The sequence below is a fragment of the Microplitis mediator genome, chromosome 11, assembly GCF_029852145.1.
Source record: "Microplitis mediator isolate UGA2020A chromosome 11, iyMicMedi2.1, whole genome shotgun sequence".
In the NCBI taxonomy this organism is placed as follows: domain Eukaryota; kingdom Metazoa; phylum Arthropoda; class Insecta; order Hymenoptera; family Braconidae; genus Microplitis; species Microplitis mediator.
The window spans coordinates 1,364,170-1,652,527 of NC_079979.1; the positions used below are offsets into that span (position 1 = coordinate 1,364,170).

General features: G+C 30.9%; 11 protein-coding genes, 4 long non-coding RNA genes and 2 other non-coding genes across 23 annotated transcripts; 10 read left to right on the plus strand and 7 right to left on the minus strand.

Annotated features, from left to right (window-relative positions):
- Window positions 1-36,425: 36,425 nt before the first annotated feature.
- LOC130677064 (ankyrin repeat domain-containing protein 6) lies at window positions 36,426-189,994 on the minus strand. 2 transcript variants are annotated; one of them, XM_057483642.1, is made up of 7 exons: window positions 189,613-189,994; window positions 174,194-174,299; window positions 173,573-173,671; window positions 60,753-60,854; window positions 38,840-39,049; window positions 37,011-38,733; window positions 36,426-36,697 (listed from the first exon to the last, which is right to left on the minus strand). In XM_057483642.1, exons 2-7 carry the CDS (start codon window positions 174,284-174,286, stop codon window positions 36,492-36,494), a joined length of 2,433 nt encoding a protein of 810 aa, XP_057339625.1. In that variant the 5' UTR covers window positions 174,287-174,299; window positions 189,613-189,994; the 3' UTR covers window positions 36,426-36,491. The 2 variants fall into 2 exon arrangements, with proteins under 2 accessions (XP_057339625.1, XP_057339624.1); XM_057483641.1 differs by lacking the exon at window positions 189,613-189,994 and adding an exon at window positions 180,745-180,976.
- LOC130677065 (uncharacterized) lies at window positions 46,295-142,160 on the plus strand. 5 transcript variants are annotated; one of them, XR_008991519.1, is made up of 6 exons: window positions 46,295-46,309; window positions 46,384-46,472; window positions 132,122-132,205; window positions 140,073-140,194; window positions 141,815-141,914; window positions 142,005-142,160. XR_008991519.1 is itself a non-coding variant. In XM_057483643.1 (4 exons), exons 1-4 carry the CDS (start codon window positions 139,760-139,762, stop codon window positions 142,071-142,073), a joined length of 306 nt encoding a protein of 101 aa, XP_057339626.1. In that variant the 5' UTR covers window positions 139,745-139,759; the 3' UTR covers window positions 142,074-142,160. The 5 variants fall into 5 exon arrangements, 1 of the variants encoding a protein (XP_057339626.1); XR_008991518.1 differs by lacking the exon at window positions 46,295-46,309 and having other exon boundaries at window positions 46,454-46,468; XR_008991520.1 differs by lacking the exons at window positions 46,295-46,309; window positions 46,384-46,472 and adding an exon at window positions 131,948-131,962.
- Trnal-caa (transfer RNA leucine (anticodon CAA)) lies at window positions 52,960-53,075 on the minus strand. The gene is made up of 2 exons: window positions 53,038-53,075; window positions 52,960-53,004 (listed from the first exon to the last, which is right to left on the minus strand). It is a non-coding gene; the product is annotated as a tRNA-Leu (tRNA).
- LOC130677067 (uncharacterized) lies at window positions 63,877-66,716 on the minus strand. The gene is made up of 3 exons (XR_008991523.1): window positions 66,656-66,716; window positions 65,352-65,450; window positions 63,877-64,044 (listed from the first exon to the last, which is right to left on the minus strand). It is a non-coding gene; the product is annotated as an uncharacterized LOC130677067 (long non-coding RNA).
- On the plus strand, window positions 88,536-95,102 carry LOC130677068 (uncharacterized). 2 transcript variants are annotated; one of them, XR_008991524.1, is made up of 5 exons: window positions 88,536-88,657; window positions 90,304-90,528; window positions 90,607-91,071; window positions 94,758-94,858; window positions 94,938-95,102. It is a non-coding gene; the product is annotated as an uncharacterized LOC130677068 (long non-coding RNA). The 2 variants fall into 2 exon arrangements; XR_008991525.1 differs by having other exon boundaries at window positions 88,597-88,657; window positions 90,430-90,528.
- On the plus strand, window positions 116,673-117,697 carry LOC130677066 (uncharacterized). Its single transcript, XR_008991522.1, has 2 exons — window positions 116,673-117,022; window positions 117,452-117,697. It is a non-coding gene; the product is annotated as an uncharacterized LOC130677066 (long non-coding RNA).
- Window positions 167,715-167,787, plus strand: Trnar-ucg (transfer RNA arginine (anticodon UCG)). The gene has a single exon. It is a non-coding gene; the product is annotated as a tRNA-Arg (tRNA).
- Window positions 189,995-191,273: 1,279 nt separating the features above from the next.
- On the plus strand, window positions 191,274-193,060 carry LOC130677223 (uncharacterized). The gene is made up of 2 exons (XM_057483898.1): window positions 191,274-191,420; window positions 191,483-193,060. Exon 2 carries the CDS (start codon window positions 191,521-191,523, stop codon window positions 192,868-192,870), a length of 1,350 nt encoding a protein of 449 aa, XP_057339881.1. The 5' UTR covers window positions 191,274-191,420; window positions 191,483-191,520; the 3' UTR covers window positions 192,871-193,060.
- A 12,137-nt stretch (window positions 193,061-205,197) lies between these two features.
- Window positions 205,198-207,029, plus strand: LOC130677371 (uncharacterized). Its single transcript, XM_057484113.1, has 2 exons — window positions 205,198-205,323; window positions 205,383-207,029. Exon 2 carries the CDS (start codon window positions 205,421-205,423, stop codon window positions 206,747-206,749), a length of 1,329 nt encoding a protein of 442 aa, XP_057340096.1. The 5' UTR covers window positions 205,198-205,323; window positions 205,383-205,420; the 3' UTR covers window positions 206,750-207,029.
- On the minus strand, window positions 206,977-222,318 carry LOC130677370 (uncharacterized). The gene is made up of 3 exons (XM_057484112.1): window positions 221,677-222,318; window positions 209,357-214,502; window positions 206,977-207,492 (listed from the first exon to the last, which is right to left on the minus strand). The coding sequence occupies exons 1-3, from the start codon at window positions 222,225-222,227 to the stop codon at window positions 207,157-207,159; spliced, it is 6,033 nt and encodes a 2,010-aa protein (XP_057340095.1). The 5' UTR covers window positions 222,228-222,318; the 3' UTR covers window positions 206,977-207,156.
- A 21,480-nt stretch (window positions 222,319-243,798) lies between these two features.
- On the plus strand, window positions 243,799-254,321 carry LOC130677333 (trifunctional purine biosynthetic protein adenosine-3-like). The gene is given in 3 exon segments (XM_057484054.1): window positions 243,799-243,876; window positions 249,230-251,977; window positions 253,997-254,321. Coding segments are annotated over 3 exon segments (3,012 nt in total). The 3' UTR covers window positions 254,183-254,321.
- Window positions 254,322-255,723: 1,402 nt separating this feature from the next.
- On the minus strand, window positions 255,724-259,305 carry LOC130677485 (uncharacterized). The gene is made up of 3 exons (XR_008991621.1): window positions 258,794-259,305; window positions 257,447-257,521; window positions 255,724-256,830 (listed from the first exon to the last, which is right to left on the minus strand). It is a non-coding gene; the product is annotated as an uncharacterized LOC130677485 (long non-coding RNA).
- A 4,721-nt stretch (window positions 259,306-264,026) lies between these two features.
- LOC130677725 (uncharacterized) lies at window positions 264,027-265,803 on the plus strand. The gene is made up of 3 exons (XM_057484576.1): window positions 264,027-264,641; window positions 264,728-265,165; window positions 265,232-265,803. The coding sequence occupies exons 2-3, from the start codon at window positions 264,967-264,969 to the stop codon at window positions 265,801-265,803; spliced, it is 771 nt and encodes a 256-aa protein (XP_057340559.1). The 5' UTR covers window positions 264,027-264,641; window positions 264,728-264,966.
- A 3,972-nt stretch (window positions 265,804-269,775) lies between these two features.
- On the minus strand, window positions 269,776-271,905 carry LOC130677543 (uncharacterized). The gene has a single exon (XM_057484337.1). It carries the CDS (start codon window positions 271,884-271,886, stop codon window positions 269,976-269,978), a length of 1,911 nt encoding a protein of 636 aa, XP_057340320.1. The 5' UTR covers window positions 271,887-271,905; the 3' UTR covers window positions 269,776-269,975.
- A 741-nt stretch (window positions 271,906-272,646) lies between these two features.
- Window positions 272,647-274,884, plus strand: LOC130677545 (uncharacterized). The gene has a single exon (XM_057484339.1). The coding sequence runs from the start codon at window positions 272,983-272,985 to the stop codon at window positions 274,762-274,764; it is 1,782 nt and encodes a 593-aa protein (XP_057340322.1). The 5' UTR covers window positions 272,647-272,982; the 3' UTR covers window positions 274,765-274,884.
- Window positions 274,885-275,410: 526 nt separating this feature from the next.
- On the plus strand, window positions 275,411-277,355 carry LOC130677544 (uncharacterized). Its single transcript, XM_057484338.1, has one exon. It carries the CDS (start codon window positions 275,451-275,453, stop codon window positions 277,317-277,319), a length of 1,869 nt encoding a protein of 622 aa, XP_057340321.1. The 5' UTR covers window positions 275,411-275,450; the 3' UTR covers window positions 277,320-277,355.
- A 2,171-nt stretch (window positions 277,356-279,526) lies between these two features.
- LOC130677609 (uncharacterized) lies at window positions 279,527-282,673 on the minus strand. The gene has a single exon (XM_057484453.1). It carries the CDS (start codon window positions 282,652-282,654, stop codon window positions 281,695-281,697), a length of 960 nt encoding a protein of 319 aa, XP_057340436.1. The 5' UTR covers window positions 282,655-282,673; the 3' UTR covers window positions 279,527-281,694.
- Window positions 282,674-288,358: the final 5,685 nt, after the last annotated feature.

Consider the following 288,358-nt stretch of genomic DNA (forward strand, 5'->3'; position numbering starts at 1 on the left):
TATGAGAAAATACTACTGTTCTAATCTATTGAGATGTGTAAAATATTTTCAAACGTCCTGGAACACAAAACTACGGAAAACCTGAATACGTCGCTGTGACCTGTTAATTTTGAATTATTTAAAAGGCCCAATAGATTAGTACAATGGACTCTGACGAAAATAAAGACCCTAGACTATGAGAAAATACTACTGTTCTAATCTATTGTGATGTGTAAAATATTTTCAAACGACCTGGAACACGAAATTACGGAAAACCTGAATACTTCGCCGTGACATGTTAATTTTGAATTATTCAAAAGGCCCAATAGATTAGTACAATGGACTCTGACGACAATGTAGACCCTAGACTATAAGAAAATACTACTGTTCTAATCTATTGTGATGTGTAAAATATTTTCAAACGACCTGGAACACGAAATTACGGAAAACCTGAATACTTCGCTGTGACCTGTTAATTTTGAATTATTCAAAAGGCCCAAAAGATTAGTACAATGGACTCTGACGACAATGTAGACCCTAGACTATAAGAAAATACTACTGTTCTAATCTATTGTGATGTGTAAAATATTTTCAAACGACCTGGAACACGAAATTACGGAAAACCTGAATACTTCGCTGTGACCTGTTAATTTTGAATTATTCAAAAGGCCCAAAAGATTAGTACAATGGACTCTGACGACAAAGTAGACCCTAGACTATGAGAAAATACTACTGTTCTAATCTATTGAGATGTGTAAAATATTTTCAAACGTCCTGGAACACGAAATTACGGAAAACCTGAATACTTCGCTGTGACCTGTTAATTTTGAATTATTCAAAAGGCCCAAAAGATTAGTACAATGGACTCTGACGAAAATAAAGACCCTAGACTATGAGAAAATACTACTGTTCTAATCTATTGTGATGTGTAAAATATTTTTAAACGACCTGGAACACGAAATTACGGAAAACCTGAATACTTCGCCGTGACCTGTTAATTTTGAATTATTCAAAAGGCCCAATAGATTAGTACAATGGACTCTGACGACAATGTAGACCCTAGACTATAAGAAAATACTACTGTTCTAATCTATTGTGATGTGTAAAATATTTTCAAACGACCTGGAACACGAAATTACGGAAAACCTGAATACTTCGCCGTGACATGTTAATTTTGAATTATTCAAAAGGCCCAATAGATTAGTACAATGGACTCTGACGACAATGTAGACCCTAGACTATAAGAAAACACTACTGTTCTAATCTATTGTGATGTGTAAAATATTTTCAAACGACCTGGAACACGAAATTACGGAAAACCTGAATACTTCGCTGTGACCTGTTAATTTTGAATTATTCAAAAGGCCCAAAAGATTAGTACAATGGACTCTGACGACAATGTAGACCCTAGACTATAAGAAAATACTACTGTTCTAATCTATTGTGATGTGTAAAATATTTTCAAACGACCTGGAACACGAAATTACGGAAAACCTGAATACTTCGCCGTGACCTGTTCGTTTTGAATTATTCAAAAGGCCCAATAGATTAGTACAATGGACTCTGACGACAATGTAGACCCTAGACTATAAGAAAATACTACTGTTCTAATCTATTGTGATGTGTAAAATATTTTCAAACGACCTGGAACACGAAATTACGGAAAACCTGAATACTTCGCTGTGACCTGTTAATTTTGAATTATTCAAAAGGCCCAAAAGATTAGTACAATGGACTCTGACGACAAAGTAGACCCTAGACTATGAGAAAATACTACTGTTCTAATCTATTGAGATGTGTAAAATATTTTCAAACGTCCTGGAACACAAAACTACGGAAAACCTGAATAATTCGCTGTTACCTGTTAATTTTAAATTATTCAAAAGGCCCAATAGATTAGTACAATGGACTCTGACGACAATAAAGACCCTAGACTATAAGAAAATAATACTGTTCTAATCTATTGTGATGTGTAAAATATTTTCAAACGACCTGGAACACGAAATTACGAAAAACCTGAATACTTCGCTGTGACCTGTTAATTTTGAATTATTCAAAAGGCCCAAAAGATTAGTACAATGGACTCTGACGACAATGTAGACCCTAGACTATAAAAAAATACTACTGTTCTAATCTATCGTGATGTGTAAAATATTTTCAAACGACCTGGAACACGAAATTACGGAAAACCTGGATACTTCGCCGTGACCTGTTTATTTTGAATTATTCAAAAGGCCCAATAGATTAGTACAATGGACTCTGACGACAATGTAGACCCTAGACTATAAGAAAATACTACTGTTCTAATCTATTGTGATGTGTAAAATATTTTCAAACGACCTGGAACACGAAATTACGGAAAACCTGAATACTTCGCCGTGACCTGTTAATTTTGAATTATTCAAAAGGCCCAATAGATTAGTACAATGGACTCTGACGACAATGTAGACCCTAGACTATAAGAAAATACTACTGTTCTAATCTATTGTGATGTGTAAAATATTTTCAAACGACCTGGAACACGAAATTACGGAAAACCTGAATACTTCGCCGTGACCTGTTAATTTTGAATTATTCAAAAGGCCCAATAGATTAGTACAATAGACTCTGACGACAATAAAGACCCTAGACTATGAGAAAATACTACTGTTCTAATCTATTGAGATGTGTAAAATATTTTCAAACGTCCTGGAACACAAAACTACGGAAAACCTGAATACTTCGCTGTGACCTAATAATTTCGAATTATTTGAAAGGCCCAATAGATTAGTACAATAGACTTTGACGACAATAAAGACCCTAGACTATGAGAAAATACTACTGTTCTAATCTATTGAGATGTGTAAAATATTTTCAATCGTCCTGGAACACAAAACTACGGAAAACCTGAATAATTCGCTGTTACCTGTTAATTTTAAATTATTCAAAAGGCCCAATAGATTAGTACAATAGACTCTGACGACAATAAAGACCCTAGACTATAAGAAAATAATACTGTTCTAATCTATTGAGATGTGTAAAATATTTTCAAACGTCCTGGAACACAAAACTACGGAAAACCTGAATACAACGCTGTGACCTGTTAATTTTAAATTATTTAAAAGGCCCAATAGATTAGTACAATGGACTCTGACGACAATAAAGACCCTAGACTATAAGAAAATACTACTGTTCTAATCTATTGAGATGTGTAAAATATTTTCAAACGTCCTGGAACACAAAACTACGGAAAACCTGAATAATTCACTGTTACCTGTTAATTTTAAATTATTCAAAAGGCCCAATAGATTAGTACAATAGACTCTGACGACAATAAAGACCCTAGACTATAAGAAAATAATACTGTTCTAATCTATTGTGATGTGTAAAATATTTTCAAACGACCTGGAACACGAAATTACGGAAAACCTGAATACTTCGCCGTGACCTGTTAATTTTGAATTATTCAAAAGGCCCAATAGATTAGTACAATGGACTCTGACGACAATGTAGACCCTAGACTATAAGAAAATACTACTGTTCTAATCTATTGTGATGTGTAAAATATTTTCAAACGACCTGGAACGCGAAATTACGGAAAACCTGAATACTTCGCCGTGACCTGTTAATTTTGAATTATTCAAAAGGCCCAATAGATTAGTACAATGGACTCTGACGACAATGTAGACCCTAGACTATGAGAAAATACTACTGTTCTAATCTATTGAGATGTTTAAAATATTTTCAAACGTCCTGGAACACAAAACTACGGAAAACCTGAATAATTCGCTGTTACCTGTTAATTTTAAATTATTCAAAAGGCCCAATAGATTAGTACAATGGACTCTGACGACAATAAAGACCCTAGACTATAAGAAAATAATACTGTTCTAATCTATTGAGATGTGTAAAATATTTTCAAACGTCCTGGAACACAAAACTACGGAAAACCTGAATAATTCGCTGTTACCTGTTAATTTTGAATTATTTAAAAGGCCCAATAGATTAGTACAATGGACTCTGACGACAATAAAGACCCTAGACTATGAGAAAATACTACTGTTCTAATCTATTGAGATGTGTAAAATATTTTCAATCGTCCTGGAACACAAAACTACGGAAAACCTGAATAATTCGCTGTTACCTGTTAATTTTGAATTATTTAAAAGGCCCAATAGATTAGTACAATGGACTCTGACGACAATAAAGACCCTAGACTATGAGAAAATACTACTGTTCTAATCTATTGAGATGTGTAAAATATTTTCAAACGTCCTGGAACACAAAACTACGGAAAACCTGAATAATTCGCTGTTACCTGTTAATTTTGAATTATTTAAAAGGCCCAATAGATTAGTACAATGGACTCTGACGACAATGTAGACCCTAGACTATAAGAAAATACTACTGTTCTAATCTATTGTGATGTGTAAAATATTTTCAAACGACCTGGAACACGAAATTACGGAAAACCTGAATACTTCGCCGTGACATGTTAATTTTGAATTATTCAAAAGGCCCAATAGATTAGTACAATGGACTCTGACGACAATAAAGACCCTAGACTATAAGAAAATACTACTGTTCTAATCTATTGTGATGTGTAAAATATTTTCAAACGACCTGGAACACGAAATTACGGAAAACCTGAATACTTCGCTGTGACCTGTTAATTTTGAATTATTCAAAAGGCCCAAAAGATTAGTACAATGGACTCTGACGACAGTAAAGACCCTAGACTATGAGAAAATACTACTGTTCTAATCTATTGAGATGTGTAAAATATTTTCAAACGTTCTGGAACACAAAACTACGGAAAACCTGAATACGTCGCTGTGACCTGTTAATTTTGAATTATTTAAAAGGCCCAATAGATTAGTACAATGGACTCTGACGACAATAAAGACCCTAGACTATGAGAAAATACTACTGTTCTAATCTATTGAGATGTGTAAAATATTTTCTATCGTCCTGGAACACAAAACTACGGAAAACCTGAATAATTCGCTGTTACCTGTTAATTTTGAATTATTTAAAAGGCCCAATAGATTAGTACAATGGACTCTGACGACAATAAAGACCCTAGACTATGAGAAAATACTACTGTTCTAATCTATTGAGATGTGTAAAATATTTTCAAACGTCCTGGAACACAAAACTACGGAAAACCTGAATAATTCGCTGTTACCTGTTAATTTTGAATTATTTAAAAGGCCCAATAGATTAGTACAATGGACTCTGACGACAATAAAGACCCTAGACTATAAGAAAATAATACTGTTCTAATCTATTGAGATGTGTAAAATATTTTCAAACGTCCTGGAACACAAAACTACGGAAAACCTGAATACTTCGCTGTGACCTAATAATTTTGAATTATTTGAAAGGCCTAATAGATTAGTACAATGGACTCTGACGACAATAAAGACCCTAGACTATGAGAAAATACTACTGTTCTAATCTATTGAGATGTGTAAAATATTTTCAAACGTCCTGGAACACAAAACTACGGAAAACCTGAATAATTCGCTGTTACCTGTTAATTTTGAATTATTTAAAAGGCCCAATAGATTAGTACAATGGACTCTGACGACAATGTAGACCCTAGACTATAAGAAAATACTACTGTTCTAATCTATTGTGATGTGTAAAATATTTTCAAACGACCTGGAACACGAAATTACGGAAAACCTGAATACTTCGCCGTGACATGTTAATTTTGAATTATTCAAAAGGCCCAATAGATTAGTACAATGGACTCTGACGACAATGTAGACCCTAGACTATAAGAAAATACTACTGTTCTAATCTATTGTGATGTGTAAAATATTTTCAAACGACCTGGAACACGAAATTACGGAAAACCTGAATACTTCGCTGTGACCTGTTAATTTTGAATTATTCAAAAGGCCCAAAAGATTAGTACAATGGACTCTGACGACAATGTAGACCCTAGACTATAAGAAAATACTACTGTTCTAATCTATTGTGATGTGTAAAATATTTTCAAACGACCTGGAACACGAAATTACGGAAAACCTGAATACTTCGCCGTGACCTGTTAATTTTGAATTATTCAAAAGGCCCAATAGATTAGTACAATGGACTCTGACGACAATGTAGACCCTAGACTATGAGAAAATACTACTGTTCTAATCTATTAAGATGTTTAAAATATTTTCAAACGTCCTGGAACACAAAACTACGGAAAACCTGAATAATTCGCTGTTACCTGTTAATTTTAAATTATTCAAAAGGCCCAATAGATTAGTACAATGGACTCTGACGACAATAAAGACCCTAGACTATAAGAAAATACTACTGTTCTAATCTATTGAGATGTGTAAAATATTTTCAAACGTCCTGGAACACAAAACTACGGAAAACCTGAATACGTCGCTGTGACCTGTTAATTTTGAATTATTTAAAAGGCCCAATAGATTAGTACAATGGACTCTGACGAAAATAAAGACCCTAGACTATGAGAAAATACTACTGTTCTAATCTATTGAGATGTGTAAAATATTTTCAAACGACCTGGAACACGAAATTACGGAAAACCTGAATAATTCGCTGTTACCTGTTAATTTTAAATTATTCAAAAGGCCCAATAGATTTGTACAATGGACTCTGACGACAATAAAGACCCTAGACTATGAGAAAATACTACTGTTCTAATCTATTGAGATGTGTAAAATATTTTCAAACGTCCTGGAACACAAAACTACGGAAAACCTGAATACGTCGCTGTGACCTGTTAATTTTGAATTATTTAAAAGGCCCAATAGATTAGTACAATGGACTCTGACGACAATAAAGACCCTAGACTATAAGAAAATACTACTGTTCTAATCTATTGAGATGTGTAAAATATTTTCAAACGTCCTGGAACACAAAACTACGGAAAACCTGAATACGTCGCTGTGACCTGTTAATTTTGAATTATTTAAAAGGCCCAATAGATTAGTACAATGGACTCTGACGACAATAAAGACCCTAGACTATGAGAAAATACTACTGTTCTAATCTATTGAGATGTGTAAAATATTTTGAAACGTCCTGGAACACAAAACTACGGAAAACCTGAATACGTCGCTGTGACCTGTTAATTTTGAATTATTTAAAAGGCCCAATATATTAGTACAATTGACTCTGACGACAATAAAGACCCTAGACTATGAGAAAATACTACTGTTCTAATCTATTGTGATGTGTAAAATATTTTTAAACGACCTGGAACACGAAATTACGGAAAACCTGAATACTTCGCCGTGACCTGTTAATTTTGAATTATTCAAAAGGCCCAATAGATTAGTACAATGGACTCTGACGACAATGTAGACCCTAGACTATAAGAAAATACTACTGTTCTAATCTATTGTGATGTGTAAAATATTTTCAAACGACCTGGAACACGAAATTACAGAAAACCTGAATACTTCGCCGTGACATGTTAATTTTGAATTATTCAAAAGGCCCGAAAGATTAGTACAATGGACTCTGACGACAATGTTGACCCTAGACTATAAGAAAATTCTACTGTTCTAATCTATTGTGATGTGTAAAATATTTTCAAACGACCTGGAACACGAAATTACGGAAAACCTGGATACTTCGCCGTGACCTGTTAATTTTGAATTATTCAAAAGGCCCAATAGATTAGTACAATGGACTCTGACGACAATGTAGACCCTAGACTATAAGAAAATACTACTGTTCTAATCTATTGTGATGTGTAAAATATTTTCAAACGACCTGGAACACGAAATTACGGAAAACCTGAATACTTCGCCGTGACCTGTCAATTTTGAATTATTCAAAAGGCCCGAAAGATTAGTACAATGGACTCTGACGACAATGTTGACCCTAGACTATAAGAAAATTCTACTGTTCTAATCTATTGTGATGTGTAAAATATTTTCAAACGACCTGGAACACGAAATTACGGAAAACCTGGATACTTCGCCGTGACCTGTTAATTTTGAATTATTCAAAAGGCCCAATAGATTAGTACAATGGACTCTGACGACAATGTAAACCCTAGACTATAAGAAAATACTACTGTTCTAATCTATTGTGATGTGTAAAATATTTTCAAACGACCTGGAACACGAAATTACGGAAAACCTGAATACTTCGCCGTGACCTGTTAATTTTGAATTATTCAAAAGGCCCGAAAGATTAGTACAATGGACTCTGACGACAATGTTGACCCTAGACTATAAGAAAATACTACTGTTCTAATCTATTGTGATGTGTAAAATATTTTCAAACGACCTGGAACACGAAATTACGGAAAACCTGAATACTTCGCCGTGACCTGTTAATTTTGAATTATTCAAAAGGCCCAATAGATTAGTACAATGGACTCTGACGACAATGTAAACCCTAGACTATAAGAAAATACTACTGTTCTAATCTATTGTGATGTGTAAAATATTTTCAAACGACCTGGAACACGAAATTACGGAAAACCTGAATACTTCGCCGTGACCTGTTAATTTTGAATTATTCAAAAGGCCCAATAGATTAGTACAATGGACTCTGACGACAATGTAGACCCTAGACTATAAGAAAATACTACTGTTCTAATCTATTGTGATGTGTAAAATATTTTCAAACGACCTGGAACACGAAATTACGGAAAACCTGAATACTTCGCCGTGACCTGTTAATTTTGAATTATTCAAAAGGCCCGAAAGATTAGTACAATGGACTCTGACGACAATGTTGACCCTAGACTATAAGAAAATTCTACTGTTCTAATCTATTGTGATGTGTAAAATATTTTCAAACGACCTGGAACACGAAATTACGGAAAACCTGGATACTTCGCCGTGACCTGTTAATTTTGAATTATTCAAAAGGCCCAAAAGATTAGTACAATGGACTCTGACGACAATGTAGACCCTAGACTATAAGAAAATACTACTGTTCTAATCTATTGTGATGTGTAAAATATTTTCAAACGACCTGGAACACGAAATTACGGAAAACCTGAATACTTCGCCGTGACCTGTTAATTTTGAATTATTCAAAAGGCCCGAAAGATTAGTACAATGGACTCTGACGACAATGTTGACCCTAGACTATAAGAAAATTCTACTGTTCTAATCTATTGTGATGTGTAAAATATTTTCAAACGACCTGGAACACGAAATTACGGAAAACCTGGATACTTCGCCGTGACCTGTTAATTTTGAATTATTCAAAAGGCCCAATAGATTAGTACAATGGACTCTGACGACAATGTAAACCCTAGACTATAAGAAAATACTACTGTTCTAATCTATTGTGATGTGTAAAATATTTTCAAACGACCTGGAACACGAAATTACGGAAAACCTGGATACTTCGCCGTGACCTGTTAATTTTGAATTATTCAAAAGGCCCAATAGATTAGTACAATGGACTCTGACGACAATGTAGACCCTAGACTATAAGAAAATACTACTGTTCTAATCTATTGTGATGTGTAAAATATTTTCAAACGTCCTGGAACACAAAACTACGGAAAACCTGAATAATTCGCTGTTACCTGTTAATTTTGAATTATTTAAAAGGCCCAATAGATTAGTACAATGGACTCTGACGACAATAAAGACCCTAGACTATGAGAAAATACTACTGTTCTAATCTATTGAGATGTGTAAAATATTTTCAAACGTCCTGGAACACAAAACTACGGAAAACCTGAATACGTCGCTGTGACCTGTTAATTTTGAATTATTTAAAAGGCCCAATAGATTAGTACAATGGACTCTGACGACAATAAAGACCCTAGACTATGAGAAAATACTACTGTTCTAATCTATTGAGATGTGTAAAATATTTTCAAACGTCCTGGAACACAAAACTACGGAAAACCTGAATACGTCGCTGTGACCTGTTAATTTTGAATTATTTAAAAGGCCCAATAGATTAGTACAATGGACTCTGACGACAATAAAGACCCTAGACTATGAGAAAATACTACTGTTCTAATCTATTGAGATGTGTAAAATATTTTCAAACGTCCTGGAACACAAAACTACGGAAAACCTGAATACGTCGCTGTGACCTGTTAATTTTGAATTATTTAAAAGGCCCAATAGATTAGTACAATGGACTCTGACGACAATAAAGACCCTAGACTATGAGAAAATACTACTGTTCTAATCTATTGAGATGTGTAAAATATTTTCAAACGTCCTGGAACACAAAACTACGGAAAACCTGAATACGTCGCTGTGACCTGTTAATTTTGAATTATTTAAAAGGCCCAATAGATTAGTACAATGGACTCTGACGACAATAAAGACCCTAGACTATAAGAAAATAATACTGTTCTAATCTATTGAGATGTGTAAAATATTTTCAAACGTCCTGGAACACAAAACTACGGAAAACCTGAATACTTCGCTGTGACCTAATAATTTTGAATTATTTGAAAGGCCTAATAGATTAGTACGATGGACTCTGACGACAATAAAGACCCTAGACTATAAGAAAATACTACTGTTCTAATCTATTGAGATGTGTAAAATATTTTCAAACGTCCTGGAACACAAAACTACGGAAAACCTGAATACGTCGCTGTGACCTGTTAATTTTGAATTATTTAAAAGGCCCAATAGATTAGTACAATGGACTCTGACGACAATAAAGACCCTAGACTATGAGAAAATACTACTGTTCTAATCTATTGAGATGTGTAAAATATTTTCAAACGTCCTGGAACACAAAACTACGGAAAACCTGAATACGTCGCTGTGACCTGTTAATTTTGAATTATTTAAAAGGCCCAATAGATTAGTACAATGGACTCTGACGACAATAAAGACCCTAGACTATAAGAAAATAATACTGTTCTAATCTATTGAGATGTGTAAAATATTTTCAAACGTCCTGGAACACAAAACTACGGAAAACCTGAATACTTCGCTGTGACCTAATAATTTTGAATTATTTGAAAGGCCTAATAGATTAGTACGATGGACTCTGACGACAATAAAGACCCTAGACTATAAGAAAATACTACTGTTCTAATCTATTGAGATGTGTAAAATATTTTCAAACGTCCTGGAACACAAAACTACGGAAAACCTGAATACTTCGCTGTGACCTAATAATTTTGAATTATTTGAAAGGCCTAATAGATTAGTACAATGGACTCTGACGACAATAAAGACCCTAGACTATAAGAAAATAATACTGTTCTAATCTATTGAGATGTGTAAAATATTTTCAAACGTCCTGGAACACAAAACTACGGAAAACCTGAATACGTCGCTGTGACCTGTTAATTTTGAATTATTTAAAAGGCCCAATAGATTAGTACAATGGACTCTGACGAAAATAAAGACCCTAGACTATGAGAAAATACTACTGTTCTAATCTATTGAGATGTGTAAAATATTTTCAAACGACCTGGAACACGAAATTACGGAAAACCTGAATAATTCGCTGTTACCTGTTAATTTTAAATTATTCAAAAGGCCCAATAGATTTGTACAATGGACTCTGACGACAATAAAGACCCTAGACTATGAGAAAATACTACTGTTCTAATCTATTGAGATGTGTAAAATATTTTCAAACGTCCTGGAACACAAAACTACGGAAAACCTGAATACGTCGCTGTGACCTGTTAATTTTGAATTATTTAAAAGGCCCAATAGATTAGTACAATGGACTCTGACGACAATAAAGACCCTAGACTATAAGAAAATACTACTGTTCTAATCTATTGAGATGTGTAAAATATTTTCAAACGTCCTGGAACACAAAACTACGGAAAACCTGAATACGTCGCTGTGACCTGTTAATTTTGAATTATTTAAAAGGCCCAATAGATTAGTACAATGGACTCTGACGACAATAAAGACCCTAGACTATGAGAAAATACTACTGTTCTAATCTATTAAGATGTGTAAAATATTTTGAAACGTCCTGGAACACAAAACTACGGAAAACCTGAATACGTCGCTGTGACCTGTTAATTTTGAATTATTTAAAAGGCCCAATATATTAGTACAATGGACTCTGACGACAATAAAGACCCTAGACTATGAGAAAATACTACTGTTCTAATCTATTGTGATGTGTAAAATATTTTTAAACGACCTGGAACACGAAATTACGGAAAACCTGAATACTTCGCCGTGACCTGTTAATTTTGAATTATTCAAAAGGCCCAATAGATTAGTACAATGGACTCTGACGACAATGTAGACCCTAGACTATAAGAAAATACTACTGTTCTAATCTATTGTGATGTGTAAAATATTTTCAAACGACCTGGAACACGAAATTACAGAAAACCTGAATACTTCGCCGTGACATGTTAATTTTGAATTATTCAAAAGGCCCAATAGATTAGTACAATGGACTCTGACGACAATGTAGACCCTAGACTATAAGAAAATACTACTGTTCTAATCTATTGTGATGTGTAAAATATTTTCAAACGACCTGGAACACGAAATTACGGAAAACCTGAATACTTCGCTGTGACCTGTTAATTTTGAATTATTCAAAAGGCCCAAAAGATTAGTACAATGGACTCTGACGACAATGTAGACCCTAGACTATAAGAAAATACTACTGTTCTAATCTATTGTGATGTGTAAAATATTTTCAAACGACCTGGAACACGAAATTACGGAAAACCTGAATACTTCGCCGTGACCTGTTAATTTTGAATTATTCAAAAGGCCCAATAGATTAGTACAATGGACTCTGACGACAATGTAGACCCTAGACTATAAGAAAATACTACTGTTCTAATCTATTGTGATGTGTAAAATATTTTCAAACGTCCTGGAACACAAAACTACGGAAAACCTGAATACGTCGCTGTGACCTGTTAATTTTGAATTATTTAAAAGGCCCAATAGATTAGTACAATGGACTCTGACGACAATAAAGACCCTAGACTATAAGAAAATACTACTGTTCTAATCTATTGAGATGTGTAAAATATTTTCAAACGTCCTGGAACACAAAACTACGGAAAACCTGAATACGTCGCTGTGACCTGTTAATTTTGAATTATTTAAAAGGCCCAATAGATTAGTACAATGGACTCTGACGACAATAAAGACCCTAGACTATGAGAAAATACTACTGTTCTAATCTATTGAGATGTGTAAAATATTTTCAAACGTCCTGGAACACAAAACTACGGAAAACCTGAATACGTCGCTGTGACCTGTTAATTTTGAATTATTTAAAAGGCCCAATAGATTAGTACAATGGACTCTGACGACAATAAAGACCCTAGACTATGAGAAAATAATACTGTTCTAATCTATTGAGATGTGTAAAATATTTTCAAACGTCCTGGAACACAAAACTACGGAAAACCTGAATACTTCGCTGTGACCTAATAATTTTGAATTATTTGAAAGGCCTAATAGATTAGTACGATGGACTCTGACGACAATAAAGACCCTAGACTATAAGAAAATACTACTGTTCTAATCTATTGAGATGTGTAAAATATTTTCAAACGTCCTGGAACACAAAACTACGGAAAACCTGAATACTTCGCTGTGACCTAATAATTTTGAATTATTTAAAAGGCCCAATCGATTAGTACAATGGACTCTGACGAAAATAAAGACCCTAGACTATGAGAAAATACTACTGTTCTAATCTATTGAGATGTGTAAAATATTTTCAAACGACCTGGAACACGAAATTACGGAAAACCTGAATAATTCGCTGTTACCTGTTAATTTTAAATTATTCAAAAGGCCCAATAGATTTGGACAATGGACTCTGACGACAATAAAGACCCTAGACTATGAGAAAATACTACTGTTCTAATCTATTGAGATGTGTAAAATATTTTCAAACGTCCTGGAACACAAAACTACGGAAAACCTGAATACGTCGCTGTGACCTGTTAATTTTGAATTATTTAAAAGGCCCAATAGATTAGTACAATGGACTCTGACGACAATAAAGACCCTAGACTATGAGAAAATACTACTGTTCTAATCTATTGAGATGTGTAAAATATTTTGAAACGTCCTGGAACACAAAACTACGGAAAACCTGAATACGTCGCTGTGACCTGTTAATTTTGAATTATTTAAAAGGCCCAATATATTAGTACAATGGACTCTGACGACAATAAAGACCCTAGACTATGAGAAAATACTACTGTTCTAATCTATTGTGATGTGTAAAATATTTTTAAACGACCTGGAACACGAAATTACGGAAAACCTGAATACTTCGCCGTGACCTGTTAATTTTGAATTATTCAAAAGGCCCAATAGATTAGTACAATGGACTCTGACGACAATGTAGACCCTAGACTATAAGAAAATACTACTGTTCTAATCTATTGTGATGTGTAAAATATTTTCAAACGACCTGGAACACGAAATTACAGAAAACCTGAATACTTCGCCGTGACATGTTAATTTTGAATTATTCAAAAGGCCCAATAGATTAGTACAATGGACTCTGACGACAATGTAGACCCTAGACTATAAGAAAATACTACTGTTCTAATCTATTGTGATGTGTAAAATATTTTCAAACGACCTGGAACACGAAATTACGGAAAACCTGAATACTTCGCTGTGACCTGTTAATTTTGAATTATTCAAAAGGCCCAAAAGATTAGTACAATGGACTCTGACGACAATGTAGACCCTAGACTATAAGAAAATACTACTGTTCTAATCTATTGTGATGTGTAAAATATTTTCAAACGACCTGGAACACGAAATTACAGAAAACCTGAATACTTCGCCGTGACATGTTAATTTTGAATTATTCAAAAGGCCCAATAGATTAGTACAATGGACTCTGACGACAATGTAGACCCTAGACTATAAGAAAATACTACTGTTCTAATCTATTGTGATGTGTAAAATATTTTCAAACGACCTGGAACACGAAATTACGGAAAACCTGAATACTTCGCCGTGACCTGTTAATTTTGAATTATTCAAAAGGCCCGAAAGATTAGTACAATGGACTCTGACGACAATGTTGACCCTAGACTATAAGAAAATACTACTGTTCTAATCTATTGTAATGTGTAAAATATTTTCAAACGACCTGGAACACGAAATTACGGAAAACCTGGATACTTCGCCGTGACCTGTTAATTTTGAATTATTCAAAAGGCCCAATAGATTAGTACAATGGACTCTGACGACAATGTAAACCCTAGACTATAAGAAAATACTACTGTTCTAATCTATTGTGATGTGTAAAATATTTTCAAACGACCTGGAACACGAAATTACGGAAAACCTGGATACTTCGCCGTGACCTGTTAATTTTGAATTATTCAAAAGGCCCAATAGATTAGTACAATGGACTCTGACGACAATGTAGACCCTAGACTATAAGAAAATACTACTGTTCTAATCTATTGTGATGTGTAAAATATTTTCAAACGTCCTGGAACACAAAACTACGGAAAACCTGAATAATTCGCTGTTACCTGTTAATTTTGAATTATTTAAAAGGCCCAATAGATTAGTACAATGGACTCTGACGACAATAAAGACCCTAGACTATGAGAAAATACTACTGTTCTAATCTATTGAGATGTGTAAAATATTTTCAAACGTCCTGGAACACAAAACTACGGAAAACCTGAATACGTCGCTGTGACCTGTTAATTTTGAATTATTTAAAAGGCCCAATAGATTAGTAAAATGGACTCTGACGACAATAAAGACCCTAGACTATGAGAAAATACTACTGTTCTAATCTATTGAGATGTGTAAAATATTTTCAAACGTCCTGGAACACAAAACTACGGAAAACCTGAATAATTCGCTGTTACCTGTTAATTTTAAATTATTCAAAAGGCCCAATAGATTAGTACAATAGACTCTGACGACAATAAAGACCCTAGACTATAAGAAAATAATACTGTTCTAATCTATTGAGATGTGTAAAATATTTTCAAACGTCCTGGAACACAAAACTACGGAAAACCTGAATACGTCGCTGTGACCTGTTAATTTTGAATTATTTAAAAGGCCCAATAGATTAGTACAATGGACTCTGACGACAATAAAGACCCTAGACTATGAGAAAATACTACTGTTCTAATCTATTGAGATGTGTAAAATATTTTCAAACGTCCTGGAACACAAAACTACGGAAAACCTGAATACGTCGCTGTGACCTGTTAATTTTGAATTATTTAAAAGGCCCAATAGATTAGTACAATGGACTCTGACGACAATAAAGACCCTAGACTATGAGAAAATACTACTGTTCTAATCTATTGAGATGTGTAAAATATTTTCAAACGTCCTGGAACACAAAACTACGGAAAACCTGAATACGTCGCTGTGACCTGTTAATTTTGAATTATTTAAAAGGCCCAATAGATTAGTACAATGGACTCTGACGACAATAAAGACCCTAGACTATGAGAAAATACTACTGTTCTAATCTATTGAGATGTGTAAAATATTTTCAAACGTCCTGGAACACAAAACTACGGAAAACCTGAATACGTCGCTGTGACCTGTTAATTTTGAATTATTTAAAAGGCCCAATAGATTAGTACAATGGACTCTGACGACAATAAAGACCCTAGACTATAAGAAAATAATACTGTTCTAATCTATTGAGATGTGTAAAATATTTTCAAACGTCCTGGAACACAAAACTACGGAAAACCTGAATACTTCGCTGTGACCTAATAATTTTGAATTATTTGAAAGGCCTAATAGATTAGTACGATGGACTCTGACGACAATAAAGACCCTAGACTATAAGAAAATACTACTGTTCTAATCTATTGAGATGTGTAAAATATTTTCAAACGTCCTGGAACACAAAACTACGGAAAACCTGAATACGTCGCTGTGACCTGTTAATTTTGAATTATTTAAAAGGCCCAATAGATTAGTACAATAGACTCTGACGACAATAAAGACCCTAGACTATGAGAAAATACTACTGTTCTAATCTATTGAGATGTGTAAAATATTTTCAAACGTCCTGGAACACAAAACTACGGAAAACCTGAATACGTCGCTGTGACCTGTTAATTTTGAATTATTTAAAAGGCCCAATAGATTAGTACAATGGACTCTGACGACAATAAAGACCCTAGACTATAAGAAAATAATACTGTTCTAATCTATTGAGATGTGTAAAATATTTTCAAACGTCCTGGAACACAAAACTACGGAAAACCTGAATACTTCGCTGTGACCTAATAATTTTGAATTATTTGAAAGGCCTAATAGATTAGTACGATGGACTCTGACGACAATAAAGACCCTAGACTATAAGAAAATACTACTGTTCTAATCTATTGAGATGTGTAAAATATTTTCAAACGACCTGGAACACGAAATTACGGAAAACCTGGATACTTCGCCGTGACCTGTTAATTTTGAATTATTCAAAAGGCCCAATAGATTAGTACAATGGACTCTGACGACAATGTAAACCCTAGACTATAAGAAAATACTACTGTTCTAATCTATTGTGATGTGTAAAATATTTTCAAACGACCTGGAACACGAAATTACGGAAAACCTGGATACTTCGCCGTGACCTGTTAATTTTGAATTATTCAAAAGGCCCAATAGATTAGTACAATGGACTCTGACGACAATGTAGACCCTAGACTATAAGAAAATACTACTGTTCTAATCTATTGTGATGTGTAAAATATTTTCAAACGTCCTGGAACACAAAACTACGGAAAACCTGAATAATTCGCTGTTACCTGTTAATTTTGAATTATTTAAAAGGCCCAATAGATTAGTACAATGGACTCTGACGACAATAAAGACCCTAGACTATGAGAAAATACTACTGTTCTAATCTATTGAGATGTGTAAAATATTTTCAAACGTCCTGGAACACAAAACTACGGAAAACCTGAATACGTCGCTGTGACCTGTTAATTTTGAATTATTTAAAAGGCCCAATAGATTAGTACAATGGACTCTAACGACAATAAAGACCCTAGACTATGAGAAAATACTACTGTTCTAATCTATTGAGATGTGTAAAATATTTTCAAACGTCCTGGAACACAAAACTACGGAAAACCTGAATAATTCGCTGTTACCTGTTAATTTTAAATTATTCAAAAGGCCCAATAGATTAGTACAATAGACTCTGACGACAATAAAGACCCTAGACTATAAGAAAATAATACTGTTCTAATCTATTGAGATGTGTAAAATATTTTCAAACGTCCTGGAACACAAAACTACGGAAAACCTGAATACGTCGCTGTGACCTGTTAATTTTGAATTATTTAAAAGGCCCAATAGATTAGTACAATGGACTCTGACGACAATAAAGACCCTAGACTATGAGAAAATACTACTGTTCTAATCTATTGAGATGTGTAAAATATTTTCAAACGTCCTGGAACACAAAACTACGGAAAACCTGAATACGTCGCTGTGACCTGTTAATTTTGAATTATTTAAAAGGCCCAATAGATTAGTACAATGGACTCTGACGACAATAAAGACCCTAGACTATGAGAAAATACTACTGTTCTAATCTATTGAGATGTGTAAAATATTTTCAAACGTCCTGGAACACAAAACTACGGAAAACCTGAATACGTCGCTGTGACCTGTTAATTTTGAATTATTTAAAAGGCCCAATAGATTAGTACAATGGACTCTGACGACAATAAAGACCCTAGACTATGAGAAAATACTACTGTTCTAATCTATTGAGATGTGTAAAATATTTTCAAACGTCCTGGAACACAAAACTACGGAAAACCTGAATACGTCGCTGTGACCTGTTAATTTTGAATTATTTAAAAGGCCCAATAGATTAGTACAATGGGCTCTGACGACAATAAAGACCCTAGACTATGAGAAAATACTACTGTTCTAATCTATTGAGATGTGTAAAATATTTTCAAACGTCCTGGAACACAAAACTACGGAAAACCTGAATACGTCGCTGTGACCTGTTAATTTTGAATTATTTAAAAGGCCCAATAGATTAGTACAATGGACTCTGACGACAATAAAGACCCTAGACTATGAGAAAATACTACTGTTCTAATCTATTGAGATGTGTAAAATATTTTCAAACGTCCTGGAACACAAAACTACGGAAAACCTGAATACGTCGCTGTGACCTGTTAATTTTGAATTATTTAAAAGGCCCAATAGATTAGTACAATGGACTCTGACGACAATAAAGACCCTAGACTATAAGAAAATAATACTGTTCTAATCTATTGAGATGTGTAAAATATTTTCAAACGTCCTGGAACACAAAACTACGGAAAACCTGAATACTTCGCTGTGACCTAATAATTTTGAATTATTTGAAAGGCCTAATAGATTAGTACGATGGACTCTGACGACAATAAAGACCCTAGACTATAAGAAAATACTACTGTTCTAATCTATTGAGATGTGTAAAATATTTTCAAACGTCCTGAAACACAAAACTACGGAAAACCTGAATACGTCGCTGTGACCTGTTAATTTTGAATTATTTAAAAGGCCCAATAGATTAGTACAATGGACTCTGACGACAATAAAGACCCTAGACTATGAGAAAATACTACTGTTCTAATCTATTGAGATGTGTAAAATATTTTCAAACGTCCTGGAACACAAAACTACGGAAAACCTGAATACGTCGCTGTGACCTGTTAATTTTGAATTATTTAAAAGGCCCAATAGATTAGTACAATGGACTCTGACGACAATAAAGACCCTAGACTATAAGAAAATAATACTGTTCTAATCTATTGAGATGTGTAAAATATTTTCAAACGTCCTGGAACACAAAACTACGGAAAACCTGAATACTTCGCTGTGACCTAATAATTTTGAATTATTTGAAAGGCCTAATAGATTAGTACGATGGACTCTGACGACAATAAAGACCCTAGACTATAAGAAAATACTACTGTTCTAATCTATTGAGATGTGTAAAATATTTTCAAACGTCCTGGAACACAAAACTACGGAAAACCTGAATACTTCGCTGTGACCTAATAATTTTGAATTATTTGAAAGGCCTAATAGATTAGTACAATGGACTCTGACGACAATAAAGACCCTAGACTATAAGAAAATACTACTGTTCTAATCTATTGAGATGTGTAAAATATTTTCAAACGTCCTGGAACACAAAACTACGGAAAACCTGAATACGTCGCTGTTACCTGTTAATTTTGAATTATTTAAAAGGCCCAATAGATTAGTACAATGGACTCTGACGACAATAAAGACCCTAGACTATGAGAAAATACTACTGTTCTAATCTATTGAGATGTGTAAAATATTTTCAATCGTCCTGGAACACAAAACTACGGAAAACCTGAATACGTCGCTGTGACCTGTTAATTTTGAATTATTTAAAAGGCCCAATAGATTAGTACAATGGACTCTGACGACAATAAAGACCCTAGACTATGAGAAAATACTACTGTTCTAATCTATTGAGATGTGTAAAATATTTTCAAACGTCCTGGAACACAAAACTACGGAAAACCTGAATACGTCGCTGTTACCTGTTAATTTTGAATTATTTAAAAGGCCCAATAGATTCGTACAATGGACTCTGACGACAATAAAGACCCTAGACTATGAGAAAATACTACTGTTCTAATCTATTGAGATGTGTAAAATATTTTCAAACGACCTGGAACACGAAATTACGGAAAACCTGAATAATTCGCTGTTACCTGTTAATTTTAAATTATTCAAAAGGCCCAATAGATTTGTACAATGGACTCTGACGACAATAAAGACCCTAGACTATGAGAAAATACTACTGTTCTAATCTATTGAGATGTGTAAAATATTTTCAATCGTCCTGGAACACAAAACTACGGAAAACCTGAATAATTCGCTGTTACCTGTTAATTTTAAATTATTCAAAAAGCCCAATAGATTTGTACAATGGACTCTGACGACAATAAAGACCCTAGACTATGAGAAAATACTACTGTTCTAATCTATTAAGATGTGTAAAATATTTTCAATCGTCCTGGAACACAAAACTACGGAAAACCTGAATAGGTCGCTGTGACCTGTTAATTTTGAATTATTTGAAAGGCCCAATAGATTAGTACAATGGACTCTGACGACAATAAAGACCCTAGACTATAAGAAAATACTACTGTTCTAATCTATTGAGATGTGTAAAATATTTTCAAACGTCCTGGAACACAAAACTACGGAAAACCTGAATACGTCGCTGTGACCTGTTAATTTTGAATTATTTAAAAGGCCCAATAGATTAGTACAATGGGCTCTGACGACAATAAAGACCCTAGACTATGAGAAAATACTACTGTTCTAATCTATTGAGATGTGTAAAATATTTTCAAACGTCCTGGAACACAAAACTACGGAAAACCTGAATACGTCGCTGTGACCTGTTAATTTTGAATTATTTAAAAGGCCCAATAGATTAGTACAATGGACTCTGACGAAAATAAAGACCCTAGACTATGAGAAAATACTACTGTTCTAATCTATTGTGATGTGTAAAATATTTTCAAACGACCTGGAACACGAAATTACGGAAAACCTGAATACTTCGCCGTGACCTGTTAATTTTGAATTATTCAAAAGGCCCAATAGATTAGTACAATGGACTCTGACGACAATGTAGACCCTAGACTATAAGAAAATACTACTGTTCTAATCTATTGTGATGTGTAAAATATTTTCAAACGACCTGGAACACGAAATTACGGAAAACCTGAATACTTCGCCGTGACATGTTAATTTTGAATTATTCAAAAGGCCCGATAGATTAGTACAATGGACTCTGACGACAATGTAGACCCTAGACTATAAGAAAATACTACTGTTCTAATCTATTGTGATGTGTAAAATATTTTCAAACGACCTGGAACACGAAATTACGGAAAACCTGAATACTTCGCTGTGACCTGTTAATTTTGAATTATTCAAAAGGCCCAAAAGATTAGTACAATGGACTCTGACGACAATGTAGACCCTAGACTATAAGAAAATACTACTGTTCTAATCTATTGTGATGTGTAAAATATTTTCAAACGACCTGGAACACGAAATTACGGAAAACCTGAATACTTCGCCGTGACCTGTTAATTTTGAATTATTCAAAAGGCCCAATAGATTAGTACAATGGACTCTGACGACAATGTAGACCCTAGACTATAAGAAAATACTACTGTTCTAATCTATTGAGATGTGTAAAATATTTTCAAACGTCCTGGAACACAAAACTACGGAAAACCTGAATACTTTGCTGTGACCTAATAATTTCGAATTATTTGAAAGGCCCAATAGATTAGTACAATAGACTCTGACGACAATAAAGACCCTAGACTATGAGAAAATACTACTGTTCTAATCTATTGAGATGTGTAAAATATTTTCAATCGTCCTGGAACACAAAACTACGGAAAACCTGAATAATTCGCTGTTACCTGTTAATTTTAAATTATTCAAAAGGCCCAATAGATTAGTACAATGGACTCTGACGACAATAAAGACCCTAGACTATGAGAAAATACTACTGTTCTAATCTATTGAGATGTGTAAAATATTTTCAAACGTCCTGGAACACAAAACTACGGAAAACCTGAATACGTCGCTGTGACCTGTTAATTTTGAATTATTTAAAAGGCCCAATAGATTAGTACAATGGACTCTGACGACAATAAAGACCCTAGACTATGAGAAAATACTACTGTTCTAATCTATTGAGATGTGTAAAATATTTTCAAACGTCCTGGAACACAAAACTACGGAAAACCTGAATACGTCGCTGTGACCTGTTAATTTTGAATTATTTAAAAGGCCCAATAGATTAGTACAATGGACTCTGACGACAATGTAGACCCTAGACTATGAGAAAATACTACTGTTCTAATCTATTGAGATGTGTAAAATATTTTCAAACGTCCTGGAACACAAAACTACGGAAAACCTGAATAATTCGCTGTTACCTGTTAATTTTAAATTATTCAAAAGGCCCAATAGATTAGTACAATGGACTCTGACGACAATAAAGACCCTAGACTATGAGAAAATACTACTGTTCTAATCTATTGAGATGTGTAAAATATTTTCAAACGTCCTGGAACACAAAACTACGGAAAACCTGAATACGTCGCTGTGACCTGTTAATTTTGAATTATTTAAAAGGCCCAATAGATTAGTACAATGGACTCTGACGACAATGTAGACCCTAGACTATAAGAAAATACTACTGTTCTAATCTATTGAGATGTGTAAAATATTTTCAAACGTCCTGGAACACAAAACTACGGAAAACCTGAATACTTTGCTGTGACCTAATAATTTCGAATTATTTGAAAGGCCCAATAGATTAGTACAATAGACTCTGACGACAATAAAGACCCTAGACTATGAGAAAATACTACTGTTCTAATCTATTGAGATGTGTAAAATATTTTCAATCGTCCTGGAACACAAAACTACGGAAAACCTGAATAATTCGCTGTTACCTGTTAATTTTAAATTATTCAAAAGGCCCAATAGATTAGTACAATGGACTCTGACGACAATAAAGACCCTAGACTATGAGAAAATACTACTGTTCTAATCTATTGAGATGTGTAAAATATTTTCAAACGTCCTGGAACACAAAACTACGGAAAACCTGAATACGTCGCTGTGACCTGTTAATTTTGAATTATTTAAAAGGCCCAATAGATTAGTACAATGGACTCTGACGACAATGTAGACCCTAGACTATAAGAAAATACTACTGTTCTAATCTATTGAGATGTGTAAAATATTTTCAAACGTCCTGGAACACAAAACTACGGAAAACCTGAATACTTTGCTGTGACCTAATAATTTCGAATTATTTGAAAGGCCCAATAGATTAGTACAATAGACTCTGACGACAATAAAGACCCTAGACTATGAGAAAATACTACTGTTCTAATCTATTGAGATGTGTAAAATATTTTCAATCGTCCTGGAACACAAAACTACGGAAAACCTGAATACTTTGCTGTGACCTAATAATTTCGAATTATTTGAAAGGCCCAATAGATTAGTACAATAGACTCTGACGACAATAAAGACCCTAGACTATGAGAAAATACTACTGTTCTAATCTATTGAGATGTGTAAAATATTTTCAATCGTCCTGGAACACAAAACTACGGAAAACCTGAATAATTCGCTGTTACCTGTTAATTTTGAATTATTTAAAAGGCCCAATAGATTAGTACAATGGACTCTGACGACAATAAAGACCCTAGACTATGAGAAAATACTACTGTTCTAATCTATTGAGATGTGTAAAATATTTTCAAACGTCCTGGAACACAAAACTACGGAAAACCTGAATACAACGCTGTGACCTGTTAATTTTAAATTATTTAAAAGGCCCAATAGATTAGTACAATGGACTCTGACGACAATAAAGACCCTAGACTATGAGAAAATACTACTGTTCTAATCTATTGAGATGTGTAAAATATTTTCAAACGTCCTGGAACACAAAACTACGGAAAACCTGAATAATTCGCTGTTACCTGTTAATTTTAAATTATTCAAAAGGCCCAATAGATTAGTACAATGGACTCTGACGACAATAAAGACCCTAGACTATGAGAAAATACTACTGTTCTAATCTATTGAGATGTGTAAAATATTTTCAAACGTCCTGGAACACAAAACTACGGAAAACCTGAATAATTCGCTGTTACCTGTTAATTTTGAATTATTTAAAAGGCCCAATAGATTAGTACAATGGACTCTGACGACAATAAAGACCCTAGACTATGAGAAAATACTACTGTTCTAATCTATTGAGATGTGTAAAATATTTTCAAACGTCCTGGAACACAAAACTACGGAAAACCTGAATAATTCGCTGTTACCTGTTAATTTTGAATTATTTAAAAGGCCCAATAGATTAGTACAATGGACTCTGACGACAATAAAGACCCTAGACTATGAGAAAATACTACTGTTCTAATCTATTGAGATGTGTAAAATATTTTCAAACGTCCTGGAACACAAAACTACGAAAAACCGGAATACGTCGCTGTGACCTGTTAATTTTGAATTATTCAAAAGGCCCAATAGATTAGTACAATGGACTCTGACGACAATAAAGACCCTAGACTATAAGAAAATACTACTGTTCTAATCTATTGAGATGTGTAAAATATTTTCAAACGTCCTGGGACACAAAATTACGGAAAACCTGAATACTTCGCTGTGACCTAATAATTTTGAATTATTTGAAAGCCCTAATAGATTAGTACAATGGACTCTGACGACAATAAAGACCCTAGACTATAAGAAAATACTACTGTTCTAATCTATTGAGATGTGTAAAATATTTTCAAACGTCCTGGGACACAAAATTACGGAAAACCTGAATACTTCGCTGTGACCTAATAATTTTGAATTATTCGAAAGCCCTAATAGATTAGTACAATGGACTCTGACGACAATAAAGACCCTAGACTATAAGAAGATACTACTGGTCTAATCTATTGAGATGTGTAAAATATTTTCAAACGTCCTGGGACACAAAATTACGGAAAACCTGAATACTTCGCTGTGACCTAATAATTTTGAATTATTTGAAAGCCCTAATAGATTAGTACAATGGACTCTGACGACAATAAAGACCCTAGACTATAAGAAAATACTACTGTTCTAATCTATTGAGATGTGTAAAATATTTTCAAACGTCCTGGGACACAAAATTACGGAAAACCTGAATACTTCGCTGTGACCTAATAATTTTGAATTATTCGAAAGCCCTAATAGATTAGTACAATGGACTCTGACGACAATAAAGACCCTAGACTATAAGAAGATACTACTGGTCTAATCTATTGAGATGTGTAAAATATTTTCAAACGTCCTGGGACACAAAATTACGGAAAACCTGAATACTTCGCTGTGACCTAATAATTTTGAATTATTTGAAAGCCCTAATAGATTAGTACAATGGACTCTGACGACAATAAAGACCCTAGACTATAAGAAAATACTACTGTTCTAATCTATTGAGATGTGTAAAATATTTTAAAACGTCCTGGGACACAAAATTACGGAAAACCTGAATACTTCGCTGTGACCTAATAATTTTGAATTATTTGAAAGGCCTAATAGATTAGTACAATGGACTCTGACGACAATAAAGACCCTAGACTATAAGAAAATACTACTGTTCTAATCTATTGAGATGTGTAAAATATTTTCAAACGTCCTGGAACACAAAACTACGAAGAACCGGAATACGTCGCTGTGACCTGTTAATTTTGAATTATTCAAAAGGCCCAATAGATTAGTACAATGGACTCTGACGACAATAAAGACCCTAGACTATAAGAAAATACTACTGTTCTAATCTATTGAGATGTGTAAAATATTTTAAAACGTCCTGGGACACAAAATTACGGAAAACCTGAATACTTCGCTGTGACCTAATAATTTTGAATTATTTGAAAGGCCTAATAGATTAGTACAATGGACTCTGACGACAATAAAGACCCTAGACTATAAGGAAATACTACTGTTCTAATCTATTGAGATGTGTAAAATATTTTAAAACGTCCTGGGACACAAAATTACGGAAAACCTGAATACTTCACTGTGACCTAACAATTTTGAATTATTTGAAAGGCCTAATAGATTAGTACAATGGACTCTGACGACAATAAAGACCCTAGACTATAAGAAAATACTACTGTTCTAATCTATTGAGATGTGTAAAATATTTTCAAACGTCCTGGAACACAAAACTACGGAAAACCTGAATACTTCGCTGTGACCTAATAATTTTGAATTATTTGAAAGGCCTAATAGATTAGTACAATGGACTCTGACGACAATAAAGACCCTAGACTATAAGAAAATACTACTGTTCTAATCTATTGAGATGTGTAAAATATTTTAAAACGTCCTGGGACACAAAATTACGGAAAACCTGAATACTTCGCTGTGACCTAATAATTTTGAATTATTTGAAAGGCCTAATAGATTAGTACAATGGACTCTGACGACAATAAAGACCCTAGACTATAAGAAAATACTACTGTTCTAATCTATTGAGATGTGTAAAATATTTTCAAACGTCCTGGAACACAAAACTACGGAAAACCTGAATACTTCGCTGTGACCTAATAATTTTGAATTATTTGAAAGGCCTAATAGATTAGTACAATGGACTCTGACGACAATAAAGACCCTAGACTATAAGAAAATACTACTGTTCTAATCTATTGAGATGTGTAAAATATTTTCAAACGTCCTGGAACACAAAACTACGGAAAACCTGAATACTTCGCTGTGACCTGTTAATTTTGAATTATTCAAAAGGCCCAATAGATTAGTACAACGGACTCTGACGACAATAAAGACCCTAGACTATAAGAAAATACTACTGTTCTAATCTATTGAGATGTGTAAAATATTTTAAAACGTCCTGGGACACAAAATTACGGAAAACCTGAATACTTCACTGTGACCTAATAATTTTGAATTATTTGAAAGGCCTAATAGATTAGTACAATGGACTCTGACGACAATAAAGACCCTAGACTATAAGAAAATACTACTGTTCTAATCTATTGAGATGTGTAAAATATTTTCAAACGTCCTGGGACACAAAATTACGGAAAACCTGAATACTTCGCTGTGACCTAATAATTTTGAATTATTTGAAAGGCCTAATAGATTAGTACAATGGACTCTGACGACAATAAAGACCCTAGACTATAAGAAAATACTACTGTTCTAATCTATTGAGATGTGTAAAATATTTTCAAACGTCCTGGAACACAAAACTACGGAAAACCTGAATACTTCGCTGTGACCTAATAATTTTGAATTATTTGAAAGGCCTAATAGATTAGTACAATGGACTCTGACGACAATAAAGACCCTAGACTATAAGAAAATACTACTGTTCTAATCTATTGAGATGTGTAAAATATTTTAAAACGTCCTGGGACACAAAATTACGGAAAACCTGAATACTTCGCTGTGACCTAATAATTTTGAATTATTTGAAAGGCCTAATAGATTAGTACAATGGACTCTGACGACAATAAAGACCCTAGACTATAAGAAAATACTACTGTTCTAATCTATTGAGATGTGTAAAATATTTTCAAACGTCCTGGAACACAAAACTACGGAAAACCTGAATACTTCGCTGTGACCTGTTAATTTTGAATTATTCAAAAGGCCCAATAGATTAGTACAACGGACTCTGACGACAATAAAGACCCTAGACTATAAGAAAATACTACTGTTCTAATCTATTGAGATGTGTAAAATATTTTAAAACGTCCTGGGACACAAAATTACGGAAAACCTGAATACTTCACTGTGACCTAATAATTTTGAATTATTTGAAAGGCCTAATAGATTAGTACAATGGACTCTGACGACAATAAAGACCCTAGACTATAAGAAAATACTACTGTTCTAATCTATTGAGATGTGTAAAATATTTTCAAACGTCCTGGGACACAAAATTACGGAAAACCTGAATACTTCGCTGTGACCTAATAATTTTGAATTATTTGAAAGGCCTAATAGATTAGTACAATGGACTCTGACGACAATAAAGACCCTAGACTATAAGAAAATACTACTGTTGTAATCTATTGAGATGTGTAAAATATTTTCAAACGTCCTGGAACACAAAACTACGGAAAACCTGAATACTTCGCTGTGACCTGTTAATTTTGAATTATTCAAAAGGCCCAATAGATTAGTACAACGGACTCTGACGACAATAAAGACCCTAGACTATAAGAAAATACTACTGATCTAATCTATTGAGATGTGTAAAATATTTTAAAACGTCCTGGGACACAAAATTACGGAAAACCTGAATACTTCACTGTGACCTAATAATTTTGAATTATTTGAAAGGCTTAATAGATTAGTACAATGGACTCTGACGACAATAAAGACCCTAGACTATAAGAAAATACTACTGTTCTAATCTATTGAGATGTGTAAAATATTTTCAAACGTCCTGGAACACAAAACTACGGAAAACCTGAATACTTCGCTGTGACCTAATAATTTTGAATTATTTGAAAGGCCTAATAGATTAGTACAATGGACTCTGACGACAATAAAGACCCTAGACTATAAGAAAATACTACTGTTCTAATCTATTGAGATGTGTAAAATATTTTAAAACGTCCTGGGACACAAAATTACGGAAAACCTGAATACTTCACTGTGACCTAATAATTTTGAATTATTTGAAAGGCCTAATAGATTAGTACAATGGACTCTGACGACAATAAAGACCCTAGACTATAAGAAAATACTACTGTTCTAATCTATTGAGATGTGTAAAATATTTTAAAACGTCCTGGGACACAAAATTACGGAAAACCTGAATACTTCGCTGTGACCTAATAATTTTGAATTATTTGAAAGGCCTAATAGATTAGTACAATGGACTCTGACGACAATAAAGACCCTAGACTATAAGAAAATACTACTGTTCTAATCTATTGAGATGTGTAAAATATTTTAAAACGTCCTGGGACACAAAATTACGGAAAACCTGAATACTTCGCTGTGACCTAATAATTTTGAATTATTTGAAAGGCCTAATAGATTAGTACAATGGACTCTGACGACAATAAAGACCCTAGACTATAAGAAAATACTACTGTTCTAATCTATTGAGATGTGTAAAATATTTTAAAACGTCCTGGGACACAAAATTACGGAAAACCTGAATACTTCGCTGTGACCTAATAATTTTGAATTATTTGAAAGGCCTAATAGATTAGTACAATGGACTCTGACGACAATAAAGACCCTAGACTATAAGAAAATACTACTGTTCTAATCTATTGAGATGTGTAAAATATTTTAAAACGTCCTGGGACACAAAATTACGGAAAACCTGAATACTTCGCTGTGACCTAATAATTTTGAATTATTTGAAAGGCCTAATAGATTAGTACAATGGACTCTGACGACAATAAAGACCCTAGACTATAAGGAAATACTACTGTTCTAATCTATTGAGATGTGTAAAATATTTTCAAACGTCCTGGAACACAAAACTACGGAAAACCTGAATACTTCGCTGTGACCTAATAATTTTGAATTATTTGAAAGGCCTAATAGATTAGTACAATGGACTCTGACGACAATAAAGACCCTAGACTATAAGAAAATACTACTGTTCTAATCTATTGAGATGTGTAAAATATTTTCAAACGTCCTGGAACACAAAACTACGGAAAACCTGAATACTTCGCTGTGACCTGTTAATTTTGAATTATTCAAAAGGCCCAATAGATTAGTACAACGGACTCTGACGACAATAAAGACCCTAGACTATAAGAAAATACTACTGTTCTAATCTATTGAGATGTGTAAAATATTTTAAAACGTCCTGGGACACAAAATTACGGAAAACCTGAATACTTCACTGTGACCTAATAATTTTGAATTATTCGAAAGGCCTAATAGATTAGTACAATGGACTCTGACGACAATAAAGACCCTAGACTATAAGAAAATACTACTGTTCTAATCTATTGAGATGTGTAAAATATTTTAAAACGTCCTGGGACACAAAATTACGGAAAACCTGAATACTTCGCTGTGACCTAATAATTTTGAATTATTTGAAAGGCCTAATAGATTAGTACAATGGACTCTGACGACAATAAAGACCCTAGACTCTAAGGAAGTACTACTGTTCTAATCTATTGAGATGTGTAAAATATTTTCAAACGTCCTGGAACACAAAACTACGGAAAACCTGAATACTTCGCTGTGACCTGTTAATTTTGAATTATTTGAAAGGCCTAATAGATTAGTACAATGGACTCTGACGACAATAAAGACCCTAGACTATAAGGAAATACTACTGTTCTAATCTATTGAGATGTGTAAAATATTTTAAAACGTCCTGGGACACAAAATTACGGAAAACCTGAATACTTCGCTGTGACCTGTTAATTTTGAATTATTTGAAAGGCCTAATAGATTAGTACAATGGACTCTGACGACAATAAAGACCCTAGACTCTAAGGAAGTACTACTGTTCTAATCTATTGAGATGTGTAAAATATTTTCAAACGTCCTGGAACACAAAACTACGGAAAACCTGAATACTTCGCTGTGACCTGTTAATTTTGAATTATTTGAAAGGCCTAATAGATTAGTACAATGGACTCTGACGACAATAAAGACCCTAGACTATAAGGAAATACTACTGTTCTAATCTATTGAGATGTGTAAAATATTTTCAAACGTCCTGGGACACAAAACTACGGAAAACCTGAATACTTCGCTGTGACCTGTTAATTTTGAATTATTCAAAAGGCCCAATAGATTAGTACAACGGACTCTGACGACAATAAAGACCCTAGACTATAAGAAAATACTACTGTTCTAATCTATTGAGATGTGTAAAATATTTTAAAACGTCCTGGGACACAAAATTACGGAAAACCTGAATACTTCACTGTGACCTAATAATTTTGAATTATTTGAAAGGCCCAATAGATTAGTACAACGGACTCTGACGACAATAAAGACCCTAGACTATAAGAAAATACTACTGTTCTAATCTATTGAGATGTGTAAAATATTTTCAAACGTCCTGGAACACAAAACTACGGAAAACCTGAATACTTCGCTGTGACCTGTTAATTTTGAATTATTCAAAAGGCCCAATAGATTAGTACAACGGACTCTGACGACAATAAAGACCCTAGACTATAAGAAAATACTACTGTTCTAATCTATTGAGATGTGTAAAATATTTTAAAACGTCCTGGGACACAAAATTACGGAAAACCTGAATACTTCACTGTGACCTAATAATTTTGAATTATTTGAAAGGCCTAATAGATTAGTACAATGGACTCTGACGACAATAAAGACCCTAGACTATAAGAAAATACTACTGTTCTAATCTATTGAGATGTGTAAAATATTTTCAAACGTCCTGGAACACAAAACTACGGAAAACCTGAATACTTCGCTGTGACCTAATAATTTTGAATTATTTGAAAGGCCTAATAGATTAGTACAATGGACTCTGACGACAATAAAGACCCTAGACTATAAGAAAATACTACTGTTCTAATCTATTGAGATGTGTAAAATATTTTAAAACGTCCTGGGACACAAAATTACGGAAAACCTGAATACTTCGCTGTGACCTAATAATTTTGAATTATTTGAAAGGCCTAATAGATTAGTACAATGGACTCTGACGACAATAAAGACCCTAGACTATAAGAAAATACTACTGTTCTAATCTATTGAGATGTGTAAAATATTTTAAAACGTCCTGGGACACAAAATTACGGAAAACCTGAATACTTCACTGTGACCTAATAATTTTGAATTATTTGAAAGGCCTAATAGATTAGTACAATGGACTCTGACGACAATAAAGACCCTAGACTATAAGGAAATACTACTGTTCTAATCTATTGAGATGTGTAAAATATTTTCAAACGTCCTGGAACACAAAACTACGGAAAACCTGAATACTTCGCTGTGACCTAATAATTTTGAATTATTTGAAAGGCCTAATAGATTAGTACAATGGACTCTGACGACAATAAAGACCCTAGACTATAAGAAAATACTACTGTTCTAATCTATTGAGATGTGTAAAATATTTTCAAACGTCCTGGAACACAAAACTACGGAAAACCTGAATACTTCGCTGTGACCTGTTAATTTTGAATTATTCAAAAGGCCCAATAGATTAGTACAACGGACTCTGACGACAATAAAGACCCTAGACTATAAGAAAATACTACTGTTCTAATCTATTGAGATGTGTAAAATATTTTAAAACGTCCTGGGACACAAAATTACGGAAAACCTGAATACTTCACTGTGACCTAATAATTTTGAATTATTCGAAAGGCCTAATAGATTAGTACAATGGACTCTGACGACAATAAAGACCCTAGACTATAAGAAAATACTACTGTTCTAATCTATTGAGATGTGTAAAATATTTTAAAACGTCCTGGGACACAAAATTACGGAAAACCTGAATACTTCGCTGTGACCTAATAATTTTGAATTATTTGAAAGGCCTAATAGATTAGTACAATGGACTCTGACGACAATAAAGACCCTAGACTATAAGAAAATACTACTGTTCTAATCTATTGAGATGTGTAAAATATTTTAAAACGTCCTGGGACACAAAATTACGGAAAACCTGAATACTTCGCTGTGACCTAATAATTTTGAATTATTTGAAAGGCCTAATAGATTAGTACAATGGACTCTGACGACAATAAAGACCCTAGACTATAAGGAAATACTACTGTTCTAATCTATTGAGATGTGTAAAATATTTTCAAACGTCCTGGAACACAAAACTACGGAAAACCTGAATACTTCGCTGTGACCTGTTAATTTTGAATTATTCAAAAGGCCCAATAGATTAGTACAACGGACTCTGACGACAATAAAGACCCTAGACTATAAGAAAATACTACTGTTCTAATCTATTGAGATGTGTAAAATATTTTAAAACGTCCTGGGACACAAAATTACGGAAAACCTGAATACTTCACTGTGACCTAATAATTTTGAATTATTTGAAAGGCCTAATAGATTAGTACAATGGACTCTGACGACAATAAAGACCCTAGACTATAAGAAAATACTACTGTTCTAATCTATTGATATGTGTAAAATATTTTCAAACGTCCTGGAACACAAAACTACGGAAAACCTGAATACTTCGCTGTGACCTAATAATTTTGAATTATTTGAAAGGCCTAATAGATTAGTACAATGGACTCTGACGACAATAAAGACCCTAGACTATAAGAAAATACTACTGTTCTAATCTATTGATATGTGTAAAATATTTTCAAACGTCCTGGAACACAAAACTACGGAAAACCTGAATACTTCGCTGTGACCTAATAATTTTGAATTATTTGAAAGGCCTAATAGATTAGTACAATGGACTCTGACGACAATAAAGACCCTAGACTATAAGAAAATACTACTGTTCTAATCTATTGAGATGTGTAAAATATTTTAAAACGTCCTGGGACACAAAATTACGGAAAACCTGAATACTTCGCTGTGACCTAATAATTTTGAATTATTTGAAAGGCCTAATAGATTAGTACAATGGACTCTGACGACAATAAAGACCCTAGACTATAAGAAAATACTACTGTTCTAATCTATTGAGATGTGTAAAATATTTTAAAACGTCCTGGGACACAAAATTACGGAAAACCTGAATACTTCGCTGTGACCTAATAATTTTGAATTATTTGAAAGGCCTAATAGATTAGTACAATGGACTCTGACGACAATAAAGACCCTAGACTATAAGAAAATACTACTGTTCTAATCTATTGAGATGTGTAAAATATTTTAAAACGTCCTGGGACACAAAATTACGGAAAACCTGAATACTTCGCTGTGACCTAATAATTTTGATTTATTTGAAAGGCCTAATAGATTAGTACAATGGACTCTGACGACAATAAAGACCCTAGACTATAAGAAAATACTACTGTTCTAATCTATTGAGATGTGTAAAATATTTTAAAACGTCCTGGGACACAAAATTACGGAAAACCTGAATACTTCGCTGTGACCTAATAATTTTGAATTATTTGAAAGGCCTAATAGATTAGTACAATGGACTCTGACGACAATAAAGACCCTAGACTATAAGGAAATACTACTGTTCTAATCTATTGAGATGTGTAAAATATTTTCAAACGTCCTGGAACACAAAACTACGGAAAACCTGAATACTTCGCTGTGACCTGTTAATTTTGAATTATTCAAAAGGCCCAATAGATTAGTACAACGGACTCTGACGACAATATAGACCCTAGACTATAAGAAAATACTACTGTTCTAATCTATTGAGATGTGTAAAATATTTTAAAACGTCCTGGGACACAAAATTTCGGAAAACCTGAATACTCCGCTGTGACCTGTTAATTTTGAATTATTCAAAAGGCCCAATAGATTAGTACAATGGACTCTGACGACAATAAAGACCCTAGACTATAAGAAAATACTACTGTTCTAATCTATTGAGATGTGTAAAATATTTTAAAACGTCCTGGGACACAAAATTACGGAAAACCTGAATACTTCGCTGTGACCTAATAATTTTGAATTATTTGAAAGGCCTAATAGATTAGTACAACGGACTCTGACGACAATAAAGACCCTAGACTATAAGAAAATACTACTGTTCTAATCTATTGAGATGTGTAAAATATTTTCAAACGTCCTGGAACACAAAACTACGGAAAACCTGAATACGTCGCTGTGACCTAATAATTTTGAATTATTTGAAAGGCCTAATAGATTAGTACAATGGACTCTGACGACAATAAAGACCCTAGACTATAAGAAAATACTACTGTTCTAATCAATTGTGATGTGTCAAATATTTTAATACAACGTATTTTCGAGCTCGAAGAGCTCGAAAATGTATTCACAATAATGTTTCCAAGGTTCTTGAGCTCAAAAACAGCGGAAAGTTTTGGGGCTGGCCCGCAGGGTCAACTGACAGACCGATTTTTTTTTTTTACGTTTTTTGGAAAATTTTTTTTTATTATATTATTTTATAACATAAGTTTATTTTTGTTATCATGAATTTTTATTTAACTTACAAAAAATAAATTTTTTTTTCTTCATTTCTTATTTTCAATTAATTATTTTTTTTATTACTTCCCAGATAGCAAAATGACGTCTTGATGAGTTCTGAATGAGTTCCTATTTATGATTTGGACGTCTTAAAAACATGTTAAAGAAGTCTTTAAGAAGTTCTCAAGATGTCGAATGCGCCACCTAGCGAACTCAGTAAGACGTTTTTAAAAAGAGTTCTCAAAGAGTTCTTTTTTCTGACTCCGCAAATAAGACTTCAGAATGAACTTACCATGACGTCTTAAGGAGTTCCTAATTTTGACTTCATTTTGACTTCAAAAAAGTTAAAAAAAGAATACATTAAGACGTCACAAAACTGACTTCTTATTTATGGAGTCTTCAAGAACTCTTAATTAAGAGTTCTTAAAAATGACACCTTTAAGAAGTCATTATAAGACTTCTTGAAGACTCCTTCAAAAATACGTCGTAAAGCAGTCATTCTGACTTTAATGCTGTCTGGGTTCCCGCTAAGAAAATTTAAAATTTGCAAAAAAAAAAAAGAAGTGTGCCGTTTTTGTCTAATTTATATTATTATAATTAAGTATCCTACCAAAAACAGATGCTCCGTATAAAATCGCGCCAAGTACACGTTTAAAATTTTTTAAAAGTAAAAAAAAATATTTTTACAAAAAAAAATCTGGACGACGATTGGCCTTGCAGGCCAATCCTAAAACTTCTCTTTGAGCTCGAAAATGCTATTGCATCCGGTTATTTTATGAGCTTTCAAGCTGAAACAAGTTATGTTATATATTAAAGTTTGAAAATTTGAAAATTGAAAATAATTAATAAAAATCATGAGTCTCATATTTATATATTTTATTTATTAATTATTTATTACAAATACTTAATTTTTTATAATAATTTCAATTAAACAAGACTCGCAGTACCGATATTAATCACCATATTATCGGAACTGCGTTCAAAAACCGTTAGCTCGTGGCCATTGAGCCCATTGTGGACGACATTGCTCGCATTTAATGACGTGTTGACTCGTGGCTGCTCCAAGAGGGCTGCTAAGTGCTCTCGGCTCGAAAAATTACGTGACTGCATGAGAACATCGCAGTCCAGTTGCCCTAGACAGGAAATTTGAGGTTAAAATTCCAGTTTCTGACTCGAATTGATCTTTCAGAGGTTAGGAATTTTTCATTCACATCTATAGGGACATGATTTTGTAGACCTTGAAAAGGGCTACAAAAAAGGTCCTTGGAACTAAATCGAAAAAAGCAAAACTTAAAAAGTTACAGGCATTCAATTTTTTTTCCATCCATCTTACGGCGAGTAGATTTTTTAAAAGTCCCATAACTTTTTAAATTTTGGTTTGATTGCTTAGGTCCTGAGGACCTTTTTTGTAGGCCGTCTCGAGCTCTAGAAGATGGTCAAAAATACCTGACAAAGATGGCGAAGCTCCTTTACTGGAGCCGTACATCCGCGTGCTATAGCCTGAGTCGTTATGGGCATCATCGTGCCCATGGGCGCCCATAGTGTGATGGAAAGGCGTAGGGCTGTAGACTGCGCTGCGACTGCGGTAGGGCATCCTCGCAATAGTCTCGTAATTATTACCCCCAGTCAAATTGATTGCGCTCTGATCTACTAGTTGACTACTGCCTCCCAAAAGTCCCGCGTTTTTATTCGGGGCCGGGTCGTCGACTTCGCTGCTCTCGCTGTCATTGGCGTTCCAGCTGCCTGACGCCCGACTTTTAGAGTCTGCGAGTTCACTTTTGGGCCTACGGCCCTTGTGCATCCCGGGGATCTGTTGGAACCTTTTGATCATTTCGTGAACGCTTCTGCGGCTGTTGGCAAGCTCTAGATCTTCTTCGGCTTCCGTCCGATTTGGTCCTTCGAGCCGGCTCGTTTCTTCCATCCAAGCGTGATCCTGAGATCGGTTTCGGCCAATCACGCCATCGAAGGTCTCGTTTAATCTCGGAGCGACCTCAAGGACCCTCAGAACTCTTCCGTTCTCAAGCGGTAGATCCTTTAAACTTTTACTCAATCTCGGAATCGCTGGGATGTCCAAATTGTCCAGACTTCCCAATCTCTGGCCCGAAGTTTCTCCGGGAATTTCGAAACTCCTGTCAGCTGGTCGTTCATCCAACAAATCTTCAACTGACCTCGCCCTCACAGGTCCCGAACCATGCGCAGTTCGTTTTTGTGCATGCGCGGGCTGCGCAGGTCGTTCCGAATGTCTCCCAGCGCCATTTCGCGTCAGCCAACGTCTCATGTGCGCATGTTTATCTTCACAACGAGCCTTCTCAGCGACAAAATGACGGGTAAGCTCTGAAATTTGCCCCCTCGTCCGTTTCTCCAAATGCGCTACCTTCAGGTCGAGCCTTTCGTGGGCCTGCTCGATGTGAGCCTTCAATTCAGCCTTGTCGCGCTTCATTTTGGCTTCCATATGTCTGAAGAATGGCGCGCAGTAGCAAGTATAACCCACACCAACTGGCCCCTTTCTAATATTTCCCGCCAAATCAAGATAATACTGTTCTCCTCGTGCCAGAGGGTCCGAGGGCAAGGAGTCGAGCTTCGGAGACGGAAATGACTCAGGATCAGGATAATAGTGACAACCATAAGGTGACCACTGCCTTTGGGATTCAAAGTGGACTTTATTTTTTTCTTTGGGTTTTTTGTCCTTTTCCTTGAATTCCTTTACCTTGTCCTTAATTTCCTTGACCTTTTCCTTCAAATCCTTTGATTTCGGCTCCTTGTCCTTGGACTCTTTGTGTTCCTTAGAATCTTTACGCTTGGAAGCATTCAGTTGTGAGTCCCGAGGCAGCGGACTTTTAGAAACAGCGTCAACTCCATCTTGGGATCGGGTTTTGGACTGGGATCGAGACTTGGCCTTGGCCTTGTTGATGATCTCCAGAATCTCCACGAGATTTTTACGCCGCGCAATGTCCTTGGCAGTCTCATTCTGCTTGTTACGGAGCGTCCGGTCACAATTAGCTTCCAGAAGGATCCGGGTCAGCTTACGACGGCCCATTGCCGATGCAATATGGAGCGCAGTGTCGCCATTTTTATTTTGATCCGAAACACGACAAAGCGCAGAAATTAATATTCTGGTAACACCTGCATGGCCGTAGCGTGCCGCAGTATGCAAAGGAGTATCTCCACACTAAAAAAAAAAAAAAAAAAAAAATATATATATAAAAAATAAATAACTCCATTTAAGATTAATAATAAAATTATAATTTACTAAGACACCTACGGCTAATACTTACGTTATTTTGAAGGTCAGGATTGCAACCAGCCAGTAGCAACTCACGGCAACTTTGATTATGTCCATTTTGACAAGCTAAGTGCAGTGGAGCGAATCCGGAAAAATTTCTTGCGTGCAGAGGGCCTCGTTGTGTCCCCAAGGCTTTGGCTAGTACCGACACTGTGCGACTGTATCCTCGCCAACAGGCTTCGTGTAGTGCCGAGTTTCCATGCTTTGGAACAAAAAATAATAAAAATTAATTTTTTAAAAATTTTTTTCTTCAGAGCTGGGGGCGCTGGAAAGACAAAGAAATATTGAGATAATTAAAAAAAATAATGCGGGGTTTCAAAGCTTCATCTATCGGCTTTTTGTTCCCACAGGCAAAGACATAAAAAAATATATACATATATTTTTTACAGGCGGTCAAACTTTTTAAATTGAAATTTGGATTTTTTCTTAGGGCCCAACTTTGGGTAGAGATATCTCGGGATCTAAGAGACGAAAATTGTTTTCTAGGGGGCTCTGGAGATCGAGAAAAGTCTGGAAAATAACCTGAGACTGGTCGCGTTGTTTTATGATAATTAGTTTGGAGGATATAAATTTTAAAAGTGAGTGAAAAAAAGTTAAAAAATAATAATTTGCAATAAAAATTTAAAAAAAGGGATAAAGTGATTAAATGAATTATAATTTTAATGGTTTTATGTTTTTACTCAAGTGTAGATTGTAATAAAAGTTGAAATTTATTATTTTATTCGGAATTGCTCACGGTTAAATGTGACTTTAACAACTTGGTTATATATATAGATATAAAATATACGCACGCGATCTAAATGATGTATATCACGCGATATATGTCTCGTATATACGTTCAAGTCGTGGACGTTAAGGAAATTGATATTTAATTTAAATAAATGAGCAAAATGAAAAAAAATCAATTTCAAGGTCATCACAAATCGGACGATAACTCAGTAACTAATTGGCTGAGCTGGACGATGATAAAAAAATTGTATCTTATAGCTAAGAGTCGGATCTTTTAGATAAAACAAAAAAAATTACCCTATCCTTTGAAGTTTTTTTCTTATAAATTTTTGAAGTCGAAAAAACAAAACCAGGAGATTTGAAAAAAATTTATCGGGCTTTGGGATCGGATTGAAAATAAAAAAAAAATTATTTTTGTGTCTTTGTCGGAATTTTTTGAAAGCTGAGTCTCTTAGATTTAAAATGACGTGTCCATTTTGAAGGCTACTGGATTTTTTTGACAAGTTTCCAGCGCCCCCGCGAAAAAAATTTTTTAAGAAAAAAAAAGACTTTTTTTTTGCAGAATATCAACGTGGGTCTAGTGTACATTCAAACGAAGTGTTGGGTGTAAAAAAATGTTTAGTGGAGGAGAAACCACAACGCAGTAGGAGGCCACGCCTTTACGTGCTGTTAGTCTGCGGTCGAACAATTCTCGAGTTATCTTTCATTTTCATTTTTTTTGCTTTTTTATTATGCTTGTACGTACTTACCAACTCGTCATAGTCAAGTAAACACATTCAGTGTAGGTAAAAAATTAAATGAGCAAAAAAAAAAAAAAAAAATTGAGTCTTTTAAGTTTATTGATGCTAAGATTTTTTTTCAAGGAAATTGTTTTTTTTTGTGGTCAAAGCTTGCAATTACGAGTAAAATAAGTACCCACAAAGTATATTTAGTTTAGACGCAAAATTTCCTATTTTTTAAAATATCACATATGATTGACTGTCATTATATAAGAGTGTAATAATGAAAATCACTGAGAGTTTCTTACTGTACGTGAAATTTCCTTTCAAACGAGTACCCACATCAATATATTTAAATAATTACAAAAAATAGTAATTATTCAACTAATTAAAAATAATTATTTTTTAAAAAGTCATATATTTTCTCAATCTACTTAAAATTTCCTCTCAAATGAGTACCCACATCAATATATTTAGTTCAGATGCAAAATTTCCAATTTTTTAAAATATCACATATGATTGATTGTCATGATACATGAAAGTAATAATGAAAATCACTGAGAGTTTCTTAATGTACGTGAAATTTCCTTTCAAACGAATACCCACATCAATATATTTAAATAACTACAAAAAATAGTAATTACTCAACTAATTAAAAATAATTATTTTTCAAAAAGTCATATATTTTCTCAATCTACACAAAATTCCCTCTTAAATGAGTACCCACATCAATATATTTAGTTCAGATGCGAAATTTACAATATTTTAAAATATCACATATGATTCATTGTCATGATACATGAGTGTAATAATAAAAATCACTAAGAGTTTCTTAATGTACGTAAAATTTCCTTTCAAACGAATACCCACATCAATATGATTAAATAACTTCAAAAAATAGTAATTACTCAACTAATTAAAAATAATTATTTTTTAAAAAGTCATATATTTTCTCAATCTACACAAAATTCCCTCTGAAATGAGTACCCACATCAATATATTTAGTTCAGATACAAAATTTCTAATTTTTCAAAATTTGACATATGATTCAAGGTCATGACATGTAAGTGTTAGAAGAAAAATTATTTGGATTTTCTTATAGTACGTGAAATTTTGTCTTAAACGAGTACCCACATGACTAGTCCGAAAAAATAATTTTAGTCATTTATTTAATAAAGAAATTAACATAATAAGTCTAGAGAATAATCGAGAAAATGAAATAATTCAGACTATAAATTAATGTCTTGATGATGATTATTTTTATAAATTTTTTTTTTTTAACTTAAAAAATTTGTTGGAATTAAAATAAAAATAATTATGACCTTTGATGGAGAAATAAATAAGCCGTTTACGTTTGAAGCAACGATTTGATTGGAATGAAGTTTAAAAAAGTTTGAGAAGTTTAAGAATTTAACAAATAAATGGCGAAGTAAATACTTTTGTATGCCAGTGTATGAAGAATCTTGGTTTAAAGAGCGAGTGAGAAAGATAAACAGCCATTTTGTTTACAAGTATGAGGATGAGTAATGCGTACTTACGGATGTGTACTTGTACGAGTAAGAGTAATACAAGTGAAGACTAAAGAGTTAATAAGAGTTTAAAGAAGAATAAACGCGACAAGTCGAGGATAAGATTGAGGGAGAGGCAGGGGGAAGTGTGGTCAGGAAAGAAGGGTGAAAGGGAAGGGGGAAGTACTGCTAGAAGAAGAGAGATGGCAGGTAGAGATCGGAGAAGGTGAAGGGGGGGGGGGTACATGTTATGCATAAATATGTTTTGTGTGGATTCGAATAATGCTGGGTTAGGTCCCAGGAGAGAATAAGAATTACTTTTTAAACGAATGAGTAAGAGCTAAAGAATACCTGGTGATTTTTTATTCCAGTTGAGTAGATGAGACGCGATCGAGATTTTAGTCATCGATGGTATTTATAAAATTTTTTTATCGTATGAATTGAAGTGGGTATTGGAAGATTTGAAATTATGATTTGTAGAATTGGAGTACCCGCATGAAAATAACATATATTTTGATTATATATAAAAAAATATACCGTAAATATATAATTTTACAAAACGGCAAAAATGTATGTATAATAAAATATAATATTTACATAAATTCAAAGCTATACTTTGATTTATAATTTAAATTATAAAAAAATATATACATATTTTCATAATATGTAATATAATTATAAAATAGAATTTTTAATTTATAAAATTCATTATAAATTTACATATATTGGAATGATATATAATAGAATATATTTTTTTATATATTAAATATTATATTGTTAATATATTTTTTTATATAATTGACGTTGGAGAATCTCAAGATATTGAATTGTATATTGTATTATATAATACATTATATATCTAAAAATATAAAATAAAATATGAAAAATGAAGACTTTCAGTTTGACGATGATTGTGAGTATCAATGAGAATATATTTTATTCGAGTAAATTAAGTATGTAGATCGAACTTGAAAGGAAGTTTGTAGAGAGAGTCGTTATGACTATAAATTTTCATTTATATGATTAATTTTTAATATAAAAAAATAATTACTCAAAATAAAATAAGTTTTAGAGGATACCGAAAGAGCATTCATGGAACTGAAAATTTTTCGAAGCACAAAAGTGTCATGTATATCTTTTAATATATACAAGCTTATATACGAGCATTATATATTATATTATACTGTTAATAATATAATTTGAATTATAAAATCATAATATATATAAACCTATAAATTGATACTATATAATGACATATATTTTTTTTATATAATCTAATATTATATGGAGTTTTTATAATGGTAATATATGCCAAAATATAAAATTATATATTATATTGATATACTTTTAAAATATAAAATTTTATATTGAAAACGGCAAAAAAGTAGTTATTTCTAAATATATAATTATTTATATTCTAAATTATACTATAATATAATAAATATTATGTTATCTGATATAATTTCAGAGTATAAGTTTTTTTCATGCCGGTAATTGCATTATTTTTTTTTTATTTTACAAAACGAGATTCTGAGATTCATAGATTGATATTGAAAAAATTTTTAACTCCTACTCATTAGAGGTCTAAAAGACCGCGAAATCAACTTAGAGTAAAATTTGAACGAGAACGCGCTTGAATGCGGACCTGTGGTTCCACATCGTTCTAGCTAAGGTCTTAACCTATATACCTGAGTGGCCAAATGTTAATCCTAATAGCCACTTTAGCTTGAAATTGACAGTAATTTGACATTGAAATTTGCTACCCGAATTTGCCGACAATTTGACAGCAAGAGTTGAAAAGAAAAATTTGCGGTTAATTTTTCCTCAATTTAGAGGTTACTTTTTTTTACTAGAAAAAGATTTCTCGAATTTTTCGTCAAATGTCCGTCAACTTCGGGCTTTTCCGTTTTTTGACAACAATTTGTATACAAGTTTTGAAGTAAATTTGCCTTCTAATTCGGGTAGTAAATTTACGTCAAATTGTACAGCAAGTTGTACACAAATTGTCGTCAAAAACGGAAAAGCCCGAAGTTGACGGACATTTGACGAAAAATTCAAGGAAGTTTTTGTATAACAAACTTTTGCTAATCGAACTGTGCTAGTAGGTGGATTTTTGAAAGCAAAAAGTATAAATGTCTCAACAAAAGTTAACATTTGTAGGTTTCTAAAAGATAATTTTATGGTAACAATTTGTCACCTTTTTGACAACATTTTGGTAACTTTTTGATAACACTTTATAATGTTTTGTTGGCAAATAGCAATTAGTTATTTGATGCCAAAAGGGTAACAAATTGACAACTTTTTTATGTTGACATATAAGAATCAAAATGTTCCCTAATAGCACAGTTCGCTTCAGCAAAAGTTTACTTACAAAAGTTTCCTTGAGTTTTTCGTCAAATCTCCCTCAACTTCGGACTTTTCCGTTTTTTATGACAATTTGTATGCAACTTCCTCTACAATTTCACGTAAATTTGCTACCCGAATTAGAATGCAAAGTCACTTCAAAAGTTGACAAGAAAAACGTTGCGTCAATTTTCGGGCAAATTTTGTATCAATTTATCGTTAATTTGACTTGAAAAATTGTGAAGTATTTTTTTAACATCAAATTGTAGACATTTTTATGCATAAATTTGCTTACTTTCTGAAATATGGTAAGAAAGAACATTACTGACTTTTTTTTATAGTAAAAATTTACTTTTAATTTTTCTTTTCAAACTTTTGCTGTGAAATTGTCAGCAGATTCCAGGTAATTTTAACATCAAATTACTGTCAATTTCAAACTAAAGCGGTTATTAGGGTAGTTCTCGATCACTCCGTCTATTTGTATATATATATTTAGTAAAATCTAGTATATATAGATATACAAGTACATGAGTGATCGGATACTAGGTCTTTTACCTTATTAAAATTATATAATGTATGTATTTGTATAAACTGAGACTGGACAACTAAGAATTAGAATACATTAAAATATAACAAAATTTTCACCTAATATAGCTAGCAAAACGATGACAACTCAATGTTATCTGTTAAATAATATAAAGAAGTCAACATTTAGTCAACACTTTTGGATAACCAATTGTCAGCATTATAATGTTAACTTTTATTTATCCCCAAATAGTCATTATTTATTACGTCATTTTAAGACAACTATTTGTTAACATTTTTTTGGCAACTTTTAAGAGTTGACTTTTTAAAAATTCCACTTGTCATCATTTTATTAACATTTTGGAATACCAGAAAGTTGACGGAATGAAAAACAAAAAGCTAACAAATAGCGAAGCTGATGGCCACTTGGGACACGTTAAGCCGAAGTGTCTGTGCTACTTGTGACAAATCAATTTAAAAGTATTAATTATTCATTGGGGTAACGCCCCCCCTCTCCCTTTATATGTATATAGATTGAAGTCAATTAAATTTTTTTTTTTATAAAATTTTTTTTAACCCAAACTTAAAAATTGGCATGCAAAAGTTATCAAGGAAAAATTTGATTCCACAGCTAAACTATCAAATCTACAAAAAAGTGTATAGAAACAATTTTATAGCTTATTAAATTTCCTACAAAAAAGGTCTCATTAAATTTTTTCATAAGTCTAATACTTGTTTCGTAATCGTAACTTTTAAAAATCACTAAATAAATTAAAAATATTATTTTTAATATGATACTGAATTTGGCCGACGTCTAATAATTTTTGGATTTTTTTAAGAACTATAAATAATAAAAAAACAAAATACTTCAAATAATTGCACTTATAGATATTTTAATTTCCTACAAGTGCGTATTTTTTGATTTTATTTTTCTTTGTAATTAATTAGTAGAAAAAAAAATTCAAAAATTATTAATTGTCTGCTAACTTCAGGATCATATTTTTAATTTAATAGAATCTTCATTTTTATTGCCATAGTTTTAAACCTATCAGAGATAAGTTAATAAGTCTCAAGATCTTTCTTGCAGAAAATTAAATTTCCTACAATTTTTGTTTCAAGTTTTTTTTTCTCAAGTCTTTAGTTTTGCTACAAATTTCATTTTAAAATAAATTCACTTCATTTTAATTTCATATATAAATATATATATATATATATATATATATATATATATATATATATATATATATATATATATATATATATATATATATATATATATATAATTCTCAAACTCTATGAAATCTGAACCCCCATAAACTTAACGATAAAAAAAAAATACTCGAAGTAAACAAACTCAGTCTCTCTACTACCCCCCTCCCCCCTTCTTCGCTCTTTCTCCTTTGCTTTGTAACTGAAGTAAATTTTTCTAGGAAGCCCTCTAACTGTCTCACGTCTCGAACTAAATAAAACTTAATAAGTTTTTAGTTGTCTGTGGTTTCAATAAAATTTAGTCTATCCCGAGACCTCGATGAGTGCGAAGTGCCGCAGCCGCAGACGATCGACAACTTTTAATATTTTTAAAATAAATAAATGAAATATAAAAATAAAAAAATTCAAACTTATAGAATTTAATAATCAGTATGTGCTTTATTTTAAATTGTTTTTTTTTTTATTTATGTTTATTATTTTACAAGAGATCTCGTTCTGTCTAGTAAGATTTAATGTGTCGTCTCTTATTTTTATTATTGAAGAAAAAAAAAGTGCTAATGATTTTATAACGAGTCCGTTGAAGAGTATGTACGTAAGTAGTTTCATAATTATAACGAGTAAAAAAAAATCAGATTAAAATCTCATTTAAATTATTGAGAAAAAAAAATTTTTGTTGGTTATTTATTTTTGTGAGGATTAAAATCAAGTTAATCTAGATATTTAAAAAATATATATATATATATATATTTTATTATAATGAGATAAAATAGTATGTTAATAAAAATGTCAGAATGTGTGAAAGATAAAATAAAAATAAAAACTTAACAAGAAATATAAAATAAAAAAATATAAATCGCTGGCGAGAAAGAAGTAGAGAGATGGGGAATTTAATCTTAAATATGTGGAAGTGACACTGGAATCATTTCTTACGCCTACACTTACGACTTACCTGATTATTTATGTATTTATATATTTATCAGGTATAAAAATATGTGATATTGATATGGATGCTGGTAGTTGGGATTTTTTATATTTTTTGTTTTTAAAAATTCGTAAGTGGAGAAATATTAAAAATTAAGGGGTAGGGTTCACTGATAGAAAAACTATCTTGATTCAAGAAAAATTTTTTCTTCAAAATGTGGTTCTTGTTTCAAAATTTTCAATTGTTTTAATTCAAGAAATAAGTCCTTGAACCAAAAAATTGAAATTCTCGGATAGAGAAAAAAAATTCTTTGGTTGAGAATTTGATTTTTCGATGAAGCCTTTTTTGTTTTGAAACAAAATTCTAACATATTTCGCTCAAAAATTTCTTGCTCTTGGATTAAGATAGGCAAAATGTAGGTTTAAGACATTACCGACTCGTTTCGAGAATGGCGCGGTTTTTAAATCAAGATATCAATTTACTCAGCTTGAAAAAAAACTTTTTTTTTTATTTTAAAAATAAAAAGTTTTGAAGTGATTTTTTAGGACTACATTCATTTACTTCAGATATGTTAAAGTAGAAATTTATTTTAAAAAAAATTTTTTTTTTCATTACTTTAAAAACATCTTCTATCAAGGAATTATTACTTGAACCAAAAATTTAAAGTTCTTAAAATAATAATACGACATTTTTAGTTGAAGACAAGTGGTCTTGCTTGAAGAATTCGATAGTATCGATTGAAGATAATATAGTTTCGGGTCAAGACACGAGAGTTATCCATCGAAGATACAAAATCTATAGAGCCAAGAAAATCTAAATCAAGACAAGAATTTCTTGAAGCAAGACAATTGGTTTTCTTCAGGAATAAATTCTTGGCTCGAGAAAATATTTCTTGAGTCAATATAAATTTTCTATCAGTGTTGAGATTATTTTAAAGAGGGGACTTTTTGCTGCAATTTTTGTTAAAGAAAGATCGATCTAGGATCGATAGTTCTGAAGATATTTATCTAGATAGATGGAATGATTTTACGAATTTTTGGTAAAAATTTATTTTATGTACTTTGAAAATCTATAACTAGGAAACTGACTAAAATTAAGAAATGGGGTTGGGCTCATTTTGAAAAGTTGATTTTTGGCTGCAATTTTGGTTTGAAACAAATTGGTCTAGAATCAATAGATTTTGAGATATGGGTCTATATAGATAGACATATTTTTAATTCTTATGAAAATGTATTTTTGAAGTTTGAAAATTAATTTAAAAAATTTGGAAAATCCAAAAGTGCACGCCTCGAACGCTCATATTACAATAAAATAAATTAGTAATTTTTTTTTTTAATTACTAAATTTTTTACTAAACACGTAAACATTCGTTGTTTTTTTTTTTTTTTTAAATTTAGTTAATTGGATGACAGTTGGCAAGTCGATTTGTCGCTATATAATCCCTGATATCCAGAGTTTCTGATCAAAAAGTTGATGTACATGAGTTGCGACCAACTTGACGACAAGTTGTCGACAACTTTCAGCTTGTGTAACTGTTGACTACAAATTGGCCACAAGTTCCTCAGAAACATGGCGACAATCTACTGCCGCAACCTGTCGCCATGTTTCTGAAGAACTTGTGGCCAATTTGTAGTCAACAGTTACACAAGCTGAAAGTTGTCGACAACTTGTCGTCAAGTTGGTCGCAACTCATGTACTCCAACTTTTGCGGTCAACTTGGCGATAGGTTGCGGCAGTACCCTAATAGCCACTTTGCATTGAAATTGACGGTAAATTGATGTTGAAATCACCTGAAATCTGCTGCCCGAATTTACAGATAATTTCACAGCAAAAGTTTGAAAAGAAAAATTTGCGGTTAATTTTTTCTCCATTTAAAAGTAAATTTTTACTATAAAAAAAAGTCAGTAATGTTCTTTCTTACCATATTTCAGAAAGTAAGCAAATTTATGCATAAAAATGTCTACAATTTGACGTTAAAAAAATACTTCACAATTTTTCAAGTAAAATTAACGATAAATTGACATAAAATTTGCCTGAAAATGAAAGAAAACTTTTTTCTAGTCAACTGTTGAAGTGAATTTGCATTCTAATTTGGGCAGTAAATTTACATCAAATCAAATAGCAAGTTGCATACAAATTTCCGTAAAAAATGGAAAAGTCCGAAGTCGACGGAAATTTGACGAAAAATTCAACGAAACTTTTGTACAGTAAACTTTTGCTCAAGCAAACTGTGCTATTAGAATAGATTGTCGCCAGGTTGCCGCCAAGTTGGCTATCAGGGTAGAAAAGCGTTTTTTGAAACGATGATTTTCAATTATTTTTTCCATCTAATCCCATCAACTTTTTTTTAATAAATAAATAAAATATAAAAAATTAACAATAACATAAATTTACAGTAAATTATATGCTTTTTAATTTTAAAATAGTGGATGTCAATAATTAGTACATGATATTGAAGTTGTATCTCATATTAACAGGTCAGTTGACAGCGCCATAACGTCTTTTTTTTCAAACATAAATCCATTAAAAACTTAAACCATAATATTCGAGAACCCACGCTGTCATATGTATAATATTAAATTGTTATTAAAAAAATGATTAATTGATTTTTATTTTTATTTAATTAAAAAACATTTTGATTAGTTTCGTGTTCAAAATAAAGGGGAGTGAAAAACATTATAAAATAAATATTTACTTAATTAAATTAAAAATTAACCTCATTTTCAAAAAGTAAATATTAAGTTTAACAGATCAGCGACGCATGCGCATTAAGGGTGTCAATAATTGGAGCAACAGCATGTCAATAGTTAGATCAGTCAGGTTTTTAACTTGTCAATAGTTGGTGTATCCGGGTAACTTATTTTATCGCTTTAAATTAATTATGATCCTGAAATTAGCAGACAATTAAAAATTTCAGGATTTTATTTTGAACAATTAAAGTTGAAGAAAAAAAGAAACTGAAAAAATGCATATGTAGAAAATTAAACAGACTATAAGTGCAATTTTTTAAATATTTTTTTTTTTATAATTTATCGTCTTTTAAGAAATCCAAAAATTATTAGACGTCAGCTAACTTCAGTATCATAATTTATTAGTAAATTGAATTTATTATAATAAAAAAATATAAATTTGTTTAATTAAAAGACTAAATAAGACAATGTTGAAATTAAAATTCAATAATATTAATCGTTACTAGGGGAGGGTGGGGTAGAGCGGCCCCCCTGAAATTTTTATCAAAAAATAAATTTTTTTTTTTTCGTCTGATTACTATAAATTCGATATATTTGCGCATTTTTAGCCCTACGCATGACACCTGGGGCAAAATGGCCAAGCCAAAAATTTTGAAAACGTGATTTTTTCATATTTTTAGTGTCAAATTAATAAAATATGATTATAATTCCACATTTCTAGCCCTACGCATAACACCTGGGGCAAAATGGACCAGCCGAAACTTCCGAAAAAATTATTTTTTCATATTTTTCGGCCGTTTCTCTATGTAAGAGGCAAATTTGGTCACAAAAATTTATAAAAATAAAAATTTTTTTTTTAGTTGATGAATTTTTGATATAAAGTAAAACTATGGAATTTTTTTTTTTTTTTATTAAATAACAATTAGTAATTAAGGTAATCGAGAGTGAACAATTTATTACACTTTAAAAAATTTTTTTCGAGTAATATAAAACCAAAAATAGTTGTCAAGAGAAAGAAATACATTCTTAATGATGAAAACAATTTAAAAAAAAAAAAACGAAAAAAACAATTTTTTTTATCACTTTTTGGAGGGGGGCCGCTCTGCCCCACAAAAAGAAAATTTTTTTTTTCAGAATTTTGGCAAAATGTCCATAAATTCGTTCGAAATAGGACAAAAGTAAAGTGATCTTATGGTTGAAAGCCACAAAAACTAATAATCGGATTAGGAGGGTCGCTCTGCCCCACCCTCCCCTATGTTTAAAAAAATGGAATTACAATCTTGTCTTTTATAGTGTCAATAATTGGTGCTTTTACCTTATATATACTTCAGTTGAGTTCAAAATATGTATATGTTTACTTAAATAAAAGAAAGCTAGCATGGATCAAATTTTATGACCTTAGGTACTTGGGTCGACGAGAGATTAAGGCTCATGTTCCAAGTAAATGCAAGGCAATATGTTTTTCTTCATTTGCACTCATATATATATATATATTTTGAACTTAGACATCTTTGTTATACAAAAAGAGGAGAGGTTGTTAGACCTCAGTATTAAATAATATTAAATGAATAAGTTAGTATAAGTTAAATCTCTTACGAGTGAAGACATACCCTAGAGCGCGTATTTTAATAAAAAGAAATAATTTTCATTTGTTTAATAAATTGATTTGTTTTATTCACGATTATCACACCGGAATTCCCAACAGTTGCAAATTAAACAGTAATATTCACAGCTTGAAAATATAAATCGAACACAATAAAATGTAAAATAATTATTACCTTTTGCTCACAGAAAGTTCTTTTCTTTAAAAATCATTTATTTCTCTCTAAAACTGTAAAAATTACCGGTTAGCCTTTGTGTAAAAATTAACGTACCAAATAATGAAATTTGTTGAGTGGTTTGATAAGATTAACAGTGCGGGCTATCAATTATGAACCTTAATGTAGAAAATCAAACTATTACATCTCACACTATATAATTTTCAAAATTTGTATATTAAATATCATCAATGCCTTAGCAATCACGAATTTTTACTATTTATAAATAGACTATTTTATAGAATGTAAAAATAGTAAAACTACATTTTAAAATATCGTTAATAAATTTCATAAAATTAAAAATTTACTTTTATAACTTTTGCAGTTTGACAACCATTCATTAATGATTAAAAATTAAAAATTTGTGTTTCAATTCTATGAAATCACTTGCATTTGAATTTGTAAGTTTCACATTTTACATGTTGAAATTTTAGACCGTACCACGGCAATTAGCTGAATGTACGAAAATACTAATTCTACTCAATCGTCAGTAAATATTTTTGAAGTTGTATATGTGAATGCACGTTGCACCTAGCCAAGATCTATGCCTTAATATTAGTCTAGTAAAGTGTAGAGTTGTCCAATATTGTGAATTTTGATAATTGAATGATTATTTTTGGTAATTAAATAAATTTTTTATACAATTCGCGTGTTTATTAATATTTTCATTTTTGTTATATTTAGGATTTTGTAGCTTCTTTTATTTATCGTATTCTATTTATTCCAAAACTATCATCACAATGGACAATAACTATCGTGATAATACCTTCGGCAGTACTAATCAAGCGTCTTACAGTGAATTAACTCCTGTTGCATCAGATTTGCTATGACACAGAAACTTTTTTTATGCTGGCCATGGTAATCATAACGCTGGATTCGTTCTTCAAGTATGTTTTGTTTTGGTCAAAGTGTTTTTTTTTTTTTAAGCTACGTTTCTGTGTTTATAACTATACGACACATAAAATAGCAAACATTCGATATTATTGGGTACCGAATATGTATTAACTAGACAAGTTATATATTTATAAATTGAATATGAACAATGATGCATGAAAAAAATTCTGTGATTTTTTACGTGCATCGTCGATATAATTTTTAAAAACATTCTATGTGTGCAACAATTATTACATGTTCATTATTTTTATTATCATTTAATTCTATAATTAATATTTTTTATCACAATTGATGATTATAAGCTATCTAATAGCATAATTTTTTTGAAACTTTAAAATTTACATTTCGTAGTGGGTTCTATCACTATTCAAACTAGATTATTGAAAAGAATAAACACAAATATTACTAACTGAAAATTTAAAATTTACAGTTTATAGTTACAATATCGTTATCTTGAGAAACAAGTTTTTAAAATTTTAACGTAAAACTTACTGAGAAAAACTACAAGTTTTAAAGCATATCGAATGATACTTTGATAATTTTCATCAAATATTACAGTGTGAGAAAGTAAACTTAATACATTGTGAAATTGTAATGTTTCATACTTAAAATGTAAAACTAACTGCGTGGGGCCGAACTATAACTAGCTTATGAGAAACAAAAGTTTAAAAATAGGCAAAATTATAAATAAAAAAAATATGACTATTTTGCTTTGTTAACTTAAAAAAAAATTGAATTGAGCGGAAAAAAAAATTTTGTCAGAAGTGGGATTTGAACCCACGCCCTCATAGAGGACCAGAAGCCTCGGATCCGTTATACGGACAAGGTATTAACCTTGAGTCTGGCGCCTTAGACCGCTCGGCCATCCTGACATATTTTTTGGAAACTGTGATAACATATATGAACATAGGCAACTTTTATCATTTTTTTATCGACCAAAACACGATAAATTTAATGACTTATGCAGTAATTAGTGTTAAGATAGTCAGAAATGGATAAAAAACGTTTTTTACTACAGAATTTAATAAAAACTAACAAATGTGCTTGCCTTTCTCTCGCGATATCTCAGAAGCTATACATCGGAACCCTATAAATATGCGAGTGTAATTAAAGCTAAATACCTAAGCTTCAAATTAAGCGCAAGTAGAACTTTGAGTGTTAATTAGTTCAGAAGTTATGAATTTTGAAAGTTGGAGAAAGCGAAATTTTGATTTTTTATAAAAAGTTACTTGTCTTAAAAATTCGATATTTCGAAAATTTATGGTCGAAACCTTATCATTATGTTCGTAAAGTTGAAGCTTAAATTTTAAGCTTTAAAATGAGCGCAATCAGGTTTCTTTATCTTAATTAGTTTAGAAGTAATCAATTTTTAAAGATTGAGGGCAAGAAATCCTAATTCTTCCGATGCTGGATCTAAAAGTTTTGTTCAGAACGTTTTATCTCGAAAACTACAAGTCTAAAGTCTATGATCATCTAAGTTAACTCGAAGCTGAAAGTCTAAGCTTTAAAATAAGCGCAACAAGATCCCTCAATCTTGATTAGCTTAAAAGTTATAGATTTTCAAAGACAACTAGACCTTATCATAAAACAAATTCAACTTTTCGCTGTAAAACAGTTAGGCATCTTCTGTTCAAGATTATTCCCTTATCACTGGAATCAATAAACACCAAAAAAACCAACCGAGCACTTCTAAAGCTACTCTAGAATGAACCAGAGGGCAGCACAACGCAAATCACAACTAAAACTCAACGAAATGCAGCGTAGTTTAAAAACCAAGTCCACGAGTTAACTTTAATCTTCACCGAAAGCAAAAAAGTAGAAGCTTAGGCTAAGCAATCACTGATTGTGATAAATTCCTGCTCGAAAATAATCCAACATCTATTTCTGGACTTTGAAATCTAAATCCAGATGATAGTTGACTAATTTTACTGGAGATGACGCCACGGAACAGCAAAAGTTTAGTTGGACAATTAGAATCCACGAATTCAGCTGGTAAGCAGCCAGCACCCGTAACGTTTAGGGGTCACAATCTGATCGAAAATGACGGCATCGATGCCAGAACTTTCAAACCAAAACCAAAACCTTCAATATTACGAGTTTAGAGTTAGATAAATAGAACATTATGGAAGTTATCAGTGACAGCTTGATTGAAGACGAACTATGGGTCACACAAATAAAGATTACTAGAGTCAATACTCTGGATTAGAGTTTCCATTATGCTAATTATCATCTGTTGATACCAAGAAGGCATAAAATTTAGTTGAGGGATAGCTTAGTCAGTTGATGAAGCCAAGCTAGCTTTTCAGAGTCTGCAAATTCAATGTCAGCTTCGTGCAGAGCCCATACCTTGTCCATACTGGGAAAGTCACGCTAGAGTTCTTTTTTCTACTCAGGTGACAGTCCCTATCTGTACATACGATCAATTGATCAGCGATGTCCATTTTCTAGTGAGTTTGTCACGTCGCTAATAAGATGACGAGGCATGTATTAAACATACTTGCCCATTGGCTCAGTCACCATGAACCCAAAATCCCACATGGGTCGTCCCTGGATCAGCTGGATGTAATTGGCCTATTTTACGTGAGGTCAAGTTCCTGAATTGGTCATCAAGTTGTACAGGGACCGTTCGTCCAGAGGAAACTAGTCATTTTAGCAAAGCCAATGATTTAGAGACCAGTCCTCCGGATGCCGACGTCTTGTCCATGTGAGATGGATATTGCTCGCACTGGGGTTCCTTATTGTCTACTTAGACAACCCTAATCTACGCGCACAATCGATTGACTGACTAGGGGTTGGCATTTCCTGGAGGCGTGTCTGAACACGCCCCATCAGTTCGACCATCGTAAGACCAAACCCTTGGACCCACACCCTAGCCATTTAAAAAAATAAAGAGACTCTGGTCAGGGTGATGCTTGGGAGGTTTCCCTAAGCTCTCAATTTCCTGTATTGGTCCCTGGGCTCCTTCAGGAAGTGGTAAAAAGCCACGTTATCTTCGCCCCTATAAAAGGCTGCCTCCGCCATAATATTTTCAAATATCGATAACTCGGAAACTAATCATCAGAACCTTATAATCATAGTAATAGAATTGAAGCTCTAAGTGTATGATTTAAAACAAACGCCAGCAGGTTTCTTAGTTTTGATTACTTTGGAGACTATCAAATTTTTAAGATGACCACTTATGGTCCAAAGAGCGGGGTTTTTACTACAATGGCTCATTTCCTACTCGACATCTGAGAAGATTACGATCGGAATCCTATAAACAGACTAATGAATTTAAAGCCACTGTCCTCAGATGTGTAATGAGCCCAATGCTATTTCTCAATCCAGTAGACTCGCGATTTTCTATCGATCCTCTGGGATGTTTGAAAGAAAATCGAGAGAAGGTTAAAAGGTGTGGTAATTGGTGGTGGGGATACGTCTGTGTGAATGTTTCGTGTATTTGTGCAAGAATAAAGGAAACATCAAGGAACATAGTGTAATATTCTAATGTCTAATATTTATTATTTCATTCATCATATATGATATCATTTATATAAAATTATTTTCAGAGTTTTGCTAGACATCAATCCAGCTAATAAATGCAACAAAAAAACGAAGAAAAAAAGGAAACAACAAGTTAGTAACTATTGCACAGCTGTAAAAAAATTGGATAATTATTTAGAGCCATACCGCAGAGATTAAAGAGAACATCTGATCGTGAATGGAAAATTTTTTAGAATTAAGTGAAACTGTATATTGATACCTTGAAAAAATAATAAAATTTTGTAATCCTTCATTAGTGTTTAATTTTGAAATATTTATCTGACCCAACTATAATCTTTTTCAAAATATCATAGAATATAATATCCATTTTTAGATTTAAAAAATAAAATTCGAAAATTTATGATATTTTGATCAATTTCAACGTTTATGTAGAAGTTTTTGAATTTGAAACTGTAGAAAAATTTAAAAAAAAATCATGTAATTAATTAATATTGATTCTGAATTTTGCGTAAGAAAATTATTAAATTTAATATATTTCTTATTAATTTTGAGATTTCAGTTCTGAACTTTAATATTTAAATCTTCATTAATATTGAGAATCACCATGAAATTTGATAATATTGGATCTGAATTTTACGAAAAAAAATTATTAAATTTGATAAATTTTTTATTAATTTAAAAATTTTGGTTCTAAATTTTAACATTCGACTATATATTAATTTTAAGAATAATTATAAAATTCAATATCATCGATTCTACATTTTAAGAAATAAAATTTTCATACTTAAATACAATGTATGTGAACATATATTTATATAATTATATATTTACATGTATAAATATTATATGTCAGTCATATAATTAAATCATATATCTTATCATATAACTTAAAGTATAGTATAAAATATTATAAGCAATATTTATAAGTTAGCATGTAAAAAAAATATATTACCGATATATATGTTGCAAATTATAAAATCTTATACTATTTCGGCAAAATTTTATATATGGCTCCATATATGACTTCTTATAATTCCATATAATTTATTATATATTTTGAATTATACTGAAGCTCATATATTGCTTTTTCATACGGGATACTAACACTTACGTACTGTCGGGTAAACCAGTATAGAAAGGGTTCTGCGGGCGGAGCTGTAAGGCAGTTAAAGTTAAAAATGACATAAAAAAAGGGTCAAACGGAAGAAAATCAAAGCGGAAGAACATCGCGAGTCTACTGTCTTAATTCCATAAGAAGCTATCAATTTTTAAAGAGCCAAAGTTTGAACTAAATGCATTTTTTCTCAAAAAAGTTTCATTTTCAAATGACGATATCCCAAAAAACTAATGATCGAAATAAAACTGATCAGAAATGGAAATTGTAGACAATGATCCGATCTTTCGAAAAATCATAACCGGATTCTGATACCACGGTTAGTTTTTGTTCAATAAATTGAGTAAAAAAAAAGGAAATAGCAAGTTCATAGACATTGAAATTGAATCTTTAATAATTATTAAAATAAATGACAATATAATTAAATTGTTTTATTGATATAGTGGCCACCTCTGAGAAAATAAATCATAAAATAATAAATATTTAAAACACAAATGACCACCGGCGAGTGTAATTTATATTACGTGTGTTGTAGCGATAAATAAATGCGACGACGGGTGTCTCGCTTGGAAATCGCACCTTCAACAGCTCAAACTTACTGTAGAGTTTACTACAGGCTAGGGTGCTGAGAAAACTTGAAATATAATAAAAAATTATCATAAAAACGAGTGGTTAAATGTAATTTTATATTTTATATATATATACATGATACATATATACATACATGATATATTTATTTTATACAACACGCGATGTGACGTTTTCATGTTACGTGTACTCGAGCATTACCACTTTTACCTCATTCTATAATTACAGTTGTTACTTTTGTTTTTGTTTCAAAGGAAATCAAGAAATTTTATCGATAAAATTATTTTTATTAATTTTATAATTTATTACTTTGAAACAAACAGAGATTAAGAAATGGAGGTTAGGCTCATTTTCAAAAGTAGACTTTTAGCTATAATTATTATAAAAAAAAAGTATGATCTAGGATCAATAGTTTTGGAGATATTGATCTGAAATGATCTATAGTAAAAAAATTAAGTTTTGGTAAAAATTGATTTTATGAACTTTGGAAATTTATAACTCTACTCTCTTAAAATGAACCAATGAAATTTCACTGATTTTCCAGTGAAATCCACTGGTTCAACCAGTGAATCGAGCGGTCACTGGTTCAACCAGTGAAATTCACTGATTCAACCAGTGGACTAAGATGATCGTTTGGCTCACTGGTTGAACCAGTGAAATTCACTGGTTAAACCTGTGATACGCCGGTGTACTACATAAATATAAACACAATAGGTTAGATTAATTTTATTTTATTATAAACGTTTATTTAAAAACAAAGTGAACTAAAAGAGTCTTAATAACAATTATATTTAATTAAAAATTATTTTGTAATAAAATAAATAATATTTATTAGGATTTATAAAAATTTAATTTGTTTCCATTTTCAATGGGCTTTTTATATTGTTTAATTTTAAAATTATGTCATTCATTTTTGAGGTTAGCTCCAAGCTATTGAAATTACTCCAAAGTTATTTATTTTTAAACTCTGTAAAAATTGTGTCATATAATTATTATTGTTATATAAAAGTTAGTTAAAATATTACATGAAGATAATCAATAAATATTACTTATTTATTGGCATAATAAAACACTTAAATATACTCATGTACAGAATGCTGCTGTACCCGCGCGCTTACATATTTTTAGTTCACTGGTTGAAACTAGTGAGCGCGACGTTCACTGATTCAACTAGTGAAATTCACTGGTTCAACCAGTGAACTTTTAGTCACTGGTTAAACCAGTGAACTTCACTGGTTGAATCAGTGAACTTCACTGGTTGAATCAGTGGAATTTCACTGGTTCATTTTAAGAGAGTATAGTTTAGGTTTATCATTAAAAAATTATTATCATTTATTTTATGCGGATGATCTTGTCATTTATCGTTACTGTAAGCTTAATGATTTGATGTAAACTGTATAAATGTGCTCAATGAAGAGATTAAAGTAATATCGGAATGGTCTTTGAAAAAGGGACTAAAAATAAACTAAAAATAACGAGATCTGCAATCTCTATCTATTCCTAATATTGTATTTATGGTCGTACCATAAACTATTGCGTCAGTTAAATATTTAGGGGTTATTCTTGATGTTACTTTGTCATAGTCGCTGCAAACTACTGAAGTTTGTAAGCGCAGTATGAGAGTTTTGTCACAATTGAAGATGAATGGTGACGTCTTAGTATAAAATTTAAGAAGATGTTGGTCATTACACTAGTTTTTCCTGTCTTTGATTACTATGCTGCTGTGTTTACAGAAATCACTGGTCAGTAGCAGATGAGGCTGCAGTGTAAACTAAATGATTGCATACGTTATAAATTTAAAATACCTAAGTATGAATTACGCAATACTATGAGGACCTTAGGCGGCTTACACTTATAGTCTCAGACGCGAATTTTTTCTAGTCTGTTTAATTTATAAAGCTTTACTTTTGCTTCAAAACCCGCTATTTAGAGACGAGCTACGTTTAATGGAGCCGAAGGGACGCAGGAGGGATGTACGTCACGATTTCCTTGAGCTACCTTATTGTCGAACAGCGAAGATGATAAGTCGTTTATAGTTAGTGCTATAAAAGCCTGAGATAGGTTATCTGAAATTTGTATGTCGCAGCCTAAGTTTCAAGAATTTCGGCGAATGTGTTTCTTTCTTTTTAAATCGAAACTGTTAATTTGTTAAATGTGTGATCATTGTGTGCGTTTTGTTTAAACATAGTGTGTTATACTTCTGTATATTTTCTGTACATTTGGATGGCCGCGTAGGAGTTTCGATTCCATGGCCTTAAAATAATAATAATATCTCGGAACCCTAGCAGACCTGAGTTACCGAAAATTCACGGTATTTTTACCGTAAATCTACCGTAGAAAACCGTAAAATTCGAGTAGATTTACCGTAAATTACGGTAAACCCACCGTAAATTGCGGTAAATCCACCGTAATTTACGGTAAATCGGTACTTTACGATGGATTACCGTAAATTACGGCGGGTATACCGTAAATTTAACGTCGAATACGATAAATCTACCGTAAAAAAATTCGGGTGGATTACCGAATTACCGTAATTTACGGTAAATCGGTACTTAACGGTGGATTACCGTAAATTACGGCGGGTATACCATAAATTTAACGTCGAATACGATAAATCTACCGTAAAAAAATTCGGGTGGATTACCGAATTACCGTAATTTACGGTAAATCGGTACTTAACGGTGGATTACCGTAAATTACGGCGGGTATACCGTAAATTTAACGTCGAATACGATAAATCTACCGTAAAAAAATTCGGGTGGATTACCGAATTACCGTAATTTACGGTAAATCGGTACTTAACGGTGGATTACCGTAAATTACGGCGGGTATACCATAAATTTAACGTCGAATACGATAAATCTACCGTAAAAAAATTCGGGTGGATTACCGAATTACCGTAATTTACGATGGATTACCGTATTTCCGTATTTTACGGAAAATCCACCGTAAATTACGGTAAAACCACCGTAATTTACGGTAACCCGGTATTTTACGGTGGATTACCGTAATTTACGGTGGGTTTACCGTAATTTACCGTAATTTGGGTCCGTTAGGGAAACTAATTAAGATTAAGGACCAGGGTTGGGTTTATTTAGATAAGTGGACTTTTAGTTACAATTTTCGTTTTGAAAAATTTGATCTAGGATCAAGAGTTTCAGAGATATTGATCTATAGAGATAGAACGGTCTAGTGGAGAAAATTTAGGTTTGGTAAAAATTGATTTTATCAATTTTCGAAATTTATAGCCTAGACCTCAAGCTTCAATTTGATCGACTCTTTGATCAAATTCCCTCACTTAACCTTAAAAATACAGTCTTTAAAAATAGTAAATTCTCAAAAAATGAGTAAAACGAAAACTTACAACATTATCCTGCCTCGAAACGTCAGCTCCATGTTTCAGCAAAAGCTCAACGACTTCAAGATGTCCCTCGGCAGCGGCTTTTTGCAACGGAGTGACTCCGGTCTGTAACAAAAATAAATAAAACCATTAAATTACTTGGATTGGTAGGGTATTGAAAGCAACTTATCCTACTTAATTAGGTCTTATTGAAGGTATTTATTTAGTTAACTATTAATTGGCTCATACAGACTCTCAGATTGATAAAAAAGTCTAAATAAATAGAATAACGTAAGAATTATTTGTGGGTTTTAAAAGAAAATACACTTAAGCAAGACATTTACGATCTATTCCCTTTTATCTCTTATTTATTTTACATCATTTTTTTTTACTTATTCGTATTCTTATCCTTATTCATACTTACACGTGTCCTTAAATGGTACTTACGAGTAACAATTGTACTGACATCATTATCCCGGACGTTAGTTTGCAATTAAATGGATAAATTAAAACAAGATGCCCACATTTTTTTTCAACGGCATTTCATTTACTATAGAAATTTATAACTTCGTAAGTAATTGAAATCAAGGAATGAGATCAGGATTATTTTAAAGAGTGGACTTTTGGCTACAATTTTTGTTTGAAACAAATTGATCTAGGATCAATACATTTTGAGATATCGATTTATATAGATAGAATGATCTATTAGAAAAAATTCATGTTTGGTAAAAACAGATTAATTGATCTTGGAAAATTCATAACTTGGAAATTTATGGAAATCAAAGACCGAGATTAGGCTGATTTTTAAAAGGACATTTTTGGCTAAAATTTTTGTTAGGAGCTAATTGATGTAAGATGAAGAGTTTCCGAGATATAAATCTATGTAATTAGACTGATCTAGCGGAAAAATTCGAATTTTCGATGAAAGTTTACTATAGAATATTCCTTTTTTGTTTTTTTAACCCGGGTCAAAATTAAAGAAGTAGTTTGAGTCTCCAAAGCCTCAGTTCTTTTGATGTTGGACTTGCCGCTGAATGTAATATGTTATTTAAGTCCTCGATGTCCTAAAAGTAGCGTATGGAGAAGTAAATCACCTTTTTAAAATGGTATTTTATCCCTCCATGGCCTACCATATTGCACGCCTCGGAAGCGAAGCGGAGAGGTTGTGCTTTATAACCAACCTGTCAAGGTCACACGATTTCCACTCATTAAAGTGCATATATTTTTTTTCTATTACTCTTACACATTATGAAAAACACATCAATATAAAGCTGAAACACTAATAAATAATCCTGATACTTTTTTTAATTTGTCTAATATGTATTAATATAAAAAAAAGTTCATTAAAAAAAATTTATCGTGGACGTCCATTAGTCTGTGGTTAAAAAAAACGGCGTGGTACGGATATCTCGAGAACGACTTGACGAAACTACTTAATTTTTTTTTCAAAATTTTCAGAAATAAGCAAAGAAGGTTCCTTTCGAAAATCACTACTGTAGGCCTTCTCGTTTTTTTAAAAATAAATCATTACGGTTAAAACCGGCAATCTTACATGTAAACAAACACACACCGCCGCCATTTTTCATTAGGAATGTTCTCCTTATTTATTTTTTTTTTACTTTTATTACCGTATATTTACCATGGAAATTTCTATGGAAAAAGAGTGGGATATTCAATTTTATTCGAAATTTAACTTTAAAAAAAAAACATAACATGAGCATTCGAGGCGTGCACTTTTGGATTTTCCAAATTTTTATTTAAAAATGCTATCCAAGTCCTCAATACCCTAAACGAAGCGCATGGAGGACTTAATCACCTTTTTCAAAAGATGTTTTAACTCTCCAATGCCTACCATACTTTTAATCTGTAACTTCGAATGAGCTCAATTCTTTAGCATGATATTATTGTTATACATAAAGATATTTCCAACTGATCGTGAGCGTTTTTTTTGGTTTTCAAAAGGATGTTTATTTATAAAATTTTTCAATTACATAATATATAAGTAATAAAGATCCTTATAACAACTTAAACACTAGATTTTAATAATTTATGATTGGTTGTCATCTAGCGATGAGTCTTGCCAATTAACCTTTACTTAACTTATTTCTTTAGTTATTCCTTATTTTTGATCATTAAAATTTTTAAATATGAATTAAATTCTTCATTATAGTTATGAGCTATGGTAAAAAAAAATAAATATTAAATATAAAAAAACCATTGTAACATTAGGTTGCCTTTACGGCATTAAAATCTTAAGGAGAGGTAAAGGGAGGGATAGGATGTGGGTTTAGGTGGGAACGAGTTTATGTAATATTTACAATATGTACAGATGATATTTATGCTATTGCACGATCAATAATTCTTTTGGGGTCTAATGATAGGCTCTATTAGGAGGTCTTTGCTGCTGCCGTGATTGGAGTTTCTTTATTCTCGGATCGTGAGCGTCCGAGTAGCTGTGCGGTAGTGGTTGTGCTTCATATTCGTAAGGCCGTGGTTTCGAATCCCGGCAGCAGCAGAATAATTTTCAGCAGTTTTTTTCAGTTTCTTTGACAGTTTCCGTTATCCAACACATCGTTCGTATTTATTGTTCACATAAAATAATTAATTAATCATATACTAATAAGTCAAAGGCTCTAATTATTCAATTCGAATTTCGAATGACTTAGTACTATTCTATTCGAACGCCTACTCGTATAACTTTAGCTATTATTATTAATATTTTAAATTTTATGATTTTTTAATTTACAACAAAACATTTATTACTAAGAAATTATTTTTGGAATTTTTAAATTTCAAATTTTCTTCGATCAAGGTGGCCATTTTTAATTAGTGGCCCCCTTTTCCCTTCTGTTTCTTTACCAATTATACGCGATCCGATGAGAGTCTTTTTCGATCTATAAATTTAGGCTCTGGAGGCTTATTTTACCTTTTTAAAAAGGTGATTTGAACCTAAACTTGGTTAAAACGGACAAAGTTACCACGTTTAGGTTCAAATCACCTTTTCAATGCATGGATCTTCATATTCTAAGAAGATGATTTGAACCTCCTTACTCTCGTGTAGGATTTGGAGGCTCAAATCACCTTTTTAATTTTGACTCGGGTAGTTTTTTTGGATATCAGGGTCAATAACAATAAAATTAACTAATAATTTCAACACGAAATATTTTTATTGATAGCTTTGTTGAAATAACATGTTATTTCACAGTTACAAATTTTTATAAACTTTTTAAAAAGTTATAACGCATCTACGACCTTTGCCCTGCATCAGTATCCCACTACAAGAGGTTCCTGCACAGCAGTCGCTACCGCTATGGCACTAAAAAAAAAGAACATTTGTTAAAAAAAACATCAATAATAATAATATTAATAATAATAATAATAATAATAATAATAATAATAATAATAATAATAATAATAATAGCAATACACTAATAGAAGGATTTTTCAGCATTTAAACATATTTCTTAGTATTTCCCGCATGAAAAAAACTTATACTCTGAAATTATATCAGATAATATAATATTTATTATATTATAGTATAATTTAGAATATAAATAATTATATATTTAAAAATAACTACTTTTTTGCCGTTTTCAATATAAAATTTTATATTTTAAAAGTATATCAATATAATATATAATTTTATATTTTGGCATATATTATCATTATAAAAACTCCATATAATATTAGATTATATAAAAAAAATATATGTCATTATATAGTATCAATTTATAGGTTTATATATTATGATTTTATAATTCAAATTATATTATTAACAGTATAATATAATATATAATGCTCGTATATAAGCTTGTATATATTAAAAGATATACATGACACTTTTGTGCTTCGAAAAATTTTCAGTTCCATGAATGCTCTTTCGGTATCCTCTAAAACTTATTTTATTTTGAGTAATCATTTTTTTATATTAAAAATTAATCATATAAATGAAAATTTATAGTCATAACGACTCTCTCTACAAACTTCCTTTCAAGTTCGATCTACATACTTAATTTACTCGAATAAAATATATTCTCATTGATACTCACAATCATCGTCAAACTGAAAGTCTTTATTTTTCATATTTTATTTTATATTTTTAGATATATAATGTATTATATAATACAATATACAATTCAATATCTTGAGATTCTCCAACGTCAATTATATAAAAAAATGTATTTAACAATATAATATTTAATATATAAAAAAATATATTCTATTATAAATCATTCCAATGTATGTATATTTATAATGAATTTTATAAGTTAAAAATTATATTTTATAATTATATTACATATTATGAAAATATGTATATATTTTTTTATAATTTAAATTATAAATCAAAGTATAACTTTGAATTTATATAAATATTATATTTTATTATACATACATTTTTGCCGTTTTAGAAAATTATATATTTACGGTATATTTTTTTATATATAATCAAAATATATGTTATTTTCATGCGGGTTAAGAAATCATTTCTTAAATAGTAAGAAATATTTGTTAAATAAAAAAAAATGATTTCGTAAATACCAAGAAATCTTTTTGAATGCTAAGAAATCCTTCTATTAGTGTAATAAGTAGATAATTTATAGAACTTTATAATTGTTAACGTACGGGTTCACCTCCCAAACGGCAAGCTTCTGTTGCAACCAAGGAAAGTATTGCAATGATGACGAAGATAAGAATGATTCTTGACATTTTAGATTATTTAAGCTATAAAATGGATTACAAAAGATATTCTTATTATTAGTTCAGTATTCTGGCAAAACTTATAACTATAATTGAAAAGGCCAAGAAGCCTTTTTGGTAGAAAATTCAATTTACTATAAAATTGCACACTATAATTTATCACGTATCTCTGATAGATTAGCCGGGATTTCAATTTACGGATGTAAATATTTTGTCACTAAAAATTTATCATCTGAATTTTAATCAAGGGTAATAAAAATTATTATTTTGATTTAACTATCAAAGATCCGATAACAAAGTACTGAAACAATTTTATAGAGCGCGCCTATTGTGGAAATCCATACAGGAATTAATAAGAATTAAACATAAAATAAAATGTTCGAAGATCCAAAAGTGCACACTTCAATCACCCGTTTTATTTTTAGTTATTAGTTTCATTTTATAATATCAATTAATTTTTTTTTTCATTATGAATTTATAACTAACTTATAAATTTAGCGGTTTCACACTTGAGGTGTGCAGAGAAATCCATAGAAATCCATGGGAATCCATTAGATCTCATAAAATCTATGGAAAAATTAAAACATACTAAAGAAAGTTCATATTGAATTTTTAAGGCTTTCTTGCAAAAAACCTAAATTGTAGATAATATCCACCATGGGGTAAAATAAGCAGTACGTTAATCAACCAAAAACATGAAGATAGTAAATAAATAGATTCTTCCATTTTATGGCATATCCGTATACGGTCAAAAAACCCTATCCAAAAATTCCCATAGAATCCACTCAAATGGGTCAAAAGCCGCATAGAATCCTATAGACGTATTGGTCTTTAAGCGGCTTTTGACCCTTTCTAATGGATTCTATGGGAACTTTTGGGTAAGGAACTGGGATCCCGCGGAAGTGTACCTGGAGTCTGACACTGATTCCATGAAAATCTATATGGGCTTCCTCATAGATTCTCTTGGAAATCCATTTAGCCATTCCTTTATATATTTATAGATTCCCATGGAGATCTATATGGATTTCTATGGAGATTTGGCTAAAAATACAATAGCAATTTATCTAGGAATCCATCTGGGAACCGATGATAATTAATACGGATTCCTAAATAGATTTCTTAGGCAGCGACAATTCGATTCCCGACAAACATCACTATCACAATATTTTACGGATTTTTTACAATGAATCGAGCTATCATAGATAACATAAACAAAGTCAAGTACTTACCAAGTAATATCACTTACAATGGAATGTAACTGAAGAAACTATGATACAATTTTCACGGTGTCCTGAGTATTTATATGATTCTCTGATTATTTAATCACTCGGACTGGTGACCCACATTTTGTTTTCCTTCCATTGTATTCGTAAAATAAATAAATAAACTAATCCTGAGAGTTATTAATAATATCTCCATAAACAATGAGACAATGAAAGTAAAAACAACAAACTTATTGTATTGTTCATTTGTTTATTAATATCAATCGTATTATTTTTATTTTGGTCTGCTCGCTCAACCCTTTCCTAGTCGTCCGACTGCTTGTGACACTACCAGATGTACGAAATTTCGTTAAATCATGTTCTCGTTGTAAATAAACACGTGAAAATTGAACACAGAAATGGTTCATGATAGTTGTTGTGTTGTTAATAGCAGAAATATAGGCAGTTATAGTTAGTGTAAATTTTTATACATTTCCAAGAGCTACCCGCATGAAAAAACTTTATGCGTGAAAAAGATACTTTAAAATATATGAATATTATAATGTGATATATTGCACAATATATAAAATAATATTTATATTTTTGCCGTATTAATATATGATAACATATTAAAAAAAAATATATTGCTACAATATCCCGGGGAAAACGATTTAGATCTGACCATATATAATTATATCTGATCAGATCTGATTTGTCAGATCTGGCCAGATCTTTAAATTGTCTCTATCTGACGAGATCTGGACAGATCTGATCAGATATAATTATATGTGGCCAGATCTAAACCTTTTTTCCCGGGATCCCTATTAAAAAAACAAAATTAAATTGCAAAAAAAAAATAATATAGTTTTCATTCGATCCGAAATGTAATCTAACGTATTAGAAACGTTACTTAGAAGAGTTATACATGAATTTGATTGATGAAAAAATCCCGATGACTGCTGGGCTCGAACCTGCATCCTTCAGATCCAAAGTCTTTGACGCTATCCACTGCGCTGCTCCACGTATGTGATCGCGTGAATGTAAATAATCAGATATGAACAATTTTCATGATTATATCTGAGCAGATATAACAAGATCTGATTATGTTAATTGTTGTATTTAGTTCAGATATAGTTATATCTGGTCAGATCTTACGACATATACGCCGATCTGACTAGATATAATCATGTCTGACAGTTTATCTAGCCTAGATCTAATTATATCTCATTAGATCTGACCGGATATGAACGGTGGTTGGCCAGATATAATAAGATCTGATCATGTGTAATTATTAGTTCTGATCAGACAAATGATTGGCAAAGATATAATTTTATCTGATCAGATATAATTTTATCTGATCAGATATAATTTTATCTGATCAGATATAATTTTATCTGATCAGATATAATTTTATCTGATCAGATATAATTTTATCTGGTCAGATCTAAATCATTTTCTCCGGGTAACTACTTAATCAGATCTGATCGAATCTGATGCTGTTGACAACTTCGATATAGTTATATCTGGCCAGATATGATAAGACCTTTTCATGTCTAATGTATTTTGCAATCCAGATATAGTTATATCTGTTTAGATCTGGCCAGATATGATAAGACCTTTTCATGTCTAATGCATTTTGCAATTCAGATATAGTTATATCTGTTTAGATCTGGCCAGATATGATAAGACCTTTTCATGACTAATGTATTTTGCAATCCAGATATAGTTATAACTGTTTAGATCTGATCAGATATGACTAGATCTGATCATGTCTGATGAATTTTTTAACTCAGATATAGTTATATCTGTTTAGATCTGATCAGATATGACTAGATCTGATCATGTCTGATGTATTTTTCAACTCAGATATAGTTATATCTGTTTAGATCTGATCAGATATGACTAGATCTGATCAGATCTGATGTATTTTTCAATTCAGATATAGTTATATCTGTTTAGATCTGATCAGATATAACTAGATCTGATTATATCTCAAATCCCATATCTAAACAGATATAAATAGATCTGATCAGATATAATTAGATCTGACCAGATATAATTATATCTGGTCAGATCTAATCCGTTTTTCCCGGGATACTAATTATATATTTATCAATATAACTTTTTTATGTATGTTTAGCATATATATCTTGGTATATTTTATTATATATTGATATCCCGGAAAAAAAGATTTTATATGATCATATATAAACATATATGTTCATATACAATTTATATATGATCATATAAGAAATATATAAAAATTATATATGATTATATAAAAGCTTATATGATCTTATAAAGTTCTTATAAGAATTAATATACTCTCGTAGAGACTTTATAAAAATTGATATGACTTCATACAAAGTTATATATAACTTTATAAAAGAACTAGATAAAGTTATATATGCTTATATATAATTATATATGGTCATATAAAAGTTCATATGATCTTATAAAAATCTTATAAGAATTTATATAGTTTTATAAGGATTTTATAAAAATTGATGTGATTTTATATAAACCCGAGAAAAAGTTCTTATAGAATCATATATAATCATATGTATATATATATGATTATATGAAAGCTTACATAATCTAATAAAATTCTTAAAAGGATTCACATTATCTTATAAGAATGTTATAACAATTGGTGTGATTTTATACAAAGTTATATATAACTTTATAACAATACCAGGTAAAGTTTCATATGCTTATATATAATCATATATGATCATATAAAAGCTCATACGATCTTATAAAATTCTTATAAGAATTCATATAATTTTATAAGGATTTTATATGATTTTTTATAATATTATATATGAGTTTATAACATTACCAGATAAAATGCTATAAATTATATGCAGTCATATATGATTATATAAATACTCATATGATCTTATAAAATTCTTACAATAATTCGTATAATCTTATAAAATTTTTATAAAATTCGATGTAACTTCATATGAAATTATAGATGATCATATGAAATCTTATATGACCTTATAAAATTTTTCTAAGAATTCAGATAATTAATAAAAATTTATGTGATTTTATATGAAGTTATAAATAAATTTGTATGATTACAAAAGAGTTTAATACGGTTATATATAATCATATATGATTATATAAAAGTTTATATAGTTTTATGATTCTTATATATAAATTTCTTATGGTCTTATAAGCAGGTTATCTTAAAGAAATTTATAATTTTATATAAAACACAAATGTGATAAAATTTTATCATATTTGGTGCATTATCGATGTAGGATGTATCAATTTGATCGTTTGATTTAAGTAATGCTATAGATTGTTAAATATAAGGATCAAGCAGACTAGAGAAGCAGACGGCAATCAAGCGATCATCAAAGTTGAGCAGCATTGAGGCAGAACATAAGTTGGATGGGTGACCATTTGGCAAAATAGCAGTTAACCGATAGATGTTTTTTTTTTTTTTCTTTTGTTCATGCATGATTATGTATAATTATAAATCATCAAATCCTGCCAAGTTTGAGATCTAATCATACATATGTTATTGGATATAGAATTAGGTAAAATCATTTTTTCCTGGGTATATATAACTTTATGTGATTATATAAGATTTTATATGAGTCACTTTTATATGATTTATATATGATCATATAAGAACTTTTTTCCCGAGATATTATATTGAAAGTAGTATATTTATTAATATACAGTATGATGTATCTTTTTTATAAAAGTTTTCCAGTATACTGCAAAATATATGGTACTATACATATTTTTTGTACAATGGTATGTTGCATAATAAAAACCATGCATTTTAGTTTGTAATTTTCATTTCTATGCTATCGGGCAGCTTCTCAAAAAATATGGGCATATAAAGACTATAATTTTCAATATATCAAGGAAAATATAATTTTTAATATAATTAGAAAAATATAACTTCAATATACCGCAAACCATAGATTTAAACATAAAAGTTCTTCCATGTGTGATTAATTCTATACAGACAATATATCACTAATTATATGGGTCAAAATATATGTAAATTTTATTATATTATACTTAATAAATTACATATATACCATCCATATACGACAAAAATATATTGAGCATTATATGAGATAATATATGTAGAGAAATATAAAACATTATATAAAAAAAAATATATTATTAAAAATATATATTCCAATATATGTAAAAAACATATATTCATAAATATATATATTAGGGTGGCTCATTTGAAACGACTATTTTTTTTTTTTGCTCCATTGACGGAATATTGTTCTAGACATAAAAAAAAATTTTTCCACAAAATTTGAGCCCTTAATTTTAATTTTAAGAACTCGCTAATTGAATTTGAAATTTTCCCATTCATTTAGCATGTAAAGTGGAGGTTTTTTTTTTTAATTATCTATAGCTCTGCTGCATTTCACGTTTTTTTACTGTCCATAGGCAGAAGTTGTAGGGGAACCTTTATACTTCAAAAGTTCCTACAGTAAAATTTATGTGACAGGAACGGGGTCAGAGTTAAAAAATGTAAAAGTCGATTTTTATCGATTTTTGCGTATTTTTTGAGTTTTTCGTAGAAAATATTGTAGTTACCGAAAAAAGGTAAATGACAAATTTGTAGGAAATCAAATTTGCTACAAAAAAAGTCCTGTAGGCCAAGGCTGTAAAATCTGTTGTTTCTGAAATCAATTGAATTATACATATGAAAATTCGAGATATCTTTGCAGTATATGGTTTGTTAAATTAATAATTTAATTTTCATTTATTAAATGTTTTTTTTAGACATCATATTATTTTTTCATGAAAATATAATTTAAAAAAAAATTTATCTATATGGGGCATTCCACGCCAAATCGGACGGTTTCAAAAATTGATTTTTCCGATTTTCTTCAATTTCTGGTATTTTTTAGTACCCCTCAAAAAAGGCTTCCCGGTAAATTTTGAGATCTTTTTTATTAATGGTTCAAAAAATATCGAATTTTCAAAAAAAACCGCTATTTTAATGGTTTTTTGATCATAACTTTCGTAATAATGGTCGAAATTCAATGTTTTTTTATTGTATACAATGCTATACAAATTGTATACAATTCTATATAATTATATACAATTCTATACAATTCTATATATTGCAATTATATAGAAATGTATATAATTATATAGAATTGTATGTAATTTGTGTAGAATCGTATACGATTTCTATACCCGGGAAAAAATGATTTTGCCTAATCATATATGATCATGCATAATTGTCTATATATGATCAGATCCAAAAATTGGCCAGGTCTGATCATACATAACTTGATCTGTTTATACATGATCATATATGATTATATATAATCATGCATGAACGAATATAGTCATTTTTAGAATCTCATTTAGAATATCTGTAAATTATTAATTAAGTAGTTTAATTAGGATTTATTGTCTTCATCAATATCAATGTTGGTTAAAATTAAATAAAAAAAAAAAAAAAAAAATTATTAACCATCGACAATTATTTTACTACGAGGTCACCCATCCAATTAATGACCAACGCCGATGCTGCTTAACTTTGGTTATCGATGGCTTGTAGTCTGATCCTCTAGTCTGTTATACACTTACAATTAAGAAAAGTTTATGGCATTACTTAACTCAAATAATCAAATTGATACTTTATACTTTTAAATTACTGCCGAAACCTTTGAACATTTTTTAAGTATTGGGGATTTAAGTTTGATTGATAGTTGACAGAATAAAAATTTAATAACATTGATATTAAAAAATTGTCATATTATTTAATATATATATATATATATATATATATATATACATTTAAATATTTATAGGTTTCATATCAATGAAATCTGATCAGATTTAATCATAGACATATATAACTACACATAGGTTTATATCAGTCACGTCTGATCAGATCTAATTATATATAGGCCTATATCTAATTATATATGGGTTTGTATCAATCATGTCTGATCAGATCTAATCATGTATAGACTTATATATGATCATATATGGGGTTATAACATCTAGGTATGATTATATCTAATTATATATAGACTCATATATGATCAGACCTGATCATATATAGACTTGTACATGATTATATATGGGGTCATAACAGCCAGGTATGATCAGATCTAACTATATATAGACTTATATATAAATAGATCTGATCATATATAGACTTATGTATGATTATATATGGGGTCATAACAGCCAGGTATGATCATATCTAATTATACATAGACTTATATATAATCAGATCTGATCAGATCTAATTATATATAGACTTAAATATAATCAGATCTGATTATATATAGACTTATATATGGGCTTATAACAGCCAGGTATGATCAGATCTAATTATGTATGGGGTCATATATAATTATATATAATTATATATGACCCCATATATAATCATGCATGATTATATATAACTTCATATATGATTATATATAATCATATATGATCATATATATGAACATATATAATCATATATGATTAGGCAAAATCATTTTTTCCCGGGTACAGTTATATACAATTGGATCGGGCCATTTTTTGTATATAGTTTTATACAATTGTATAAAATCTTTTTTCATCGGGATATTCAAAAAAATCAATTGAATCAGGCAAAAATCAATCTCAGTGATTAAAATAAGGATTTAAATGACTTTAGACTAAGATCAGAGCATTACTATACAAAGTATCTGAGAAAAATGTTAAAAAAGGTGTTTTATCAATTTTTTTGTTGGTAATATTATTTAAACTAAAGAACGAATTGCATTACAGTATATGGTGATCGAAATAGACCATAAAGACGAAGAGTTGGTATAATTTTAAACACATATTAGTACATTATATCATGATTTATCCGGGAAAAATGACAGAAATTGATATTTTTTTAACTTTTCGTTGTCGATATTTTTTGAACCAATTAACCGATTTTGATGTCCGAAAATGGTAGAATAACGTCTTTGGACCTCAAAACCTCAACATCTGATTAAAACCCGATTCTCGAAATTCAGGGTGAAAAAAATAACTTCCCTTTTTTCGTAAATTTCCAATTTTTTAGCGGGAAGTTCAAAATGAACACACAACAAAAAATAGTAATCAATTGTAATAATAATTTAATGTTTTACATTCATCGAGATGCTGTTACTCCAGACACGAGAAACAATTCTAGAGTGTCTATTTATTAATTTATAAATATTTTTGTTTTTCAACTTCAACTGTAGATAAATAGGTCATATCGTCAGTCTGAATGATTAAATGCATTGATAACTATATAAAACTATATAAACACTCGGAGTACGATGATAATTTAATCACAGTAATTCAAGTTGCATAAAGTTGTAAGAGATATAACTGGGTAAGTCCTCGGCTTTAATAATTGCTCTTAATATAAATTGTAAATTAACTAGAAAAAATTTGATAAAAAATTAGAAGAAATAATTTTCGAAGAAATTAAGACAATACTATCGATATCGCAAGTGTCAAATGTCCCAGGTAGAAAGTCATCAATGGAATTAGCTTGTATTAAGCTAATTTTATCAGTTTTAGCCTAAAATTAGCCAACAAACTATGGTTAACACAAGGTTAGTTGGTAACGCTTTGTATCGCTAACATAAAGCTTGCAGTTTTAGCTTGCATAAACAGTGGCAATTTAGTTTACTATAAGGTTAAAAGTATATCTTATTCTTAGCTAGAATAGATTTGGTAATTTAAGTTTGAAAACATGTTTACAGAGAAAAATTTTTTATTATTTTTTTTTTTGTACACAAACATCAGATATTGGGCATTAAATGTGTAGTGTTATATATATTTTCCCTAGCGGTTTTGACGTCACCGTATAAATATTTATCTGAAAATAATAATAATATTCATTTAAAATCATAAAATAATTAATAAGACGATTTGAGGTTATGCATTACCTTAGATGTAAATCAACTACAAATACATTTCAGAATTATTCTAGTCACATTCAATAGAGAAAAATATATAAGTTTTATTAGTATATAAATTATAAATTAACTTTTGTTTGTTGAAATATTTTAAACTTACCCTAATAATAGTGCAATATAAATAATAAACTTTGATTATAACTTGCAATCAACCACTGTCCAACAAACAAGCTTCCAAGTAGATGGCACTCTTTACTGCCGTGAAGCTAAATTCATTATTAGTCAGTAAATTACTGATTAGTCAGTAAATTTATTCAAAGCTACTGATCTTTCAGTAAATTTTGTAACCACTGAAAAAATCAGTAACATTTTTACTGATTTAACTTAAGAGAGTAAGGACGTTCTAAAAAATTCAAATTTTTTTATTATGAGCATTAAAAACTTGTGATTCAATAAATTAAAAAAAATCAAAACTTACTTGCTTAGTATATATTTTTCTTTCTATATGTTGCAAATAAAATTGAACTTATTCATTACTTATAATCAATAACACAAAATCCTAATTAACCTCAAACTTCAGTTTTCAATGTACGCTTGGAGTAATGTTAGCAGATAAGGTAGTTTTAAGTTTAGAATCCAAGCTTAGAACAAATCTTATCATACGCGTGGAAAAAGAGCTTACAGCAAGGTATATTTGAAGGTTAGTTACACTCTAAAGACTTGTCATAGAATTCATCCTAATAACAACCTAGAATAAAGCTTACAAAACAAGACTTAGATGTTAAGCTAAAATAAAGCTATTTTGAAGTTTCAAACTTGTCCGACTAAGACAATTTTCTACCTGGGGTGTGCTTTGTGTAATTTGACTTTCGTAGTATTTATATTTTTCAACGCCGCGTAAAAGCAAAAGAAATAGAAGTATGCGTACAGTATCTCGGTTTCATTCAAAATATGAGATCATGCGCAAAAATCTATTGCACAAACATCTATTATACAAGTTATTGGCTTTAAATGTTTGTTTACCCGATGAAAAAAGATTTTATACAATTGTATAAAATTATATACAAAAAATGGCCCGATCCAATTGTATATAACTGTATAGAAATTGTATACGATTCTACACAAATTGTATACAAGTCTATATAATTATATACAATTTTATACAAATTATATACAATTCTATATAATTATATACATTTCTATATAATTGCAATATATAGAATTGTATAGAATTGTATAGAATTGTATATAATTATATAGAATTGTATAGGGGAGGGTGGGGCAGAGCGGCCCCCCTGAAATTTTGACCAAAAAAAAAATTTTTTTTTTTTCGACTAATTACTATAAATCCGATATGTTTATTTGCATAAAACCAAAAATAGTTGTCAAGAGAAAGAAATACATTCTTAATGATGAAAACAATTAAAAAAAAAAAAAAACGAAAAAAAAAATTTTTCTATCACTTTTTGGAGGGGGGCCGCTCTGCCCACAAAAAAAATTTTTTTTTTTCAGAATTTTGGCAAAATGTCCATAAATTTGTTCGAAATAGGACAAAAGTAAAGTGATCATATGGTTGAAAGCTACAAAAAATAATAATTGGCTTAGGGGGGCCGCTCTGCCCCACCCTCCCCTATATAATTATATATAGTCCATATAAAATTGATATATAATTCTATACAATTGTATAAAATCTTTTTTCATCGGTTATTAAAATAATATGTTGTTTTATTTAATAATGTAACTGTATAAAAAGAAATATGTCGTATATGTAGTGCTAAGAAATGTGTATGACACTGATATCCCCACATAATTATTTACTAATTACTCTTATCACAAGCTCTGAAGCTCAGATTCTGATTAATCAAAATTTTGTACACAATTTTTTCTTTCCGTTGATACTATTTTCATTGAAATCTGAACGTAACTTTTTGTGAAATAAAATAAACTGTGATTTTCCACAAGGATCAATGGTACGTCAATTGCAAAACCGATAGTACTAGGGGAGGGTGGGGCAGAGCGGCCCCCCTAAGCCAATTATTACTTTTTTTGGCTTTCAACCATAAGATCACTTTACTTTTGTCCTATTTCGAACATATTTATGGACATTTGGCCAAAATTCTGAAAAAAAAAATTTTTTTTTTGTAGGGCAGAGCGGTCCCCCTCCAAAAAGTGATAAAAAAATTTTTTTTTTCGTTTTTTTTTTTTTTAAATTGTTTTCATCACTAAGAATGTATTTCTTTCTCTTGACAACTATTTTTGGTTTTATATTACTCGAAAAAAATTTTTTAAGGTGTATCAATTCTATGATTTTACTTTATTTCAAAAATTTATCAACTAAAAAAAAAAATTTTATTTTTATAAATTTTTAGTGACCAAATTTGCCTCTTACATCGAGAAACGGCCGAAAAATATGAAAAAATAATTTTTTCTGAAGTTTCAGCTGGTCCATTTTGCCCCAGGTGTTATGCGTAGGGCTAGAAATGTGGAATTATAATAATTTTTTATTAATTTGACACTAAAAATATGAAAAAATCACTTTTTCAAAATTTTTGGCATGTTCATTTTGCCCCAAATGTCATGCGTAGGGGTAAAAATGCGCAAACATATATCGGATTTATAGTAATTAGTCGAAAAAAAAAAAAATTTTTTTTTTGATCAAAATTTCAGGGGGGCCGCTCTGCCCCACCCTCCCCTACCTTATATTCTCACTACCTGAAAAATTGACTTAGAAATTCCTATTAATTCTTGTGGGTTTCTGAAAGGATTTCTAAGGTGTTTTCATCCAAATCACCATGAAAATACTGATGTTCCCATGGGAATTTAGAAATATTTAGAGAAATGCCTTAATGGATTCTCATGAGAATCTATGGAAAAGTCCATACAGATTCACATGAGAATCTATGGGGATATCCATATAGCTCCTCATCACAATCTATGGGGATCTGAATAGACCCCCACGGAATACGTTAGGCAATAGGTATAGGCATAGACTGCTATGGTCGTTTAGCAATATTTGGAAAAATGCGTCAATGGATTAATATGAGAATCTATGGGAGACCCCGTATAGATTAACATAAGAATCTATGAGAAAACCCGTACAGGTAAACTCCTATGGGATCTAATTTTAGAATGTTTTCTACAGATATTTATTATGGCCGTAATATATTGAAAATCCAGCGGATGGAACCTCTAAAGGAATCTTCTCATATATTTTCCACCCTATGGAAAATATCTCGACAAGGTTCTATGGATTCCAATGGATTTCAATAGATTTCATTTTGAATTCCCATGAATTCTTATACACGGAAAGAAAATTATGGGAAGTTTTCCTATGCATTATGGGAATGGTTCCCATAATGGTATGGGAACAGTACCTATACTACTATAAGAATGGTTCCCATATATTATGGGAACCATCCCCATAATAGTATGAGAATAGTTCCCATACCATTATGGGAATGGTTCCCATAATGATATGGGAATGGTTCCCATACCATTATGGGAATGGTTCCCATAATATTATAGGAACCATTCCCATATCATTATGGGAACCATTCCCATAATGGTATGGGAATCATTCCCATACTATTATGGGAATGGTTCCCATATTGGTATAGGAACTATTCCTATAATATTATGGGAATTATTCCCATAATGTTATGGGAACCATCCCTATAATATCATAAAATTTTTTTTTTGCACAATAGTGTAGAAATTTCCCAAAATTTTAATTTTCTTGAATGTTTTGTGCTGACAAAAATTTTTGATTAAAAATTTTAATGTTTTTTTGCCAAATACGATTTTTTTTTTCAATGTTTGAATTTTTGTTTTTATGTTTAATAATATTTCTGTGTATTGTAGAAGTGATTATCACACTTCTTTAAATTAATTTTTTCATGATAATATGGGAACCATTCCCATAATATTATAGGAATGCTTCCTATAATAGTATGGGAACTATTCCCATAATATTATGGGAACTATTCCCATAATATTATGGGAATGATTCCCATAATGGTATACGAACCATTCCAATTGCATTATGGGAATCATTCCCATAATATTATGGGAATAGTTCCCATACTATTATAGGAACCATTCCCATAATATTATGGGAATGGTTCCTATAATTTATGGGAATGGCTCCTATAAATTATAGGAACCATTCCAATAAATTATAGGAATGATTCCCATAATATTATAGAAAGTATTCCTATAAATTATAGGAACCATTCCTATAGTGTTATGGGTATCATTCCCATAATTATTGGAACTATTCCTATAATTATGGGAATCATTCCTATAATTATAGGAATCGCTCCCATAATTTATGGTCGTAATTCCTATGATGGTATAGGAAAAAATTTCACAAAATTATGGGAACCGCTGCCATAATTTTCTTTCCGTGTATATAGTCATTAGAAATTTTATAGTATATAAAGTAAATTTTTTACGAATAATGCCTCTTTGACCTTCTACTCTTATTTTAAGATTCACTAGGATTGTTAACTTGACTTTAAATATTTCGAAATATATTTTTTAGCTCAATTTCATTAAAGATGTCGAGAATCTTTTTGATCGTTGTTATAATCGCGATATTTGTTGCTGTCGCAGCAGGAACTTGCAGTAAAAATCCAGGTGCTATTGTGAGTAAAAAATTTTATATGCTTCAAGTCCTCAATAATAACTCATTATTATTATCATTATTATTATTTTTATTTAGTGTACAGATAGTGACGAATGCTGCGGTCCAGCCATTTGTAGTACTATCCGTGGAGGCCATTCAAGATGCTCTATATTATTTTAGATAATTCCTAAAATAATTATAAAATTTCAAAATTATGTAATTTTCATAACTATACAAATAATAATATCTTTATCTGAAATGATATATGTTATATTATTATTTACCCTGTCGTTTAAAAATAAACCGTAGTATAAATTGAATTTTATAAAAACGTCTTCTGACAGAAAAATTTTATATTATAAAGCCCGAAAATAGCCATAGGCGACCGGGCTGTTCCGCGGAGTCAACCTTTTTTTTTTTTTTTTTTATATACTCTTACATTAAGTTTTTAGTTTCGAATATTTTTCTGGAAGCAATAATAGTAATTGTTCAACCTACTGTCATTATAATTTTTATCGACGTATTTTTTAAGAAATTATAAGTAGGGGAGGGTGGGGCAGAGCGGCCCCCCTAAGCCAATTATTATTTTTTGGGGCTTTCAACCATAAGATCACTTTACTTTTGTCTTATTTCGAACAAATTTATGGACATTTTGCCAAAATTCTGAAAAATTTTTTTTTTTTTGTGGGGCAGAGCGGCCCCCCTTCAAAAAGTGATAAAAAAAATTTTTTTTTTCGTTTTTTTTTTTTTTAAATTGTTTTCATCATTAAGAATGTATTTCTTTCTCTTGACAACTATTTTTGGTTTTATATTACTCGAAAAAAATTTTTTAAAGCGTAAAAAATCGTTCACTCTCGATTACCTTAATTACTAATTGTTATTTAATAAAAAAAAAAACAATTGTATAGTTTTACTTTATTTCAAAAATTTATCAAGTAAAAAAAAAAATTTAATTTTTATAATTTTTTAGTGACCAAATTTGCCTCTTACATAGAGAAACGGCCGAAAAATATGAAAAAATAATTTTTTCGGAAGTTTCGGCTGGTCCATTTTGCCCCAGGTGTTATGCGTAGGGCTAGAAATGTGGAATTATAATAATTTTTTTTTAATTTGACGATAAAAATATGAGAAAATCACTTTTTCAAAATTTTTGGATTGTCCATTTTGCCCCAAATGTCATGCGTAGGGGTAAAAATGCGCAAACATATCGGATTTATAGTAATTAGGCGAAAAAAAAAAAAATTTTTTTTTTGATCAAAATTTCAGGGGGGCCGCTCTGCCCCACCCTCCCCTATATTCAAATATTTACAATGAAAATTAAATAAATTAAACGAGGTACAACCTTAGTAACACGTGTTTAAGCAAGATTCTGGAGTAAATATCTTGAGGAAATCTTTAGTCACTAGTGTCTTTTTCTACGTATGTGTCTTTCGCAAGATCGTATATTAAGAAACCTATGTCAAGATTTGTGTATGTTTTGCTCATGGTATCGTACATAAGAATATTAAAGATATCTTGAACACGGTGCAATGAGTAGGTACTCACGCATGGTCTGCTCAAGATCTGCTCAAGACTTAAGGTCAATTTCGAGCCTTGAGCAGATCTTGAGCAGACCATGCGCAATTATTTTCAACCATACACGGAAAGAAAATTATGGGAAGTTTTGCTATGCATTATGGGAATAGTTCCCATAATGGTATGGGAATAGTACCTATACTACTATAGGGATGGTTCCCATATATTATGGGAACCATCCCCATAATAGTATGAGAATAGTTCCCATACCATTATAGGAATGGTTCCCATAATGATATGGGAATGGTTCCCATACCATTATGGGAACCATTCCCATAATGATATGGGAATCATTCCCATACTATTATGGGAACCATTCCCATAATGATATGGGAATCATTCCCATACTATTATGGGAATGGTTCCCATATTGGTATAGGAACTATTCCTATAATATTATGGGAACTATTCCCATAATGTTATGGGAACCATCCCTATAATATCATAAAATTTTTTTTTTGCACAATAGTGTAGAAATTTCCCAAAATTTGAATTTTCTTGAATGTTTTGTGCTGACAAAAAATTCTTGTTAAAAATTTTAATGTTTTTTTGCCAAATACGATTTTTTTTTTCAATGTTTGAATTTTGGTTTTTATGTTTAATAATATTTCTGTGTATTGTGGAAGTGATTACCACACTTCTTTAAATTAATTTTTTCTTGATAATATGGGAACCATTCCCATAATATTATAGGAATGGTTCCTATAATAGTATGGGAACTATTCCCATAATATTATGGGAATGATTCCCATAATGGTATATGAACCATTCCAATTGCATTATGGGAATCATTCCCATAATATTATGGGAATAGTTCCCATACTATTATAGGAACCATTCCCATAATGTTATGGGAATGGTTTCTATAATATTATAGAAAGTATTCCTATAATGATAGGAACCATTCCTATAGTGTTATGGGTATCATTCCCATAATTATAGGAACTATTCCTATAATTATGGGAATCATTCCTATAATTATAGGAACCGCTCCCATAATTTATGGTCGTAATTCCTATGATGGTATAGGAAAAAATTTCACAAAATTATGGGAACCGCTGCCATAATTTTCTTTCCGTGTAGTCTTCCTCCAGAATTGAGTTAATCTGGCACGAATTTCTTGTGTAAGGCTCGCACTAGGCTTGCAATTTAAATCTGGTCACAAGTATCTGCAGCAAGACACATACGTAAAAAAAGATACTCGCATCTATCGATCTTGAGAGCAGACTTGCTCAAAAATTGAAAAAGATTGTTATATGAAAATAGAAAATTTAATTTAAATCTTAATTTAAATTTGAATCTTATTCAAAACCTTTCTAGAAGACTTTCAAGAGTCTCAAAAATTGCATATTTAAAATTCTTACAAGGATTTCACATTAACGTCTTATAGAAATTATGTGTGACTTTCACATAAATCTTGTAAGATTCTTACAAAAAACTTGTAAGATTCTTATAGGAACCTCATGTAAAAGTCCTACAGGAATTTCATGGAAGCTTAAATTTATACCCCTATTTATGGTAAGAATGGCGCATACGCTAATGTTTATGTTTTGTTTTCTCATAATAGAAAAGAACGACTTTCTCTCCTCTAAACAGGGTAGTAATTTAAACTTGCGTCGCAGGTATGGTGATATTTTTTTGTTGCGTAACAAAAACATAGACAAGAATATTTAGTAATCAGTTGTAAAAACAATTTATTGTTTTAAATTTAATGAATTATTGTTATTCCAGACGCGAGAAAAAAAAAGAGAGTGTAATCTGTTTATATATTTTTCAAATACAGCTGTAGATAAACAGATTTTACGTCGACAACCCAAACGATTAAATAAATTGGGAACTTTATAAATACTCGGGGCACGAGGATAATTTTGGTAATTTCAGTTACATTGAATTGTAGATGATTTTTTTTTTTGGTAAGTCCTCGTCTCTATTGATTACTCTTAATATTATTTTTAAATTAACTAAAAAAATTTGGAGGAAGTTAAGGAAAATAGTTTTATAATAAATTGAATTCTCATAGTCTTGCAAATCCATATAAGAAAACTTAATAATTCTAATGGGTTTCTTGGTGAATTCCTAGATAGATTTCTGTACACAGAGAGAAATTTATAGTAACAATTACAATATATTATGGGAATGGTTCCTATAATGCATGGCAACCGGTTTTTTTTAAATGTTGATTATACGAACGGCACCCATATATATTATAGTTATCATAACTATAATATTATAGTAATCATTACCATAATATTATGGTAACCGTTACCATAATATTATAGTAATGGTTACCATAATATTATGGTAACCGTTACCATAATATTATAGCAATGTTTACCATAGTATAATGAGAAAGATTAACATAACTTTATGGTAACCATTACCATATATATGGTAACCATTACCATAATATATGGTAACCACTACCATACTGTTATAGTAACATTTACCAGAGTATAATGGGAAAGGTTACCATAACATTATGGTAACCATTACAATAATATATGGTGACCATTACCATACTATATAGTAACCACTACCATACTATTATAGTAACATTTACCATAGTATAATGGGAAAGATTACCATAACATAATGGAAAAGATTACCATAATATTATGGTAACCATTACCATAATATATGGTAACTACTACCATACTGTTATAGTAACATTTACCAGAGTATAATGGGAAAGGTTACCATAACATTATGGTAACCATTACCATAATATATGGTAACCAAGACCATAATATATAGTAACCACTACCATACTGTTATAGTAACATTTACCAGAGTATAATGGGAAAGGTTACCATAACATCATGGTAACCATTACCATAATATATGGTAACCATGACCATAACATATGGTAACCATGACCATAACATATGGTTACCATTACCAAAATTTATGGTAACCATTACCATAATATATGGTAACCATGACCATAATATATGGTTACCATTACCATAATTTATGGTTACCATTACCATAATATATGGTAACCACTACCATACTGTTATAGTAACATTTACCAGAGTATAATGGGAAAGGTTACCATAACATTATGGTAACCATTACAATAATATATGGTGACCATTACCATACTATATAGTAACCACTACCATACTATTATAGTAACATTTACCATAGTATAATGGGAAAGATTACCATAACATAATGGAAAAGATTACCATAATATTATGGTAACCATTACCATAATATATGGTAACTACTACTATACTGTTATAGTAACATTTACCAGAGTATAATGGGAAAGGTTACCATAACATTATGGTAACCATTACCATAATATATGGTAACCAAGACCATAATATATAGTAACCACTACCATACTGTTATAGTAACATTTACCAGAGTATAATGGGAAAGGTTACCATAACATCATGGTAACCATTACCATAATATATGGTAACCATGACCATAACATATGGTCACCATGACCATAACATATGGTTACCATTACCAAAATTTATGGTAACCATTACCATAATATATGGTAACCATGACCATAATATATGGTTACCATTACCATAATTTATGGTTACCATTACCATAATATATGGTAACCACTACCATACTGTTATAGTAACATTTACCAGAGTATAATGGGAAAGGTTACCATAACATTATGGTAACCATTACCATAATATATGGTAACCAAGACCATAATATATCGCGTGCCAAATGCCAAAAGGGCGTATTACAGCAGTTAGATCGGGTTCCATGCCAAAAGGGCGTATAAAAAAAATTTTTTTTGCCATTTTTTTTAGAATCGCTCGAACCGTAAAGATCTGCAGAAAAAAATTTTTGAACGTACTAACGCCAAAAAGGCGTATCTTAAGATATACGCCCTTTTGGCTTCAGGAAATTGTCGGTCTAAAGCCAAAAGGGCGTATAAAAAAAAAAATCAGGATTTTTCAAAATTTCGAAAAACAGTCTTCAAAATTGTCCGGAGGTTTGTATGAAAAAAAATTCCGAAAAAGTCAACATTTTCGGTGATAGTAACTTTAATTTTTCATCATCTTGGACAATCCGATGTAATTGAAATAATCATTAACTTTAATTTTTAATCAACTGGAAAATTCCCAAATAATTAATAATTATAAGCTAGAGATAATTAAGTTTAATATTCGTTCGTATATTTAACGCAACGCGGAGCGTATGGTGGAGAGCTAGTATTTGAGACATACGCCCTTTTGGCTTTGGAAATTTTTTTTTTATTTTTAGGCTTAGAACATGTTTACAAAACGATTGGCACCAAAAAAAAAAAATTATACGCCCTTTTGGTTTTGCAAAGCCAAAAGAGCGTATAATCTTTATACGCCCTTTTGGCATTTGGCACGCGATATGGTCTTTTAGACTGTTTATCTAAAATGATAAGTTTTGCCAGAATAATTAACTTAACATAAGACTATCTTTTATAATTAATTTTCTAGCTCAAATAATCTAAAATGTCAAGAATCTTTCTTATCTTCGTCATAATCGCAATGTTTTCCTTGGTTGCAACAGAGGAATGCCGTAACATCGGCCAACGTGTAAGTCAAGAATAATAAATTTTTCCAGTACACAATAATCACTCATTACTATTGTCAATACTATTATTATTTTTCAGTGTTCAGAAGAAGAGAAATGCTGTGGATCAGCGATTTGCAGTATGAGACATGGAGGTCCACCCATATGCATGTCATAACTATCGATGTTTTTTTTGATAATTTTATAAATAAAACTATTTTTATTCAAAATAACTTACAAATTTTCTTATTATTAACCCTGTTGTTTGATAATCAACACAAGTATGAATAAAATGTCTTGAAATAATAATTTTAAATTTATGGACTCGCGGTATAAAACTTTTTAGTAGGAAATTATATTTTCCAAAAAAAAAAATGCTATTAGTGAGTTCGTGTATGCGATAATTAAAAAGTTACAGCCCGAAATCTAAAATCTTCCAAATGAAAAATTTTGTTTTCTTACCTTTAACTGTAAAGTCTCATATCTTTATAAATATTGAATACACGAACTCGCGGCATAAGACTTTTTTGTAGAAAACTCAATTTTCTACAAAAAAGTCTTATGCCGCGAGCCGTTATTTTGAATATTTAAAAAGTTATAGCCCAAAAACAAAACCGGAAAGATTGTAAATTTTCATTTTTCAATTCCCAATGAAAAAAGATTTTATACAATTGTATAGAATTATATATCAATTATATATGGACTATATATAATTATATAGACTATATATAATTGGATAGAAAAAATGACCCGATCCAATTGTATACAATTTGTATAGAAAATTGTATACAATGCTATACAAATTGTATACAATTCTATATAATTATATACAATAAATGTTTCATAAATTTTCCATTCTTTGAGGAATTTATTGAGTTCTAGTACCGCCGCACGTATGAGAATATTTTGATCCGAAGCCACCTAGTAGCGAAATTTCAAACTAAATTTTCATCACTGTGATTAAACAAAATTTACGTGATGTACTGTCAGGCTATGTACAAAAATAGGATTCAGAAAAAAATAATTTGGAAAAAACTAAAAATTCAAAATAAAAGAAAGTTCAAATGGGTCACTATTTTATTTTTTTTTGTAATTTATTTTGAAACCTAATTTTTAACATGACATATAATAACAATAAGTTTTACAGCGTTGCATATAGCCAAGTTCATATCTAATTATTTTATGTAGAACTTAATTCAAATATATGAATATATTATACACAGAAAAAAGTATTTCTTGGCACAAAAAATTGTTACTCGCCCCAATAAAATTTTTACTTGTCTCAATAAATTTTTTGCATTATAAATTGAAAACAAAAAATTTATTGGAGCAAGGAAAAATTTTTTGAGGCGATAAAAAAATTATTGCGCCAATAAATTTTTTCTAGTTCTAAGAAAATTTTAGCCTTCAATTTATAATGCAAAATATTTCTTACGCCAAGAAATCCTTTTTTTCTGTGTATTAATAGTCATTTATTTTGAAATATTGGAGTCGGCAAATGGCATATATAATAATCCGGAGGAAATTCAAGACAAAATCCTAGACGAACCTTAAGTCTCTAACCAAGACAAAATACGAGACTAAAACCAAGACGATATTTTAGACAAAAAATTTAAAATAAACGTAAAATTGAAATAGAAACCAAATTCAGGACAAAGTCCTAGACAAAGTTCAAGTCTAAAACCGAGACAAAATTCAAGACTAAAACCACTACTGAATTCTAGACTAAAATTTTTTATGGATAGTTATATTAGCTATTCGCCACTTCAAATGTTTCAAAATAAATAACTAGTTAGGCGAGACCGGGGCACGACGGCCCCCTTAAGCCGGTCATTATTTTTTATGGCTGTTAATCTATAGGTCAACCTAATTTGGACCTTTCTTAAGCACTCCAAAAAAGCTTAAAAAAAATTTTTTTTTTTTTTTATTGAAAAAAAAGATTTTAAAATAAGATTTCAATTTTTAAATACAAATACTTTGAAGTGTCCTGTATACGTAGGAATTTTTTAAAATAGTCCTTGCGGTACTAAATTAAACATGCATTCCCTATGTTGACCGTAGTTAGAGTGAGAATTTCATTAAATAACAATCATACTTTTTTTACAACATTTTTTTAAAAGTTTAAAATTATTAATTCAATTTATAACAAGTAATTTTTTTCAATAAAAACATAAACGAGCGGTATTAATTTTTAAAGTTTGTTACTTTTAATGATTTTCAAGCTTTCTCCCATAACCTGACAAGTGAGAGATAGTGACTTGGCAACGTTGCCGTGCGCGGGAAGTTTAAAACACAGTAGAAGCCCAACAGACTTAAATAATTATAAAAACTTTACGGATATAGGTTAAACATAAGGTTACCGTATAGGGAAGGGTAAATATATATTATATTTAAAATAATAAAAGGTATAAATTATAAATAACTGCAATACAAATATTTATTATTTGTTATCTCCAACTATGTATAACCTCGACATTATTCAAAACACTTTCTACAACACATGCTCAAGGGGAAAAATATTTTAAGTTAGAATGCAACGTAGCCAAGTCTGAGAAAAGACGCAATGGATCATTTTTATACTTCTGCGCATATAAGAGGATGCACAAAAGTGTACTGTATCTCAATCACTTCTTATTGTACTTAGAATGTTTTACACGAGAGAAATCGTTCTAAAAGTTGCGAACTACTGCTACCGATGAATCTCCTTAAGCACAAATAGACTATTTCCGTGCCCTTATAATCCCATGGACCTTAAATTTATTAGAAAAAAAATATATCTAGCTGATTCAACCAGTTTTATTGAAATTTTTATTTTTTGATTTTAACCACAATAAAATCTGTTGACCTAAAAGAGCTTTAATCAATAAATTTTTCAAATTCATTTTAGTTTAGAATAAGAAAAAATTTTTCTGTAGCAAATTTCTTTTTAGTGGTCCATTTTGCCCCAGATATCGCAGATCAGCTTTAAATATCTTTAGATCACCCTGTAGTCTAGGTCGAAAAATAACACAAATATTGTGTGGACCGTTTCTAACACCCAGATTGTGTTGATTTGAACCTAACATTTTTTACTGTGTTGACATCTGATAGAACCGTAAGACTAGAAGGGAGATGAGCGAGCAGACTGATAAAAAAATAATACGATTGATATTAATAAACGAATAAACAATACAATAATCTCATTGTTTTTAGTTCCATTGTCTTATTGTTTATCGAGATACTATCAACAGCTTTCAGGAATTAGTTTATTTATTTATTTTACGAATACAATGGAAGGAAAACAAAATGTGGGTCACCAGTCCGAGTGATTAAATAATCAGAGAATCATATAAATACTCAGGACACCGTGAAAATTGTATCATAGTTTCTTCAGTTACATTCCATTGTCAGTGATATTACTTGGTAAGTACTTGACTTTGTTTATGTTATTTCCGGAAATTCGATTTACTATAAAATATTTGGAAATATTACGGCAATCATTTTTCGATAAAATTAAATTCCCACTACCTAAGGGACTCATATAGAAAGCCGTATTAATTCTCATGGGTTTTTACATGGATTCCGACCCTAGCAGACCTGAGTTACCGTAAATTTACGGTATTTTTACCGTAAATCTAGCGTAGAATACCGTAAAATTCGAGTAGATTTACCGTAAATTACGGTAAACCCACCGGAAGGGAATGGTTCCCATAATATCATGAAAAAATTAATTTAAAGAAGTGTGGTAATCACTTCTACAACACACAGAAATATTATTAAACATAAAAACAAAAATTCAAACATTGAAAAAAAAAATCGTATTTGGCTAAAAACATTAAAATTTTTAACAAGAATTTTTTGTCAGCACAAAGCATTCAAGAAAATTAAAATTTTGGGAAATTTCTACACTATTGTGCAAAAAAAAATTTTATGATATTATAGGAATGGTTCCCACAATATTATAGGAATAGTTCCTATATCAATATGGGAACCATTCCCATAATGGTATGGGAACTATTCTCATACTATTATGGGGTCGGTTCCCATAATATATGGGAACCATTCCTACAGTAGTATAGGTACTATTCCCATTCCATTATGGGAACCATTCCCATAATGGTATGGGAACCATTCCCATATCATTATGGGAACCATTCCCATAATGGTATGGGAACCATTCCCATGTCATTATGGGAACCATTCCCATAATGGTATGGGAACTATTCTCATACTATTATGGGGATGGTTCCCATAATATATGGGAACCATTCCCATATCGTTATGGGAACCATTCCCATACCATTATGGGAACCATTCCCATACCATTATGGGAACCATTCCCATAATGGTATGGGAACCATTCCCATGTCATTATGGGAACCATTCCCATAATGGTATGGGAACCATTCGCATAATGGTGTGGGAACTATTCTCACACTATTATGGGGATGGTTCCCATAATATATGGGAACCATTCCTACAGTAGTATAGGTACTATTCCCATACCATTATGGGAACCATTTCCATATCATTATGGGAACCATTCCCATATCATTATGGGAACCATTTCCATATCATTATGGGAACCATTCCCATAATGGTATGGGAACTATTCTCATAATATTATGGGGATGGTTCCCATAATATATGGGTACCTTCCTATAGTAGTATAGGTACTATTCCCATACCATTATGGGAACCATTTCCATAATGGTATGGGAACCATTCCCATATCATTATGGGAACCATTTCCATATCATTATGGGAACCATTCCCATAATGGTATGGGAACTATTCTCATAATATTATGGGGATGGTTCCCATAATATATGGGTACCATTCCTATAGTAGTATAGGTACTATTCCCATACCATTATGGGAACCATTCCCATAATGCATAGCAAAACTTCCCATAATTTTCTTTCCGTGTACAGTGCCGAATAGCTCAACTGGTAGAGCACTTGGCGCGATACCGATATGGTCTGGGTTCGATTCCCAGTTCGGGCTATCTATATTTTTCTCAATTAATCCATAAATTGTCTTATTGAGAAGGTTATTTGCATGTTTAGGTTTCCACTATATTTAAATGGTCACTATGTGGCCTAGCTGAGGTGTAGCCGTTAAGGGCCAAAGTGATAAATTTCGCCAAAATGATAACTTTGATATAATAATACTTTTAAAAGTTAATTTTCTAGCTCAAATAATCCAAAATGTCGAGAATCTTTTTCATCTTCGCTATAATCGCATTATTTTCTTTGATTGCAACAGAAGCTTGCATTGATATCGGTGGAGAAGTAAGTCTAGAATAATAAATTTCTCTAGTTCACAATAATTACTACTTCTATTATTTTATATTTTTCTTTTCTTTACAGTGTAATAGACATACTAATAACAACTGTTGTGGAGGCTTAACATGCACTGGATTACTCAATAAGGGTTATTCGGATTCATGTACTCTAGTATTTTGAAAAGTTTATAAACTTCAAATGACATATGATTTCAACAATTCTGTTCAATAAAAATATTCTCAGTTGACGAGTTGTTTAAATTTTATTATTTTCCAATATATTGAAATTTTTATAAAAATAAAATAGGCCATAAAACTTTTTCCAGAAAATAAATTTTTCGAATCTTGGTGATTTTTTTGGTAAATTCTTTGGGATCGATAAATTTGATCTCGAATTCAGTCTCAAATTTTAGCTGCAAATGAGCGTATTCTTGACCATAATTATAAACTTTGATTGGAAAATTCTAGAAGAATTAAATCGGAGTTCCTAACCTCACTTATTGAATTTCGACGTTGCGTTCATTTCCGCTTTTATACTGTAGCGGTTCAGGTGAGGTCTTATTTTCCACTGGAGCTCTATAAATAACTAAATGGCGCCCACAATGATAAGGAAACATTTTCATAAATTACGGAAATATTTCCTAAACACGGAAAAAAAAATTATGGAAACTGTTCCCGTAATTTTGTGAAATTTTTTCCTATACCATCATAGGAATTACGACCATAAATTATGGGAGCAGTTCCTATAATTATACGAATGTTTCCATAATTATAGGAATAGTTCCTAAAATTATGGGAATGATACCCATAACGTTATGGGAATAGTTCCTCTAATTGTAGGAATGGTTCCTATAATTTATAGGAATACTTTCAATAATATCATGGGAATCATTCCGATAATATATAGGAATTATTTCTATAAATTATAGAAATCATTCCCATAAATTATGGGAAACATTCCCATAACATTATAGGAACTACTATACCATTATGGGAACTATTCCCATAACATTATAGGAACTACTTCTATACCATTATGGGAACTATTCCCATAATATTATAGGAATAGTTCCCATAATGATATAGGAATAGTTCCTATACCATTATGGGAATCATTCCCATAATATTATGGGAATAGTTCCCATACCATTATAGGAACCATTTCTATAATATTATGGGAATAGTTCCCATACTATCATGAAAATATTAATTTAAAGAAAAGTGTGGCAATCACTTTTACAATACACAGAAATTTGATCAAGTATAGAAACAAAAATTCAAACATTAAAAAAAAATCCATATATAGCAAAAATATTGAAATTTTTAACAAAAAAATTTTTTTTAACAAATTTAGCGTCGAAGAACATGGAAAGAGAATTATGGCAGCGGTTCCCATAATTTTGTGAAATTTTTTCCTATACCATCATAGGAATTACAACCATAAATTATGGGAGCGGTTCCGATAATTATAGGAATGTTTCCCATAATTATAGGAATACTTTCTATAACATTATGGGAATCATTCCTATAATTTACGGGAATGGTTCCTATAATTTATAGGAACTATTCCCATAACTTATAGGAACCATTCCCATAATATTATGGGAATGGTTCCTATAATAGTATGGGAACTATTCCCATAATATTATGGGAATGATTCCCATAATGCAATTGGAATGGTTCGTATACCATTATAGGAATCATTCCCATAATACTATGGGAATAGTTCCCATACTATTATAGGAACCATTCCTATAATATTATGGGAATGGTTCCCATATTATCATGAAAAAATTAATTTAAAGAAGTGTGGTAATCACTTCTACAATACACAGAAATATGATTAAACATAAAAACAAAAATTCAATCATTGAAAAAAAAATCGTATTTGGCTAAAAACATTAAAATTTTTAACAAGAATTTATTGTCAGCACAAAACATTCAAGAAAATTCAAATTTTGGGAAATTTCTACACTATTGTGCGAAAAAAAAATTTTATGATATTATAGGAATAGTTCCTATATCAATATGGGAACCATTCCCATAATAGTATGGGAATGATTTCCATACCATTATGGAAATGTTTCCGATAATGATATGGGAATAGTTTCCATAATATTATGGGAACCATTCCTATAATGCATAGGAAAACTTCCCATAATTTTCTTTCCGTGTACTCGATGGACATAAAAGTTGCTCTTACAATTAACTTTACGACCAGTTCTGTTAACGTAAATCAACTAGGGTGGGGATAAGCAGCTGAACAATAAAAGAAAATATATCGATAAAAATAAACGATTGAATAATACAAATAATTTGTTGTTTTCACTCCATTGTCTCATTGTTTATAGAAATACTATTAATAAATCCCGAACTTTGTTTATTTATTTATTTTTCGAGCAAAATAAATGAGAAACAGATCGTGCATTATTAGTTCGAGTGGTTAAATAAATAACTAATTATATAAATACTCGGGTCACAATGAGAATTGAATAATAATTATTGTGGTTACATTTCATTGTAAGTGATATTACGCGGTAAGTATTTTGCTTTATCGATTTCTCTTATTGCAGATAGTAGATTGTTACGTTTTCCTCTATCAAAAACATTAATAAGGGAATTCAGCTTAGGCTCCCCTGTGAATTCCCTTATGGTGTTTTTGGGTGACTTCTCGTATGGGAACCAATTGAGAATCTGCCGTAGATTGAGTAATATATTTTTGTAGTACTTGTAAGGTTTCTTATGGGAATGAACATCGTGTCAAATTTGTATAGGAATCCTGCTTAGGTGATCATGTGGATTTCCCTATGGAGTTTTTAGATGGATTCCTATATGGTTATCGGTCGAAATTCTCATATAGATTCTTGCATGGTTTTCCATGAGGATCCGCACCATGGCAACTCCATATGGAAATCCAGATGAGGCTCTCATGTGGATTTCCACTTAGTGTTTCCGGGTTAGTTCCAAATGGTTCAGGGAAAGAAAATTATGGGAAGTTTTCCTATGCATTGTGGGAATAGTTCCCATAATGGTATGGGAATAGTACCTATACTACTATAGGAATGGTTCCCATATATTATGGGAACCATCCCCATAATAGTATGAGAATAGTTCCCATACCATTATGGGAATGGTTCCCATAATAGCATGAGAATAGTTCCCATACCATTATGGGAATGGTTCCCATAATATTATAGGAACCATTCCCATATCATTATGGGAACCATTCCTATAATGGTATGGGAATCATTCCCATACTATTATAGGAATGGTTCCCATATTGGTATAGGAACTATTCCTATAATATTATGGGAACAATTCCCATAATGTTATGGGAACCATCCCTATAATATCATAAAATTTTTTTTTGCACAATAGTGTAGAAATTTCCCAAAATTTAAATTTTCTTGAATGTTTTGTGCTGACAAAAAATTCTTATTAAAAATTTTAATGTTTTTTTGCCAAATACGATTTTTTTTTTTCAATGTTTGAATTTTTGTTTTTATGTTTAATAATATTTCTGTGTATTGTAGAAGTGATTACCACATTTCTTTAAGTTAATTTTTTCATGATAATATGGGAACCATTCCCATAATATTATAGGAATGGTTCCCATAATGGTATACGAACCATTCCAATTGCATTATGGGAATCATTCCCATAATATTATGGGAATAGTTCCCATACTATTATAGGAATGGTTTCGATAATTTATGGGAATGGTTCCTATTAATTATAGGAACCATTCCAATATATTATAGGAATGATTCCCATAATATTATAGAAAGTATTCCTATAAATTATAGGAACCATTCCTATAATTATAGGAACCATTCCTATAATTATAGGAACCATTCCTATAGTGTTATGGGTATCATTCCCATAATTATAGGAACTATTCCTATAATTATGGGAATCATTCCTATAATTATAGGAACCGCTCCCATAATTTATGGTCGTAATTCCTCTGATGGTATAGGAAAAAATTTCACAAAATTATGGGAACCGCTGCTATAATTTTCTTTCCGTGTTTCTTATAGAAATCTTGCATAGATTTCTATAGAGATTCTTACATGGTTTCTCATTCTATCAGAGATACGAAAAAATGATAATGAGTTATTATATAGTAAATTAAATTTCCTATAAAAATAGTCTTTTTGACTTTCTACTTACAGTGATAAGTTTCGAGAGTGTAATTAACTTAACAAAATAAAACCTTAATAATTTATTTTCTAGCCCAGAAACATAAAAAAATGTCTAGACTCTTTCTCATCTTCGTCATAATTGCAATGTTTGCCGCAGTTGCAATAAAAGCATGTAGCGACTATGGTCATCAAGTACGTAATAACTTATGCATTTCAAATAAAAAACATTCACTGCTTATTGCCACAACTATTATTTTTTTTTTATTTTCAGTGCCATTATCATAGTGATTGCTGTCCACCTTATAAGTGCATCGGGCACCTCAAGAGTGGTGGTTGGGGTTGCGCAATAAGATTTTAGAAAATTTATAAGAAACTATCAATTTTCAAAGTCATGTACTGTCAATGGTGCTCTAAATAAAAAAATCTCAAACTGAAATTGCTTATTAGTTTTATTATTGTTCACCCAATTATCTAACTTCGATCCTTCCTAATCATTTCTCATAGGCATCCTTCGGGTATCCTTCCACAAACGCCAAGTGAGAATCTAAGCTGGAATCCTACATGGATTTATTTCAATAGGATCGTTTAATCCTATTGAATCACTTTACTACAGGGTCATTAGTAGCACGCGATTTACTGATATGGCCTTTGTCTGGCGTCGTAACCAGTCATGTCCTAAATCGCTCTGATAATCGGACTAGACACGTCTTATCTAAAAGTATTTTATAGTTCGACACACGCATACCGATAGAGTATTGGTTAGGCCAGCACTGATTGCTGCACTAGGCAATGGCCACTAATGCTTTAGTTTTTTCGCGAACTAATGGTTTAGTGACATTAGTGAATTTAGTATCACTACTATGTTTAGTGTCATTAATTTGAATTTCACAGTAGAGTAGTACCGACTGTTCGGAGTACTACACGGAAAGAAAATTATGGCAGCGGTTCCCATAATTTTGTGAAATTTTTTCCTATACCATCATAGGAATTACGACCATAAATTATTGGAGCGGTTCCTATAATTATAGGAATGTTTCCCATAATTATAGGAATAGTTCCTATAATTATGGGAATGATACCCATAACACTATAGGAATGATTCCTATAATTATAGGAATGGTTCCTATAATTATAGGAATGGTTCCTATAATTTATAGGAATTCTTTCTATAATATTATGGGAATCATTCTTATAATTTATGGGAATGGTTCCTATAATTTATAGGAACCATTCCCATAAATTATAGGAACCATTCCCATAATATTATGGGAATGGTTCCCATATTATCATGAAAAAATTATTTTAAAGAAGTGTGATAATCACTTCTACAATACACAGAAATATTATTAAACATAAAAACAAAAATTCAAACATTGAAAAAAAAAATCGTATTTGGCAAAAAAACATTAAAATTTTTAACAAGAATTTTTTGTCAGCACAAAACATTCAAGAAAATTCAAATTTTGGGAAATTTCTACACTATTGTGCAAAAAAAAAATTTTTTTGATATTATAGGGATGGTTCCTATAACATTATGGGAATAGTTCCCATAATATTATAGGAATAGTTCCTATACCAATATAGGAACCATTCCCATAAGAGTATGGGAATGATTCCCATACCATTATGGGAATGGTTCCCATAATGATATGGAAATGGTTCCCATAATATTATGGGAATCATTCCCATAATGGTATAGGAACCATTCCCATATCATTATGGGAACCATTCCCATAATGGTATGGGAACTATGCTCATACTATTATGGGAATGGTTCCTATAATATATGGGAACCATCCCTATAGTAGTATAGGTACTATTCCCATACCATTATGGGAACCATTCCCATAATGCATAGCAAAACTTCCCATAATTTTCTTTCCGTGTACTAACTAATCACTTCCAACAAGGTTGCAAGACTCATGAGTCAGAGTAATAATGAACACTGATAGAACATTATTCAAAACTATCCACTTCCAATAGTGTTGCAAGATCCATTAGTACTCTGACTAATCAACACTAATCCAACACTATCCAAAACTAATCACATCCAATAGTGTTGTAAGATTCACTAATCAGAGTACTAACGGTCACTAATGATCACTAATAAAACACTTCACAACACATGAATTTTAAATAGTTTTCATATAAGCGTTCATTAGTTTTTTCTAGGAATGTGTATTCGATTCGAGATTCGCCTCGAAGATTCAAAGGTTCGAATAGTTAAAATGATTAGAATAGTTTGAAAGGTTTGAATAGTTCGAAAGATTCGAACTTTTTTAAATCTTACGTTCTTTGAATTTATGATCATATGGACTTTTTTCAGGTACAAATATGATAATATGATAGTTTTTCAATTTAATAAAGCCATGAATACTAAATTTGTCAGGTGCAATAATTTTACTTACCGAAGATTCGGAAAAATTTCGAACTATTCGAATCTTCCGAACTATTTGAATCTTCCGAACTGTTCGAATCTTTCGAACTATTCAATACTCGACTCGAATATCGAATTGAATCTAGTTATTCGATCCGATTCGATTCGAACAAGATTCGCACACCCTTAGATATAATCTATCAGAAATACATGGAAATTGATAATTAACAATCAGAAGTAAATTCAATTCCCTACTCTCTTAAAATGAACCAGTGAAATTTCACTGATTTTCCAGTGAAATCCACTGATTCTCCAGTGAAATCCACTGGTTCAACCAGTGAATCGAGCGGTCACTGGTTCAACCAGTGAAATTCACTGATTCAACCAGTGGACTAAGATGATCGCTTGGCTCACTAGTTGAACCAGTGATACGCCGGTGTACTACATAAATATAAACACAATAGGTTAGATTAATTTTATTTTATTATAAACGTTTATTTAAAAACAAAGTGAACTAAAAGAGTCTTAATAACAATTATATTTAATTAAAAATTATTTTGTAATAAAATAAATAATATTTATTAGGATTTATAAAAATTTAATTTGTTTCCATTTTCAATGGGCTTTTTATATTGTTTAATTTTAAAATTATATCATTCATTTTTGAGGTTAGCTCCAAGCTATTGAAATTACTCCAAAGTTATTTATTTTTAAACTCTGTAAAAATCGTGGCATATAATTATTATTGTTATATAAAAGTTAGTTAAAATATTACATGAAGATAATCAATAAATATTATTTATTTATTGACATCATGAAACACTTAAATATACTCATGTACAGAATGCTGCTGTACCCACGCGCTTACATATTTTTAGTTCACTGGTTGAAACCAGTGAGCGCGACGTTCACTGATTCAACCAGTGAAATTCACTGGTTCAACCAGTGAACTTTTAGTCACTGGTTAAACCAGTGAACTTCACTGGTTGAATCAGTGGAGTTTCACTGGTTCATTTTAAGAGAGTACAAAAATGGTTTCTTCGACTAAACAGTTGAAGTAAACACTTAAGGAGTTTCGATACCGATTTTCGTGATAATACCAAAATTCTGAAATTTATTTTTATCGAAAGAGTTATAAAAAAAAAATCTGCTAAAATTTCAAATCGATTCACTACACTGTTTTTAATAAATAAATTTTCAAAATTCGTTTTTACACACGGGCGTAAATGGGAATCATTTTTCAGAGTGCTAAAGTTTTTGCTACAGTAATGCCAACGCTATAAATTATTCAGTATCAAATAATTAATCATTTCTGGATACATTTTTTTTTTTTAAGTTTAATCACGGGTTTGTTATTAAATTATTAATGAAATAAGATGCGAGTTATAGTTAATGACGTCACATGTGTCGTGAAGCTAAGAAACGACGGCAACTGCGTAAAATGACACAACTTTCTGTATTCCGAAGATCAAAATTTCGAAAATAATTCAATTATTAACAATTTTTCTACTGATTGGACTATTTGCTAGCACAGTTGAAGGATGTGACGGTAAATGGGTGAGTTTTTTCTCAGTTACAGCATAAAAAATAAAACCGCGAAAGTTTAAAATAAAAATTTTTCGCTTTTGAGTTCAAGTCTCATATCTTTGAAATTACGAGTATATGAACTCGCGGTATAAAACTTTTTTGTAGGAAATCCGATTTTGATCCAGTGCAAGGTTACAATAATTGTTTCTGGTGTAGATCTAGCAATTATTCCAGACTGCAGGGACCAGCTATGATAGAGGACAATAAATAAACAAATAAATAATTATTATTGAAAAATTTATGACGAAAAATTCCGCCTCGTTGGATCTGTGATGTCTTATTATAAATATAATCAATAAAAAAAATCTGTATTACTCAATACAATGTAAATGTTTATTTTGTTTGTGTACGCTGATAAGATGAATAAATAGACTTATTCACTTGAATTAAATGAATAAATAAATTAAATAAATAATACTCTGGTGAATATTAAACGACAAAGTATATAATAATCATAAAATTTATAAATTATTTAATGCAGAGATGATTTAATTTATCGAACTGTCAAAATTACGAAAGCTTATAATTTTTTATAAACTTATTTATCTTTGACGCAGGTGCCGCGCACACATTACCAGTGCTGTGATATCGCAAACGGATTACACAATTTTTTACTTACACGCCCTCATTTACGACAAGCTTCTGTTGTATCGGCCGATTGCGATTATGGCAAAGATAAGAAGTTTCAATGTTTTAGATAAACGAGGTATAAAATTGACTTCAAAATATTCTATTATGTCAAGTTAATGATCCTGGTGAAACTAACCGATTGAAGTAAAAAGTGAAAGAAACATTTTTTGTAGGGAATTTAATCTACTACAAAACTGTCCATTGTTATTTGAACCGTATCTCTGATAGATTAGCCAGAATTTTGATTTACGGATTTGAAAATTTTTGCACCGATAATTTTCAACTGAATTTGAACCCGGGGTAATGAAAATTATTATTTTCACTTGACTACCCGGGGAAAAATCATCAGGCCTGATCATGCTTGATCACGCATGAATCATGCTTGATCGTGCATGATTCATACATGATTCAGGTATGACCGTGCATGATTCAGGTATGACCGTGCATGATTCAGGTATGATCGTGCATGATTCAGGTATGATCGTGCATGATTTATACATGATTCAGGTATGATCGGACATGATCCAGGCTTGATTTCGCACGATTATGCAAAGACATGTTCAATCATGCATGACTATGCATGACAAGACAATAATAGTCATGCATGATCCATGCAATATCATGCATGACCAAGCTTAATCATGAATAATCATGCCTGATCCATGCGATAGCATGCATGACCAAGCTTAATCATGAATAATCATGCCTGATCCATGCGATATCATGCATGACCAAGCTTAATCATGAATAATCATGCCTGATCCATGCGATATCATGCATGACCAAGCTTAATCATGAATAATCATGCCTGAATTTGTATGATCCATGCAATATCATGCATGACCAAGCTGAATCATGAATAATCATGCCTGATCCATGCGATATCATGCATGACCAAGCTTAATCATGAATAATCATGCCTGAATTTGTATGATCCATGCAATATCATGCATGATCAAGCTTAATCATGAATAATCATGCCTGATCCATGCGATATCATGCATGACTAAGCTTAATTATGAATGATCATGCCTGAATTTGTATGATTCATGCAAAGGCATGCATGCCCATGCAAATCCATGTTCAACTGTGCATAATTATGCCTGACTGAGCATGATCACGGATGCTCATGGCTGGCAAATATTCAGACATGATCATGCATGAGATTAACGCATGATCATGCGTGATCAGGTCTGATGATTTTTTCCCAGGTATCGATGATACGACACTAGAGTAGTAAAACGATTTCATACAGCATGCACTATTGTATGAATCTGTACAGAAATCTATGGAAGTTTTGAACGAAGAAGAACAAAACTATGGAAATCCATAAGAATCCATAGAGATATTTTCCACAGGATAAAAATCATCTTGAAAGATTCTTATAGAGATATTTCAGTCTAGGTTTTCAATCAATGCAACCATAAAGGATTCTCATAGGAGACCATGGAATGTCATCTAGGATTATTGATGACTTGAGGAACCCATAGAATTTCAGAAAAGTCATAGAGAAATTATAATACCAAAGTTTACATCGAATTTTTCATGCTTCCGCGCCAGAAACCTGAATTATATCAAAAATATCTACGATTGGTTAAAATAAACAGTACAAGGATCAGCTAAAAATACTCCTAAGTGTCAATAGGATTTATTTTTTAAATGATGGCATAATGATTTAGGTTGAATAGTAAACTCGGATCCTATTTACTCTTCGTTAAATTTCTTATCATCGGAATATTTTCTGAAGTTTTACGGACCTCACAAATATATTGATGGAACAATAACAAAGTTGGGTTCGATAATTGTCTTCTTCAAGAGTAGGAAAATTTTTTTCGTCATTGGAATCGTCACAGACGGCCGTTCGTCAATAACCCAAAATTGAAAATTCGATTCTGACAAAAATTTTTAAATTTGAACTAGAATCCCAGAGTTAATTATTTCTCCAAATAATTGGATAAATAGAAAGCAAAGTTTTGATTTCCATTTTAAGTTTATTTCTTCAGAATGACCAGTCACGAGCGAGGACTTAGATGAAAACTGGCTGTAATATTTCGACCAATATACATAATTTGAAGTTAACTGTGTAATGTCATTATAATTCGAGTCAACTAGAGTTAGAAAGTTCTCAAAATATCCATAATTTATGATAAAAATTTTAAAGTAGAATATTCCAATACTTCGAAAACGGTAATGTGAATACCAGTAATTTCTATTCTAAATAATATCATTAATGATATTTTAGATCTTAATATACATATGTATCTTAAGATCTGAGGATTCAGTGAATATGAAATTATTAATTCAGAATAAATTAAGTCCATTGTTGTCAATTTTTCCGCAATAAAATTCGGCGAAGAAATTGCAATTTTACGTTATAATTTCTACTGTTATAGCATTCATAGGGTTTCTGAACATATGCTTGATAACAAAGCAACGGAAAAAATTTTAATTTAAATTCCATTTGAAAATACGAGGAAATGACCTTGAAACATAAAGTTTTGTTAACTTTCATATTTTACTTCTAAAAGTTTGGCAGTTCGTTTTTATTCGACGAAATTTGATGCCCCAAATTTTAACAAGTCAAAATACTGATAAAAAAATAAATAAAAAAAATTAAGGTTTCCATAAAATCCTCAGTTAATAAAAGATTTAACAGAAATCAGAAAATAATAAATTTTTTCATAAATTTTGTATTCTTGCGGCGCTTTATAAATGCCAAATACTGAAGCATATGCGAGAATATTATCAACTGAGGCCACCTAGTGGCGAAATTCGAAACTATAACGGAATAAAAAATTTAAGACCTCGGATGATTATTTTTGTATCAAAATATATGGAAATGTTTTATTGACCATAATGTCTCTATACAATTATTCATTTTATCGGCTAAGTAATTTAGAAAAAAATATAAACGAACTCGAGTGAAAAATTGACGATTTAGTGGCATCGATACTTGAGATTTTAGCGACTCTCAATAAAAAAAATAGAGCTGATTTCAATAAGTTTACCCATTGCAGTGGAAAATTTTGTTAGAAAATAGTTGTATGTCATATCATCATCAAATTTTCGTACACTCGAAATATTAAACAAAAATTTTTTCATCAAAATTTATGTATTCATATTAAAAAATTTGCAATATACGTGTCAGTGCACACGGAAATTGACATAGAAATTTTTGAAATTTAAATGATCGAAATTGAAGTAAAAAATGTTCATTTTTATGCGTCAGCGGTACAAAATATTTTCAGATTATGAAAGATAATTTATTTTTGTGTAACGAACTAAAAACTTGGAACATTGAAACAGTAAAAAAAAATCGGTCTATAAGTTGACCCTGCGGGCCAGCCCCAAAACTTCCCGCTGTTTTCGAGCTCGTTGAGCTCGAAAACACTATTGTGAATACATTTTCGAGCTCTTTGAGCTCGCAAATACTTTTGTATGCCATGATTTTGTAAAAAACCATTTTTTAGTATTTCTTTCTCCCACGATATCTCGCGAACAAATTAACCGATTTTGATGGTTGAGGCGGCAATCGACGCGGCTTATAAAGCTCTAGAGCCCAGTCCATTTTGGAATTAATCCATCGAGCACATTAAAAGTTATCCAAAACAAACATTTTTGAAAAAACTTTATTTTTGGAATATCTCTGAACGAGCCCTACCGATCAAGCTCAATTTTCTCACGGCTTCAAGATATTGACAATCCGCGTCGAATTACACCTTAAAGTTCAAAATCGGTTCATCCGTTCAAAAGATACAGGTATTTACATACGTACGTACGTACGTACGTACATACATACATACATACACTCGGACATCATCTTGAAATTAGTCAAAATAGCATCCTAGGACCTCAAAACGTCGACATCTGATGGAAATTCGATTTTTGTAAATCGAACCGAAACCAATAACTTCCCGAATTTTTCGAAAATTCACAATTTTTTTGGCGGGAAGTTAAAAATGTTAATTTCTAACTATATTGTCAACCCAATTACAAAATTATTGAAATCAAGAGATTATTCTCTGATAACACTATTTGAGATAAGTACCAGATCATTTGCAGTTATACCCGCATGGAAAAGCTATATATTGTTAAAAGTATATAAAAAAATATATGGTGAATATGTGATAAATATATAGCGGCAAAAATATCTATATTGAAAAATATATGTTTTTTACATATATTGGATTATATATTTATCATAATATATTTACTTGTATATAATGTTTTGTATTTTTCTATATATATTATCTCATATAATGCTCAATATATTCTTATCGTATATGGATAGTATATATATAATTTATAAGTATAATATAATGAACTTATTATATATATCCATATATTTCGACTCATATAATTAGTGGTATATGGTCTCTATATAATTAATTATATATGAAAGATTTTATATGATTAAATATATGGTTCGCGGTATATTGGAAATATATTTTTCCACTATATTAAAACTTATATTTTTCGCAATATATTGAAAATTTTATTTTTTCAATTTACTTTTGCAATTTCTACACAATTCCACAAAAAAAAGTCAAATTTATTATTTTTTCTCCTTCTTTTCATTGACCTTATATTTACTGGCAATAACCTAAGAAAAGTAAAAAAAGTGCCATATATTTTACAATATATTGGAAACCATATATTTTGCAATATATTGGAAAACATATATAAAAAATATAAAAAATACTATATATTAATTAATATACTACTTTCAATATAATATATCAATATAAAAAAGATATATTAAAATATATATGTAAAACATACATAAAAAGTCATATATTGATAAATATATTGATAATACATTCTAGCAATATATTTTTTTTCAATATATTATCATATATTAATACGGCAAAAATATAAATATTATTTTATGTATTGTACAATATATCACATTATAATATTCATATATTCTATCATATATGTTTCAACATATAAAGTTTTTTCATGCGGGTACAATTTTTCGGTACGTTATTTAAATCAGTTCTTCATAATTGACAATGAAAGTTTAGGTGCACGGAAAAAACAGTTCTGTAAAAATGACACTAGTGGGGCACGTTGAGCAATTTAGCGCACTCGTGTATTTCCAGGAATAACTTGTAAATTTACACTCAGATCGTTTTTGTGTCGCTAGACCTTTTGAAGTAGACTAAATTACGAACCTAGCAGCACATGAATTTATTAAATCAGAAAGATTATCTTAAAGTTATGGAAGGTCAAACCAAAAAGTGATCAACTAGTCCCTCCCTACCTTATTATAAAATGTGTCCAAATCATACCAGCTCTTCGTCTTTATGGACTCTTTTGATCACCACATGATGAAATGTAACTCGTTCTGATCACTTACACTGATTTGTGCCTGAACACGTTAATTTTATTGAACATCATCATGAATAAAAGTTTAAATCACGCGTGTTTATTAATTTAATTTTTTTAATTTTCAAACTTTAACATCAAACGCAACTTGTTTGAGCTCGAAAAGCTCATAAAAAAAGTGCAGGCAAGAGTATTTTTGAGCACCAATGCTTTCGCGCTCCTTGAACTTTCAACCAGCGGGAAGACTTGGGGCTGGCCTGCAGAGCCAACCATCCCCGTGTAAAAAAAATTCGTTCCAAAAAGATTCCAAAAAAGTTCTGCATGTGGAACTTCTAAACATGAGACAGATTAGAACTTCGAATGGAACTTTTTTGGAGCATTAGTAATTTTGATGGTAAAAAAAAATTATAATGAGCAAATTGAGCGTCGAATAAGGACGTTTTTGGAACTTTTTTGGAATTTTATACAAGCATTCCAAAAAAGTTCCAGAGTCACCACTTTTGACTTTTATGTGGACTAAAAAAGGCGTTCCAAAACATTCCAAAATCACTACTTTTGCATCTTTTGTAGACTAAAGACGTTCCAGGAACATGCCAAAATAGTTCAAAAATCACTACTTAAAATTTTTTATAGAACAAAAAAAAACATCCATAAAAAATTCCAAAAAAGATCAAAGAACGTCCATTTTTGACTCTAAATTTGCTCATAAAAACTTTTTTTTTACCATCAAAATGACTAACGTTCCAAAAAAGTTCCATTCGAAGTTCTAATCTGTCTCATTTTTAGAAGTTCCACATGCGGAACTTTTTTGGAATCTTTTTGGAAAATTTATTTTTTACAAGGACGATCGTCCAGATTTTTTTCAGTCAATCCATAAATTATGATAAAAACTCGAATAACGCTAAGTAAAAAAAAATACCAAGTAATATAGATTACATTCGAAAGTAATTTAAACATACGATTCAATTTTTGCGTTACCCGCGTATTTATATATTCCTCTGTTTACTCAACCCCTCGGACTGATAACGCGAAATCTGTTGTTTTAGACTTGTATTGGAGAAGAATGAAAAACAAATATATCCTTGAGAATTATTAATAGTTCTCTATAAACAATTAAACAATTAATTAACAACAAGTAATTCATTACCATTGTTCATTTATTCATTATTCTTTATAATTATTTTTTTTTCATTGATATCTCAGGTGTTTACTCCAGACCCTGATGTCCATTTTTACCAAATACAAGGTATGATTACGCAACGAGAATCGGAGAAAATCCCCTATTCCTAAAATAGGAAAGCGGTTCTGACTCCTCCGGGATATTTCGGGGCACATGTCTTTCCGCATGAAAAAACTGTATATGTGAAAACATATATGATAGAATATATGAATATTATAATGTGATATATTGTACAATATATAAAATCATATTTAAATTTTTGCCGTATTAATATATGATAATATATTGAAAAAAAATATATTGCTAGAATATATTACCAATATATTTATCAATATATGACTGTTTTATGTATGTTTTACATATATATTTTAATATACCTTTTTTATATTGATATATTATATTGAAAGTAGTATGTTAATTAATATATAGTATTTTTTATATTTTTTATATATGTTTTCCAGTATATTGCAAAATATATGGTTCCCAATATATTGTAAAATATATGGCAATTTTTCTACTTTTCTTAGGTTATTGCCAGTAAATATAAGGTCAATAAAGAAGGAGAAAAAATAATAAATTTGACTTTTTTTTGTGGATTTGTGTAGAAATTGAAAAAGTATATTGAAAAAATAAAATTTTCAATATATTGCGAAAAATATAAGTTTTAACCCGATGAAAAAAGATTTTATACAATTGTATAAAATTATATACAAAAAATGGCCCGATCCAATTGTATACAATTTGTATAGAAATTGTATACAATTCTATACAAATTGTATACAAGTCTATATAATTATATACAATTTTATACAACTTATATACAATTCTATATAATTGCAATAATAGAATTGTATAAAATTGTATACAATTTGTATAGAATTGTATACAATTTCTATACAAATTGTATACAATTGGATCGGGCTATTTTTTCTATCCAATTATATATAGCATATATATAATTATATATAGTCTATATATAATTATATACAGTCTATATATAATTGTATAAAATCTTTTTTCATCGGGAATAAATTAGAAAAATATAATTCCAATATACCGCTAACCATATATTTAAACATATAAATTCTTTCATATATAATCAATTATATAGAGACCATATACCACTAATTATATGAGTCAAAATATATGGAAATATATATGAAGTTTATTATATTATACTTATAAATTATATATATACCACCCATATATGACAAGAATATATTGAGCATTATATGAGTTAATATATATAGAAAAATACAAAACATTATATACAAGTAAATATATTATTATAAATATATAATCCAATATATGTAAAAAACATATATTTTTCAATATAGATAGTTTTGCCGCTATATATTTATCACGTATTCACCATATATTTTTTTATATACTTTTAACAATATATAGCTTTTCCATGCGGGTTGGCACATGTATTTGTTGGAGACTTGAGTCCAAACAAGCAGAGGGAATACAAGTACGTTGAAGTATATATAGATCTATACAGTCCACATAACAAGAAATCCTTAGTATTGGTATCATTTTTGTTATAGTGTCTGTACCGGTATCTGCTGCTCTGTTATCCTGTTGATAGAATAGCAATCTGATATTCCTCTATTTATATATAGGTGTGAATAGACAGACAAAGAAATCGAGATACTCTGGATTCTATAGAAATTACTTATATAGATACCCAGATTCCTATATGAATTTTCGACACAGAAATCCATGGATCGAAATTCCTAAATGGGAATCCAGATTCCCATGATTTTCTATGGGAATTCTTATGTGAATTCATAGACTCCTATCATGATTCCTATAGATTCTTACTGTCCTATGTAGATTCGTACGGATTCCTATGCAATCCCAGAGATTATTTTGATAGGGAATGCATACAATTAGTTCCAGAATGGTAAAAAGTTGGCTTGGGTCTGTATGAGTCCATGTAGAAAATGGCCGACTTTTCAGAGGTGCGAGTAATTAGGGTTAATTTTAGTAAGTACAATTTTTGGTTGTTTGTCAAAAACTGGTGTCTTCGTTGCCCCACATGCTTATAAAAAAAATAGTGTCACATTTTGTGCTGCTTACTTATATATTTACTGGGTAAAAAAGTAAGCCATGTTTGAATATTTTTATGAGATAAAATTTTCTGTTGTTGATTGAAATCACAAACTGTACACGGAAAGAAAATTATGGGAAGTTTTCCTATGCATTATGGGAATGGTTCCCATAATAGTATGGGAATAGTACCTATACTACGATAGGAATGGTTCCCATATATTATGGGAACCATCCCCATAATAGTATGAGAATAGTTCCCATACTATTATGGGAATAGTTCCCATATCATTATGGGAACCATTCCCATACTATTATGGGAATGGTTCCTATATTGGTATAGGAACTATTCCTATAATACTATGGGAACTATTCCCATAATGTTATGGGAACCATCCCTATAATATCGTAAAATTCTTCTTTGGAACATTAGTGTAGAAATTTCCCAAAATTTGAATTTTCTTGAATGTTTTGTGCTGAAAAAAAATTCTTGTTAAAAATTTTAATGTTTTTTTGCCAAATACGATTTTTTTTTCAATTTTTGAATCTTTGTTTTTATGTTTAATAATATTTCTGTGTATTGTAGAAGTGATTACCACACTTCTTTAAATTAATTTTTTCATGATAATATGGGAACCGTTCCCATAATATTATGGGAATGGTTCCCATAATGGTATACGAACCATTCCAATTGCATTATGGGAATCATTCCTATAATATTATGGGAATAGTTCCCATACTATTATAGGAACCATTCCCATAATATTATGGAAATGGTTCCTATAATTTATGGGAATTTATGGGTTCCTATAAATTATAGGAACCATTCCCATAAATTATAGGAATGATTCCCATAATATTATAGAAAGTATTCCTATAAATTATAGGAACCATTTCTATAATTATAGGAACCATTCCTATATTGTTATGGGTATCATTCCCATAATTATAGGAACTATTCCTATAATTATGGGAAACATTCCTATAATTATAGGAACCGCTCCCATAATTTATGGTCGTAATTCCTATGATGGTATAGGAAAAAATTTCACAGAATCATGGTAACCACTGCCATAATTTTTTTTCCGTGTAGGCTAATAATTTCATACTTGGGAAAAATTTAGAATAATAACAAAATGCATGTAAAACTAAGACACATGGAATTTTTCTTGCACGATTCCGAAATGTATGAATTTTGTGAGTAAATCTTTAGTGATTCCTTGTTAGAATTATTATTACGAAATTAATGTTATATTTAACGGTAGTCGTGACTGTAATCATCAAGTTGTATAATAAAATGTCTTACAAATTCATTATGATTTGCTGTACAAAATCGAATGTACGGGCATACTAGAAAACCTTAAATCGTTTTGATACAGGAGTTTAAATTGTACAGCAAAAACAGAAATATTATTTCAGCCTTTTCTCGTTTTTACCCAGAGGTTGGGTATAAACTCATTGATCAAAAATTTTAATGATCTTCCAAGATACCATATCATAAAATTGTAAGATTATCGAATATTACTTGTAAATATATTTGGAACTATTTACAAAAGAGTACAAAAATACTGCTGGAACCAATTTGATGGCTACACGGAAAGTTCCTTTAAATGGAATTATTACAATAAATATAATCATATTATTCTATCGATTATAATAAATTCCTATGAAGACATCAGAGGTTACAATTTTTTCAGTTTTATTGCTTAAAGTAAACAAAAAAATAAAAATATGTCAACTACTATACATAATTTATACATATATTCATTGACTTACTTATCTCGATAAGGAAAATGCAACAAATTTTAAAATATTTAAACCTTGCAATAAAAAACGCTTGATGGAAATTTTGTTAGTGTTACGTCCAGCTCAGACGCTGAACTTTTTATATTAAATTTTATTTTTTTTTTATTTAAATTACGTGGCGACCAAATTTTATTTATCTTTAATAACTCTAGAGCGATAAGACATTTTAGTTGTAAAAATGTTTTTAAGATTAGTGAACTTGTTTGCTCTGACGCACATTGAAATGCTAAAGCAAACAACCAAATGCATTTATAATGACCCCTCGGGTCACAATAGAAAAAGGCCCAAAGGCCAACTGCCAATAATTTTTTAGAAAACAATTAAGAATTATCTACAGAAACATACGTAAAATATTTAGAAGAAAAAGTAAATTTTAGAAGGAATTTTAACAGTGACTCATTTTTTAATAAGTAAAATAAACGAAGTACATAATCTTGTAAGCCCTACATTTGTAAGTGTACTTTTGTAGATAATTTTTCGGCGTCCACGTAAACGTAAAATAGATACGCAAAGAAATGATTTTAATGACACGTTGTCCAGAATATTCAAAAGAATAATATTAAATGAACTAAATTTTAAATAAAAGATATTTTAACAAAGAAAATTCACATAAATAATACGCAAAATAAATTTTACCTAAGGGAAATTAGAATAAATAATTTTTTTTAAATGAAGAAAGTTAACAAAAGAATTAGCTGAATAAATAATATTAAAATAAATAATTCCTATCAATTAAACAAATAAATTAATAAAACTTAAACCAATAAAAATTCACGCGAATACATATAAAATTTTATGTAAATAAAATAAGTAAATTTATAATTTTTAAATAGGAAAAATTCATATAAAATTATAAATAAATTAAAGTATTGTTATACATAAAATATTGTGCATGTAGGTGTATGTGTGGATAACGCACACACATAGGCCTGCATCGGGGTGTGCCCTTTACCACTTCCCTAGCGGAAAATCCTAGGGAAAGGGAAAGGACCCAAGGAACTGTGTTCCGATTGGACACAGTTTTCCCCCAAACAATACACCAATTAGAACCTGACGGAAAATTATAAAAAGTGTTGACACACATCAATCACTCTCAATTTCTCAGTGCAGTACTAAGTTTTTCACTCTCAGTTAAGTCACAGTTCTCAGTCCTGGATCAGGAAGGATGAGAAAATTCAAGTACAAGTGTTCTCACACTTACACTAGTTCCGTACTAGTTTTCATTTACAAGTGTTCTCACACTTTACGCTACTTCCGTACTAGTTTTGTTTTTATATACAAGTGTTCTCACACTTCATTTATTTTATTTAATTGTACAAGTGTCCTCACACTTTACTATATTAATTATATTACTAGTGTTTAGTAAATATTGTGTCAATCAGGTTAGAAATATTAAGTTAGCGCCGAAATCAAATGTAATCGCGAATAATACAGTAAACTCAGTGTAAATCAGAAGTATACTCCAGTCTTCACAACTTCAGGTACTGTAATCTTTAAGTTTATGTATGCCAAAACATATAGAAACATTTCCAACACACGGAAATATTATAAAAGGATTTATTATATTCAAAATTCTATAGCTCTCTCTCTAGTATTTGAAACGAATTTTATCGTAACCATTTTATTGTAAATTAGAGTCGGCTGACTAGCCACCTAATGTTTTTAATATCAGATTTATTGTATTCACGTCATCAAAATTGTAAATTGTATAATATATAGTAGTTTAATTTGTATATTCAACATCTTTCATTTCAAACAAACCTTCCAGATAATTATTCAGTGTGATCCCGGTCTATTGGTCGAAAGACTAGGGCCAAAAATAATAATAATTAAATTTGTCCAAATATTACAGTACAAGCTACTTTTTGGACATAACATTAGAAAATTATCTAATTTCTTTCCTTAAACAATGAAAAAAAATCAATATGTTAAACGGAAAATTTTTCAATAAAATGTATGCTTTTATGTCGGAAAAATTTCGTTGCGTGTCAGTGCACGCGAAAATTATCGTATAAATTTATTAAATTAAGGAATTGGGATTGAATGCCAAAATGTTCATTTCATTTGTGAGCGACACAAAATTTTTACAAATCATCAAATGCATTTTTTTCCCCAACAAACCTAGAACTTGAAATTCTGAAAAAGTTAAGAAAAAGTACGTGATAAATTTTTCTTCGCTCTTAAGAATTTATTAACGTGAGTGACTGCCACACATGCGAGAATTTTTAAGCAGCATCGGCATCTAGCGACTGAATTTAGAACTAGATTCCATCAAATTTTATTAGACTTGTTTTTTTACTAATAGTAATTTGTTGTAATTAAAGTATAATTATAGATATTTAAAGTGTAAGCACTTGGAACTTTAAAAAATATGTGGAGCTCCACTTCTAGACCATAACCACGTTTTCGGTCGTGAAATCATTTTTAGAATTTCTTCAAATATATTTGATGACAAAAAAAATTTAAAAATCCACTCGTGAATTTTCGCTTCCGATAGGAGAAATTACGTGATGAATCTGAGTCCAAAATTCAGTTTCGTTGACTGCCGTATTTTACTTTGAAATTAAAAAAGGAAAAAATCACGCGAAATTTATATCAAATAAAAGATTTACTAAAAATTTTAAGATGATAAATTTTCATGGGACTTTATGAAGTTCGAATACCAAACCATGCGTGAGAGTACTTTTGAGGCTATCTAGTGGCAAAATTCGAAACTATAAGCTGAGTAAAAAAATTTATTGACCGGAATGTCTCAATCAACTCATTCATCATATCTAGAAATATATTGAGAGAGAAAGAAATCGAATCCGAGTAAAAAATTGTAAAATTCCAGCTGATAACACAAAAATCTCAATGATCTCAATTAAGAAAACACAACAGATCTCAGCAATTTTGTTAGAAGCTCATACAATTTACATGTATGCTATAAGACTTACAGAGCAAAATTTTGTCAACAAAACATATGCTTTATGTCGGAAAAATTTAATTGCGCATGTCAGTACAAATCGTAGAAATTTATTACATAAAGGAATTGGAATTGAATGCCAAAATGTTCATTTACATTTGTTAGCGGAAGAATATTTTACAAATCATTAAGTATATTTTTTTCCCAACATGCCTAGAACTTGAAATTCTGAAAAAGTTAAAAAAAAGTAGGTGATAAATATTTTTTCGCTCTAAGAATTTATTAACGTGGGTGACTGCTGTACATGCGAGAATTATTAAGCAGCATCGCCACCTAGCGGCTGAACTTCAAACAAGTTTTCTTTAAATTATATTAGACCTGTCCTTTTACAAATAGTAATTCGTTGTAATTACATAAGTAATTTCTTAATAAAATATTTCAAGTACGAGGTCAAGAGAAACTTAACCCTTCACCACTTCACTACCCGCATTCACCACTAACCCGTCACCCGCATCACTTTTTCATCCTTCGTCACTCGCGCGGTAAGCGCTGCGCCGCCGTGTTAAATCAAGCGCGCTGTTGCCACATTTTTCAGATTGCTAAATCTATATAAAAAATAATCTAAATGAAATTTTTTTAAATAATTAATTTATCGAAATTAAAAAATAAAAGATAGATTTTCCATTTTCTTTTTAATTTTTTTTATTAGGAATTACTACGTTTCAATTGAAATTAAATTTTTTTTAAAAACAATTTTATTAAAAAAATCGCTTGCTCATAAAATTATTACTCAAATGTATTTTAATAAATTATTTATTGTTGATATTATTATTATTATTATTGTTAATATTATTAATTCTATAATTATTAATAATGCTTCTATTGTTACTAGAATTTTTTCATTATTTTAACTCAAAATTAATTAAAAACAAAATAAAATTCAATTACCTGTTGTGGTTATAACCTCGAAAATCTTCTTGAATATTATACACAAATTACATCTAATATGAATATATATTTGTAAATATACTAATTAATATTTAAATAACATATTTTTGTTTGTGACAAAATACTTATTACGCGTAGAATTATTCTTAATTATTAATAAAAAATGTATCTCTATTGAGAGAGAATACCTAAATGTCAAACCTAAATATTTATATATCTATATCGTACAAGAGAATATTACCTCACACAAGTTGGCAGCAGCGCGCGGCGGACATTTACCGGTTACTTATTCGCAATGGGCGGCGTCGCGCCGCTTTTCAATTTCTTTCGCATGAAAATATTTTTTTTTAACAAAATAATTTATTTCTTAGGAGCGGCTTATGCTAGAAATTCTTTTAGAATGTCTAATTCAAGTATTCTAATTTTTTCGACGTCATCCGTCACCGTAATTATGAGAAAATTGCATAATTGTAAAAAAGGCGGTGCCGCGCTCATTGAGCGAGTGACGTAGGGTTAATAAAATTAATTCGGTTATTTTCACATTGTAAAATTTTTTATAAATCAAAAGGTCAAAGTTCACTAATAAGTTTCTTTGAGCTTTTACCTCAATTTGAAAATATTGTTAGAAAAATTTATTTGATTTAATTAACGATGCAAAAATAATTCTTACTCTTTTTTATATTTCTTGTAATTGGAACATTTCCTGAAGTTTTAACGGATCTTAGAAAGATTTTGATAGTGAAAAATAACAGAGTCGAGTTTGATAATTGTATTCTGCAAGACCACGAAAACTTATGTCATCATCGTAATTTTTATAGACTGCCACCTTCAATGATACAGAGTACGAAAATTTGGCTTTTAACTAAGTTCTTTAAATTTGAATGAGAAGTTTTCAATTTTTTTTTTTTAATGTCCTCGAAATGCCTGTTAACACTCTATACAATTTGATGCATTCTCATAATAATTCTAGTTAACTGGAGTTGGAAAATTCTCATCACATTTTTGTGTTGTACTGCAACAGGCATCAGACTGCCAGAAATTAGACCCGGAGCTAAAAGTTCTACGTAGAGATAACTTGAAAAATTTTGAAAATAAATCTTATAACATTTCCATAAAATATCACTTATCTAAAGATCCCAATCAATGACTTAGGCTGGAATGAGGAATTAGAGAAAAATATTTTCCATCGTACATCTTGATTTATAAAAGCTGTGAGTTCACAAATTATATTCACGAAGAATTATTAGCAACGGAACACCATAAATTTTCTAATAATTGCAATAATTGGTCAACCATCAATATCATTTTCGTCAACCTGAGACGACTTGGATATTCCTGATCAAATATATGACAGAATCCAATAGACATTCGTATTGTTTCATTTTATCTATTTTTTTGAATTTAATTTCTGGAAATTGTACGAGAAAATAATATTCGTAATACTTAAATTTTTGTTCCTGAATTTCTATTAAGAAAATTAGAGTTATGAAGGATAATTTGTTACATTTTATATATCTATCCATGGATTCATATCGGAAAGTTATTAACTAGAGGAGCTGAAGCATAGACGAGAATATTTTCTATTCTGCGCCATCTAGCGGCTGAAGAAGAAATTAAAGAAAAAACTTGTAACGTCACAATTTTATAGTCTGATAAAAATTTGTGGTCGAAGATTCTGGTGGAACTGAATGATAGTAAAGATATTTTAAGGAGACTTTTAATTTTGATGAAAAACTTTAAATTTTAAATTCAGGAAAAAAAATATTAAATTCAGAGAATAATTAAAAGTAAATTCAGGAAAAATATTAAATTCAGAGAAAATAACTGAATTTTCGTGATTTCAAAACTTTGTTCATCAATTAGGAACTTAAATAATTCACAACTAAATTTTGCCTTGAAAATTAATTTCATTAACTTATACTGAATAAATTTAATTTTTAACATGAGCATTTACTATTTAACGTGTGTATCAGAAATTTTCAAAAACATATTCTTCTAACAATCCAAACGATTCCTTCATGAAAATTTTAAATCTTCGTTTTATCTGAGGTAGCAAACATTTTATTGAATTCTGGCGAACCCACAGTAAACGAGGATGATGGAAAATTAAATTCACGGTTCCAAAGAGTCGTAAAGTGGATTCATTATTTACAATACTTGAAAAATATTGAACTGAATGTTCATCTATAAATATTCGAATTCATCGAAAACAATTTTTACGTATCAAGAAGTTATGAAAATATTAAGATCAATTTCAATTTATTTGTTTCAAATGCTTTAGCACATGCGGGAATGTCAGAAACTCAAAGCCACCTTGCGGTTAAATTTTCAACTAAATTAATTTATATTTTTCCGATTATAAAAAAATGTATATCATAATTTTTGAAAATTTCGAGAAGCTCAAAATAAAAATATGAAAGAATTAGCAAGAGCTGATATCGATAGCGGTAATTTTTTTCACGCAATTCAATATTGTGATCTGAAAATCAATTATATTGAGGAAATTATGCTAGATTTTTCCTTGGACTATAATCGTACCAACACACTACTAGTCGACCAAACGAAATCTTTGAAATCACATTTTTATAAAAACGGGAAAAGACAAAAAAACGATAAAATTCCTGTGACCTTTTTGACAATAATATTTCTGTAAAACCATTCGTCTAGTAGCCACTGCAAATTGAATATAAGGTTAAGTCGAAGAATCCAGAATAAGAACTACACGGAAAGAAAATTATGGGAAGTTTTGCTATGCACTATGGGAATGGTTCCCATAATGGTATGGGAATAGTACCTATACTACTATAGGGATGGATCCCATATATCATGGTAATGGTTACCATGTATTATGGTAACCATTACCATAATATTATAGTAACGATTACCATAATGTTATGGTAACGGTTAGCATAATATTATGGTAACGATTACTATAATATTATAGTAATTATAACTAAAATATATGGGTTCCGTTCCTATAATCAACATTTCAAAAAAACCGGTTACCATGCATTATGGGAACCATTCCCATAGTATATTGTATTTGTTACCATAAATTTCTCTCCGTGTACACTAGTATTTATTAGATCAGTTACTTATAGGGATATTTTATGTGGTTGTCTCTCTGTGGACATCGTGTACAGTCGCAAGACTGGGGTAGGGATGAGCGATCAGACTGATAAAAAAACATAACGAGTGATAGTAATGAAGAAATAAACAATAAAATAAATTCGTTATTTTTACTTCTTGTCTCATTGTTTATAGAGATACTATCAATAACTCTCAGGATTAGTTTCCTTATTTATTTTTCGAATAACGTAAATGAAAAACAGATGCTGCGTCACCAGTCTAAGTGATTAAATAATCAGAAAATCATATAAATACCCCCAGTTTCTTATGCTTGGCAGAATATTGATTCAAATTTATCATTCGTCGGTCAACAAAAAACTTAAAATGTCGAAAATAGTTTTACTATTATCTATTTTTGTATTATTTGGCATTTTTGCCAGTGCATCTGCCGGGTGTGACGGCCAGTGGGTAAGTCATTACTTCAAGATAATATAAAAAAACGAAATTTTAAATCTTAATCCATGGTTTAAAATTTTAATAAAATTTCTACCATAACTTTTGAAGTTTTAAATTTACAGGCTCGCGACGTAAAACTTTCTACAAAATTAAATTTTATAAAAAAAAAAGTCCTTATCCGCGAGCTCGTAAATTCAAAATTTACTAATTTGCAATCAAAAAACTAAAACTGTGGTAATTAAGAAATTTCGATTATTAATTTACGACCAAAGCATCATAAATCTTTGAATTATTAATTCACGGACTTGCTTATTGATCCATTTGTTGTCGAAAGATGAATCTTTTATAAAGCTGTTCTATTAAATTGATAAAAAAAAAAATATTATTGGGTTTGTTGTAAATAACTAAAAAAATTTTTCAAAATTGACTTTTTTTTCTTAGTGTCATCCTTCGCAAGGTTATGGCTGTTGTCCCTTCTATGGATGTAGTTCATACTTTAGCCAAGGTAAATGTGTACCTAATGGAGAAATTCGATACGGCTAGAGTAAATGATTTCAACAAATGGCAGCAGATTTATAACGACAATGTTCCACTATAAATTTCGTAGTACAAATTTATATTATTATATGAATCTGTAAACATATCTGTACATTTGTTTTATTAATAAAATTTTTCGTGGAAAATTCACTTCATGACATTGATTTCCATTGTACCATTTTTACAATTTTTCTTCCTCTCTCTGTCTTTCTGTCTATAGGTTCCTGATCAGCTAGTGATCTCTAATCTGCGAGTTTTTTGTGGCCGCCATGATGTTTTAAGGCACAAAATGGCGGAGGTTAGGCCACTCGCCAAGAATCATGTAATATACATATATATTAAACTCTCAAATTAAAGGACTATCTTGTTTTTAAAGAATATTTAGAAATCGAAAGGGTATCTTAAAACATGGCGCCAGTTAAAATTTAAGCTCTTAATATTAATATTAAGAGGTGGCTGTTTATAAATTTCGATGTAACAGGGTAAAACAGATCCCCATGATTAAATATTGATGTTTAAATTTGAATTTGTCCACGGTCGATAACGGATCCTAACTATACCCTGGTCTATTAAATTAAGTGATTCGACGTGTCACCGGGGGTTGCTAATCAGTGATACCCGAACATCTGTCCCTCTCTTTGGCTAATTAAATTAGTAGGGATAAATTCTCCGGGGGTGAACTGAAGAGACCCGAATTGAAGAAGATATAAATGCGTGCAGAATTGAAAATCGAGAATCAGTCGGACAATGAAAATGCAAGACGCATTGAGTATACAGGTAATTACCTGAATTCGTTTCTTATTCACGCAGAACGAGGCGATAAAATTTTATTATTAACTTTGGTTATCAGGCCCTCCGAGGCCGATACTTCAAATAAATTATAATTGCTAATTTGTACTGATCAATGACAGATTAAAAGTACCTTATATAAGTCATTGGAAACGAGACGAGAGAACGAGATGAGACCAACAAATTCAAGGAAAGAATTGCAGACCATCAGATATAGAAGAAAGCAGAACATCCAGCTTACAGAACGAAGCAAATCAGTCCATCAAATAATAGCTCGTCGGTTCGTTGCAACATATTGTATCGAAGTAAATTACAATTTAATTGAGGCCTAAAATTAATTTATCAATTATCAGAACTAATTGTAATATTAATGTTATCAGCAGTTTTGTTACTCTAAGTAATGAATATCAAGATCTAAGAATTGAGAGAAATTAAAATATATAATGGTTTTTTATCCCTTGGAAATAATCGTCCCTAAGAACCATGAAAAAAAATAAAAAAAAATTTCTGAGCTGATAAAGAAAATTGATTTAATATCAATTAACTTCGCTGATGTAAATTTTTTTTCAAAAAATCTGGTCGATTATCATTCAATAATAATTTTAGCCGTCAGTGGAATGAAATGTAAATTTCATTGATTATGTTTGACGCAACAGTTAAAAACTAATTATAAAAAAATTCGACACCCAAATTTACAATTCTTGTGAAAACAAATTATTGTATTCTTGTACAAATTATGTCAATGTTGTTAACTTTCGTATTTTACTTCTAGAAATTGAGCAATTGGTGTTATTCTAAGGTATTCAATACCCCGGAATTTAATAATTAATCAATATCTCAATTCGAATCAAAAAGAGATAAGTATAGCATACACATTTTTATTCAATAGAAGACTCAGTTGTAATGAGAAGGAAATTAATTTTCTCGTAAATTTCGTATTTTTCCGGGACTATATGAAATTTGAATACCGAAGCAAATGCGAGAACATTTTGAGTTGAGGCCATCTAGTAGCAAATTTTTAAACTATGAACTAAATAAAACATTCAAAGAATTAAAATGATTACGTTTGTATTAATATATACAGGAAATGTTTTATTGACCATAAGCTCTCCTTAAAATTATTTTCTACGCCTGGTATTAAATTTATAGATGACATAAACGGAGTCGAGAGCCAATAAAATTTGCTCTAATCACATTGTTCAGTCAAGAGCAAACTCGCTACCACCTGAGAACGCCGAGCCTCACCCATAGGTCGGCAGCACTATCGCTTTTTGAACTTACGCGCGAGATCTTAGCCAATGAGAGAATTCCATCACACATAAAATACTTTATTTTCTATAAATTTCATTCTACGCAGAATAATTACAGCGACGCCGATATTTGAATTTAATAACAGTAATGAGAAGCGTCCTGCTACCATTATATTACAACTGTCCGACACATGCAAAACAAATGTTTTGTCATCAAACAGTTGAGTATTTCATTGCCACGGAATTACATTGTAGTCACTTTCTAAACACTTGTAAAGTTTCTTAACTTGAGTTTAACAATTTCTTCAGAGCCAGAAGAATTCTTATTCCCCATAAAAATTTTAATAGTCTGTCATTTTCAAACAGTTAAAGAATTGACCATTGAATTTAAATTTTTAAAATTCAATCTAAAATGTCAGAGCAGAGTTTATTTGTAATCCAAATTACTGGATACGATAGGAAATAAATTTATAATTTCTACTTTGAGTTTATTACCTCAGAATGCCCGTTCACAATCGAGAATTCCGAAACCTGACGCCATCTGGCGGTAAATTTTTCAACTTGTTTATAAATTTTTGAGCCGATCCTGTTATTTTATTTCAATTCTAGTCAATTGGAGTTAGAAAACTTCCATGGCGTTTTTGTGTTGTACCGCAGGAGGCATAAGATTGACAGAAATTAGAACATGCTAAAAGTTCTAGGTAGAGAAGACTTAAAAGATTTCAAAAATACATTTTCATTCAATTCTGCAAACGAATCACCACGTTATCAATATTATGTATTTCATATTGAAAGTATTCAGTAAATTTTGATGGTTTAAATTCCATTACAGATTTCTTAGACATGTCTACAACTTAGATAGACAAGCACTATCACTGTTATCGTCACTATTTGATTCGCCCCTTTCTCGTTTCATTTCAATCATGTTTTCTACAATTACTATGTCAATATTACTAAGTCAAAGTAATCATCCAGTATGTTAACTTAACATCACTTATATTTAAAGTAAAATAAAGGACAATGTAGTGACTTTTTCAAGTGTAAGAAACTAATTGTATAATACTTTTCCAAATATATTGAGACAATGTAAATTGTCTTCGTCGTCCTCAGCCTTGCGGTTCCCGTTTTTATTCGTCTCATTGCCGTCTGATATCGTACGTCATAGTGCCGTGGTCACATGTTCGATGCTAGATCAACTTGCGTACATATATATATATATATTTTGTGCAAGATTTTCGATTGTCTAGATAAGTCGAGACAAAGTAAGACAGGATCAATATGATCTTGATCTTGAGTGCAGCCGTAGGAATTGGATATTTCCCATATTTTGTTTGATATTTCATGTGACGAAATAAAATACACTGTATGTTTTTCACTTTTATAAATTTTCATTGAATTTAATTTCAGAAATCGCACCAGAAAATTTAATTAAAAAACTAAGAAATTTGTGATTCCGAAGTTTCACTAAGAAAATTAAAGTCGTATAGTCATTATTTGTCTAATTGTACATTTATCTGTGTATTTATTTCGGAAAGTTATCAACTCGAGGAGCAAGAGTATAAACGAGAAATTTTTTTATTCTACGCCATCTAGTGGCTGAAAAATGAATTAGCAGAAAAAAAATGTAAAGCGATAATTTAATACTATGAAAAAATTTGTGGTAAGAAATTCTGATAGAAGAGGGATATCAGTGCAGTGGGGAAACTGAATTGAGGGGAAATGATATCTTACAGAGGGGTATCTTATGGGGGGAGCCCGGTAATTTAAAATCTTTACAGTACACGGAAAGATTGGAACCCGATTAGTTACTGTTCTGCAGCCAATACAGTACGGTGCTGGAAAAAAATGCTCGATTGTGGTGCAGCACTACACTGATTACTGTGCAAAACCTGACTGAGTCGTGTGCGAATATCACTCAGTCAAGTTTTGCACAGTAATGAGTGTGGTGCTGCACCACAATCGAGCATTTTTTTCCAGCACCGTACTGAGTTGGGTGCAGAACAGTAACCAGTCGGGTTCCAATCTTTTCGTGTAATTTTATATGGTCCTTACAATATAAATATGGTAAGGACCATATTTATATGGTAAGGACGTTCTATCATTTTTTTAAGTATAAATATTGTATTCAGAAACGTTTTAAAAATGGTATTTCTAAAACTCGTCAGCATTATACACGGCAAGAAAACTTCACTGAAATTTAAGATGCTAACATCGTAACCGTGGACTATACTTCCATTGGCATTAATTTTCAAAAATGTCTTCTCTTAAACGATACTATCTAGGTTAAATTTCTTATTATTTAACATCGTTATTTTAACAAAAACTTTTTGAACAAAAAATTATTTAAAATATTATAATTTTACCATCGTAAAGAAAATAAAATAAAAGCTACAATTAAAAAACTAGATCTATCCTTATATATATCTTTCTATTTTTTTAAAAATAAAATAAATATTACGGTGCTGCCTCTGATATAGGGGAAGGGGGGACAAAAGGGGGTAGGGTAGGCAAAACGGGGTACCTCCAAAATTTGATGAAAAAAATTTTTATATTTTAAATGGTTTTTAACCATTCCAAAATCACTTCTGTAAATATAATTAAGCGTTACTTTGAATTTTTTTTGGTAAATTTTTTCAAAAATCAATTGTCAGTTGAAAAATATTAATGACGTTTGTTTTATGATAAAAACCATTAAAAATTTTTTTTCTTCTTTTGTATCCAATAAACATGTAAAATATAATTTTTCTTCATGTAAATTACTTAAAAAAAAAATTCAACTTAATCAAATTCGTTTAAAATCCAGAAATTTTTTTTTTTACCTTTTTTAGGGGGTACCCCACTTTGCCCGCAGAAATGAAAAATTTTTTTTTCAACGGTAACTGAAAATTTCTTCTATTTACTTTGAATATCATTAAAAAAAAAAAAGATTTAGCGTATTTGAGTCCTCGAAAACTTGGTATTTCCTTAAGTACCCCCTTTTGCCCCTCCCTCCCCTAATACTATAAAAGTTACGAAAATTATAATGTTAAATCGTAATTTTTAAGTAGTTACTACGTCTACCGTTTGTTTGTATAGTTTATATGGATCTTAAAAACTTGTTTTTTTCTGTGGGTTTTTCTGTGACCGGTGGTCCAAGGCGTCATTAAGTTCGCACTCAAAAGGTCTCCTGTTCGAATTCAACACCCCAGCTATTATTTTATACCTTTATGTACACGGAAAGAAAATTATGGCAGCGGTTCCCATAATTTTGTGAAATTTTTTCCTATACCATCATAGGAATTACGACCATAAATTATGGGAGCGGTTCCTATAATGATAGGAATGTTTCCCATAATTATAGGAATAGTTCCTATAATTATGGGAATGATACCCATAACACTATAGGAATGGTTCCTATAATTAAAGGAATGGTTCCTATAATTTATAGGAATACTTTCTATAATATTATGGGAATCATTCCTATAATAGTATGGGAACTATTCCTATAATATTATGGGAATGGTTCCCATATTATCATGAAAAAATTAATTTAAAAAAGTGCGGTAATCACTTCTACAATACACATAAATATTATTAAACATAAAAACAAAAATTCAAACATTGAAAACAAAAATCGTATTTGGCAAAAAAACATTAAAATTTTTAACAAGAATTTTTTGTCAGCACAAAACATTCAAGAAAATTCAAATTTTGGGAAATTTCTACACTATTGTGCAAAAAAAAAAATTAATGATATTATAGGGATGGTTCCCATAACATTATGGGAATAGTTCCCATAATATTATAGGAATAGTTCCTATACCAATATGGGAACTATTCCTATAATAGTATGGGAATGATTCCCATACCATTATAGGAATGGTTCCCATAATGGTATGGGAACCATTCCCATAATGGTATGGGAACTATTCTCATACTATTATGGAGATGGTTCCCATAATATATGGGAACCATCCCTATAGTAGTATAGGTACTATTCCCATACCATTATGGGAAACATTCCCATAATGCATAGCAAAACTTCCCATAATTTTCTTTCCGTGTAATTTCTATAACCTCAAATTTTTTGTTGATCACATCGTAATTTATACTAAAGAATTCACAGGAAATCTTACACAGAACCGAATGAAATGATGGAATGAAACGAGTTGTGAGTTGTTTGAACCTAAGCTCACAAAAGACTGATACCTCGAGATTTGAATATTTTATGTTTTTTTCCCTGGTAAATAATCATCGACAAATTACCGAAAGTAGAAATGAGAGAAAATTCCAAAAAAAATGAATGTTTGACGGTCAGATAGATTAAGTTCACTGACAATAATTTTCTCGCTAAAAAAATTCGGCTGGTGAATTTTTTGCAAATACAAATTTCAGTCGTCGGAACTTACTTTTCTAACAATATATTATTTGACAATAAAAAAACCACCAAATTGTGTTCTAATTTCCTCTTCTGGAAGGAGAAAATAGCTGTCATTCCAACAAGAATAAAGTTTCCTTAACTTTCGTATTTTACTTCTAAAAATTGAGCAGTTAATTCTTATTCGACTAAATTTAATGCCTCACTTTCTAATGCGTCGGAAACGTTATGAAATAAATACAACTAATAATCATATCCAAGAAAATTTTCACGCTATAGCAGATTCGATAAAAATTATATGATAATAACTTTTCTCATAAATATTGTATTCAATCGGGACTTTATGAAATTTGAATACCGGAGCACATGCGAGAACATTTTGAGTTGAGGCCGCCTAGTAGCGAAATTCAAAACTATGAACTAAATAAAAAATTTACAGAAATAAAATAATCATTTTCGTATCAAAATATGCGGGAAATGTTTTACTGATCATAATATCTCTATAAAATTATTTATTACGTTTGGTAATAAATTTAAGAAGAACGTAAACTGACCGAGCGAAAATTTAATGATTCAAAAACATCAAATGAATGAAAAATCACCTAACTAATTTCAGAAGTTTTCACGTCACAGTTAATTGATAGTCTGGATATGTTTATGAAGACACTATTCATAATTCTTGTGGATTTATTTGTTCATGTTTTTCTCAGACAAAATTCTAGATCACTTGACGGCGACTTGCCTCACAGAGAAATAGGTTACACAGGAATAATCAAATACTCGGGACCATAAAATTAAAATCATAAATTTCAATCAAGCACCTTGCATTATAATCTTTATTACTTGGTATATACTTTGTATTACTAATTTGTATACACACGGATATAACCGTAAGGAATACTGAAATTTAGAAATTACAAAATTCCAGCTTATCAGTTTTCTTTTGTCAGCTATCTACAATTTTTTTTCGTCGTAAAATCTGTTTTCTTTTCCTTTTTTTTTTCACCAAACCTAAAACTTTGAATATTGAAAAAAATCCAAATCAAGTACGTGATACATTTCTCTTCGTTCCAAAGAATTTATTAACGCATGTGACTGCCGCACATATGAGAACTTCAAGTACCGACGCCACCTAGTGACTGAACTCCAAACTAGATTTTTTTAAAACTCTATTTGACGACCCGCATGGAAAAGCTATATATTGTTAAAAGTATATAAAAAAATATATGGTGAATATGTGATAAATATATAGCGGCAAAAATATCTATATTGAAAAATATATGTTTTTTACATATATTGGATTATATATTTATCATAATATATTTACTTGTATATAATGTTTTGTATGTTTCTATATATATTATCTCATATATTGCTCAATATATTCTTGTCATATATGGATGGTATATATATAATTTATGAGTATAATATAATAAACTTAATATATATTTCCATATATTTTGACTCATATAATTAGTGGTATATGGTCTCTATATAATTGATTATATATGAAAGAATTTATATGATTAAATGTATGGTTCGCGGTATATTGGAATTATATTTTTCCAGTATATTAAAACTTATATTTTTCGCAATATATTGAAAATTTTATTTTTTCAATATACTTTTTCAATTTCTACACAAATCCACAAAAAAGTCAAATTTACTATTTTTTTTTCTTTTTATTGACCTTACATTTACTGAATAACTAACGCAATAACCTAAGAAAAGGAAAAAAAGTGCCATATATTTTACAATATATTGGAAACCATATATTTCGCAATATACTGGAAAACATATATAAAAAATATAAAAAATACTATATATTAATTAATATACTACTTTCAATATAATATATCAATATAAAAAAAGATATATTAAAATATATATATAAAACATACATAAAAAAGTCATATATTGATAAATATATTGGTAATATATTCTAGCAATATATTTTTTTTCAATATATTATCATATATTAATACGGCAAAAATCTAAATATGATTTTATATATTGTACAATATATCACATTATAATATTCATATATTCTATCATATATGTTTTCACATATAAAGTTTTTTCATGCGGGGTACTGTTTCCCAAATTCTAATTTTTTGCAATTACGTGAACTAATTTCTTTATAATATATTTTAACCACAAAATAAAAAAAAAAATTAAATTAAATTATTTCAGGCGGTTTTCGAATTGTAAAATTTTTCATGAATTAAAATCTCATAAGTTACTGATGGCTCAGCAAATGTATTATATATTCTTATACATATATATTTACTAGGGTGTGCCATTTTGAGGCGACTTTTTTTTCAACAAAAAAACAGGCTGAAAACTTGAGGGAAGGTGAGAAAAGAAGCCTGTTAATAGCGGAGCTCTTAATATTAATATTTAGAGGTGCCTATTTCTAATTTTCCATTTCCCATTTAAATAATATAGGAAAAAAAATAGTATATTACACTACAAGGGAAGAAAGTTGAAATTCCTGCCCTGTGTGATATGATGCCCGAGGCGAAGCCGAGGGCATCATGACACACAGGGCAGGGCTTTTAACTATCTTCCCGTGTGGTGTATACGATTTTTCTTTATACCTGGTCGAAAGTACGTTTATTAATTACATTTTTGAATACTATAAACAACACAACCACGTTCTGCCTTCAGCTGACAGGTCGGCCATGTTTTTTTTATTTGCTCCCTATTGACGCGCCTCTTTCGGACATACATAAAACTTTAATTTTTTTCCGTCTCCCTTTTTTTTTTTGTTGCGTTTTTGATGCCTGCCCCGCGACATTTGAAAGCACGAGCGAAGCGAGTGCGTCTGGTCGGCGGGGGCAGGCATCAAAAACAAAACAAAAAAAAAGACATAATTATACTTATAAAAAATAAAAATAAAAAATAATTATTTTTTTTCGAAAGAAATAAATTTATGCCTATGAACAAGATTTTTTTCCTGCCAATAAATAATATATAAATGAATACATAATCTTTCAATAATTAACCTCGCCTCTGCATCAAAATCTTTTATCACCTCATCCTCGTCCATAGAGTCATCAGATGATACTTTTTCAGTCATTTTATTATTGCAAGTACACTGTTTACTTAAAATATCACAAACAACGAGACACGAAAACACTGACGTACATATAAATAAAGCAACGATCTATGATGTTATCGTCAAAAATTTTATTGATAAAGTGGTAGACGTTCAGTAGATGGCAGCAGCCGGCTGTTTCCGTAGGCACGAAAAAATTTTTTGCTCCCGGCGATGTAAGTGGGGCGCGTGTAACTCCACTAGGAGAGGGAAATGAGACTTTAGGCCTTAAAATTAGGGAGGGAAGTGCGTACTTTCGACTAAGGGATAAAGAAAATTTTATTTTTTTTATTTTTCTAGCTCGACATTCGTACCTCATATAAATAAGTCCATAGCATAATTTTGTAGAGAATTTGACGCTCTACAAAAAAGGTCTCCTATTATTTTTTGATAAATCCATCCATTCGAGAGTTATCGGAGCTGGAAGTCTAATCTATAACGAATTTACAGATCTTTTTACTGTTCCTGCAAAACTATCAGACTTATCAAAAAATGTCATCAGACCTTTTTTGTAGACAATTTTATTCCCTATAAATTATTTCCAATGAATTTTTTTGAAACTCTGCATTGTTTTCTAGATATTTTCATTTTAATGTTAAGTTCTCAGAATAGATAAGAAGATTATTATTTTTACGAGCTTGGCATTAAAATGAAAATAACTAGAAAACAGTGTGGAATTTCAAAAAACTTTATTGAAAATAATTTGTAGGGAATAAAATTGTCTATAAGAAAGATCTCATGACATTTTTTGATACGTCTGATAGTTTTGCTGGAACAGTAAAAAGATCTGGAAATTTATTATAGATTTAAGTTCTAGCTCCAATAACTTCCGAATGGATGGATTTATTAAAAAATGATAAGTGACCTTTTCTGTAGAGCGTTAAATTCTCTACAAGATTATGCTATGGACTTATTTATATGAGGTGCAAATGCCGAGCTGGAAAAATAAATAAATAAAAATTTTTTTTGGAACGAAGTTCCTTATGGCGCGTTGCGGAGGGGTACCCTAGCCGGCAAAAAACGTCCGTAACGCGAGAAAAAAAATCGTAACCTTTTTATGTATAGTCTATGTATGGTGGCTATACACTGTCTAATGTATAATCTATGGGATGACTGTTATTATTATTGCTGTTTGCTATTATTATTATATCATTCGATAATTACACCATCTGGTGGTCAAAAGTGGAACCGTCTAATCATTACTACTACGTTCAACGCAGGGAGGCTATACACAGGGTTGCGAATTCTTTGATGAGAATATTTGCAATCAAAAATTGAATTTTCAATCCGTAATTGAAATTATATCGATTAAAATTACAAAGTTAATTTTTAATTCAACAACTTGAATTGAAAAATTGAAAAATTAATTTAAATATAAACACGTGGGATTAAGAATCGAAAAACCAATTTTTAATAAGAGAAGTGAAATTAAAATTTAAAAAAGTAGTTTTTAAATTGACACGTGGGTCTAAAATTTCAAAAATTAATTCTAATTCAGATACGCGGGATTAATAAATTAAAAAATTACTTATTAATTCAAACACATGGGATCAAAAATTGAAAATTACTTTTTAATTCAGATTCGGTACGCAATCAAATAAGTAATCAAGACAAAAAATTTGACAGCACTTGTAACAGGAAAGAATACTGTTTTACTTGATTTCAAGTTTGAATATTTTTAAACTTACTGTTGATCGTCAGATATAATAGAATTTGAATTAAGAAGATCATGCATAGTTAAGACATTTGAGCATTAAATTTTTTGAATAATTTTCAGCGTAAGCAGAGAATTTAAAATTTAACCAACACCAATCCGATGTTCAGATTTAAAAATATTTAATTTAATTTTTTTATTCGAAAATAGAAAATTTAGAAACAGAATGTAATTTTCTAATCCTCTTTAGCTATGGCTAATTAAAATTTTTAATTGACTTCGTGAGTGATACGGTTTGAGAAAATGAACTCAAAGTCGGATTCGGTGATTATTTTTCTTTGAAACAAGGCAAAGTTGTTCTTCGATAAACAAATTCTTGGCGACATTCAAACTGTTGACAGAAAAATTCAGAAATTGAATGTTTCATTGGACTGCAATTTTTGATCGACACAGAATCCAAAAATTTGACCTTTAAGACTAATTTTTTAAATTCGATCTAAAATGATAGAGTTTAGTTGTTCCTCAAATTATTGGATACACTAGGAAATAAATAGTTAATTTCTACTTTGAGTTTATGACCTCAGAATGCCAGTTCACAATCGAGAATTTCGAAGCCTGACGCCACCTGGCGGTAAATTTTCAAGCTTCCCTATAAATTTTGGAGCCGAAAGTGCAAGTGTATTTCAATTCTAGTCAACTGGAGTTGGAAAATTTCTATGACATTTTCTCATCGTACTGCGGCAGGCATCGGAATGTCAGAAATTAGAACAGGGAGTAGAAATTCGAAATATATAAAACTTGGAAGGTTTCAAGAACAGATTTTATGATAATATTCTATAAAAAATCATATTGGAAACATATTGGAAACATGTAAATGAATGTGATCCATATTAATTTTGAAACAGCTTGATCCATTCATTCAAAATTGTAATTTCGTAGGACTTGATGATTTTATAGATAAGTTCCAAGAGTAATTATGAGAACACGTACCGCAGATATTTGACATCAGAGAAGTTATAAAAAAAAATCAAATCTTTTAAAGTTTGACCTAACCAGAAAGGAATTGGATATTTCCGATAAAATATATGACAAAATCTAGTGGACTGAATTGGTCTTTTGTCTTTAAAAATTTTTCTGAACTTAATTTCTAGAAATAGTACGAGAAAATAAGATTACAAAATTTTGAAATTTTTACTATTGAGTTTTTATTAACAAAATTAAAGTTATAAAGAAGTCATTGGTCAAATTTTATATTTGTTTCGGGATCTTATTAACTAGAGAAGCCGGAGCATAGGCGAGAATATTTTCCGCTTTGCGCCATCTAGAGGTTGAAAAACGAATTGATGAGAAAAGTAGTAAAGTCGTGATTTTGTACTCTGAAAAATGTTTGTGATAGAAAATTCTCGTGAAATTTAGTGATAACAAAAATATTTTAAGGAGAACTTAAATTTTAATTAAAAAATTTTATTAATATCGAGCTTAGAGAAAATGATCGAATATTCATGATCTTAAAAATTTGTTGCTTAACCAAGATCTTCCGCCCGTATGAAAATAACATATATGGTCAAAATATATGATAAATATCAAAAAATATGTACGGCCAATTTAACTATGTTTTCTGATAAATTTTTTTTTTATATTAAAAAATATAATATTCATCATATATAAGTCCGTATATGTTTGGCATATATAAAATATATATGTCAATCAAATACAAAAATATATTTTTATCATATATGAAAATATATATTCTTGTCATATACGATAACTATATTATTATCATACATAAAAATATATATTTCTATCATATACGAAAAAAATATTCTGATCAGTCCAGTTTAGTTCCGGGTCAGTAAAAATAGGAAAACTCAAGTGTTCTCACACTTAATTTCCATACTAGCTCAGCACTAGTTTCCTTTTTATTTCAAGTGTCCTCACACTGAAAATTAATTCAACTTTTTATTTCGAGTGCCCTTACACTGAAAATTAATTCAACTATTTTACAAGTGTCCGCACACTTAAATCCATTTAATTATTATACAAGTGTTTCCACATTTAAATTCATCAACATATTTCACGAGTATATTTTTAGTAATATCTATTCAGTTAATAATTATTCAAGAAAATAAATCCAACGACAAAATAAATTTATATATCGCGAATAGCACATTAAATTCAGTGTAACCTACTAATAAACCAATCTAGTTGCTGCGATCTCAGGTACTCCCGTATGAAAATAACATATATGGTCAAAATATATGTAAAAATATATGATAAATATCAGGAAATATATGTGGCGAATTTAACTATATTTTCTGATATATTTGTTTTTATATTAAAAAATATAGTACTCATCATATACGAGTCCGTATATGTTTAGCATGTATAAAATATATATGTCAACATATACGAAAAATATATTCTTATCATTTATAAAAACATATATATTTATATTATGTATGGAAAAGAATCTTGGCCCAAGGCTGGCAAACCAAGGCTTGTCAATTGAGTATTGGCTGAATCTTGGCCCAAGACTGGCAAACCAAGACTCGTCACTTGAACGTTGGTCGGATCTCGGACCAACCTTGGAAGGACGAGCCTCGGTAGCGCAGTATTGTGCCAAGACTGGCCCCGTTGTCAATATTTTTTTTTGCCTACAAGGGTGAGTACGTATTATAAAATTTGTTGAACATAATATTTATACTTAAAGAACTTATAAAATTCTTGTAAGAATCTTGAAAGATTTCTGTAAGGACCCTGAAAGATTTCATGTAACATCCGTCCCTTTTTTTTTTTGATGTCTTACGCACTCCATGTAGAGAAGTTTCATACAAGAATCATCGCGAGTGGGATCAATTTATTAATCCCTTGCTTTGTTTACTCAATTCAACAATTCCAATCAATGCGATAGATACTGAACTAAGTCAATGCTACTATGGAATCTCAATCTACTCAGACCTATTACTATTATCTTCATTGAGTAATGAGCGCTCTAATTACTTTTTGTCTAACAAATATTAAATATCCAATTTAATGTCATCAAAATAGAGGCTAGAACAGGCGATTCGAATTTTTTATCAATCATTCCAAGATTACAATCCTACTGGCCTCATATTCTGATTAATGCTTCTGTTTGCTACTCCCACTACTTAGTCTAGTTACAAATATATCTCGGGGCGAGTTAGAGCCACTATATAATAGGTGACTGGATAATCATCAGATCATTGTTTGTTTACTATAGAGTATCAATGACAACTGGACTGATGTAATTACTTTAAATTTTTTATTCTACTAAAATAAACGTATGTATCTGCATACTTTTTAATAGTTCTCGCCTACTATATTTGTTTTTATTACATCGTTGATGATTCCGGTTATGTAAAATTTACGTAAATTTTATCATTATGATTTATAACTGTTGCAGAATTTATTGAATGCATTGAGATTCAAAGGCAAGATATAAAATCAGTGGATGTACTACTATTGGCTCATCTTATCTCAATAACCAGTGAGTAAATAATTTAGAAATTATCATTATAGCTTTAATATTTTTACAAATGGGCTATCACGATCATTAGAGTATTTTATGATTTTATTTTCGTAACAGAAGAAATTATTTAGATCATATAGATCGATATCTCCGAAACTATTGATCGTTGATCGAATTGTAGCTAAAAAATCATTCTTTACAATGAAACTTATGCCGTTCCTTAATTGTCATAACTGGGAGTTATGATTTTTCTAAGTCCGAAAAATAAATTTTCTCCAAAACTGCCCGCATGGAAAAGCTATATATTGTTAAAAGTATATAACAAAATATATGGTGAATATGTGATAAATATATAGCGGCAAAAATATCTATATTGAAAAATATATGTTTTTTACATATATTGGATTATATATTTATCATAATATATTTACTTGTATATAATGTTTTGTATTTTTCTATATATATTATCTCATATAATGCTCAATATATTCTTATCATATATGGATAGTATATATATAATTTATAAGTATAATATAATAAACTTGATATATATATCCATATATTTTGACTCATATAATTAGTGGCATATGGTCTCTATATAATTGATTATATATGAAAGAATTTATATGATTAAATATATGGTTCGCGGTATATTGGAATTATATTTTTCCAGTATATCAAAACTTATATTTTTCGCAATATATTGAAAATTTTATTTTTTAATATACTTTTTCAATTTCTACACAATCCCACAAAAAAATGTCAAATTTATTATTTTTTCTCCTTCTTTTCATTGACCTTATATTTACTGGCAATAACCTAAAAAAAGTAAAAAAAGTGCCATATATTTTACAATATATTGGAAACCATATATTTTGCAATATATTGGAAAACATATATAAAAAATATAAAAAATACTATATATTAATTAATATACTACTTTCAATATAATATATCAATATAAAAAAGGTATATTAAAATATATATGTAAAACATACATAAAAAGTCATATATTGATAAATATATTGATAATATATTCTAGCAATATATTTTTTTTCAATATATTATCATATATTAATACGGCAAAAATATAAATATTATTTTATATATTGTACAATATATCACATTATAATATTCATATATTCTATCATATATGTTTTCACATATAAAGTTTTTTCATGCGGGGGGCTACGTAGTACCAATATATATAATGCCGTAAGATGAACGGTAGAGTCGATTATGATATTTGCTATTTGATATTTCTGCAAAATCATGGAAATGGTTAGAAAAATCCATGATTGTTTTCTCTTCAATAACTTGCAATGATTCCATACTTAAACGGCGTAAATTTTTCATATTTATTGATTAAAATACTAATTTATTTTTTCTTCGTTAATCAAAAATTATTAATGCAAGAGGAGTAAACTATTGAAGAAATTATTACAAGAAAATGAAAGATTCATGAAATGATATTTTTAGAAGACAATTTATCGAATAGCCACAACGAATTAAATATGAGATCAAGAAGGAGGATTCTTTACGAGAACAACGAAATCTCAGAGTTCTAATTAAAAGAAACGATGTGTGTGTATTAGATTGGGCCAAAAAAATCGACTATTTTTAACTTCCCGCTAAGAAAACTGTAAATTTTCAAAAATTCGGGAAGTCATTGGTTTCGGTCCGATTTACGAAAATCGAATTTTCATTAGATGTTGACGTTTTTAGGTCCTAGGAAGCTATTCTGACTAATTTCACGATGATGTCCGAGTGTATATATGTACGTACGTACGATTTTTAGGATATTCTGTCCGTAGATGTTTTATTGCGCATAAAAAAATTCGTGAAAAAAGAGCGCTATGTTTCACACCTATTTATATATTTATCAATCATATGTACACTAATGGAAAAAATTAAAGGATCAAAAAAAAATTCCAAATTTTTGGGCAATTTTCAACAGGCCCTAACTCGGAGAAATGATCGTACACGAAATACAAAAAAAGGAAATTGTAGCTCCAAGTGGAGCTAAAACAATCCATATGGGATTTGAGCCTAGATCCTTATGTGAGTTCCCACATAGCGTTTTTGGATGGATTCTCATATGGTTTCCTATAGGAATCCAGCAGGGATCTCGATATATTCTCACATGCGTTCCTATGGGAATCCACACCATGCCAAATCCATACGGGAATCTCAAATGGAGTCTCGGATAGATTTTTACCTCGATTTCCCATGGGAATTTGCGCCGGATGAGTATAAATAGGGTAATTACAGAGAACGGAATTTTTTATTTGTGTGTGAGTTTTGTTCTCGGAAGACAGAGTAATAAAATAACCAAACTTATTTTCAGTAATTCATTAATTAATTCATGTTTATTTACTGGCTAAAACGACCACCTGAGACATTGAAAAAAAAATTAAGAATAATAAGAAAATAAACAACGTAATGAATTTCGTGTTGTTAATTAATCATCTGGTTGTTTATAGAGACAGTCTTGATAATTCTCAAGGATTTAGTCGTTTATGTTTTTCTCCGATACAATTTCAGATCGACAGAAGGCGCATTATTAGTCCGAGTGATTGGATAAACAGAGGAATATATAAATACGCGGGTACTGCAAAAATTAAATCATATATTTAAACCGCCTTCAATAGTATCTACATTACTTGGTATGTACTCAGCATTATTTATGTTTTTTTTTTATAATTTATGGATCGACTAATATTTTGTAAAGAATAACATTAGTACTATCTGACAAATCGACTTAACTAGATGGATTTCTATGCACGAAAATAAAATTATGGAAACGGTTCCCATAATTCTATAAAAGTTGTTCCTATACCAACATAGGAATTATGACCATAAATTATGGGAGCAGTTCCTATAATTAGAGAAATGTTCCCCATAGTAATAGGAACAGTTCATATCAACGGCAGAAGTTGAATTTGATAGAGAAACAGTCAAAAACGTTTTAAGTCGTGTAGGAATGTAGAGACAGATAGAGAGAGAGAAGTTACTTTTCATTACAAGTTCGAAGAAAGTTAACCAATCTATAGATTGCCAGAAATCGTATAATTTACGCCCTCTGCGTGTTGTTCGAAAATTCAACTTTCGCGGTTCATATTACAAAATAGTATATTACGACACTAGGCCAGAAAGTTGAATTTCCTGGTGGATGTAATATGAAAGCCGACTTGAGGCGAAGCCGAAGTTGTTTGGGTTTTTCTGAAGTTCTTTGGGTTCCTCAAGCCATCGATAATCCCAAGTGACTTTATGGTTGTATTGACTGAAGACATAGATGAAGATATTTCTCTAGGAATCCTTCAAGATTATTTTCATTCTGTGGAGAATATCTGCATGGATTCCTATGGATTTTTATGTATTTCCATAGTTTTTTTTTATCCGAAGTTTTCATGGAATTCTGTACAGATTTATGCAATAGTGGGTGTTGTATTAAATCGACTTAGTACTTTTTTGTCGTAGATTGATAGTCGAGTGGAAATAACAATTTTTGTTACCCCGGATTCAAATTCAGTAAAAAATTATCGGTGCGAAATTTCTGGCTAATGTATCAGAGATACATTAAAAATGACACTAAACAGTTTTGTAAGTTAAATGTCCTAGATAAAATATCTCTTTGAATTTTCACTTAAATTAATAAGTTTCATCAGGATAATTAACGATATAGGTTAGAGGTACCATTTTTGGCCACTTAGGGCCAGTTTTGGACACTTGGAAAATTTGAACAAATAAATTCGTAGAAGACACAGTAGCATAATTAATTTTTCAAATATGATTAGATTAACTTTTGTCCCACTATTGAAATTGAAATTTCGTCCCACACTTTTTCATTAATTACAATTAAGTATTAAATTTCCAAAAATAGAGCAGTGGCCACAAATGATACCTTTGCCCTAATAAAATATTTTGAAATCAATTTTCTAGCTCAGATTCATCTAAAATGTTGAGAGTTCTTTTTATCTTCGCAATCATCGCAATACTTGGCTTTGCTGCAACAGAAGCTTGCGTTACATGGGGACGTGTAAGTGAAAAACTGTGTAATTCGAGTTTACAATAATCACTGCTCATTATTATTATTATTATTATTATTATTATTATTATTATTATTATTATTATTGATTTTCAGTGTACTAATCCGCCAGAGCCATGCTGCGAAGGATGGTCGTGTATAGATGATCACTGCGTTAGAGACCCTCGTTAAAATGATTAAAAATTATAAGCTATCAAAATTATATAATTTCGATAATTCGATAAATAAAAATATTTTTATCTGAAATAAATTAAAAATTGTATTGTTATTTTCCTTGTCGTTTGATAATCAATAAAATTATAAATAAAATATGTTAAAATGTCTCGTGAGCTTGAAAACAGCTCGAAGTTTGTAGCTGATATTTAACAGCGAGTCTTATAAAATCTTTACAGTTATTTTATATGATCCTTAAGAGGATTCTTCAATTTACTCCAATATAAATGTTGTAGGGTAGAGCGGGAGCTAGTTGATCACTTTTTGGTATGACCTTCCATAACTTTAAGGCGATACATCTGATTTAATCAATTCATGTACTGTTAGGATCGTAATTTAGTCTTCATCAATAGGTCTAGCGACACAAAAACGATCCGAGTGTAAATTAATCGGTAATCGCTACCGATTTTTTTGGTACCAGTTACGTACACATACACACATGTACTCGCACACACACGCGTTCATAGACGCACACACACGTGCACAGGGGAACTTACTTACGCACACATGCACACACACGCACACGCATACTCGTACATCCATCCCGTGTAGCATCCCTCAAAAATAGTTTTTTTATGTCCACTAAAATTTGTCAGTGGAACCGAAATAATCGGTAACAGCTACAGATTATTTTGGTATCCGTTACCGATTGAAATCGGTAGCTGCTACCGATTATTTTTTTCCGTGTAGAAAACTGGGTAGCTGCTCTCTTAAAATGAACCAGTGAAATTTCACTGATTCACCAGTGAAATCTACTGATTCACCAGTGAAATCCACTGGTTCAACCAGTGAATCGAGCGGTCACTGGTTCAACTAATGAAATCCACTGGTTCAACCAGTGAATCGAGCGGTCACTGGTTCAACCAGTGAAATTCACTGATTCAACCAGTGAATCGAGCGGTCACTGGTTCAACCAGTGAAATTCACTGATCCAACCAGTGAAATCCACTGGTTCAACCAGTGAATCGAGCAGTCACTGGTTCAACCAGTGAAATCTACTGATTCACCAGTGAAACCCACTGGTTCAACCAGTGAATCGAGTGGTCACTGGTTCAACTAATGAAATCCACTGGTTCAACCAGTGAATCGAGCGGTCACTGGTTCAACCAGTGAAATTCACTGATTCAACCAGTGAATCGAGCGGTCACTGGTTCAACCAGTGAAATTCACTGATCCAACCAGTGAAATCCACTGGTTCAACCAGTGAATCGAGCAGTCACTGGTTCAACCAGTGAAATCTACTGATTCACCAGTGAAACCCACTGGTTCAACCAGTGAATCGAGTGGTCACTGGTTCAACTAATGAAATCCACTGGTTCAACCAGTGAATCGAGCGGTCACTGGTTCAACCAGTGAAATTCACTGATTCAACCAGTGAATCGAGCGGTCACTGGTTCAACCAGTGAAATTCACTGATCCAACCAGTGAAATCCACTGGTTCAACCAGTGAATCGAGCGGTCACTGGTTCAACCAGTGAAATCTACTGATTCACCAGTGAAACCCACTGGTTCAACCAGTGAATCGAGCGGTCACTGGTTCAACTAATGAAATCCACTGGTTCAACCAGTGAATCGAGCGGTCACTGGTTCAACCAGTGAAATTCACTGATTCAACCAGTGAATCGAGCGGTCACTGGTTCAACCAGTGAAATTCACTGATCCAACCAGTGAAATCCACTGGTTCAACCAGTGAATCGAGCGGTCACTGGTTCAACCAGTGAAATCTACTGATTCACCAGTGAAACCCACTGGTTCAACCAGTGAATCGAGCGGTCACTGGTTCAACTAATGAAATCCACTGGTTCAACCAGTGAATCGAGCGGTCACTGGTTCAACCAGTGAAATTCACTGATTCAACCAGTGAATCGAGCGGTCACTGGTTCAACCAGTGAAATTCACTGATCCAACCAGTGAAATCCACTGGTTCAACCAGTGAATCGAGCGGTCACTGGTTCAACCAGTGAAATCTACTGATTCACCAGTGAAACCCACTGGTTCAACCAGTGAATCGAGTGGTCACTGGTCAACCAGTGAAATTCACTGATTCAACCAGTGGACTAAGATGATCGCTTGGCTAACTGGTTAAACCAGTGATACGCCGGTGGACTACATAAATATAAACACAATAGGTTAGATTAATTTTATTTTATTATAAACGTTTATTTAAAAACAAAGTGAACTAAAAGAGTCTTAATAACAATTATATTTAATTAAAAATTATTTCGTAATAAAATAAATAATATTTATTAGGATTTATAAAAATTTAATTTGTTTCCATTTTCAATGGGCTTTTTATATTGTTTAATTTTAAAATTATGTCATTCATTTTTGAGGTTAGCTCCAAGCTATTGAAATTACTCCAAAGTTATTTATTTTTAAACTCTGTAAAAATTGTGTCATATAATTATTATTGTTATATAAAAGTTAGTTAAAATATTACATGAAGATAATCAATAAATATTACTTATTTATTAACATAATAAAACACTTAAATATACTCATGTACAGAATGCTGCTGTACCCGCGCGCTTACATATTTTTAGTTCACTGGTTGAAACCAATGAGCGCGACGTTCACTGATTCAACCAGTGAACTTTTAGTCACTGGTTAAACCAGTGAACTTCACTGGTTGAATCAGTGGAATTTCACTGGTTCACTTTAAGAGAGTGGGTTTTCATACAAGAACTTGATAAGAGAATCCCATATAGATTCTGAAATGGTGCAAATTCCCATGGGAAATCATCGTATAAATCCACATGAGAATTCATATTAGATTCCCGTATGGACTTGGCATGCCGTGGATTTCCATGAAAACTCATGTGAGGGTCTCCATCCCCACACGGAAAAAGTATATATCCGTATATATTCAGATTTGCCGGAATATATACTTTTTCCGTGTGGGTCGGGATCAATCCTGAATTTCTATAAGAAGCTATTTGAGAATCTATTCAAAAACGCTGCGTTGAAATCTAAATGAAAATCTAAGCTAGATTCCCACCTGGATGTCTTTGATAGGGATTCTTAAAAATAGTTTTCTGGGTAAATCCACACCATGATAAATCCATATGTTTTCGGATGGATTCCTGTATGGTTTTTAGTAGGAGTGCTAAGATGTTGATGCACTTTGACCAATAGTCTTGTCTCCAGAAAGTTTTACTACAGATTTACTTGACGTATTTTTCGGAAGTATCTTGTCGAAGACTTGTCGAAGACTGATGATGGAGACATGCAGAGGACGGAAGATGCAGACTGACCTAAGACGTCTTTGACGATGCTACTAGGGTAGTGTGTGCTTCGGAAACGGAAATTCGATGAGTATAACTAGGGTGATTACGGAGAACAGCATTTTTATTGCTGTGTGAAATTTGTTTGCAGAAGACTGTAGTTAATGAAACAATTGAATTTATTTTTAGTAATTTATTCATTAATTCATGTTTTTTTTTACTGGCTGAAACAACCACCTGAGACATCGAAAAAGAAAAAACAAAAAGAATTAAAAATAATAAACAAAAGGACAACGTAATAATTACGTGTTATTAATTGATTGTCTGACTGTTTATAGAGACACTATTAATAATTCTCATGGATTTATTTATTTATCTCCCTCTCCGATATAAATTTTAGATCGACAGTTCGTGCGTTATCAGTCCGAAGGATTGGAACAACAGAGGAATATATAAATACGTGGGTACCGTAAAAATTAAGCCATATACTTCAACCGCCTTCAATTGTATCTGCATTACTTGGTATGTACTTAGCATTATTTATGTTTTTTTTTTTTTTATAATTTATGAATCGATTGAAAACAGTTCGAAAAAAATTTTGGCGAATAATTTTGTAAAGAATAGAATTATTACTATCTGACAAATCGACTTAACTAGATGAATTTCTATGCACGAAAAGAAAATTATGGAAACGGTTCCCATAATTCTATAAAATTTTTTCCTGTACCAACATAGGAATTATGACCATAATTTATGGGAGCAGTTCCTATAATTAGAGGAATGGTTCCCATAATTATAGGAACTGTTCCTATAATTATAAGAATGTTTCTCATAATTATAGGAACAGTTCCCATAATTATAAGAATTTTTCCCATAATTATAGGAACAGTTCCTATAATTATAGGAATTTTTCCCATAATTATAGGAACTGTTCCTATAATTATAAGAATATTTCCCATAATTATAGGAACAGTTCCTATAATTATAGGAATGGTTCCTATAATTTATAAGAATTGTTCTAAAAATATTATGGGTTAATTTCCATCATATATAGAAATGAACCATATATTTAAGTGAAATCATTCCCATAAATTATAGGAACCATTCCAATAATATTATAGGAATGGTTCCCATAATGCTATTAGAATAGTTCCTATACTGTTATGGGATTCTATACCGTTATGAGATTCCCATAATGATAAGGGAATAGTTCTCATAATATTATGGGAATGGTTCCCATATTAATATAGGATCTATTTCCATACTGTTATGGGAATGGTTTCCAAAATGGTATGGGAACTATTCCCATATATTATGGGAACCATCCCTATAATAGTATGGGTATAATTGCTATACCATTATAGGAACTATTCCCATAATGCATAGCAAAAGTTCCCATAATTTTCTTTCCGTGTGGTGTTGTTGGCCAGACCACTACAGACTTATACAATAGTGTATGCTGTATGAAATTGTTTGGTACTTTCGTGTCGTATTATTGATAGTCAGGCGAAAATAATACTTTTACCCTGGCGGAACCGAATTATGGTAAATTACCGCGATTTTCCGTAATTTACGGTATTAGGAAGAATTACGGTATTTTACGGCAAATTACGGGGTTTTATGGTGAAATACGGCATTTCACAGTAAACTTACGATATTTTTTAATGCAGAAGTGCGGTATTTAATCAGTAAATTTGCAATTAGAGACTGTAATTTACCGTAAAATTTCGGCAAGCTTGCGGCATTTTACTATGAAAGTTTTGCACTGTCAATACTGTAAAAAGAAACAGCATCCGCTGCTTACAGTAAAAATGCCGCAAATTACGGTAAATTACCGAAATTCGCTGTAAAAACGTAGTTTACGGTAAATTATGGTAGAATGCGTCAAATTACCGTAATTCGGATCCACCAGGGATATCGCCCGAATGCGAATTTAGTAAGAAATTATCAATACCCAAATATTTAAATCCATGAACTTAGATATCGGCTTACCTGTCAGTTATACGATAAAAATGACTAAATAATTTTGTGGGCAATTAAATTTCCTAGAAAAAATATCTCTTTGACTCTACACTAAAATTGGTTAGTTTCGCCAAAATAATTAACTTGACATAATAAAATATTATGAAATAAATTTTCTAGCTCAGATTCATCTAAAATGTTGAGAGCCCTTCTTATCTTCGCCATAATCGCAATATTTGGCTTTGTTGCAACAGAAGCTTCGTGCATTTCAATGGGAAGAGTAAGTAAAGAATTATATAATGCAAGTTTACAATAATCACTGCTTATTATTATTATTATTATTATTATCATGATTATTATTAATTGCTAGCCTGGTCAGTGGGGGGAATGCTGTCGAAATTATTACGTGGATGAGAATGGCTTCTGTCAGCACGTGTAAAACTATAAGGAATTGTAAACTATCACAATGATATATTATTAGCAATTCTACAAATAAAAATATTTTCATTTGAAATAATTTAAACAATGTATTATTATTCACCTTGTCATTCGAAAATCAACAAAAGTATTAATGAAATATGTTAGAATGTCCCGTGAGCTTGAAAACACCTGGAAGTTTTTGGCTGATGTCTACAGCAAGTACAGTGCTTCCCCCCTAAGATATCAAACTTGGGGCTCTGGTTCCACCCGCATGAAAATAACATATCGCATGCCAAATGCCAAAAGGGCGTATTACAGCAGTTAGATGGGGTTCCATGCCAAAAGGGCGTATAAAAAATTTTTTTTGCCATTCTTTTTAGAATCGCTCGAAACGTAAAGGTCTGCAGAAAAAAAATTTTACTAACGCCAAAAGGGCGTATCTAAAGATATACGCCCTTTTGGCTTTGGAAATTTTTTTTTGATTTTTAGGCTTAGAACATGTTTACAAAACGATTGGCACCAAAAACAAAAAAATTATACGCCCTTTTGGCATTTGGCACGCGATATATTTTGATTATATATAACAAAATATACCGTAAATATATAATTTTATAAAACGGCAAAAATGTATGTAGAATAAAATATAATATTTATATAGATTCAAAGTTATACTTTGATTTATAATTTAAATTATAAAAAAATATACACATATTTTCATAATATGTAATATAATTATAAAATATAAGTTTTAACTTATAAAATTCATTATAAATTTATATATATTGGAATGATATATAATAGAATATATTTTTTTATATATTAAATATTATATTGTTAAATATATTTTTTTATATAATTGACGTTGGAGAATCTCAAGATATTGAATTGTATATTGTATTATATAATACATTATATATCTAAAAATATAAAATAAAATATGAAAAATAAAGACTTTCAGTTTGACGATGATTGTGAGTATCAATGAGAATATATTTTATTCGAGTAAATTAAGTATGGAGATCGAACTTGAAAGGAAGTTTGTAGAGAGAGTTGTTATGACTATAAATTTTCATTTTTATGATTAATTTTTAATATAAAAAAATAATTACTCAAAATAAAATAAGTTTTAGAGGATACCGAAAGAGCATTCATGGAACTGAAAATTTTTCGAAGCACAAAAGTGTCATGTATATCTTTCAATATATACCAGCTTATATACGAGCATTATATATTATATTATACTGTTAATAATATAATTTGAAATACAAAATCATAATATATATAAACCTATAAATTGATGCTATATAATAAATATTATATTATCTGATATAATTTCAGAGCATAAGTTTTTTTCATGCGGGCAGGAAAAATATCTTAGAAAGGTAAGGTACCCCTTTTACTTTTAAAAGATGGAACTATTGAAAATAGAAGCATGCGCAGTTCTCCTATCTATAAGTATATCTATGTGTATGTCAACAGCTGACTTATAGTAGTGGCTCAAGCGCATGCGCAAGTAAATTCCACTGAGTGTAGTGGGGAAACTGAATTGAGGGGAAATGATAGTAAAATGGGAGGAAATGATATCTTACAGAGGGGTATCTTATGAGGGGAGCCTTGTAACTTAAAATCTTTACAGTACACGGAAAGATTGGAACCCAACTGGTTACTGTTCTGCACCCAACTCAGTACGGTGCTGGAAAAAAATGCTCAATTGTGGTGCAGCACTACACTGATTACTGTGCAAAACCTGACTGAGTGATATTAGTCTACTTGCCCTACTACGAAACTTTGTGGCGAAAAATTGCACATAGGCAACGATTTGTGAGTTGTTTGAACCTACGCTCCAAAAGACTAATACCTTAACGGTGCATAAAATACCCTACCTGGTATCACGATCTAATGATTGAAAGTGATTTGAACATTTTATGGTTTTTCCCCTGGAAAGTATTCATCTACAAATTACCGGGAGTAGAAATGAGAGAAAATTAAAAAAAAAATAAATGTTTGACGGTCAAATAGATTAAGTTCACTGTCAATAATTTACTCGCTAAAAAAATTCGGCTAGTTAATTTTTCAAATTCAAATTTCAGTCGTCGAAATTTACTTTTTTAACAATATATTTTTTGACAATAAAAAAACCACCAAATTGTGTTCTAATTTCCTCTTCTGGAAGGAGAAAATAGCTGTAATTCCAACGAGAATAAAGTTTCCTTAACTTTCGTATTTTACTTCTAAAAATTGAGCAGTTATTTCTCATTCGACTAAATTTAATGCCTCACTTTCTAATGCGTCGGAAACGTTATGAAATAAATACAACTAATAATCATATCCAAGAAAATTTTCACGCTATAGCAGATTCGATAAAAATTATCTGATAATAACTTTTCTCATAAGTATTGTATTCAATCGGGACTTTATGAAATTTGAATACCGGAGCATATGCGAGAACATTTTGAGTTGAGGCCGCCTAGTAGCGAAATTCAAAACTATGAACTAAATAAAAAATTTAAAGAAATAAAATAATCATTTTCGTATCAAAATATACGGGAAATGTTTTACTGATCATAATATCTCTATAAAATTATTTATTATGTTTGGTAATAAATTTAAGGAAAACGTAAACTAACAGAGTGAAAATTCGATGATGTAAAAACATCAAATGAATGAAAAATCACCTAACTAATTTCAGAAGTTTTCACGTCACAGTTAATTGATAGTCTGGATATGTTTATTAAGACACTATTCATAATTCTCGTGGATTTATTTGTTCATGTTTTTCTCAGACAAAATTCTAGATCACTTGACGGCGACTTGCCTCACAGAGAAATAGGTTACACAGGAATAATCAAATACTCGGGACCATAAAATTAAAATCATAAATTTCAATTAAGCACCTTGCATTATAATCTTTATAACTTGGTATATACTTTGTATTACTAATTTGTATACACACGGATATAACCGTAAGGAATACTGAAATTTAGAATTTACAAAATTCCAGCTTATCAGTTTTCTTTTGTCAGCTATCTACAATTTTTTTTCGTCGTAAAATCTGTTTTCTTTTCCTTTTTTTTTTCACCAAACCTAAAACTTTGAATATTGAAAAAAATCCAAATCAAGTACGTGATACATTTCTCTTCGTTCCAAAGAATTTATTAACGCATGTGACTGCCGCACATGTGAGAACTTTAAGTACCGACGCCACCTAGTGACTGAACTCCAAACTAGATTTTTTTAAACTATTTGACGTATTGTTTCCCGAATAGTAATTTTTTGCAATTACGTGAACTAATTTCTTTATAATATATTTTAACCAGAAAATAAAAAAAAAAATTAATTAAATTATTTCAGGCAGTTTTCGAATTGTAAAATTTTTCATGAATTAAAATCTCATAAGTTACTGATGGCTCAGCAAATGTATTATATATTCTTATGCATATATATTTACTAGGGTGTGCCATTTTGAGGCGACTTTTTTTTTCAACAAAAAAACAGGCTGAAAACTTGAGGGAAGGTGAGAAAAGAAGCCTGTTGAAAGCGGAGCTCTTAATATTAATATTTAGAGGTGCCTATTTCTAATTTTCCATTTCCCATTTAAATAACATAGAAAAAAAAATTTTTATTTATTTATTTTTCCAGCTCGGCATTTGCACCTCATATAAATAAGTCCATAGCATAATCTTGTAGAGAATTTAACGCTCTACAGAAAAGGTTTCTTATCATTTTTTGATAAATCCAGCCAGTCGAAAGCTATTGGAGCTGGAAGTCAAATCTAAAAAAAATTTCCAAATATTTTTACTTTTCCAGCAAAACTGTCAGACTTATCAAAAAATGATATAAGATCTTTTTTATAGACAATTTTATTCCCTACAAATTATTTTCAATGAATTTTTTTGAAACTCTGCATTGTGTTCTAGATATTTTCATTTTAATGTTAAGTTCTCAGAATAGATAAGAAGATTATTATTTTTACGAGCTTGGCATTAAAATGAAAATAACTAGAAAACAGTACGGAATTTCAAAAAACTTTATGAAAATAATTTGTAGAGAATAAAATTGTCTATAAAAAAGATCTTGTGACATTTTTTGATAAGTCTGATAGTTTTGTTGGAACAGTAAAAAGATCTGTAAATTCGTTATAGATTAGACTTCCAATAGCTTTCGAATGGATGGATTTATCAAAAAATGATAAGAGACCTTTTTTGTAGAGCGTTAAATTCTCTACAAAATTATGCTATGAACTTATTTATATGAGGTACGAATGTCGAGCTAGAAAAATAAAAAAAAATAAAAATTTTTTTTCCTATGTTATTTAAATGGGAAATGGAAAATTAGAAATAGGCACCTCTAAATATTAATATTAACAGCGCCGCTTTTAACACACTGATAAAAAGATTTTTTAATATTTAACAAGCCTTATTAACTGTTAATAAATGATTTTTAGCAGAGATGATTTAATAAATATTTATTAACAGTTAACAAATCATTTATTAAATGCGATTTATTAACAGTTAATAAATCATTTATTAAAGACAATTTATTAACTGTTAATAAATCATTTATTAAGAGAGTTAAATAAAAAGTGAGCATAAAAGCTCTACTTTGACACTTTTCGTAACCTTATAACTTTTTTGGAAAAAAAATTTTTTTTTATTGTTAACATCCATTAGAAGTAAGTACAAAAAAATGACTTTTTTTTGGTTTTTTAGGAAATCAACCGCTACTCTGCAAATATCGATAAAAAAAATATTGTTTCCAGGGACTTTTTTAGCTTAATGTACCCCCAAGACCCCGGTAAATTTTTAAATTGATCCATCGAACCGTTTTTTGGGAATCATCGATCAAAGTTGAGCTAAACAATTAAAGGAGCAAGTTTTGTTCCTTTAATTGTGTAATCATAATCAAAATTAAAAAATTATTTTTTTTGGACTTTTCTCAAAGTCTTGCATTGGTGACTCAGCAAATGCAAAGAAATGACAAAAAAAATAAAAAATTTCCAAAAAATGTCAAAAAAAATCGAAGAAAAAAGAAAAATTGAAACTTTTGTTTTGTGTTCTAAAATTTTTTTTTTACATTTTTTGGAAATTTTTTATTTTTTTTGTCATTTCTTTGCAAAACTTATAAAATTCCTGTAAGAATCTTGAAAGATTTCTGTAAGGACCCTGAAAGATTTCATGTAACATCCGTCCCTTTTTTTTTTTGATGTCTTACGTACTCAATGTAAGGAAGTTTCATACAAGAATCATCGCGAGTGGGTTCAATTTATTAATCTCTTGCTTTGTTTACTCAATTCAACAATTCCAATCAATGCGATAGATACCTAACTAAGTCAATGCTCCTATGGAATCTCAATCTACTCAGACCTACTACTATTATCTTCATTGAGTAATGAGCGCTCTAATTACTTTTTGTCTAACAAATATTAAATATCCAAATTAATGTCATCAAAGTAGAGGCTAGAACAGGCGATTCGAATTTTTTTATTAATCATTTCAAGATTACAATTCCACTGGCCTCATATTCTGATTAATGCTTCTGTTTGCTACTCCCACTAATTAGTCTAGTTAAAAATATGTCTCGGGGCGGGTTAGAGCCACTATATAATAGGTGACTGGATAATCATCAGATCATTGTTTGTTTACTATAGAGTATCAATGACAACTGGACTGATGTAATTACTTTAAATTTTTTATTCTACTATAATAAACGTATGTCTCTGCATACGTTTTAATAATTGTCGCTTACTAGATTTGTTTTTATCACATCGTTGATGATTCCGGTTATGTAAAATTTACGTAAATTTTATCATTATGATTTATAACTGTTGCAGAATTTATTGAATGCATTGAGATCCAAAGGCAAGATATAAAATCAGTGGCTGTACTACCATCGGCTCATATTATCTCAATAACCAGTGAGTAAATAATTTAAAAATTATCATTATAGCTTTAATATTTTTACAAATGGGCTATCACGATCATTAGAGTATTTTATGATTTTATTTTCGTAACAGAAGAAATTATTTAGATCATATAGATCGATATCTCCGAAACTATTGATCGTTGATCGAATTGTAGCTACAAAATCATTCTCTACAATAAAACTTATGCCATTCCTTAATTTTCATAAGTGGGAGTTATGATTTTTTTAAGTTCAAAAAATAAATTTCTTCCAAAACTGTGAATATTTTCTTATGATCTATCCACCTAGGTCAAGAGAGGGAGTAAAAGGGCATAGGGTCGGTAAAACGGGGTATCCCCTAAACTTTATTAAAACAAAATTTTATTTTTTAAACGGTTCTTAAATATTCCAAAATCTTTTTTGTAATTATAATCAAGCATTATTTTGAATATTTTTTGTTAAACTTTTTCAAAAATCGTGTGTCAGTCGAAAAATGTTAATGGCTTTTGTTTTATGATAAAAACCAATAAAAAATTGGTTAATTCTTTATTTGCATTCAATAGTTGTGTAAAATGTAATTTTTTTGTATGTAAACTTACAAAAAAATTAAATTGAATCAATTTCAATTAACATGCATAAATTTTTTTTCTTTTAATCATTTTTGGGGGTACCCCATTTTGCCCACAAAACTGATAATTTGTTTGTTTCAACGGCAAATGAAATTATTGTTCATTTACTTTGAATATCATTAAAAACAAAAAGATTTAGCGTATTTGAGTCCTCGAAACCTTAGTATTACCTTAAGTACGCCGCTTTACCCCCCCCCCTTCCCCTATATAACCTTGTCAATAAAAATTCTGAAATACTCGCACTTTTCGAGCTGGCCTATATAAACATTTAAAACACGAAAAATGTTTTTCTTCAAAAAATGATGTTTTCTTTCCCCCACTATTTTCTATAATTATATTCTATTATAAATAATAATTACAAATTCTAACAATTTTACAGAACCTCAGCGGAATCGAAACGGAATTTCGATTTTATCATGGCGAGAATTAAAACGCGCTAGGAAGTAGTGAATCACTTATACTCCTTAAAGTCATAAATCAAAACTTGCAGCCATGTCAGAACTGCACGAAGCTATTGTCAATAATGACATAGACTTGGTCGTTGAGCTAATAATGAAGGGTGCTGATGTAAATGCTATACATGAAGGTCAAACACCAATCTATACTGCTCTTGTTTACGGTAGAATCAATATATTTGAACTGTTAGATGACGAAAATGATGAAATTTATCCATCTTCTATGGAGGAAACACCACTTTATATTGCTATCCACCATAATCAAACCGAAATGATCAAATATCTAGTAAACAGAGGTGATAATAATGTGAATCAAATATTCTATTGTTTCGAAACACCATTGAAAATGGCTATCCATGACGCTAACCTTGAAATGGTTAAGTTCTTAGTAAAAATTGGTGCTGACGTGAACAATTACTGTGAAGAAGATGATAGGGACCAATCGCCATTAATCTATGCTATGTCAAAGAGTAACATTGAAATAATAAAATATTTAATAGACAACGGCGCTAATGTCAATGATATAAGCACAAGTCGCCCAGTATTAATCGAAGCGATAGAAGACAATATGTTTGAAGTGGTCAAGTCTCTAATAAAGAAAGGTGCTAATGTAGGAGAAATTTCCGAGTACCTAGACGAAACAATAAAGAATTCTATTGACACCGAACTATGGGATTGTATTAAAAAATACATTCCTCGGGGAAAAAAATGATATATAATTGTATAAATTTATATATAAATCACCATATAAAATTATGTATGAGTTTTGGCCATATATAATTAATGTATAATTTTATAGAATTGTACATAATTATGTAAAATTTTATATAGTGATTTATATATATGTGGCATTCCACGCCAAAGCGACCACTTTTGAACCCGACCCCTTTAGATTTTGCTGAAAATTGTTTCTCTTTTTCTACCCGATCAAAAACGTTTCTTGTAATTTTTTCAAATTTTTTCACCCACAAAAAAAAAACTATAAATTTTTGAAAAAAATGGCTTTTTTAACTTCCCGCTAAGAAAATTGTAAATTTTCAAAAATTCGGGAAGTTATTGGTTTCGGTCCGATTTACGAAAATCGAATTTCCATCAGATGTCGACGTTTCGAGGTCCTAGGAAGCTATCCTGACTAATTTCACGATGATGTCCGAGTGTATGTATGTGTGTACGTACGTACGTACGTATGTATGTATGTAAATATTCATAACTCTTGAACGGATGAACCGATTTTGATCGTTGAGGTGTCATTCGACGCGGCTTGTTAATGTCTTGAGGCCGTAGAAATTTGAACTTAATCGGTAGGGTGCGTTCAGAGATATTTCAAAAATAAAATTTTTTTAAAAATGTTTTATTTGGATAACTTCCAATTTGCTCGATGGATTGATTCCAAAATCTAATCAGCTCTAAAACTCTATAAGCCGCGTCGAATGCCACCTCAATCATCAAAATCGGTTTATTCGTTCAAGAGAAACCGTTGACGAAAGAATTCAAAAAAAATTTTTTCCTTGGTTTTTTTGAAATTTCTCAAAAACGGCTGAATAAATCAATTTCAAAATTCGACCAGCTTTAGAACTTGATAAAACGCGTCGATTGCCACCTCAACCATCAAAATCGGTTAATTCGTTCGCGAGATATCGTGGAAGAAAGAAATGCTAAAAAATGGTTTTTTACAAAACAATGGCATACAAAAGTATTTGCGAGCTCGAAGAGCTCGAAAATATATTCACAATAATGTTTTCGAGCTCAGCGAGCTCGAAAACAGCGGGAAGTTTTGGGGCTGGCCCGCAGGGTCAACTGACAGACCGATTTTTTATTTTGAATAGCTATAATTTTTTCAAAATTCGACTGATTGGGACGTGTTTTTTTTCAAAATTTTTGTTTTTAAATTTACTTTTTGAAAAAAAAAAAATACAAAAAAATTATTGTAACCAATCTTCATTGTTTTTTTTGTAGGACTACTATTTTTATAAGATTTTAAGTTTTCATTGTGAAATGCATTAGACTAACATTAATTATCGTGTCAGTTAAAATATTTAGTGTATTTAATAAATTTCATTATGAATAAAAAAATTTGTTTGGACTTAATAATAATTTTTATAAAGTGTAGTTTGATATTGTGTATTAATGTAGCAAATTTTAATGTTTTAACTTCACAATAATTTTAATAAAATGTTTCAATATTTATCAACTACGGAACAAAAATTCTGACTAATGTACTAATCTTTAATAAATCTAATAATCATTTCTACTTTCTGTGAGATTGAATTATTTTTATTTGAATAAGTAAATTTTGATTTTTTCAAGAGAAAATTTAATAAAGCGCCAATGTAATTTTTACAATTAACTTGAATTTTTTACAATTGATAGTAACTTTTGATGTATAATTGTAATTTCTAATTTTAGATGAAATTTCTCAATATCAAATGATAATTAATATAAATTTAAAAATTACACTTTTGTTTACATAATTTTACTTTTCATTTAGCAGGACGAAATCATTTTTAGATTCAAATTAAGTAAAAATTACAGTTTTAAAATAAAAATTATCAAAGTCGAGAGATATTTTTCAATTTTTTAAGTAATTATCTTTACGAAGGATTGTAATTATTATGATAAATGAAAATTACGATCTAAATAGTAATAATTGAAATCAAAAATTAATTTTTTATAAATCATCGTAATTTTTTAATGGATTGTAATTTTTCATTCGAAATACCAAATTTTCAGTCATGGTTGTAATTACTAATTAATTTTCAGGGCATTTTTCTTCGTGCAGGAAAATTGAGGACAATTGTTATTTTTTAAATATTTCATCGCCAATATCTTCTGAACTAATAGACCACTTTTGACGTTTGAGATGGCATTCGTCGCAGTTTTTCTGTCCCTAATGCTGAAAAATTTTAGAAAATAATAAATTAAACGGGTTTTATTTTATTCGAAAAAAAACCACTTTTTTGAAAGTTTTTCGTTAACGATATCTCTCGAACAAATGATTCAATTTCGATAGTTGGGGTAGCAATCGACGCACCTAGTAGAGTTTTAGAGCCGATTAGATTTTGGAATCAATCCATTAAGTGAATTAATTCGCTCAAAAATTAAAGAATGTTTGAATGCATGCATACACCCGAAAATAATCTCGAAATTCGTCGGTCTAGCTTCCTAGGATCTCAAAAAGACGAAATCTGTTGAACACTCGGTTTTAAAAGATCAGACCGAAACGGATAACTTCCCTTTTTTTTTTAAATTTGAAATTTTCTTAGCGGGAAGTTAGAAAAGTGATAAAACAGTAAGACAGAAATATAACCCCTGTTACAATAATATCAGCATAGAAAAAGTATTTTCAGGTCCTGAGACCTTGGAAATAGTGGAAAGTTTTTAAGTTAGCCTGCAGATTCAACTGTTTTCTAAGATTTATCAAACAAAACTACATGGTATCCAGCTTAGAATCCTATGTGGGCTCCCAGTCTTGGACAGATTTGAAGCAAGACACTTTCGTAAGATGCTAATAGGGTAGTGACAACCTACTGCCACAACTTGTCACCAAGTTGATCGAAATAACTGCCGTTACCCCATTTGTTAGCTCCAACTTGCTGGTAAATTTCTGAGCAACTTTTGTTCTTTATTAAAAGCCAGCAGAACGATCGATCGTTTCTGTGTCAACTTGTCCGTGTACTGCGACAGTAGATTGTCACTTACTTTTTGGAATACTTAAAGTCAAATTGTTGTCAACACTTACAAAGTGACACTTGTGACTTTCTGGCGCCAACTTAAATATTATTGAAGATTGAGGAATTATTTTTACAGTATATTTACTTAGATTAACCTAGATCTATTTAGATTTATCTAAATCTACTTCGACCCACTACTGTTATCGTTTTTGAGTAATTAGCACTTTAATGACTTCTTGTCTTATAAACATCAAACGATCAAATTAATGTCATTGAAGTAGAGATTGGGACAGCCGGTTCGAGTTTCTTACAATCATCCCAAGATTACAATCCTACTGGCCTCATATTCTATTTAATGCTGTTCGATTCTCCCACTACTTGATCTAGTAAAAATTATTTTTTGGAGCCAGTTGAACCACTATATAATAAACGACCGGCTAATCATCGAATCATTAAGTTTGTTTACTATTGAGAATCAATAACAACTGGACTGATGTAATTACTTAAAATTTTTTATTCTACTAAAATAAACGCATGTATCTGCATATTATTTAACAATTACCTCCTACTATATTTTTTTTAATTACATCGTTAATGATCTCAGTTGGGCAAAACTTACATAAATTTCATTATTATGATTTATAACTGTTGTAGAATTTATTGAACGCATTGATATCCGAAGGCAAGGAAAAAATCAGTAGCTGTACTACTATTGGCTAATCTTATCTCAATAACCAGTGAGTAAATAATTTACAAATTATCACTATAGCTGCCATTTTTTTACAAATGGGCTATTGCAGGCATTAGAGTACTTTAAGAGTTTGAATAAGTTTTATCGTAATTCCAGAAGAAATAGAATAGATCCATTTCAACCGAAATTTCAAAATGCTCGCACTGCTAGAGCTGGCCAAGTTACTTTATATTCATTCTAGAGAATATATACATATTTGCAACAAAAAAGTTTATTATCTTCCCCGTGTAAAAAAAATTCGTTCAAAAAAGATTCCAAAAAAGTACCGCATGTGGAACTTCTAAACATGAGACAGATTAGAACTTCGAATGGAACTTTTTTGGAACGTTAGTAATTTTGATGGAAAAAAAAAGTTTTTATGAGCAAATTTAGAGTCAAAAAAGGACGTTCTTGAAAGTTTTTGGAATTTTATGGACGTTTTTTTTAGTTCTATAAAAAATTCAAAAGTAGTGATTTTTGAACTGTTTTGGAATGCCTTTTTAAGTCCATAAAAAAGTCAAAAGTGGTGATTCTGGAACTTTTTTGGAATGTTTTTGGACTGTCTATTTTAGTTCTATAAAAGGTTGTAAAGTAACGATTTTTGGACTATTTTTGAATGTTTTTGGAACATCTTTTTTAGCTTCCGAAAAATGTCAAAAGTGGTGATTATGGAACTTTTTTAAAATGTCCATATAAAATTCGAAAAACTTTCCAAGAACGTCCTTATTTGACTCTAAATTCGCTCATAAAAACTTTTTTTTTACCATCAAAATTACTAACGTTCCAAAAACGTTCTAATCTGTCTCATGTTAAGAAGTTCCACATGCGGAACTCTTTTGGAATCTTTTTGGAACGAATTTTTTTTACACGGGTCCTGGAAAATTGAGGTTCCTAAGCCTAACTTTTTCTTTCATTACCCTAGTAGCGCTGTCATAAGTCGTGCCTTATCAAAAACACCCATCTGGGAATCCAGCCTAGATCCTACGAGGGTTCCTACATGGTGTTTTTGGATAGATTCCCATTTGGTTTTCAATAGGAACCCAGCATAGTTTTCAATATGAATGTTCTCATGAGTTCCTATGGGAATCCATACCATGCCAAATCCATATGGAAATCTAGTAGATCGAATCGAACGGAATATAGTATAGTGTCGAATAGCTCAACTGGAAGAGCACTCGGCGTGATACCGAATTGGTCTGGGTTCGATTCCCAGTTCGGGCTATCTATATTTTTCTCAATTAATCTATAAATTGTCTTATTGAGAAGGTTATTTGCATGTTTCCATGTTCAGGTTTCCACTATATTCAAATCCAGTAGAGATTCCCATGAGTATTTTTACGATGATTTCCCATGGGAGTCTACACCCTATCAAAATCTAGATTGGAATCTTGTATAGATTAGGAATTAGGAAAATTTACGAAAAGCATCACGTTATTGATACAACTACCATAAAACGTGTATGTGTTTTCATAAACTTTCTTGGAGTACGATAACTAATTTAGTGATTTATTAAAATTATTTGTAATTTCTGTTAAGATGATATACCTCTTGAGTTAATTAATAAATTAATCTTATTACAAATACTGATTTGAAGGGTATTAATTAATCAATTTTTTGTTAAAAGGGTGCTGACTTAAAAGCTCAAATTGGTGGTAAAATGTCATTTACTTATTTTCAATTAAAACGCCGCAATCAGAATATAGTTATTTTCGAAGACTATTGTTCAGTCGGGCCAAAATTACATGAAGCTATTGCTAATAAAGACACTGAATTGGTTATGAAATTGATAGATGATGGTGTTGATATAGAAGCTATACATCAAAATCAAACACCACTTTTCAGAGCTGTCTGTGAAAGCCAAATTGAAATAGTCAAACATCTTGTAGAGAAAGGTGCCAATGTAAAGGCTACTTGTGAAGAAGAAACATTACTTTCGGCGGCTGTTTCTCATGGTCGAATCAAAATAGTCCAACATCTTGTAGAGTATGAGGCTCATGCAGTGGCTTCTTGTGAAGAAGAAACATCACTTAAGGCTGCTTCTCAAGATCGGATTGAAATAGTTAAATATCTTATAGAGAATGGCGCCGATAAAAATGATATAGTCGGTAATCAAAATCTGATCTTCAGGGTTGTTCTTCATGGTGAAATCGAAATGGTTGAATATCTAATAAAAGAGGGTTATTGCCAAGTCAATGATATATATAATAATCATATCCTATTGAATATCGCTGTAAATAAGGATAGACTTGAAATGGTTAAATGTTTAGTGGAGAACGGCGCTGATGTTAACAGTTTCGATGGTAAGACACCAATAACTTTGGCTGTTGAGTTGGGTCGAATCGAAATAATTAAATATCTTATAGAAAATGGTGTTAATTTAAATCCTGATAAAGGCGAACCGCCAATAATTGCGGCTATTCGTAGAAGTAGCTTAGACTTAGTAAAATTGCTGGTCGATAATGGTGCTAATGTAAAAGCTACTTACAAAAACAAAAGTGCAATGGCATGGGCTGCTCCTAAGAGCCGCGAAATGTGGGATTATCTTGAAAAGAAACTATAAGAGATGGAATCACATCGTCGTGGAGGAACCGGATATCATCGTAGATGTTTTTGAATGAAGGCTACCTTAGTACCCTAGTGAAGTTTGTAAGGAAGTTTTAAGTAGATCTGCGTCTTCAGTCTTCAGTAAATCTCCACCATCAGTCTTAGACAAGTTCGAGGCAAGATACTTTCGTAATATACCTTGAGTAAATCTGTACTATAATTTGCTCAAGACGGATTAGCTTCGCGAGCCAAGCCTATTCTTACAGCCGACTCTGTCTAAAGGTTCTCTGCCTAAAGGTTCCCTCTGTCTATAGGTTCCAGGATACATTGCTTAAAGGTTCCCGGATATTCCCCCACCTGCTTTGTCGGGTGACGAATCACAATTCAGTTTTCGAGCGCTAACTTTAAATGCACGTTTTTTTGAGGTTATGTTTACTGCGCAATGTGTTCGTTTCAGCGTGCGCCTCGGCGCTCGAGGGGAATATATTGTAGGGGAAGTGCTAATGTTGGGGAGGGAACCTTTAGGCAATGGTCCTGTCCTGACGTAGAACCTTTAGACAGAGTCGACTGTACCTGGGTTCTTCAGTTGGTATAATAACGTAATATTTTGAGGTTCACTCCACGTTTATATGTTTTCGTTGAGATAAAATTAAAAATGACATTGACAAATCAAACAGTGGAAACTTAAATTACTAGTTATGTAGGATATATTAAATAAATTTAATTTTAAGATTAAAAGTCATCGAGATCGACTATGCGTATGCAAGTGCCCTCTCTAAAATGATTACTACATGCATAACCATCACAACCACAATGATAACGGCCAGAAAGTTCACACTAACAGAAAAATTTATTTCGATAATAAATAAAAATCAATTGTTCTAAAAATTTTATTTCTAGTTGATGAAATTTTCATTTTATTTTCTTCCAGTAGAAACTAGAAGAAGTTTTTTCCGATTTTTAAAGTATACGTTTTCATTGGAAATTTGAATCTCTACAAAAAAAAAAATGATGCGAGTTTGTAAATTTCAAATTTTAAAAGTTAGAGGATTATATTAAAAATTTAATTCAACGTATTTTCGCGGATTTAGAAAAAATTCGATGCAACTTTTTAAATTTCCACATTGGGATCTAGGCTGGTTTCCCATATGGATATTTTAGATAGAGTAGCGAAATGTTGAGTATAAGCTTATTATCGGAATCACCCTAGGATCAAGGATCTGTTTACATGGGGGCCGAGGCCACAGCCACACCCTTGTAGGAAAAAAAATATTGACAACGGGGCCAGTCTTGGCACAATACTGGGCTACCGAGGCTCGGCCTCCCAAGGTTGGTCCGAGATCCAACCAACGTTGAAGTGACGAGTCTTGGTTTGCCAGTCTTGGGCCAAGATTTAGCTATTATACAAGTGACAAGCCTTGGTTTACCAGTCTAAATAACAAATGGTACCTAAAAACCCCTGGCTTCTGTGAATAGCGTAACAGCCTAGTGGATAAGACGCTTGCCTAGCAGTCATGAAGGACCAGGTTCGAGACCCAGCAAATGCAAAAAAAAAAATTAGTTTCATCGATCCACCTGATTTCTCTGTGTACAAATTTATTTCCATATGTTACCATCACGCACATGTCTACTAATATTTTTTTTTTTTTAATTTATTTTTAATAAGCATAGGTGCTTATTTAGCAACAATCTTGGCACAATACTTATTCTAAGTCTTGGCACAATACTAACATTCAGTACTGACACAGTACTGATTTTCAGTCTTGGCAGGAAGTTATCATTTGTATGCTTAGACGGACTTGGGCCAAGCTTGGATTTCAAGCTTTCCCCAGAGTTGATAAGTCTTGCGCCAAGCCTCGGCCAAGCTTGGGCCTATTGTTTCTTCCTATATGGGCATGGGACTAATTAGCGCCAACTTTTTGACGAAAATCTGGTGATATCAGGGCCAAGATGTCATCAACTGTCTACAAAAATTTAGTAAAAGTTTACTTGGAAACTATTCAAGGGGATCGTTTATCAGTAATTGATATAAATACTATTAAAGATTAATAAATTCTTGCCACAGTGTATTTACTTAAATTAACCTAAATCTACTTCGACCCACTACTATTATCTCCTTTGTGTAATTAGCACTTTAATGACTTCTTGTCTGATAAACATCAAACGATCAAATTAATGTCATTGAAGTAGAGATTGGGACAGCCGGTTCAAGTTTCTTACAATCATCCCAAGATTACACTCCTACTGCCCTCATATTCTGATTAATGCTGTTCGATTCTCCCACTACTTGATCTAGTAAAAATTATTTTTCGGGGCTAGTTGAACCACTATATAATAAACGACCGGCTAATCAACAGATCATTAAGTTTATTTTCTATAGAATATCAATAACAACTGGACTGGTATAATTATTTCAAATTTTGAATTGACTAAAATAAATGTATGTATCTGAATATATTTTAATCATTGTCTCTTACTAAATTTTTTTGAATTGTTAATGATTTCAGTTGGGTAAAATTTATGTAAATTTCATTATTATGATTTATAACTGTTGTAGATTTTATTTGACGCATCTAGATCCGACGGCAAGAAAAAAATCGGTGGCTGTACTACCATTGGCTAATTTTATCTCAATAACCAGTAAGTAAAAAATTTTGAACAATTATAGTAGAATCTCCTTAATGTTAACAATCCTGTCTTCCAGTACATTTTTGCGCACGACCAATCAAAAAAATCTCAGTGGCGGGCAATTCAAATCTTCCCATGTGCATCTATATCATTGTATAGATTAATTCCTAACCTAAAAATGTAGATACATGATAGAAAAACAATTATTCGGAAATATGTTTAAATTGGCCATATATAGTATTATGGACTAAATATAGTTTTACATACATTTTTACCATGTACGGTTTTTCATACGGGTAGATAGATCGATATCTCGGAAACTATTAATCGCAGATTAAATTGCTTTCGATAAAAATTGTAGATAAAAAACCACGCTTTGAAATGAGACCAACCCCGTTCCTTAATTTTCATAACTTTGAGAGCTATGAATTTTTAAAGTTCAAAAAATAAATTTTTTCCAAAACTGTGAATATTTTCTTATGATCTATCCATCTGTATAACCTCGTCAATATTAATTCTAAAAACTGCATATGAACATTTACAACAAGACAAATCATTTTCCTTGAAAACTAGTGTTTTCTTCCCCTTATTCTTCTCTATAATTATATACTACTATAAATAACAATTTTACAAAATTACAGCGGAATTGAACCAAAATTTCTATTTCGTCAGGACAAGAATTGAAAGGCGCTAGGAAGAAGTGAATCACATATTCTCCATAAAGCCATTGGTCAAAACTTGCAGCCATGTCAGAACTGCACGAAGCTATTGCTAATGGTGACACAGGGTTGGCCATTAAGCTAATAAAGAATGGTGCTGATGTAAACGCTAGACATGAAGGTCAAACACCACTCTATGCTGCTCTTGCTTACGGTAGAATCAGATTATTCAAATATCTAAAGAAGACGAATGGTAAAATCGATTCACCATTTGGTCCTCAATCACCACTTGCTATTGCCATCCACCATAAGCAAACCAAAATGATTAAATATCTGGTAAACAGGGGCGGTAAGAACGTAAATGCTACATTTTATCGCAAGAAAATACCATTAAATATCGCTATCGACGACGATAACCTCGAAATGGTTAAGTTCCTGGTGAAGATTGGTGCCACAGTCGATAACCAGGATCTACATTGGTTTGGTGATCCAACGCCATTAATGCATGCTATGTCAAAGGGAAACATTGAAATAATAAAATATATTATAGACAGCGATGCTGATGTAAATGATGAGACAATGCATGAGCCAGCATTAATTATAGCGATTCGTCAAAATATGTTTGAAGTAGTCAAGTATCTAATAGAGAAGGGTGCTAATGTGAAAGTTATTTCCGAGTACAAAAAACAATTAAAAAAAGAGCCTATTGACCGCGAAATATGGGATTATCTTGAAAGTAAAAATGCTAGTTAGATAATGTCGCAACCTTATAGGTGGAGATCAGATTAATTAATGTAACGGACCCAAAGCCCAATTCCTTTTTTACAGGAGGTCGGTTCCTTACTTATTAGAGGTATACGCGCGCTGCAAGTGTCTTGTCTTTTCTACCGTAATATAGTCATAACCTATCCAAAAATCCACGAGGGATTGCATGGGAACCCTAAGGAATCCATATAGGAACGTATGGATTTATGTACGAATCCATTGAAATTAATGTAGGAGTATATAGATTATAGAGTTATATGAAAATCCATGTAGGAAACTATGGGTATCTGAATTACCATATGGTAAATCCACACATGGGCGCCACTGAATTCACTGTACTGATGCTAAACAGACGGCTCATAAAGTAACGACCAGGGGGGTCATAGTCAGGTATCAAGCAACTTTGCAGCAAATCGGAGCCAATAATTCCTGAGCAAGTGTCTTGCCTTCAGCTAGTATTCCTACATATTTATCTAAGGTATCTTACGGAAGTGTCTTCCTTCAGACTTGTCCTAGACTGATGATGGATATTTGCTGAAGACTGAAGACACATATATATCTAAGACTTCTTATAGAATGTTACTAGGGTAGTGACGATCAACTACTACAAGTTGTCACCAAATTGATCGCAATAACTGGCGTTATCTCATTAGTAGGTGTCAACTTGCTGGGGAATTTCTGGTTAACTTTTGTTCTTCAATTCAAAGCAAACAACATCATGGATACTTTCTGTGTCAACTTATCAGAGAGTTGATTGACACTTACTTTTTGAAATAGTTGGCCAAATTGTGGTCAACACTTACAAAGTGTACTTGTGACAATGGATTATTTCGAACACTATAGTGCAGCCGAGCGAAAATTCAAGCCATTCCCTATAAGATATTCGACTATTTCGATTCGACCTCGAGAAACAGCCGCCCAAAGTAATGTTTGTTCTTCATAAGTAGCCTCTATATCAGCCTCATTCTCTACAAGATGTTCGACTATTTCATACAGCTTCTGTATCAACACCTTCATCTATCAATCTAATACCCGATTCAGTGTCTTTATTAACAAAAGCTTCATGTAGTTTCTCGAGGTCGAATCGAAATAGTCGAATATCTTATAGGGAATGGCGCTGATAAACATGATATTGTCGATAATCAAAAACTGATCTTCAAGGTTGTTTTTGATGGTGAAATCGAAATGGTTAAATATCTAATAAAGGGAGATTATTGCGATGTCAAGAGTATGGATGATATTCAAATACTATTGAATGTCGCTGTAAATAGGGATACTTAAAATAGTTAAATGTTGAGTGGAAAACGGCGCCACTAACTTTGACTGTTGAATTGGGTAGAATCGAAATAATTGAGTATCATAGAAAATGCTGTTAATATAAATCCTGATGAAGGCGAACCACCATTAATTGCGGCTATTCGTACGAGTAGGTTTTGCTGATGTAAAAGCTACTTACGAAAATAAAACTGCAGTAATGTGGGTTGTTCTTGTTGCTCGCAAAACATTCGATTATATTAGATATGAACAATATATTAAACACAAACATTGAATCCCTATCGAAGAAATCCATGTGAAACTCCAGCATATATTCTTATGTGGCTTCCCTCATGGCGTTTTCGAATGGGTTCCCGCATTTTTCCCTATAAAAAACCAGCGTAGATATCGATATAGATTCTCACATGGGTTTCTATGGGAATCCACACCATGCCAAATCCATATGGGGATTTAGTATGGATTCTTATGTGGATTTTTACAAAAATTTCCTATAGGAATCTGCATCATTTTATTATATATTGAGACAAATCGCTTTTCGTCTTCGCGATTTTTACCAGCAGCCACCAGAATTCGCGGGTTGAACCCTGGCTTAGGCTGGCCTCTAACAAATTTTATTTTACTTGGACAGAGCAGTGGGCTGGGGTTCTTGCAAAGCAAAGACCCGCACTTATTCAAACTCGGCAACGCATGTTAAAACTTATCAACTTACCTCACGGTTTATAAAATTATAGGATATTCTTGTTGATGGTCAAATTACTATTTGTAACTTAATTAATATTTATTTTATCAGATTATTCGATAAGCTTACCAGAAAAATCAGAAATAAATAGGATGAACAGATAATAGATACAGTGAATGATTAACAAGTGCAATGATTGTTTATTCCCAATTATAATAATAAAAATTACTTACAAGAAAGTGCAAGCGCTGGATGTAATGTAGACAGACACGTGGCACAGTATAATTTTATATCGCGAATATATCGCCGGTAACGTACAGTAATATTTAATTGAACTAACTTTGTTTATAATAATCAGTAAACTTGGACAGTAAAGTATATCGCAAGAGAATTGCTAGTAATACAACTATAACGCAAGTTAATTTCCCGATTTACAAAGTAGTTATCTGTATTAACAAAGTCGCAAATAAATTGCTAGTATATGACAGTAAAACTAAATTATACGTCTTATCGCTAATTGATCCAGGATCGAAGAGAAGTTCAATCACCGTAGGGTCTTAGGGCTGAGTTTTTGGGCTCGCTCCCCACTTCCCCTCACGGTCATGCGTTGAGGTGATAATTAGTCATGTGACCATGGCACTATGACTCTAGCTTTAGGTGGTTTCAGACGGCAACGAGACGGGGAAAAATGGGAACCGCAAGGCTGAGGGAGAAGATGACAATTCACATTGTCTCAATATAAATTTTGCGATTCACTTTCTGTTCACTGAAAATTTTGTAAATTGTAGTAATTAAAATAATAAATAACATATAGTTTTTGAGAACCAACGAGTTTATTTTTTTTTCAGATAAAATTTGGAATAACATTTACAAATCAAAGAGTAAAAGTTTAAACAACTCATTATATAAATCACATGAAATAAATTTACTTTTAAAATTATTAGTTCCGAAATAATTACTTTTCGAAGTCTGAGGCATCTTTTCGTACGCAATTGCCCTCTGCATTTCCGTTATTGCAGGTATAATCATTACAAAAACAATCTAGACCGCCAGAAGGATTACACTAAAAAAATGAAATTAGTAAAATAAAAAATAACAATTGATTATTTTATTTTTTTTTCTAATAAAATAAGAAATTTTTTTTTTTATTTTTGAAAGGTTTATCTTTACTTAAATGAAATTTTCTACAAAAAAGGTTCTGGGGCGTGAGTTCATGAATTTTAAATTTAAAAAGCTGTAGGATTATAGGAAAAATTTAATGCAATGCGTTCAAAGATTTTTAATAAATCGATGTGACTTTTTGAATTTAAAATTTACGGACTCGCGTCACAGGACTTTTTCTATAGAAAATCTTATTCCCTGAAAAAAAGGTTTTGTGACGCGAATTCGTAAAGTTAAAATTTTAAAAGTCACATTATTTTATTGAAAATCCACAAATGCACCGCATCAAATTTTGCTAAAAGTCCTACAACTTTTAAAATTTCAAAGTTACGAACTCGCGTCACAGGATCTTTTTTGTAGAGAATTTAATTTTCTAAAAAATAGGTCCTGTGACGCGAGTTCGTAAATTTGAAATTTAAAAAGTTACGGAATATGAAACTCAAAAATCTAAAATAATTCAATTTAAAAAAAAAAAAATATTGGAAATTTTTTCAAAAATTCAACTTATGTGTGTCGAAATAAAAATTTTTTTTCTTCCCTTACTGCATTACAATTACTTACCAAGTAGCCATCACATCTGTATGCATCTCCATATTCAAAGAGACCAAAAAGGACGAAAATTGTCAACAATAAAAATATTTTCGACATTTTTTTTTTTTTGTTTTGAAAAATAATGGAATATAAAATATTTTTACCCACTAATTCTTGTACGTTTACTATGTAAGTTCCTCTGAAAGCTTCTGTGTACTGATCGGTGAAAAATAAGCTGCTTTAAATACAAAAACTATTCTCACTCAATGTCTCTAATGTCATAAATAATCTTATTGCTATCATATAATATATATCGCGTCAGAAGTGAACAGGAAAATGTCACTATGTAGCAATTACTCAAGTAAGTATTACATATTATCTTTTAAAATTTTAAAGTGCGTCAGCGTTATCAGTCGAACGAGCCAACAGAAAGACCACTGGGTCTTTTACTGAATTTTATTAATAAATTGGTCTTGTAAGCTTTGAAAATTAATAACTCGAAAAGTTATCAGGAATGAGGGATTGGGTTGGGTGCATTTTGAAAAGTGGACTTTTAACTACAATTTTCGTATGAAATAATTTGATCGAGGATCGATACTTTTAAAGCATTCGATTTATATAAATACGTGGATCGAATGGAATAATTCACATTTTTTGTTTAAATATTTTTTCCAACTTTAAAAATTTATAACTTAATAAGTAATTAAAATCGAGGTACGGGCTCGGTCACATTTTTAAGATTAGGTCCCTAGCTACAATTTTGGCAGGAAAATATTTAGTCTAAGATCAATAGCTTTTAAGATAAACGTCTATAGATAAGTATTAGATCTAATAGGAAAATTCACATTTTGTGTATAAATTTTTTATCTAACTTTAAAAATTTATAACTCAAAAACTATTTTGAATTAAGAAATGGGCTTCATCTCAATTTGAAGGTTAGAGTTTCAGTTACAGTTTTCGTTTAAAACAATTTGATCTAAAATCAATAGTTTCAGTGATATCGATTTCTATAGATAAATTGATCTAATGCAATAGATTAAGTTACAGCATAAATTTATTTTATGAACTTTGAAAATTTATAACTCGAAAAATAATCGAAATTAAGGAACGGCCAAGGTACCAATTTAAAGATTGGTCTTTTAGCTACAATTTTTATTTAAAACAATTTGATCTAGAATCAATAGTTTCAGTGATATCGATCTCTATAGACAAATTGATCTAATGCAATAGATTAAGTTACAGCGAAAATTTATTTTATGAACTTTGAAAATTTATAACTCGAAAAATAATTGAAATTAAGGAACGGCCAAGGTACCAATTTAAAGATTGGTCTTTTAGCTACAATTTTTATTTAAAACAATTTGATCTAGAATCAATAGTTTCAGTGATATCGATCTCTATAGACAAATTGATCTAATGCAATAGATTAAGTTACAGCGAAAATTTATTTTATGAACTTTGATAATTTATAACTCGAAAAATAATTGAAATTAAGGAACGACCAAGGCACCAATTTAAAGATCGGACTTCTAGCTACAATTTTTATTTGAAACAATTTGATCTAGAATCAATATTTTCAGTGATATCGATCTCTATAGACAAATTGATGTAATGCAATAGATTAAGTTACAGCAAAAATTTATTTTATGAACTTTGAAAATTTATAACTCGAAAAATAATTGAAATTAAGGAACGACCAAGGCACCAATTTAAAGATCGGACTTCTAGCTACAATTTTTATTTGAAACAATTTGATCTAGAATCAATATTTTCAGTGATATCGATCTCTATAGACAAATTGATGTAATGCAATAGATTAAGTTACAGCAAAAATTTATTTTATGAACTTTGAAAATTTATAACTCGAAAAATAATTGAAATTAAGGAACGACCAAGGCACCAATTTAAAGATCGGACTTCTAGCTACAATTTTTATTTAAAACAATTTGATCTAGAATCAATAGTTTCAGTGATATCGATCTCTATAGACAAATTGATCTAATGCAATAGATTAAGTTACAGCAAAAATTTATTTTATGAACTTTGAAAATTTATAACTCGAAAAATAATTGAAATTAAGGAACGGCCAAGGTACCAATTTAAAGATTGGTCTTTTAGCTACAATTTTTATTTAAAACAATTTGATCTAGAATCAATAGTTCCAGTGATATCGATCTCTATAGATAAATTGATCTAATGCAATAGATTAAGTTACAGCAAAAATTTATTTTATGAACTTTGAAAATTTATAACTCGAAAAATAATTGAAATTAAGGAACGGCCAAGGTACCAATTTAAAGATTGGTCTTTTAGCTACAATTTTTATTTAAAACAATTTGATCTAGAATCAATAGTTCCAGTGATATCGATCTCTATAGATAAATTGATCTAATGCAATAGATTAAGTTACAGCAAAAATTTATTTTATGAACTTTGAAAATTTATAACTCGAAAAATAATTGAAATTAAGGAACGGCCAAGGTACCAATTTAAAGATTGGACTTTTAGCTACAATTTTTATTTGAAACAATTTGATCTAGAATCAATAGTTTCAGTGATATCGATCTCTATAGACAAATTGATCTAATGCAATAGATTAAGTTACAGCAAAAATTTATTTTATGAACTCTGAAAATTTATAACTCGAAAAATAATTGAAATGAAGGAACGGCCTTGGTCCCAATTTTAAGATCGGACTTTTAGCTACAATTTTTATTCCAAACATTTCGATCCACGATCAACAGTTTCCTAGATAAAATCCCTAAAAAGTCCCAGCTCCCATTAAAAAATCAGTCGTTTAATTTCTCAAATTTATGACTCAAAAACTTATGAATATTTATAAATGAAATGTGTCTCATTGCAACGATCATACTTTCGGCAATTATTCTCATTTCAAACTTTCCATTCATCTATAACCCAACCCAAGATATCAGATTCGACGTGACCCAAAAAATTGACCGCCAATTTCCATATAAAAATAAAGTAAAAAAAACATTAATAATATATCGATATTATTATTATTATTATCAGTATTATTTACACAGAATTAATTCAAGTGTCGACTCAAAAGTCAATTTACTAGATCCAGTCATAAATAAATGTAAATCTAGCCTTGGGATTTCTCGAACTTTTTTTTCCTTTTGAGTTGTTTATTATAATTATTGTTGTTATCGAGCATTTATTTAGTCGCAGTCACGGTAAATCCTCAGTATTTTATCAGTCGTCGTCATGGAAGCTTCAAATTTCATTAAAATTATTTTATTGCTGTCAATTTTACAAAATTTTTACGTTTTTTCCCAATCACGTAAGTAAAATTTTTTTATTTTTTAAATTTTTAAATCAAATAATTTTTTTTTTGTCTAGAAATGAGCGGAAGTCAGAATAAAACTTTTGACTGCATTAGTCCCACGGGATTAAAAGGATTTTGTGTAAAATTTATCGAGTGTCAGGCGCTGATTAATTTAATTCAACTGGTTCCGCTTCTTGAGGAGGATGTCAATTACTTAAAAGATACCCAGTGCGGAGTTTACGATAATAATCAGCCTAAGGTTTGCTGTGTGCCAGATAATTTTGATTAATTTTGTTAATTTTTAATTAATAAATAATTTTTTTTAATAATTTTTGAGTGCATTCTTTTTCTTTTCACTTAAAAATTTTTTTTGAGGTTAGTAATTTAATTGTTAAGGAAAATGGAGGTTGGGATCTTGTAGGGGATTAAATTCTGCGTAAAACGACGGATTTAGTTACGCAAAAATTTTAATTTTTAGTTCAGAAGAAAAATAAATTGACAACTTTTTGTCATTTTTAATTTCAAAATTTTTTTTCGCCCTGAAAATTAATTAAAAATAAAAAATGAGCTGTCGAATTTTATAGAACATTGAATTCCTCACAAAATGACCTGGCTAGATGTTAAAATATATAACATATATATGATTATATAAATAAATATATAAACTTTCATCCCATGAAAAATCAATAGTCGGTAGTAAAACTAGACTCTATGTATCTAAGGGGTTATTTCATCCCCAACAAGGCCGTGTGGCCTAACGGATAAGGCGTCGGACTTCGGATCCGAAGATTGCAGGTTCGAATCCTGTCACGGTCGGCCAAATTTATTTTTTTTTTTTTAATATCATTTACTTTTAAAACCCAATGAAAATTTATTTTCTTTTTTTTTTAAAGATTTTATGAAATCTGAGGTCATTAAAAAAATAGAGAGGGGAAAGGGAAGGGGTAGAGGAAGGGAGGGGGACACGGTCTATAGACAATTGAGTTAACAAACGTCTGGATCGCGGATTCCAACACCATAACCCCTCTCATTTCATGGGAGAAAGAGTTACGATAATTATTATTCATGCTCATTGCACTCATCCTTGAGCTATTTACACAGCATTCCATGCATTTATTCATAAAATCGTTAAATTAATTCATTAAATTTATTTAATTAACAAAATTTTCGTTATTTTCATTTTCTCATATTTCTTAGACTTTTTTTCGCGGGATCTATTCGGGATTTTTTCACACTTCCGGCGGCCATTTTATCCGGAATTTCATTTTCTGCCCACATATGATAGTCACTGATGTCAATAAATTAAAGAAAGACCTCCCTAGCCTCGGAATTTTCATTGAAAAAGTCAAAAATTTCCAAAAAGTGATTTTTTACTTTCGCTTCAAATTTTTTGTTTTTTTCCCTTTGAGATATCTCAGCTTCTACTTTTCCTAAATCTACGAAAACCCAGCTCTGGAAATCGGAAATTTCCTGCTCTTTCTAATGAGCTCATTATATTGAGTCCCAGATTACGATAAGTAGGAAAAAATCCCAAAATAAAAGAAAATTTTCCAGGAAAATATTCCATCGCTAGATCACGAAAAAAAAAATTTGTGGATGTAGAGTAATTTGAGTGATTTATATATTGTGAGCTTGGAGAAATGTTTAGTTAACCGGAAATGCCATGGACAGGTGCAAAGTGTGCAGATGTTTCCTCTCAATTTATTTTTATTATTATTTGCGATTTAATTTAACCGTTAGCTTAAAACCAGGCTCTAATAAATAAAAATAGTTTTTATACACCAGAATAATGATACTATTGATTTATAATTATATATATATATATATATATATATATATATATAGATGGATGTATATATATTATTTAAGTGGTTAATGGAAAAATATTTTTATCGGAGCTGCAAAGGCGTTACCGCAAAAACTGGAACTCCTTTTTCATACTCGTCTTTTATCGTTTATTTGCTCCTTATGTTGGTTTATATAGAATATAAATAACGAGACAACTATCACACGACCACTTTTCAAATGATAGACAAGTTTTTCTGTTTTTTTTTTTTTTTTTATTTAAGTTTTAAACCATTGAAGTTATCGCCTTATTTTTCTGGTTCTAAAGAAATTTTTTTGAAAATTCGTAACTTGGGAAGTTACAATTTGGAAGGAATCCGGTAGTCATAGCCGGAAAGAGTAGATCTTTGGCAACAATTTTCTTTTTTTAATGATTGAAATCCAGTAATTAGCTTCGTAGTTATGGTAATTTTGAGTCAGAGGGATTCCCGTGGGAAAAAATGACCTTTTGGATACGAGTAATTAAGGATAGAAATTTTGAAAAGAAGAAAAGTTCAACTTTTACCTCTCGATTGAAGAATTCTTTACCAGTAACGTCAAGTTTTTTCGTAATACAGTGAAGAAATTGCTAAACACTTATAGAAGGCCACAAAAAAAATTTTGTGTCGATAAGAAAGTTTACTCAGTCGATAAAAAATTATTTTCGGTCGGTAAGAATATTCTTATGTCTGTTGATGACTCTTATTGTGACGTAAATAAATCTTGCAGCCGAGTAGAATAGTTTGGGGTCGATAGCAAACAAATCAGCCGGTCGATAAGATAGAGTGTTTGTTAAAAAATTCACAGCTGGTAGAAATAACAGGGGATCGATCGAAAAAAATTGTTAAGGCGTCGAAACGAGTGGACAAAATGTGCAGTGTCGGCAAAAATACCCACAGTCGATAATTTTTTTTTAGTTGGTAAAAGTAGAGCTGTGTCTGCAGTGACTCCTGTTCTCACGGTAGGTATATTGATGGCAACTAACGATAGTCAGAGGTTGGTAAAAATAAAATCGGCGGCCGATAAAGTAAAGCGGGTCGATAATAAACACAACTGATAAAAATACTCTAGGGCCGGTAAAAAAAATTGGACTGCAGGTAAAGCAGAGTGAGGTCGATAAAAAATGACAGTCAGCAAAAATAGTGAGGGTCAATAAAAAATTTCATGGCCGATAAAAATATTCTGGGGCCGGTAAAAATTTTTTTACAGCGGACGAAGTAAAATAAGGTCGATAAAAAATTACACAGCCGATACAAATATTCTAGGGCCGGTAAAAAATTTTTGACAGCAGACAAAGTAAAACAAGGTCGGTAAAAAATTACACAGCCGATACAAATATTCTAGGGCCGGTAAAATCAATTTGACAGTTAACCATGCGGACTGAGATCAATGAAAAATACTCAGTCGATAAAAATAGTATAAGATCAGAATAAAAATTCGCTGCAAAAATTCTTTTTTATTTTTGATTCTAATAAAAAATGATGATAATAAATTACATGTAAAAGAAACTTTAACCCATAGAGATCATGATAATGCTCGGGGGTATACAAGGAAATATAAAACGCACATGGAAATACCCAAAGGCTCGATATAAGTGCAGGTATATATACTATACGGTAAAGTATAAAATGAAACAACAAGTCGACGTTATTCTTCGGCTCTATATATCTACACTCTCTTCAACTCGAGTCGAGTCGACTCCACTCCCTTCCACACCCTCCCTACTCTCCACACCCTGCGATCCCCACCTTGGTTTACTATGCCGGTCATATTAGTATTGGTGTGTATCTTTCGTTTACTGCACATCCGATATAACCGTGTTGTGACTTTTAACAGACTTGCTACAACACCGCGAGCCATCGCGACCCGCGAGTAAACGAACCAGACAGAGAAAGAGAGATCTAGTCAAACTGGTATCATTGTTCTGGGCACGTATGCGTTTTCAGTCTCGTACAATCGATGTCGAAAGTCATTCCGTTAATACAACAAATCATTTTTTACTTTTTTTTATTTATTTAATTTGCGGAATAATTAATTTCATTTTACAGAATCTAGGATTTAGACTTTAAAAAATTATTACTTCCAAACTAATTGAGATTAAGGGCCGCGATTGGTCTTATTTTAAAGGTCAGAGCCTTGGCTACAATTTTCATAGGTCATTGATCGATTTTTGATCGATAGTTGTCGAGATATTAATTATTGAAGGCAGCAGAAAAATCGTGGCCTTGAAATTTGTATAAAAATTTTAGTTTTCTTGGTTTTAAAAATTCGTAACTCAAAAACTTATGAAAATTAAGGGCTCGGGTAGGGCTCATTCCAAAGGTCAGATCATTGGCTACAATTTTTACAGCTCAGTCGTTGAATTTCGTTGAAAAATTTCCGACTTACGGCCTTTTAAAAATGGATGATGGTCACGGAAAAATAAAATTATAAGAAAAAGATGAGTAAAGTAATAAAATAGTTACTGTTGATAGATAATTAAATAATAAGTAATGATGGTAATTGATTTGATAGCTCGGTAATGTAAATAATTGAAGTTAAATAGTGGAATTAAATCCGTAAATTTAAAACTATAGAATTTATTTAGCAAAATCACGATCTTAGATCGTGATTCTAGTAATTACGACAAATTACACGTGTCCAATTGATAGCGTATAGTAGAGAGGCTGTAAAAAGAATGTTATTTATTGGCTAGGTGTAAATTAATTGTAGATTGAGCTTTCAGGCACGTGGGGATTTTTTAACATCACAGCAAAAAATTACCGATTTAATTGACTCCGTCATTTACGAGGCAATTTTTGGGTCGGCGAGTTTATTTTTTTTTTTAACTCTGGAATTTCGGGGGAATCTACTGGATCTTCTTGAGACCAGGTAATTAATGGCACGTGGATAAAAAAATACTTTTTTTTTTAAGTTTAGAATTTCAGAGATTGCGGGTTTGAAAACTTTAAGGGGGGGGGGGTCTCTTTTAATTTAGTAAATTTTCCAAAAACAAAATTACTATTTTTACTAAATAAACTAGTGAATTTCGTGGCCGACTACCGCTGGAACCTTCGATTCCTCAACTCAGAGCGTAAAAAAAAATTCGTCGGTTTAAATCGGTGCCAAGGTCAGACAAAAAAATATAAGTATACCCAACAAATCATTTATCGCGACTATTTATTTGACACGTGCTTTAAAACCTATTATTACTGAGCACTAAAATCACCTCTCATGTCTACATAATAGCAATAAACAATTTATACATTTATATTTGACACGTTTGTTAAAAAAAATATTTGAAAAAAATTTCTTGTTCTTCAACTTGTTTTTTATTCATAAAATCGTTAGTATTCATTTATAATACATATTAAAGTGGTAATTAAAAATTAAATATCTTGAGGAGCTTCCTAAGAAGGTTCTTTTCCGTGTAAAAGAACCAGGGAAATTTTTTTCTCGCATAAAAAATGAAAATAACGAGTGCCGCAAGAAGTCTAAAAGTTATCTTTTTATGAGCACGCAGTTTTTTTCAAATAACTCATAAAATACGCAGAATTGACACAAAACTCGTATAAACAATTTTATAGGAAATTTAATGCTCTACCAAAAATTTCCTAAGCACTTTTTCAAAAAAATGAGTATTTTTGAAGATATTGAAGAAAAACTGGAGATTCATAACAAAAAAATTTGACGTCATGCGGCACTGGTTATTTTCATTATTACAGGTGGTTGTTAAAAGTTGAATTTTTTCTGGCACTCCCTAAGAACTTTCGTTGTCATCGGAAAATCCGAGAAAATTTTTTTTGTTGCATAAAAAATTAAAATAACACGTGCCGCAAAACGTCCCGAGGTAATTCTGAGATGAGCACGCAGTTTTTTTCAGATAACTCATGAAATACGCAGAATTGACAGAAAACGTACATGAACAATTTTGTATGAAATTTAATGCTCTATCGAAAATATTTTTTGTATTTTTTCAAAAAAATGTGTATTTTAGAAGATATTTAAGAAAAACTGGGGATCCATAAAAAAAGAAATTGACGTCTTGCGGCACTGGTTATTTTCATCATTACGGGTAGTAGTTAAAACTAAATTTCCTACTGGCACTCCCTACAGACTTTGTTTATCGTGTAAAAACCCGAGGAAAATTTTTTTCTTGCATAAATTTTAAAAATAACTTCAGCCGCACGACGTCCCAAGTACATTTTTTGATAAATCTGCAGTTTTTTTGAACTATTTCATAAACTGTACTGATGGGACAAAAAACTCTTCTGAATGATTTTATATGAAATTTTATGGTTTCCGAGAAAAAAAAAAATTTGTTATTTTTTGGATCACCCTATTGTGTACATACAGTGAACATTGGGGGGGGGGGAAGGGGGTCCGACACAATTTTTTGACAAGAAAAAATTGTTTTTTGAACTAAACAATAGAGTCCCATTTTTAACGGTCTCCTCATATATCAGTATATATTTGCATGTAGATACATACATATATATATATATATATATATATATATATATATATATATGTATATAAACAGATGGATACATGTAGATTTATATATATATTTATGTCATAAACTTGTATTGAATATAAATGACTAAAATTACAAAAAATATTCAAATCAGATAATAAATAAATTTAATTGCTTATCTAGTAATTTATTGAGTCAAAATGTATATAAAAATTATGGAAGATAATCAATTAGATAGTTTATAGTTTATTATTATTTTTATCAACTATATTAATATTTTTTTTTTTTTATTTTTCATGCGAGAAAATTAAATCTACTTACGTTATCTGGTGTATTGACATCTAAGCCGTACTTTATTAATATTTCACTCGCGTCGAGTTGCCCAGAAGCGGCAGCAATAAATAACGCGGAGCGACCGTGCTGTGAAAGAAATTTTAATTTTGTTCTTAAAATTCTTTTTTTTTTTTATTGAGTGAGATAGAGAATTTTTTATGGTCGCAATGGTAAGCGGGTTCAATAAAATATGAGGATACTAGTGTAGAGAATTCGCGGTCAGATTAGTTGAGATAATAAATCTTCCGCGGTTTGATTTCGCGGGTGAAAGTTTAGTTTTTTTCAAATAATTCCCACTGAAGGATTAATAATTTTTAGGCTGCAGGATAATGGAGGTTAAGAAATATTTCGATTTTTTAGATCGATATTAAAATTAAAAATTTCGAAGATTTTATGAAAATTCAAATTTTGAAAATTTGTGAAAAGTAAGGAATGGGATCGGACTCATTTTGAAGAGTGGAATTTTGGCTAAAATTTTTAAGAGGGAAAGTTTAATCTAGGGTCAATAGCTTCAGAGGTATAAATAGTGATATAATCTCTATAGATCAAGATTTATAAAAAAACCGGAATATGGTTATTTGTATTTAAATTGAAAATAAATTTCTTTACCTCGTCTGGCAATGGTTTAATGCCATCATCTAATAGTCTTGTTAAACGTGTTATTTCTCCGCGTGCAGACGCCTCCCTTATCTTTTCTGCCATTCCTACGATGCATCTGAAAAAAAAATAAAAGAAATAAAAATTAAATTATTTTGTAAGCTTACGATAAAAAATTTATTGTGACGATTAGATACTTAAATATTCGCATAAAAAAATACCTTGTAAAATATCTTAATATAAAATTACCCTAAAATTATGTACACAAAATTTTTCATAAAAGTGAGCCATAAAAATTTACCATAAAAAAAATTTGAAAAATAACTCATAATATTCTTATAAGAATAAACAACTCAAAACTCCTGATGCTAAAATTTCTCATAAAAATCACCGTAAAAAAAGATTTTTAGAAATTACTTGTAAATGTCCCATTCAAAATTCATCATAAAAATGAACAATTCAAAATTACCCATACTCAAAATTCTGTTAAAAATGACCCATAAAAAACGATTTATGAAAATAACTTATAAATGTCCCATACAAAATTTATCATAAAACCAATCAACTCAAAATTACCCATATTGAATATTCTAATAAAAATGACCCATAAAAAAAGATTTTTAAAAATTACTTGTAAATTTCCCATTCGAAATTCATTATAAAAATGAACAATTCAGAATTACCCATACTATAAATTCTGTTAAAAATGACCTATAAAAAAATAGATTTATGAGAATAACTTACAAATGTCCCATACAAAATTGATCATAAAAACGAAACTCAAAATTACCCATACTAAATATTCTAATAAAAATGACCCATAATAAAAAGATTTATAAAAGTTAGTTATAAATTTTCCATATAAAATGTGTTAAAAAAATAACCCCCAAAATACCCCATATTGAAAATTCTCATGAAAAATTCCCATACTAAATCCACCACAAAGTTTTGCCATACAAATAATTCTGTATTAAAATATGGTTGTTTAAAAATTCCCCAGATAAAAATCCTCATAAAAATGACTCACTCAAAATTCGTCAGAAAAAAATTTTACAAAAATTAATTAATTTTAAACAAATTAAATTCAAAATATCTCATAAAAATTGGTCATACCCATAAAAATTAAAATGTTCATGTACAATGTATGAATTAATGTACACTGAGAAAAAAATTCTCTTCTGACTTCTTTTTATAGAAAAATTTTATAAATTTTTTAGTGATTTTTGGAAGGCTGTAACTTAGTGAAAAATGATTGTATCGAGATTTTAAAAAAAAGCATTTTACAGCTTGAAATCTCTAGTTTTGGTGCATTTTTTTCAAAATTTTTTAAAAGCTCCGGTTTTTTTAAAATCTCGATACGATCATTTTTCACTAAGTTACAGCCTTCCAAAAATCACTGAAAAATTTATAAAATTTTTCTGCTCCTTTAATTTTTTGCATTAGTGTATGTTCATGCGGGCTGCGACATTTAGATAAAAATCTGAATTTTTAGTATGTTATTAATTAATCTAGTAAGTACGTATAAATTAATTTTTTCAGGTATATCTGACGAAGAGTTTTCGCGTTATTAATTATTGAAATATCGTAACTTAACATACAGAGTATAGGAAACGTAGACGAAATGCCCTTATATCGAGTTATGTATATTTTCGAGAAGAAAATATCGTCGCCAGAAGAACATTCATGATCGATTTAATAAGTATGTTCACTAAATGCCTTTCTGGTCAAAGTAGAGCGCTCACGGAGTGCAAATTATTGGAAAATATTAGTAGTAATATATACTTCAACGATATATCGCTCGTTGGGTCTCTGCCAAAATTGTTTACGGTACTGTGTACCGAAAATCCTCTCACAGATGGTAACGTCCGGGAGATTGTCACCTTCCTTACACAAGTGGCAGTCTCCAAAACCTGACGTTATGAATAGAGGCGTAATGAAAAAAAAAACTATTATCATTACTCAAATTTATATGACTGCGAAAAAAGAACAGTCGACTATAAAACCACGAAGAAATGCTAGAATAAATAACAATTAATCTAAAAATTTTTAAGTTTTACTGAAGCTGTAAAATTCAAAAAAAAATATTTTCTCTGCGAATTAACAGTGGAGAACTCACCCCAGAAATATTCTGTTATTTAGTTTTTACTGTTTATTTTTATATTCACTTTAATACATATTTGTTACAATGTTTATGTAATATATTATAGACATTGGTCTCCATTTTTAAAGAAAAATTTTTACCCAATAAATGTTGTGTTCGTTACAAGATATAAAATTTAAGCAATAGTAATAAATAATTTCGGGTGAAAAAAAAAGATAAAACCCGTCCTGTAAATGCTTCAAGTTTGGGATATAAAACTTCTGAAATAAGTTTCTTACCAGAGACACTACAAGTGGTAGGCGCGATCTAGTGGCGAGCACCGAACTACTCTCAAGGCTGTTGGCTAGCATAGTGACAACTGCCGCTTTCGATGGTAAATAATTATTAGGTTCAAATATAGGGGAAGGGGGGGGGGGTAGGGTGGGCAAAACGGGGTACCCTAAAAATTTTATAAAAAAAAAAATTTTTTTTTTTCGTCTAATTAGTATAAATTCGATATATTTGCGCACTTTTAGCCCTACGCATGACACCTGGGGCAAAATGGACCAGCTGAAAATCCTAAAAAAATTATTCTTTCAAATTTTTATGGTTAAATTAAAAGAATTTTGATATATATCCGCATTTTTAGCCCTACCCATAACACCTAGGGCAAAATGGACCAGCCGAAAATTTTAACAAAATGATTCTTTTATATTTTTATCGTCAAATAAAAAAAAATATAATACATTAATTCATTTTTCGGCTGATTTGTTATAGCTGGGGCAAATTTGGCCACTAAAAATATTCGAAAATAATATTTTATTTTTTTATTGATAAAATATTTTAAATAAAGCAAAATAATCTGTAATCTAAAAAATCAATAAAAACGTTTTTTGGGTTAAAAATAATGACAAATAAGAAATACAGAATTGTTTTTTTTTATTAAATAGCAATTCGTAATTAAGCTAATCGAGGGGAAACGATTTATTACACTTAAAAAAATTTTTCTTGAGTATTATAAAACCAAAAATAGTTGTCAAGAGAAAGAAATACATTCTTAATAATGAAAACAATTTAAAAAAAAAAAAAAAAAAATATTATTTTTTGGAGGGAGGCCTCTCTGCCCCACAAAAAATTTTTTTTTTTTGCCTTCGTGTCCACCAATGATGTGAAATGTAATTTTTCTTTATGTACATTACATATAAAAGATTCAAGTAATAAAATTTGCTCAATTTTCAGAAATTTTTTTTTTTCAACTTTTTTTAAGGGTACCCCGTTTTGCCCGCCAAAAATAAAAATTTTATTTTTTAACGGCAGCTAAAAATTTTGTCTATTTACCTCGAATATCATTAAAAACAAAAAGATTTAGCGTATTTTAGTCCTCGAAAACTTAGTATTTCCTTAGGTACCCCCTTTTGCCTCCCCCCCTACCCTATATTTATCAACTGCGAACAAATATCTACTTATTCTAAGTGATTATATTTTTGTGTCTAAGTAATATTTATTAGAGTTAATATAATAATATTTGGGTTTGTTGGCTCTATTAAATAATTCAGTTGTCTATCAAATTATTTGTTAAAAATGACGAAATAGATTACGCTGACGTAATAAAATTTAGTTGTCCCAAATAAATTTTAGTTTAACAGAATTTAACAAAACCGATTTAATTGTCCTAAGAGAAATTTTTTATCATTGTAATAAATGTATAATTAATAGGAAGAGAAATGAAATGATGCATCAAATTGATGTGTTTACTTTGATGGCGTTAATGTTACTGACAATAGTGGGTCTCGGTTGTCTGACTAACTTAATATCATCATTATTATTATTATTATATTATAAAGCATGCTGCAATATGTCTGATCGCATTATTAGTACGGTTGGATGGTTGTAAACTCAATTCTACGGACAAGTTACATATAAGAAACTTGAAGGCGTAAGGGATATCTTATATATATATACAAATATGTAAGAGGGGATTGGCAACGAGGCGTAACTCCGGTTCAATACAGATGTGTATAATAGTGCGTAAATCGGTTGTTGTGCCCTTTTACGTTTTTTTATCTGGTTAGTATTATTGTTTTAAAAAAAAATAATTGATTGATATTTGCCAAAAAAAGAAATTTTTTTTACTACGTAAAATGATTTTTTTTATTATTGAGATGTAAATTTCTATGGTTTATTTGTATGAGTGATTTTTTTTTTTATCAAAGAAAAAAAAATTTTATGGGAATTTTTATATGAGCCAATGAATCCTCAGAAAAATGTCCTTTGAAAATTTACAAAAAAAAATTTTTATAAAATATATTCATAAAATTCTCATACACAATTTATCATCAAAATGACCCACTTTAAATTCCTCGTACTAAAAATCTTCATAAAAATTACCCATAGTAAAATATTTCAAAAAATTACCCATACAAATTTGATCTTAAAAATGAGCCTTTTAAAATTCCCCAGACTAAAAATTCTAGGAAAAATGACTCGTAACAAACACATTTATTAAAATGACTCATAAATTAGTTATAAAAATCACCCAACCGAAATTCCCCATACGAAAAATTCTCATAATTACGACCTATAATAAAATATTCTAAAACATTACTCACTAATTTCCCATAAAAAATTTCTTATGAAAATGACGCTCAAAATTACTCATACATACTAAATATCTTCATAAAAATTACCCATAATGAAATATTACAAAAAATTAATTATAAATTTCCCATACAAATTTGATTTTAAAAATGAGCCATCTAAAATTCCCCAGACTAAAAATTTTAATAAAAATGACTCATAATAACCACATTTATCAAAATGACCCCCCCCAAAAATTCTCATAATTACGACCTATAATAAAATATTCCAAAATATTACTCACAAATTTCCCATAAAAATTTATTATGAAAATGACCCTCAAAATTACCCATACTAAAAATCTTCATGAAAATTACGCCCAATAAAATATTTCAAAAAAATAATTATAAATTTCTCATACAAATTTGATCTTAAAAATGAGCCTTCTAAAATTCCCCGGACTAAAAATTCTCATAAAAATTACTCATAATCATCACAAACACATTTATCAAAATGACTCATCAATTTGTAATAAAATTGACCCACACAAAATTTCCCATGCTAGAAATTCGCATAATTACGACCTACAATAAAATATTTCAAAATATTACTCACAAATTTCCCACAAAAAATTTATTATGAAAATGACCCTCAAAATTCCCCAGACTAAAAATTCTAATAACAATGACTCATAATCATAACAATCACATTTATCAAAATGACTCATAAATTTGTGATAAAATTGACCCACACAAAATTTCCTATGCTAAAAATTCTCATAATTACGACCTATAACAAAATATTCCAAAATATTACTCACAAATTTCCCATAAAAATTGATTATAAAAATGACCCTCAAAATTACCCATACTAAAAATTCTCAAAAACGACCGACTAATTGTGAGAAATTTTGCTTGCGTTACTTTTCTTGACCATATAAAATAATTTTCCATGATTAACTTCAATACAAAATTCCCCATACCGCCTTTATCCTGATTTATATTAAAAATTTTCTAGACACCCCACGTGTGGATTTCATGATAAATTAAAAAAATTTACTGACTATAAATTTTCCGTCACTTTTATCATTAATCCACCAAAAATATTCCATCAGCAATTTAAATATTAAAATTTCCATATGTCCTTGTCAGCTAAGAAGCATAATTATGTGTATAAAAAAAACGAGAGTATGAACGGCGTGATATATTAAACTCAACTCGATTAGACTACCTTTCATCACACAGCACATATATGTATATAAGTGTACATATATATGAAATCTCTGGTGGTCTGTATCAAGAGAAATGACCACGTACAAGAACCACCAGCTACTCTCATCTTAACTCGTTTACTTCTCGATGCAGGAGTAATATATATATGACGATAAGTCGACTCGAGTTGAGTTTAGTTGAGTTGAGTAGAGTTGAGTTGAGTTTAGTATTATATACGATACCATACGATACCAGCGGTTGTATATGAACAAGAAGATGAAGATGAAGAAGAAGAAGAGTGTGACGCTCACGATACCAAACAACCGGTGGTATGAGTTGAGAAAAGTTGCAGGTGCATATAAGTATCCTACGGCTATAAGTACACTGTGTCCCGCACACGTTTCCCTTGTCTTCTTATTCTTCTCACAACTACATATATGTGTATGTATGTATATATGTGTGTATTTAAACATAGTAAACTAAACCCTACACTCAACTGTTGTAATAAGACCTCAGGCTTACTTACATCGTGTACGAGAACTAAATGAAGATTATCGTCAAGTCAATCGTGTTCAATAAATACCTCTATTAATTATTTTTATCCAAAATATTATTTTCCATGCCCTGTTATTTTATATTTTTTTTCTTGCTTTATAATTATTATTATTATTATTTTATATATTTAATATACTTACAAGAGGTAAGAGTATGTAATGCCATTATCTTCGTCACCGTACATGTCTAATAGCACTTCTGATCGTGATATTGGCATTTTTTTGCTTTTTATGGGAATTTTTTTTCTGGGGAATTTTACGGTGATTCTTTTAAATTGATTTTTTTTTTTATTTTCTAAGGTAGTATTGATGGGGATTTTTATAATTAATTTTGAAAATTACATGATTTTTTAAAGTGAATATTATGGGTAATTTTATGGGGATTTTTATAAATTTATTTTATGTAAAATTTTGATAACTAATTTTTTGATATTTATTTTCATGAGTTGAAAATTATAAAAAATTTAATGAGAATTTTTAAGGGTAATTTCAATGGATTTATTTTATGGGGACTTTTGAAATATTGATTTTGGTATGTATTTTTAAGAGGAATATTATGAAGAATTTTTATGAAAATTTTCAAATATTAATTTTGGCATATTTATTTTGATGAGTTTAATTTTATGGAGAATTTTTATGAATTTATTTGTGATAAATTTTAAAAACAATATTTTAATGTTTCTTTTCGAGAATTGAATGGCCGTGAGAATTTTTATGGGAAAAATTTATAAATTTATTTTATGGGTCATTTTGAAAATCAATTTTTAAGAGCTGAATTTTTTGGCGATTTTTATGGGTAATTTTTATGAATTTATTTTATGAGGACTTTTGAAATATTAATTTTGGTATTTATTTTTAACAAGAATATTATGAAGAATTTTTATGAAAGTTTTCAAATATTAATTTTGGCATATTGATTTTGTTGAGTTGAATTTTATGGAGAATTTTTATGAGTAATTTTTATGAATTTATTTGTGATTAATTTTAAAAATTAATATTTTATTTTCTTTTCGAGAACTGAATGACAGTGAGAATTTTTATGGGAAATATTTATAAATTTATTTTATGGGTCATTTTGAAAATCAATTTATAAGAGCTGAATTTTTTGGCGATTTTTATGGGTAATTTTTATGAATTTATTTGTGATCAATTTTAAAAATTAATATTTTATTTTCTTTTCGAGAATTGAATGACAGTGAGAATTTTTATGGGAAAAATTTATAAATTTATTTTATGGGTCATTTTAAAAACCAATTTTTGAGTGCTGAATTTTATGAATAATTTTTATGGGTAATTTTTATGAAATTATTTTATGGGGAATTTTAAGAATCAATTTTTAAGTGCTGAATTTTATGAATAATTTTTATGGGTAATTTTTATGAAATTATTTTATGGGGAATTTTAAGAATCAATTTTTAAGTGCTGAATTTTATGAATAATTTTTATGGGTAATTTTTATGAAATTATTTTATGGAGAATTTTAAGAATCAATTTTTAAGTGCTGAATTATATGGATAATTTTTATGGGGAATTTGTAAACCCATAATATAATGAATTTTAATAAATTAATTCAATGAGTATTTTTTATGGGAATAATTTATGCCAAATTTACATAAAATACTTTTATGGAGGTTTCAAGTAAAAAATTTCTATAAGAAATAATTTATCATTTTTTAACTGATAGTAAATTTAAATAATTTGAATAGAAAATTTCTTATGCCCCAGACTTAATTTTATAGATTATTAATTTTTTTATAAATAAAAAAAAACGTAATAAATTCACTCAATAACATTTAAATAAAAACTGTTAAATAATAAGGTTGTAAAGGCGTCTAAAGTATGACTGAAGACAAACCCGTGGTGATGGTAATATATAAAAGATAGACGCACCCCGATATCCGGTAGTTATTCGAAGCATCAACCATCATCGGTAACATACATACATATACATATATACATAACAACATTTTCATCCTTGATTTTAATAACGCTCTTCAATATATACATGCAGTCGTGCACGACTATTCGATTACACGGGAAATGGGATACAGTTTGCATACTATCCACCGATACCTTTAATATAAAAACATAAAAAAATATGCATAAACAAATAAAAATTTAAATTCTACAACGTGTCATTTGGTGAAATAAAAACTCTTTTTTTTACTTTCCTACTCTTGTATGATTACGTGGATTTATTTACAGATAGAAATTCAATGAGTAAATGGTGAAATTTATTACCTTGTTTTAATGGCACGTCAATTGATTTGTAGTAAAAAAATATTTAATCACTTAGATTATAAAAAAGGGGTATAATTAATTTTTTTTTACGATCTAGATGATTCTGATGATAGTATCGTTAGGAGATTTAAGTCCCCGTAAATGAACGGGGCCTTATTTCAAAGGCAATATTAGTTGTTACTTTTTCTATAAATCATTTTTTAGTCTTATCGATTTCGATAATATAATGCCCAATTATTTTCACAAATTTTATTAAGTTGGGCCTTATTCGCTTTTTTTTATTATGTGTGCACGAAATTTATGCAATAGCTGAAGAATGATTTAATAGTATATGCCATAATAATTTTGGGCCTTATTCGCAAATCAAACTTTTGGGCCTCATTTACTCATTATTTGTTGTACTTCGCATTAAATTGCACTGTTGATAGCAAACATTTTTCGAGTTATAAGACCCAGGAAAATAAGATCTCAATTTAATACGGATTATTTTTGGGTTTTACCCAGAGTAAAATTTATTTTGGGACCTATCTAATAACTGGCCGAATTTTTCGTTGCACAAATGTGTTGAATATACGATCCAAAATTTAATTTTTATCATAAGGCCCAAAAACATTGGGCGTCATCGGTCTATTTTCATATTTTTACCTCAAAATAAAAATGACATTAATAAATGAGACATTGTAAATTATAAGGCCCAAAATATTTGGGACCTATTTTTCTTATACAATTTTAGGGAACTCATTAATAAATTTTCAGTACAATAGAAATTTAAGGATTAACTATAGTTGTAAAATATTACATTTTTCAGCATAGGACCCAAAAAATTTTGAGCCTATAATCCATTTGAATATTTAAGGGCCTCGTGAAATTACAAATACTTTAATCAAAAATTTATATAAAATGCACATATTTTTAACTTATAAGGCCCATCATTGTTTGGGACTCATATTTCAATAGCTTATTTTTGGGCCTCGTTGAGTTACCCCTCACCCAGCGTACATTTTCTAAGCAATCCCTAAAAAATTTGTCGTCATAGTGCCCAAAAATATTGGGCTTCATCGATCTATTTTTGTATTTTTTACCTAAAAATAAAAATCATATTAATAAATCGGACATTTTAAATTATAAGGCCCAAAATATTTGGGACCTATTTTTCTTATACAATTTTAGGGAACTCATTAATAAATTTTCAGTACAATTGAAATTTAAGGACTAACTATAGTTGTAAAATATTTCATTTTTCAGCATAGGACCCAAAAAATTTCAAGCCTATAATCCATTTAAATATTTAAGGGCCTCATGAACTTACAAATACTTTAACCAAAAAATTTATATAAAATGTATATACTTTTAACTTATAAGGCCCAAAATTATTTGGGACTCATATTTCATTAGCTTATTTTTGGGCCTCGTTGAGTTACCCCCTCCCTCAGTGTACATTTTCTAAGCAATCCCTAAAAAATTTGTCGTCATAGGGCCCGAAAATTTTTCTTCCAACATTCTGGGCCTTGTTAATTTGTAGTGCAACTATAAATCGTTATTAATAAAGAGTATAAAAAAATGACGAGGTGATGGTAATGTATCACGAAGTAAATACGTGGATCATTAACTAACATAGTTTAATACGGAACGAATGAAGATAAGGAGGGTTCAGTAAATGTGAATTTACGTGGCTCTTTTGACTCGGCTCGGCTGTTATACGATTAACGTTAAGCTACCTCATTCGTGATTTACCTCATTCACAATCTTATATACCATAAACACAGCATAGAGCGCAGACTATACACGCCAGTAGTCCTTTATCATCATCACTGCAGCTGAGTTGAGTCGATATGAGTGTGTAACGTTAATCTGTGTATGTTAAGAGAAAAGTATGCGTGTACATCTTAACCATCTGGTATCCTCTCTTGTGTGTCGGTAATTAAAACATTTAAAGCCTTCGGACTATCTTAACGACTGCACAGTAACATTGAATGATATTAATTGGTGATAAAAGTATAATCAGTGTTTACTATCATCGAATACAAATTGATTTATTGTGACATTCGAATTTTTTTTTAATAATTATAATTATTTAATAATTATTTTATTACGGGCCATAAATCTTCAGGAATACGAGTTGAGATGAAATATGAGCTGACCGAAAAAAAATTTTTTATGAAAACGAGGCCTAAACTTTTTGGGCCTTATGATGATAAATTATCTATAGGCCAGTAAAATATTAATATTTCCTTGAAAAATACATGTGACTGTTATTTGAGGCCAAAATCAACATTCTAAAAAATAAGGCCCCCATTTTAGGGCCTTATGATTTAAAATTATTAGTTCGAGTGCCAAATCAAAATATAGATGTAAAATAATATATCAATCATATAAAGACGCAAATTAATATTCTTATCAAATGATGCCCAATTCTTTTGGGCCTTATATCATAAAATGATATTTTCTAGAAGAGAAGACTTTAGGTGAAAGCAATAATTATTTGATGAGACTTGTTTGATTTTTTTACATAAGGCCCGAAAATAGGGCCTTTCATTGTACAATTAACAGTTTAAGAATTATGTCATGTTAGACCCAATATGTTTAGGACTTAAAAAGTAATTTGTTTCCTTTACATGCGAACGAACTAATATATTATATAGGGCCCCAAAAAATGTACTAAAGAAAGACTGGACTTCGGGGCCTTATGTTGCATGATGAATAGTTGAACTATATATGAGAGCACTTCTAAGCGTAAAAGGTATACTAAGAATGAAAATTGGTGGTATTAGATAATTATGACATAAGTCCCAATTTTTTTCATAATAAGTATGTAGATTGTCAAGGAAAAAAAGATTAATTGCCACTAAATATGCCCAACCATATATTTCACAAAATAACACTAAAATACGCGTATTTAAGTAGTCCCAAAAAAGGTTATGGGCCTTATATGACAAAAATTAGTACTCCGAAATTAACAAAATACTTCACAGTAAAAACTACGCAATCATTGCAAATAAACCTGCAGCGTATTTATTGCAGAATAAGGCCCAAATAATATTGGGCCTCATGTGTCTAAAATTGCAGTCGAAAAATACTTCAAAAAGTTTGAAAACAAAAACAGAAGCAATAACCCAAAGTAGGCCCATAGTAAGATTATATCAAAATAAGGCCCCAAATAATTTGTGGGCCTAACATTGATAAGGAAAATCTGATTGATTATTTAAATATCTGTGATTAAAAACTACAGCCACGATTAAACATAAGACCCAATCACGGATAGTGACAGAATAAGGGCCAAATAAAAAAGCTGAGTTATAAGGCCCAATAATATTTGGCCTAAAATTTTGTCCGAAAGTCAACGAAGTGAAAAAGTAGCATGCAGATTTAAAGGCCCAAATCAACTTTATTAATGCGTGAGGCTTTCTTATCAAGGAATTTAACGACTGGGCCAAAAATAATAAATAAAAATTGCAATATCAACAGTCGGTAAAGAAAATTCATCACATTTTATTACATACTCAAGTTTGAATAATTTATAGCATCCGGATCAAAGGCCCGAGTCACTAGTTGCAGAACGGTTGGAATACCCAACAATTATCCACTCATCCCTTCTTAGCGTTCTCTCTCGCCATCTTCTCCATCTTATTCTCTCTATCTTGTTCTTTACATGAACACGTTGGGTCCACTCTCTTTACAGTACATTCTTTCACATTCCCAACGTCGTCGCCATATGCCGGCTTGTCCATTCCCATAATGGTAAGCACATTTTTATTATTTTTATTGCCATCTTACGCTGATAATTTTAAACCTTTTCTTTTTACGATATTTTCCGCGCCTGTTTTATCAGCGGAGTCTATAAAATATTGTCTTAGTAAAAAAATTTTACTTTCATTTAAATCGAAGGCATTTTAAAATTGCGTTGCAAGAGAAAGTTTAGATTTATCTATTATAATTTTTTCCAAGGAATACATTCACGTTTTTAATCAATTCAGCGGAATTATTTTCTTTTTTTTTATAGAATGTTTTTTCTCAATGTTTTGGCTGGAGAAGATAAAGGAGGAAACCGAGCGTAGGTGGATGTCGAGGATAGTTTATGAGGGACTGGATAAATAATAATAAATATGGTCGCGTCGCGAAAAAACATAAGGCCCAAAAACCTGGGACTTATTTTATGATTTATTTTAAGGCCTTATTAAAATAATATTGATTAACACAAATATTTATCTGGTTATTTTCAATAAAATAATAATAATAAAGTCCATAGTTTTAGGTCTGGTTTTAGAAGCCATTTTGGGCCTTATCAAACTTATTAAATAGAATAGGAACATGCGAATAATTTCACATCCATTGAGACTATCCATAAATTTTGGGGCCTTAATTTGTCACATTATCTAATTTGGGCCTTATTCTTCAGCTCCTTTAAAACTCTTTCCAAAAAAATCCTAATTCTTAGAATTAAAATCTAGAATTTCAAAACAAAAATATATAAGTCAAAAAATTAATGGGCCTTACTTTAAAATTGTATTTTGGGCCTTATAAAATTTGTGCAAATTTTGAATTCTTCGTATCTGAGCTTGTCCAAACAAGGTCCAAATAGTTGGGCCAATCATTTTCAAATTCGAAATTTGGGGCCTTATAATTTTCGCCCGTAGAATTTTCCAAAAAAATGACTGTAAAGCGTTCATCCCAATGTTATGGGCCTTACACAATAATTTACATATTTCGAGTCTTATCACGAAATTACCGTATTAACTAAATAAAACCTGAATTAAAAAAGACGTTTATAAAAAACTTTTTTTATAGGCCCATAAAACTCATAACAGGCCCCGGAATATAAAAATAACGTATTAAGTCATCAGTATAATAATTGATCGTTAATTATCATAACATTCTTTCATTACTCATTTCCCAATTAATTAATTAAATAAATATAAAAAAACTAAAAAATAATGTTCACCAGAAAAATGGGACTTATATTTTAAAATAAAGAAAAGTAATAAAAAATAAGACCCATGGACCATGTCTGATAACACCTTAGACGACGTGCACACGGTCACGGAAATCGTGCGTGGATAATTATGCTTACAGGCTTTAGCGGGGCCTTACAGGGCCGTTGGCTGAATTGTAGCAACATTGCGTGCGTACGTGCGTGTCAGACAAGGAAGCAGCTAGAAATTGCAACAGTACAGTATATACACACGGAACACGTTCTATACTTACGAAGAAAAAAAAAACTAACAAAGATAAAAACGACTAAGAAGGAGAAGAAGAAGAATAATACACTGTGGGCCTTATACATCAGATCCGAAGACGTACAATTCAAAGCTACAGACTCTTTATCTTACTATTATTCTTTAATTCACATTTAACGCTATCTTATACTGACAATGATACATGCCATTAAAATGGGCATAATTTATTTTGGGCCTTATTCAAATTATTTGATAATCTTTTAACATAAGAATATTTATATGGATAAGTCTTGTATTTTCTGTTCGAGAAAAATTAGAGCCCTAAAATTTGGGCCTTATATTGTTAAGGTTTTATTTTTTGGGACCTTATTCTTCATAAATTGTTTGATCTTTTTTATTAGGAAATACAAGCTGAGTAGTCATAAGTAAAATAAAATTTTTCAGTCAACTGATTTTGGGCATAATATGAAGATTTGGGTCTTATTCAATTTCAAGTTTAAATTTCATTATTTTAAAGTATTTTCAAACCAATTCCGCGGCATGTGAGCATAAAACAATAAAAAAAACCAGCCAATTTGAACGAATTAAACTTTAGGCCTTATTGCCATATTGGGACTCACACTAAATTCCGCTACACACACATAAAATCAATTATGCGATATTTTAAGCGCTGGAACACAAGAAATATACTAATTTGTAACATTTGCGATTTTGGGCCTTATGTATTTTATTGGGTCTTACTCTGAATTTAACTTGATGTGCCTTAAAATTTAATCTATTGTATAGATTGTAGAATACAAAAATAGCAAAATATTGTAAAATAAATTTTGGGCCTTATGTACTTTAATGAGCCTTAAACTAAAATTTCTCGGTTTTTTTACTCTTCTAATTAAAGTCGTCACTTCTGTGACTTGAAAAATTATCAACTCATTTTTTTTTGTGCTTCTTTTTTGGGCGTTACGACACAGCATGAATAAAATATATATTTTTTGGGACTGATGCTCTCTCTTAAGCTCAACAGTGTTTCTGAATTTCTAATTCTCAAAAAATTCTCACTAACACTGCAAACTTTAAAATTTCAATTTTTGGCCTTAGTATTTTTCTGGGCCTTGGCGAACTTTACTGATCTTTCTAATCACTTCAAAATCCTTCACTTAAATTTAACACGTTAAAATAATAAGTTTTATTTTTCGGCCTTATTGGGCCGAATTTTGATACCCATCGATCATCAAATATAAAAACCTCACCACTCACATTGAAAATTTCCGAATTCAGGAAATCCGAGTTCAGACCTTGCCGGGCCCAAATCCAACAGGCGTTAAGGGCTTACTCGACCCTAATATCTTCTGGGCCTTATAGAAACTAAATAACCTCTCTCATATCCTCAAGCCCTTCTCCCATGTTTGAAACCTCCCAAAATATTGAATTCTAGTTATGGGCCCAATGGGCCTTATTTGGCCCATTGGGACTCAAATGTTAAAATCTACTAGCTTTTATACATTTAAAATTCAATTCAGGCCTTACTGGGCCCAAATCTATGAGGCCTACGGGCCTTACCTGGCCATAATGGGCCTTATACTTCTCCCAGACTTACCGATCAATTTTTCTAATCCCAAATTCTCATCCACAAGAAATCCAGTGACACTTTATCACCACAGACACACAAAACTTAACACACAAATCACTAAAAAAATATTTCTCTTATCAAAACATGATCTCACGTCCGTTAGACACTTAAACACAAAACATATCAATTAAAACTTATTTTCTCATGCCCAATCCACTTCATCACACACGCACACACACGACCACAATAAAAAGCAAAAAAATAAATAAAGTGTTAAATGAACTGGGTCGATTTCCAACGGCGTCAGCGTCTATTTTTTTTTAATTTTATTTTAATCAACAATCGATTTATACAGCAAATAACACGGTTGTGAAAGTACCCGACGGACGAGACCCAACTGAGGATCTATACAATAATCGATCCTCTTCCCTCCGATCCTCTTTCTATTCCCCCCACTTTTGGGACTTACGGCCTTTCACTCCCACTTTTTCAGGCGTAAAAAATTATTTTTTAAATATTCAAATTCAGCTGCTCGATTTTTCTTATCCTAACCCACTGAGGACTTCTACGGCTTACATGACACATACGAAAAAAATTTGGGACTACACTTGGGGCAATTCGGACACATCAAAAATAAATTTTAAAATCAGAAAATTCAAATTTTCCCGCTTTCGGTAAAAAAACTTCTTTTTAGCTACAAAAATTTTTTATTTTGTGAGAAAAAGTCATTGCTAATTATTGCTCGGACCCTGACGTTTTAAAATCACATATTAAAGTATGAATTATTATTATTATTAATGATAAAAATGATTTTTTCGTCAAAAATGAGTCTGTCAATTAAAATGACCGTAACATTCAAATTTATGAATTTACGAAAAATTTCAAAGAATAAAAATCGTTAGGAAATTGAATTTCCAATCCAAAATGCATATATTATATTGATTTTTGTTGATAACTTCAGACATATCGAAGTTTTAAAGAAAACTAAAAAATTGAGAAAAATCAGTGATTGAGTCATTGCACAAAAATAACTGTAACTCCCAAAATAATGGATTTACGAAAAATTTCAAAGAATAAAAATCGTCAGGAAATTAAATTTCGAATTCAAAATGCATATTTTTTATTGATTTTTATTGATAATTTCAGACGTATCGAAGTTTTAAAGAAAACTAGAAAAATTAAAAGAAACATTCATTGCACAAAAATAATTCTAACTCCCAAAATAATCGATTTACGAAAAATTTTAAGGAATACAAAATTAAAGCTCATAAAATTTCCTATCCAAAACACTGATTTTTTGTTTAATTTTCATTGAAAAAAGTCATTACGCTTAAAATCATGAGTTTAAAAAAATTTTTACTGATAACAAAATTTTTTGTGCAAAACTCTTGTAACCTTTTAATTTTTATCGATAAGTTACTGAAATATTTGAAGTTTTCAGGTCGTGTCCATAATACGACGGCGTAAATTCAGTGACTCGTAATTTTTTTTTTAATATTCACGATTTCGAGCAATTTACCGCCACCTGTCGGATCGGAGGTAAACTCTCTCAGCCATGTAATCCTTGATGGTAACAAAAATTTCAAACTATTAAACTTGGACACTGAGGCGCCATCTATGATAAAAAAAAAGAAGTGATTTAAACAAAAAAAGTAAATAAATAAAAATAAACGAATAAAAACAATTAACTGTCTCAAAAAAAAAAAAAAAAAAACAAATAAATTAATAGTTTTGTAAACAAAATTGTAAACCATCAAACTTTCGGGTCTCAAAATTAAAAAGTTAAAATTATCAAGTGATTTTTCACAATAAAAATTTAAATTTTTATTTTACTGGTAAGTCAATTTTTAAATTAAATAAAAAGCAGAAGTTAATAAAATTTTTTTTTTTTTTTCAGATTTTATTTGGATCAAAGAAAAAAATTAATAACTCGAGATGGATTCCTACGACGAGAGGGACGAAGTCGTTGATGCCGTAATAAATCAACTTTCGGGTGCGCTGGATAACCCACGGCAGATTTCTTCGAGAGGATCGACCGACAATCTTCACCATCTGCTTGAGGAGTTGGAACCGCTGGTCCCTCCATCATCTGACGATGACCAAGTTATTGATTTGTTAGAGACAATTATACGGGAATCGACTCCAACTAACTCATCAGCGCCATCTACGAGTCACAGTTTCAATGAGAGCCCGTCCATTTTGTCGACAGATAGCCGCAGGGGATTTTGGTCAAAATTATTTAAAAGAAAGTCCCAGAGATCTTCGGAAGGTTCCCAAGATCCTGCAGAAGGTTCCCATGATCCCGCGGAACCTTCAAAGTATTCGTTACCATCAATAGGATCAGCGAACGACTCGAGTGCTTCTGCTTCAGCTTTGAAAGCTGCTGAAAATTATGTTGCTCAGCTGGAAGACTCTGGGCCTGGTGATCTGACTTCCGTCAGTGCTTTGGGCAGGGAAATAAATCGTAGGATTTGCGTGTGGTCTTCGTCAATGACTCTGAGACGTGAAGTAGGTTCCGGTAGACCTGGAGACCCGATTAATGTACAGTTTCATTCCCAACCTGAAGATATCATTGGTCATTGGAGTTTGATCGGCAATGAAGAACCACAAAATACCGAGAGTGGGTTGAACGACTGCCTCTTCAACGCGATTTCTGCTCAGACGGGTCACAAGCCCTCCGAGTTGAGGGATATAACAGTTGCACGCATGCGCACGAATATTAGAAGCGTGGCCAATAGGATTCGAGAGCTAGCACGCCGGGAAGAGTGTGACAGGATTGTGCTGATGGTCGGAGGTGCAATGTACTTTGGAAATGACGCGGGAGCCGCGGGGAGACTTCTAAAAGATTGTCAACGTAAACGGTCAGATCTGACAGGCAGGCCAGGGCATCCCAGAGGTCACGTGTCAAGGCCTGGATGTCCAGGACCGTTTAATAGTGCCGAGAACTATTCGATGTTCGGGTGCAAGACTGCATTCATGTCAATAGATGATCAAAACGAATTGGCGCATCGAGTCCTGAAGTCGCAGCCGGTCCATGAAGCCATGGTCAAGTTGAATGAAGGAAGCGATTTGGAGGTGGTAAGAGTCGAACCACAAGATATCGGAGTGGATGAAAATAAACCAGAAACCCATCTACCGAAGGGTCTTCATTTTAATGAGGGCGTAGTAGGAGAGCCCCAAGAAATACGGGGGCTAGTTATAATATTACACCATTCATATGGGAAAAGGAACAAACAGAAATCTGATGTTTTCGTCTATACGTTCTATCCAATTTTGAAAGGGTAATTTTTTGGGGTAAAAATTAATGGACATTCGGTACACCGATTAGGAAATCGATAAATCGAAAGTTAAATTCGATACTTTTGAATTTGCACTTTAAATTAAAACTTTTTTTATTACAATGTACAAATTTTTATATGACACATAATATTCAGATTTAATAAAATATAAATAGAATGACAAAAAATAGAGAATTTTAATTATAAGATCATTTAGTGTAAGATCGGATTAAAATATTAGATCTAATATGGACGCAAGATACAATCAAGGCATCGATTCCATTACTCATCGACTCTATTACGCAGTGTGACGATGCGACGTATTCACATAAATTGGTCTCAACTTCTAGCATCGTTCGAATGAAAATAAAACTGGGAAAGCAGCGAATCTGACTGCGTGTCGCGTTTGTGTTCAACACGAGCCATCACGTCACTCTTAACCAGCTTGTAGGTCGGTATCAACTTATCCGCCGTCGGTAAGGTCACGGGAAGCAGAAGGTAAAACAGAGTCATAAATTTCTGAATTATCGACCGCAGGTTCGCAGATTTTAGTTCGTGGCCTATCGATTCAAAAACTTGAATAAATTCCCTGCAAGACCCTTTTATCATGTAACGGGTAAAATTTGTTTAAATTAAATCATACGAGGAGCAATTAATTATTTGATGTTGCAAACAAATAAAATTAATAACGAAAGAAAGCGTCAAATCAATTTTAAATGACGCCAGAAACTCGGGATTTAGACGAACCAGGATTTGGTTTGAAGAAATTAGTAATTTAGAAAGTATGACTAAGAAAATTAATTATTCGAATCATAATTAGTAAAATTAAAGATTCAAATTAAAAGCTACCCCTTTTTGCTAGGATTTAACTCGCCGGAGTCCAGGGTTGAAAAGGGGTCTTTTCAATGTAGACAGTTTTTAATAAAACAATAAACAAAAACTTTATTTAAACAAGAAAAAAAAATCCTTTCCAAAAAAAAGAAACACAGGTTTAAACAAAAATAAACTAGGATTTTATTTAAATAGGGGAGGGTGGGGCAGAGCGGCCCCCCTGAAATTTTGACCAAAAAAAATTTTTTTTTTTTTCGACTAATTACTATAAATCTGATATGTTTGCGCATTTTTACCCCTACGCATGACATTTGGGGCAAAATGGACAAGCCCAAAATTTTGAAAAAGTGATTTTTTCATATTTTTATCGTCAAATTAAAAAAAAATTATTATAATTCCACATTTCTAGCCCTACGCATAACACCTGGGGCAAAATGGACCAGCCGAAACTTCCAAAAAAATTATTTTTTCATATTTTTCGGCTGTTTCTCTATGTAAGAGGCAAATTTGGTCACTAAAAATTTATAAAAATTAAATTTTTTTTTTTAGTTGATAAATTTTTGAAATAAAGTAAAATTATAGAATTGATTTTTTTTTCTATTAAAAAACAATTAGTAATTAAGGTAATCGAGAGTGAACGATTTTTTACGCTTTAAAAAATTTTTTTCGAGTAATATAAAACCAAAAATAGTTGTCAAGAGAAAGAAATACATTCTTAATGATGAAAACAATTTAAAAAAAAAAAAAACGAAAAAAAAAATTTTTTATCACTTTTTGAAGGGGGGCCGCTCTGCTCCACAAAAAAAAAAAAATTTTTTTCAGAATTTTGGCAAAATGTCCATAAATTTGTTCGAAATAGGACAAACGTAAAGTGATCATATGGTTGAAAACCACGAAAAATAATAATTGGCTTAGGGGGGCCGCTCAGCCCCACCCTCCCCTATAGTTCGAAAAAGCTATCGGCGTTGAAAAGTAAAAAAAATAACATTTTATGTTGTTTTTTCCGGATAAATCATAATATGATGTACTAACCTGTGCCTGAAATCATACAAACTTTTTCTCTTTATGGTCTCTTTTGATTTTTATATAATGTCATCTAACCTGTTATTTAATTTAAATCATATTATTAACAAAAAAATTGTTAAAACCCAGTTTTTAATATTTTTCGCGGATATTTCATATATTATTGCTCTGACCTAAAGTAAAAACTCATTCGAATCTTGATTTTGATCGCCGACATTGATTTCTGCCTCAATACCTTTATTTTATTGAACCTAATTGGGAATTAAAATTTAAAAACCGTTCTACATTAATGATTTTCGATTCTTAAATTTTTGAACTTTAGCATAGAACGTAACTTGTTAGAGCTTGAAAAGCTCATAAAAAAACAATTGCATGCAATAGGATTTTTGAGCTCGAAGAGCTCGTGTTCATCGTATTCACGAACGAATATACGTTCGATTCCCAGTTCGGGCTGTCTATATTTTTCTCAATTTATCTATAAATTGTCTTATTGAGAAGGTTTGCATGTTCAGGTTTCCACTATATTTAAATACGTGACTATATATGTATATTCATATTGATATTTTGGAGCTCCTTGAGCTCAAAAACAGCGGGAAGTTTTGAGGCTGGCCCGCAGGGCCAACCGACGCCCAGATTTTTTTGACTGTAATCTCACGTTTCATTTCATCAAATACATCGTTTGTAACAAAAATATTTTTATAGTAAGCCTAAAATCGTAAAGTCTTTTATCCAACCTCCCTATGAACTTGTTTCAATTTCCATGTTTTTGAATAAATTGAAATTCAGTTGACTCAAGTGCAAATAGGCCAAGCACGCAGCGTATTTCAGAAGGAAACACGATTTTTATCAGTGTAGAAATGTCTTTTACTAAAAATTATGATTAATGTTGTTCGGAAAGAGAGGTGCTGAAATAGGAAAGTTTATCAAGTCGGGGGTAACACAACCCGGGACGAATTAATGTCGTCGATTGTACACTTCCCGCATGAAAAAACTTTATATGTAAAAACATATATGATAGAATATATGAATATTATAATGTGATATATTGTACAATATATAAAATAATATTTATATTTTTGCCGTATTAATATATGATAATATATTGAAAAAAAATATATTGCTAGAATATATTATCAATATATTTATCAATATATGACTTTTTATGTATGTTTTACATGTATATTTTAATATATCTTTTTCATATTGATATATTGTATTGAAAGTAGTATATTAATTAATATATACACTTATCCAAAAAATTAAAGGAACAAGAAAATTTTATAATTTTTTTAGTGATTTTTGGAAGGCTGTATTTTTATGAAAAATGATCGTATCGAAAAAATAAAAAAAGCAAATTGAAGCTTGAAATCTCTAGTTTGAAGATCTTTCAGCAAAATATTTTTTTGAGCCACGGTTTTTGCGGAATCATAAGAAAAAGGTCGAGACAAAATTTTTCTAAATTTTTTGGTTTCGTTTTTTAGGTCTACGGGACCGGGAAAAATTTTTCCAAAAAAACGAATTCATGGCTTGTTTAGGAAATTTATTTAGCTACAATTTGCTTTTTTTGTTTCTCTGTACGACAATTTGCTGCTGAGATATCAGCCTTCAAATGAAAAAGGATCCTTTTGTCTTTGATTATTGATATCTCAGCAAGAAATGGTCACACAGTAATTTAAAGGGCAGTTTAATAAACTTGAATAAATCCCCTACAAGCTCCATTTTTGATTTTTTCAAAAAAAAATTTTTTTTCATCCTTGATATCCATTTGAAAAATCTTTAAAAAATGGCCATTTTCTGGTTTTTTAGTCGACTCATCGCTACTCTGCAAATATTGATAAAAAAAATAATGTTGCCAGGTAATTTTACAGCTTAATGTACCCCCAAAAACCCTGAAAACTTTCAGATTGATCCATTGAACCGTTTGTCCGGTCCGATTGCTCAAAGTTTTACAAAACAATTAAAGGAACAAGTTTTGTTACTTAATTTGTGTAATCATTACCAAAATGAAAAATTTAATTTTTTTTGGATTTTCTTTCATTTTTGCGTTAGTTATTCAGTAAATGTAAGGTAAAGAGGAAAAAAAAAAAATTTTCCAAAAAACGAGACCAAACAAGAATTTTTTCCAATTTTTTTTTTTTTTATGTTTTATTCGGGGGGTTATTTTTTTTTTCGTTTTTCGGAAAAAAATTTTTTTTTTTTCTTTACCTTACATTTACTGAATAACTAACACAAAAATGAAAGAAAATCCGAAAAAAATTGATTTTTTCATTTTAATAACAATTACACAAATTAAGGAACAAAACTTGTTCCTTTAATTGTTTTGTAAAACTTTGAGCAATCGGACCGGACAAACGGTTCAATGGATCAATCTGAAAGTTTTCAGGGTTTTTGGGGGTACATTAAGCTGTAAAATTACCTGGCAACATTATTTTTTTATCAATATTTGCAGAGTAGCGATGAGTCGACTAAAAAACCAGAAAATGGCCATTTTTTAAAGGTTTTTCAAATGGATATCAAGGAACAAAAAAAATTTTTTTTTGAAAAAATCAAAAATGGAGCTTGTAGGGGATTTATTCAAGTTTATTAAACTGCCCTTTAAATTACTGTGTGACCATTTCTTGCTGAGATATCAATAATCAAAGACAAAAGGATCCTTTTTTATTTGAAGGCTGATATCTCAGCAGCAAATTGTCGTACAGAGAAACAAAAAAAGCAAATTGTAGCTAAATAAATTTCCTAAACAAGCCATGAATTCGTTTTTTTGGAAAAATTTTTCCCGGTCCCGTAGACCTAAAAAACGAAACCAAAAAATTTAGAAAAATTTTGTCTCGACCTTTTTCTTCTGATTCCGCAAAAACCGTGGCTCAAAAAAATATTTTGCTGAAAGATCTTCAAACTAGAGATTTCAAGCTTCAATTTGCTTTTTTTATTTTTTCGATACGATCATTTTTCACAAAAATACAGCCTTCCAAAAATCACTAAAAAATTTATAAAATTTTCTTGTTACTTTAATTTTTTGGATAAGTGTAGTATATTTTATATTTTTTAAATATGTTTTCCAATATATTGCAAAATATATGGTTTCCAATATATTGTAAAATATATGGCAGTTTTTTTACTTTTCTTAGGTTATTGCCAGTAAATATAAGGTCAATGAAAAGAAGGAGAAAAAATAATAAATTTGACTTTTTTTTTGTGGAATTGTGTAGAAATTGAAAAAGTATATTGAAAAAATAAAATTTTCAATATATTGCGAAAAATATAAGTTTTGATATACTGGAAAAATATAATTCCAATATACCGCGAACCATATATTTAATCATATAAATTCTTTCATATATAATCAATTATATAGAGACCATATACCACTAATTATATGAGTCAAAATATATGGATATATATATATCAAGTTTATTATATTATACATATAAATTATATATATACTATCCATATATGATAAGAATGTATTGAGCATTATATGAGATAATATATATAGAAAAATACAAAACATTATATACAAGTAAATATATTATGATAAATATACAATCCAATATATGTAAAAAACATATATTTTTCAATATAGATATTTTTGCCGCTATATATTTATCACATATTCATCATATATTTTTTTATATACTTTTAACAATATATAGCTTTTCCATGTGGGTAGTAAATGTTAAGATCTCTTTACTTTTCCGGCTACACTATCAGACTTATCACAAAATGTCATAAGATCTTTTTTGTAGACAATTTTATTAGCTACAAATTATTTTGAGTAAAGTTATTCAAAATTCCACATTGTTTTCTAGTTATTTTCATTTTTAAGTTTAGCTCTTGAAATCGATCAGAACGCTACTTTTTAAGAGCTTGACTTGAAAATGAAAAAAGTCTATTTACAATTAATTACTAAAAGTCATTATTTTGTTAGCCTTGATTATTATATATTGGACTTGATAAGTTATTTTTCTACTAATAAATGTCTAAATGTTTAGCATTCCAGTATTCAAATTAGCGATAACAAGAAAAATTAATAATTTATTAAATTATGACAAAAGCAATGATGCTGATTAAATCACAGTTATGATTCAATCAAGTAAAATTCATGAACAAATGGTTATTTTCGATATGCGACTACAATGAAATGAGACTACAAAGAAAACTTAATGCATGTGTCCTGTACATTTTTAAAATCTCTAGATATGAACCCGGGTAAAAAACTTTATATATAATTTATATATAATTATATATAATTTATATATAATTATATATAATTATATATAATTATATATAATTTATATATAATTATATATGATTTATATATAATTATATAATAATGACTTTTGTGATTTCGTATAATTATATATAATTATATATAATGACTTTTGTGATTTCGTAGGGTTATATATAATTTTGTAAAGTTTTATTTTACATAATTTTACATAAAAATTTACAGCAATTTTATTTTAAATTCAAATAATTACATAATTACCAAACTCTCTTTGCTTTATCTGTCCTTTTACATATATAGTCTCCTACTCTTACAAGCTGAAAAATACTTTTCAAATCTTTTAGTTTTATCAACAAGCAATTTTCAGATTCTATAACAGGCACAATATGTTTTACTGCTACTTGCATATTTAAATGACACATTATATTACTATTATCTGGTTTTAGTTGTTTAAATGTTTAGGTTTTTATTTAAATTTATTAAAAAAGTGCCGGATAGCTCAACTGGTAGAGCACTCGGCGCGATACCGAATTGGTCTGGGTTCGATTCCCAGTTCGGGCTATCTATATTTTTCTCAATTTATCTATAAATTATCTTGTTGAGAGGTTTGCATGTTAAGGTTTCCACTATATAAAAATGGTTATATAAGGCCAATTTCTATATATAATTATATATAATTATATATAACTACATATAATTATATATAACTATATATAGTTGCATATAATTATATAAGGCCAATTTCCATATATAATTATATATAATATTATATATAAACTTTTTTACCCGGGAACATGTCACTTATTATTATAATAATGAGCTTCGATGGCTTACTCTAAGGTCTAGGCGGGAGTTTTTCTTATCTTGTATTGTTTACAAAGCGTTATATTTAAATCAAAAGCCCCTAATAAGGAAAGACTTGTATATTTTAGAGCCCCGTCTGCGTAGAGGTTATGTCCGTCAGGATTACCTTGTTTTACTGGGATGTCATAGTGCTAAGTATGATAAGTCATTTATAATATCTGCAATAAGATTTTGGAATCAATTGCCTGGTTATTGTACTACAAAGCTTACCTTTGCGGAATTTCGTACCTCTTGTTATGAATATTTCCTAAGTTTAAATTAATGGTAAATGTTATGATTACTGTTAGAATTTATATTTATGTGATGATTGAGTGTGATATTGTTATATTAAATTATTTAATAATGTAATTATTTTTACTTTTATGTATACTATATTATTGTTATATTATATTGTACTAAGGGATGGCCGCAAGAAGCTTCGACTTCATGGCCAATTAAATAAAAAATAATAATAATAATAATAATATGCAAAGGTCGCGGTTCCGACAGGCTAGAAGTGACGTCACGAGTACCATTCGAACGGATAAACCGATTTTGATCTCCAAGGTGGCATTCGACGCGGCTTATTAATTCCTACAAACGGTGAAAAGTTGAGTTCGATCAGTACGGTGCGTTCGGAAATGTTCCGAAAGTAAAATTTTTTCAGAAATGTTTTTTTTTCTGATAACTTGTTAACTGGGAAATTTAATATCCTCAGGAAAAAGTACCCATAATCTTTAGTTTTATTTATTGTTCATCGTGGCAATTATAAAAATTATAGTAATTTATGACATATTATCTTAACCTATTGCTTATTCAGTTATTCATTCACACGTACTTTCTATTATTTATTATCAATATTCTATTATTTACTTGCCAACTTATTTTTTATTTATTTATTTATTTATTTATTTTTTTTTTTTCAGTGTATACATATATTAGGGTGAGCTAAAAAAACTAACCTATCGAATTTATGTCTCAAAAAGGACCTATATATCGAGAAAAAAATTCTCCCATTGGGCAAAATTTTTAGCTCAATTTTAAAAGGTATCGGTAGCCATTTGATATTTCTTATTTAAATATCATGTAAAAAAATTTTTTTTGATTAAAAATGTTATAACTTTTGAACCATGTGAGACGGAAATTCGGCTCTAGAATATTTTTGTAGGGCATTAAATTTCTTGAAAGAAAGTCTTGGGAGTTGAATTTGTAAACTTTATATTTCGTATACTAACAGGCTATTAAAGTCTAGAGTAAACAGAATCATACAAATTTAAGGCTTTATTTGGATTTTCCAAATACATTTCTTTTATTGTGATCGATAACAAAATATTATTTGTTACAACGTGGGTATTGTTGGTGATTTCATTGCACTACATGTAGAACAAATTTTCTCGTAGTATTAATATTTTTAATAATAAAGCCTTAAATTTGTATGATTCTGTTTACTCTAGACTTTGATAGCCTGTTAGTATACGAAATATCAAGTTTACAAATTCAACTCCCAGGACTTTTTTTTAAGAAATTTAATGCCCTACAAAACTATTCTAGAGCCAAATTTTAATCTCACACAGCTCAAAAGTTATAATATTTTTAAACGAAAAAAGTTTTTTTGCATGTTATTTAAATGGGAAATTTCAAATAGCTACCGACACTTTTAAAAATTGAGCTAAAAATTTTGCCCAATGGGAGAAGTTTTTTCTCGATATATGGCTTGCAGGCACACCGTCAAAAGTAAAAATTTCAGAAGTATACCAACTTCAGAAACTCACAGTTAGGAATGTAAAAAATAAAGATGGTTCATTATTCAGAATGACAAATTATCACCTTGTCAAAAACATCGAATCTCTAATCTTTATATCAACACATACTCAGAATTTACAATGTTCATTCTTTCGTAATAAAGAATTAACAATATTTAGAATAACAATATTTCAGAAATCCAATACTTCCGAAATATTCAAACTACGAACGCCAATTCTTCAGAATTACATTTTATACGAATGACCATTTTAGTAAAATTTTCTAAGCTTTGCTGACAGTCGGTATTACAGACTTTCCCTATGAATTTACCATTATCATGTGAGTGCTTTGGCGGATTCATTGGGTTTAAAAAATTTGTATGACTCGTTATGTAATAATTATATATGAATTTTACGAGTTTAATTTGTATGAAACGATTATATTGAATGTACTGAATTAAGATAGAAGTGCTATTTGTGGCCAGTAATAATTAAGTTCTAATAACTCTCTAAACATGAATAAGTGAAAATAAGTGAAGATTTACTAATGCCAAGTGCAAACCGAACCACTAATTTCAAAAAGTGGTTCGGTTGGCACTCAGAATTAGTGAATATTGACTTATTCATGTTTAGAAAGAATAGTTGAGTTATAATTATTTAAGCTTCAACATAAAATCGTAAAATTAGTGACATAATTTTTTTAACACATACTAATAAACAATATAATCTCATCTGTTTAAAAATAGTTTATAGATTTTAAATATTATCAATTTAACTAAACTAAATTTTAATCGAAACTAATCTTGATGTATATCAGTATATACCCTGTCCAAAAATTCTTGTAGAATCCATGTAACTGCGACAAAAACCGCATAGAATCCTATAGACTGTATTGGTTTCAATGCCGTTTTTATCGCATGTGATTGGATTCTATGGGAATTTTCGGATTATTATTATTGTAACTTAATTATTATTAATGCTTGTGTGATGAATAAAAATACAGCCTAAATCAAATCCAGATGCATTTTTTATTTATAAATTTATAATTAACATATATGTTTATGTTTTATTAGGTCCAATATTTTAAATAATAATTATAATTCAAGAATAATTGATTCATTCTATTGGACATTGATCCGTGTATTATTTTCAATATCTTATTTGAATTTTATTTTATAATTCATATAGGATAGAAGTACCATTTTTGGCCACTTTAGTACCAGTTTTGGTTACTTCAAAAATTTTAATAAAATAATACGCAAAGTACGTAATGATATGATGAATTTTTTTTAATTCATTTAAAGGGAATTTTTAACTTCCCGCTAAGAAAATTGTAAATTTTCAAAAATTCGGGAAGTTATTGGTTTCGGTCCGATTTACGAAAATTGAATTTCCATCAGATGTCGACGTTTCGAGGTCCTAAGAAGCTATTCTGACTAATTTCACGATGATGTCCGAGTGTATGTATGTGTGTACGTACGTACGTACGTATGTATGTATGTAAATATTAATAACTCTTGAACGGATGAACCGATTTTGATCGTTGAGGTGTCATTCGACGCGGCTTGTTAATGTCTTGAAGCCGTGAAAATTTGAACTTAATCGGTAGGGTGCGTTCAGAGATATTTCAAAAATAAAATTTTTTCGAAAATGTTTTATTTGGATAACTTTTAATTTGCTCAATGGATTGATTCCAAAATCTAATCAGCTCTAAAACTCTATAAGCCGCGTCGAATGCCACCTCAACCATCAAAATCGGTTCATTCGTTCAAGAGAAACCGTTAACGAAAGAATTCAAAAAAAATTTTTTCCTTGGTTTTTTGAAATTTCTCAAAAACGGCTGAATAAATCAATTTCAAAATTTGATCAGCTTCAGAACTTGATAAAACGCGTCGATTGCCACCTCAACCATCAAAATCGGTTGATTCGTTCGCGAGATATCGTGGGAGAAGGAAATGCTAAAAAATGGTTTTTTACAAAACAATGGCATACAAAAGTATTTGCGAGCTCGAAGAGCTCGAAAATGTAATCACAATAATGTTTTCGAGCTCAGCGAAAACAGCGGAAAGTTTTGGGGCTGGCCCGCAGGGTCAACTGACAGACTGATTTTCTATTGATTTTCTATCGATTTTCTATGACAGCAACAAGTTTTTGTTTTTTGTCAATTTTCTATGGATTTTCTATCGATTTTCTATGACAGCAACAAGTTTTTGTTTTCTGTCAATTTTCTATCGATTTTCTATGACAGTAATTATTGTGATAGTAATTGTATACAAATTATATATAAAATTAATACTAATAATAATTGTGATAGTAATTGTATACAAATTATATATAAAATTTATACTAATAATTATTGTGATAGTAAATGTATACAAATTATATATAAAATTTATACTAATAATTATTGTAATAGTAATTGTATACAAAATTGGCTCAACGAGCTCGAAAACAGCGGGAAGTTTGGGGGCTGGCCCGCAGGGTCAACTGACAGACCGATTTTTTTTACTGTATTAGAATGATTTTTTTTTTTTTATACTTCTCCATTAATTAAAATGAAATATTAAAGGTCTAAAAATAAAACACTGGCCATAAATAGCACTTCTATCTTAATTTAGTACATTCAATATAATCGTTTCATACAAATTAAACTCGTAAAATTCATATATAATTATTACATAACGAGTCATACAAATTTTTTAAACCCAATCAATCCGCCAAAGCACTCACATGATAATGGTAAATTCATAGGGAAAGTCTGTAATACCGACTGTCAGCAAAGCTTAGAAAATTTTACTAAAATGGTCATTCGTATAAAATGTAATTCTGAAGAATTGGCGTTCGTAGTTTGAATATTTCGGAAGTATTGGATTTCTGAAATATTGTCATTCTAAATATTGTTAATTCTTTATTACGAAAGAATGAATATTGTAAATTCTGAGTATGTGTGGATATAAAGACTAGAGATTCGATGTTTTTGACAAGGTGATAATTTGTCATTCTGAATTATGAACCATCTTTATTTTTTACATTCCTAACTGTAAGTTTCTGAAGTTGGTATACTTCTGAAATTTTTACTTTTGACGGTGTGCCTGCAAGCCCGATATATAGGTCCTTTTTAAGACATAAATTCGATAGGTTGGTTTTTTTGGCTCACCCTAATATATATATATGTATATTAAGGCCTTGGGCATTCCCAATCTAGACAATCGAGTCGAACTCATATACAAATCAAATTCGCATCTCAACCAATCCAAATTCAATTTTGAATCCAGATCGAATTTATGGATCGGCGACGGGACGAACCTCAGGACCGAAAGACCTCACACTCTTTGGGTGAAAAATTCTGTTTAGTTTTCAAATCATTAAAAATGTTTTAAGATCTATGGTCGGTAAGTAAGAAAGACAATCTGTGACATCATGAGCGGTGTAGTAGGAATCTGTACCATCGGAATTTGTACATGGACATCCGCCCATAATTACAAACCAACTTAAATTCAAATTCCGGAGGATCGACCTCTGAGCTATATAATATGAATTTAGAAATAAAAATTCAGGCGAAAAAATGGGGCTCACGCATTCTATTACGCATGCGTACTAAATAACAAAAATCTATAGAACGCATTTGAAAATTAATAATAAAAAAAAAATAATAAATAAAAACAATCTACTGTCAGTGAAAAAAACAATTTCGTCAACAAAATTTGAAACCGTTTGCTTTTTTGGTTACAAAATTTAAAAATAAAATTATCAAGTGACTTTTACAAAATAAATCCAAATTTTCTTTTCGTTGGTGAGTCAATTTTCGAATTAAATGAAAAGTAAAAATTCAAAATATTTTTTTTCTTTTAGATATTATTTGGTCATAAAATAAATTGACAACCCTTAATATGGATTTCCGAGACGTGAGGGACGAATCCGTCGATGACGTCATTAATCACGTTTTACGGGCACTTCATAACCCACGGCACGTTTCCTCGACGGGATCGGCCAATGATCTCCACCATCTGCTGGTCGAGTTTGGACCTTTAATCCCCCCAGCAACTGCCGAAGATCCAGTTATTGATTTAATAGAGACAATAGTGCGGGAATCAACGCCTGCAAACTCATCAGCGCCATCTACGAGTCACAGTTTGCATGAAAGTCCGTCCATTTTGTCGACAGATAGCCGTAGGGGATTCTGGTCGAAATTATTTAAAAGAAAGTCCCAGAAGTCTACGGAAGGCTTCCAAGATCCTGCAGAAGGTTCCCATGATCCCGCGGAACCTTCAAAGTATTCGTTACCATCAATAGGATCAGCGAACGACTCGAGTGCTTCTGCTTCAGCTTTGAAAGCTGCTGAAAATCATGTTGCTCAGCTGGAAGACTCTGGGCCTGGTGATCTATCTTCCGTCAGTGCTTTGGGCAGGGAAATAAATCGTAGGATTTGCGTGTGGTCTTCGTCAATGACTCTGAGACATGAAGTAGGTTCCGGTAGACCTGGAGACCCGATTAATGTACAGTTTCATTCCCAACCTGAAGATATCATTGGTCATTGGAGTTTGATCGGCAATGAAGATCCGCAAAATACCACGAGTGGGTTGAACGACTGCCTATTCAACGCAATTGCTGCTCAGACGGGTCACAAGCCCTCTGAGTTGAGGGATATAACAGTTGCACGCATGCGCACGAATATTAGAAGCGTGGCCAATAGGATTCGAGAGCTAGCACGCCGGGAAGAGTGTGACAGGATTGTGCTGATGGTCGGAGGTGCAAGGTACCATGGAAGCACAGCCAGAGACGCGGGACGAGTTATAGATAATTCGCAGAGAGGGCGCTCGCATCCGAACCACGCGTCTGGTCATCCTAGAGGTCACGCATCGAATCCTTCAGCTACTGGACCGAATGATAGTGCCGAGAACTATTCGAGGAATGGGTGGAAGACTGCGTTCCTATCACTTGAGGATCAAGATGATGTAGGGAATAGGGTTCTAAGGACGCGGCAAGTTCAAAGAGCGATGGAGGCATTGAATGCTGGAGGGGTGAGACAGGTCGTAAGGGTCGACGCCTCAGAGGTCGAAGGGCAGCTACCGCAGGGTGCGCATTTTAATGATGGACGAAGGGGACAGGTCCAGGAGATACGGGACCTGGTTCTGGTACTCCAGCATCATGCGGGTCATCAAAGAGATCCAGATTACGACGTTTTCGTCCATACGTTTTATCCTGTTTTGAGAGGGTAATTTTTATTTGGGGGACAATAAATTAAGGAGTCGATAAATCGATTAATACATGGACATATCGAAATGAAAATTCGATACTTTTGACTTTGAGCTAAAACTGGGAATTATTTGACAGATCGATTCAAATTTCGATTTATCGATGCTGGTACAAAGTATCGAATTTGTAAGATTCGATGTATCGATTTACAAATCGATTATCGCAACGGTTTAAAATTTTTTTAATTTTGGTAAATTTTTTATTAGAATTTATGAATTTTGTATTACAATGTATTTAAAATCTAGATCTAATAAAATATAAATGGAATAAAATTCTATAGAATTTAAATTCCAAAATTATTTAAATAATCTATTTAATATTTACAGACTAAATGAACCTGAGCATCAAGCAGATCATGATACTGATGATTCTACTGATGAATCTGATGATTTTTCTGATGATACTGAGATGGAAGAGCTTTCAAGTTCTTCAAAATCATCAGAATCATAAATTTTCCATATTCCTCCTGGCTTTTACTTTCATGATCTTTTTTATTATTATTAGAATTATTGTTATATTTAGAATTATTATTATTATCCAATAAGTGTCCAATAATATTGAACAGTAAGTTAACAATTTGCCGATTACGTTTGTCTAATTTTGAGGTTAGTTCATGGAGCCAAACAAACAGACTATAATTTTTAATTAGAATAAAATTGGAACGAGGAATTTTAACAGTCGCCTCAATGATTTGGAGAATTAGAGCCTGCAACAAAAATTAATAATTTTTTTTTTATATTCCAATACCAAAACAATTTGGTCTGATTAATTGTTAGCTTAAAGGGTAAATATTAGGCCTAATTAAAGCATTAGATCTAATTTAAACAGTAGATCTGATCAAGATATAATATTTAGTTCAAAAAAATTAGATCTATTTAAGAAATTGTAATTTAAATGTTAGATCTAATCAGAACATCAAATCTCACTACGACGTCAGATCGAATTAAACAAATAGATCTAATTCAAATAAAGGATCCAATCAGGACATCAGATCTTATAAAAAAGAATTAGATCTGATCCAATTATTAGATCTAATGATGACACCAGATCTAATCAAAAAGAATTAGATCTGATCCAATTATTAGATCTAGGGATGACATCAGATCTAATTAATGTATTAGATCTTATTTAAAAAGTAGATCTTATCAAGATGTAATGTCTAATTTAAAAAAATTATATCTACTTAATAAAATGTAGTTTAAATTTTAGATCTGATCAGAACATTGAATCTCATTGCGATATCAGATCGAATTAAACAAATAGATCTAATTAAAAAAAAGATCTAATCAGGACATCAGATCCAATCAAAAAGAATTCTAGTCCATCTATTAGATCTTATTTTGACATCAGATCTAATTGAAGTATTAGATCTTATTTAAAAAGTAGATCTTATCAAGATGTAATTTCTAATTTTAAAAAATTAGATCTACTTAAAAAATCGTAATTTAAATTTTAGATCTAATCAGAACATTGAATCTCATTGCAACATCAGATCGAATTAAACAAAGAGATCTAATTAAAAAAAAGATCTAATCAGGACATCAGATCCAATCAAAAAAAATTCTAGTCCATTTATTAGATCTAATTTTGACATCAGATCTAATTGAAGTATTAGATCTTATTTAAAAAGTAGATTTTATCAAGATGTAATGTCTAATTAAAAAAATTAGATCTACTTAATAAATCGTAATTTAAATTTTAGATCTAATCAGAACATTGAATCTCATTGCAACATCAGATCGAATTAAACAAATAGATCTAATTAAAAAAAAATCTAATCAGGACATCAGATCTAATCAAAAAGAAGCCCGATCCAATTATTAGATCTGATAACACCAGATCTAATTAATAATAATTCAATAAAGATATAGGATCTAATTAAAATGTCATCTTTATTAAAAAAAACTATTTCTAATATTAGATCTAATTAGAGCATTTGATCTGATAAAAACATCAGAGCAAATTTATATATCAGTTCTGACTCCGGACATAAGATCAAATTACAATATTAGGCTTAATTAATTATTAGATCTGATTTAATCTCGATTAGATTTTAATTTTCAAAATATGATCTAATCAATTTTATTGACTCTGATCAGATCACAAGTTAAGATCTATTAAACTAAAAAATTCTCAATATTTCAAGTGTTGTATTTATGGCAAATATCTTGAAAACTTCTGGGAATTTTTAAAAAATATGAAAATTTTTGTATAATAATCAATTTCCTATCCAAATCTGTACTTTCAAGTCTAATTAACCCTTTTAGTTCCTAAGGTAGAGCTAGTTGAAGATAGCCTTTAAAAACAGCAAAATTGAGAACTTAAAATCTTGATATACTGACTCGGATTCAAAATATCTCAAAAACGACTGAAAATATCAATGAAACCTATGAAACCTAATTTACAGCCCAGAAAATTTTCCATCTGAAACTCATACTTTTTATTAAATTTATCCTAAAACTGATCAAGTTACAGCCATAGAAACTCTACAAGCCTAAAATATTGTGTTTCTGATCTTCATTCCGTTACTTCTTTTATTGAAAACAAATAAAAAAAATAAAAAAACTTACTCTAGTATCATTATCGGCAAGCACACAGCCATAGAAATCCATGATCATTTTAAAAATCCCTATCCTCAAAGCCAATTTGACGTCATCGTAGCATTTGAGTCCGTCCCTAACGCACTCAAGCATCCAATGACGATAGATTTTATGATTGACATCCGCGCTATGGAACAGCGTCAGAAACTCTGGAATGGTTTTGAGATCCAGCGCTTGCTTGGCCATAAAGTATCCCTGGATTGGCGCGAACATCAAATTTCCCTCTTTGGCGGAAATCAACGAGGCCCGAGCTAAAAATGTCGTTATTAGACTACTCAGCCGAACGTTTTCCAGTTTGCTGAAGTCTTCGTTATTGGACTCCATCAGCTGGTTGATTCCATTGCGCAGTGCGTCGATGCAACGTATCCACAAAAGCTTATCTTTACTTTTAGCAGCGTCCAAGTGGAAATAAAACTGCGAGAGTGCAGTGTAAGCAGCGAGTCGGACTTCTGAGTGCGTACTCGCGCAAGCGCTGAACACTAGAGCCATCGCGCCACTCTTGACCAGCTTGTGGGTCGGTACCAACTTATCCGTCGTCGATAAGCTTACGAAAAGCGGAAGGTAAAACGCGGGGTCATAAATTTCTGCATAATCGACCGCCAGGCTCGCAGATTGTAGTCCTCGATCTATGGGATAGAATTGCACTGTCCGTGCCACCATGTCCGCGTCAAGCAAATCCAAGATCTGGCTTCCGGTAACTTGCCGCCAAAGTGCAGTGTCTACATTACCCACACTCGAGTGATAATTAACCGCTGCCCTACCCCAGAGAAGTGCGTGCGGGTTCAAATGGAAACCCCGGGACTCGTAGAATTGGAAAATCTCTAGAAGTTGTTGGTCTGCAGGTTTCATGGTCGCTTCGTAAGCTGATAATAGAACTTTCAGATCGTCTGCGTGGATTTTAGAAGGAACTTTATGACAAAGTGTCGAAAATAATCGCAACAATGAAGTTTTGGTTGATGATTTGCTCAAAAGGATTTCATCAAAATTTGCATTTGTTCTGGTCATTTCATAAATTTGTTCGATATAATTATCTGGTGAATTATCGCGGTATGTTAAATCCAATAGTTTACTCAAGACTTCGAGTATCGAATCAATTTTTGTATTCGATGTATCGATTTTTCTCGTTGTGATATCGAAATTTAGATTTTTAGTAGAAAACTCGAAATTCGATAAGTCGAAATCGAAGTTTAGGACATTGATCAGATTCGATACGTTGACTGTTGGCTTCGAGTTATCGATTGTCGGTTTCGATGTTTCAATCTTCGGATTCGGGGGCTCGATTTTCATTCCATATTTCAATGAAAAATTAATAAATTGTTTGAATGAATTATTTTTAATGATTTTCTCGAATAAATAATCTCCAGTTTTTAATTTTTTCAATTTATCTAACGCATCTGATAAATAATTTATGACCATTTTTAACCTCATTTCATCTTTCTTTGATTTTTTTAATGCACTGACTGTGATCGGTAACAAAATCTGCACGTACTCTTCTACTGTATCGACTGCTGGTTCGAATTCCGCGCGTTTTTCCCACACAATTCGCACTAGAGTTAAATAATTACATTCGATACTTTCGAGTTTTTCGCGACTTTCGAGCAATTTGTCGGCAATTAGTTGACACAATTCCCGAGTAAAGTTGTTGGTAATCAGGAACGAGGTTACGTTGGGATACCGAGCGATCCAATCGTTTCCTTCAGTCTCATGGTCAAAGTAAGACAAAATGGCGGGGGCATAGTGGGAGAAAATGGCGTTCAGGAAATCTGGATCCCATTTGTAGGTTAAATTTGATGACAAAATAGGAAATAAGACGCCGGGATTTTTAAACTCTTCAGCGGACAGGAATTTAGTCAATCGCGGCATTAAGTCGTCATTTTGTTTAACTATCAAATTAATTAATTTGATTGTGGATTCGTTTAAATTCTTTAAAATGTTTACAAATCGATCTTCGTCAATTTTGATCTCATTCTTCAGTAGAAAATTTAAGACCGCATCTTCCCAAGCGCTGACATCAATTTTCTTAGATTTCAATTTTGAAAAATGGCGCCAAAGTTTTTCAAATAAAATTGGTTTCGAATTGAAATCTGATGACTTTTCAGCCAATAGGTAAATTAATTTGCTCACAAGCTTACCGACAGTAGTCAAAGAGTCCGAATAAAATTTTTTTGAGCTCAAATCTAGAATTTTGGAGACCAAATCATAAATTTCTTGGGCGCCAAATTCAAAAATTTCAAAGTATTCAAGTCTGTCGATTGCATTAGTGCTACTGAATTTCTCATCGATTGCCAGCGTTAAATCGCTCAACAATTTCTCTTTGTACGCAGAAAAAATTGAAGATTCATTTGAACTTGAAATTAAGACGAATATATCGAAACAATCGACACTAATCACTTTGTTACAGAAATAACCGGTTTCGATAAAAGAAAAATTATTTAAAATTGCTGGATGGTCAACGAAAAGTCTAGAGAATTTGTAGAAAATGTTGGTTTCATCATTCAAAGAGATTTTGGCAGCCGGTTTTGTTGTACCGACACCTAAAACTGTTTTATCCACAGAAACATCTGCAGTAGTGACATCTAGCTCCATTTTATGGTCTGCCAAGTCGATGTTGTCAATCAATCCTGAATCTTCGGCAGCTAAATCTTCTTTTCCGGTGCCCGAATCTAATTTATCGGCCGCGAGCTCTGGATAACTGACTGTAGAATCCAAATTACAGTCATGCGCTTGACCCCGACGTTTGATGCGATTGAAAATCCACAAAAGGGCAACTTTACAATTATGTACTCTAACTTCATAGTCCTCATTCCCTACCATTTGGGTGAAATAGAACAGAATCATCTTGAACAAGTTTTCGATCTCAAAATCTATTTGACCGATCTCGTAAGTTTCCAAGTCTCCAATCTCAATTTTTTCTTTACCCAGGACCATTTTGCTCACTTTACCTATCAACTTGCACGGAAAATATTTTTTCACACTACTACAGCGACCCTCTAGCCAACTAACCACGTACTTAGTCTTCAGATCGGTATTTTCTATCACCTGTCCCAGCGATTTTGTATCATTCTGGCAATGCAGCGTCAAAATTGTCACATAACTCATGAAAGTGTTAACATTCTCGTCGTAATTTTCACGTAATGAATTCACGCCAGCTGTGAAAATGATCGGAATCGCTCCTGAATTAACCTCAACGTTCTTATCCCGCTTTTTTAATGCTTTCTCTGCGTCCTTGACGATCTGCTGGTATTTTTCAGGACACTTCGTTATTTTCTTGAGTAACTTTACAAACCATTCAGCTAATTCCGTTCTTTGGGGGTTAGGTATCAGTGAAAATGATTGAATCCATATATTTATTTGTTCAGATGAATTTTGAAAAGCTTTCAATGGGGTAAGAATTAATTTCAATGTATTAATTAAACGGGTATTCAAATTTTTCTGATCCTGATCACCTTGTACCTGATCCTGGCCATCATCTAACTGATCTTGACCACGTGCCTGGCCAGGTTTCATTTGATTGGCAGGAACTTGACCACTATTCCCCTGTTCAGGTTGACCTTGATCCTGCTCCAGATCAGGTTGACCCTGATCATGTGCCTGATTGTACCCAATAAATTTAATCAGGAATATCAAACAATCACTAAATAATTTTTCATTAATATCATAAGCCTTCGAATTCAACCAAAAGTTAATTTCAATAATTCTGACCCTAACTTCAATCTGATCGTCCCCTTCCTTAAAATCATAATCGATCTTACTATCATGGCCCACTTCTAAATTATCTAAAATATCACGATAATTTTCTAAAACTTCTAGAACTGCTTCCAAATGTTCAACTTTTCCGGGTAAATATTCCAAGCATTCAACAATTTCTGATGACTCGCCAACGTACTCTTTGCCTAGATCATTCCAGGACTTGAGGATGACATCTAGCGGCGGTAAATGTTTGATCAAATAATTTTGGATAGACAAGCGATAAGTCAAGAATTCCCGCGTGGGAAAGTGATTGTGCACTAATTTGAATAGCGCACGCAATTTGTTCAACATGGCGCTGAGAGTCAGAAGGGCTTGGTGACGTACTACGAGGTGTTCTGAGCTGACGGAAGGAGCAATCGCGCTTTTTAGGATTGTGATAGGTGTCGCCAGTGTTAGAGAAACGTTGATGCATTGCAAGATATTTAAATTTGTCAGACAACGCTCTAGATACGTTAAATCGACTGCTGAAATGATATCCCGGTAAAAAGAGATGACATTGATCCACTTCAGGGACAGGCGGGGCTCGAAGAAGGGCTCGCAGGATGTCAGGACCAGTTTTATTAAATCCGGACATGCGGACAGGATTTTGGTGATCAATTCACGGGGACGAGAGTGTTCCCAGGGTCGGTCTAGAGATTCGATGACTGAGGCTACTCGCTGGTTATGTTTTCCTTTGGTTCCTAGACTCCGATCAGCAAAAATGACTCCGTGGCGAGTTGAGGTCAGGAGTGTAGTCAGTAACTCATGGGCTGCAGTCACTGCGACTTCTTTGTCCTGTGGAGCTGGTGTGGGGTCAGATAAATCTTGGGACTTGCGTTTTGAGGCTCCGGGCCAGGCTTTAGGTCCTCGCCAGTTGTAGAGACGAACGAGGGACTGGATCGTTGGGGTAGTAAAGATATGGAACTTTTGGGTCTTCGAAATCGAGGCATTCTCAAGCACGTATTTCTTTAGGACGTTCATCACCAGGTGAACGATGTGCGGGGGATCGTAGATAAGGTCCGGGAATATTGAGGCAAGTAGGCCCCGTTTTTCGAGCAGGCTCCTTACGGTCCAGGAGTCATTGTCGATCAGGAAAGAAAGGATGAAGTTTATGAAGCAGATTCGCACGCTGTCAGGGTCTGAGGGCTTCGTTTGCTGGACTAAGAGATCGATTGTTTGGCTGTGGAAGGACAAGTGGGTCAGCAAGTCTCGGGGTAAAGAGTCACCGAGCATCACAATAGAAGTCAGGAGTTTCAGGACCGTCTTACGCTGCTTCGGAGTGCTAGAATTCGACATTAGCGAATGGAGAAGAGAAATATGGTTGTTCAAAATATGGCGGCAGGCTTGCATTGTCGTTGACAGCTGCTGCGGATGATTCGCTATGATCCTAAGAATTGGTAGAGGAGAAAATTCATTAATTTATTGGGCCTTGTTAGAATTATTTTTGGGATTTACTTGAAAAAATTTTATTCAATGGTTTTCAGGGTTTAATATCTTGGAAACTATTGACAAAAAAATAATCATTAAAAAAAAAAATTGTAGCCAAAAGCCTGATCTTTAAAATGAGATGGGTCTTGTTTTTTAAAACTTATCGCTATAGACACCGGAAATTTTTTAATTTTGAAAACCACAAGAATCAAATTGTGATCGATAAGTTGTGAAAATTGTAGCTAAGGCTTCGATATTTTTAATGATGAGATGAACTACAAAGCTTGATTTTAATTAGGTTGACTCAGACTAATTTCTTAAGTTCGCAATGTATCTGAAGTTCCGAATGTTAGTGGTGAACGAAAATTTGTTTTTTTTTGTTAAATTAGAATATAAGTGATATGATCAACGCAAATATTTTTTTGAGTGGTTCACTGAACTCTTATGAGCCCCGAAAAAATCCAAAGATCTCTAGGACTGCCGAAACTACCCCTAAATACATTAGTTTTTTGTTAAATGTTCTGTAATTAATTGATCAACACAAATATTTTTTGAGAGGTTCACTGAACTCTCATGAACCCTAAAAAAATTTTGACGCCGAATCTATTATAAAAACTTATAAACACAACCTTTTAAATAGCAAGAGACGATAGCGAATAAGTAAACTATGCCGTGTTCGAGAAGAGAACAATGAAAAGTTGGAGAAAGGATATGTTATCAGTAAAATAACAATGAAATTGAATTTGAAAAATAAAAACTATGACTTATATCGTAAGTTTACGTCGGATTCCTTAAATTCACAAACATAGAAAAGAATTCCAGAAGTTCAGAATAACGAAAACAATTCGAAAAAAATTAAAAAACGTAAAACAAGACACATGTCTGGAAAAAAAAATTGTATGGTTAAGAAAAAATATAGATCAAGGGAAAGAAAGAATCGACGAGCTATCGAACTCGGATTAAGAAAACAATGCCGAAAAAAAAAAAACTGAAAGGAAACGATCGAGAAAACAAAAAAATTAAAAATTAAAACAAAAAAAAAGGTGTGTAGAAATTCAAAAAACCAAAAAGGATCAAAATTTTATTAAAACAATTCCACAGTGAAAGAATGGTTTAGTGAATGACATAAGTTATTATGTTAACTCGAGATCGAAGAAAATCGTAATAGCCCATTAATATCCTACAACAGAAAAGTTTATAATAAATAAAGAACCTACATTGTCAGCACATCAATTCAGATAACTATTATCTCAATGTAGTTCTATAGATGCGGAAATAATAGATTTAGTAGCAGCTGCACGCATAGACAAGTGCAGCAATGTGACTTAATTGTCAACTGATGTCACGTATGCAATTATGAATAGTGTTAAAATAAACGAAAGTTCGCAGGATCGAGAACATTGTAATATAAAAAACAAAATTGAAGATAAAATATTCATTCCATATTGGTATCAACAACATTGGATGTTGCTAATAACAAATATTGCGGCAAAAATATTCGAAGCATTAGAACCTTATGATAGACCGAATAATTTCCAAAAGTTGTTGGACACTTTACCATGTATGAAGATTAGCGTGTCCATTTAAAATACACGTGAAAATTTTTCATTTTAGTTTTTCGTTATTAAGATTATGAAAAAATTTTTTTTTAAATTCCACCTAGTATAATTTCGTAGAAAATTAAATTCTCTACAAAAATGTGCTGATGCATTATGTACGTCAAACGAACTAATAAAAAGTAACGGGGCTTCAAAGATGAACAAAAATTTAGTTTCCTCAGTGTTAAATTTTTTTAAAATTATTTTTCATATTTATTTTATCAAAAAATATTTTTTATCTGATTTCTTATATACGTCAAATGAATGAGAAAAAAGGTAGTGCTTTAAATGTCAACGAAATGTAAAGTTTAAAAAATCTTAATACATTTGAACTTAAGGAGGTTCGACCGAAACTAGTGAGTCAAAGTAGTGTTTGAAATTTTTCGTTTGCTAAATTCTCCTAATAGTTATAAAAATTCATTATTTTAATTTATAATTATATAATTTATAATTATATAATTTTTTTTATAATATAAAGTAACTTTTGAGCCCATGGGACGTTAACTAAAAAAAATTTTTGTTTTTTTTTGGGACACCCTAATGCAGATAGGTGTAACGATGACTCGACCATAAAAAGACTTATACCTGAAAATTTGAAAGTTGTAAATGAAATAGATCGCCCGTTCCAAAAACCAATCGATATACAGAATTTCGAAACTTATATGCTGTACTATTTGGAACACACTGCAGAAAATCAAAAGATGGTCCAAAATTTCGATTCCGAAGAATATATAGAGATATTATTGAATATATTAATAATACAATCGTTAGAACTAAACATCTGCACAGTAAAAAATATTGTGTATTTGTGTCGAAAACGGTTTGTGTTAAAAATTGTTGTGTGTTAAACTAACACAAAGTTTGTGTCACTTTATTTTGTAACATAAAAAATGTGTTATACACTCTTTATTAACACATTTTGTGTGTTACTGTGGAATTCTTGGCGCCCTCTTGTGGCGATATTTCAACATAATCTTTGTGTTAAAAAGGGGTTACACAAAGTTTGTGTCGAAATTTCAACACAAATTTCGTGTCAACCGTTTTTAGCACACAAACTGTGTTGATTTCACACAATATTTTTTACTGTGTGATCTTTCACATCTGATCTCTCGTTTTTTTGTGCTTTTCTAGACATAAAAAAATCCTACAAAAAATATTTGCCTTGATCAGATAATTACAGAATATTTAACAAAAAATTAACATATTTAGGGGTAGTTCCGGCAGTCCTGGTGACATCTGGTTTTTTTTCGGGGCTAATGAGAGTTCAGTCAACCACTCTAAATTATTTGCGGTGATCAAATCACTTATTTTCGAATTTGACAAAAAAAAAAAATTTCGTTGGCCACGAACTTTCGGAACTTCAGGTACATCTCAAACTCAATTATTGATCAAAATTGTTACAGAAAGCCTAATCTTAAAAAGAAGACCCTTAAGGAGTCACACTCTTGATTAGATTACAAATTATTAATATTTTAGGTCAATAAAAAATATTTTTTTAACAAAAATTCGAATTTTCCTGCTTCGATTTCGTTCTAAAGATTTATATCTCCTGAACTAATGATCCTAATTTTATAAAATATGAATAAAGATTGTAGTTAAAAATCTAAGCTTTAGAACAAGAGCAATGGCGAGTCATTATGCCGATAACTTTCCAAGTTACGAATTTTTTAAATTGATCTCAAAAAAATTTTTACAGTAAATATGGAACTTCCTGATTTAATTACATTCATATAAATGGATATCTCGAAAACTATTGGCCGAAAAATGATTGTTAAAAGAAATAAAATAGTAGGGGAGAGTGGGGTCAATTGAACCGAAAATACTTTAACATTTTTTTTTATATGAATAAAAGCAAAATGATAATTTTTTTTTACGAAATTATACTTTATTATATAGACTATCATTTCTCATAAGCACATGACTTAATAAATGATGAAAATTTTAATAAATACGAAATTATACAATTGCATCAAATGGTTCAATCGTCCCCTTTGCGGGGGCAATTGAACCACTAGTCGGGGACAATTGAACCGAGTATTAGAACCACAATCGAATGACTTTAATGAATAATTTACTATTCATTACAGCTTAAAACTGAAATTACAATACTTCTAATAATATTGATCATTTTATATAACATTATATGTTATAACAATCACTTTTACAACTTCTGTCAATATAATTTTGTTTTTCTTGGTTAGTTTAGCTTTTTTTCACATTCAGTCGAGATGCGCGCGCATGTCTGATGCTCACAGTGTGGTTCATGTGCTTTGTTAAAAATAATTTGATAATTACAATTCAAACACGGAAAGAATTTTCGTATGAATATTGCCATGTTATTTATTCTGAAAATTACTCTAAATTGAGTAATCTTGGGCCATTACGACTTTTTACTTTCGAATTACGAAATTTTACTCTTTCAGTAAGTAAAAATCAATCAGATCAATTTTTACTCACAATTACGAGTAAAAATTACACCTAGCGGCTGTCTAAATAAATTCTCTCTAATTCAATTTTTACTCGTAGGTTTTTATGATAAAAAGTTGATGATTCAATTTCTAAAATTTATATTGAATTACAATAAAAATTACAATTAATAGGCTGAAATTTTCATAAAAAATCTAATAATCATCTAATTGCTTTAGAATATGACTTAAAATAAATATTTTGAAAAATAAAAAAAAAAAATTACTCTTATTGTGTTGAAAAAGAAAAGATACAAATTTTTTTTTAATTTTAAAATAAATATTAAGTTATAGAGAGATACAGAGATCGTCTTTTTTTCCAAGCGTACGTTTGTGTGCGTAACATATGTAAGTTGTCACGAGCAAAATAAAAGACATTTAATTGAAGCCGATATTAACCGAAGATTAACGGAGACTACTGAAATATTATTCTGCAGTTTAGAGTAAAAATTACCTCCATAGATAAGAAAATTTATTATGAGTTATAGGCAGTTTTTCATCAAAAAGTTAATGGGTTTAAAAGAATGGTATATTGGGGAGTAAAAATTAATCGCATGGAGTAAAAATTAATAGATTAAGATGAGATATTCCCAATAATCGATTAAATATAAGACTTTTAAAAAATTACTCAGTAGTAGAGTAAAACATGGTCTAGCAACGTTAATATTTAAACTAAAAATATTAAATTTAAAACAAAAAATACCAATTTTTTGCAACGGCCCAGGATTACTCGAAATTACAGAGTAATTTTTATCAAAAAATTATTTCCGTGAAGGGAATTAAATTTTCATAACTAGATATTTGAATTGTATTTTCAATAAAAAAAGCTTCAAATTTAATATATGTAATTTAATAATCAAGCTGGTATTTAAAATTAAGATAAAAAATATGAATTTTAATGAACGTACTTAAAATTTATACTTGTTTTTTAAATTTTCGAACCAAGTATTGAAAATTCTAAGACATATCGAATTTTAATAATTCCATTTGAAATTTCATAATATCTATTTGAAAATTCAAATGCTTGTATATGAAATTTCTGCGCGTGACGTGCTGCGCGTTCAGTAATCAAGGATTGTGTAGTAAAATATATAATATATATATGATTGATGTGAGCGGTGTACATCAGACTATTATTGTTAAGTTATTCTTTCTTCAATAATATAAAGTAAATAAAACTTGTGACTGAACTGAACATCACTGACAGTATGATAAATGATACAATGATATAGTAATAAATGTGATATACACTGTTAAAATAATTGTTTGAATTTTCAAAACATTGTATACAACGCAATAAAGACATACAATTGTGTTTGAAATTTTATTGTAACGATCGTATAGAATTTAAAATACACGCTTTTGAATTTTCAAATAAACGCTTCAGATTTTCAAATACATTTATTTAAAAGTTAAAAAAAAAGAATTTGAAATTTAAAAAAAAAGTATTTGAAAATTCAAAAAAAAGTATTTGAATATTAAAAAAAAATTATTTGAATATTAAAAAACTTGTATTTGAAAATTCAGAAAGAAGTATTTGAAAATCCAAAGTGTGAATTTGAAAATTCAAAAACATGTATTTTAAATTCTATATGAAATTAGTAATGAAATTTCAAGCACAAATGTATATGTTTATTGCGTTATATACAATATTTTGGAAATTCAAACAATTTTTTTAACAGTGTAGTTCAACCGTCCCCGAGAGTACTGGTTCAATTGACCCCATATGATTTTATTTAAATAATTAGTTTAAAAAAATATTCAAGAACTATTTTACTAGATGTAAAGTTAGAAATTTATGACTAATATATGAAAGAAGGTATTACGAAAAAATTTTAAGATTACATTTGAAAATTAAAAACTTATTAAACAATTTGTCAAGAGCTGAAAAAAAAGTTCAGATGCCTAAATACACAAAAACTTGAATTTTTTAAAATCAAATCATCATATTGGTTCCAAATTTTGGTCAGACTAAGGTTTACTGTATTAAAATATAATTCCAAGAAGATGACTCTCTGTGTAAAAAAAATTCGTTCTAAAAAGATTCCAAAAAAGTTCCGCATGTGGAACTTCTAAACATGGGACAAATTAGAACTTCGAATGGAACTTTTTTGGAACGGTAGTAATTTTGATGGTAAATACAAGTTTTTATGAGCAAATTTCGAGTCAAAAAAGGATGTTTTTGGAAAGAGGTTCCAGAAACATGCTAAAGAATTCAAAAATCACTCCTTTTGAATTTTTTATAGAACAAAAAAAAACGTGCATAAAAATTTCCAAACAAGTTCCAAGAACGTCCTTTTTTGACTCTAAATTTTCTCATAAGAACTTTTTTTACCATCAAAATGACTAACGTTCCAAAAAAGTTTCATTCGAAGTTCTAATCTGTCTCAGTTTTAGAAGTTCCACATGCGGAACTTTTTTGGAATCTTTTTAGAAAGAATTCTTTTTACACGGGTAATTCTATTTTTTTCGATTTTTTAGGATTACTGGTTCAATTGACCCCACTCGCCCCTACTTGAGAGTCTAATCTTTGGAATAAGACCAATGGCGAGTCTTTATCTTCATTACTTTTCGAGATATAAATTTTTGAACTAAACCTACAAAAAATTTCTATTGGAAATTCCGAATTTTTGTGATTTTTCCAAATTCGATGTCTCAAAAATTAATTTTTCGAAATCAATCACATCAAAAAAAAAAAATCCAACAATTTACTTTCATTTAATTTTCATCAATTTCTTAAATTTTTTTTTTTTAATTCGTAGAATGAAATTCAAAAATTCGCAAGTGAAAAAAAAAAAAAAACTTCGGTCAATGATCGAAGTTCCCTTTTATTTTTTTCGATCAAAATTTTACTTTTACTATCAAGAAATAAGGGGACAAAAATAAAAAAAAAAAAAAATTTTTAAATTTGGAATTTTTAAAAATTTGGTAAAAAGGAAATTTTCAAAGAATTTTAGATCCAACTAAATCCTAGGTTTTAATTATAATTTTTCGTTTTCAGAAATTTCTAATAAAAATTTTTAAAATAAATCCCAAAAAAAAAACATTAAAATAGAAAAAAATTACTCACCTCATAATTAATAAATACAAGGCATTGAAAACCAAAGCAATATTATTTAAATGTTTCTTATCAACACTATCGATTAATTTCAAAATTTCCATAATATTACCGCCAGAATTTAAATATTCATCGGCAAAATTTTTTTTCCCGCCATTAGTATCGCAGAGCGCAACAAATTTTTTCAAAGCTCCCAGAGCATTTTCACTTGAAAAACTATTTCGAAAATATTTCACTGTCAATTGCTGATCATTTTTACTAATTATTTCTTCCTCTTCCTCTCTCTCTTCGTCCTCCTCCCCTTGCCCCTCACTGCCCACATCGTCATCAACATTTTCTGTACTCACGTGTTTAACCTCCAAATTTTCGCACTTTTTTTTATTTTCAAAATTATTTTCCGAATTATTAATTTTTCTTTTTCTTTTTTTTACTTCACTTATATTATTTTGTACTTCATTATTATTATTATAATTACTTTCATCATTATTTTTATTATTTTCTAAATTATCTAATTTTTTAAATTCACAAGTTTCTGATTTTTTTGACATTTTGCGAATTTTCATTTAAATTTTTATTATTTTAATTATTACTATTATTAGTTAGCAATTAATTGCGTAATTTATGTATAATTAACTAGAGTTTAAGTCATGAATTTAATAAACTCGCGATGTAAACACGTGCTGTGTTGGTTAGAAATAAAATTTAAAAAAAACAGTGCCAGCGACTTTGGGATCCAGTGGCGCGGAGTTAAGAAATTGGCGGTAAAATTTTAAAATTCGAATTTTTTTTTTTTTTTTTTAAGAGTAACATTCGGATGAATTTAAAATTTAAAACATGAGTGTAAACTCAAAAGTCAAAGAGTTTTTGAATTTCTGAATAAATCAAAAATTTTAATTTCAGTCATTTTGGGGCAATATGAAAAATCCGAATGTACATGTTACCAATGTTATAAATAAAATAAAATATCTTACTATTACAGTATTTTACACAGACTTTGTATTTAATTATCAATAATTAACTCACTTTGATTTAAAAAAATATAAAAAACATGCGGTGTATAATTTACAATATGGTTAATAGATTAATTATATAGTTGCGTCAATTTATGAATAGCAAAAATTAAATAACAAATATTATTGTAGCCAAATTTTGTAAATAATTATATTAGAACTTCAGTTTTTATAAAGTGGACAATTTACTTAATTGATACATCAAGCTTATGACGCGAGATAACTTACCTGGAGTCGATATTACCACTGATTGTTGGTAAAAGAAATTTCCTACGATAACCAGCTAAATGTTACCCTGATAGCTATACCCTAACCGTAAGTTAACTATACCCTGATAGCCAAGTTGCCCGCAACTTGTCGACAATCTACTGCCGCAACCTGTCGCCAAGTTTGCCGCAAAAGTCAGCATTTCCATAAGTTGACGACAACTTTCTGAGCAACTTGTCGACAATTTCAGCTCGTGTAACTGTTGCCGACAACTTGGCTACAAGTTGCTCAGAAACTTGGTGACAGGTTGCGGCAGTAGATTGTCGCCAAGTTGCTGAGCAATTTGTAGCCAAGTTGTCGGCAACAGTTACACAAGCTGAAAGTTGTCGACAACTTGTCGTCAAGTTGGTCGCAACTCAGGTACACCAACTTTCTGATCGGAAACTCTGGCTATCAGGGTATACCCTGATAGCCAAGTTGGCCGCAAAAGTTGGCATTTCCATGAGTTGACCGCAACTTTCCGAAGAACTTGTTGACTGTTACGCAGGGTTGCGAAAAATGCATTTTTTTTAAATGCATTTTCGATATAATTGATTAAATAAAAATAAATGCTTAATTTACAATTATTAGAATTATTAATTTTTTCATAATTTAGTATTTGATCAGATAGTAATTATCCATTTTTGTTCAAATTCAATAATTACGATAAGATACATTAATCATTTTTTATTTAATTAAAAATTAAAAGGACTTACATTTTCCATTTTTTTAAAAATGAATTAATTAAAATTTTTCCATTATCCATTTTTTGACAAATGGATTAATTAAATTATTTCCATTATCCATTTTTTAAGAAATGGATTAATTAAATTTATTCCATTATCCATTTTTTGAGAAATTGATTAATTAAACCTTTTCCATTATCCATTTATTGAGAAATGAAAAATAACAGAAATTTCATTAATCTATTTTTTTCAAATTAAAAATCAAAATACTTATAATTATCCATTTAATGAAAAATTAATAATTCAAATTAATTATATTATTTACGATACAAAATTTTTAATTTTAACTATTTGAAATGGTATAAAATTTTTCAGTGATTATAATCATTAATTTTACCATTAAAAATGATAACAGTAACAATTGATGATGGTAACGTGTGTCCGTGTTTGCGCGTGCGTGTGTGCATGTGTGCGCAAGTGGGTATGTGTGTGCGTGTAGATAATTACAGTAATTTTAAATATCTATTTTTTCACAAATTAAACATTAAAATATTTTTAATTATCCATTTTCCAAAAAATTAAAAATTAAAATACTTTTCATTATCCATTTTTTAAAAAATTAAAAATTAAAACACTTCAAATTACTGATTTTTAAAAAAATTAAAAATTGAAATACTTTTAACGACCCATTTTTCGAAAAATTAAGAATTGAAGTACTTTGAACTACCCATTTTTCAAAACATTTAAAATTTAAATTCTTTATAATTATACATTTTTCCAAAAATGGTTAATTGAAATACTTTTAATTAACCATTTTTGAAAAAATTAATCATTTAAATCGTTTCAATTAACAATTTTAGACAAAATAATTAATTAATATAATTCACATTAACCATTTTTTTTTAATCAAAATTAAAATGACTTTCATTTTCCATTTTCAAAAAAATTAGTAATCATAATCGCATTTCAATTATTAATTTTTTTAATGATAATAACCCAGGTAGAAAATTGTCTTAGTCGGACAAGTTTGAAACTTACAAATAGCTTTATTTTAGCTTAACATCTAAGTCTTGTTTTGTAAGCTTTATTTTAGGTTGTTATTAGGATGAATTCTATGACAAGTCTTTAGAGTGTAACTAACCTTAAAATATACCTTGCTGTTAGCTCTTTTTCCACGCGTATGATAAGATTTGTTCTAAGCTTGGATTCTAAACTTAAAACTACCTTATCTGCTAACATTACTCCAAGCGTACATTGAAAACTGAAGTTTGAGGTTAATTAGGATTTTGTGTTATTGATTATAAGTAATGAATAAGTTCAATTTTATTTACAACATATAGAAAGGAAAATATATACTAAGCAAGTAAGTTTTGATTTTTTTTAATTTATTGAATCACAAGTTTTTAATGCTCATAATAAAAAAATTTGAATTTTTTAGAACGTCCTTACTCTCTTAAGTTAAATCAGTAAAAATGTTACTGATTTGTTCAGTGGTTACAAAATTTACTGAAAGATCAGTAGCTTTGAATAAATTTACTGACTAATAAGTAATTTACTGACTAATAATGAATTTAGCTTCACGGCAGTAAAGAGTGCCATCTACTTGGAAGCTTGTTTGTTAGACAGAGGTTGATTGCAAGTTATAATCAAAGTTTATTATTTATATTGCACTATTATTACGGTAAGTTTCAAATATTTCAACAAACAAAAGTTAATTTATAATTTATATACTAATAAAACTTATATATTTTTCTCTATTGAATGTGACTAAAATAATTCTGAATAGTAGTTTATCTATCGAGTGCGATCGTGTTTAAGACGCGAGTGTGAAGATTGGTGCCTGAGCCGAAGGCGAGGGTACCAACACACGAGCGTCTTAGACTCGATTGTACTAGATAAATACATTAGTTTTTGTGACAGATATTTGAAATTTACTACATTTAGTGCCTATAAATGGCAGGTTATAAATCCGCGTTTATTTATTTGGTAAGATTGTTTTGAATATTTGTTGAAAATTAGAGAGAAGTCGGTAAGTGGACGAATTAAAATGATGATAAATTTTGTCACAAGATGGCTCGTTAAGTTACTTCGATATTTTTTGGTCGTTTGCTATCGCACATGTAACCAAAAAATATGTTTTGATCCGATGATGACGTCACTATTAGAACGATTAGGTAATTGTAATTTTTTTTAATTAAAAAATTTGCAACTCTGTAATAGTAAGATATTTTATTTTATTCATAACATTGGTAACATGTACATTCGGACCTCTCATATTGCCCCGGTAATATTTAAAAATTTTTTTTTTTTTTTTTTTTTGTTAGAGTATTATTCATGATTGTAAAGTCTAAAGTTAAAAAGTTTTTGAATTTCTGACTAAATCTTAATTAAGCTGCGGTAACTTTTTAAATTTAAAATTTATAAACTTGTGTTACAAAACCTTTTCTGTAGAAAATCAAATTTCCCATAAAAAATTTTATGCGGCGTGAGTCTGATATGACAAGTGATATTACGCGCATAATAGTTAAATATTTAATGATATGAAAATTTTATTCATGAAAATGATAATCTTTATAATATTATTTTACATCATTGGAAAAATCTGCATCTTCTGAACGATCGCTCTGTAATGAGAATTCAATACTCGAATAATCTAATGGTTATTAAAAAAAAAATTTATTAAAATATATTATAATTACATTAGTTGGAGCAGAAGATGCAAAAGGATCCTGTAAGAATAACGAAAAATGATTTTAGATAATTTAAATTTTATTTTAAGTCAATCCTTGATAGCCAAATTTTATGCTCAGAAAATTGATCTCAATTAGTCACAATAAATTTGAAGACAACTTAACACTTTGTCACTTTTGACTTCAAGATGCCGTCATATCAACTTTCCTAAAAAGCTGGCACTGAATTGCAGCTGCAATATGATGGCAAATTAAACTAAAAATTCCCCGCAACTTTTTGCTAGAAAATTTGTGTGTTCAACTCGGTCGCAAAGTTGCTGTCAACTTTCGAGATGACTACAATTTCTCCGAAACTAGTTGATGTGGATACAGTATTTGTCAATGCAGTCAAGTTGGGGGTAACATATGACTTTTCGACTGTGGGCTACGCGAGTTAGCTTCTATTTTTCTAGAAAGTCGCCGTCAATTTGCAGCATCAATGTTAACGCAACTTGTCAGTGAAAGCTTCCATCGGATTGTTGACAACTTTTAACTCACCCGACTCATTTCATTTGACTCCGCGACTAATTGATATCAACTGTTGCGCATACAAACAAGTAGCAAAAATGTTGGCGTTATTTTTTAGCTAAAAGCTTACGCCAATTTACGGACGAAATAGCTATCAAGGAATATGGCTGCTAAGATATTTTTATTAACTTACGGATTCGGTAGAGCCTCCAAAGGCACCCTGTAATAGCAACAAAGCATCAATCATTAGACGAATTACTCTTTGAAATATTAACTTAATAGCAACCCAGTAGCAATACAAACTGTCATGAATATGCGGACCAGTTTGGTGTCTATCTGTTGTCGAAAGTCGCATCAGATTTTTAGCAAAAATTGTAAAGCTAAATTTTCTTCCTGTCTGCCGTCAATTTAGCCAACTGACAGAAACTTTTGACTTTACGATTTTTGCTGTTAGACTGACATCCACTTGCAACAAAAAATTTTCATCAAACTGCCTCGCTGTTATATATCTGTCTGACAAAAATTTTTTAGAAATTTAAGCTTTGAGGTCAAATTGTTGTCAGAAAGACAGCATTTTTTAAATATCAACTATTTCTTTTCAACTCTGGAGTTGAGGGAAAATTAATTTTACTAGAAGTGGCATTTATTTGATTATTATTTTCATCAACTTACACTATTAGGCCCATATTGGCCCCATTGCTGTAATAATAATTAAATATTTAATAAAATAAAAATATATTTTAAAAAATGATAATTTTTAGAATATTTTTTTTTTACACTTTCGAAAGGAACTTCAGCTGCATCAGCTTCTGCCCGATTGTTCTGTAATGAGGATAAAATACCTAAATAATCTGATGATTATTAAAAAATAATATTTATTAAAACAATATTTAATACTTACATCATAGGAATCAGATGCAAAAGGATTCTGTAAAAATTAAGAAAAATACTCTTAGATAATTTAAATTGTATTTTAAGTAATTCCCTGATAGCCAGATTTTATGCTCACAAAACTGATGCCAATTGGTTACAATCAATTAGAAAAATTTACACTTTGGCGTCAAATTTGAGCTATCAAGGAAAATGGCTACTGAAACATTTTTATAGACTTACGTCTTCAGCCCTGATATTTCCGATAATTGACAACAGTACGGTTAATAGAGCAAAAGACATTAATTTAAAGTCCATTGTTGAAGCAATACTCGATAATGATCTGAAATTTTAAGATATTGAAAATTAAAATTCACGAATATAAGAACAGTTAGGAATGGTATTGCGTTAAAGTTTAACATTATACTTCAAAAATAATTAAATCTTTTGGCTTTTTATAACCTGCGTATACATCTTCACTGCTCAAAATGATTGCTATTTATACCCGCTTTATTAGCAATCTATAGTTAAGTCTGCGATAGAATGGGCTTTTCTCCCACTACTTAGCTACAATGAAGCCCATGACTTTGCACTAACGCGCATGCGTAGTAATGACTTAATTGTAGAAAAATGGTGGGAGAAAAGCCTATTATTTTGCAGACTCAACTCTAACCAAATAAAAAAAATCTAAATACTTATTTTAACTGAAAAGTTGAAAATATTTCGTTCTGAAAAAATATTTGATTTCAGTTAAATACCCAAATCACCTGAATAAATTTATTTTAAAACTCATCAGACTTAATAAAAATAATCGACTTTAACAACATGCTTGTTTATTTAAAAATTCATAATCGGAATATAAATTTTACATAATACATGCTCAAAACATTGGTAGCATTCTTAAGAAAGCCCCGGGTCAAAAAAAAATCTTAAATTTGACTTGATTTAACTTAATTTCCTTTGAAGTCGTCCATATGCCGACAACTGAATTCCACATCTTAACTTTTTAAACTTTTTTTGACTTAATATTGACTTAATCTTGACTTTTTTCAACTTTTTTGCCTTAGATTAGAATTTTTTTGACTTAAATTGTTTAGTTTCCTTTAACTTGACTTTTTTTGGCTTAAATTTGACTTATTTTGTCTTACTCTCTAAAACTAAATTAGTGAAAAACCACTAATTACTTGTGAATATTCACTAATCTAAATTGTCCAAAGTATACGACTATGAATTAGTGACTATTCACTTTTTGAATTAGTAAAAAAAACAACATATAGAATTAGTGAAAATTTCACTGATTGAATTAGTCAAAAATGTACTAATTCACTTGTTGACGAGGATTTATTTGGAAAAATATTGTATCGTTGCTAATAATATTGTATCAAAATATTATTATTATTATGATTATTATTTGTAATTGATTATAAAATTTTTTTAGCAACTTGATCGACTAAATTAACAATTAAAATTACTTTCATACGGTAAATATTTATATCATAATTATAACTCATAACCTGAATCTATTGTCAATGATGGTTTTGATTCAGGTTCGGTAAAAAAAGTTGGAGTAAAAATATAAAGCTATTAAAAAATAACAAGATGTATTATTTAGCAACTAAATTAGGTTTTATTTAATTAACTTACTTGAATTAATACTGTTCAGTTGTATTTAAAAATTATCGTAATTAATTTTGCCCTGAATTTGATAATTCAATGATAGAATAAAAAGTCCTTAAGCGAGGCGCCACTAGTAATCATTGTAGAATTCGGGGAATCACTAATGAATTAGTGAATCTAATTCAAAATCACTAATTTTGTAGTGAATTTTAAGATCACTATTTCAATTAGTGAAATTTTCACTTATTTAGTTTTAGAGAGTAAAAAAACAACTGGTTATCGATTCGAAATCTAGTTCTATATTTGACTTAATTTTAACTTAAAAATTAAGTCAAATCGAATATGGTTTTTATACTTAGGGAAAGGTGGCCTAAAGCGGGTATGTTAACGTTAAGAGCCGAGAAAATCTAGTATTTGTATGATAACAATAATGATTTATTTTTTTTTTGATAGAGGATTTATCGAACTTTAAAATCTACAAGCAATATTGTATAAATTTGTATTAATTTATGATTTATTATTAAAATTAAAAAACACTCCCAAAAACCGCTTTGCCCTAGGGGGGGGGGGGGGGGGGGGGGCTAAAGCGGGTAATCCGTTCGGCAAAGCGGGTTGGCACTACAATTAAGGAAAGTATGCTTATTTTATATATTTAAATAATAATTTTAGTTTAATTTAATCAGTCTTTAACAACTTAAACGACTAACTTATTAAATATAGCAATACTTCAATATAAATGACTATTTAATCGGTAACTTGTAATTAAATTTTTTTGTTAATTATATAAATAATAATATTCGACTAATTATTCGGTCTTTTGCAGATTTTGGTGTATTACTGTACAGTACGCACCAGGTATCGGTAAAAAATAATTTTAGACTATTTTAATTAGTCTTTAGCAGTTTTTGCCCTACCCGCTTTGCCCGAGAACACGTTTTTTATCCAAGTGATGCTAAACTCAAATAATTCAAAACAAAACGCTAATATTTTTCCCTCAATTTTAACTTAAATAGGCTCAAAATAATAGAAAATTATCAACGATATAATAAGTGTATTCGTTTTTGAATAATCAGAAAATATATACCTTTAATTTTTTTAAGAAATGATTAATTTTTTTTTAATTGCGTGTAATTAAGCCATACTGCTTCATTAATGCTCGTTTGGGACTGAGCGAAACTCGGCAGTACTCGGGTAATCTCGACATATGCATACCTTGTCCCTTGCGTTTCATGCGTAGGCGTACAAGCGCCTACCCGCTTTAGGCGGAGTACCCGCTTTGGGCCACCTTCCCCTATTATTGCAAAATGATGGTCAAGACACTTACAATTACTAATTTTTTGAAAATCGCATATTTTATCAATTATTTTTATAAAAGAATGAAAAAGACCAAAACGTTTTTCATTCAAGTATTTAAATGCTACATAAGAAGAATTATTTTTTAATGTTTATTATTATTATAATTAACATTAATCTTATAACTGTCGCTAATAATTATTACTATCATTAATTATATGTTACTAATTATAAGTATTTTTTGAATTTGCGTTGTAACTGTCTAATTTTGTTTTATTCTGACTTTAATTTAACTTTTTTTATCTTAAATCTGAATAAAATATATTTCAATTGAATCAATTTTGACTTAAATGAAACGTTTTTTAACTTAAATCTAAGTAAAATGTATTTAAATCGACGCAATTCTGACTTGAATGTGACTTTTTTGTCTTAAATCTAAAGAAAATAGAGTCAAACTGAATCAGTTTTGACCTAAACGTGACTTCTTTTCTCTTAAATCGATCCTAACTAAAGCCACAAAAAGTCAAATCGAAGTCAAGTGTTATGGAAATTTTACACTGACTAAAAAAATTAACTTCGTTATATTTGAAGGATTTTGACTTAAATTTTAAGTCATAATTAAGATTTTTTTTCGACCCGGGGCCTGACGTCCCGATGAAAAATAATTTAATCTGCCCTGATTAAAAAAAGGTATTTGACAGGATTAAAAAATTTTATATTTTCATGAATGCTGTCAAATCCTGAAAATATGATTCAGAAGGATTCAACATGATTCAAATTTTTTAACTCTGTTAAATACTATTTAAATCTAAAAATTTAATTTAACAGGATTCGAAATGATTTAAACTGTTAAATGCTAGTTGAATCCTTTTATATCCTAAAAATATAATGAAATGGAAACATTATTTCAGGATTTGTTCAGTCACGAGCTTGATCATTTTGAAAAGCTTCGTGTACTTTCGCTACGTACGGGAGCAGCCGAACTCGCTACTGACTTGAATGTCAGAATAGTGCCGGGTCACTCGCTATCTGGGCCCGACACCTGCAATTTCTTACTCATGACCGTGCCACGTCGGCATGAGAACCCGCTACCAGCCGGCCAATCAGAGAAATTGGCGGCTAACTTTTTCCTGTTGGCGCGCTTTTAAGCCAATGGGAAAATTCGTTACTGCAGCCATGCTGCCACGTCACCACCGAGCAGCCACGAAGGAAGAAGACGACGTCTCTAATTCTAATCTACATCGTGCAGTCTTACTAACCACCACGCGTTTTTAACCGCTTGACTTGTCGCATTCGCTATCGCTTATCTATCTTGTCGCATTCGCTATAAAGTATTTTCTTACAGTTTAAGTGTAAATAAGTGTAAATAAATCTATAACTTATATTTGATAAATCTTGAGTAATTTTAATTGTTTTCAACCTTCACGCCATAACCAGATCCATTTTAGTTATCCTCTCATTTAACATTTTGGTCCTTCGAGCCGGATCTGGTGTGGGTTTAACAATTAAAAATTATTAAAATTTAAAATCGTAAAAAAATTGTGAGAAAAAGTGTGTGGTGTAATTGATCTTGAAGTGAAAATCGCTAAGTGCCGTGGGCATTGCTGAGCACTGTTAGAGTGCTGCCCGTGGTGATCAAATTTACACACCGGTGTAAAAAGACTCTTCAGCTTTTTTGATCGAAAACTTAGCGTCGGTTCCACGTGTATCGCGTCCATTTTGTATGCTACGTATATCTAAGATGGCCGCTGAAACACATTCGCTTTGCAAATGACTCGCATCGACACGATGCGCAACATGGCTACCCGCTAACAAAGACCCGCTATGTTGACAACATCTATGGAGGCGCAGATGAACTCGCTGAGGCAATTCAAGTTGCTCTCGACATAAAAAAAATGTGTGCCGCAGGATGTTTCCCGCTTGCTAAGTGGGCAAGTAATTCAACGGAATTACACGCTCAAGCCGCTCCAGTGAATTTACACTCAACTGGGATGCTACGCTATCATTGTTGCTTCTTCAAGAATGGAATTTATTTCGAGATGAACTACATCAGATCTCGAAGATTCAGATACCTCGCTAGAATCATGTACAAAATGATGTATCAATTGAACTACATGGATTCTCTGACGCTTCTCAACTCGCTATGGCTGCTGTCGTATATTTAAAAGTTACTGACGCTACTGGAAGCTCCAATATCTCGCTAGTGTGTGAACTTAAATAAGTTGCTCCACTGAAACCCACTACAATACCAAGAATGGAGCTCAATGCCGCTGTGTTACTCGCTCAACTGGTACTTTACGTCAAGAAAATCTTGAAACTTGAAAATATATCAATTTTCTTGTGGACAGACTCCGCTGTATCTTTTACGGGGATACGAATCAACCCAGCTGACTGCGCTTCAAGAGGTTTAACAGCATCCAAACTAGAACAGCATTCGCTATGGTGGACGGGACCTAAGTGGCTCAGTCAATCAAAAGAAAACTGGCCATCTTTTGACATCCCTTCGCAGACGGTATCACATCTTGAAGAACGTCCAGGTCTGGTTTTTACCATCTACAAGGCAGATTCACACCCGCTATACACGCTACTAGATAAATTCTCTAAGTTGTCACCATTACTTCACACGCTTGGAATCTGTCTACGTGCCATCGCTAAATTAAATAAAAAAAGTGCCACAGTCCACACTGGCCACACCACTCGCTACAGTTGACCTGGAACTCGCAAAGACTTTGCTGATCAAGTATACGCAAAGTCAGTACTATTCGCAAGAGCTGAAACTACTGAAAAATGGTGATTCTCTACAACGAAATCATCGTCTCGCTAAATTGATTCCCTACGTCGACTACAATGAAGTACTCAGAGTCGGCGGTCGCTTGAAGAATTCGCTACTGGATGATGAACGAAATAATCCAGTAATACTGCCAAGAACATCTCATAGGGGAACTCAATTGACTATCGCTGATGTACGGAGATCTGACTGGATAGAAGGTGGGCAAGTTCCAGCCAGGTCTCACATTCTTCGCTGCGTCCGCTATATATATTGAAATTATCATCAATTATTCTACTGACGCTTACGCCGCAGCATTTAGAAGATTTACTAATCGGAGAGGCGCCTGCAGTACCCTATACTCGGACTGTGGTACAAATTTTATAGGAGCAGACGCCACGCTAAGAAAAGAATTCGCAGCAGGATCGAGACAGCTAAAGGAACTTCAGTATTTACTCGCTACAGATGGCACAGACTGCAAGTTCAACCCGTCAAGCGCTCCCCATTTTGGTGACAAATGGGAAGCAGCCGTAAAGTCAATCAAGCTCCATTTTATACGAACTATTGGTGAATCGCTATTGACTTACGACCAACTCGCTACAGTTAACACAGATTGAGGCTGTGTTAAATTAAAGACCGATCGCTCCGCTACTCGAAGATCCTGCAGATTTAGCCGCTAACTTCTGAACTGTGTGTGCTACCAGTTCACTCTCCAGAAGACAATCCTGTCGACATCGTCGCCAGCGCTGGGGAGAATGTTCAGTCACGAGCTTGATCATTTTGAAAAGCTTCGTGTACTTTCGCTACGTACGGGAGCAGCCGAACTCGCTACTGACTTGAATGTCAGAATAGTGCCGGGTCACTCGCTATCTGGGCCCGACACCTGCAATTTCTTACTCATGACCGTGCCACGTCGGCATGAGAACCCGCTACCAGCCGGCCAATCAGAGAAATTGGCGGCTAACTTTTTCCTGTTGGCGCGCTTTTAAGCCAATGGGAAAATTCGTTACTGCAGCCATGCTGCCACGTCACCACCGAGCAGCCACGAAGGAAGAAGACGACGTCTCTAATTCTAATCTACATCGTGCAGTCTTACTAACCACCACGCGTTTTTAACCGCTTGACTTGTCGCATTCGCTATCGCTTATCTATCTTGTCGCATTCGCTATAAAGTATTTTCTTACAGTTTAAGTGTAAATAAGTGTAAATAAATCTATAACTTATATTTGATAAATCTTGAGTAATTTTAATTGTTTTCAACCTTCACGCCATAACCAGATCCATTTTAGTTATCCTCTCATTTTACAGGATTAAAAAGTATTCAATAGAGTCAGAAATTTTAAATGCTAGTTGAATCCTTTTATCCCGCATGAAAATAACATATATTTTGATTATATATAAAAAAATATACCGTAAATATATAATTTTATAAAACGGCAAAAATGTATGTATAATAAAATATAATATTTATATAAATTCAAAGTTATACTTTGATTTATAATTTAAATTATAAAAAAATATATACATATTTTCATAATATGTAATATAATTATAAAATATAATTTTTAACTTATAAAATTCATTATAAATCTACATATATTGGAATGATATATAATAGAATATATTTTTTTATATATTAAATATTATATTGTTAAATATATTTTTTTATATAATTGACGTTGGAGAATCTCAAGATATTGAATTGTATATTGTATTATATAATACATTATATATCTAAAAATATAAAATAAAATATGAAAAATAAAGACTTTCAGTTTGACGATGATTGTGAGTATCAATGAGAATATATTTTATTCGAGTAAATTAAGTATGTAGATCGAACTTGAAAGGAAGTTTGTAGAGAGAGTCGTTATGACTATAAATTTTTATTTATATGATTAATTTTTAATATAAAAAAATAATTACTCAAAATAAAATAAGTTTTAGAGGATACCGAAAGAGCATTCATGGAACTGAAAATTTTTCGAAGCACAAAAGTGTCATGTATATCTTTTAATATATACAAGCTTATATACGAGCATTATATATTATATTATACTGTTAATAATATAATTTGAATTATAAAATCATAATATATATAAACCTATAAATTGATACTATATAATGGCATATATTTTTTTTATATAATCTAATATTATATGGAGTTTTTATAATGATAATATAAGCCAAAATATAAAATTATGTATTATATTGATATACTTTTAAAATATAAAATTTTATATTGAAAACGGCAAAAAAGTAGTTATTTTTAAATATATAATTTTTCATATTCTAAATTATACTATAATATAATATAAATATTATATTATCTGATATAATTTCAGAGTATAAGTTTTTTTTCATGCGGGATATCCCAAAAAGATAATAAAATGGAGACATTATTTCAGGATTAATAAAAAGTATTCAACAGTATCAGAAATTTTAAATGCTAGTTAAATCCTTTTATATTCTACTACTCCTTTCGATCATTTTGGTATTAAAAAGTATTTAATATGTTTAATCATGAATTTTTAAACAGGATTTATAGTATTCAGCAGGATTTGAAAGTACTAACATTTTAATCCTTTTTAATCCTGTCAAATACCTTTTTTAATCAGGATGATTATATATGAGTATGAAAAAGTATATATGATTACATATGTGATCATATATAATCATATATACTCATTTATATAGCTTGACATATAGCGTGCCAAAAGGTAGGAGGGCGCATTGCTACAGGTTAGTAGGAAATTATGCTGAAGGGGCGCATAAAAAAATTTTTTTTTGCCATTATAACTATCAATGCAACGCGTTTTTCTCCGTCTCGTTGCCGTCTGAAATTGTAAGTCTTAGTGCCGTGGTCACATGACTAGTTTCTACGTCGACGCATGTCCGTAAGGGTGAAGTGGGGACAGAGCTCACCGGTAGGTCCTAGACCCTTAATTATCGAGCCAACACTTCGATCTTGGATCCCTAAGCGCGCACGTGCATAAAGCATTTTAATTACCTTTTGTTCTAAGCAACTATTTGCCATAATTAATTAATATTACATAAGCAATTTACTTGCTACTTGATTTCTCGTCTTAAACAGTAATTTTAAGATTTAATTAGTTTAAATAATTCATTTAAATAACGATTATATTATTATTCTAAAATTTTGCGTACTATCATAAGTAATAAATTCAGTGCTGTAACTGCGTGAAAAGATATTATATTCAGCGTACATCAGGACGATTCTGATTTTGTATCTTGCGGAAACGTTAATTGTAAGTACTTGAATTTTATTATAATTGGCAATAAGCTTGCGCATTGTTCTAATTAATTCCTTTACGCTATCTATCACCTTTTATCCTATTTATCTCCCACATTACTGGCAAGATTATTAAATAGTTTAATAAAAGTTTTATTTATTAAGTGATAAATGATAATTCAATCAACTATAAGATAATAATCTATAAATTATAAGCCGTCAGGTGAGTTGGTAAGTTTTTAACATATGTTGCCAAGTTTGAGTAAGTGCGGGTCTTTGCTTTGCAAGAACCTCAGCCCACTGCTCTGGCCAGGTAAAATGAAAGTTTGTTAGAGGCCACCCTAAGTCAGGGTTCAACCCACGAATTCTGGTGGCTGCTGGTTAAAATCGCGAAGAAGAAAAGCGATTTGTCTCAATATATATGTCGATATATATGTAAATATATGTGTGAGATGGATGTCGAGATATACATTTTAAATTTAATTTTGAACTGTGGAAAAATTTTTAATAATATTCTACTGTACGTATAAAAATATATGGCAGACATATGTCGGATAAAAAACATGTATATGGGGCATTCCACGCCAAATCGGACGGTTTTAAGAATTTTAATTTTTAATTTCCGTCATTTTTTGATATTTTTTAGTACTCATCGAAAAACTCATCCTGCATAATTTTGAGATTTTTTTTATCATTGGTTCAAAAGATATGAAATTTTCAAAAAAACCGCTCGTTTCATGGTTTTTTGCTGATAACTTTCTGAAAAATGGTTTAAATAAAAAAACTCAAGGAATAAAAAAGTTTCGTTATTCCATGAATTTTAAAAAAAAAAAATGAATAATTTTTTAAAAAATTTTTCCACGTTATTTTCGAGTTTTAAAACTTTAAAGTCGTTTTCTGAGAATCATGCATATTTCGATTTTCCTGAAAATTTGTGACAACAAACTACTATCTATTCCACAACTTTTCAAGTGGTTCCGGTCGTGGCACCTCCGTGGCTATATTTTTTTTATATAAACTTAAATATATTTTGGCGCAAAAAAAAAAATGTCAGAATATATATTTCATATAAGTAATATATATTTTTATATATGTGACATATATGTTTGCATATATTTTTCGCATATATATATTTCCATGCGGCTAGCCCCTCCCTACCCTACTTTCGAAGTAATGATTTTTTGAATTTTGACAATTTTTTTTTTTTTTTTTTTTAACTTCTTCGTTAATTTTTTCTATAGTAAAAACATTTTCTATAAAAATACAAGCAATACATTTTTTTGTGAAAAATTCTCAACTTTTCGATAAAAATATTCATTTTTCTTTATAAGTAATGTCTTACGTCCGAATTATTTTTCTTTGTTTTTTGTTTTAATATTATTAAGTCATTTTGTTTTATTTTATTTTATTTTCATTCTATTCTATTCTTATTCCGGTTTTTGAAATTTGTCTAGACACGTAATCTACGTCCGAATATTTTACTAGGTGAAAAAGATTTCTAATACTCGTCAGGGTCAGAGTGGCAGCTGACGCACTTTCTTATATTCTTATCGCAACTGCACTCTAAAATAAGATTTAAAGTAAATAGTACTTCTGAAATGAGTTTTTAATATGTTTTCTAAATTGAAAAATACTTAAAAGTAAATTATGGTGGTTAGACAAAGAAATCTTTAAATAAATCAAAAGTAAAAGGTTTTTAGTTAGATAATAAAATTTAACAATTTTGTTGGAAAAATGTTGCTTGGAAGGTATAGAGAATCCAATATTTGGGATCGAGAATAGGATAATATTTATAACACTCTATTTAACAATGGAATAACTATTGAAACAATACAAAATACAATAATAATAACTGAATGAAAATGAATAAATGAATGTCTATATTTAAATAATGCGATTGTCACGAGAACTGGATTGACACTGAAGTTGACAATGGTTGCTAGTAGACCCAAAAGTACAGAGAGTACCTGAGGTCATAAACTAGACCCTTTCCAGTTTATTTTCTACGCCTACACTTATACTAGTGTATATACCCGCATGAAAATAACATATATTTTGATTATATATAAAAAAATATACCGTAAATATATAATTTTATAAAACGGCAAAAATGTATGTATAATAAAATATAATATTTATATAAATTCAGAGTTATACTTTGATTTATAATTTAAATTATAAAAAAATATATACATAATTTCATAATATGTAATATAATTTTTAACTTATAAAATTCATTATAAATTTACATATATTGGAATGATATATAGTAGAATATATTTTTTTATATATTAAATATCATATTGTTAAATATATTTTTTTATATAATTGACGTTGGAGAATCTCAAGATATTGAATTGTATATTGTATTATATAATACATTATATATCTAAAAATATAAAATAAAATATGAAAAATAAAGACTTTCAGTTTGACGATGATTGTGAGTATCAATGAGAATATATTTTATTCGAGTAAATTAAGTGTGTAGATCGAACTTGAAAGGAAGTTTGTAGAGAGAGTCGTTATGACTATAAATTTTCATTTATATGATTAATTTTAATATAAAAAAATAATTACTCAAAATAAAATAAGTTTTAGAGGATACCGAAAGAGCATTCATGGAACTGAAAATTTTTTGAAGCACAAAAGTGTCATGTATATCTTTTAATATATACAAGCTTATATACGAGCATTATATATTATATTATACTGTTAATAATATAATTTGAATTATAAAATCATAATATATATAAACCTATAAATTGATACTATATAATGACATATATTTTTTTTATATAATCTAATATTATATGGAGTTTTTATAATGATAATATATGCCAAAATATAAAATTATATATTATATTGATATACTTTTAAAATATAAAATTTTATATTGAAAACGGCAAAAAAGTAGTTATTTTTAAATATATAATTATTTATATTATAAATTATACTATAATATAATAAATATTATATTATCTGATATAATTTCAGAGTATAAGTTTTTTTCATGCGGGTATGTGGATGCATTGGTGCCTTTGCTTTATACCAACAATTTTAAATATTGTTAAGAGTAAAATATTAAAGCAAAGATACAAGAGAATAAAAACTTCATACCTGAGACAAATAAAGAAAAGAAACAAATAATTCTTTACTACAAATTTTTAAATAATGAAAATAAAATTTGAAGTAGTAGACTTTAAATAAACGATTAAAATATTTGAACTTAAATTTAGTAAAATAAAATACTACAATATTAGAATTTAAATAAAATATCAAAAATTTAAAATAAAATATTAGAATTAAAAAAAATAAACTATTAAAAATTTAGAAGAAAATATTAACATTCAAATTAAAAATAAAATAATATTAAAATATGATAATTCAAAATAAATAAAATAAACATTAAAATATTAGAACCTACAAAAATAAAATATTAAAATATTAGAATATAACTTAAACAAAATAGAAGTAGAAAATCTCATTTAACAATAATTTAATGAAAAATGAATCGAATTATTTATTAAGATTTATGAAAATAATAATATCAATTACTTTTATTATTATTATCATTATTATTAATATTACTATTGTTACATTTATTATTAATACATAAAAAGGGGTGAGTTGTGAAAAACCGAAAGAGAGGGAAACGGGAAATCAATGTGGAAGGGATAGTGCAGCCCCGAAACAATGGTTTTCTGAAAGGAAGTGGAAAACTTTGGGTAGAGGTGGAAGAACGTGGGAAGAGACTTTCCCCCAACTACAGAACTTGAGAAACGACCCATTTTTCCGAAGGTCTAACGAACTGACTCAAAAATCATCAGTTGTGTCGTGGGTCCCGAACTATTGAATACGTACCCGTTATTCCTACTATCTAAGTTATCCACTTCCATACAGAGTAGGCTGTTAGCCACCATCAAGCAGTAAATAGTACAGAGTAGGCTGTTAGCCACCATTAAGCAGTAAATAGTACAGAGTAGGCTGTTAGCCACCATCAAGCAGTAAATAGTACAGAGTAGGCTTCTAGCCACCATAAAGTAGTAAATAGTACAGAGTAGGCTGTTAGCCACCATCACGCAGTAAATAGTACAGAGTAGGCTTCTAGCCACCATAAAGTAGTAAATAGTACAGAGTAGGCTGTTAGCCACCATCAAGCAGTAAATAGTACAGAGTAGGCTTCTAGCCACCATAAAGTAGTAAATAGTACAGAGTAGGCTGTTAGCCACCATCAAGCAGTAAATAGTACAGAGTAGGCTTCTAGCCACCATAAAGTAGTAAATAGTACAGAGTAGGCTGTTAGCCACCATCACGCAGTATCAAACAGAGTAGGCTGTTAGCCACCATGAAACAATTAAAATACAGAGTCGGCTGTTAGCCACCTAACTTAGGAGAAATCGGGACGTCGATCAACTCACCCCCAAAACAAAACAACGAAAACTAATCATTAGTACGGAGTAAGTAAATCAAAATTTAGTCTCTACTTTTTTTTGTTTTATATCAATTGTATACAATTTATATAGAAAATTGTATACAATTCTATACAAATTGTATACAACTCTATATAATTTGTATAAAATCGTATATAATTATATAGACTTGTATACAATTTGTGTAGAATCGTATACAATTTCTATACAGTTATATACAATTGGATCGGGCCATTTTTTGTATATAATTTTATACAATTGTATAAAATCTTTTTTCATCGGGATAAATTTCCCTTAAGTTGATTCACCTACACATAAAAAACAGATATCTTGAGTCAAGAAAATATTTTTGAAGACAAACGTTTTCGGGAACCAAGTCAAGATTTTCTTGAGCCAAGAGAATTCGTCTTGGTTGGAGAAGATTTCTACTTTATCTGAGAAAATTTAAGTCTCCGAAAAAATTTTCTTGAATCAAGAATATTTACCTTCAGTCGAGAATTTTTTTTTTGTGTGTAGTGTAAGCTGAAGTGACGCTTGTATAAGCCACCTAGTTAATGACACGTTTAAAATAATTGAATTCAAAGAAATTATGGTTACACGAAGTTAAGCTTCAGTTATTAAGAGTTAGCAAACTAGATTCTGAATAATTTTGTACTGTAACCTTGACTTCAATATTTTCATTTTCTTTTTTTTTAATCGAAATTTTCGTAACAATATATGCATTCGTTTATATCTTAAATTCGTGTTTTAATTCATATATTCCTTAATTAAGATTTCTTGTCCCCGGTCTATTGGTCGAAAGACTAGGACCTAATATATTTTATAAGTCCGATTTTGAAGTAGGTCGAGTTTCTCGCTCATAATTTATTGGCATCCTTAACACCGTTATCATATTATAGTCAGGGCTCACAGCCTGCTTTTTATTACATATTCGACGTAACAAATGGAAGACCCTCAAAACTTTAATTAAAGTTAAAAAAGCGATTTTTCTGGCCTTGCAACAATTTTTCCGAAAATTCGATATTTTTTTCTGCAAGCTGAGAATTTTTTACAAAAAATATGTCATTTTGGCGATGGGGTTATTTTTTGTTTGAACGTAATATATTTTATTTTTATGAATTAATCTGTAAACGTATCAGTAAACGACGGGTCTTTGAAAAGTATAACTTACATTAAAACAGCAGCATTGTCTAGATGTACAATAGAGAATGGTATGCGAATTTTTTGGCGATAAATTCAAAAGTCGAAATTTGAAAAATTTTCATGAAAATATTTTACCGTTTAAAAAAAACTCATAAAATTAATTACTATCATTTTATGATTTATTTACGTTCAAACAAAAAATAACCCCATCGCCAAAATGACATATTTTTGGTAAAAAATTCTCAGCTTTCAGAAAAAAATATCAAATTAGAAGTAAAAAAGGTCGCAAGGCAAAAAAAAATCACTTTTTTCACTTTAATTAAAGTTTTGATGGTATTCCATTAGGAAAGGGTGGGGCAGAGCGGCCCCCCTAAGCCAATTATTATTTTTTGTGGCTTTTAACCATAGGATCACTTTACTTTTGTCCTATTTCGAACAAATTTATGGACATTTTGCCAAAATTCTGAAAAAAAATTTTTTTTTTGTGGGGCAGAGCGGCCCCCCTTCAAAAAGTGATAAAAAAATTTTTTTTTCGTTTTTTTTTTTTTTAAATTGTTTTCATCATTAAGAATGTATTTCTTTCTCTTGGCAACTATTTTTGGTTTTATATTACTCGAAAAAAATTTTTTAAAGCTTAAAAAATCGTTCACTCTTGATTACCTCAATTACTAATTGTTATTTAATAAAAAAAAAAATCAATTCTATAATTTTACTTTATTTCAAAAATTTATCAACTAAAAAAAAAAATTTAATTTTTATAAATTTTTAGTGACCAAATTTGCCTCTTACATAGAGAAACGGCCGAAAAATATGAAAAAATAATTTTTTCGGAAGTTTAGGCTGGTTCATTTTGCCTCAAGTGTTATGCGTAGGGCTAGAAATGTGGAATTATAATAATTTTTTTTTAATTTGACGATAAAAATATGAAAAAATCACTTTTTCAAAATTTTGGGCTTGTCCATTTTGCCCCAAATGTCATGCGTAGGGGTAAAAATGCGCAAACATATCGGATTTATAGTAATTAGTCGAAAAAAAAAAATTTTTTTTTTGGTCAAAATTTCAGGGGGGCCGCTCTGCCCCACCCTCCCCTACTTATAATGAAAAATGAATATTTTTATCGAAAAGCTGAGAATTTTTATACAAAAAAATTGTAATGCTTGTATTCTTATAAAAAGTGTTTTTACTATAGAAAAAAATTAATGAAAAAGTTAAAAAAAAAATCGTCAAAATTCAAAAAATCATTACTACGAAAGTACTTAATACGTATTAAGAGCTCAACTATTTAGGGAATCTTTATTCTGATGTAGACAATCACTCCACGAAATTTGAACAACATCCGCGGGGGTCACCTTCAAAAAAAAATTTTATTTGGTGGAATGACCCTTATATAAAAATATCTATTTATTACTATACTAATAAATAGATATATTATTTATATAAATTACTTGTATTTTATGTAAATTATTTGTATTTTATGTGTTTAAAATTTGATTTTTTTCTCGAAGTTAAACTTGAGAAAAATCATCAACATCAATAATTGGTGTTAATTCTTATAAAAGTAATTTAATGGAGAATTTCAATTAATAATCGTTTTTATTTTTAGGACAATAAATAAAATAATGGGAGAAAAAGTTCTTGTAATCGGTGGTGGAGGACGAGAACATGCGATTTGTTGGAAACTTGCCCAATCACCTCAAGTAATTATTATTTATTTATTTACTTATTTATTTATTAGTGTAGATCAAAGAGACCAATAGCAGAACATCTAAAAGAATTTAAAAATTTCAGTAAAGAATTTTGTTATAAAATAGTGACATTTAATTTCTAAAATTTTAGTAGGCGTAAAAGTATATAAGGAGTTTGAAATAAAAATTAATAAAAAGTAGGGTAGAGCTTTCATTTTTGACCACATTAGGGCCAGCTTTGGACACTTGAAAAATTTTAATAAAATAATTTGTAAAAGACACAATGGTATAATTAATTTTTGAAATGTGTAAAAAGATGCTTTATCACACTGCCGCAATGAAAATTTTATTTTATATTTTTTCATTAATTAAAATAAAGTATTAAATGCCCAAAAATGGAGCAGTGGCCACAAATGGTAATTCTGCCCTATACAAAAATTATCAATAATGATAAAAAAAAATTAAGTTTATGAGAAGTCGTGAAAACTCAGTGCCAGCGTGAAAAAAATTCATTCTACAAAGATCCCAAAAAAGTTCGACATGTGGCACTTCCAAACTAGAGAAAGATTAGAACTTCAAGTGGAACTTTTATTGAACTTTTTTAATTTTGATAATAAAAAAAATTAATTATTTAGGACTTTATATGAACAAATTTTGACTGAAAAAAAGAACGTTTTCAAAACCTATTTTTGAATACCTATTTTTAACTACACTCTTTACAATGTTCGAATGATGTTGAATGATTTCCACAATAATTAATAAAACGCGTAGAGTATAATTATCAGCAATGTGATACAATCTGTTAAATTTGCATGTAATTATAAATATCAAAACAGTACTCCGCGATTACAATGGTACGATAAGGGAAAAAAAGAAAACGGGACCAGTGTTCCAAGCTGGTAGTGCGTGTCTCCCGAAGGCTGAGGAAAATCTGCCTCATGCCCCTTGACTCTCGAGGGTGTTAGCCTTTTCTAACACTTAGAGTTGTTCTTAGGATCCCGTGACGTCATGAGCCCCTTGAATACTGGGGAAGGGATTTTATGACCCGAAGAGTACGGTGGTTGACAGAATTTTTTCTGAGAGTGTAAAAGTACTCCCACAGAAACAAATGAAAATTATTTCTTTTCATTAAATACGCGCTGTAGGGTCGTAAGAGATTTAGCTTAAACTAACTCATTCTTTTAATATTGTTTAACACTGAGGTCTAACCACCTCTCCTCTTTTTCTATACCGAAGATGTCTAAGTTCAAAATATATATACATTAGACTGGGCCAAAAAAATCTACTATTTTTTTTTTTTTAACGATACTGTGTAAATATTATTTGGGATGACAAAAAAAAATTATTGTGAAAATTTGAGCCCTTAATTTTGATATTAAGAGGTGTATCATCGCAATTTTCGATTTTTTTTAAATGAGCGGGTTTTTGTCTCATAACTCTCAATCCATCGAGATAAACGAAATCGACTCAGATACACTTTTTAAAGGAAATTTGATGCTCTACAAAAAAGGTCTGATTAAAATTTTTCGTCAGATGAACCGTTTCCTTATAATCATGCTTTGAACGTTGGTATGATTTTAAAATTTGATTGTTCAACTTTGGAATTTTTTAATTCATGTTAAAATAAGTTTCCGGAAAAAGACAATAAATATTCTTGAAGGAAATTGAATGCTCTACAAAAAAAGTCTCTTAACAATTTTCGCTAAATTCACTCCTTCAAAAGTTATTTAAGATTATTGAAGTCGTTTTACATAACTTCAACCTTGAATAACTTTTGAAGGAGTGAATTTAGCGAAAATTGTTAAGAGACTTTTTTTGTAGAGCATTCAATTTCCTTTAAGAATATTCATTGTCTTTTTCCGGAAACTTATTTTAACATGAATTACAAAATTCCAAAGTTGAACAATCAAATTTTAAAATCATACCAACGTTCAAAGCATGATTATAAGGAAACGGTTCATCTGACGAAAAATTTCAATCAGACCTTTTTTGTAGAACATCAAATTTCCTTCAAAAAGTGTATCTGAGTCGATTTCGTTTATCTCGATGGATTGAGAGTTATGAGACAAAAACCCGCTCATTTAAAAAAATCGAAAATTGCGATGATACACCTCTTAATATCAAAATTAAGGGCTCAAATTTTCACAATAATTTTTTTTTGTCATCCCAAATAATATTTACACAGTATCGTTAAAAAAAAAAAATAGTCGATTTTTTTGGCCCAGTCTAATATATATATATATATAAGTGCAAATGAAGAAAAACATATTGCCTTGCATTTACTTGGAACATGGGCCTCAATCTCTCGTCGACCCAAGTACCTAAGGTCATAAAATTTGATCCATGCTAGTTTTCTTTTCCTTAAGTAAACATTTACACATTTTGAACTCTTCTTAATATACATTACGTATTAAAAGCAACACTGTTCGAAATAATATTTCGAACAGAATATTTAGTCAAAAGAAATATTAAAGTAAAATATATAAAGGAATAAAGATTGATTTTTGTACAGGGAATCCAACAGAAACCGATAGCTCGATAAGAATCAAAAAACGATTATAAAAAGTTCCAAATTAGAGGTTTTTGAACCTATTAGAAACCAGGGTAAAAAGTAGTAAAAATACGTTTTTAAAAATATGTTTTAAAAACGTTACTGTTTCACTCAAAGTTTGCTCACATAAAATTCTAGATAAACTTTCTTTTTACTATCGAAATTACAACAGTTCAAAAAAAAATTCACTCGACGTTTTAATCTGTGTCAAGTTTAGAAGTTTCACAAGTCGAACTTTTTTGGATTTTTTTTTCACCCGGGTAGTGGGACAATTTAACCAACGGTTTATAATTTGGAATAAGTAATTTTTATATAGATTTGATGCATACGATTTGTTAAAAAAAAAAAAACACTATAATTATACTTGTTATTGGTTTTTTTCATTTATAGAGAGTGTACTGCTATTGGTCTAATTACTGTGTTTGAAAATTTTTATTTTTAAAGATAAAATATAGTATAATTTTTTGAAATGTTGTTGTTTACGATCGTCGTATTTGACCCGGGTCGAAAAATTTGATCTGATTTTAGTCTAATTGGACTATTTGATCTGTTTTTGATCTTTTACAAAAATTTCAAGCTGTTTTCGACCTGTTATTTTAGAAAACAATTGCGTTACGAGCAAACCAAACTAGATTAATTCTTGGACTTTAAAAAATTTTAGTTATGAAAATTTACAAGGACAAAACTAGATTATATCATGGACTTATGAAATATTTATTCATAGGCAATATTTATAAAAAAAATAATAAGTTACAGAATTGATTATGTTTTATTTACTATTTATTCAGTATCTTTTGTTTAAAAATGTCGGCAGTAAATGAAAATTTGACAGCTTAATTTTTAGTTGTCTTGACTGAATATTTATAGCCTTGAATAAAAGTGATAAAATAACCCACATGAAAAAAACTTATACTCTGAAATTATATCAGATAATATAATATTTATTATATTATAGTATAATTTATAATATAAATAATTATATATTTAAAAATAACTACTTTTTTGCCGTTTTCAATATAAAATTTTATATTTTAAAAGTATATCAATATAATATATAATTTTATATTTTGGCATATATTATCATTATAAAAACTCCATATAATATTAGATTATATAAAAAAAATATATGTCATTATATAGTATCAATTTATAGGTTTATATATATTATGATTTTATAATTCAAATTATATTATTAACAGTATAATATAATATATAATGCTCGTATGTAAGCTTGTATATATTAAAAGATATACATGACACTTTTGTGCATCGAAAAATTTTCAGTTCCATGAATGCTCTTTCGGTATCCTCTAAAACTTATTTTATTTTGAGTAATTATTTTTTTATATTAAAAATTAATCATATAAATGAAAATTTATAGTCATAACGACTCTCTCTACAAACTTCCTTTCAAGTTCAATCTACATACTTAATTTACTCGAATAAAATATATTCTCATTGATACTCACAATCATCGTCAAACTGAAAGTCTTTATTTTTCATATTTTATTTTATATTTTTAGATATATAATGTATTATATAATACAATATACAATTCAATATGTTGAGATTCTCCAACGTCAATTATATAAAAAAATATATTTAACAATATAATATTTAATATATAAAAAAATATATTCTATTATATATCATTCCAATATATGTAAATTTATAATGAATTTTATAAGTTAAAAATTATATTTTATAATTATATTACATATTATGAAAATATGTATATATTTTTTTATAATTTAAATTATAAATCAAAGTATAACTTTGAATTTATATAAATATTATATTTTATTATACATACATTTTACCCGTTTTATAAAATTATATATTCACGGTATATTTTTTTATATATAATCAAAATATATGTTATTTTCATGCGGGAGCTCTTAAAATGTCAAGAAATTTTTTTTATTTACTAGATAATTACAAAATGGCATTACAAAACATCAAAATTCTTGTGCCACGGAGAAAAATGTTGGCTCGAAACCTACCAATTTTTACAATGCTGTCGACCAAACTTGAAACAGGAAGTGAAGCATCCAAAAAATTATTGTGCTCTTATAAAAAATTATTATGCTGCATCAAAATTATTATAAGGTATGAAAGTAATTGAAATTAAAGCTTATCAATAAATTTCTCGCGCTTATTAAGTTTTGTGGCGCAGCATAATAATTTTTCCTAAGAGCACAATAATTTTTTGGATGCTTCACTTCCTGTTTCAAGTTTGGTTGACAGCTTTGTAAAAATTGGTAGGTTTCGAGCCAACATTTTTCTTCGTGTGGGATCTTATCATATAAGCGCAATAGCATGTTTCAAATACCAAGAAAATCAAAATAAATTTATAAATCTAGATTATAATTATTATTATTATTATTATTTATATTTATAAAAAGTCCTGTTTTTGTCCTTAAAAACAATTGAACACAGACCATTAATTATAACAAAAAAGTCTGGTTTTAGTCTAAACGCGATTTAAGACAGAATAAATATCATACTCAAATAAGTCTGATATTAGTCTGGATAATGACTAGTACGGACAAAAACAGATTACATTCCTATATAAAATAAATATGATTTATAAGCTTGAATTAAAGAAAAATATTAGAGTTTATCATTTATTTCAAAACAGATCTAATTTTTTGACCCGAGTGAGTAGTACAAAAATACAAATACAAATAACTGCAGCAAATCAAAATTTTCAAATCAAATAAATTTTTTTCATTTACTAGACACTCTATCGTAGTAATAAATATTAATAATTAAAAATTGAATAAATAATAAAATAGTAAATTTTTAATTTAGGTTGAAGAAATTTACGTGTCACCTGGCAATTGTGGTATGGAAAAAATAAAAAAAGTAAATTTAATAAATATCAATATTAAAAATAACGAAGAAGTAACTGCGTGGTGTAAAAAAGAATCCATAACACTAGTAGCAGTCGGTCCAGAAGAATATTTAGCAAATGGCCTAGCCAATGAGCTAAAGACTGCAGGGATAATGTGTTTTGGACCAGAAAAATCACCGGCTTTACTAGAATCTGACAAAGACTGGGCCAAGTCATTTATGGATCGTCATAAAATTCCAACTGCACAATGGTGTTCGTTTACTTCTGCCACAAAAGCCAAAGCGTTTGTTAAAACTGCACCGTTTCGTGCTTTAGTAATAAAAGCAACCGGTTTAGCGGCTGGTAAAGGCGTTGTGGTGGCTGCTAATGAAGAAGAGGCTTGTAAAGCAATTGATGAGATGTTGGTTGAGAAAAAATTCGGCTCCGCTGGTGATACGATTGTCGTTGAAGAGCTTCTTGAAGGAGAAGAAGTATCGATGCTGGCATTCACTGATGGAAAAACTGTTAAAATGATGCCAGCGATGCAAGATCACAAGAGAATATTTGACGGTGATCTTGGTCCCAATACCGGTGGAATGGGTGCTTACGGCCCTTATCATTTGATTGATTCAAATGACCATGAAATCGTCAGGACCCAAGTTCTTGATGCAGCGATCCAAGGTTTTCAGCACGACAAACTTCCATATGTTGGTGTTTTGTACGCAGGACTGATGCTGACAAAGGATGGACCCAAGGTTTTAGAATTTAATTGCTGATTTGGTGATCCAGAGACTCAAATAATTATGCCTCTACTAGACTCGGATCTTTTTATGATAATGAAAGCTTGTTGTCAAGGCAAATTGTCAGATATCAACATCAACTGGCACTCAAATAAATTTGCCGTTGGAGTAGTTCTGGCGTCACGTGGTTATCCAGCTTCATCTTCAAAAGGCCAAGTGATAACTGGCATAAATGCGATTGAATCACGTCCAGATCATTACGTATTTCACAGCGGAACTGCTTTATGTAACGGAGAAATAGTCACTAATGGTGGAAGAGTTTTGATAACCACTTGTTTGTCTAACTCTTTAGAATCTGCGGCCACTAAAGCGACAATCGCAGCCCGCGACATAACATTCGATGGCAAGCAATACCGACATGATATCGCACATAAAGGAATCGCTTCCTCAATTTTAAAATCCGGAACTGTATCCTACAAGAGTAGTGGAGTTGATATTGAAGCTGGAGATTCATTGGTAGGAAAAATAAAAGCTCTAGTCTCAGGAACAAAACGTTCAGGAGTGATGGGATCAATTGGTGGATTTGGTGGTCTTTTTGATACTCGCGCTGCGGGTTTTGTAGATCCGATTTTAGTGAGCGGTACCGATGGTGTTGGAACAAAATTGAAAATAGCCATCGAGTCGGGTAAGCATGGATCAGTAGGAATTGATTTAGTAGCGATGTGTGTAAATGATGTGTTAGCACACGGTGCAGAGCCACTTTTCTTCTTGGATTACTTTGCATGCGGTAATCTTGATGTTAATGTCGCTGCTGAAGTTGTCAGTGGAATTGTTGAAGGCTGCAGACGTGCTGGTTGCTCATTAATTGGAGGTGAAACTGCTGAAATGCCTGATATGTATGCTGTTGGTGATTATGATCTTGCTGGATTCGCTGTCGGTGCTGTCGAACGAACTGATTTATTACCTAGAACTAATGATATTATTGTTGGTGATGTTGTTATTGGATTACCCTCATCGGGTGTCCACAGCAATGGGTTCAGTTTAGTAAGAAAAATAATAGAATTAAACGGAATTAATTTACATGACACTGCCCCATTTTCAAAACGTACTATCGCTGATGAATTATTGGTACCAACTAAAATATATACGCGTAGTGTTGTTACGGCACTTAAAAGTAAAACTATCAAGGCATTTGCTCATATTACAGGCGGTGGATTGATCGAAAATGTACCAAGAATTCTGCCAAATGATTTGGGAGTTATTTTAAATGCTGAGCAGTGGAAAATACCGAAAATTTTTGGATGGCTCGCTACGGCTGGTGGCGTTAATGAACTGGAAATGCTGAGGACATTTAATTGTGGTATTGGAGCTGTAATTATTTGCTCAAAAGATAATCAAGATCAAGTACTCAAGGCGTTGGAACAAGAGGAACCAGTCGTTATTGGATCGGTTGTTGAAAAAATAGACAAATCAACTGTTATTAATAATTTTTCACGGGCTATTGGAATTGAAATGCGTCAGCATGTGCCTAAATTGATAGAGAGATTAATGAACCCGCGTAAAAAAGTGGGAGTACTTATTTCTGGTAGCGGAACAAATCTTCAGGCACTTATTGATGCAACAAGAGATCCTGCGCAGCAAATGGCCGCTGAAATAGTCATAGTAATATCGAATAAAGCTGACGTTGAAGGTCTGAGACGTGCTGAGCGTGCTGGTATTGCGACGCGAGTTATAAAGCACTCAGATTACAAGACACGTCAAGAGTTTGATGAAGCTATGGACGTGGAATTGATAGCGGCGGAAGTAGAAATCGTTTGTCTTGCGGGATTTATGAGGATTCTGACGGAAAAATTTGTTAGAAAATGGAAGGGAGCTTTGTTAAACGTACATCCATCACTGCTACCAGCTTTTAAAGGAGCTAATCCACATAAAGATGTATTAGAAATGGGTGCTAGGGTTACTGGATGCACTGTTCACTTTGTTGATGTGAGTATTTTTTTAAATTATTGTTTTTATTAAGGAAATTGTTATCATACCTATAGCGCGTGCTATTGCCCACTCTCTCTCTGTCTTTTGCTATTGCTTGCTCTTTCCCTTCATATTGTTTACTCGCTTTTACTCATTTCGAAATTACCTTTGAATACTTATAACTTTATTACTAATCGGTGACAAAATTATTTTTAAATCACCGCTAAGAAAATTGGAAATTTTGATAAAAACGGGAGCTATTCATTTCGGTCCGATTTTCGAAAACCGAGTTTTCAACAAATCTCGAAGTTTTGAGATCCTAGGAAGTGATTCTGTTTATTTATAAGAGGATATTTAAGTGTATGTATGTAAATACGTACGTACGTAAATATTCTATAACTTTCGAACGGATGAAGTGATTTAGATCTTTAAAGTAGCTTCCGAAGCGGCTTATTAATTTCAAAATGGTGTTAAAAATTGAGCTTGATCGGTACTGTACGTTTTGAGTTATTCCAAAAATAAAATATATTGAAAAATGTTTGATTATCCCAGGAAAAAAAATTTAGATCTATTCAGATCAAATTAGATCTGATGTTTCAGATCTGAACAGATCTGCATTTTGGCCAGATCTGTTTAGATCAAATTAGATCTACTCTGATCAGAATAGATCTGCGTGGATCTAAACAGATCAAGGTAAATAAAAAACACTCTCAGATCTGCTCAGATCAAATTTGATCTAATTCGCTAGATCTAAATAGATCTGTTTTTTTATCTTTATCCTAATAAAAATTGATATGTCTGATTAAAAATATATTAAATATATCACAATAATATAAAATATATAGGATTGAAGCCATTAAAATTAAAAGTAAACGTTTCATGTTCCATACCCTAACGGACCCAAATTACGGTAAACCCACCGTAAATTACGGTAATCCACCGTAAAATGCCGATTTACCGTAATTTACGGTGGATTTACCGTAAAATACGGAAATACGGTAATCCACCGTAAATTACGGTAATTCGGTAATCCACCCGAATTTTTAACGGTAGATTTATCGTATTCGACGGTAAATTTACGGTATACCCGCCGTAATTTACGGTAATCCACCGTAAATTACGGTGGATTTACCGTAATTTACGGTGGGTTTACCGTAATTTACGGTAAATCTACTCGAATTTTATGGTATTCTACGGTAGATTTACGGTAAAATTACCGTAAATTTACGGTAAATCAGGTCTGCTAGGGTATGAGATCAGCTATATCTTCTCCTTTGAATAATACAATTGATATTTAACTTAATAAAGATTCATATTTAAGATCACTCTTCTCCAAACAATACAAATTAACATATAATTAAGAAGATACCAATTTAAATAACGATAGACTTTTTAGAATTATCAAAATTTAGGTGAATGTGTCAAAATTCAGCCAGTTAATCTTACAATTCTAGTATAATGTGAAAAAGTATTTCTTTATAATCTGTACAGTTCTAATCTAATCAGAGCAGATCTGAACTTTTTTTCCCGAGAAAAAGTTATTTCAGCTCAGATCTGGTTTGATCCGTACTGATCCAATTAGATCTCTTTATATTTACTTCACATAAATTGATCGTTTAATCAATGTTGATCTATTTTGATCTGACTAGATCTAGGTTGATCTAACTTGATTAGATTTGATCAGGGTAGATCTGGACTATTTTTCCTCAAAGAAAAATGTCATATCTGATCAGATCTAGTTTGATCTAAACAGATCAAATCAGATCTACTCTGGTCTGGGTTCAGTATAAATTATGATCAAATTTGATCAGAACAGATCTAAATTTTTTTTCCCGGGTATCAATATCTCGCTTTACGATCGGTCAAAAGTTATGATTTTTTGAAAATTACATCCCGGACATCTTTCTCAATACTATATTCCAATTTCATGAAATTTTACCAATGAAGGCTAACAGCACGACAACTACCTTAATAATTATTTTTTATTTTCGAAGGGAAAAATTATTTCATTTTTTTAAATTAAATTTGTTTTTTTAGGTTGAAATTGACTCCGGAGCTATTATTGAACAAGAAGCAGTACCAGTTTTACCGAATGATACTATTGAAAGTCTACAAGAAAGGGTCAAAATTTCCGAGCATAAAATATTCCCGAAGGCGTTGCAATATCTTGCAACTGGGCGTATTAAATTAAATGATAATAATAAAATTCATTGGAATTATTAATAAAAAAGTTTGAAAAATCCAGAAGTCCACGACTCATAACTGTAATTTAATTTTAAAGTTGTGTCGGGGTAAATTATGCGCGCTGTCAATAGTCAGCTACAAAACTACCCCAGGGGTAGAGCGCGACTTGTCATCCAGAGGGGAAATTGGAGGGGCTCGATCCCCAGCCCCACTTTAGTAATTACGTAAGGAGACAATGGCGCCCAAAACTTCTGAGTTCATACAAGGTGAAATTTTATAAGATGAAGACGGAAGCAGATCCAGACACAGACCCGAAACAACCGGGCCAGAGTTCAGACGCTGGAATGCTAAAGGTGAAGAAGAAACAACGAAATAATTTGGAAAAAAACGAGAAGGAGTTCAAACGAGATAAAAAAGCAAGAGGAAGTATAACAGGGCTAAGCTGTTACTCTGGTCGTCCTTACAAAGGGCGCCACTGGAAGTAATAACGGCCTCCCAGAGCCGGATCTTAGATCGTCAGGGTGGGTGTAATTTTTGTTTAATTGTAAGAGAAGGAAGAGGAAGGATAATTTATAAATAAATTGTTATAATTTTAATTTTACACTTTAAACCTTTTAATTAATTTAACCTTGTAAATCTTATACCTTAAAACCTTATATCTTACTTATAAACCTTATAAACCTTTTATAACCCTTATAACTTTTTACTTATAAACCTTAGAACCTAGTAACCTTATATATATATATATATATATATAACCTGATTAAAAGAAACGATTCGAAACGATTTGCAATGTTAAATGCTTATAAGAAGGGCGATTCAAAAGTATTCAAAGTATTCAAAAGCATTAAAAAGTATTTAAAATTTTTTTTTTCTAATCGTTTCAATCGTTTCTTTTAATAAGGGTATATATATATATATATATTGAATAATATGACAATTTTTTAATATCAATGTCATTAAATTTTTATTCTGTCAACTATCAATCAAACTTAAATCCCCAATACTTGAAAAATGTTCAAAGGTTTCGGCAGCAATTTAAAAGTATAAAGTATCAATTTGATTATTTGAGTTAACTACTGCCATAAACGTTTTTTAATCGTAAGTGTATAACAGACTAGAGGATGAGACTACAAACCATCGATAACCAAAGTTAAGCAGCATCGGCGTTGGACATTAATTGGATGGGTGACCTCGTAGTAAAATAATTGTCGATGGTTAATGATTTTTTTTTTTTTTTTTTTATTTAATTTTAACCGACATTGATATTGATGAAGACAATAAATTCTAATTAAACTACCTAATTAATAATTTATAGATATTCTAAATGAGATTCTAAAAATGACTATATTCGTTCATGCATGATTATATATAATCATATATGATTATATATAATCATATATGATCATGTATAAACAGATCAAGTTATGTATGATCAGACCTGGCCAATTTTTGGATCTGATCATATATAGACAATTATGCATGATCATATATGATTAGACAAAATCTTTGTTCATTGGGTATGCATAATAGATTTTATTTTGATTTAATTTGAACGCGGTAATTCAAATTAACCCCGTTATAGAAGAACGAGACACATACACGGATAAGGACCACGACGAATCCAGAGACTCAACAGATTGTTAACCAATATTTATTAATTTATTCCAGGCAGGGAGGTCGGAATAATTAAATAAATACTTAGTCGTATACGTCGGGTCTATCTAGTATTGTCGCGTATATATTGTACATGGTCATAATCAATCAAAATATAAAATAATTCGAAACCGGAAGTAGACCTTAAATTTATCCGTAAATCCAGGCAGATTGTGTAAACCACGCACCGGAAAATTTATTTTCGAATCTAGTCTCCACTCTAGTCGATAGAAATAAATTAATTAAATCAACTAATAGATTAAATCCGGAATTATAGCAGTCCCGACGAAAAAGTCGTCTCAAAATGGATAGTGGGGGTATAGGAAATACGTGCCAACTAATGGTAGTGAGAGGACGACTTTTCCGCCGAGATTACTATAAATTGAACAAAAGTTGTTTTAAAAAATTTATAAAACTCTCGTAGTGTATAAAAAAGTCACTTGAGCGTCAATGTCACCGGTATTAAAATAAAAATAATTATTATAACGGATAAAACAATACAATAAATGAATCAATCGCCTTCGGCTCGGGCATCAATCTTCACACTCGCGTCTTAAACACGATCGCACTAGATAGATAAACTACTATTTAGAAACTGGACGAAGTAGTTGGGTCATCTTCCGAAGGCAAACAAATTTTCCGTTACTATAAACAACACCAGTGTTTTGATGAAGCTCATCGAAAAAGATTAGTTAATATCATTGTTCACTACGAAATCGATCAATTGACTGTTGGACTTCCGCTCTCAGATCCCCTTCTTTTACACCCGAGTCGGGTTCTAGAATGCTCTCAACGGAGTGGGAAAAATCGGTATCTGCGCTCCAATGAGATGACTTGATTGAGAGGAGAGGGGTTAAAGTTAAGAGTTGGCCAATGAGAATTCTTGAGTGAGGTAAGAGAAGCTAGGTTTTGCAACTGCAATGCTTTTCAGTCCATGCTCAGTGAGACTTCGAGTCATTGCAGTCTTTCTGCAGTACGTAAGCCAGGACCTGCTGTACGTGCAATCGATGGTGATTAAAAAATAGCGTTTGCTAAAAACAAAATTTTATAATATAATTTAAATAATTTTTTTTGTTAATTAATTTAACAGTTTTACTATATTATCAATGGCTTAATTATAACTAAGATTAGTTACGTGTATCAATTAATATATTCATAATTCAAAACATCAAACAAATCAAAAGTTAAATTTTGAAGAAAATTTTCATAGATAAAAATTAAAAGCTTATTAAAAATTAATTTAAAAAATGGATACTAATTCAACATTCCCAAATGTTTTGTCTAAAGAAAGAATTATGTTACTTCAAAATGATATTGCAGAACAGGCACAATTATATATTTCTAATCTTTTGGAAATTTGATAAAGAAAATTTTTCAGAGCTTACTTGATGATATTCAAACGGTATTAAATTCAAAAAAGAACGTGGAAATTATAAAATATGACATGGACAAAATCTTTAAAATAATGTCTACTCCATTTTCGAAAATGGATCATGAATGGAGACAATTCAAAATTTTTAAAAACAATGGCACATTAATTATGTCAGAATCATTTGAAATTGGTGAACGATACGAATCCAAAAACATTGAAGGTATTAACGAGTTAGTGCCAATGAATTAAAATATACGCCAAAAAAGAACCTTTACCAGAAGTTTAGAAAAATTTTTTTGAATCTCCAAATGTATTACGAAAAACAATTGAATACCGGCGAAGTTTAGAATCTGAAACAGAAATAAAAAGCAGTTTTATTCAGGGCTCACTATGGAAAGAGCAACGTTCATCATTTTCCAACAAAATTGTTTTTCCCTTAAGGAAAAACTGCAGTTATAACATCTTGTTCAAAAAATTTATTAGTTACTATAGCAACTAGGGATCAATTGAAAGCTACTTATTTGTCAATTTTTGGTAATTTTAATAGTAATATATCGAAGGTGAAATCTCAAAATAATGACGAAGATAATGACGAAGACGAGAGAGTTTTTTCCCCGTATTTTACCCTCTGATATTCAACTTTTAGATCACGTCGTGTATAATGGACATACGTATCAATCAAACACAGTGGTGTTTGTACAAATCGACGAAAGTAATGGACCGCAGTTTGGAAAAATTTACAAAATTTATGCAATAGCGAACGATGTTTTTCTTGTCATGTATGGTATAACACCGATAGCATTTGATCGTCATTATCATGCGTGGAATGTAAAAATAAATAGTCACGCTAATTGTGTAAGGAACCTTAATCTTTTAACACCAATTGTACCTTGTCTATCGACAAAAAAAGAAGGCTTGAATTATGTTGCATCAAGACACTTGATTCGAAAATAATAACAATTGATAATAATTTAATTACTTTTATCACAAACCAAAGCTATTGGCGATAAAAATTGTATATAATTTGAATAAACAAAGATATCTTCACAAATTGTATAATTCGATAATTTACTCTTATTTTCATCTGCAATATTATAAATCCGAAAAAATCTAGTTGCTTGATAATAAATACTTTTTCTGAAGCATAAATATTTAGTTGTTGCAGCTTAATTTTATACTATTAAGGCTACATGACAATCATGTTGCTGCCACATGATTTTTCTCATGCTACCGCAACATGATTATCATGTAGCCGAAACATGACAAATCATGTGGATGCAACATGATTCCATCATGTTTATTTACCAAGACTCCATCATGTTGCATTTACTATTGATTTTTTTCTGTGTTGTTTCTTTATTTTGATGAGTTTGAAATAAATAACCCACTAGGAAGCCACAGAAGTATTAGTAAATGTGGTGGTGTATGTATTAGTAAATGTGGTGGTGTATATATTAATTTACCTTATATCCCTCCACAAAACCAACCGAAATTAGAGAATATATTTCTTTATATGTTGTTCAATCCTCTAGACAAACATGCGATTACTGATGACGTTCTTTTTGAAAAAATAATAAAAGAATTTAATGAGTTAAGTAAGGATGGATTAATGATCTAATTACCTTCTTGCTCAATAGAATTGTATTTTCAATCATCGTTAATACTTGGAGATAATTTAGGAGTCCACTCACTTCTTGGATTTACTGAATGTTTTAATGCTACGTATTTTTGTAGATTTTGTAAAGTAAAGAGATCTGATATTGCAAATATCACTCACGAGAGTCAGTGCGAGCTCTGTGATCTTAATAATTATCATACTGATCTCTTGTTAAATAATTTTTCTAAAAGTGGCATTAAAAAAGACATTAAAAAAGAGTTCTCTTTCATCAGATGACAAACATGTTTGACTCCATTTATCCATAGTTGACATGTCACACCTAAAAACACTCCATGCATATAATCATGCGGATAACCCGAAACACAATTAAATTCTGGAAGTTATGACAGAGTACTAGATCCTTTAATACCTTTTAGTGCATATTTTTGATTTCTTGTTGTTTTAGGAAGTTTTTTCATATCCTTATTATATTGTCTAATATCACTTAGATATTCTTCATGATCCTGTTCTTGCGGAGTTTCAGATGTTAAAGGATACTTCATGCTTCTTGAGTTATACGCGCCACGTTGGTAACACCAACTACAACCATAGAATCCATTAAACTTTAATCTGTTTTGCAATACAGGCCGTGCCACCGAATCAACCGGAAAGCAGAAAATTTTGCAAAAATATTTAATTACATCTCCAGTTTCAGTCACAATATCTAAGCCCTCTTCCATAATATTTTTAACTTGATTAATAAAAGATTCCAAGTATAAATTCATAAACTGTGTGGGTGAGGTTCCGAAGAAGTGTACCAGATTCCAGCAAGAATCATAAACTTCTGACGAATATTTCGCGGAACCTCATTTATTACCCACTGAATGAGGCCAGAAACTTTTTCTACCGCTTTTAAATAGAGGTACACCATCGAGATTTACATTTAACATTTAGAAGAAACGATCAAAGTGCAAGATTATACTACGCTAAAAATAGTAAAATATTTTTGAGATGTGTATGAAGTAGAATATCCCATCAAAATCAATACCTCGGCATACAATACACAAACTAGGCAAAAGTGACACAAGAAAGAAGAACTACCAATCATGGAGGATATAAATTTATTCCGTGACTTTTTATGAAACACACTGGTTGAAGCATACAATAATCTTTCAAATTAGTTTTTATACAGTCACTGGCTTTTACTATCGCAAACTATACTTGTGTATATTTTGTTATTTAATCTCAAAGCGACCTGGGGACCTTGAGAGAGTTCTTATTGATGATTATTCGAGTGCCGAAAAGTTTTCTAAATCCAATCCACATGCTTATGATGAACTGTCAGATAAGCAAAAATCATTAGTAAACGAATACTTAAGATTTGAGTTTGGTGGCACGAAAAACCGTGAAGTGCCTCTACTTCTTTCAAGTAGTATGCAGAATTTTGTGAACTTAATCATAGTTGACAGAAACAACCCGTTCATTTTTGAGATCCCTGGCTTCGATGGAACACGGTATAAGCACTTAAGAGCATGCAATCTTCTACGGCGATTTTCAAAAAAATGTCAAGCGAAATACCTCGACAGATTAAGAGCTACGCGTTCAAGAAAACATTTTGCAACTACTGTAGCTTATTTAGAAATTGACGAGTGCAGAGTTTGCGATATTTCAAATTTTATGGGTCATGCCGAAAAAATACATTGAGATCGCTATACCACCAACCGGCGGTTACTTGAGATCTATTAGGTCCCTGATTAAAAAAAATGATTAAAAATGATTTCACACGTTAAATGTCCATAAGAGACAGGATTAGAAATGATTTGAAGGATTAAAAAGTATTTGAAATGATTAAAAAACAAATCATTTTAAATACTTTTTAATCATTTTTTTTAATCAGGGGTGTTTCAGAATACCTCGAGATGGCTTCAGGTGTGACAGAAACCGTAAATCGTGCTCAAAACATTTGTGATATATATCATACTTTAAAGTATGCATTATATGTCAAATAAAATCATCTGTAGGGTCATCAATTCCGCCTTCGAAAAGAATTGTACACTGAGAGAAAAGTGCTTAGTAACCTGAACTATTCAGCGACAGATATAAAAATATAGTCTCCCTAACCAATTTTTATTGTTACTGGAACTATATACTAGTGTGAATCAGCACGAAAAAATAGTTACATTAACTAAATTTAAGAAACTATTTTTGCCTCATTATGGTCACTACAAAACTTCAATCTTTATAAATCAAGGCTTGGTAGTGAACACAATATTACCTTTATCATTGGGTCGATTAACATAATATAGATACAGTAACTATGTTAGCTTAGTGACTGTATGATAGTTGGTAGAAATAATTTTAATAGTTGACTCAACTAAGAGTTTAGTAGTCGTCTCATAGAACTGCATTTATTTAGTTTCTTTTACTACTGACAAAAGTATCAACCGTACTATTTCATCTTAGTTGTCTAAACAATCAATTTCCAGTTAATTTAATAATTATAGAATATTTCTGCTGACTAATAATCAACTGTAAAAAAAAATTCAAGGGGAATATAGTTATGGATACCCTTAATATTTAGTTTCCCTGGCTATAAATTCCGATCCTAATGCCAAAAGTGCGTACTGCAAAATATACGCCTTATTGGGTCTGCTGAGCCAAAGAAGCGTATCAAACATTTTTTTTGCTTATCAATTTCGAATTGTTAAAAATGTGAAGATCGATTGAAAAATTGAAAAAAAATTTTTTTTTATACCAAAAGGGCGTGTAAAAATTTTTTGTTGTCAATCAATTCGGAATTATTTATTAAAATGAAAATCAATCAAGATGATATATATCTTTTCTCCCAATAAATTTTCCTTTTAGCTTAAACAACTTTTTTTTTTTTTTTTTTTTTGGCTGAAGCATACAAAAATTCTCGCGTTAAAAAAATAGTAATTATTCTGACAAAATTTATTTTCTTCAAACTAAAAAATGCAATTGTTACTAAAAACTAACATATCTTGCTACAAAAAATATCCCCTATATTGAGAAATTAAAACTCTTTAAATAAGTAAAAATTTTTCGATTTAAGCGTGGGAATATGTTGACTTGAAAAAAAATATTTCGATTCGAGATAAAAATTCAAGATAAATTTTTACTTGTTACAGAAGTTTTTATTTCTTAATATTAGATATTTTTTTGAAGTAAGATGTATTAGTTTTTTGTACCAATCTGCACTTTTTTGTTTAAAGAAAATAAAATTTCTCTCAATGAGTACTATTATTTAGCGGAAGAACTTTTCATGCTCCAACCAAAACAGAATAGTTGCTTAAACTAAGGGATAAATTTCTTGGGAGAAAAGATATATATGGAGGAGAGGGAAGTCATCAGAGCAAGGCAACAGCATTGGGAGTAGTTCGGTGCTCGCCACTAGATCGCGCCCACTTTTTGTAGTGTCCCTGGTACGAAACTTATTTCAGAAGTATTATATTCCAAGCTTGAGAACAATTCTGGCATTAGTACTTCTCTGTTATTTGACAGAGTGACTAGTATCGTTTTTGATTGTAATATAGTATGTACTAAATTACATCATGACATTAATGTTTAACATTAATGTTTCCTAAAATAATTTTTGTAATAATAGAAAAACATCAAGTACATTTAATGTAATAGAAAAAAAATTTTCTGTATTTATCACATAAATTTTGGCTATTAAAGAAAAAAGAATTCAGTAACAATAAAACAAAATTTGCACTACAGATCGCTAAATAATTTTGTTTCTTGCAATACTAAATTATGGCAATGGTAACTATGAATGTTTAGTTACAATAAGTCAAATTAGTACATTCGCAGAAAGTTCGATTTTCTAGTGTGTACATCTAGACACAAATACTTATTGCTACTATTATAAATGATCTGAAGAACTAAGTGTCCATTTTTAACATCACAATAATCTTAATATTTATTAGACTAAGAATAAATTGCTTACTACAATATAAATTATAGTCATGTTAACTTTAAACTGATAGTAATAAAAACTTTCCCTAAACTAGTTATGTTCATTATTGCTATCTTAGTATATGTAACTAAAAATAGTAAGAACGACTATGTAGTCGTAGAGCACTTTACTGTGGCGTATTAGTTACTGAAACTGACTTCAATAGCTGAGTCGTCTGTGAACTACGATTCCTTAGTTCAGAAAACCGTTTTTTTCTCTCAGTGTAAAATGACATCTCACCTTATTATTAAAAGATTTGATAATAATTTTATATTCCATATTATTTGAAATAACAAGTTTCATGTTCGATTCAAACTTGAACTTGTTAAATAAAAAATTCCGATAATGTATCATTTATAGTTTACATTGTATGAAACAGTTCAAGTGTCAAGATATCAATATTGCGCTAGAAAATCTTTGAAGTTTCGAATCACTTGTGATTTAAATAAACAAGGGTAAATGTGTCAGCCAAAACTCAATAGATAATGAATCGATTGACTATAAATATGATAGGAATTACGCCCTCGATATTACAACAATTTGGCGTTATCGCAGACTGTAAAAGTATTTGAATAGGTAATTAAATTATTTTATTACAGTATCGAGTGATATTTTTTTTTTTTTAATTTAAGTAACTTATAAACTATTCCATTCTAAGAGACAAAGTTGTAACATTTCTTTGGGATAATTAAGTTGTTTACGAAACTGCCTCAGTTCAATTTAAACGTATGATCTTTGTTTTTTAAGTTGTAAAAATTAATGAAAGTTTATTATATTTTTACAGCCTAAATTGAGAATAATCGAAAATGTTGACAAAAATCTTATTGTTGGCTATCCTATTTGTAGGCCTCTATGTGAGTGCAGTTGAAGGATGTAAAGGCAAATGGGTAAGGAAATATAACATTACAGTGATAAATAAATTAAATCTTAACTTTAATAAGCATAAAAAAATTTAATTTTTTATCAAATTCAATTCAAATCTTATGAGTCTAAACAGGAAGTGTAAGATATAAAAAATTATTATGTATACTTATTTTAATAAAATATTCTTGGTTGAAGTACATTTTTACTAAGATTAAACAAATAATTTTCTCGGGGGGACACAAACACGCAGATACTTGAAAAAAGTTTTTTCTTTATCCACGGCCGAAAGTACGTAGTTTGTGCCTCGACCGAGAGGCCGAAAGTCTAGCATTGATGCTTTGGTAGGGGCGCGCATGCGCACTGCTCTAGTGAGCAGAAAGAAACTAGTATGCACTGAACTGAAGTACGAGGCAGCGTTGTGTATGTTGATATAATTTAATTTCTTTTGTCCTGTTCTTAAAAACCACGAAAAGTATTAATACAAACAAATCGTAAAATTGAAAAAATTTGACCGCATATTTCTAATCAATTATCAACTATAAAATATTGTATTGAGTGGAAATAATAAAAAATAAAAAAAAAAAAAATGAACGTGTTATCATCATCAGATGATTCTTCGGACGATGAGGAAACTCTGAGAAATTTTGATGCGGAAGCTAATCTGATAATATTAACTGATACGTTGCCGAAGAAGTCTGCAGAGAAATACCTAACAAATCATGAGGCCTATAAAAAATGGCTACAAGAACACAGAGATTCTTTATCTAATTCTGATAAAAGTAACCTAATTGTATACTTTAAAGAATTAAGTAAGAGGTTACAACCGTCGATTATATGGTCTACATGGTCCATGTTAAAAAAGACATTAAATACTAATGATAATATCGATATTGGAAAATTTCAAAATTTAAAAAGTCTGGTTAAAAATAATTCTAAAGGTTTTAGGCCTAAAAAATCTTTAGTGTTGAAATGGAATGATGTTATAAAATTTATCGATGATGCATCAGACGTAACACATTTGGATCAAAAGGTTAATATGAATATTTACTTACATAAATCTATATTAATATTTTTATAATATGAATATTAATATTCTTATTTTTATTATGATTTTAGGTTATCTTGATATTTGGTATTTCTGGGGCCCTCCGATGTCAAGAAATCTATAACCTTAAAAGACAAGACGTAGAAGATCTTGGGAACCGGTATCTTGTTTCTGTTAACAATACTAGAAATGATGTGCCTCGGCAGTTTATAATTGGCGAATTTTTTTACGTAAGAGTCAAAAAATACATATCATCGAGACCGAAGGAACCATTTTCTGATAATTTCTTCGTACAGTATCGCAGAGGAAAATGTGTTCACCAAAATATTGGAAGAAACACCATTGGGACAACACTTCAAATATTGCGTTATTTCTAAATTTACCCGATCCAAAACGTTATACTGGCCATTGTTTCCGAAGGACTGCTGCCACATTGTTGTCTGACTCAGGTGCTAATACAACTATGCTTAAACAACTGGGTGGTTGGAAATCAACAGCTATAGTCCAAAGTTATTATTATATTTTAATTATTCTATTTTCCTATTTTACTAATTTATTCCTTTACTAATTTACAGGCTATGTTGAGAATTTATTAAAAACTAGGGAAAGAATTTTTAATAGAATTACTGGTACAGTTGGTCCTGACGTTAATAATAATTCGAAACCATCAACTAGCTCAAGCAACTCGACAATGACAAATCATGGAAATTTACAATATGCTGACACTGCTGACCAAGATTTTGGAGATGATTTCATATTTGATGCCGAAGACTTAGTTAATATTGATAATTTAAATATACCCGAAAAAACTATATCACCACCGCCATCAACAACAATAACGACAGCACGAACACCAACAACCGCGTTTACAACACATGCTCGAAGATCACCATTAGTAACTCAGCCTACACACTTTACTACGAAATCACCCATCAACATTTTTTCCAAACAGCAGAAAAATGAACCACCAGCAAAAAGATTTAAATCTAACTCCCTAAGAACTCTTTCGAAAGAAAAGAAATTAAATTTAGCTTCGTACGCAGATACTCGCAACACTTTTAATAACTGCACTTTCAATGGCAACATTACTAATAATTTTTATTGTTCATGTATGCCTAATAATTCTGATGAATGTGATGAAAAATAAAATATGTTGTAATTAATATTAAACTATCTAATTACTTTTATTTGATTTTAAAAAGTTATTATTATTTTTGTCTATTAGATGCACTTGATGCCTGCCCCCGACCAGCCGCACTCGCTTCGCTCGTGCTGCAAATGTCGGGCAGGCATCAAGACATACCAAGACACATTTGTAAGCAAGAAAACCGATATTAATTAACGTACTTTCGACCGCAGATAAAGAAAAATAGTATACACTACACGGGCGAAGCCTCGGGCATCATGGCGCGCAGTGCAGGAATCTCAAACTTTCTGCCCTTGTAGTGTAATATACTATTTTTTCGATGTTTGAACCTGCGTACACTGTAAAAAATTCGCGGAATGAATGCGGAGTAAATCCGGAGTGAATGAATTTTTAATTATTCACTCCCCTCGGAGTAAAATTCACTCCGAAGGGGAGTTTTAAAAATATTATTAATAAAATATAACTCCACTATGTAAAATTGAAATAAAAATTCGCGTATTACAGTACTGATCAACCGATACGCACACATACACGCACACACCCCAAACACACACACGCACTTATTCGCACACATACCCGAACACACACACACGCACACATACCCGAACACGCACGCGCACATATTCGCACACACACGCACATATTCGCACACACACCCGAACACACGCGTGCACTCACCCGAACACATTCGCACAAACGCACACACCAGATCAGACACACACATACACCCGATCACACACACGCACACATTTGCACACTCGCACGCGCACTCATGCACGCACACACATCCACAGACACGCGCACACACAGACACTCGCACTCGCACACACATGCTGTTTAACAATTTAATATAAAAATTGATTTAAATGTTAAAACTCTGGACTGGAGTGAATTCGGAGTGAAATAAATCCGCATCACTCCGAGATCACTCCGCTAAAAAAAAATCCCAATTCACTCCGCATGAGGAGTGATTTTTTTTAAAACTCCGGAACTCCGAGTGGCAGAGTGAATCCGGAGTGAATTCGGATTTAATTTCAATCCGGATCCACTCCGGATTTTTTACAGTGTAAAACTCAAAATTAGAAGTTTTTTTTACTTTACTTGTAGGTCTCATAATTTTTTGAATTTCTAATCGACATCGCAGATAAGTGTACAGAAATATGTGGGGTAGAATAAATGATGAGCGTGCGGCACGATAACGTACCACACGACAGGCTATTCCGAGCACAGGCTTTTTTTTTGTATTTAGACACTACGATTTCTAATTTATAAATTAGCGAGTAAGAACTTTTTCTTAAGTAAATTTTTTTCCCTATCAAAAAGCTCCAGTATCACGAGTCCATAAAATGGAAATAAAGAAAGTTATGGATCACAAATTAAATTTCGCGAAGATATGTAAGATAAGAGAATTCACTTTCTTGATGGTTTTTATTTCGAGAGTAGAATTAAAGGCTTTTCTTTTTTTTTTTTTTTTCTAAATATTATAGTGACAAAAATATAAAAAAATGAAAGAAATACAGTAAATTGAAAGTTCTATAAATTTATTCAATTTTTTTTGCTACAGTGTCATCCAATGAAAGGATACTCATGCTGCGATAACTATGCATGTAATTGGGGATACTGGTTTCAAGGAAATTGCATTGAATATAAGGAGGTCGCTCCTGGTCCAGGAAAATAGAAAAAAAATCAATAAATAAGATTTTACAATCGATAAACGAGTCCATTGCCACCTCAGCCATTTCAATTGGCTAATTGGTTCGGAATATATCGTCGAAGATAGAAATTATAATTAATTAATGTAACGGGACCAAAGTCCACCTCCGTTTCACGAGAGGCCGTTACCTTACCCTTTCGGGAATACACGGGTTACGGGGTATAATCTCTGCCCCCGCCCAGATGGCACTCTTAGACGAAAAATATAGTCGATTAACGACTTAGGTATATACATAAAATTATATATAATTGAACAGATTCACAACTATTTTGTCGTGCAATATATGCACTTAATATTTAAATATATATAAGGGCAGTTGAATAAATTAAGACTCGGCTCAGTTAAGTTTTATTGTTGAGTTTATTTTGTACTAGTGATAGACGTGTTGACGATACAGTGCATTGATGGTAACTTACTTACAGACTTAGAAAATGATTTGGTTATACAAATTTTAAAGGATGCGAAAAACTAGAGAGGGTTTACAATTTTGGTGAAAGGAAAATTAACACGAGTGATTGGTAAATAAGGAAAGGAAAGGGAAAAAGGGGCTGTAGAAAGTCGTACGTAGGTGGCTCAGTTGAGACGGACCCAAGAGGCTAAAGGAGCGCTGAGAGGTTGAATGTCATAACTTACAAAATGTCATTTTACTTAAATATTACTTAAATAAAATTCACAAATTTCTTAAACGTAAATATATAAAAAATATTTGAAAATGCCGGGTTATTTTCCCAGGTTGCAATAAAAGATGCGAGACCCAAACGGTCGGATTGCAGAGCAAAAAAATCTGTCTATCGGTTGACCCTGCGGGCCATCCCCAAAACTTCTCGCTGTTTTCGAGCTCCTCGAGCTCGAATTATTGTTGTGGATACATTTTCGAGCTTTTCGAGCTCGAAAATACTTTTGTGTGCCATTGTTTTCGAAAAAAACCGATATTAGCATTTCTTTCTCCCACGATATCTCAGGAACGAATTGACCGATTTTGATGGTTGAGGCGGCAATCGGCGTATTTTATTGAGTTCTAGAGCTGACAAAATTTTGAAATTGTTTAGTTGAGTCGTTTCGAAGATATTCGCAAAAAACCGTTTTTTACCGTTTCTTTTGCCCGCGATAACTGTCGAACGAATTATCCGATTGAGATGGCTAAGGCGGCAATCGACGCGTTTTAGTGAGTTCTAGAGCTGATTAGATTTTAAAGTCAATCGTTCGAGTTGTTTCTAAGAAATCAATAAAAAACTAAAAAAAAAATTTTTTTTGTTCCGTAATTCGCCAATATTTTCGAGTCTACTTGATCAAATGATCTGAAATTTTCAGAAAAGTTGATGGCCAACAAGCTCTTTCGATTGCCGCCTTAACCATCCAAATCGGTTCATTAGTTAAAAAGTTATAGACCGGTCACACACATACATACATACAGGCACTCGGACATCATTCTAAAAATAGTCAGAATAGCTTCCTAGGACCTTAGAACGTCGACATCTGATGAAATTTCGATTTTCGCAAATCGGGGTGAAAACAATAACTTCCCAATTTTTCGAAAAACGTCGATTTTCTTAGCGGGAAGTTAAAAATTTCAGCGCAAAGTCATAAAAAAGAAGCCAAATTTAGAATTTTTTTTATTTTCAATCGAAAAAAAAAAAATATAAAGGAAAGTCTTCTGATCGATTTTAAGAGCTTGACATTAAAATAAAAATAACTAGAAAACAATGCGGAATTCGGAAAAACTGTACTCAAAATAACTTCTAGGGAATAAAATTGTCTACAAAAAAGGTCCGATGATATTTTGTAATAGGTCTGATAGTTTCGCCGGAAAAGTAAGAAAACCTCAAAATTTAATATGAATTCGACTTCAACCTCAAATAACTTTTGAACAAATAGATTTATCAAAAAATGATAAGAATCTTTTTTTGTAGAGCATTCGATTCCCTACAAAAATATGCCTGCCAATTATTCCTATGACGCATCGTTAGCTACTTATAAAAATCAGAAGACGTAAAAAAAATTTTTTCCATGTTATTCTTATGGAAAATAGAAAAGTGCGATGAGGAACCTCTTAATGTTAATATTAAGAGCTCTCATTTTCATAGGCGTCTTTTTTTATCTAAATGAAACTTTGGAACCTGTTTCAGAGAAAAAAAAAATTTGTTATTTTTTGGATCACTCTAGTGTTTAGAAGCTTTACCTTCAGCTCAGGTAGGCAATTATACCCGGGGGTCAGAATGTTTCACTTTCCTCCTTTGGTATGTAATATACTATTAATATTTTTAAAAAATCAATTAGTAAAAACATTAAAATTTTTAATCAAATATCTGACGTCAATCATCAACAACATTTCGACTCTTAGTCTCAGTTCTCGATAATATTTCGTTATTAGGTCTAATACTTGACATTCATTGTTTTTTTTATAAATAAATTATCATTTAATAATTCGATAAGCTATAAATGATATAATATCCTATAATTATTTATCAATCATATTTGTTTTCACCGAGTTCAAATCGTACATCATAGTATTGGGATCTCTGGCGTAATATTTTATATCACCACATTCACCGTAAGAAGTCGAATCATTTGGATCGCTGTTAGAAGTGCCGACAAGTATTGGCTGGCGGTCACGTGTTACCACGAACTTTTCATTATCTATGATCGACTTAACAGTGTAATTTTTGCTATCGCATTTGAATGTTAAAGTGTCCTCGCTATCAAGCATGACATGACTATTAATACCATCTCGGACGAGCATACGCCAAGTGAAATATTTTGTCTCTCCTGATCTGATAACAAAGTCTCCATTTTTATTGCTACCAGCTACGTCATTGATCGCCAATTCGTTGATGGTATCTTTCCAAATGAACTTCAAATTTTTACCACAGTTGTTATGAATTTTATAATAAGCTTCTAGTCCATGAGTCGTGACAACGGCAGCTTCACTTACCAAACAACTGGTTCCTCCGTAAACATCATGGAAGTCGTAGGTATTCTTCCAAAACATGAGATTGTGGTCCATTAACCTGCCGATGAACGAATTAACGTTCTTACAACAAAATGACTTTGTCGTGCTGTGTTTGGCAGCAAGTAATTCCTTATAACCACCACCAGGTATATCAGGAATCAGCAAACCTGGTTCGGTCTTCAAGGTATCCCAGGTCAGTGTGCGTTCATAGTCTTTACCTGCAATATAAATTCGACGCAACTGGACCCATCCAAGGGCAAACTGACCTTTGGCTTGTGGATCTGTTTCATAGGCTGCGATTCCTCGTCTCTGAACCCTTACAGAGATCATAAAGTCATCGGCCTTGAATACACCCAGTCCGATAAAGGGCATCAGTGCAATGGTATTAAAACCACCTTTTGTTCCGGTTATGTTCCACCATTTTCTAGTGTTGTATCTAGAACCGTTTCGGCCAAATAGTCCTAACTGGAGCCAGGGCATGTCAGGATGTAACAATTTATCAAGCATATTACGTGCCACTTGTTGGATATTTGAAGGAAATCCAAATGATTTATAAACTTCCTCATAGAAACCATACATTGTTACAAAGTAAGAAAAGGTTGCAACGTTACGGTGTTCAATGTAAGAACCGTCTGCGTAGGCTCCATTTTTTATATTTGATCCTTCATTATACTTTATGTTAAGTACACGAATTAGTTTCTGAAATTTATCATAATTTTTGTCAGTTTCTAAGTAAAATAGCTTTTTATCATAGTAGTAAGTGCCACATAATCTCGGGATGCTCAAATACACAACATTGATTCCTCCATGAATTTGGCCATTTGATACGTCGAGGTCCGTATTCATGCGCATAATTAGTTTATAAGAATCAAATTTAATATTATCATCAGGTCCCAAATAAATGTACATTATTAGTAATTTAGTCATTCTAACGCTGAATGCAAACCAATTTTCACCCCATGGAAATTTTTGTTTCGGAAGGATGATTGTTTTGAACTTTTCCAAAATGCGTCGTATTATATCTTCAACGATTTGTAAGTATCTTGATGAATATTTCGGCCAACGTTTGTAGAGCACGATTAATTTAATACCAAACTCGCACAAATCACCGAAATTTGTTTCTGTTGTCCAACATTTAGCAAATAACTTATGTGGTATCGATTCGTAGTCCATAGCGTTGGTCATGAAGACGTAAGAGCTGGCAGCATTTAATTCATGTTGGTCGAGCGACAGGTGAGTCCCGAATGATGCTTCAGACAACATTGCTGCTCTTATTTTGGAAACTTGCAGGTATTTAGTGATGGCGTCATTGATAAGTACTGCCAAGGTCGCTATAGCAATAATCAGGAGGTAAAGTATTAATAAGAGCTTATACTTTCGAACGATATGCTTTGACTGGGGAAATTTTAGTAAGGTCATTTTTATCTTCTAATAAATAAGACAATAATTTGAAAAATTATAAGCCAGTTTGTTGGGAATAAGATGAGGTCACGTCTTACAATTTTTCCTCAATGGGGTCCACTGACTAGTACAGGGAACTGATGCATTGGATCGGCCTGACCCCCGAGCTGTAGTTGGATCTAACATGCTAATGGGGTTTAGTCTTCAAATACACCTCCTGATTATGTCGATTTTTGGTCGCTTGATGATGTTTTAGACTAGATGTGCCACTTAAGGGGGGGGGGGGGGGGGTAAGGATACTCGCAGGGCGTATGTACTCGATATGAGTAAAGCGAGAACCCCCGGAAGACGCAAAGCAGCTACGTTGTATTGGTTAATATCATTGGTCAGTCTGCTAGTGATCTTCCGATGGTTGGTAACTTCGTTAACGGTCATCAGTTTTCTTCTAGGTTACAGCCATTTTACTGAGTAGTGTAGACCTCGTTCTGCCACCAAGAGTACAAGTTATTACGATATCACCATGAATAAGTAAATATCAATTATTCAATCGAGATTTTGAAAATTACTTTATAATTTCGTACCTTGACTTTGTCGCTGACGTCAGTTCTTAACAAATACGAGTTATACGAATTCGAAAAATTGATAAAAAGAAAAATGTCTCGCTCATTATAGAAACGGTACAAAATAAATTATAAGTCATAGCTGTAATTATTTTGGAAAACAATTTCAAAAAAATAATCGCTTATTATAGTAAAGTAAAGTTTATGACAAATCGCGCTTGTTCTAGCAACATAAATTTTGTGAAAAAAAATTTTCTAAAAGTAATCGCTTATTATAGTAAAGTAAAATTTATAACGAATCGCGCTTGTTCTAGCAACATAAATTTTGTGAAAAAAAATTTTCTAAAAATAATCGCTTATTATAGTAAAGTAAAGTTTATAACAAATCGCGCTTGTTCTAGCAACATAAATTTTATGAAAAAAAAATTTCTAAAAGTAATCGCTTATTATAGTAAAGTAAAATAAAAAACAAATTTACCTGCTTTCTGTTAACGTAATTATCTTCAAAATAAATTTATCAACATATCTTGCTTATTATAGTAAAGTAATAAACAATGAAAGTGATTGGAAAAAAAGTTAAAATAATCGGTATAGTCGTAGCAGTTATACTGATCATCGCTGGGGTGACTGCTGTAGCAATGTTGATGCGTAGATCATTACCAGACCCGGAGACCGTTCGTAAAATTCGAAGTGCAATGCAAGTAGGTCCATCTTATATAAGTAAGGCTCACCAGGATAATATTGATAGAAAAAGAGCTATCGCGAACTTTGCGAATGATGCATTTCCCGAGTGGACCACCAAGGAAGAAGAATTTAATAAGCTCACACTATTTGCCATCGAATTACTGGAGTTGAATGTAACGAGAGATGCTCTATCCCTGTGTCGATCAATAGTAGAATCAATTATAAACAGTATAATTAGTCGATTACAGTTAATACCTGGTCCTTTGACCGCAATTCCGTGGGGCAAAAATTGGTACCCATTTTCGATTTACGTGACTCGGTTGTTTGTAACGTATGAATACCTCGGCGACGATTCTAACCTCAAAAGGAAATGTCATGATCAATTGATAAGAATTACTCCCTATATTGGTGTGTCTTTTCAATCGACTCGCGAAGGTGAAAACTTATTTTACATGGCGGTAGCACGTCTGTGTTCCAACTATCTATTTGAACCTGATCAATTCATCAAAGATCAGAGTGATCCTCAATTTAAAAAACTTGAAGCTTATCTAGAGTTTCCGATAGTAAAAACAAATGAAGTAAAAGAAGGTCGTTATCCTGATGGCTCGTGGATTTACAGTGAAAATGTCGCTTCATATGCTGAAGCACGTAAATACGGGGAATTTTATGATCGATTGTATCGAATCTTCGGCTTCCCATCGAAAATCAAAGAGGGCGCGGAGTCAATATTTCCGAAACTGTTGCATCCAAAGATTCCTTACTTACCGTTAGGATTAGTCGGTCGATCTGGCAAAGTTGTAAATTACAAACGCTATCCAAATATGACAATTAGTGAAACTGGAGTCTTCGTGATGCCGTTCATGGGTTTTGGTATTTTCAAATCTCCACATTTCCTATTTTATGTGCGGGTTCAGAGGCCTGGCATCGCAGCTTTCCAAGCTAAGAAATTCAATGGTGACGAGATTGAAAAAAATCCTAATCATCTAGGACTTGGCTGGGTTCAGTTGCGTAAACTGTATCGAAATAATTATGCAACTCGCACCGATAAGATAGTTGAATACACATGGAAAAATTTAAAAATCCAACCGGGTCTATTAACTTTTGCAGATAATGAAGTTAACTTCTTAGAAGTATTTAATGTACCAGACGGTAAAAAACCAAAATCTTTCATGACTAAAAGGGAAACATTAAAATCGTACATCGGCCAGTTAAATGCAGACAGTGAGGACATCAGTAAAAAATTGCTATTCTGGTTAAATATTTACGATTTTGATGATGTCTACACGGGAGGTTGCGAAGTTACTGAAGCTGCAATTGTTACCGATCAAGGATTGCAAGCTTACTATATCATTAACAACAAAACGGGCAAACCGTTGAAATTCATTTGCAAAGACGAACAAACTGAGTGGAAAGTCAAAATCAACGATAGCGAGCTAAGTGAAAATTTTCACAACGTGCCTGCAAGTTTGACTACTGAATTTAGCTGGCGAGTTCTTCAAAGTGATGATATTGACTACAAAGTTAGATATGTGCGTGGTGTAATGACCTTTAAATTTCAAACAAAGGAATACAAGATTGAGGCCTCTCCCCTGTCTGGAACCTACGTTGTTAAAGATGAGGATGATAAGGATGTTGTAAAAGGTTCTATGTAAAATATTTCGTAAGCGTAATCGACGTATGGCTTCAAACGACAGGCAGATAATTTTATGAGAAACCTTAATTAGAAATTGATTATTAATGAAACAATTTGAGAATATTGAATTTTTTTTTTATTTACTATCGATAAGAGTGAACAATCTGTGATACTATGATCGGTAAATTTATGTGATGTCTTCAATTACAGATTGCTGGTAACAATTATCAGAAATTGTTTTCCGGTCGTTTTCTAAGGAAGACAAAGTAGAGACCGGGTTCCCTCATGGCCTAGTGGTACGTCGACGAATACATGGAATTGGCGCTATGAGAGAACTTACCAATCCAGCATGAGTGCAACCAAATGCTTGGATTTCCATGGGACTGGACTCTTAGTGGCTGTTGGATTGGTCCTACACTCAAAGGATCATACTCACCCTTTATGACTAGGAAAGACGCCTCGTGTAGAGTTCGCACCCAAAATGAGCGAAGAAACGGTTCTACAAGAAGTCATTAGAAAAAATCGATCTCCAATCAGCTTCGTATCCTCGAATACTCAACGAGCTCTAGGGCTTCTATAAGACATCGAATTATTCCAAGCTTATATTTTAAGTTTTTCATTAGGAACATTTTTCAATAAAAATAATAGATAAATTTTTTTAGTTAAATAATGATTATATTATAGAGGACAAACAATTTAGTTAAAATGTCACTGTCAAGTATAATTCTTTTTATAGTAGTAATAATATTGATTGTCTACGTATACAATGGCTTCAATTTCACCAGTAGCACAGTAGAAAATGAAGAAATTGAATCAAATGATCAAAATAATTTAAATGAACAAAATACACTTAATGAACAAAATAATTTAAATGGACAAAATAAACCAGATGAACGACAGATAGAAAAAATTCGTGCGGCATTCAAAGCGCCTGGAGAAACTCTATTTACCGGTCCACAAAAGATTGTTCAGAAATATTCATCCTCAGTCAATAATGTTGAGTCCGAATATCTCAAGTGGGAAACTGATATAACTAAAATGAAGTCATTATGTTTGGATACTATTAAATTACTCGAGTACTATTTGGTTAATCCAAACCAAACTAAGGCCATTGAGATAGCTGAGTATCTTATACAAAAATTAATAAAAAATTTGAAAGAAAAAAATGATGAAGCATATAGAAAAACAAATTGGTGGGAATTTTCTGTTCGAATGACGCGTTTATTCGCAATGTATGTTTATATTGGTAACAAAGAGCATATTAAAACAGAGTGTTACCAACAAGTAATTGGTCTGATACCAAAAGTTGGTACAACGCTAGATAAAACCATGAATGGTGCATATTTATTATTTACCACGGTACCTCGTCTATGTGTTAACTACGTCCACGATTTACCGACATTCGAGAGCGACATCACATCTGATGAATTTACCAAGCTTAAAAATTTCTTAAATTTATCACTTATTAATGGAGATGACATCAAGGATGGATTCTACGCAGACGGATCTCTACTTATCAACGGTGCCGTAAACTATCGTCCGTTGATGGACGTACAAGATGTTTGCTATACCGTTTACACGGCTTTTGATTTCAAAAGCAACATCAAGGAGATAGCGTCAGTGGTACTTCCTAAATTAACGCATCCGAGTATTTCTTCGTTTCCCTTAGGTCTTCTTGGTGATAATTATAACAGGACTGCGAAAAAATATTGGAAGTTCGAGACGAAGAAATCTGAAATATCTTTGATGCCTTTTATTGGTCTGGGAATATTCAAATGCGATAAGTTTATAACATACGTTCGGGTTCAGAGACCCGGAATCGCAGCCTATTTAACGGATAGTACTCCCAAAGCTGAATTAGCTGCAGGTTCGGTTCAATTACGCAGAATTTATCACCAGGGGGATAAATATGCCACATTAGATGATAAAACAATGATAAATGAACCAGGATTACTTACCTTTGATGGTGACACGCCTTTAAATAAGCTGACCGTTAGTGGAAATAAAAATCCTAAATCTTATCACTGTCAAGAAATCAACTCGTATGTGGGACGTCTCGACGGCTTGTTGTTTTGGAAGAATTCGTACAATTTCAAAGAGGTTTATGGTGGAGATGTGATCGTTAAAGAAGCTGGTGTAGTTACAGAACACGGTATGCAAGCTTATTACATTATCAATAATACATGCGGGAAAACTTTGAAATTTTGCTGGAAAGATGATGTTCATACCTTTGAAAATAATGCGGTTGATCCTCCAGTATTAGAAAAGTTTGTAAAAGTTCCCAGCAGAAACGAGGATACAAGCTTTCGATGGAATATGATGCTTACAAATGATACTTACAAAGTTGAACTCGATAGTGCAGGCAACATGAGCTTTCAATTCGGCCCAATGAATGACAAATATACTATTAAGGTAACAACAGCTAACGAACAGTATGTCGTAGAACGAGATGGTAAAGAAGCGTTCATTGGAACTTCAAGTAGTATTATTAATGGCACTACGAGATGTCTAGTGGGTACAGAAATGAGAGAATATAGGAGAAACCCCGATACATTGATGTACGATATTAAATGAATTGAAATTGAATAATTGATTATTATACTGTTCATTTTTTTTTGGTTAAATCTGGAATTCAATCTAGGACCTTATTGTTTACTATTCAGCCCGCTAATTCTTGTGAGGGCCCTGTGTAAGATCTTATAGAAAAGTTTATGAGAACTTGTAGGTTCTCATCAGAAATCCATATCTAACGAACCCATATGGGAATCCAGCTAGACTCCTATGTGGATTTCCTCATGGCGTTTTCGTACGGATTACTCATATACGCATATCAATGGACGATAGACGTAGAAATTCAGATACCCCAGACTATATAAAGCGTAGTGACTAAAGATACAGAAAAAAACCTGTGTTCAGAATAGCCTACCGTGTGTTATCGTGCCGCACGCTTATCCCTTCCCGGGAAAAAAAGTTCTTATATGATCATATATAAATCATATAAAAGTGACTCATATAAAATCATATAAAGTTTTATAATGAAATTGGTCCTATAAAAACTTATATGACTTTATAAAATCTTATATAATCATATAAAATCTTATATAATCATATAAAGTTATATATACCCAGTAAAAAATGATTTTACCTAATTATATATACATACAATAACATATATATGATTAGATCTCAAAATTGGCAGGATCTGATGATATATAATTATATATAATCATGCATGAACAAAAAAAAAAAAAAACAAACACCTATCGGTTAACTGCTATTTTGCCAAATGGTCACCCATCCAACTAATGTTCTACCTCAATGCAGCTCAACTTTGATGATCGCTTGATTGCCGTCTGCTGCTCTAGTCTGCTTTACCCTTATAAGTATATAACAATCTATAGCATTACTTAAATCAAATGATCAATAATGCACCAAATATGATCAAATTTTATCACATTTATGTTTTAAATAAAATTATAAGTTTCTTTGAGATAACCTGCTTATGAGACCATAGAAATTTATATATAAGAATCATAAAACTATATAAACTTTTATACAATCATATATGATTTTGTATAACCGTATTAAACTCTTTTGTAATCATACAAATTTATTTATAACTTCATATAAAATCACATAAATTTTTATTAACTATCTGAACTCTTAGAAGAATTTTATAAGGTCATATAAAATTTCATATGATCATATATAACTTTATATGAAGTTACAACGAATTTTATAAAAATTTTATAAGATTATGCGAATTATTGTAAGAATTTTATAAGATTATATGAGTTTTTATATAACCATATATGACTGCATATAATTTATAACATTTTATCTGGTAATGTTATAAACTAATATATAAGTTTATACAAAATCATATAAAATCCTTATAAAATTATGTAAATTCTTATAAGAATTTTATAAGATCGTATGAGCTTTTATATGATCATATATGACTATATATAAGCATATGAAACTTTATCTGGTGTTTTTATAAAGTTATATATAACTTTATATAAAATCACATCAATTGTTATAAAATTCTTATAAGATCATATAAATCCTTATAAGAATTTTATAAGATTATGTAAGCTGTCATATAATCATATATAAACCCATATGCTTATATATGATTCTATAAGAACTTTTTCTCGGGTTTATATAAAATCACATCTATTTTTAAAAAATCTTTATAAAACTATATAAATTCTTATAAGATTTTTATAAGATCATATGAACTTTTATATAATTATATATAAGCATATAAAACTTTATCTAGTACTTTTATAAAGTTATATATAACTTTCTATAAAGTCATATCAATTTTTATAAAGTCCTCACGAGAGTATATTAATTCGTATAAGAACTTTATAAGATCATATAAGCTTTTATGTAATCATATATAATTTTGATATATTTCGTATATGATTATATATAAATTGTATATGAACATATATGTTTATATATGATCATATAAAATCTTTTTTTCCCGGGTTATTCTATCCCACCTATTTCTGTCCACTTATCCGCGTCGTATATAAAAATTACTAATATAGAAACCCAGATTTCTATGTGGATTTCCCATATGTTTCCAGATACCCATCGTTCCCTACATGGATTCGTATAGGAATTGTACACTTCAACATCAATTTCCATGGAAAACATAGACACTATCATCTGCCTGCATCCACCCGTACCTGCCATCGTCGATTACAAGAAAAATCAAATTCTCTCTGGAATTTTCCCCTTTCTCTTTCAACTGAAGGCCTCATAAATTAAAAATTAATATTGTAATATTAAATTGTCAATTATTTATAGAATTCATAATAGTCATAAATAATATCAGTATCCAAATTTCCGATGAATCAATCACCATGATTATCATCTGAACGGTGATCGGACATAAAATCGTTGCATACTTTCGAAACTTTACCCAAGTGTTTTTCTATTCCTGAAAATTTACTCTCGAGAGAATTCAAATAACGTTCCATCTTCTCGCCCAGTTCAACGATATCATTTAATCCTGTACCGATAACGACAAAGTGAGTTGACAATTTTGCTGTCACTAAATTAAATATCACCAATATCAATAATGTTATTATCATCAAAAATCCAATCATAAAATACCATTTGTGCCTGTTTATAAATGAATCACTTTCCCCCATTTTTGATTACGAATTAATAAATTTCTGTAACTAATAAATAAGCAGAATAATGAATTAAAAAATTGTTAATTAATATGACGAGAATGCTCGAATTTTTCTAAAGTATCAGTAATATCATCGCAATGTTTTTCTATCTGTTGATTTATTTTTTCCATTGAAGCGAAAATCTTTTTAAAATTTGTACCGTGTTGAGTTATACCAGTTAAACTATTCCCGATATCAAGAAAGTGGGGCGATAGTTTTTGCGATAGTAAATAATAGAGTATTAAAAATGACATTGCCATAATTAGGATGATCATGATGATGAGTGTGAGCTTGTATTTATAAATGACCGATTCATTTGTATCCATAATAATTCAAGATCCTGATTAGAGTGATTGCTTACTGACTAATAGATAAAGATAAATAATTTAAAAAATTTGTTGATTAGTCGAAATGACTAATTAGCCATAAGCAACGCAGATCACATGAGAACTTATACTTGTAGACGTTATTGGGTTACCTAGTGATAGACGGAAGATCGACTGAGCTGGTTACTACTTTAGTGCAGAAAATATTGGGTGCTGGTCAGTGATAGACTTACAGCAGCTGGATCCCATGGAGTTTATTTGAGAAGAAGCTGGATCCAGTGAAGTGCTTGAACTGGTTCGATGACCACAGAACATTGTAACATAGGACATGAGCCACTAAGCGGTGGAACAGCCGCACGAGTGTGTTGGAACATGCAAGCTGATAATCAGCAGTAGAATTTAGATACAAATTGACTGCAGAAGAGATTGGTTGAACTACGATGAGTAGCGTGGATCAGTGGATTTTAGATGTGTACAGTTGATTTGATCTATAGTACTGAGAGATATTCTGAGAGTTTATTCAGAAAGTAGCTGATTTCTACCACGCACCGGAACGAGTCCAGAGAATGTCGCACCATACGACTTGAGCTGCCAAGCCATGGACCAGCTGAGTTAGTGTTTTGACCCACGCAAGCTGATAATCAGCAGTAAGGATTAGATACAAATTGACTGCAGAAGAAATTGATTGCACTATGATGAGTAGCATGGATCAGTGGTTTTCAGATATGTACAGGAGGTTTGACCTATAGAACTTGGAGATCTTGTAAGAGTTTATTCAGAAAGTCGCTTCGTCCTACCACGCACTAGAACCAGCTCAATGACCAGTCCAGTGAATATGGTACCATGCGACGTGAGCTGCCAAACCATGGACCAGCTGAGCTAGTGTGTTGGACTCTGGATTTATGGTGGCTGTGATGCTAATGAAGCATGTTAGCTGATAATAAGCTTGGTCATCCAATTGGGGACTGGAGATTAAGCAAGCTGATCATTAATAAAGCTTAGTTTCAAACTAAGTGCAGAAGGTCAGTGGTTTTAAATACGTATAGTTGATTTGACTGAGAGCAACTGGAGTTCTTCTTGGGTTAGATCCTACCACGAGCGGGAATCAGCCCAATAACCAGTTCAGGGAATGTACCATGTAAAATGCTGTCCAACCTCAACCGAACTGAGCCGATATGTTGGACCATCGAAGATTTAGGATTCCTGGTGACTGTGCTTAAGGCTTACGCGCGCATGGGAGTTGCATTGTTCAAGAACTAGTTATCTGATCGGAGACGAATTAGACTCACTTCCAAGAAATGTCTATCCTGGATAAACTGATTGTCTAGGCACTGTTTCCTACATGCGTCATCATGTTTACGACGGTTATTAAAAAAAAATCATAATGTTTCAATCAATTCTTTATAAAATCTTAAAATCACGATAATATTAAACTGTCGATGCATAATTATAAAATGTATGATATAAATTTTTATAAAATCCTTCAAATATCATCAGGTCATCATCTTTTATCCCATCAATCTTCTGATCCTCTATAATATGACCCAACTTCTTAAATTGATCGCTTTTGACGTCACTCAAAAATTCCCTACGATCTTTTGAAGAGTAAAAACTATTCAGCAACCGGGGTATCGCTATATAAACCATTTCCTGAGGCTCGATTTTCCAGCCCATGGTTTTATCAATCGCAGGAATGATTTTGTTTATCAACCAGACGCAAATCGTGTCCTTGATCGTCTTGTCGTTACCAATGAACTCGTACATCGCTAGCAATCGGGTCAAATAAACAATGAATCGGAACCAGTATTTCTTTTCCGTCTCTCTTAGTTCGTAAGGAGAAACCGAGGGTACAATATTATCAAATAGTTTATAGAAGCCCTTTATTATTCCCGCGACTTGGATCAAGCTGTTCAAGCCATAGCCATAGGTAATGTAGCCTTCAAGGCGGTGGATCCCGTCGACGCACAATTTTTCCAATTCCATACGATTGTCTCGCATCAGGTCAAATATTTCGTCAATTTGTTTCTTGTATTTGAAAATATATTTACGAGGTATTGATAAATTGTATGATGCATTCAATATTGTTCCTTCATGACGGCTTTTATTTTGCATTGATTTTTTTATGCTGACGATTAATGAATCATCTAACGTGACATTGCGATTGTTAGCGTTTCTGATAGTGTCGACAGTTTGATTATTGTCACCACCGCGGACAATAAACGTCCGTACGTTTGTACGTATCAATAAATGCTCATTTATTTCATCAATCAAACTTTGCTGGGAAGTAAATTTCTTATACTGTATGATTGCGTCGACTATCGTATAAATAAACAATGAGATCAGAAGAACGTAAAGTAGAATCCGGAAAATTCTTTTGAAAGAAATCATTTTTTGTATCTAATATATAATGATAGAAATAAAATTTTTATAGATAATTCTGTGCTTAGATGATTTTTTTGTCTCCAGTAGCTTAGACTGTCTTCTTAAAAAATCAACAAAGTAGCCACGATAGTATTATTGTTTTAAGCAATACTATGAAAAAATAAATCTGGAAACCCAGCCTAGATTACCGTGTAGATTCTGGGTGTTTTGGGATAGATTCTCATATTGTTTCCATAAGAAATCAACATTGACTCCTGTGTAGGTTCTTACGTAGTTTCCGTTGGGAATCCATACCCCTGGCGGTTTTAGCGCCACGGTGATCTTACAGTAAAAACACCGTTAAAACACCGTGGAACGACTGTGAAAACGTGGTTGTAATGCAGTGAAATCACGGTATTTTTTGTGCAGTCACGCCACTGTATTCCGACCGCGTTTCCATTGCACTTAAAGTGTGCTTCCACGGTATTTCGATCGTAAGGTCACAGTAATCTCACGGTGGTTTTACGGTGAAACCACCGTAAAACTACGGTTGCTCCACAGTGGTTTTCAGCGATATCCACGGTGAGTTTACAATGGCTTTCCGATGGCTTGACAGTTTTTTAACCGTGAATTCACCGTATTTCCACAGTGAGTGCATCGTTCCATGGTGTGTCCATAAATTTTATAGCGAAAAAAAAAAAAAAAAAATTACCGCTGGCTCGGAGAATCGATCCCAGCGCCTTCGCATTCAAAGTCTGATCTGCTACCCACTGTGCCAAATCACACACTTGAGTGTATGGATTGATTGTATTTATATAAGCACAAATGAACTTTAGAAAATTAAAGATATCTAATAAATGATTGATTTTCTGATTTGTATTACATTCAATTATATAATTGTTTATAGCGTAATGAGACCAATAGCGGTATACCCACTAGTAGCGGGGCAATAAATACTTTTTTTGGTAAATTATGTAAATGAGAAGTTAAAATTTTTCAAACTTAACCATACAATATTTTAAATTTGAAATCTAAGTTTTTTATAACTAAATTCATTATTCAAACATCGAAATGTCTTTAACTATCTCACTAATGATCTCATTAGCTTATTTTCAAAAATTTTAAAAAAGTTTGCGTACTTTACAACATTTATGAATGCGGTAAATTGAAAAATTTTATAGACTTTATAAGATTTATGAATCATTGTAAAATCATTTTTTTCGAATAATGTTACATTATTTAGTCGTATAGAAAGTATATTACAAAATATAATGATTCACAAACCTGCGCGGCATATTTACTCAGAAATCGCTATTAAATAGAATTTGCTAGAACTCAATTATATAAAATTTTGCATTATTGAATAAAAAAAAAATTCACTTTGGGACTAGAAAAATTTTTTGACGCAATAACATTTTGTTTTCGCCTAAAAAAATTTTTTTTTGAATTCAGAAAATTCTTTCTCGCCACAAAAAAATTTTTGTTTTCAATTCATTATGCTTAAATTTCTTTAGGGCAAGTCAAAATTTTCTTGGAGTGAGTGCAACTTTTTGGCGCCAAGAAATTCCTTTTTTCTGTGTACTCATATTGATAAGGTAACTTAAAATGATAAGCTTTGTTCATTTTAATAATTTAACAATACACTTTACAAAAGATAATTATCAAAAATACTGAGAAAATAAGAAAATATGATTGACAGAGATTTGGAAACTATAAGAAAAAAATATATCAATGGTGAAGAAACCATGAAATCATCGTGAAAACAACGAGGAAATACCGAACTACCACAGAGAAAACGCTGAAAAATCCACGCGAAAATACTGTGAGGCCATCGTGGGACCACCGTGAGCTCACCGTGGAAATTACTGCCAACCACTGTGAAACCACTATGAAAACACTGGAAATTCACTGTCAGAACAATGTGAACTCGCTTTCGAAACACCCTTAAACCACCGTAAAAACACAGTGTGGCCCCGGTCGGTACATAGTAGCGTGAGTGCACAGAAACCACCGTAAATTCACCGTCGAATCTCCGCCGCTTCACTGTCAGAACACGGAAGACGTGTTTTCACGGTAAAAACACCGTGATTCGACCGTGTTTTCACCGTCGCGGTGAAACCGCTAGGGACCCGAGTCGAAAAACAAATCCTAGTTTAGTCCTCAAAAGCCTCAATTCCTTCGATGTTTTATTTGCTGCCTAGAAAGTAACTACTTTAGTATTAAAAATCCTCAATGAGAACTATGAGGTCTAAATGCGAATAATTTATAGATTTTAAATTATATGTAAGACGTCAAAATCTTAAACGAATGAAAAGTTATAGTTTGGACTTTGAAAAATTTTAAATAGAAAAGAGAGGGGAGACAATACGACCAATGAGACTTTTGAGGTTCAAATGGGGATAAAATTATTCAAGGTTGAAGTTGAGTCAAAACGACTTTAATAACCTAAATAGCTTTCGAAGAAGTAAATTAGCGAAAAATGTTAAAAAACCTTTTTTGTAAAGCATTTAATTTTTTTCAAGAATATGTATCTTGACTAAAAAAAAATCGGTCTGCCAGTTGACCCTGCGGGCCAGCCCCAAAACTTCCCGCTGTTTTCGAGCTCAAGAACCTCGAAAACATTATTGTGAATACATTTTCGAGCTCGAAAATACGTTTGTATGCTGTTGTTTTCGAAAAAAAACGTTTTTTACCATTTCTTCTCCAACGATATCTCTCAAACGAATGAACCGATTGAGACGGTTTAGGTGGCATTCAACGCGACTTATAAATCTCTAAAGCCCAGTCCATTTTGGAATCAATCCATCGAGCACATTAAAAGTTATCCAAAAAAAACATTTTCGAAAAAACTTTATTTTTGGAATATCTCTGAACGAGCCCTACCAATCAAGCTCAATTTCCTTTCAGCTTCAAGGTATTGACAAGCCGCGTCAAATGAAACCTTAAAGTTCAAAATCGGTTCATCCGTTCAAAAGATACAGGTATTTACATGCGTACGTACGTACATACATACATACATACACTCGGACATCATCTTGAAATTAGTCAGAATAGCTTCCTAGGACCTCAAAACGTCGACATCTGATGAAAATTCGATTTTCGTAAATTGGACCGAAACCAATAACTTCCCGAATTTTTGAAAATTTACAATTTTCTTACCGGGAAATTAAAAATCGGTCTATCGGTTAACCCTGCGGGCCAGCCCCAAAACTTCCCGCTGTTTTCGAGCTCAACGAGCTCGAAAACATTATTGTGAATACATTTTCGAGCTCGAATATACTTTTGCATACTATTGTTTTCTAAAAAAACATTTTTTAGCATTTCTTTCTCCCACGATATCTCGCGAACGAATTAACCGATTTTGATGGTTGAGGCGGCAATCGACGCGTTTTATCAAGTTCTAAAGCTGATTAGGTTTTGAAATCGAATGATTCAATTTTTTTGTAGATATCCGAAAAAAAACGTTTTTCACTATTTTTTTAATCAACGATATCTCGTAAACGAATTGGCCGATTAAGACGGTTGAGGCGGCAATCGACGTGTTTTATCAAGTTCTAAATCTGATTAACTTTTGAAATTGATGTATCCAACCATTTTTGAGAAATTTTAAAAAAACCAAAAAAAAATTTTTTTTTTTTAATTCTTTCGTCAACGGTTTCTCTTGAACAAATGAACCGATTTTGATAGTTGAGGTAGCATTCGACGCGGCTTATAAAGTTTTAGAGCTGATTAGATTTTGGAATCAATCCATTGAGCAAATTAAAAGTTATCCAAATAAAACATTTTTGAAAAAATTTTATTTTTGAAATATCTCCAAACTCACCCTACCGATTAAGCTAAAATATTTACAGCTTCAAGATATCAACAAGCTGCGTCGAATGACACCTTAAAGATCAAAATCGGTTTATCCGTTCAAGAGTTATGAATATTTACATACATACATATGTACGTACGTACGTACGTACACACATACATACACTCGAACATCATCGTGAAATTAGTCAGGGTAGCTTCCTGAAACCTCAAAACGTCAAAATCTGATAGAAATTTGGTTTTTGCAAATCGGACCGAAACCAATAACTTCCCGAATTTATTAAAATTTTTAATTTTCTTAGCGGGAAGTTAAAAATCGTAACAAAAAAATTAACTTGACGGAAAATAAAAAAATTAAAAATTGTTCGTTATAATTTTTTTTTCGAGTGGTCCATTTTGCCCCACATAGCACATATTGATCTAAAATATGATAAAAACATTATAGAGGTCATAACTTGACGTAAAATAAAAAAAAAGTTTTTTACCTAATTTTTGATGGGGGCCTTCGTGCCCCAGGCTCTATATAACGAAAAATATACAAAAATTTAAAAGTTAAATACATGGTACATATATTGTGCCATATAATGATGAATTATATATGTATTTTTATTTGTTTCTATGTATAAATAACATTTATTTTTGAATACATTATAATTATAAGTTTTCAAATATATAAATAATATATTGAAGTTATACGGAAATATATGAAATCATATAAGAGAAAACATATATAGAGATATAATAAAATCGGCCAAAATCTATATATAGTTCTATATAAGATTTCATGTATTGTCACATATATATTTATATCTGTAACATATATTTTTTAATGTTTACCATATATAATATTTTCATGTGGAGTACCTTCATTTTTCTCCTTGCATAAAGTGAATTATTCCTGTTTTCATTCCATTTGCAAACAATTTTTTCTTTAATAAATCTAGTACTGGTCGCTCACGCCGTGGTAATACTGATGTGTCGGCTAGTTTCAATAAGCCGTGAGAAGTATTAGGTTGAGAAGCATGTTCGTCAATACTCATAACTGAAAGCTCTGAAGTTGAGCAACTGTAATTACGTTCATCTCTTGATGAAAAACTTGATTGAGGCTCAAATCTCGATATTTTTGATAAATTGTTTGGTGCATTAACAGTCTCAAAAGCGACACAACCTGTCTGAACATCTACATTTGCTTGTTTAGAATAACTCTTCGCTGACTTATACACTAATGCAAAAAATTAAAGGAGCAGAAAAATTTTATAAATTTTTTAGTGATTTTTGGAAGGCTGTAACTTGGTGAAAAATGATCGTATTGAGATTTAAAAAAAAAAACATTTTACAGCTTGAAATCTCTAGTTTTGGTGCATTTTTTTCAAAATTTTTTAAATGCTCCGGTTATTGCGCAAACATGAGAAATTCCGCGAGACAAAAAATTTCTAAATTTTTTTTTTTTCCGAAGAGCCCACGGACCGCGGAAAAATTCTTTCAACTAAGCGGATGCATAGTTCGTTTAGCAAATTTATTCAGCTTCAATTAGGTTTTTTTTTTTTACCTCGTAGGACGATTTGTCGCAGAGATATCAGCCTTCAAACAGAAAATGATCCTTTTGGCTTTAATCATCGATATTTCAGGTACCAATGATCGCACAGAAAGTTGATGGGCGGCGGTGGAAACTTGAATAAATTCCCTACAAGAACCTCTCATCATTTTTAGGAGAAAAAATTTTTTTTTATTTTTAACATCCATTAGAAGTAAGTACAAAAAATGACTTTTTTTGGTTTTTTAGTAAATCAACCGCTACTCTGCAAATATCGATAAAAAAAATAATGTTGCCAGGGACTTTTTTAGCATTATGTACCCTCAAGACCCCTGTAAATTTTTAAATTAATCTATCGAACCGTTTTTTGGGAATCATTGATCA

What these genes read in the sequence shown, in the direction of transcription:
- LOC130677065 (XM_057483643.1), top strand. An exon ending in AATTGTATCTGCATTACTTG is followed by an intron (nt 140,195 to 141,814) that starts GTATGTACTTAG and finishes TAAATTTTCTAG; the next exon opens with CTCAGATTCATCTAAAATGT. An exon ending in CGTGCATTTCAATGGGAAGA is followed by an intron (nt 141,915 to 142,004) that starts GTAAGTAAAGAA and finishes ATTAATTGCTAG; the next exon opens with CCTGGTCAGTGGGGGGAATG.
- LOC130677064 (XM_057483641.1), bottom strand. Translation starts at nt 180,821, where the DNA reads ATGCCAATATCACGATCAGAAGTGCTATTAGACATGTACGGTGACGAA. An exon ending in ATTACATACTCTTACCTCTT is followed by an intron (nt 174,300 to 180,744) that starts GTAAGTATATTA and finishes TTTTTTTTTCAG; the next exon opens with ATGCATCGTAGGAATGGCAG. An exon ending in ATCCTGACCTTCAAAATAAC is followed by an intron (nt 38,734 to 38,839) that starts GTAAGTATTAGC and finishes TTTTTTTTTTAG; the next exon opens with TGTGGAGATACTCCTTTGCA.
- LOC130677223 (XM_057483898.1), top strand. Translation starts at nt 191,521, where the DNA reads ATGGATTCCTACGACGAGAGGGACGAAGTCGTTGATGCCGTAATAAAT.
- LOC130677371 (XM_057484113.1), top strand. Translation starts at nt 205,421, where the DNA reads ATGGATTTCCGAGACGTGAGGGACGAATCCGTCGATGACGTCATTAAT.
- LOC130677370 (XM_057484112.1), bottom strand. Translation starts at nt 222,227, where the DNA reads ATGAAAATTCGCAAAATGTCAAAAAAATCAGAAACTTGTGAATTTAAA. An exon ending in TTGTATTTATTAATTATGAG is followed by an intron (nt 214,503 to 221,676) that starts GTGAGTAATTTT and finishes ACCAATTCTTAG; the next exon opens with GATCATAGCGAATCATCCGC. An exon ending in TTGCCGATAATGATACTAGA is followed by an intron (nt 207,493 to 209,356) that starts GTAAGTTTTTTT and finishes TTTTTGTTGCAG; the next exon opens with GCTCTAATTCTCCAAATCAT.
- LOC130677725 (XM_057484576.1), top strand. Translation starts at nt 264,967, where the DNA reads ATGTGTTCACCAAAATATTGGAAGAAACACCATTGGGACAACACTTCA. An exon ending in ATCAACAGCTATAGTCCAAA is followed by an intron (nt 265,166 to 265,231) that starts GTTATTATTATA and finishes ACTAATTTACAG; the next exon opens with GCTATGTTGAGAATTTATTA.
- LOC130677543 (XM_057484337.1), bottom strand. Translation starts at nt 271,886, where the DNA reads ATGACCTTACTAAAATTTCCCCAGTCAAAGCATATCGTTCGAAAGTAT.
- LOC130677545 (XM_057484339.1), top strand. Translation starts at nt 272,983, where the DNA reads ATGAAAGTGATTGGAAAAAAAGTTAAAATAATCGGTATAGTCGTAGCA.
- LOC130677544 (XM_057484338.1), top strand. Translation starts at nt 275,451, where the DNA reads ATGTCACTGTCAAGTATAATTCTTTTTATAGTAGTAATAATATTGATT.
- LOC130677609 (XM_057484453.1), bottom strand. Translation starts at nt 282,654, where the DNA reads ATGATTTCTTTCAAAAGAATTTTCCGGATTCTACTTTACGTTCTTCTG.